Source organism: Castor canadensis, chromosome 3 (assembly GCF_047511655.1).
Source record: "Castor canadensis chromosome 3, mCasCan1.hap1v2, whole genome shotgun sequence".
NCBI classification, from domain to species: Eukaryota; Metazoa; Chordata; class Mammalia; order Rodentia; family Castoridae; genus Castor; species Castor canadensis.
In genome coordinates, this window is record NC_133388.1 from 148,610,150 (window position 1) to 148,829,164 (window position 219,015).

The 219,015-nt window shown below is 36.6% G+C and overlaps 3 protein-coding genes across 11 annotated transcripts; 2 read left to right on the forward strand and 1 right to left on the reverse strand.

The window, feature by feature from the left end:
- Nucleotides 1-13,683: 13,683 nt before the first annotated feature.
- On the forward strand, nucleotides 13,684-111,503 carry Wwp1 (WW domain containing E3 ubiquitin protein ligase 1). 6 transcript variants are annotated; one of them, XM_020179173.2, is made up of 26 exons: nucleotides 14,122-14,321; nucleotides 34,460-34,555; nucleotides 39,270-39,465; nucleotides 43,671-43,764; nucleotides 49,346-49,484; nucleotides 49,937-50,061; nucleotides 54,784-54,921; nucleotides 55,009-55,075; nucleotides 58,619-58,803; nucleotides 74,137-74,458; nucleotides 79,446-79,541; nucleotides 81,177-81,351; nucleotides 83,181-83,235; nucleotides 83,320-83,404; nucleotides 83,498-83,626; nucleotides 85,674-85,749; nucleotides 85,855-85,926; nucleotides 87,832-87,920; nucleotides 91,312-91,471; nucleotides 94,312-94,445; nucleotides 94,562-94,702; nucleotides 97,225-97,345; nucleotides 100,216-100,320; nucleotides 102,779-102,875; nucleotides 103,332-103,404; nucleotides 108,816-111,503. In XM_020179173.2, the coding sequence occupies exons 4-26, from the start codon at nucleotides 43,692-43,694 to the stop codon at nucleotides 108,913-108,915; spliced, it is 2,757 nt and encodes a 918-aa protein (XP_020034762.1). In that variant the 5' UTR covers nucleotides 14,122-14,321; nucleotides 34,460-34,555; nucleotides 39,270-39,465; nucleotides 43,671-43,691; the 3' UTR covers nucleotides 108,916-111,503. The 6 variants fall into 6 exon arrangements, with proteins under 6 accessions (XP_073924897.1, XP_020034762.1, XP_020034761.1 ...); XM_074068797.1 differs by lacking the exon at nucleotides 14,122-14,321 and adding an exon at nucleotides 14,437-14,764; XM_074068796.1 differs by lacking the exons at nucleotides 14,122-14,321; nucleotides 39,270-39,465 and adding an exon at nucleotides 13,684-13,873.
- A 3,587-nt stretch (nucleotides 111,504-115,090) lies between these two features.
- Rmdn1 (regulator of microtubule dynamics 1) lies at nucleotides 115,091-140,797 on the reverse strand. Of its 2 annotated transcripts, XM_020179177.2 has the most exons (10): nucleotides 140,534-140,797; nucleotides 134,841-134,958; nucleotides 131,406-131,496; nucleotides 129,619-129,778; nucleotides 126,267-126,356; nucleotides 122,474-122,529; nucleotides 120,413-120,500; nucleotides 118,863-118,893; nucleotides 115,778-115,911; nucleotides 115,091-115,264 (listed from the first exon to the last, which is right to left on the reverse strand). In XM_020179177.2, exons 1-10 carry the CDS (start codon nucleotides 140,660-140,662, stop codon nucleotides 115,226-115,228), a joined length of 936 nt encoding a protein of 311 aa, XP_020034766.1. In that variant the 5' UTR covers nucleotides 140,663-140,797; the 3' UTR covers nucleotides 115,091-115,225. The 2 variants fall into 2 exon arrangements, with proteins under 2 accessions (XP_020034766.1, XP_073924900.1); XM_074068799.1 differs by lacking the exons at nucleotides 115,091-115,264; nucleotides 115,778-115,911 and adding an exon at nucleotides 117,455-117,474.
- Nucleotides 140,798-146,641: 5,844 nt separating this feature from the next.
- Cpne3 (copine 3) lies at nucleotides 146,642-192,896 on the forward strand. Of its 3 annotated transcripts, XM_074068798.1 has the most exons (18): nucleotides 146,715-146,784; nucleotides 154,241-154,310; nucleotides 159,447-159,522; nucleotides 160,994-161,133; nucleotides 161,418-161,597; nucleotides 163,011-163,085; nucleotides 164,418-164,489; nucleotides 168,319-168,402; nucleotides 170,591-170,680; nucleotides 174,521-174,619; nucleotides 178,096-178,182; nucleotides 179,100-179,159; nucleotides 179,737-179,870; nucleotides 184,094-184,148; nucleotides 184,229-184,280; nucleotides 187,179-187,312; nucleotides 188,391-188,627; nucleotides 190,507-192,896. In XM_074068798.1, exons 4-18 carry the CDS (start codon nucleotides 161,002-161,004, stop codon nucleotides 190,615-190,617), a joined length of 1,602 nt encoding a protein of 533 aa, XP_073924899.1. In that variant the 5' UTR covers nucleotides 146,715-146,784; nucleotides 154,241-154,310; nucleotides 159,447-159,522; nucleotides 160,994-161,001; the 3' UTR covers nucleotides 190,618-192,896. The 3 variants fall into 3 exon arrangements, with proteins under 3 accessions (XP_020034757.1, XP_020034756.1, XP_073924899.1); XM_020179168.2 differs by lacking the exon at nucleotides 159,447-159,522 and having other exon boundaries at nucleotides 146,642-146,784; XM_020179167.2 differs by lacking the exons at nucleotides 154,241-154,310; nucleotides 159,447-159,522 and having other exon boundaries at nucleotides 146,642-146,784.
- The last annotated feature ends 26,119 nt before the right edge of the window (nucleotides 192,897-219,015 follow it).

Genomic DNA, 219,015 nt, shown 5'->3' on the forward strand with positions numbered 1-219,015 from the left:
GCCTATTCCTGTCCAGGACCTAACCCTATCTAATTATTATGACTTGGATGGAACATGCCCCACAGTGATGACATCCTGGCAGGACTTGGTTGTGTCTTCGCTATGTCAGCACCATGGGTTTTTTTGCCAGCATTCTTATCCTTACAAATACTCCAGCAATACCTTCCTTTCCGCACCCCCTCTTCCAGTGCTGAGGTTCAAACCCAGGACTTCACACATGCTAGAAAAGCTCTTCCACTGAGCTACACCCCAGCCCTACAATTCCTTAAATGTATACTACCTAGAAAATTGTGCTAACTGAAGTTTACAGGTTATGCTTTGAACACTAAGTTGTACAGGGATTCACTGATTAGGTCAGGGCCCTCATATTGCAATCACCTCTCAATGATCAGATCCAAGCCTTCAACACATGAACATTTTGGGAGGACATTTCATATGGAAACTATAACAGATACCCTGACATAGCTATGCAGCTAAATCATTTGCCTAAGGATCTGAGAAAGATGTTGCAATCACCCAGGTGAAAAGAGAATTTATTTGAAGGATAAATGGGAATCTCACATAATTCACCTGCAAATAATACCATAAGGCCTCATAAATGTTAAAAGATCTTCAAGCAAGCTACTATATTTCTCTCCCTCTCATTCTTTTTTCCTTTTGGACCACACCTTTCCCCTTATTTGCATCTCTCTATACATCAACTCCTTTATGTAGTCAAGAACTTTCACCAGGTTTCATTTCTGTTCCTGGTTAACTTCGACTTAACATATGGCTCTGCCCTGCTATGGAGACTTTTGACTCCAACTTAACCAGATGGTACAATTCCAGCACTTACAACTTCTTACTAAGTCAAACTTCATACATCTTAGATCAAATTCTTGTGAAAGAGAATCTGGTTGGTCCAACTAGACTTTGAGTTGTTTCCCCCTGGGTTTTATTTTCTATGACAAGCTCTTGGATCTGGAGAGCTTATGAACCTGTGCTATAAACATGGCAGCCATAGGTGCGATCAGAGGAAAGATTTTCTTAGATGAAAGGAAGGCACTGATCAATGTACCATGAAGCTATGAAGGTTCAGTGAAGCTATAAAGTTTAGCTACTGCTTGATAGGTGGTTGGCTAAAGGATCTTGTTTCTCTGATGAGGATAAATGTTTAAATTGCATATTGCTGAAGCAATGTCATTCTAAATATTTCCATTTTCTAAAGAGATATCAGACTGTAGACATGCTAAAGATAGATATTTTGTGAATCTTAATCCAAACTCCAAAAGAGTTCACCAAGGAAAGCAGGAACTTGTAAAGCAATAGTGAACAAGGATGTCAATAAAGAATCGGTTGCAAGGGGCTAGAAAAGGGTGGCAGCCTTCCTTGCATGTATACCCACTGTTCCATCTTCCCAGCATGCCTTTTCCTTCACCCTCTTCTTAACAATCTAGGTCTTCAAGACCTGGATTAACCATCACTTCTACCTTTTCTGACAGAGTCTATTTTCTTTTTTCTAGGTACTGAGAACTGAACCAAGGGCCTCGGGCTTGCTCTACCACTTTAGCTATTCTCCTAGCTCAAACTCTCAATCCTCCTGCCTCAGCCTCTTGTAGCTGTGATTATAAGTATGCACCACTACACTTTGCTTGATAGGTTCTATTTTCAAAGGCAAAGATGATCACTCTTTTCTTTGGTCACAGACAATTTAAATAGAATTTTTATAAGGGCACAAACTTTGTTTTATTTTACTTTGAACTCTTCCCAACATGTACAACACTGACCTGGATTTTAAATGGATATCTATTGATTAAAACCAAATAACCAGCCCAGGTACAATGGCTCATGCCTGTAATCTCAGCTGTTTGGAAAGCATAGGTTGGAAGAACTATAGTTTGAGGCACCTTGGGCAAAAAATTAGCAGGACCCCATTTCAACCAACAAACTGAGATGTAGTGGTATATACCTATAGTCCCAGCTAGGTGAGGATGTATATAGGAGGATGAAGGTTTGAGGCCAGCTCTGGGTAAAAACACTATACCTTATCTGAAAAATGACTACAACTACAAAGGGCTGGTGGTGTGACTCAAGTAGTAGATCAGCTGCCCAGCAAAGTCAAGACCCTGATTTCAAATCCCAGTATTGCCAAAAGCAAATAACCAAAAAGATTTGGCTAATAAGCTCACTTTACACAGGAACTAAAGCAACAGTCTATGGGTCAGGGTGCTACTGGAATGTTGAACAGTTAATTTTAGACATCATGAATCAGCCACACTATCACCACAATTATTTCACCCAGTGAGCAGATGTATCACTAAGAGAAGAATCCTTATAACCATCTTAGCCAATTTTTATGCAACAGCATCAAAATAATAAAATATAAAAGGCAAATTTTGTGAAGAAATCTTCACTTCTTATTTCATTCATTTAATCCAGTAATATTGATAGTGTATTTATTAATGTGTGCTACACATTAACTATATACAGTATAATAAAGCAGATAACCTAGAAAACAAAATGTGCTATACTTGCAACATAATCACTATATAGTGATCCATGTTGAAGAGGAGATACAAGGAGTTGCTGCAGATGCCCATGGAACTATTTGTATTATGTTTTATAACATTTGTGTGCTTACAAATTATTTGTTTAGTATCTGTCTGCTTTCCTTGCTGAGATACCAGCTCCTTTGGATCCAGATACATCTAATTTGCTACTCTAAACCCCTCTTGTGTAGCGCAATGCTGGCACAGCACGTAAGCAAGTCTTTAAGCATTTGCTGAATGAATTGTGGCTACGTGGATGTATTTTGGATTTTTTTTTAATCCAAAATTAGAGAGAATCATAAGACAAAATATCAAACTACCCTTTACTGAAAACAATTTGAGAAAGATACATGATTGAAGAGAATAGCTTCAAAACAGCTGTGGGCTCAGGACAAAACTCAAGTGGTAGAGAACTTTCTTCACATTCACAAAGCTCTGGGTTCAATTCCTAGTACCTTAAATAAATAAATAAATAAATAAAAACTATTTATGAGTTAGCTAGGAGGTGAGAGAACTCTGCAATGAATAAAACATTAAAGAAAGAAATTCAAGAAGACACTAGAAAAATGGAAATTTCCCATGTGTGTAGATTACTAGACTACTGTGAAAATGGTTATATGGCCAAACACAATCTACAGATTCAATGCAATCCCCATCAAAATCCCAATGTAATCCTACACAGAAATAGAAAAATCAATCCTACAATTCATATGGAAGCACAAAAAACCCCAAATAGCCAAGACAATCCGGAGCAAAAAGAGTAGTTCTGGAGGTGTCACAATGCTGGACTTCACACTATACTACAGAACCATCGTAACAAATGTAGCATGGTACTGGATGAAGAAAATGAGGTAGATTTCCATACAAGAATGAATACAAAGTATTTATACTGATTGAAATCACCATAAGAAGAGGGCTAAGGTAGAAAGGAGAAAAATGGATGGGATGAAACAATTTGGGCTATAATACATACATACTTGGAAATGTCATAATGAAACTCCCCATACAGCTATTTTAAATAAGCAAAAATGTCTTTTTTCAAAAATGAAGAACAGAAAGGAAAAATAGGCCCTTTCTGGGGATTGGTACCAGTGGGAGGGAGGAGGACATAAAGAAAGGATGAAGGAGGGCAAATATGGTAGAAATATTAGGTATTTGTGTATGAAAATGGAACAATGAGACTTGTTGAATCAAAGTTCAAGACCAAACCAAGAAAAGAGTTTTAATGAGATCTCCTCAACAAATAAACCAGGTATGGTGGTACATACTTATGGTCTTAGCTATAAGGGAGGCTGTAGGTAAGAGGATCACTATCTGACACTGGCCCCAAGGAAAAATGTGACATCCTATTCAAAAAATAACTAAAGCAAATAAGGGCTGGAATACTGCTCAGGAATAGAGAGTCTGCCCATGAAGAGTGAGTCCCAGAATCACATGCACACAGAAGAAAAAAAGCAAATGGAACCCAGCAATATATACAAAAGATCTCTCTCTCCCTCCCACTCTCTAATGCAGCATGACTAAATGTGGTTTATCCCAAGAATATAAGGTTAGTTTGACTTTTAAAATCAATCAATTCAATTATCATACCAAAAATCTAAAAATAAAACACACATAAGATCATCTCATTAGGTGCCTCCCCTTTTTCAAGTATTAACAAAATTTAATATTCAGTCATGATTTTTTAAAGGCATTCACGGGAAGTAGAGTGATAAGACAGGTGACTATGATCAAAGTATGATATGCATTTTATGAAAATGTCACAATGAAACCCATTATTTTGTACAATTAATACAAGCTAATAAAAATAAAAAGGTATAAATGAAAACCATACAGGTAACATCATATTTAATAGTAGAATGATGAATACTTTCCCTAAAAGTCAATAATAAGGTAAAGATACCCTTTCTCATCACTTCTGTTCAGCATTGTATTAAATATTCTAGTCAGTACAATAGGGCAAGGAAATAAAAGCAAACAGACTGGAAAGAAAAAATTAGACTCTATTTTCAGAAATATGATTGTTAGCATGTCAACATCAGAGAAATATGAACATTACTAGAACTAGTATGTTCATTATCAAGATCCCAGTGTACAAGGCCAATATTAAAAAGTCAATTGCATAACTTCCTAACTAGAACTCAAATGGCTCAGCAACTAAGAGACATTGACAAATGGGACTACATGAAACTAAAAAACTTCTGCACAATGAAGGAAATGGTCAACAGATTGAAAAGGCAGCCCACACAATGGGAGAAAAATCTTTACCAGTTATACATTCGACAGGGATTAATAACCAGAGTATACAAGGAGCTCAAAATCTAAAGTCCCAAAACAATCAATGACCCAGTGAAGAAATGGGCAAATGAACTGAACAGAGCTTTTTCAAAGGAAAAAGTCCAAATCGCTAAAAACACACGAAGAAATGCTCAATATCCCTGGTCATTAAAGAAATGCAAATCAAAATCATGTTAACATTCTACCTCACTCCTATTAGAATGGCTACCGTCAAGAACACAAACAGTAACAAATGTTGGTGAGGATGCAAGGAAAAGGAACCCTCATACACTGTTGGTGAGAATGTAACTTAGTACAACTGCTGTGGAAAACAGTATGGAGGCTACTCAAAAAACTAAAACTAGAACTGCCATATGATCCAGCAGTTCCACTTCTAGGTATATACCTGAAGGAAGGTAAGTCAGGATACAATAGAGACACTCGAACACAGATGTTTATTGCAGCACTGTTCACAATAGCCAAGCTATGGAAACAACCCAGATGCCCTACAACTGATGAATGGATTAAGAAAATGTTTTATATATATATATATACATACATATATATATGTATATATATATGTAATGGAGTTTTATTCAACCACAAGGAAGAATGAAACCATGTGGTTTGAAGGTAAGTGAATGCAATTAGAGGGCATCATGTCAAGTGAAGTAAGCCAGGTCAGAAAGAGATAGGCGCTGTGTTTTCTCTCATATGTGGGAGACAAACACAATACAAATACAAGCAATATTATGAAAAACAGGTCACTCTAAGAGGAGGTCAGTAATGGAAGATGGAAGGTAAAAGAAGGAAGTGAAGAAGGTTAATATGGTTGAGGCATTTTCTACTCAAGAGAGAATACAGAATTTTTAAAACTGCTGAAATCACCATAAGAAGGAAGCTAAGGTAGAAAGGAGAAAAATAGAGGGGACAAATAAATTCAGGTTATAATACATATATACATGGAAATGTCATATAAAACTCCCTGTACAGATATCTTAAGCAAACAAAAATGCCTTTTTTCAAAAACTGAGAATAGGAAAGTAAAACAGGTCCTGTCTAGGGGTTGGTACCAGTGGGAGCAAGGAAGATATAAGGAAAGGGTGTAGGAGGGTGAATGTAGTGGAAATATTATGTACTCATGTATGAAAATGGAAAAATGAGAATGTTGAAACTATTCCAGGAATGGGGGAAGATGGGGATAAAGAAGAATGATGGAGGGGGTGAATTCAACTATGGTAGATTATAAGAACTTTTGTAAATGTCACAATGTACCTCCAGTACAAAATAATATGGTAATAAGAAAATGAAAAAAATCATTTGCATTTAAGTACACTAGTAGTGAACCATTAAAAATAAAACTAAGCATGTCATTTATAATAACATCAATCATAACATAGCTAAGGATAAATATATGTAATATCAATATTATAAGAAAAATATAGCTTGGTATGTGGACACACCTGTAATCCTAGCACTTAGGGGTCATGGCAGAAGAATTGTGAGTTCAAAGCCAGTCTGAGCTACATAGTTTGACATCCTGTCTCAGAAAACCAAGTACTGGAAATGCAGCTCAGAGGTAGAGCACTTGTGTCGCATGTGCAAGGCCCTGAGTTCAAGCCCCAAAACCACAAAACAAAAACTGAGTATTACTGAAAGTACCAAGGTCTAATAGGTAAACTGAGGCCTACACTATATGCACAGATTGAAAGACTAAATATCGTTCGGATGTCAATTCCTCCTAAATTAACCTACATAGTCACAATCCCAATCTAACCCCAGAAGATATGTTTTACAAAAAATTAAAACATTTACTAGCATATTCTAAAACTCACATAAAAATGCAAAGGATCTGAAAGAGTCAAAATCATTTTGAAAAAGAAGAAATTTGGAAGTTTAAACTTTCTGATTTCAGGAACTTTTAATATTATAACAAAGACATGGTGATATTTGTATTTCTTAGTCTGTTTTCTGCTGCTATTACAGTACAACAGACTGAACAGTTTGTAATGAGCCAAAGTTTGTTTGGCTCATGGTTGTAGAGCCTGGGAATTTTAAGGGTATGGTGCCAGAACTTGGCAAGGATCTGCTTTGTCACCCCACAGTGGAAGAATAAGAGAAGAGGAGAGCAAGAAGTGGATAAACTCACCTTCCTTAAAACCCACTCTCATGATCACAACCCCCCTCGTGCAATAATAACATTGAATACACTTAAGGGGTTGGAGCCTTCATGAAATAAGTCACTCTTACTAAACTCCACAGCTCAGCACTGTTGCATTGGGGATCATGTTTCCAACACAACGAACTTTGGAGAATGGATTCAAACCATAGCATTGTATGAGAATAGATAAGGAGTTTAACAGAAGGAATGGAGTCTTGAAATAGCATGAATTTTTAACCAAAGTTTCAAAGTAATTCAATTGGGAAAGTATTTTCTTTTCAACAAATGGTGGTAAAACAACTGCAAACCCATTTATTTATTTTTTTGTTTGTTTGAGACAGGATGTCATTGTGTAGATCAGGCTGACAGCTGCCCTCAAATTTACATTTCTCTTGGGTTTTCCTTGTGTGTGCTAGGATTATAGGCATGTACCAACATGCTTGGTTCTGTATATCCATTTAGAATTAAAATGAACATTAACTTTTTCTTTCCACTGTATGTAAAAATTGATTTGAAATGGATTATAGACTTGAATGTAAAAGATAGACTATGAACTTTAAGAAGAAAACATCTAGGCACTGCCTCAACCTTCCTAGTAGTTGGGACTAAAGGCAGGAGGATCCCTTAAGCCCAGGAGTTCCAAGACCAGCCTGGGCAACACAGTGACACAAGAAGAAGGAGAAGGAGGAGAAGCCATAAAAAGTCTGTGCTGAGTTAGAGTAGGTAAAATTTCCTAGATATGTCACAAAAAAGCATAAGCTAAAAACAAATAACTGATAATTTGAACATCATCAAAATTAAAATGTCTACTCTTCAAGACACATTTTTAAGAAAATGCAAATGTATTGTTATTAAGTAAAAACTTTCTCTAAAACCTAGTAGCTAAAAACAATAATAATATTTATTTTTGCTTATAGTTTCATAGGTCAGGAATATGAGAATTACTTGGCTAGGCAGTTCTAGCACAGAGTGTCTCCTGAAGGCTTGACAGGGGCTGGAGGATCAGTTCCAAGGTGCACATGAAGCTGGCAGATTACTCCTGGCTGTATTTAAATAGGCCTCAGTTCCTCTCTACATGGGCTTTGCAAAGGAACTTGTTTTCTGTAAAGTAAGCAACACTCTAGATGGCAAAATAGTAACTGCAATATCTTTTATGGTTTATCCTTAGGAGCCACATCCTATCACTTCTATAATTTCCTCTTGGTCACAAAGGTCAGCTCCATACAGGAAGGGACTGTACTACACGCAGGAGGCTAAGATTAATGGGGTCCATCTTGGAAGTTGATTGCCAGAAGAGATATCTGGGAAAAAGCACTCAACATAAGTATCTGACACATAATAGGTATAAAAGACAGCATACATTCAGAATATGCACATCTCAGTAATTAGAAAACAAAAACAATTAGAAATGCACAAAATATTTGAACAGACACTTCATTAAAGATAATATGCAAATGGCCCATAAGCACAGGTCAGATATATTTAGCACTATTAGTCATGAGAGAAATGCAAATTAAAGTACCACTTACCCACCAGAAGGGCTAAAATTAGAAATTATTGACATTACCAAGTGTTGGAGAGGAAATGGAACAACCAGAGCTCTCATATCATACATTGTATGGGAATGTAAATGGTATAAACACTTGGAAAACAGTTTGGCAAGTTCTTATAAAGTTAAGTATATTATTATATGACCCAGCAATTTCACTTCTAGGTATTTGTTTTAGCCAAACTTTCATCACAGTGAGAAAATACTTGAGCAAAATATGTGTATGTATGTGTGTGTGTATATATATACAGAGAGAGAGAGAGAGAGAGAGAGAGAGATCAGGGAGGGATCATTTATTTTGGTTCGTGGTTTTCAGAGGTTTTAGTCCATCATGGCAGGGAGAGTATGGTAGAGCAGAGCAGCCTACATCATAGCCAAGAAGCAGAAATTTCCCCTTTTATTCCATTTAGGCACCAGCCTACTATAGATGATGCTAACTACAGTTTGAAACACCCCCCCTTATTAATCCACTCTGGAAATGTCCTCAGATGCATCCAGAGGTGCACCTTACTAATCTCCTAGGTGCTTTTCTATCCAATCAAGTTTACAATCAAGATTAACCATTACAAGTTCACTCCTTATAAACTTGACACCCAAACACATCTCCTTAAGCCATAACATTTCATTCCTGGCCCCCAAAAGACTTATGTCTATCTCATAATGACAAAAGCATTCAGTCCGTCTCCCAGAGTGTTAACAGCATTGTTCTTCCAAAGTCCAAGTTCAAAGTCTCCTCTTAGACTCAAAGCAATGTGATAGTGCTGCTCACTTTCAGGGTGGAGCTTCCTCCTGAAATAATCTTCTCTGAAAATGCAGTCAGATACACCCAGAGATGTGCTTTACTAATCTCCTAAGCACTTCTCAATCCAATTGAGTTGACAATCAAGTTTAAGTATCACCACATCATTTTCAGCTTTCAAGAAAAATGAAAATGTATATCCACACAAGGACTTTTAACCAAACAGTCATAGAATTTTTAGTCATAAAGAGCTCCGCATGTCCGTAGATAGGACAAAAAAAAATTGTAGCAAATTCAGACCATGGAATAGGACTGCAATAAAAATGAAATGACTGCTGTAGACAATATATGAATATGCATGTGAATATGAATATGAATGAACTTCTAAAATATGCTGAACTAAACCAGATTAAAAAAGAGTGCATATTGGGTGATTTCATTTATATCAAATTCTCAAAAAACTAGAATTATTCTACAGTGACATAAAGTAGATTGGTGGTAGCCCAGGACCAGCGGAAGCTTGGAGAGGTAGGGCTTGAGGGTACTTTAAACAGTGTTAGAAGTGCTCTACATCATGATGATTGTGTATTAATAATACTGGTATATTAATTTGTCAAAATTCATTGAAATGTACCAATTAAAACAGATTCACTTTCATATATGTAAATAGTATTTCAATTATCAATTAACAAAGAGTTTCATTGTGATAAGATTGGATGTCACCTTGACTGGATAGAGGGTTATCTGAAGAAGTGGGAAATATGAGTGTTTGTGAGGTGCTTCCAGAGAAGACTGGCCTGGAGGTCAGTGAACTCAGTGGGGGAATAACCATCTTGAAGGTGGGAGAGCACCAACCATCCAAGTGGGGTTAGTAGAAAGAAAAGCCCAACAAGTGGGAATCTTTCTCTCTAAGCAGGTGTGCTTTCTCTTGCTGCTGCCCTTGAGCATCGGAACTTCAGGTTCTTTGGCCTTGTATCAGCAGTCTTCTGGAGACTCTTGGGCCTTTGACCTTCTACTACAAGCTGTCCATTGGCCTCCTGGTTCTGACAATTTGGGCTTCTTGGACTGAGTCATTACTACCAGCTTCTCTGGCTTTCTAGCTTGCAGACTGTCAACATGCAACTTTTCAACCTCTGTGATTGTGTCACAGTGACAAATACCATCTGAGCCAATTTTCTAATAAATTCATATATATGTAGGGATATGTTCTATTGGTTCCGTTTCTCTGCAGAACATTGACTAATATGATCACCAAAAATAATTTAGTTCAAAAATATAATTGTTTTAAGTGTTTGCCAACCCTTAAGTTTAATATACTCAATAATTGTGTTGTCCTTGACAAAGATAAATAGGAGAGAGGCCATCAAGATAGACCTTGATGTTGGCCTCATAATAATTTCACTACCATCAGAAGAACCCCAAAGCAGCAGACTGTCTAGAGAGACACTTGACGTATGAATTTCAAGCTTTAACCATCAGGAGAGCATGGAAATACTAAGGAGGGTTGAGAAACGCAAAGGAACATCCAAGCGAGTAATAGATGAAGCACAAACCCCTCTTTTCACAAGCCCATGTAGAAGAAGAAACTTAAGCTGAAAGGGAAAGTAGACAGCTTGGTACAGCGCAATGCTGTTGGGACCTGGTAATTCTTCATTGCTTGAGTCAGGCAAGGAGGCTGTCTTGTTCACTGTATGATGTTTGACACCATCTCTGATCCACTAGATGCTAATGGAAACCTCTCCAACCTACCACCACGAAAAATGTCTCAAGACATTGTCAAATTACCCTAAGATGCAAAACTGTCCCAGGTTGAGAACCCCTTGAGTCGCATATTTCTCCATTTCTGGTTAGCAAATTATTCCCAAAATTTAGAGGCATAAGATAATATGTGTTTATTACTTCATAGTTTCTATGGGTCAGGAATGTGAGAATGAATTAGTTGGGTGATTCTGGTTCAAGGGCTCTGATGAAGTTGTGGTCACGGCGCAATCATCCTAAGGCCTGAAGGATCCACTTCTATGATGTGCCACTCACATGGTAACTGGCAGGAGGCCTCAGATCCTTGCTGATTGTTGGCAAGGTATCTCAGTGCCTTGCTATCTGCCATTTGATGTGACCTTGACCCTTGGCAGCTGCTAATGATCTGAGAGAGAGAGAAAGAAAGAGTGGAGAGGACCCATAATGCCTTTTCACAATTCAGTTTTTGAAGTGATGGCTCTGCCTTATGTATCTATTAGGACCAAGTCACTAACTATAGCCATACTTGAAAGAGAATTAGGCTCCGGATTGTAAAGGAAAGATTATCAACAAGTTTGTGCACATGTTTTAGAACCACTTCAGTTAGACAAAGATTCTTTAACAAATAGGCTGGGGAATATCATGAGCTACTTAGAGAAAATAAAAGTTAGATAATCACTCCAACACTAATTCTAAAAGATTGAATTATTTAATGAAAAAAATGAATAGTCAAGTAGTAAAAAAGGCAGATAATTATATGATCTTACAATGGGAAAGGGTATATGAGGTAAAAAAGAAAAAATAGAAAAGACCAATAGTTTTATCCGGAATCAACATTAATATTATATAAAGAGCCCTTTTGTGAATTATCCAGTAAAAAAATAGATAATAATGGAACAACAATAAGATACCATATCTAACTCATGTGAAAATATATCATGATCACTTGGACACAGTGAAGAAGGACATTTACCCACATATAGTGTCTTGGGAAAATGGATAATCTTTATAGCAACAATAATTTATTCATTATATGCCATGCTTATGTGTTAGGTAGCTACAAGTATTTTACTTGTAGGAAGTCATTTACTTTTTTACTACAATATCATGTGGTGTCACAATACCAATTTTCTAGCTGAGGTACAATTAGATTAAGCAAGTTGGCCAAATCTCATCGCTGTAGGTGGCAGCAGGGTTAAAAATCAAAGGGAAAAAAATTAAATGTTTAGGTAAAAGAAAGTACTCTAACGTATAATGTCAATTCGTTTGTCACTATACTAATCTGATCAGAAAATAAAATTTGCAATATTGTTTTATGAAGGAAGAGGTCTACAAAGGTAAAAGTGCCTAAGTTTATGAAAGTAGAATGTGACCTGCAGTGTCAGCTGTGTTTTGATCTAAAGCAATGTATCACATAAACCTATGCTCTTCCTGGAGGCAACTTGCCAGTTTGTTTCAAAACGGCTAAACTTGTTCATACCCTTTGATTACTTCTGAGGATTTAACCTAAGAAAACAAATAGGACACAGACAATGATTTATTGCTTTTTTTCCCTGATGCTGAGGATTGAACCTACCCAGAACCTTGTGTATGCTAGCCAAGTGCTCTACCACTGAGCTACATCTCAGCCCCTAGACAAAAATTTATGAAAATTTATATTTTTAATAGTGTCCATTTGAAACTGAAGAAATATCCAACAATAAAAATAAATATTCTTGCTGGGGGTGTAGCTCCATGACAGAGGACAAGTGCTCTATCATGGACTTGAGCAAGGACTTGAGCAAGGTTCTTAGGGGACTAGGAGAATACTAGGAGCTTCTGTACAGCATTGGGGGAAACGGAGCAAATGGGGGAGCTAAAAGTGAGACACAGAGAAGGTAGCAGAAGGAGGCCTTGCACAATTCTGGAGGAGTACAAACTGCTGCTGGACTATACATGGTATTTCTGAAGGGTGTTTGTAAGCAGCTGTTGCATTTACTTAAAGGGACCTGACAGCAAAATGTGAAAGAAAACTTAGAGCAAATGGTATGTTTAAGTACAGAGATGAATGAGCACATTCAAAAATCTCTGAAGATAGGTCTCTAACAGGATTGCCTAATAGAAGAGACAGAGCATGTGAGCAGGAAATCCTTGAATTTATCACCTTAATTTTTGTCATAAAAGCTCTGAAGAGCCAATGAACGATTTTAAGCAGTGAAGTGACATTCTCAGAATGATCTTTGTAGATCATGTGGATAGCACCTGATATAGGTGTGAAGTTAGAGATCAGGAACTAGTGGAAGGGAATGTGCATTTGTTCAGTCAAGTGATATTTACTGAATCCTACAAATATTCGTGGAGTGTCAGCGTTGTTCTTGGTGCATGATTCTTTCAAAAAGTTTATAGTTATGATGGAAGAAGAGAGACTGGTGTGTGAATTAATTGCGCTGACACATGTATTTTATGAAAAGTATTAGCTTTATTATTGGGCTGATGAGGTGGCAGGGGAGTGAAGAATTTGATTACTAATAAAAATAGACTACAGGTCTTTTGCTACACTCATCTGCTAAATGGAATGATTTACTTTTGCAATGGGTTCTAAGTTAAATACTAAGCTAGGTCAAGGAGTAGTCATTAACAGCCTACTTTTGCTGTAACGTGTTTGAGAAAAGAACGCCAGTGCCCCGAGGACCTCACTTGAGGTCATGCACAAGCTTTGGCCACCGACCGGAAAGTCAAGTCAGCAGTAAACACCCTGGGCAAGCTTAGAGAAGGCTCTTTCCAAATCTTTACGGCGGCCCCGCGTCTTCCACAGGTTCAGGCCACGCCCTCATCTCCTATTGGCTGGCCCTCCACCTCCTCTGGATCGTACGGAAGACCCGGAGAAGTGGATTTTTCCAAAGGTGGCCTCGGTGCCCCCTCTCTGCGCATGCTCATAGGAAGCCTGATTCCGGGTCCGGAGTTGGGAGGCTTGGGGTGGCCGCGGCACAGGGCGCGGTGCCGGGGCGGACGGGCGTGCGCGGGGAGGGGGGGGCGCGCGCGCGCGTGGTGCGCGGCGCCGGCGTCGCGGGCACGCGGCGCGCTCTGAGGAAGGGAGGCGTGGGGTCGGCTGGGGGTGGCGCGTGGCCGGGGTGGGGGTGGGGGGAGGGTCGGGTGCCCGCGAGCGCGGCGTGCGGGTTCCGAGTGGCTGCAGCCGGCCTCGGCTGCGGGGGCCGACGCCTGGGTGGCTGCGGCCGCTGCGCCTGCTGCGAGATGGCGATTTTGGGCGCGGAAGGGTGAGGGCGCCCGACGCAGGAGGTGGCGCCGCTGCGGTGGCCGCCCGGCCGCCGGGAGCCGACGGCTTCGCGCGGGGTAAGGACACCGGGGACCGGCGTCGCGGTACCGGGAGCCCCGCGCCCTCGCCCCCAGCGGGACCTGTGAGGGGCAGTCAGGGGACGGCCCGCCCCCGGGTCGCCTCCTGCAGCCGGGCCCAGAGTTTTTGGGGTGGGGTCACGGGTCCTGCCCCTAGTCGGCGCTGGCCCAGGCCTGTGCTGGGGATCCTGGAGCGCAGCGAAGTGTCTCGGTGACTCTGCAGCCCCGGTTCTCCAGCTTCTCCAGCCCCGTCTTCCTTTCCACCTTTCCTCCTTCCCTCACACCTCCCCAGAGCTGCCGGTACCCCGACTTTCACCCGGATCCCTCCATCCCCAGCCCTGGACGCCAGCTCTAGGGCGTCGTTTTCTGACGTGTTTTGAGGACCCCTGGCTCTTCACTGTCTCCGCAGCTCCCCCACCCCCCACTCCACCTTTCGTGACCTGGTAGGTTCCAGTGACCTTGCAAGATTTTACTAGTCCTTTCCTCATCTGGTGACTTAGGCTCTCTCCCTCAGTGTTCTTTCAAAATTTTAAATGTAGTTTGCCCATTGCTTTTATACCCTTTAAAAGGATCAGTTTTGTATGCACACGCACCATGCAGTCCTTTCTTTACTCCATCCATTTGGAGTTGAGTTTCCTTGACTCCTGTAAGGATAGGAAACCTTCCTTATCGAACAAGAGGAGTTATCTTTTGTATTTTTACTCTTCGAGGGTAAAATATTTTCCCAGGAGCTTGACTTGGTTTTCTCTTTCTGTTAAGTTTTTAATCTTTTTGTGTGGGCGAATGTGGCACGGGATTTGACTTTCTGCTTTAAAATGCTACTGGTAATAGTGTAGAAAAAGATAACGTCCACAGTTATCTTCCGCCCTCCTTCGGTGATTTTTTTTTTTTACCTGAAATACCTGGTTTATGGTTATCTGCAGGTTTCTACAAGAGTTGCTATGGGTAAATCCACTTCATCAGCCTCACCAAGTCTATTGTACAAACAAAATGCACCTTTAAAAAAAAAGAAAAGCATTCTTTTATTAACATGACTGGCTTTTAACCATAAAGTAGTGTATTAGCTGTGACTGAAAATTGTCAATTTTTCATAAAGAGTTAATCTTTTTAAAATTGAAAGTATAGTGATCCTGTGTTTAGAGCTACTGAAATTGAGACCTGTAAAGTATATGTTATAGTTCTTTGGGACATAGCTTATTAACGTTTTCAAGTAGTTCTTCCCATAAAATGCCGAACTGTTTGTAAGACCTAAGACACCATAGTTTTGAAAAGCAATAATTAAAAGGTCTTTTGGAAACCTGGCAGGATAGAAGATGTCATAGAAGATGTTGAAGATAGGTCTCTCTCTGAGCTCTTCAAAGAGGTAGTAATCTTTACTGCTTACCCTTAATGGCTGAAATTTCTTTTACTTCCTTGTACACTTATTAAGCATGTATTGCGTGGCTGTGTGAGATATTTGGGAGTATACAAAGATGAGGACAATTAGCAGTTCCTGCCTTCACAGCTTAGGAAAGTAGACTGGCCTCAAACTTGCTATCTTCCAGCCTCAGCCTGCTGCTGGGTGCTGGGATTACAAGGCGTGTACCACCACAATAAGTTTGTTTTTTAATTTATAGATGAGTTGTACAAGTAATACAAAAATGCTCTCAGAAGGGGTAAAACTCAGATCATTTGGCAAGGTAGAGTTAGAGGGATTAGTTTATAGAACTGGTTTTTGAGACCTTGGTTTGAAGGATGACTGATTTAGTAGGCAAGGAAAGGTGATAGATGCATAAGGAAGGAGCTAAGAGAGTTCACAGTGATACATTTGAGGAGAGGCAAGTAATTACGGTTGGGTGGAACACAGAGTATTTGTACTAGGACAGAGGGACTAGTTTATGGATTGTTAATACCAGGCTGATGACCTTGGATTTATTAGGCAGTAAGGGTTCCACTTCTGATTTTTGAGTTGGGAATGAAACAGTTTAAAAGTTTTGTCTTACAAGAATTATCTGGTAGCATCTTGTAGTGTGGATTGAGGTAGGGAAAGCCTGCAGGTACATAAACCTGATTGCTGTGGTCATAGTTAATGAGGGTCTAAGCTATGCCAGGTATAATGGTAGTGGAAAGGAGAAAGGAAGGGGAATAGAATTTAATGAGTGGGAAAATGAAGAAAGTAAAGACAAATTCTCATCCAGGTTGGTTGGGGAGACTAGTGCCAGATCCACAGAAGCACTTTTACCTCACTATATGTGTTAATCTACCACTTTTTGGGGAATACTAACCCTTAGTGAAACCAAAGAAATCTGCTGGCCTGGGAAATTTCCATAGCACCTATGCTTTGTGGATATAGTTTTTGGGGAGCCTATGGACCACTTGAAGCTTCTGCATGAAAACCATGGACCAGTCTGATAGCTGGTGGCAGCTATCAGAATTACTGGAAACTTTTAAAAGAAATAGAACCTTTAGATTCTTCCATTCACTGTTAAGAATTCGTATTGTAGAGACAAAGTGTGTATGTTCCCAGAATCACAATATTGCATTTGTGTGGTGATTTACAGTTTGCAGCTTAAATGATTTGCTTTTATTTAAGTTATATTATAGAACAAACCAGCCCAAGAGTTTTATTTAATTTGTCATAAGTTTAGTAAGTGGGTAAAGTAGAATCAGAAGTCCACTGACGTTGCTTTTCTTTCTTATATAAAGATTGAGTAAGTTAATGCCTTTTCCCGACCTCACCAGTAAAGATTACAAGATTCCAGGAGATTCCTTCTTTAACATTTTGGGGTTCTCAAATCCTAAATTTTTCATTGGAATTGTGTGCTGGTCTTGTTTTCTATATGCTTGAGAGCTGATGAGTCTGAGGGATGCTTTAGGTTGATGGAAAAGCAGATAGCAGTATCAGATCAGTCATTTTAATTATTATAGTCTTTGTATTTCACAATTTGGAAATGAGGGAAGGGAGAGTAGAGGTGATATAAGCAACATAAAAAAAACTTTAAGAAGACCTGATTTTTTTTCTCTATTTTTGTATGCTTTACTTAATACTTTTATTCATTCAGGGGTCTTTATCTTTTTTAAAAAAAATTAATGCATTAATCAGATGAGGGGATTTCATTGTGCTAATCAGCATGTTACCACTTGGTTTCTCCTCTAGCTCTAGAAACATTGATTTTGTAATTATTAGAAAGACTGGAATCTTTCTGCTCTTCATATGAAAATATAATGTAATTGGAAAACACAGTAAATCGTCCTTCATGAGTGGTATCCAAAGAACTAGTTTACTAATCAAAATGGAAGCAAAATGTTTGACAAAAGCACACATAAATTTTCCTCTTTGCTGGTGTTGAGTATCTTACAACATATTAATATGGCATTTTTCCTTCTTTTTATAATGATTGTCATTTAATTCTTAAGACAGTTGAGAATTAGGTGGGTCAAGAGGTGGGTCAATTAGGTGGGTCATTGTCTTTTAGATGAATACACTGAGGCTCAAAAGAAGTTAAAAAGTTAAATTTCCAAAGGGTATAGAGCTAGTTAGTGACCAAAATTAAAACTAAAATGGGAGCCCATATTTTTGTACTTAGTTCAGTGTTTTGTTTTTCCCATTAAACTTCTCATTTATTACTTGGAGCTTTAGTTGTAGACTATATGTGAAGAGTTTGGATTTACTTGTTTGGAATATGTATAACTTTTGTTCTGTATAGATTTGAACTGTGTTAATATGGTATTTGCAATGGTAAGTTATTTGCAGTGGCTGTTGATAGATAATTTTGAAATTTATAAGTATTTTACCACAGAATAGTTATCCTAAAGCAAAGGTTGATTTCTTGTCTGGAAAAAGACATTAATGAAATATAGGTATTAGTTTCCTTTTGAAAATTTGTTGATTTTAATTGTTTTTGAAGATGAAGTTTAATCTATTGCCATACTACCCTGAACGTGCCCAATCTCGTCTGAAGATGAAGTTTATCTTTTATAAAAGCCTAATCTTTGAAACCTTATATTTTTGAGGCCCGTGAATCATAATCTTATTTCCAAAGTATATATAATGATATGTCATGATTTTACCATTACATACCAAGCTTTCCAGTTATAAAAAGATATACCACTGTAAAAGGTATTAGTACACACTTCAAACAATTTTTAAATCTTTAAACAATTTTTTTGTTTCATGAGAGTTTCTAGGTTATAGTAAAGTCTAGCATTTGTTGATTTAGTCTTGACATTTCTTAAACTTGCAGTTTACTCACAACACCTACTGATGTACTGTATTCTAGATGTTGTGCCAGGTGCTGTTCTCTTAGAAGTTGGAGCTTAGTAAAGTCACTGACATCAAGAACAACATAGACCTTATCTTCTTTTGGGGAGTATAATTAATTATACTCTTCCTTTTCTCTGATATTTAAACAAATTATGCAGAAACATCAGGAACCAGGTAAGCATTGCTTCAGTTATCTATTGCTGTGGAACAAACGACCCTAAAACTAAGTGACTTAAAATAGCCTAGTCTCAGAGCCCTTTCCTTTGCAGCAGAGTTGCCTGGCCTATCCGGCTCACGAGAATGCATAAGCAGAAGCAAATAGACCTTAAGGGATAGGTCTGGGGTAGGCGCAGATAGTATCGCTTCTGCCTGATTCTGTTGTTTAAAACAAATCACAGGTTTAGCCCAGATTCAGGAGGAGGGACTACACAAATTTATGAATCACCATTGAAATGGATTATCATAAATCTTGTTTAAATACATCATCAGCTATGTTACACAAAACAAGTCTTCTGAAAAACTGTTCTGGAAGCTGAAGCTGCTTAGTGCTTTCCTCAATCTAAATTTTGAACCTGGCCTGCCAAAGCTGAGTCTAAAGTGGAAATAACAGCACATTTAGCTACTGCACAGATGGAAATAGCAGGGCCTATCCTTGGTTAGAAATCAAGCAGGGCTGGAATGTAGCTCAGCAATAGAGCACCACCTGCCTAGCGTGCCTGAGGCTTTGGGTTCTGTCTCCAGCACCACACACACACACACACACACACACACACACACACGCACGCACGCGCACAATGCCTCTACACTTTGACCAAACATACTACTGACATCGGGCAGGATTGACTTATTCTACTTGAAGGCTGTGGGGTCTAGGCAGAAGCCCATACCCTCATCCCTTGTGATTAAATGTGGGACGTAAGAGAGCAGAGCTGCATGGCAGTGCACTCTGGCACTAACCATCCTTGAGCAACTTGTACCTTACAGATTTTTTTTTTTTAATTGCAATGTCTTGAAAAAGGTTGAGATAAGCCATACTTCTTTGTAGAGATATTATTGTAGTGGAGAGAATACTCTTCTAGAATCTCTTATGGAAATCAAAGAACTACAATGATGCGCCTCCCTTCCTGAAACAGTAGATGAATTGATTGCTAGGTGGGTTTTTTCTCACTTTCTCATTAACTTGATTTTACTGTCACTTTGTCTTCGCTTTAGTAGTGTCTTTTTTTATTTTTTAGTTCAAGTTAGCTACTAAATAATGGCATGGATAATTGTGAAATAAGGGAAATAAATGTTTAGTTTTTATTACATTATAATTCTGAGTGAAGGGGTGAATTAATACATTTCACTGAAAGAATTGGACTAAAAAATAGGCCCCTGTAGCCTACTGCAAATCTCTTTTGTAAGTTTCTGAAAATAGCACATTGGCTGTGAGGAGGCACTGGTGACTGAATGTACTGAGAAACATGATTTTAGAACTAGAAAAGGCTAGGGCATAAGAGACAGGTAGAATTAACTTCAGGTATTTCTTGATTACACTTTTCTCTATCCTATGTTACTTGGGTAGTTAAAAGATGTTCTAGCAGTAACAGAAATGTAGCTATGGTATCTTTATTTGACTAAGGGAAACAAGTACTTTTGATAGCTGTTTAGTATACCCATAATTATGATTAAGTAGGACGGCTGGAAGCAAATTTTCAGCTCCTGACTTGAAGCAGGATACTATAGGTACGTGTTAGTCCAACTTGCCATGTGTTAAGTCAGGGTGGAAAGGGGAATTAGATACGTGAACCTGCTCCGTATAAAGTTTTCCTTACTAAGCCAGGTGTGGTGGTGCACACCTGTAATCCCAGCATTCAGAAATCTGAGGCAGGAGGATTGTAAGTTCAAGGCCAGCCTTGGCTACATAGAAAGACCCTGTCTGAAAAAACAAAACAACAAAAAAGTAGGCCCTTAAGGTTTTTAAGAATGCAGGCACTCTTGGCATATGGGTTAAAAGCCATAGTTTAAAGTCAGACAGATCTGGTTTCCGTCCATGCTGTGTGATAGCAATGTTGCCTCAGTTTCTTTTGCAAAATGTAGAGAATGTCTGCATTACTGCGTGTTTTTGTAAGTATTAATTGAAATAATCTGTGTAAGATGGACGCATGGTGGCTTCATCATGATAAGCCCTTAAATTATGTTTATTGATTCTTACTAAGCTGTAATCACTTCACAGGTGGGCCACTCATTTGCTAAGGATAGTTGTAGCTTAGTTTTAGTATGGGCAGAACTGCATATCACATCTCACATCTTTTTTTCTTTTTTCTTTTTGCAGTACTGGGAATTGAACCCAGGACTTCCTTAGGCAAGCACTCCACTATTTGAGGTGCCCCTTCCCCCTGCCCTTTTGTTTGTATTTTTGTTTTTGAGATAGGTGTCATTAACTTTGCCTGGCTGGCCTCAAACTTGCAGTCCTCCTAACTCCACATCCTGAGCAGCTCAAATCTCACCTCTTAATTAAAGAAATAAATTGCTAAAAAGTTAAGTATTAATTTGAGAAAGATTCTGACTCAGCATGCCTGGCAGTACACCAGTTGGTGATAGTTTGGCTGGGAAACCTGGGAACAAGAAATCATTGACATCTTTAGGTGAAATGTGGCAGAGCCCAGTTTGTCAACATGCAGTCCCCTGCTTCACAGTCATGGGGGCAAGGAGTGGAGACTGGTTAAACATGTAGGTTATGACGTCTCTCAAGGCCCATGGTGTGTGGTCCTTGAGAGGGGAGTTCAGGAGTCTTCATTTTTTAGAAAATATCTCAGATGATGTTGCACATATTAATGTGATAACTACTGATAGAAGCTGAATCTGTAATTTGGGGTCCTAGTGGGCTGTATCAGAGACCAGTTTTCTAGCTGCAATGTTTCTTAGTGTCCATTTGTAATGTAAATATAAAGAGAGCTTAACATGTGAACTTTCCAGATGTTTAAAAAGGCTTAAGATAATTTCAGGGACTTGATGCAGACAAACTATAGAAACCTGATCCTGGGTAATTACATGAGGAGCATGCAAGGAAATGACCCTGGTTTCTATGTTCAAAACTTTCTTCTTTTGAATGAAGACATTTACTTATTTATTTAAAAAAAGCTTACCTAAAAGAGTTAAGTTAGATATTATGGTGATTGGTTGATAGTCTGATTGCTTTTCACTTAGCTAAGGTAAGCCTTGCAAAAATAGAGATTTTGATTGAAGTATGTCAAATCTGGAATTTGGGCTTTTGGGTAGAAAGTAGGTTGGCTGTGGGTGTGACATGTCTTTTGGGAGAAGCCATTGCTTAGCATAAGGGCATTGCCTTGAAAAGAAAATCACTAGAGAAAGATTAAATTTAAGTCAATGAAAATGTGAATACTTTAAGCTAATCTCTAACTTTTGCTGGTGGCAGCCTGTGTCTGTACAACTTAAATTCTCCTTAGTTCTGTGACTAATTTGATATTATCTGTCATTGGACAGCAGGTAGTTAAATTGGGGGCAGTTCCTGAAAAAACTTAAAAGTATAGTTGAATAACCAGAGGTTATTGCCTACATTTTGTGGTAAAAATAACATACCAAGCCTATGATTCTTTGTGAATTTGAGTGGAAGGGATTAGTTGGCATTTCTGTTTAAGGAGCCTGTTGTTTTGTGCTTGTTTTCACTGTCTTTGTGGGTCCATTTGGGGGGCGGGGAGAACAATAGACCATTTCTTTTTGTCCCATGGCTTGTGTGTAATATAGTGTCATTGTTTATATGTTGAATACAGAATGGAGAGTATACATTAAAATTGGGAATATCATTTTCCTAGGTTAAAAGTTTTAGTAATTATAACTTGTTTTAAAATTTTCCATGTAATTTAATTTTCTTTCAGTTATTTTCTAATGAAAGCTTATGCCCTAAATGAAATTAAATCTAGACTTGAGTACTAGCACTTACTTACTAGCTGAGTAATACTGGTCAGGCTAATCTGACTCAAGCCTGAGTTTTATAATATGTATAGTGTATTTATGCAGTAAGAATGCTCCTTACTTTATAGATTTATGTGTGATTTAAACCTGGCACTTGGCATTCAGTATTCACTAGGATGGGCTTGTAATATTGTGTCATTCATTGATTTAGACCTGTTTTCCTTTAATTTTAGAAAGAATACACTCCGTATACTTTGTTATATAAAACCCAGTGATGTCTAGGGAAGTACCTAAACTTTGACAGATGTTTAAGAATAAGTAAGGACAATACATAGGCACTCATTAGGCCAGATTTTACTGCAAAATAAGTTCAGGCTGGTTTAAAATGTTTTTGCCAGCAAATGAGTAAGGAAGGAACTTTCATTTCTTACCGATGTGTTTTGAATTTGTGGATTAAGTAATGTTGTATTTTTCTATGAATTTTAAACCTGGTAAGGATTACATTATTAGGAAGAAAGTTTTAACTATTTAATTGATTATCTCATTTTGGAAAATTTCTGTATATTTTGGAGATGAAGTGTGCCGTCATAGTGGGCTAAAATTATATATTTGTAGCAAAGTGTGTGGCAGTGCCCTATTCCTCTCAGTTGTTCAGTTGTAATTTTGATCCAATCCTTACTGCAAGTGTGAGAGATTGCTATGTATCATCTTGCCTCACAGCTGTGTGACTAAAACTCCTTCCTTAATCTAGTGTTGTCTGTTACTGTTGTGGAAGTTTATGTGCTTCAGAATAATTAGAGTGTGGTTCTAGTGGTGGTGGTGACAGGAGGATGGGGCTAGGAAATCAACACTTTACTGGGCATTTGGTTTTAGAAAGAGTTCCAGTTTCCTAGGGCTTATGTTAATCGTTTTTTGCCCCTTACAAAACTACATTAGCTTGGTGCTGGTTTTCTCATTTTTCAGATAAGAAAACTGAGATTCACATTAAATATATACAAACAGTAGAACTGAAGTTTGAGTTTAGGACTGTCTAACTTAAAAACTGTTCTCTGTATTATCTTATTGCAACATGCTCTTCTGAAACTAGAAATTGTCACTTTGGAATTGAAGAGTAGGAAATCTTCACAGCTACTGAAGTGATGCTAAATTAGAATTAACATACTTAGAAACAATCAGGAAATGTTTTGGGGGGTGAATGTAACCTTGGGTCGTGATATCCTGGTGACCAGCGCAGTATGGAAGAGTACTGGCCGAGTCAGCAGGCCTAGATTTGGCCTGGCCTGAGACTGTGTCCCTGAGTCTTAATTGCCTCTCATGTTCTGCTTCAGCTCCAAGTGTTCATATGACTCTGTGCTTTTTGCTGCTTCCTAAAATGTAGCAAATATAATCAGCCTTCCATATTTGTGGGCTCCTCATTCATGGATTCCAACAACCATGGTTTGAAAATATTTGAGGAAAAAATTGCATGGGTACTGAACATGGACAGACTTTTTTTTCCCTTGTCATTATTCCCTGAGTGGTATAGTGTGACAACTATTTATATGCCATTTATATTATGTTGATTATTATAAGTAATATAGAGATTACCTGAAGTACATGAGAAGATGTGTGCAGGTCGCATGTAAATAAGATGTCATTTTATATAAGGGACATGACATCTGTGGGTTTAGGTATCCTTCATGGGTACCCAAGGATGGCTGTATTTAGACAATTCTTTGTTTATGTTAACTTGAGTCCATTCTGAAGTTTGAAGCTCAAGTTTTGATGTGCTTAGCGTTATTTAAGTAATATTTTCATAAGTGATATTGTCCAACACATGAGTGAGAAACTTATTTACAGATTTTCACTAAGGCAAGGGGAAAACATTACCAAATGTATAGGTTTATTTATTTATTCTAGAAGTTTTGGTGTTTTACTGTTAGAAGATTAATATTGCATGTTGTAGGAAATTGAGAAATAGCAGATTAAAAGGAAAAGAAACTGCCCCATTCTCGGCACTGATAACTGTTTAGGTGTAGTCCTTTGTTGATGTAACTGAAGTTTAGTATCAGTTCTTTTAAAATGGAAAATTGGGACCAGACCCTTAAATGAAGGAGTGATAGAGTTTGTCAATGCATAGTAAGTAAAAATGTCAGTTTTTTGTTAGGATGGAGAGGGATGTGAAGCAGGGAGAGAAGGAAATTCAGTGTGATAATAGACAATAATGCTGCCAAACTTGTGGTTTTGTTTTATTTATAAGAACCATCAGTCTATATAGGTTAAAAAGTGGAATGGTTATTGTTAAATTTCGTGAGTAATACTCCTTTCTTAATAATGTTTCCTAGTAAAGTATAGACAATATATCCTTTTTTTTTTTTTCTTTTTTCAAAAAAAGTTAAGCTAATGCATTTTGGGGAAATTGGTATGTATATACATGCATATATTTTAAAGGGTTCTTTTTATGGAGCAACATCACCATCTTGTGGCCTGCTAGAATATTGTTGTCAAAGTTACATTTTTACAAATAGGAGCCTAAATTAAATTGTTGTCTTGGTGTTAGCCAAGGAGTCCATCAAATTTGTAATTGGTAGTTTTTACTGCCAATAGAAAATAAAATAGTTTGTGTACTAGGATTGCAGCTTTCTAAAAAAAATGTGTATTTGAGGAAAATAATGGTAGAAAAATGAACACAATTGTGTTAATACAGTTATAGATGATTTGCTAATATTTCATGTTTTATGAAATGTGCAATATTTTTAGTGAAGTAGTAATTTCAAGTTAAAAAATTTCTATTTTTTGTGATCCATTTCTCATTTAATTAGAAAACTTAAGACCCAGAGAAATTTTGATTTCCTTTTTTACTCATTCATTTAATGGGACTGCTTTTTAATGTAAAATAGTGTTTTCTAAACTTACTTTTTAATGTAAAACAGTGACTCTTGGAGGGGTATTTTCTACATTAATTTTTACATTTTTTTTCCATTTTGATAATATTTCCCCCTTGATTTGGGGTCTCACTATGTTGCCCTGGTTGATCTTGAACTCAAGTTACTCTTCTGCCTCAATTGGGACTACAGTCATGGGACACTGCAGCTGACCATTTTCATGATAATTTTAAGGGAAGAGGGGAGTATGATGGTTCGGCTTCCGTGCTCTGCTACTCTTCTCTAGCTGCAGCCTTTCCTTTCTCTAATAAATCCTACTTTGTATACAAAAAAAAAAATTGAACTAGCGATGTAGCTTAGTGGTAGAGTGTTTGTCTAGCTTGCCACAAGGACCTGAAGTTGATCCTCCGTACTGCAACATAGATAGATAGATAGATAAGCAAGCACCTAAAATAAGGGCATTTTAGTATTAGTGGCTGTGTTTATTATTTTTGAGATTTGATTGACTGGAATGTGTATTAGATACCTTTTGTGTGCCAGGCTTTGAGGGGGGTAAAGATACAAGAGAGAGGATTTGTCATGGTACTCTTAGAATTTAGTTTAGTATTTGGTAAGAAGATTAAAGCTGTTTTGATGATATAAAAATTTGAAATCAGTGATTCTGGATAAAAATAACAGTAATTTATTGAGTATTCCCTTTGAATCACATACCATACAAGTGCACTAGGTACTATTTCTGTTCTCAGCAGTTTATTTTAGAATTTTGCCTTGATTTTATAGGCACAGTGCATATGAACACAAATAGATATTTGTGAAAGACCTGAAATATTTCTGAGAAACAGTAAGTTTACTTGTAAAAGTACAAGCAATTCAGCTTACTCAGGTCTGGTAGGTTTTACTGACTTGGTCTTTGTATCCTACCATTGTAACATTGTTTCTACAGGAAAATTTATACTTTGTTCTAAGTAACCATCTTTAATTTTTTTAGAGTCCAATTGAGGTACAATTTGGGATTAGCATAATCAAAAAGTGTTTTGAGTATTAGTTGGGGTTGAAGAGTATCTAAATGTAGTGAATTTTTATTTATATGTTTTTGCCCTGCTTGACTATTTAATAAGTTAAATAAGCATTTTAGGTCCTTTACTTTTGTATTGGACTTTTTTTTGTTGTTGAGTGTTTTGGGCTATAGAGATGAAATAACATTGGAAAGGCAGGCATGGACCTGGGGCTCAAAATTAGCAGGGTCATGATGGGAGAAGATATAGGTGGTTTTATAGTTCCACCTACGTAGGATTTTCTTTATTATATTTTAGTTGAAAGTTTTAGGTTTGTGCTATATGGATTTTTTTTAACTTAACCAGGCTTACCATTCTACATGGTTAATGTTTTATTAATAGTAAACTTTCATTTAAAGTACATTTACTGAGTATTTAATAAGGACCAGACATTGGGCTAGGGACTGGATTGCAATTAGTAGTAATAAAGGAATTTACAGTGTAATGGGGGAGATAAGAAATAAACATGGTTATAGTGCTGCAAAAACACATCTCAAAGTGGAAGAGATGACACCTGAGTTGAATCTTAGAGGTGGTTAGAAATTACAGAAATGAGAGGTGAGAATCACATGTAAGAAATCATTAGTACAAGAATCTGTGTGTGTCACCAAACTCCAACATAGTTCCCAGGTGATTCTGACATGTAACCAGGTTGGGGAAAACTAACAATGAATTAGAAATATTTGGGAATAGTGAGCTTTGAGTAAAGGACTTTTCTGGAGAATGTTTGTTTATTCTAGCTGACTTAATGAATGTAGGAGCGAGAGTATGTGTGTATAAATAATGCATTTGAGTAAGAAGCAGTTTGATCATGGCTGGAACCCTTTCTCTTCTGGGACCTATGTTCTGAACTAACAATGTTAGTGCTTGCTTCTAAACTTGAGCTATGAAAATGGGTTGGAAGAAAATTCACAAATCTGGGGATTGGTGTCATTACTCTACTGGGCCTGAGTTTCTCTGCTTTCTGCCTCAATTCCTTACCTTAGCCTCTTCCCTGGTAAAAATGGAATTTTGTCTCTTTTTTGTGTTTCTAATGCCTCAGTGTGCCTCCTGCTTCACTGAGTAATTGGAGGCATTAGGCAAAACCTAAAACTTCCTTTCCTGACATGTAGAGATGTCTACATTCACATTCCTTTTCTCTTTACTATCAGAGTAACAGCTCTTTCTGTTTATACCTGTGTTTAATCTTAAATAATCCTGCCGTCTGCCATCTCAGAGATCTTGCCTTAGTAGTCACCATGTCTTCTATGACTTCAGTTTTTTTTCTGCATGTAAGTTGTTCAAGTCTCTTCTATCTTCAGAAACACTTCTCTAAATACCTCCTTTTAAGCATGTACTTCTCTTTTCCTTTGCAGTTAAAATATCTGAAAAGATGTTTCTGGCTGTTTATTTAAGCCACTGGCTTCTGTCTTCCTATTCCATTAAAATTTTCTTTCTAAGGGCCAGTTAACTTCCATTAACTTCTGGTGAACAGTTTTCTTTCTTATTGCCTGCACAGCTTTTTTGCTCCTCTTCATGGTCTAACTTCTTTCTGCCTTAATGATTTCATCTCTTACCTTTTTTTCCCCAGACCTTCTCTGAGCAGAAGTACTTTTATGTTTGTGCTTGTATTGGTCACCTCATGCTGAGCACAGAATGTTATCACAGCATTTCTTTCTTTCATACTTCCCCACTACTCATATGAATTATAACCATTTCTCAGAATCTTGTCCTGACAACCCTTAACCTCTTACAGCAAATAATGAAGATACTTCTATAGTTACTCTCTTACACTTCTCCCTCACCTTAAAACTGTTTCTGCTGCTAAGTTATAAACTCACTGAGGATAAAGAGCATATCTTACGTTATTTTTGGATGAATAAATAATCCAATAATTTTTGGATTATTAAATTTGTTTATTCAACAAATAAACATTTATGGAACTTTTACTATGAGTATAGAAATGTGCAAGTTGCCTGAAATTTCAGATCTTCTTTGTTTAATTAAACTATCTATCCTGGATGATTAAATCTCTTCTCTCTTCTCCCTTCTTCCCCTTCCTTCCTCTTTATTTCCTTCCCCTTGACCATGGTATGAATTCTCTAGGTCTCTTTCATTGTGTGATTCTCTGATTCTACCCATCTTAATCACATCAAATTTACTCAATTCACTAATTTTTATATTCCCTCCTTTAAAATGTCTGTAATCTATCCTTTTCATTCCCGATTTCCAAGGTGAAGCACTCTTTAGCTTTCACGTGAAAAAGCTCAAGAGTCTTTTAGTAGGTTTTCCAGTCTCTCCTTTATTCCAATTCAGTTTCTTTTTTTTTTCCTAATGTTTAATACATGACCTGAAAAGAGACCCAGTATGTACGTTTTTACTGGCTTCCTTCAGAAAAGTCAGAAGAAAGCTAATATCGAGTGTGTTTGCTCATTGATTAGCTCTTTTTTTCCCTCCACATGGCAAATCAGTTCTCTTTTACTAGAAATTTTAAATTAGAGGCTAGGTCAGAATATTTTAGGAAGAGTATGGTGGCTCAGTTTGAGTGGTTGAATCATTGTCTGATATTCAGCTGTAGAGAGATTCAGGAGAAAATGAGGATGGCAGGCAATTTGAGTACAGCAATAAGGGCAGTAGCCACATTGCAAAGGTAGATGGGGTGGGTAGGAGGTGAGAAAGATGGTTGTCTATTTTTTTTAAGAAGCTAAAGAATTTTTTTCTCTCTTTGATTATTGTCATTCTCTCTCTCTCTCTCTCTCTCTCTCTCTCATAAACACGCACACACGTGACCCCAAGTTTGCGGACCAGAGAGAGGAGGGTATGAATAAGTGGGGAGGAGGAGGGAAAGGGAAATGTCCTAGGAGGTGAAGATGGTATAGGTACACAGCTTCAGAACGTAGAAGGGTATACTTAAATTTCAAAGAAGACTTAGTATTTAGAAAGTTGAAATCGTGACATGTATGGTGCATTTTGATGCAAGGATATTTTTTAGTTACATTACACATATTATAGGCAAATTTTGAGGTAACTCATTGTAAAGCATTGTAAAGTGTACTTGAAAAGTACACTTGAATGTAAACTCCTTGTATACAAGCCTTGTATGCACATATGAATAATAAAAGAAAAAAAAGATTTATTTATGACATAGTGATAGATAGACGATATGGCTAAAATAGTAACAGAAAAAAGATAGCTTCAGAAAATGAACCAGTATATGATGCAGCCACTATGAAAAAAAAAAGTTTCATATTTAAATGAGGCATAATATCTAATAACTTCAGATCACACCAAAATATGATTTTTAATTATTTGATCTTTTTTAAGACCATGTTCCTATTTGTAATAAAGAAAATTATAGTACCTAAAAAAAAAAAAAACAAAAAAAACAACTTGAGCCAGAAGCTGGTGGCTCACACCTGTAATCCTAGCTGCTCAGGAGACAAGATCAGGAAGATTGAGATTCGGGCAAATAGTTAAAAAAAAAAAAAAAAACCATCACAAGAAAAGGGCTGGTGGAGTGGCTCCAAGTGTAGGCCCTGAGTTCAAACCCCAATACCAGAAAAAAACAAAAACAAAAAACAACTTGAGTATAAAAATGAGAATGAATTTATGAAAGTAGTAAGATGAGATATACCTGAAAAAGAAGATCAGGAAAACTGATGCAGATTTATATTGTTGGAAAAGAAGAGGTAAAATTGGAGGATAAGTGAATAAGTAAAAGGGGGAAAAGTGAATAAATAAGAGAGGGAAAATGAATGTATTTACTTCCTCTAGTTGAAAAATCTAAAATTGGATGGAGGATGAATAAGAGGTATTAATACTGACTTAGGAAATTGGAACATTTAAAAAATTAATTTATTTTCCTTTAAAAATACTTCCTGTAATCCTTCTTTAATGTTGTGCACTAAAAGGGACTTTAAAATTGACTGAAAATACAGAAAGGTGGAGGAGGGAAAGATGGGGTTTTAGATCCTGTGATTAAACGCGCATTTTTAGGTTGGAAAAACATCCAAACTGTAGTCAGATTAAAAGGTACTCATGGGTCCATATCTTTATTTGTCCTTTCTCTGGTAGATATTGTGAGTACTTTGCAAGTCACTGGAATGACACAGTTTAGCAGTGTTGCTTTTTTTTCCCAGTTGCTTTTTTTCCCCGGTGTTTTGTGTTTAATCTGGTATTTAATAAAGAAAGCTTTACTTAACAAGTGCATTTTTATTTGTTCTTTATCTGGCAGATACCTAGATTACTCTTCAAGCCACTCCAAAGGTACAGAGAAGTGTTAGTCTTTTTCACCCAGTAGCACAACTTGTAAACTATCAGGGAGGTGACATTTTTGTGTTTTGGACTTAAGTGATATTTATATGGAGAGGTTAGTGTGAAAAAGAAAACTTTTCAAGAAATCAGCTAACTTCTATCCCAAATATTTAAAAGTGTACATTGAGAACTTAACACCAGGTTTATTTGGTGATATAAAGTCTCAGTGATTGAAGACAAATCCAAAGAAGAAAAGCCCTATGAAAGTGAGAATAGAAATGTAAAATAATGTTAATATTGCATTGGTGAGATTGGAGATAATTGTACTTGGTCTTTCCCTGATGTAATGTTTGTGAATGTTGGAAACTGTGGAAGTATAAAGGGGTGATAGTGTTACCCCTAGGAGGGCTGGAGGGACTGGCTCCCTGAGATAAGTAGATAGATTCTAGGGAAGAGTGTAGAGGTAGAGGTAACTATTGGGAAATTGAGGGAAGGATAGGGCCCATCACGTTCAGGATGAGGTCGTGTGTGCTGGTGAGTGGAATGGAGATCTGCAAGCTATAAGAATGGTGAATTGCTGGCAGAGATGCCAGGGTATGCAGTGATGATGGCACATGGGGTAAGGAGGAATAGTAGGGCTTAGTTCTAAGGAAGTTTATACAGGAATTTGGGAATCCCTTTGGTCTTTAGAGGCAATGTAATGATGATTTAGAGAGTTTCTTAAAAGTAAATTCTGGCCAGGCTCCAGTGGCTCACACCTGTAATCCTAGCTACTTAGGAGGCAGAGATCATGGGGATCGCAGTTCAAAGCCAGCCGAAGTCAAATAGTTCAGGATACCCTATCTCAAAAACACCAGTACAAAAGAGGGCTGGTGGAGTGGCTCAAGTGGTAGAGTGCCTGACTAGCAAGTGTGAAGCCCTGAGTTCAAACCCCAGTGCTGTCAAAAAAAAAAAGAAAGAAAGTAAACAATTCTAAGAACTAAGAAAGACATTAGGTATTATTCTTTCTTCTACCTGTCTCCTATTATGTAGTCCCAATGGTGTGACCTTGAGCCCTACTGGTGAGTAGTCCTATAAAATTGATTTTTTTCCTGAAATTTTAGGTCATAGAGAAATGAAAAATCTAACAGAATTATGCTTTATGGGAGGATCCCGCTAGGAAAATTTGAGATACATAAAAAGGCTGTCTACGCAGATAAGAGCCCTTGCATTCTTGACTAAGATTACCAAATATCCCAGTTTGCTAGACTGAGAATTTTCTAGAATGCAAGGCTTAAAACCTGGATGAGCCTGGACAAATGGATGAGTTGATCACCCTCTTGTTTACTGTTCCATTTACAAGTTTATAGAAATAACCAACAATAACCTTTTTTGTAAGTTATCTCTATATCAAAGTAATATTCCTATATTGCTTAAATCCCAAAAAAAGAGAAGGTGGGGGAGGGAGGTAGTATGTGATTGAAGTATGCATGTATGAAAAAGTTGTAATGAAACCCATTGCAACAATTTAAAAATTGCAGAAAAGACTTTAAAAAGAGGGGTGAGAGGAGAGGGGGATGTAATATGATCAAAGTATATTACATGCATGTATAGAACTGTCACAATGAAACCTCTCACCTTGTACAATAACATGAGCTAATAATAAAATTAAATCCCATATTCCATAGTTTACATTTTTTATAAAGCAGTTATTTTTTATTCTTTAGACTTGCTGAATCTGATATATTAGCAGGAGAGAGGCTGATTACTTCATCCACTTTTATCTTTGCTACTTTCATTGACTTTTAAATTTGTTCTACTGATACAACGGCTTTGCCTAGATTCAGGCTTTCTAACCTTTTAGGTTCCATAGTCATTGTACTAAATTATATCACTAATAGATACCATCCTGTCTTGTTACTGAAAGTATCTTTTTCTTCTACCATTTTTGTTTCCTTGCCATACCTACTTTACAGACCATGCAACCAATAAGTATGTTTATTAATTGATCTGGCAGATGGATTTGTGACAGTATTTTGCTGGCTTTTCAAAGCCTTTACATTATGCATGGTATGCAGAATTAATCTGGTCTATTCTAATCAGATGGCTTTTTAAAAAAGTAGTTTTTGACTTAAGAATATCATCGTAAAGTAAGTGGCCAATTAAGATACATCTTCTAGAGTCAGGCTGGCCAAGGTGGTGCATGCTTATAATCCCAGCACTCAGGAGATTGAAGTAGGAGGATCATGAGTTCAAGGCCAGCCTGGTATACACAGGAAGACCTTGCCTTAAAAAACAAACAAACAAACAAAAAACCATACAAAAAACCTTCTAAGTGAGGATTTAATAGATCTAGACCTTCAGAGTGCAGAAAAATATAGGTTATTATCTACATTAGGGACTATGGTGAATTTTTATACAACCTTGTGGTATTTTTAAAGGGTTGTAATAGACATAATCAGTTCAGTTATAACTGGCCATATCCTCTGAGCCTAGATTGTAACCTAAATTCATTTGGATGGATAACCAGTTTGCTGTAAAATTTGTTAAAATTCACACTTTGGTTTTTTTCTTTTGTCACACCCACTTTCTCAGTTTCTGAACCTGAATTGCTCCTACGTTTTTCTCTTTTCTCATAGCCCAGGTACCAAGGACAAATGGAAAATAGTCATATCATCATGTAGTTTCTTGTCCTGTAGGTTTGTGATGAACACGATATTGCTTAGTGGAGGTTGATCAGTACCTTTTCTCATTCCTTTTAGCATTTATTCCAAAGTATCTCTTCCATGATCAAACCTGCTCTCTGGTACCACTGTCATAAATTGTGACCACAGAATAATTCTTTTCCATAAACATTTTCCAAAAGCTAGCTGTTTCTGATACCTGGAGGTTAACACGTTTCCTTTGAGTTGCAAAGGAAGTGAAACTTCTGTTTCTAACCTCTTCCCACAATGCAGTAAGCCTTTACACAATAAAGTAAGCCTTTATTAAGTGATTATTTTGTGCCTTGTGATCAGAGTCTAAGTTTTACATGTTCTGTCTCATTTACTCCTCATTACAGCATGAGGTAAATGGCTTTGCTCTTCTTAGTCTACGATACAGAAAATGAACTATGGAAAAGATAACTTCATCATTTAGTTCTTAACCTGCAGAACTAGAAACGAAATCTAAGTAATCTGATTTCAGAGTTGGGTCTTGAAAACTTTGCCATATTGTCTCTCCAGTTTTGTTCCTCTTCTCCCTGTCCCAGTTATGGCACCATCATCTACCCAGATACTAAGATGGGAAATTTCAGTTTAGATTCCTTTTTTGGGGGGAGGCTGGGGTGAGAGTAACCCTCAGCTATGCCATAATCATCTAGTCAAAGACCTTATCCTAACGGTTTTCTTCATATTGCCAATACTCTTATTTGTATAGGCTCACTCTTGTATCTGACCTTGTAGCTGCCAAAGATATTTTTCCCAAGTGCAAGTTCTCATTATTGAAACACTTTAGTATGTGTCACTTACCTTGTGGATCAACTTTAAAGTCCTGTGTATGTATATTTAGGTACCATATGAATCTATAGGAGCCTGTATGGCTTAGACTGTCTCTGTTTACCTGTGAGCCTTATCACTTTATCCTTTTGTCCTAGCATTTGTCTGGGTGCTCTGGCACATTCTTTTTGTAATTCTGTCTTGGAAGAATTACACTTCAAGAGGTAGTTCGCTTTCGAGTTATTTTCTCTGAGAATCCTTTCCTAATCCCTGTAGATAGATTGGATTGACAACTTCTCTTGTGTGCCTCAAGTATACTTCTTTATATCTAGTTTACTAATTATCACACTGAAAGCTGTTTGTTTGTTTACAGGGTTGTCTCTTCACCAGACTATGAGCTCCTTGAAAGAAGGAATCGTGTCTTACTCATCTTTCTACCCCCAGTGTCTAGCACAGTTCCTGATACATAGTAAGTGATTAACATTTTTTAAACTAACACTATATTTATCAGTCAAACTCAGTACATGTTGATTGTTAACTATATCTATATAGAACCAGTAATACTTTGTTATAAAAATATGGCCAGGCACTGGTAGCTCATGCCTATAATCCTAACAATTTAAGAGGCTAAGAATGGGAGGATTGCAGTTCAAGGCCAGCCTGGGGAAAAAGTTAATGAGACCCTATGTCAGCCTATTGGCCATGGTGGTGTGCCCCTTTCATCCCAAGCTACACTGGAGGTTGAGATCAGGAGGATTGCAGTTGTAGGCCAGCGTGGATAAATAAGTTTGCAAGACCGCATCTCAATAGAAAAAAGCTGAGTCCATTATGGTGGTGTGCGCCTGTAATCCCAGCTATGGTGGGAAACATAAATAGGAGCTCACAGTACAGGTTGACCTGGGCAAAAAGTGAGTCCCTGTCTTCAAAACAATTAGAGCAAAAAGGCCTGGAAGCATGGCTCAAGTGTAGAGTGCCTCCCTAGCAATTGTGAAGCCCTGAGTTCAAACCCAAGTACGGCCAAAATAAATAAGTAAATTATTTATGTATATATACACAGCTGCAGACTTTTAACATGTCTGAGACTCAATTTCCTCATTTGTAAGCTAGACATAGTACTTCCCTACTTACAGTGTTACTGCAGTGCTCAGATTAAAGAATATGTATGTATGTATTTATACACACACACACACTTATATACATACATAGTGCATTCATACATATATATTACATTCTACTTTGTGTTATTAAATGAATTGTGGGACCAGGTATAAGGGTATATACCTGTAATCCCAGTACTTGGGAGGCAGAGGCAGGAGAATTTTAAGTTCAAAGCCAGCATGGGCTATATAGTAAGTTCTAGGCCAACCTGGACATAGTGAGACCTTGTCTCAAAAATCTCAAGTAAATAAATAAACAGTCTTCCCTTTTAGGACAAGATGGTATCATTTTTGAACCATTTCATCATGTTTTGTAGTTTAAGTTGTAGTTGCTGGTTGCCAGAGGCACGTGTTCTTGATTCTGAGAAATGTTTTCTATAGAAGGGTGTATATAGAACAAAGGGAGAAATAGATTGAGGCTCATCAGGATATAGAGAGAGTTTGAAATACTGGAGTGAACAGTTTTTTTTCCTGGATGTCATCAGCTTACAGTCTGTGTAGTGTTTTAAACTTGTAACATTCTTCTCAAAGAACTAATCTGATGCCTCCTTTATTCTTAGCAATATTTTTCTGATTCATTAATTTTTTTCATTAAAAAAAATCTTGACCCAGACAATGTATGCACATGTGAATAAATGAATAAAAAAAAAATCTACCTGCAAAAGAAATGAATGTCTTCACTTATTCTTAGGTCCCTCGCTTACTGCCCAGAAGAAGTGGTTTTTTTGGGAAGACTGATTAAATGCCATCATGGACTACAGAAATCACACTTAATGAATTTGTGATTTACATTTTACTGTATTTTCTTCCTTGCCTTCCACGTATTCCTTAAATTACTAAAATGTACAATTTGAACATGCCAGATTATATATAACATATGGAAATCAGTAATAAACACAGACATCTATGAGTCAACTATTTTAAACTAAAAACTAGGTCAGTACTAGCATGGTTACAGAGCTACCTGAGAATGCCTCCCTTATACATATTCCTGTCTTTTTTCCAACCCTAATGTAACTGCTATCCTGAATTTGTTTTTTTCCATTTCCTCCTTTTTTCAATACTACAATTATAATTATTTGTTTTGAGTTTCATAATAGATTAGCCTGTAGGCTTTTCAAAGCTTGCTCAAATAGTATTTTCTTACAGAAGAACATCTAATTTATAAATCCCTATATATCTCAAGGTAAACATTGAAACATAAAAGATTATATGGACAGAAACATCTCGATGTATAAATTCAAGTTTACAATCAGAAAATAGTTATGGAGACTTGAAACAGTGACAGCTTGTCCTTTGGTGGCCCTTCTGACGTTCAGCTCGAGTGTGCCATTGAATTGTGTTTGTGTACAAAGTTTTGAGACTCAGCATCCACGCCACCTCACATTCATGGATTTCTTTGTCACTCTTGGAATCATGGCATTTTCAGAGAAAATGCACACCAAAAGATGAGGTCACAGGAATCAGCAAAAGAAATCATTTCCTTCTCTGTCAGGGTTTGGAAGAATTTCTTGATGACTTCAGTACATATCGTATTAAATCTCAGAGGTAGGACTAAGTGTGATGAAGATGGTAATGCTCAGAAGGTCTGTTTATCTTTCTCTCCCCTACTTTTATGTTTCTAAGGTTCATTTATGTTGTTGCCTACAGAAATAGTTCATTCTCACTGCTCTATAGTGCTATACCATATGAAGTAACCTAATTTATTTAACCATTTTTCTATCAGTGGACATTTGAATAGTTTTCAGTTTTTTGTTATGAAGAATGTTTATACTTAAAACATAAGTACAAAAATATTTCTGTAAAATTTGGAATTGGTCATGAAGGGCATGCAGTGTCAACTTTATATGATAATGTCAAATTGTTTTCCAACAGGACTTTACCAATTTAAAACACCCACCTTTAGTGTACTGCATCTATCACCATTCCATATGTTTTGTTCTTATTTGGTACTATCAACATTCCTAGTAAAGTAGGTTTTGTGTTCTGAGGAGTTTAAAATGACAAGTCATGGTTTGAAGTTTTAGCTGTTAGATGTTTTCATGGATTTCTTGGCAAATAAAATCCTGGATGAGGGTTTGCTCGTTTGCTGACTGAATTGTCCTTATTATTTGTAGACTTTCTTACATAGTTTAAATGCTGTTCTTTAATTAGTATTGTATTGCAGATATCAGCTAGTTGCTAGATTGTCTTTTAGTTTTCTTTATTAAACAATTTTTTAATTAAGAAGGATTTATTTAGTTTTCTTTATGATGTTTTATGACAAACAGAAGTTCTCAGTTTGACTGTTGTCAGAATATTCACTTTTTCTTCTTGGTTAATAAGTTTTGTGTTTTGTTTAAGACACCTTTCTATTCTGGAAGAACATAAAACAATAGTTTACTGGTATGCTTTTTCTATTTACATTAGTAGTCCATCTTGAGTTGGGTTTGTATATGATGTGAGGGAGGGATTCAGTTTCATTTTTTTTCTGTATTGAAAACTTCAGGACCATTTAACTGTCTTTCCTTTCTCATGGCTTTGAGTTACTACTTTTGTTAACATGTGTAGGTTTTTTTTGGCTTCCTGAATCTTGCTAACCATTTATTATAGTGTTTTCTAAAAAGCAACTGCTGACTTTGTTGATTTCTCTGTCATCTTTTTCTGTCTTAGTATTTTTCTCCTCTTACCTTCTTTCTGTGCGTTTATTCTGTTACTTGCTTTCTAATTTACCACATTGGCCTATTAACTCATCAGTTTTCAACCTATATATTTGCTTCTAATTATAACTTTTTCAGTATTCCACTTTTTTTTTCTTTTTGGTTTCTTGAGAAAGGTTCTTACTATGTAGTTTAGGCTGTCCTCAAACTTGAAATGCTCCTTCCTCAGCCTTCCAAATGTTAGGATTACAGGTATGTGCTATCACTCCTGGGTCACAGATTTTTATATGTGGTATTTTTGTTGTCATTCAATTCTTTGTATGTTTTTAAATTTCCATAATGATTTTTTCTGACCCCTGAAATGTTTAGAAGTGTTTTTTAATTGTATTTGCATTTAAGATTTATCTTTTGTTACTGATTTTTATGATCAGAAAAATGGGAGACATCATTATTTTTATTTTTCATTTTTACCCAGTGTGTTGTCTTTTTGTACATCCTATGAGTCCTAAAGAACAATGTTTATTTTCTAATAATTGGGTCTGAGGTTCTGTTTATGTTCATTAAGTCCTGCTTATTCATATTTTTGTCCACTTGGCCTGTGATTAATTGGAATGTTTTGAAATTTCCAACAATAATCAGTTTGTCAGTTTTCTTAGTTCTTAGAGTCCTTTGACCGTTCCCCACTCCCAATAGATAGTTGGAGATTTGATTTGCTCTGAATGTCACAGAATATAGAGAGACTGGGAGAAAGCACAGGATGTAAATAAATGTCTATTTGATTAATCTCACCATCAACTGAGAGAGTAGCATATTTGTAGTACTGAACTTGAAGGCTGAGTTTTCTTTCTTTGATTTAGGTATAGATGTGATGTGTTGGTCTTTTTTGCCATCCTTCCTTTCAGCTCTTCAAATTGGCCTTTATTCCCTCTATGTCCTGAACCACACTGAATTTCTCACTTTTCCCTACCACATATATTTATTTTCATCTGTCTTGACTGATTCTTCTAAGTTGGTTGAGTTGGAACTACTTTTACCCACCACTTATAGGGCATAGCTATCCTGTGTCTGAACACTGAGATCTGGTAGAAGGATTAGGACTTTGCTTCACTGAAGCATTTTCTTCTAGTGGAGAAACCATTACTAGTTTTAGCAGCTGATGAGGTTTGGCAGGTTTAGAAGTTGGAGAGTTTCTTGCCTTATTCTTCCTGCATCCTGGTCTGACTTCTGGAAGGGACTGCAGTCCTTGGCTGAGATGACTCATTTCCTATCCTTAATCATTCTATTTCTGGGTTTCTTTGCTTTGTCAATTTGATTATCTCTCCTGAGGCCATCATTCAAGTTTTGGTTCACCTAGCTGATACTGCAATTTCTCCTGTTTCTTCCATAGATGCTCTTCTGCTTATTGTTCCACACCAAGATAGTTTTTGGACTGGACTGGGAGGTGCCAGCAGGAGTCATATTCCTTGGGAGTAATCTGAAGCTTCAGATTCAGTTTGGGTCTTTGGAAGGGACCTCTATTATCACACCTGTATCAGCCCAAGAGGACCAGTCTTTGGAGTTCCACAACTGATGTCCATTCTGTGGTATCCATTTTAGTGGTTTTTACTTCTTCTGTAGTCATTTTTCCTATAGCGGTACACCCTACCAAGTACTTTTCTTGGAGCCATAGCCTCTTTCATAGTCTTTACATCTCAGTCATCTTAACATTCTAAATATCTGTGGTCTCCATAAGGATCAAAGTTACAACATCACCTCTTCTAGCAGATGAGTAGTCATCAAAGGTATTTTGTGGGAGATGACCCTGGTTGATAACTGAATTCCCAAACAGCACAGTGGTCAGAATGCAGCAGTCAGGTGGAGGTGCCCTGTACATGTCATTATTAACTGTACAAGTGAAACATCTGCTTCTAGGCCATCTGTTCTATCACATCACTTGACTTGTTTGGGACATACATGCTTGTCCACCAGTGTTACCATACTCAGATAGGAGTCTGTTAGGGAGGTCATCTTCCCTTCTCATTATTTTTGTTGTTGTTGTTGAAACCACCATGGTAGGAGACAGAGTGAATGTGGTAAGGCTTTCTTTCTTTCTTTCTTTTGAGCTGCTGGGGATTGGCTTGCAGATGGATACTAGGCAAGTGTACCCCTGAGCTACACCCCAGCCCTGAGCATTTTTTTAAGCATGCAAGTTTAGTTTTATATCTACTTACTGAATTGAACCTTGTATCCTTTTCCTTATTTTCCTTAATAATATTTTATCTGCTACTATAACTAATCCCAGCCTTGTTTTTGTTTGGGTTTGTTTGATATGTGGTTTTGCTTATTTTTCCTTTCATTGTATCAATGTCTTTGTTTTTTAGATGTTTCTTTATTTTGTAGGCACTTACAATTATTTTTATTCTTATTTTGTGCTTTCTGATCATCTTGCTCCCTTCTAGCTTTTTTAGATTGATTGAATTGTTTTCTTATTCTTCTCCCTCCTCTATAGTTGGGAGGAGTAGTTGTTCTTTATTTCTATTCCTTTATGGTTAACTTGGAAAGACTATATAGTCTAAAGTTCAGCGAGATCATAATACCTCTATATTAACTGTTCTCTTTATCTCTGATCTGCCCTTCCATATCTAAGCACCACAATACGATGTTATTTTATTCATATATTGTTTTATTCATATTTACTTGTATGCTTTGGTTCTTCTTTCATCTTTCCCTTCTTGCATCTCAGATCATCCTTGTGTGATAATTTTCTGAAACAGATACTTTAGATTTCCTTGAAGTAATGGTCCACAGTTGATAAACCCTCTTTTGGTTTATCTAGCAATCTCTTAATGCCTTTCTTGTTCCCCAGAGAGCTTTAGTGGTTACATATAATCATCTCAGTCCTTTGTGGATATTTGTTCTACCTTCTGTGCTTTTTTGATGCTGTCCAGAATCCTTTTATTTTACTCCCTTCTTTTGTATGTAATCCCTTTTGTCTGTGCTTCTAATACAGAGAAACTGTGTTTTTGGAGATGAACAGTTTTACTGCTGTGTGTCCAAGTGTAAATTCCTTTATGTTTATCTCTCCTACTTTTTATTAAAATAAAATATTATTTCTTGTAATTGTGGATAAATGTCTTTCGTTAGTTTTGAAAATTAAGTCATTTTTTCTCCTAGAATTGAAACCAGAGTTTTTATGTTCCAGGTCCAATTCCTGAGATTCTTCATGTCAGATCTGGTGACATGCCCCTGTGTACCAAATAAAGAGACACAGTGAAGGGCAGAGAAGGAGGTTTATTATGTGTCCCGGGTATTCCACAGTTCATCTTCAGTCATCTTTGGGGTACAGGTTCAAACAGACAAAACACTGAGGACATATGGCTATCTTTATCTCAAACTAATAAAAACACCATTTTTCTTATTATCTTTTATGTTTTTTCTAGTCACTGGTATGTTCCAATGGATCTTTATCTCAGGCCTTGTTTTAGGAGGGGTTCCAGAGAAGTTGTTATGGAGAATCATTGCTGGTCAGGATAAACAAGTCCTTGTTGCTTAGTGGGTGGTCTGCCGTGTGGGTCTCTGCTGTTTCTTAGGGATAATTTTAGGTCATTGTCATAACCAGTCCTGTCCTTCCTGGAACCCAAGGTGATTGCAAAATGACTACAGAGAGAAGGGCTTAGAGCAAAGACAGATACAAAATGGAGGCAGGGATGCCAAGCTTTTCTCCTGCTTTTAATTAATTCATGGGACCAAGTAAGGAGTTACTGCTTTTCGGCAAAACAGTTTAATTGCCTCTTACAGAATGACTTGTCCTATCTTCATTTTCTGGGATTGTGAGTAGAGATATATATCAGGTCTCCTTTTTTTCTTTCATGTCTTTTGTCCTCTCTTTGGTATTTTCTTTCATTTTGTTTTGTTTTGTAACAGTGTATTGTTTTCTTATATCCCAGGGTAGCCTCTAACTCTAGATCCTGCTGTAATCCCCGTTACAGGCATGCCCCACCATACCCAGCTGTCTTTGACATTTTCCATCTATTTCAGTACTATTTCTAACATATATGTTTAACTTACATTCAAGTTTACTGATTCTTGAGTTCTGTATAATTTTATGTCTGTCAGCTGTCATACTTTTTTATTTAAAAAATTCTGTTGAAGTAATTTGTGTTGATACTCTGTCCTCAAGGAAGTGGAACATAAGTGCCCTTTCCTATCCCCTTACTTTTAGTGTAGGCTGCCTACAGTAATTTCCTACCAGAGTAAAGTGTGACAAAGGGGGAAAGAATTAACTTACACTATTGGAACCTGACAAACACTACCTCAGACAGATGACCAAGGTCACCATCAGTAGTCATAAATCATGTTTCTATGCATGTACCCTTGGTAATATATGAAAATAGTACTTTATATCTGTGGCCTTTGTCCTCAAAACCAGGAATGAGAAAAAGATCAGGCAGATCGCATCCCAGTTCAGGGACATTTTATAGGATATCCGAACAGCACTCCTCAAGGCCATAATAAACAGAGAAAATAGGAGCTAGGGATGTGGCTCAGTGGTAGAGCACTTGCCTAGCCTGGTGTTCAGTCCCCAGCATGACAAAGCAAAACGAAAAACAAGGCAAATGGACTGGGATGGATTGCTTACCTTGCATGTGTGAAACTATGTTGGATCCCCAGCACCTCAAAAATCAAATCAAAACAAAACAAAAGAAACCAAGGAAAGCCTTGAGAATTGCTTGAGCCAAGAGGAACCTAAGGAAATGTGACAATAAAGTGGTATTTTATTTTATTTGAGACACGGTTTGCTACATAGTGAATACTAAGTTTTAGTTAGGGAAAGTAAGTTCTGGTGTTTTGTTGAACAGTAGGGTGACTAAGTAGCCAGGATGTACTGTATACTTCAAAAAAGGTAGAAGAGAAAATTTTGAATGTTTTCATCACAAAGAAATGATAAATATTTGAGGAGATAGATACCTTTACCCTTATTGTTATAGTTTCTTCTTGCTTGGCTTTTTTTCATTTCATCTGTTATTGATAAAGCTAGTTTTTAAAAGTTTATATTTAATAATTGTAATTAAGTCCTTGGAAGTCAGCAACTATTATATTTGGTTTCTACTGACTCTTACTCATGGTGGCATGGTTGTTTGTTTGTTTTTTAAATTTTAGACTCAGATTAGGTAATCCCAGTGGCTTAATTTAGCTGCTTTCCCTGAAGTTGCTTCTGCCTTGTGTTGGGACAGGGAAATTGGAGCAGGACTTGGAAAAAAAAAAAAACAAGAAACATGCAAAATTTACTACAGACATAACTAATATAGTATGATAATCTAGACTAGACAAATTTAAAAATTTACATCAAGTACATTGTTGGGACAGTTAATGAAATGAGAATATGGACTATGTATTAGAGAATAGAAATGTGCTATTTAAATTCCTAAATTTGATCATTATACTGTGACTAAAAGAATATTTTTATTCTTACAAAATACACACTGAAGTATTAAAGGATAAAGGGACTACATACTCGGGTGGTTCAAATAATACATAAATATACTAATTTATTCATTTATTTTAGTTTTAAATTAACATGTTCCTGGATTCTTAATATTATCTTTTTTTTTTGCACAAATTGACTCAAATATGATCTTTTCTTCTATTATTTTTGTTTCTAATATTAAGTTTTTAAGTAGAGAACTGTGAACTTGTCAGCATGTGATGGGTTGAAAATAAGATTTTACTTGATTCAAATGAAAAGTTTTAATCATCTTGAAAATTGCAGTCTTTTGTTTAACACATTAATAAATTATCTTTTTTATAGACTTAAGCTGAATTTTGGGACATGGCCACTGCTTCACCAAGGTCTGATACTAGTAGTGATAACCACAGTGGAAGGTCACAGTTACGGATAACTGGTAAGTGATTTTCATAATTTAATATGGTGATTTTCTGAAACTTGTTTTTGAATACCTAATTCAACAGACTTATGCTATAATGGTCTTGAGAAATACTGGAGTTGGACCTCTGTAAAAAGGACCTCTAAGGTTTTTGGTGCCTTGCTTTTGTTTTCTATTCTTTTCTCCTTGCCTTTGCCTTTCTCATTTTGTTAATCTAATTTTCAAAATAAAAATAACCTTATAAAATCCAGAATTCTACTGATTTCACAGTATCTTTTATAATAAATATTACTATTCTACTCTTCACTATCAATCAGGAAATTGAGAATCAGAGGAATTAAGTACCTTCTATTAATCATGGAAAACCAACTGAGATCTCTTGGGATCCTAAGTTTTATTCCAAGTGGTACTCTTCCTTAAGCTAAATTATTTTTAAAAATCTTAATTTTTTTTTTGGAGACAACCTCGCTATGTAGGCCAGACTAGCCCCCAAGCTGTAACCCTTCTGCCTCAGCCTCCTAGGTCCTAGGGTTATTTGTGTGTTCCACCATGCCTCGCTTATGTTCTTTTTCTTATTTCTATTCTTAACCCTATCTGATTGGAAGCAACAGATGATAAGAACAGTAGGAGAGATTATAGCTCTGTGGTAGTTCACTGTCTTGATGTAACAGAGCCTTGGGTTTGATCCTTAGTATTGCAAAATAATAAATAAATAAGTAGATAGATAGATAAAAGAGTAAGAACAGTGATCATGGAAAGCAGGAAAACTGAGAGAAAAAAATTAAACAGAAAACTACCCACTACAATATGGTAATGTAATATAGTTTACCATATTCATAAGCATAATAGCATGCAGAATATATTTAATGTTTTAGATTTTAGGTTTTTAACAGGAAATAGTAGCATAAAGTTTGAAAGATGTACAAAAAGGAGTATACTGGAGTTTGAAAAACTAATAGGTCATTATATTCACATTTGTAATGTTCAACTGCTGTGCCTTTTAGTACCTTAATAATTTCACTTTTTAAAAAATTTAAGTTGCATCTTATTTGAGTGCTAGTGGTGTGAATTATAGACTATTCTTTTTGAGTGTTTCAACATTTGTAGAATAATCATATCTTCTTACTGATTTGAAATGTCACCATTATATACTAACATCTTACTTGTTCTCTTTACCTTTTTTACTTCACCGGCAGATTGCTTTATTTTCTTTTTATAGTGCCTAAAACAAATGTGGAGAAATCTGTCATTACTTTGCATTTGTGTGTGTCTTTATATCTTCACTATTCTCTAATTATTTGGCCTTTTACTTGAATTTGAGTCTGCTTCTCAGTTTCTCTTCCTCCAACAAAAGTACTCAAAACCAGGAAGTTGGGGTTTTCATTTTTAAAAATAATGTATTAAATTAGAGATAATTCAAATACTTCATATTTATAAATCCTAGAATATTCAAGTCATTCTTTTCATCTTTTATGTCCATCATTAATGTTTTATAGTTTTTTTTGTGTGGATACTATATTTTTAAGTTTAATACTAAGGTTTTTTTTAGGGAGGTTATTGTTAGTGAGAGTTAAAAATTAACCCTCTTCACTTTTTCAGATGGGAAGGTACCTATATCCTATATATTTCCAGTAATTGGAACTCCTATTTATAATAATAGGACTGACTTTGGCTATTTAAAATCACATTATAGTTATTTTAGGAACATTTTTTTGCCAACATATTTTAAATTCCTTATGAGCTAAAAATTATCTTTTAAAAAATCTCTCACCTTGCCAGCTTTTAGTATTATTGATCACTTTCCCAATTAAAGGCGGACAATAGATATGTTTTGAATGAGTCTGCCGTTTACTCAGAGGAGTTAGTATTTTACAGTTATTAACAATAAGAGTAAAAATCACCATGCTGGGTGCCAGGAATTTATTGGTTATGATAGTGCTTTGATTGGCATCATTCACCAATCTTTAGAATCAGGTATTGTTGTTCCTGTTTCTTATATGAAAACATGGGAGATTCAGAGAGGCTAATTGACCTTGTGGTCAGGACTCTAGTAATTGTAGAGTTAAAATATGAACCCAGGTGCATTGCACCTTGTGTTTTTGTTAGCCTATGTTGTCTTCTTTTTGCCTTCTTCTGGTGTATGAATAGATATGACCTGTGTATACTGAGGAAATGACACTTACTTGAAATGAAACTTTGGGCGATTTCTTGAGATAGCAAGTCTGGCCCTTTTACATTAGTCCAGTGGTGGTGAACTTAGAGCAACTTGGAATAGCAAAAGGTGGAAATGAGTTTTGCCAAGACACCTGAGACATAATATTGAACACTCTTTGCACTAGGTTGCTGGTACTTTAATGTAGTATTTGCTTTGAATCTCTCTTGTTACTCCTCAAATGTCAATAGCAGGACTATTGTATTTGAAACACTGTGCCTCTGCTGAAGCATTTATCACATTATATTTCACTGGTTTATTGTGTGACAATTCTCTCAAAATAGAACGGGAGCTTACAAAGCTTGTTTGTTTTCATATAGTTAACATCCCATGGAGGAGGCTTTCCCCTTTCTCTTCTCAGACCCAGGATGGTCATAAGTAATTGATTATAGACATGATACTGGTAAATTATTTCCACTGCTTGATAGTTAGTATTTTGCCTTAAAAACATATAGTTCCTTGTTTGGTTTTGTAGTTGTAAACATTAAAGGTACATGTTTAGCCTATATTAGTTCCCTCGTGACTTGGGCAGATTCAATTAATTTAAAATTAATTTTATATTAAAGGTTATGATTCTATAATGATAATTTTGATTTTAAAGTTTCTGTTTGAAAAAGCAGATACTTGTCATCAAAAACACCACCACCAACAAATGTTGGTGAGGATGTGGGGAAAAAGGAACCCTCATACACTGCTAGTGGGAATGCACGCTAATGCAACCACTTTGGAAAACAATATGGAGGCTTCTTAAAAAACTAAACATAGATCTGCTATATGATCCAGCAATCCCACTCCTAGGGATATACCCCAAGAAATGAGACTCAGGCTATTCCCAAGGCACCTGCACACCCATGTTTATTGCAGCACTATTCACAATAGCCAAGTTATAGAAACAACCAAGATGCCCCACTACCGACAAATGGATTAAGAAAATGTGGTATTTATATACAATGAAATTTTACTCAGCCACAAATTTTGTCATTCACAAGTAAATGGATGAAACTGGAGAACATCATCTTAAGCCAAATTAGCCAGGCTCAGAAGGCCAAAAATCATATTCTCCCTCATATGCTGACTTTAGACCTAAAACAAATGCAGACATGGGTCACATGCTAAGGGGAGAACGTGTACAGGAGGAGTAGGGAAAGGGAAGGAAACCTAAAACTTGAAAGTGCTTGATGTGCTCACTGTAAAGGAGGGAGTAAAGTAATCTTAAACTGACAGAGACCACTATGGGAAGGTGACTGGGAAATAGTGAAGAGATCTGGTAGAGATGAACCAATTCGGGTTGTAACACACATGTACATGGAAGCAATGCTAGGAATCTCTCTGTATAGCTATCTTTATCTCAAACTAGCAAAAATGCCATGTCTTTCTTATTATCTCTTATGTTTTCTCTTCAACAAAATTGGAGAAGAGGGCAGACCTGGAAGCAAGAGGGGTGGGGAGGAGAGGAAAGGGGCGGGAAGGGGGTGGGATGGGGCGGGGGGGGGGGAAGATGGCCCAAACAATGTATGCTTATATGAATAAATGAATAAAAAATAAAATAATTGCTAGTAAAAAAAAGAAAAAGCAGATACTTTTTTTTTTTTAAACTAATTTCTAGGTGAACTTTTTCTTTCTTTTTTTTTTTAACTACTGGGGTTTGAACTCAGGGCCTACACCTTGATCCACTCCACTAGCCCTTTTTTTGTGATGGGCTTTTTCTTGAGATAGAGTCTTGAGAACTATTTGCTTTCAACCACAACCCTCCTGATCTCTGCCTCCTGAATAGCTAGGATTACAGGCATGAGCCATTGGTTCCCAGTAAAGCATTTATGATAAAAATGACACAATTATGTAATGAATACCACCTGGTAGGGATGCTAATTGTCGTGTTGAATCTGAAGACACTTAATTTTCTTTTGACCCCTGTTGCAGTTTAGAATTAAGTTCAAATAGTGAGTTTTTTTTTTAAAATTTTTAGTTGTATGTGCATACAATGTTAGGGTCATTTCTTTCCCACCCCCTCCCTTACTCCCTGCCCCCTCCCTCTCCCCCTCACCCCCTCACTACCTGGCAGAGACTATTTTGCCCTTATCTCTAATTTTGTTGAAGAGAGAGTATAAGCAATAATAGGAAGGAACTAGTGTTTTTGCTGGTTGAGATAAGGATAGCTATACAGGGAGTTGACTTGCATTGATTACCTGTGCATGTGTGTTACCTTCTAGGTTAATTCTTCTTGATCTAACCTTTTCTCTAGTTCCTGGTCCCCTTTTCCTATTGGCCTCAGTTGCTTTAAAGTATCTGCTTTAGTTTCTCTGCATTGAGTGCAACAAATCTAGTTTTTTAGGTGTTTTACCTATCCTCATACCTCCCTTGTGTGTTCTTACTTTATCATGTGATCAAAGTCCAATCTCCTTGTTGTGTTTGCCCTTGATCTAATGTTCAGATAGTGAGTCTAGTATGTCCAAGGGAAATGAAAACACATATTTACAAAAAATGTTGTGTACAAATATTCATAGAACTATTAGGCACAACATAAAAAAGTGGGAGCAATTCAAATGCCTGTCACCTGATAAATAGGCAAACAAAATGTGGTATAGCATATAATGTAATATTATTTGACAAGAAAAGGACTGAAGTACTGATGCATGCTACAACACAAGTAAAACTGGAAAACTTTATGCTAAGTGAAAGAAGTCACAGCAGACCACATGTATGATTCCAGTTATGTAAAATGTCTAGCAGAAAAAGTCAATAGATTAGTGGTTGTCTGCGACTGACGGCAGGATTGGGGGAGGTTGGGAAGAAGTTGAAATTGAAGGGTTAGTGCTTAATAGCATGAGTTTCTTTGAGGGGGGGTAACAATTTTTTTTTTTTTTTGGTAGGTCTGGGGTTTGAACTCAGGGCTTCATTCTTGCAAAGCAGGTACTCCACCACTTAAGCCACTCCTCCAGTTCACAAAAGTTTTTTTCTGTTGTTGTTGTTTTTTAGCTTTGTTTTTTTGAGACTGGTCTGTTATGTAGCTCAGGCTGGCCTGGAACTCGAGATTCTCCTGTTTCAACTTTCCTAGCGCTGGAGTTACAGGTGTGCACCATCATTCCCTACCCAACAAAAATGTTTTAAAATAGATTGTGGTGATGTTTCATAAATCTGTGAATCTCTTAAAGCCAATGAATCTTACAGTTTACATGGATGAATTGTATGGTGTGTGAATGACATCTGAATGAAACTGTTAACAGAAAAATTCACAAGGCTTTCAGCATTATTAATAGCTTCTTGTTTTGGCAATGGAGAAGAGTTCTGGTTGCACACGAAAAATGCTTCCATTTTTATTGGTTTATTAGTAGGCAGTACTACTTTTTGGTCACATGTTCTCAGTTGTGATTATCATTTTTCTGTTAGTTTCTAGTGCCAAACTAAAAAGAAAAAAGAACTGGTTTGGAACGGCAATATATACAGAAATAACTGTAGATGGAGAAATTAAAAAAACAGCAAAATCCAATAGTTCTTCTAATCCAAAATGGGATGAACAGCTAATCGTGTAAGTACCTTCTAAAAAGGCTACGAAAGCTTCAAAATAGAGCATGCTTTTTAAGTTCTTTATTTTCTAAGACAACTTTAATTTTGGTGTTTCTGAAATAAAATGAAATAAATTTGTATATAGTAAAGGTATTCTAATTAATGCCACCAGTTTTCTTAAATCTTTAGAAATTTGTTCAAATTGAAATCATATTGTTGTGAATTCTTAGTAATACTCTTAGTATGTGCTGGAGTTTTGGTTTGCTAAATACAAAAGTGCTTATTTATTAAAATCCTAATGTATATGAAAGTAAACATTTTTATTCATAATTCAGATGGTTTACTATTTTGTAGACTATTAAAAAACTGAATTCTTGGTTTTAAAAAGGTTATTGAAATAAATCGCTTAAAACAATTACCACTTAGAGTGATGATATATGTTTCTGTACTTTTGTTAAAATTTTACCCTTGCAGTAATGTGACCCCACAGACTACATTGGAATTTCGAGTTTGGAGTCATCACACTTTAAAAGCAGATGCATTGTTAGGAAGAGCAATGGTAGATTTGAAGCAAGCTCTGTTGACGCACAATAGAAAATGTAAGTTGTTTTCTAACCTTAGTTTTTTATAAATTTATTTTTAACACTTTAACATATTCTGAAGTCCGAAAGCAAAATATAGTTTCACATTCAGAGAGGAAAACTTCATTTATAACCTGTGATTGCTTTTAAGTTTATGGCATCACATAAAATAGGTGACATATACTCTGACCTTTATCCATTGTGTAGATTTACAAAATGATCTCAGTTATCTACAAGTACTCTGTTATCAGTGATCCTCAGTCATCTCTTACATACTAATTACATATTTTCAAACTTCTTCTGGGTGCAGTGTTTGTCATTTATAATCCCAGCACTTAGGAAGCAGAGGAAGGAGAATTATGAGTTCCAGGCCATTCTAGGTTATATAGCAAGACTCTAAGCAACCGATCCTCATTCCCCTCCAAAAGAAACAAAACAACCCCCCCAAAAAAAAATCCTCAAGAGGAATGACCATTATCTGTGCCTACTCTGCTTTGTTTCTTGAATAATAAGTTATTGATGAAATAAATTTTGACTTTTTCTTTTTGAATTATGTAGCAATTCATTGTACAACATATAGAGAATATAGAAAACCACAGGGGAATATGCAAATTATCTTTAATTCTTCTATCCAAGGATAGTCACTCAGTAGTTTTGTCCCTGTCTTTTTCTTCTTCATAGACACATTTTTTTTTTTTTCTCCTTGCACCTGGTAGTTTGTCTTGTGCTTTAATTTTTTTTTTTTTAACAGTACACTGTAAGTATTGTGTTCTCATGATTTAAAATGTTTCTAGACTACGGAGATTGCAAGTACTTTCAAATGTAGTGGAGCCTATGTGTGGTAGTCTTGGTCACTTACTTTATTGATAAATAACTGCATCCAAGGAACTTACTAAAGAGTATACAAGTAATTGCATAGTTGTAAGTACAGCACGATTTTCTGATTCTTGTTGAATTTTGATTAGAAGTAGTATCAATGTATTCTGGTGTTAGGTAGCCTTGAAACAATTTTAAAATGCAACATGTGACAAAATTCTTGGTTGCCTTTGATTCAACCTTTTGATTTAGTACTTGGATTCTCAGTTTATAATTATCAGTTGAATGAGCTCTTATTAAACTTTGAGGGATCTGTTACTTCAAAAAGAGTAAACAGAGCAAAATAGGTAACCCCAGAAAAAAACATAACAGCCTCTAGTGATAAGTAAAGGTATTTGGTGTTACAAATGTTCTCTGCCCTTTTCCTTAAATCAGAATTTACTCACTGGTCTAGAGAAGAAAGATTCTTGATTTATTAAAAAAAAAAAAAGTGTATGCTTTTGAGATATGCTGTGTTTAGGAGATGTTTGATGACCAGCACCTTGAAGTAGCAGAACCTTGCAGAGAATGGATTTTTAAGGAATGAGGTGAGTGAGAGAACTCTGCTGAGAGGAAAGAATGCATGATCAGGTCTGTGATGGTGAAAGAAGAGCACAGTGACAGCTATTCTGGATGGAGTCCTTCAGGAGGGAGCCTGGCTCTAGCATGCCTGAAAACTTGCAGGATAGTTTCTGACAAGACATTTTTTGAAAAGTTTATGAATATGGAGAAGGTAACTGGAGCCAGAAGAAATCTTCATTGGGACCATGACATTCTAGGGTAATTTTAAAGTATAAAAGATAAGGCTTGTCTATAGTTGGAAAGTGAGAGGGCATTTATAAAAATTGTAAACTTTAAACGAAATAGAATTAATGAGCAGCATAAAAGTAGAGACTGTTATTTCAGTGCCTTCCACAGTTGACAGCAAAAGTTAAAAAAATTTTTTTTTGGCAGTACTGGGGTTTGAAATTAGGCACTCTTGCTTGCTCGGCAAGCACTCGACCACTCAACACTTAAATCACACCTCCCTTTTTACTTCAGTTATTTTTCCTTTAGGCTTTCCTGCTTTTTTGCCTGGGCTGGACTCAGACCACAATCCTACCTCTGCCTCCTGTGTAGCTGTGCTTACAGATGTGTACCATCACACCTGTCTTGTTCTTTGAATTTGGGTTTTTGCACAGACTGTCCTTGAACTATGATCCTTCTGTCCCTACCTCCCAAGCAGCTGAGATTACAGGCTTAAAAATACTTTTAACAGAGAAGCTTGCTTATTCAAATAGAATGTATGGAATTGTATTCTCAAGCATCACTGTATATAAGGCATACACTGTATATAACACAATAGGGTTGAATCACATGCATACACCCACATGCCCTTACTCTTACTACCCAATAACAGTTCCTGAATTAACTTCTGTGGAATGCTGCTCCCTACACCAGTCTGAAAATCATTGGTTAATGACCAAACTCAAGTCCTGCTTTCAGTGTGCCCCTTGCAGAGTTTTACTCTGGTTTGCCTGGTACTCTGACTACACTCCATCTCACAGGTCTTCTTGCTGTCTTCTGTGTACACATTACTAGTCCTCCTATACTGAAGGCCATCTTATCACTAATTACTTCCTTGGTATTTTCCATAATTATACATTTGTTTAGTATAATTTTAATTCCTTAACACACAGAATTACTACCAAGGAGTATAAAAATACATCTAAGTTAATTTTTTCTTACTGCTACTCAACTTTCTTAATGGTGTTCATTTTTATCACATGGAAGCATTTGGTCCACTAACAATTTATGTTCCCTTTACTGGTCCTTCTCTGTCTGTTCCCTTCCTTCCTCATCCCCTGTATCTGTTTTAACTAAAATTCTAAATTTAGAAATTTCTAAGTTTCTCCCCCATTATGATTCTCTTCTGTTTGTCCTTTGTGTTTCTTCTGGCATCCTTATGAACATGATATAGTATAATACATATGATATGATATAATATGATACTCTTTCCTAGGCTTATAACCTACATCATCTGTGTGCTTATCTTTGTTTTGGTGTTGATTTACATTATTTGTTAACTTCTTTGTTGCTTTCAATTTTTTTTTTTTTTTTTGAGGTGGAAGGTGTTGTCAGGCAGTACTCTGCCACTTGACCCACGCCCCCACCCCCCACTCTTTGCTGTAGTTATTTTAGTTATTTTTCACACTGGGTCTGATGCTTTTGCCCTGGCCAGCCTTGGGACATTATGTACCTTCCTACCTTTGCCTCCTTCACAGCTGGGGTCACAGGTGGGTACCACCATGCCTAGCTTGTTGGTTGAGATTGAGTCTCCTTAACTTTTCACCCAGGCTGGCCTTGAATTGTGATATTCCCATCTCTGCCTCCCAAGTAACTGGGGTTATATCTGTGAGCCGTCTTGCCTGGCTATATTGAGGTTTTTAAAAAGTTATTCTTTGGAAGTATATTCACACAACTAAATATTTTAAGAAAGAGAGCCATATCTCCAAATTTCAGATACTTTAAATGGAGAAAGGTGGCAAAATGAAATAGAATATTAGTTAATATAGTTTTTTCACATATAGATTATTAGGTACAGTTGAAAATCATACTTTCATAGGTTTGCTTTTTTATACTGTTTTAGTTCTAGTTTCTCTAATTTTTTTTGTTTGTTTTTGAATGTGGGGTTTATGGTGCTACAAATAGTTTGGGTATGTGTTCTATAACTTCTTTTTATATGATTCTTAATTTTTTTCCCAAATAATTCTTGCTCAGTGATTCATAGTTCCAGATTTTTATCTTGTCTTTTCTGTACTTAGATAATTAACATGTTTATTGCTCGGTATTTGATAAATGGGGAGGGGACAAATTTGTTAAAGATGTGAGATGTTCCAGATTTCAAAAGCTGTAAAAAGCTATTAAAGATGAAATTGAAGCAGTTGGCTCCATGTTGAATACTAGTTTTTATTTTTCTAAATTATAAATTGATAAACTAAAGTTGTATGTGTTTATGGGGGACAGAATGATGTTGCAGTTGTCAAAAAATGGAATTGTAAGTCAAGCTAATTAACATACCTGTCTTCAGATACTTACCACTTTTTGTGGTGAATGTTTGAAACTTATTCTCTTAGTAATTTTCAAATGTATAATACATTATTTTTTACTGTATTTACCATGCTGTGTTACATATTTCAGAGATAAAAACACTTCTGTGAAGTTGAGACTTTGTACCCCTTTGACTGTCATCTTCACATTCTTCCCACCTATCACTAATAACTTTTAATATATATTCTGTGGGATAGAAGTTGAATTGCAGTGAATTTGCATTTAAATAAGTAGACATCCCAATAATGGGGGGGAAGTATTTGGCTTTATATAAAAAAAGAAATGATAAGCTATTGCCATAGCACTTATTATTGATTGCGTACCCATGTTGTGTCACATGTGGTGCTAGAGCTTTCTGTGCAATTTTGTTTTAGGTCCTTATGACTGTCCCTTTAGATTGAAGTTCTTTTTTTTACAGTTCTGATTATCTCCATTTTGTCATGAGGAAATGGGGGAAACAGGCTTACAGAAGCTTGAATAAGTTAGAGTACAGCTAGTCAGTAGCAGAACTGGAATTAGTAACTTAGCTGTCTGACTCTGGGGTAGAAATTGTGGGACTTAGAAGCAACTGAAGATGATATTGACAGTGTGGGATGGTGAAAGAAGTTATTTAACTAGGTGTGAAAGGGAGTGACTCTGCTCTAGTATAGAAGGGTGCACAGATAAATATGAGAAGTCCTTCCATATATAGCTGTCACATACTGAGTCAGAGTAATTCTTAAAATGTAGTTTTGATTTCTGAAACATTTTTGTATGTGGCAAAAGATTTTAAATTAGGGTATTCTTTTTTTCTAGTGGAAAAAGTGAAAGAACAATTAAAACTTTCCTTGGAAAACAAGAATGGCATAGTCCAAACTGGTGAATTGACTGTTGTGCTTGATGGATGGGTGACTGAGCAAGAAAATCTAACAAATTGCAACTCATCTTCAGCCAGTAAGCTACCTTTGTGTATTTTTAAATTTAAATGACAAAAAGTCAGTAAGAAGTATATAAAAATCTAGTTTCTTTCCTCTATTTTAGTAGAAATTCAGCAAAATGGTGATGCCTTCCATGAAAACGGAGACCCTTCAGCGAGGACAGCCACCAGGTAGGATAATTTATTTTAGCACTCGTGGTAACATGATGCAATGTTACCCAAGTCTGAAATCTTTTTGCATTTATTCTTTTAACTTTTTTTATTGTTTGGATTTTTGAGACAGGCTGCTGTCAAACTTGAGATCCTCCTGTGTCAGCCTCTCAAGTTCTGGGGTTACAGGTGTGCCCCCACCACACCCAGCCCTTAGTGTGAAGTTTAAATTTTTAATCTTAGTTTAGAATTTGTCACAAAATTTAAAACCTTCCACATAAACATGTTATTTGTTAAATGCTTATGAAAGTAGCTTTTAAAATAATAACAATTTTATTGAGATTTGATATATACACCGTAAGTCATTCTTTTAAAGCATAAATTTCCTTGGATTGTGCATATTCATTGACTGTGTACCACAATCAATGTATCACTTCTATCACAATGTATTACTATCACAATGTATCCCTACTATCTGATTTCAGAACATTATCATTCCCATGCAAAAGAAACTATATCCATGAGCATTCTTTCTTCATCCCTCTCTCCTCAAATCTAGTAACCTACTTTCTGTCTATAGATTTGGCTGTTCTGACTATTTCATATACACAGATTCATACAACATATGACTTTTTTTGTGACTGGGTTCTTTTACTTAGCATAGTGTTTCAAGGTTCAGTTATCCGTGTTTCATTCTTTTTTTTTTTTATTGATAATGTCTTTTTAAAATCTGTATTTAGGCTTTATTGGTAAATAGTCAGATACTGTGGGGGAAAAAAATCTCATTGCTGTCTATATTGGTGTTCTCCTGTAGATGACAAGAAGATTAAATATTCTACGGGTTTTGGTCTTCTGCAAAAATCATCCTGCCTTTTTTTTTTTTTTGGGTGGTACTGGGACTTGAACTCAAGGCCTGCACCTTGAGCCATTCCACCACCCCTTTTTTTGTGATGGGTTTTTTTGAGATAGGATCTGAAGAACTATTTGCCCAGGCTGGCTTTGAACCGTGATCCTGCTGATTTCTGCCTCCTAAGTAGCTAGGATTACAGGCATGGGCAACCAGTGCATGGCTCATCCTACCATTTCAAAATTCCCTGGTATTCGTATTCCATGACAAGTAGTAGAGGCTGTTTGAAACATTAAAATAGTTCAAATATGGCAAAATTCAAACCTGAAAATAAAAAATATATATTGCTGTAAAATTTTCGTAGTACATTTGAAAAAACATGCTGTATAGGACAAAGTATGACCTTTATTACTTAAAAAGTTATTATTGGTATTACTCTTGAACAAGCCAGACCTACTGTTGCACTTCTGTAGGTCCAACTGCTCAGGAGGCTAAGGCAAGAGAATCCCAAGTTTGAGGCCAGCCTGGGCAACACAGTGAAAATTTAGTCTGAAATTTCTTTTAAAGGCCTGAGGCCCACCAAACACTGTTTGGAAAATAGGGAATCTAATAGAGGGGTGAATTTGTTCCAAGTACACTGAATACATCTATGGAATTATCACAGTGAAACTCCTTATACTACTAATGCTAATTAAAAATAAAATGAAATTTAAAAAATAAAAGTAAATAAATAAAGGTCTGAGGATATAATGGATATAATGCTGTGGTGGAGTACTTGCCTAGCTTGCATATAGCCATGGATTTGATTCTTAGTATTGCAAACCAAAACAAAAAACAACCTCTTGGTAAGTGCTTTAGAATGTGTACTTGTCTTTAAAAAATCTATTTAGTGTTCATATTATAATTTACATTGAGAAAAATTAATGAGTGGAAAGGGTACAACAGGTTGGTTAAAATTTATTAGAGGGTGCCATAAGTTGTCTTTTATGTTCTTTTAAAATATAATTTTAGATGGTTAAAGGAGCCCTAATTACTACCAGTGTAAAGCTTAATATTGTTTATTACATCGTAACACATCTTGACTTAAAGATTAGTCCTACAAGTACTAGGAGACTTTCAAATGAATTTCCTTATTTGGACTTCTGGGTCAGTGATTCTCTATGGGTGGCTGAGGAGTCACATACAAATCAGAATTATATGGGAAACATGTTCAGCTGTTACTTGTCCAAATTTCCTAAACACATCACATTACAAGGTTATAGGTAATAAGGAAAGGAGGATGTGCCTGTTCAGTGCCAGACCCTAGTCTAAGCACTAAAAATACCAACCCTGTTCTCATGAAATTTTATATTATAATGATGGGATAATTTCAGAAGAAATAAATAAGGTAATTGGACATGGTAATAAGAATTATAAAGTTGTGAAAAAGGACAAGGTAAATGGAATGGAGAGGAACTTGTTTTAAGTAGAGAGATTAGGGAATCATCTCTGATAAAGTACCATTCAAACTAAAATTAACAGGTCCAGAATGAGGGCTGGCAGAATGGCTAAAGTGGTGGAGCACCAGCCTTGCAAGCAGGCCCTGAGTTCAAACCCCCAGTACTGGGGCGGGGGAAACAACAACAAAAAAAAACCAAGAATGAGCCATACATGTAGAGTTTTGAGGGAAAAATATTCTAGGCAGAGAAATAGCAAGTTCAAAGGCCCTGAGTTTATTTACGATTAACTTTTGTTCCACAAATTGTCCTAACTTGAGTGTATAATATTTAACCCTTTCTGATAATCTTGCATTATCATTTTACTGCTTGGTATATAATAATTTGAAATAAACATTTGAAGACTTCATTATGGCTTTCATATTTATTAAAATTGTTTTAGTATGTCTGTTGCAAGTTGAGCAAGAAAGAGCTTGGAGAAAAATAGAGACATAATATGGGAAGAGGATGGGACTGATTTCTGAAAGCTTTGTGGACTGTGCTAAGAAATTTAGATTTTATTCCAATAGTAATGTTTTTAAGGCAACACTTAAGTTGCTCTGTGGATGTAGAGTGTCCTCTGTGTTTGAAAAAGCTCTCCTGATCACTTCCATGATACTGACAAACTCTTGATTCACCCTACTGCCAGTAGGACTTAAAATATTTGATTTTGTAGTCATACTTTGTATTTATTTGTTTATTTATACTTTATGTACTATAAATTCTTGTACTTCTGGGATATAATACCCTTTTCTGATCATCATGCACTCAAAATTTTAGTGTCTAATATATAATAATTTGTAATCAGTATTTGCAGACTTACTCAGCTTATTCTTCAGTCAAATTAGCAATTTGGACTTGAATTTTATATGTTTTATATAAATTTGTTAGCTTTTAGGTACTATCACAGCATTTAAAATAGGATAATATTCTTAGAATTAAATTAAAATGCACAATTTGAACATTATTTTGAGAGCCTGAATTTATTTGGACTCAGAAGATTTATTGGTGTATATATATATATATATATAATTTTTTTTTTGTCTGTCAATATGGATTAAATTCAGAACTGAAAAGTAGTTTAAGGAAAATTAGGCCATATCTTTGTTCTTTACTCTTTCTACATATCACTTTATTTGAATGTTATGGACTCTAGATTTTTCTTATGAGAATTCTGATGCAAAATTATTTGATTGTACTTAAATCATTGAAGTAAGACTTTTCTTTTTTTTTCTTTTTAAGGTTGGCTATTGAAGGTACAAATGGAATAGATAATCATGTGTCTACAAACACTGTCGTTCCAAACCCATGCTGTTTGTATGTAGTTAATGAAGACAACACACCTTCCTCCCCGTCTCAGGTTGCTGCCAGACCCAAAAATACACCAGCTCCAAAACCACTTACATCTGAGCCTATCAACGACACTGGTAACCTTGGTTGTTTGTAACACATTGCTTAAATGAAAACAAAATTAAGCTTATGTATCTTTGCCTATACTTCCTTTTTTGTGCAATCTTCTATTGTTTGATAGAAATTTTCTAAAAATATATTAGTTTAGAGATCACAACACATTTTACTAAACAAGTGTTTATATGATAGCTGCATTCTTAGGCTTTATGCCATAAAATCCTATTTAAATTTCTCCACAGTAAGAATTACTCCATTATAGAAGGAATGACTAAGGAAGATTTTTCTCTATAATGCCTTTTGGATCTATCTGAAATTATTTCATTTATGAACAATATAACATTCCATAATTCCAAGACAGCAAATATAGTGAGTTTCTTAGAGCTTTGTTGTATGCTAGCTGTACTTCATTGTAAGTGACATAATGTCATGGAACAAATAATTAAAATTCATTCTATAGATAATCAAAACAACATGTTATAAATACTCAGCTTCCTTATAGGTTAATCTAAAAATTAAAATTTGTGGTTTTAAAAATAAAGTCTGAGAAATAACTATGGAAAGACCAATAACTTATTTTTAAATGTTGGTAGAGTGGCTCAAGTGGTAGAGTGCCAGCCTAGAAAGCACAAGGCCCTAAGTTCAAACCCCAGTACCACCAAAATAACAACAACAAAAAAACACAAAAAAGATTTATCTGAGTTCCATAGTTCATCACAATAAGGCACAAATCCAGTGCCTAGAAGGCTGAGGTTCACAAATAGTTATCATACTAAAAAAAAATGGAAAAAAAACCCCTTCTTATCCACCCATTTAAAAATTTACATTTTAAATAATAGAACATCCTTATGAACTCTCAAAACAGGTTGTAAAAATAAAACAACAAAAAAAATCAAAGCTTGTTCACCCTCACATTATCAAACGAATGAGCTTATTTGTTAGATGGAATTATTGTTAGATTCAGAAAGAATTCCATTCTTTCTAGCAGTAATTAGATAGCAAGACCAATCATTAAGTACACTCTTGATTCACGAGACAAGTAAGATGAAAATGTTGAAGGCTCATTTTGGAAAGGCTTGTACCTCCTTACTGTTTTCTTCTTGTCCTTCTATTTAAAGTATATGGAATTTGAGGGGTTTGCTGTTATTCCTAAAGCAGTTACCTACTTGAGTAGAGTGGTCAGAGAATCTCTTTATACTTAGTTTATGTTTTTGTGTTTGGGCATATTCAGATAAGAGAGAAGGAATTTAATTAGGGCTCTTCTCATTGTAGAATCTCTTATTTATACCCTTATTTATAAAGTCTTTCCATTGAAAATAAATTCATCTCTCGTATTCATCTCATATATATCCTTGGCTAAGTTTTAAGGTGAAAATAAAACACCCCTATGTGGAACTAGAAATGAAAGTTCTATCATAAATAATTACTGTAGCATTTATAATTATAAGAAAACCTAGGGCAATCTGAATAATGCTAAGTTCTAAACAGTATATATCTACTAACCAATTTAACTCTCAGATTAGTCTTGGGATAAGTACTAGTATTTTACTTTTTTTCTTTGTGAGGTAACTGAAGCACAGAGGGGTCAGAGCTAGGAAATAGAAGAGCTATAATGACATTTAGCTCTGTGACTCTTAGCTTTGTACACTGTCTTCACTTTGATGTGTATAGTTCTTGTAGTGTTCCAAAGGTATTGTCTTCACCTCCTCTGGTTGTTGTTGGTGATGTCTTACAAAACAATCCAACTGTCATCCTTCCATTGACTGGTTTAGAAAGGCTTCCGGAACCTAGTCTGTTGGTAGCAACAACATAACAGATATGTCTTTTTATATGCTCCCTCATCCCTTATTAGGATGAATTCAGGTATCTTTTCAAAGAATGGGAAATCACTATTCCTTTAAGATGTCGATGAGAAGTGGTATTCCTTTTAAAAATTAAGAGCATTAAAATCAGTTTTTGTTGGAGTTGTGGTGGGGATGAGGGTGGAAGTGTGCATATTCTATGTCTCAGGTACTATGTCTTTAATTTCCTATCTTCTAAGGTGTAGATGTGGTTTGTCCCTCAAAGGTTCAAATGTTGTAAGCTTCATCTTTAGAGTGGTGAGGTGAGAGGCAGTAGGACCTTTAAGATGTGTGACTAGGTGGGAGGATTTTAGATCATTGGAGGCATCCCCTTGGAGAGGACTGACGTAGCTCTTGTGGGACCCTGAGTTAATTCTCATCAGAGTAAATTGTTTGTAAGTTTGAGCTTGACTCCTGAGTCCCTGTCTGGCTTTCTCTCTGGAAATGTGATCTTTTCTTTTCGTACATACTCTCCTATTCATCATGAAGTCTTCACCAGAGGTAGCTGATACTTCATGCTATGCTCTTATTTGAACCTCCTAAACTGTGAGGTAAATACACCTCTTTCTTTAAAAAGTTACCCAGCCCCATGCCTCTGCCTCATTCTTGTAGTGAAAAATGAACCAACATACCTGTAATTCCAAAGTTCTGAAATTACTAAATGTTGTTTATTTGTGGGGTTTTTTTTTTGGGGGGTGATAAACTCATTTGATGGTAAAATGATTAGAACTGATATCAGGCTATTTATAGTTTTTGTTTGTCATGCTCATTATTCCTGTTACTGCATTTTGGTACAGAAATATTAATATATTTAACCACAATGTGTGGCCCTTAGTTTACTCAGATATTAGTGTAAAATGTAATATACTTGCCATATTGCCCTTGAAAATTCTGACAAGTAAGGAACTTTGGAACACATGTGACCCTCAGATAAGGAGTTGGAGGATAGTACTAAAGAGTTTAGACAAATCATAACTTTCTAACAGAGATAGTATTATACAATGAAGATTTTTCTTCCCTTCCTATTCTTTTGAGTACTAATTAAGAGAATTCATTTGACAAGCTTAGTTACTTTGAATATTAGTAGTTATTTTTAGACTAAAATGTGATGATGTAGTAAAGAGTTGATTTTGGCTTCAGGCAAGACTCAGCTCAGCCACTTAATCTGTTAACTGCATTCTTGGACAAATTTAACATTGTCAAAATTAGCTCCTCCATGTATGAAAAGAGAATAAAACTACTTTTATAAGTCTGTTTTGAAAGTTAGATGAGGTAATAAATCAAAAATATCTACCATAGTTCTTAGGCAGTTATAGGTATGTTCTTTTTCACTTCATTCCCCTATCCCTAACTTCTGTGAAATGACTTTTCCTAATGTATAATCATTGTTTTATTAATAGAACAATCAGAGCTCAGTATTTATTAGGCAGAACTGATGTCAGAAGTTTATTATACCTTTTTCTTAGCTTTTTATACTAAAGAATAATAAATATACAGAGAATTGCAAGGAAGATCCCATGTATTACTTGGAACCTTAATACATTGTATAACTGTAGTAAATTATCAACATCAGGAAATTGGTATTGATACAAGCCAAAGAACTTGATCACACAATTCTACTTGCATTCTGTGTGTGTGGGTTTCAGTTCTGTTCAACTTTATGACAAATGTGCTTGATCTGCCAATGTAGTAAAAATACAGAACTGCTCACTATTACCACAGGCTTCCTCATGCTCTTTTACAGGCATACCCCACTCTGAAGTATGAATTTCCTTTTTGTTTTCTTGGTGAGAAAAGGTTTTTCTATGTAGCCCAGGCTATCCTCTTAACTAGTGGTCCTCTTGACTCAGCCTTCTGAGTGCTGGGATTACAGGCATGTGACACCATGACTGGCTGTGAATTTACTTTTAAGGAAACTTACTGTGTGTAGCAAACAGCTAGTTTTCATATCATAGTTTTAAAAACAGGTTGAAAATAGTATATTAGTTTATTTGTGCTCTAATATCAAAAATATCCGAGGCTGGGTAGCTAAAAGAGATTTATTTCTTTGGAAGCTGAAAGTCCAAGGTTATGTGATCCCATTTGTTTGGCCTTTGGTAAAGATTTCCTGGCTAATGGCATTGTCACTGGAACACATACAAAAGGAAGAGGTCACATGGTGAGATAGGAAACCAGAGAGAGATTGGAGTCAGGTTCACACTTTTATAACAACTCAGTCTCTTAGGAACTGACTGGGGGTCCTATGAGAGCTATCTCAGTCCATTATGAGGGCAGCACCCCCATGACCCAATTGTTTTCTATAGTAGTCTTCCATTTCTGGATGGGAGCATAGCCTAAGTAGTAGAGCATCTGCTTAGCAAGCTCAGGGCCCATGGTTCAAACCCAAGTACCTTAAATAAATAAATGCATATATACAGAATCACTTCTGAAAGGCTCCACTACCTCTCAGATAGCTATACTGAAGACCCAGCTTCCAATACATGAACCCTTGGGAGATACACTTAAACTGTATTCAGATCGTTGCAAATGGTATTGAAATTCTCTAGTATTTCTACCTTTTTTCTATTTCTATTTTATCTGAAAGAACTGCTAGAATGAGTATAGCTGCTTGGTGCTATGAAATGGATTAAAGTCTGTGGGAAACTTCTCAAAGATTAAACGTTAAATTAGGGAGATGTGCCTTGTAATCCAAAAGTCCTAATGCTGAAAGTGATGTGTGGGATATGCTCATTAAGAAACCAAGCCAAGTCAGGTGAAGCAGCACAATCTGTAAGTCCCAGCTACTTGCAGGAGGCTAATGTAGGAGGATTGGTTAAGCCCAGGAGTTCAGGGTCAGCCTGGGAAGTTTAGCAGGACTACATCTCTTTAAAAATAAAAACCAACCATGTCACTGGATGTGGGCTTATCTTGTGGATGAGGAGATGAGATGTTTTGCAAATGGTAGTAGTATCACATTATATTTTAACTGTTTTCTTACATATGATTCTCTGTATGTGTGAGAAGGGAGCCTATGATCCTGCTCTTTTTCCTTTCCATTCCCTTCCCTTTCTTTTTCCTTTTTTTGTAAGTTTGTCCAGCCATCCTTATTTCCATTTTTCAGCAGGCATTTGTTTTGCAAAAATATCACAGGCTGGGTCTGTGATACATCATACAATGGAATATTATTTAGCTATAAAAAGAAACATTGATTCAAAAGACCCAGAGGAACCCTAAATGTGCATTGCTAAGTGAAAGGAAATCAATCTGAACAGGCTACATAGTACATGATAGCAATTAGGTGATATTCTGGAAATGACAAAACTATGGAAACAGTAAAAACGTCAGTGGTTTCTAGGGGCTTGAGGAAAGAGATGAACAGATACAGCACAGGGAAATTTTAGAGTAGTGAAGCCATTCTGCATGATACTATAATGGTGTGTATATAATGCATTTCTGAAAGTGTACACAACCAGTAAAACACAGAAGTGAAAATGTAAACTATGGACTTTAGTTAGTAATAATAATTTATGAATAATGATTCATTAGTTGTAATAAATGCATACAGTAATGCAAAATGTTAACAGAGAAACTGACTGTAGAGGATGGGAATACGGGAACTCTATTTTCTATTTCTATTCTGAAAATCTAAAATACAGTGTCTATCAATTTTTAAAAGCTAGCTTTACAGACCGATTATTTCCATTCAAAAATTCAACATGTTTGTTATCCAGTGCTGCCAGGATTGTGTAAGGATGCCCCAATATTGTTTTTGGCTGAATGGATTATTGTTCATACAGATTGGTGTCAACTAGGAGAGACACCGGCCACCATGAGACATTTAATAATGCCTGGAGATGTGTTTATCATAACTAGGGGGAGGGGAAATGTTACTGCCACCCACTGATCAGAAATATTCCAGAATATCCTACAATGCACAGGATAGCCCCTCTCACAAATAATTAGGCCCCAAAATATCAATAGTGTTGAGGTTGAGAAATTGTGACATATGAACTCAGAATTTCACTTGATGAATTGTAGGATAAAGGTATGTTTAGTTTGATAAAGAAACTGCCAAACCCTCTTCTAAGGTAACTGTACTGTGCATTTCTACCAGCAAGGAAGAGAATGCATCCTTATCAGCATTTGCATTTTAAGGACAATTGATTATTATTTTTCTAACAATATTGACTTCTCATCCAGAGGTATTTTTTTATATTTCTCCAGTTTTATATACACATATATATCTATATCTATACACATATATATTCATATATATACCTTAGAAATTTTTTTTAGTTTTCTTCAGATCTTGAATGTAATCTTTTTAAGTAATGACAGCAATCTATTATGCACTTTATTTCTATACATCTTACTGTTCTTTAATATGTTTTTTCTATGTATAACTAATTTATTTTTCTTTTTTATTAGCATAAAGTAACTGTACAAAGGGATTTCATTGTGATATTTACATACATGCATATAATGTATTTTGGTACATTCACCCTTCTGTATTAATCTTTTTTTAACTCCTTTTTTGAACAGTTTTTAATGGGTTTCATTATGCTATTTTCATACATGTATATAATTTCCATTGATCATATACACATGCACCCCTATCACCCTCTCTTGAATATGATCTTGATGTTAAACTTATGTCTGGTCATTTTTTGCCAAAATGCTTTAGTTGCATTTAACTGGTTGGTTCTAATTTTCAGTTGATTTTCTTATGTGCTCTAAATAATCTCCTTTACCATTTAGTCTTTTTTCCTGATCTTAACAGAAGTTCTTCTAAAGGTATACCATCTATCTATCTATCTATCTATCTATCTATCTATCTATCTATCTATCTATCTATTATGGTGATTAATCTGGATTATTCATGAACTTTCCTTGATTCCTCTTACCAGGTTTTCATAAGTATTTATTGAATTATTTTTTATATCAAATAATCAATTGTTTTTATTTTTTTAATCTGTTACCATAATGGATTTCCTAACACAATTTCCTAGTATTGCCTTTGAATTTGTACATGTTAGTGTGTGGTCTTCTTGTAATGTTCTTGTTCAGCTTTGGCTTTAAAAGAATTTTGTTACCCTCACAAAGTAAGTTGGAAAACTCTGTTTTCTCTCCTAATGTAAAATCACACTTTGAAGAACAGAAACATCTATTCATTAAACATTTACAGACGTTTCTCAAAATCCTGTCTGAGTCTGGTGCCTTCAAAAGGAATGGTATTTTGTTATTTCATCACCTTTTTCCATTTCTATTCTGCTTGGTGTTTTAAATTTTTCTTTCTCTTCAGTTTAGATAATATATTTCAAATGCATTCCAATTCATAAAGTTGCATGTGATATTTCTGTTTCTATTCATATCATACATTATTTTTCTTTACAAAATTTGTATATTTCATGGTTGCTTCAACTTTCATGATTAAAATCATTTGGTGTGGAGATTTTTCTCTAAAATTCAGTAAGTTTAGGGTAGGAACTGAGATAAAGCTTTACAAAAAGATCTCAATTGATTCAAGTAGTTTAGAAGAATCTGATCTATTTTATTGGTCTTTATATTCTAGAGCCCCCTTCCTACTCTGCTCTGGAATTGAATTCTAAATTTATTACTGTTATTTTCTTATATCACTGGGTACTTTTTTAGCTGTGTCTAATAGCATTTGATTGTAAGTGTTTTCATTGTCATTAATTTCCCTGGTTCGTAATTTCCTTTTGAACTCAATAATTATTTTTTTGTTTTTTTATCCTCTAAGCAATTGATTGTGAGTTGGAGGAGAATTGAAATTTTAGCAAGGATTTATTTTGGTATAATGGGATAAAATAAAGAGAAATGGAAAAAGGGAGAGATATTTCCTGCTCCTCATGCAGGAAATGGGAATAAAGACTCAAAATGATAGTTCTTAGCTGTGTTTTCTCAGCTGAGGTAATACACATGGTCATGTAGTCTAGCAACCCCTAATCATTACAGACAGTGGTTCCATGTTGGCAAGAAGAGTGCTGTTGATTATAATGAAATCAGAAACGTGAAGCTGGGTGCCATGGCTCACGCCTATTGCAGTTTGAAGCCAGCCTGGGCATACAGTTCAGGAAAACCTATCTCAAAAAAACCATTCACAAAAAGTGGCTCAAGGTGTAGGCCCTGAGTTCAAGCTCCAGTACCAAACACGAACACACACACACACACACACACACACACACAAATATGGAGATGTGATCCTGACCTACCCAAAACATAAAGGCAATACAGGTGAGTTTCTCTACTCATTCAAGGAGTTCTCCAGTTTCTTAAAAATCTCAGAGAAGGCAAATATAGATAGGCCCTTTATCTCTCCCTATTCTTATAATGTAACATCAAAAGGAGTTGGTGGAAACTTGCTGCTGATTTTTCAGTTTACTTCTTCTTTCCCATTTCTTTTAATATATATATTTTTAATTTTTCTGTGGCCTTATATCTTGCCTCATTTACCCCTTAAATAACTCTTTAATCTTTTAAAAGGAGTTGCAAAGGGTAGATAGTCTTGTGGCTGCTTCTGAGTTGAAATTGGGTAGTGACATGGGAAATTGAACTTGCAGGAAATTTAGTTGATAGGTTGTCAAGTTGAGGACTAGAAGACATTACATTATTCTTCGACAAACAGAAGTCAAAGAGAAAATTAGTGAAAACCATCCTTCAAAAGTAAAAATAGTGGTTTCCTCTATATGAATAAAACTAATAGGATTCTTAAGAAGAATCATAAAAAACAATAAGATACTGTAAAGTCTATAGATTTAATGCACTGAAGACACCTGCAATCTAAAGAAACAGCACAGTAGACTGATAGCTACTCTGAAGATGGCAACTTATGGTAATGGTTGGATCACAGTTATCCTCCGTGAACAATGTGCTAGCTGAATACCAAGTGCCTCCTAGAGGAGGCAGTTGATTTTTAAATCCTTCATTGACTCACAGAAATAAAATACTTCAGTCTTTGATGAATCTAGCTGATTCTGCTTTTGCTGTGAGGACTTAAAAAAGCAGGTTTTATATTTGAAAGGTGAATCCAAGAACATGTCCTTGCATGTGACAGAATCTAGTAGTTTTGAAAAAGAAGCCACACAGCCAGAATTTTCCCCACCTTTGAATAAGAACTTTTAATGTCATATCTTACCTTTTAATTAAGTACAGAATGAAAGTTTATCCAGCTTTGGAATTTCTAGGGCTAGGGCAGATGCCAGTAGCCTTTAAGATTTGAGAGGTTTTTTTGTTTGTTTGTTTTCCAGATCATTCCAGTGTTTGCAGTCAGGTCTTGTATTGCCTCACAAAGGGACTTAGTTGTTTCCCCAAAGCAAGAGATCCAAATGCTATAGAACCCAGCCATTCATAGATAGGTTTTGTGCTGTTTCTTTGAAGTAGCCCTAGTTTTAAGAAAGCCTTTCTTTTGTCAGGGGAGAGAGTTAATTCCCTCACTTCTGGTAACATGTAAATCTATTAAGAGGAACATACAATTTTTATCTGTGATTCTGTTTATGTGCTGTATCATATTTATTGATCTGCATGTATTGAAATGTCCTTGCGTCCCTGGAATGAAACCATCTTCCATGAGCTTTTTGATGTGTTGAATTCAGTTTGCAATTCTGTACATCAAAGATACTAATGTATAGTTTTCTTTTTTTGTTGTGTTCTTACCTAGTTTTAATAGCAAGTTAATAGTGACTTCATAGAATAAATTTGGTAGTGGTCCTTCCTTTTTATTTTATGGAATAGTTTGTGGAACACTGGTGTTAGTTTTTCTTTAAAAGTCTGGAAAGTTCAGCAATGAATGAATCCATCTAGTTCTTGACTTTCGTTTGGAGACTTTTTATTACTGCTTCAATCTCATTGCTTGTTATTGTGGTATTTTTTTTTTTAGATCCCTTTGGTTCAATTTTGGAGGATCTTATGTGTCTAGAAATTTGGTCATTTCTTCTAGATTTTCTAATTAAAATAAGATTTTTTTCAAAATATTCCCTAAGGAACAGTGGTATCCCTTGCAATGGTACCCCTTTTTGTTTCTAATTTTATTTGGGTCCTCTCTTTCTTCTTGCTAATTTGGCTAAAGATTTGTCAGCTCTATCTTAAAAAAAAAACCAAAACTCTTTTTACATTGATCCTTTGTGTTTTTTTATTCTCTGTTTTATTTATTTCATGTCTAATCATTATTATTTTTCTCTTTTTTTCTAATTTAGAGTTAGATTTGTTCTCCCTGTCCTTCTCCCAAGACCTTGAGATGCACCATTAGGTTAGGTTATTAGGTTATTTATCTGAAATCACTCTTTTTTAATTAGATATTCAAGTTATAAACTTTCTTCTTAGTACTGCTTTATGGGATATACCCGAATCCCATAGATTCTGGTATGTTGTGTTTATATTTTCATTTGATTCTAGGACTGTTAATTTCTCCCCTGATTCTTTAGTGACCTCCTGTGTCCTTCACATTTCAATGTATTTGTGATATACCTATTTGGAAGAAGTTCTGTGATTGGATGAAGAGAATGTGTGTCGCAGCTATTGGATGGAGTATTTTATAGATGTCTGTTAAGTTCATTTGATCTGTAGTGCAATTTAGATGTTTCTTTGTTGATTTTTTTTTTTCCCCACTGCATGATGTATCTATTGGTGAGAGTGAGATAATGAAGTCTTCCACTATTATTGTACTGGGGTCTCTCTCTCTCCTTTTATGCCAAGTATTTGTTTTATGAAATTAGGTGTATCCATGTTTGGGGTATATAGATATATTTATAATTATTTTATCTTCTTGATGAATTATTTCCTTTACCAATATTTAGTGACTTTCTTTGTCTTTTCTCACTGGTTTTGGCTTGAGGTATGTTTTGTTGTATATAAATTCCTGCTTGCTTTTAGATGCCATTTGCTTGGAATATCATTTTCAAGCCTTTTGCACTCAGTCTGTGCATGTCTTTGCCAATGAGGTGAGTTTCTTGCAGGCAACAGATTGTTGGATCTTATTTTTTTAATCCATTCAGCTGGTCTGTGTCTTTTTAATTAGAAATTTAAGACCATTTACATTCAGAGTTATTAGTAAGAGATATGTGGTTGTTTCTGTCATTTTCTTGTTTTTCTTCTGGTTGTTTTAAAGAATCTTTTTTTCTTTCTCCTTTATTCATCTTAGAGACTTTATGGCATACTGAGTTAATAATGTTTGACTCTTTCTTAATTCTCACTTGCTTTTCTGTTCTTGTAGTGAGATTTATTTTTTCCCATATTGACATGATTGTGTTTATTTTGCTCCCCTTTCTGATTATAGGGTTCCGTTAAGTGTCTTCTGAGGTAACACACATGCACAGGAAATCAATGCGAGTCAACTCCCTGTATAGCTATCCTTATCTCAACTAGCAAAAACCCTTGGTCCTTCCTGTTACGGCTTATACTCCGTCTTCAACAAAATTAGAGATAAGGGCAAAATAGTTTATGCCAGGTAGCAAAGGGTAAGGAGGGGTAAGGGAGGGGGTGGGGGGGTAAGAGAGGAGGTGGGGGGAGGGGGGAGAAATGACCCAAACATTGTATGCACATATGAATAAAATAAAAATAATAATAAAGAAATGCAAGGGGCTCTCTAGAAGCTGGGAAAGGCAAAAAAAAAAGTGTCTTCTGTAATGTGGTTTAGTCATGAATTACTTTACTTCACACTTACCATTGAAGAAGGTATTTATTTCTCCTTCAATTTTGAAGGTTTACTTTGATAAATATAATAATCTAGGTTGACAATTATTTTTTTTCAAGACTTAAAATACATCTTTTTATGCCCTCCTAACTTGTAGAGTTTCTATTGAGATATTTGCTATTATTTTGATAGGTTTGCCTTCATGTGTGACTTAGTGCTTCTTCCTTGTAGCTTTCAATATTCTTTCTTTCTTTCATAGTTTTGGCAATTTGTAATAAGTCAAAATATGGTTCATTTCTGGTCATGTCTATTTAGGATTCTAAATGCATCCTATACCTGTATGTCCTATTGTTTTCCTATATTTGGGAAAATTTCTTCTGTTACTTCATCAAATAGGTTTTCTGTGTCTTTAGCATTTCCAAAATTTCAGTTTAGTTCTTTTTCAGAATCTCTATCTCTTTACTGAATTGCTCTTTCATTCCCTATATTTCTTAATTTGTTCAGCTATTTATTTGAATTCTCTTTGAATTCATTGACCTTTTTTAACATCATTCTTTGGAATATTTTTGTTGGACATTTTATCCACTAAATAGTCAGTTATTAGAATTAATAACTTTTAGAGGATTTTTATTGCCCTTTTTTTATATTTCTTATTTTTCTGTACTGAGATTTGTGTATCTGCTGGGATGGACATCTCTTCCACTTTTATGTTCCTAGGGAATGGTTTTCTCTTCATGATGTGTCCTGGGATATATCCATTTGTTGTGTAGTGTTGAGTTTAACTCCAGTTGTATATTTTCTCTGTTGCTTTTTTGGCTGTAATTAGTGGTGTTTTATGTAGCATGTAGTTTGTTGGTTCTTGAGAGTCACACTTTCTGTGTAGTTCTTACACATGGAGTAGTTTCTCCGGCATTTTGAGTATGTTGTAGACAGTGGAGTATATGGGGTATGCCCTCTGCAGTTACTCCCCCAATCTTGTCAGCACTGTGCAGCCAGACAGGGACATAGGAGTGCTCTGTGCTAAGGCCTCTTACAGTTGTCATGCCCACAGTCATAATGGTGTTTCTCTCTGTTGTTGCTGTGGGAGTGAATGTCCAGGAACATGTTTTCAGGTACCCTCTAGCAATGCCTCCTTGGGGCCAGGTCTTTGGTCATGGGCTTTGATCTCCACGATTTTTTTTCTTTGTTTCTTTTTTGGTGGAACTATGGCTTGAATTCAGGGCTTTGTGTTTGGCAAAGCGGTACTCTATTACTTGAGACACACCTTCAGCCCATTTTGCAGATGGAATCTTGCAAACTATTTGCCTGGGCTGGCCTTGAACCGTGATCCTCCAGATTTCAACCTCTCAAGTAGCTAGTATTACAAGCATGAACCACTGGCACCCAATATCTATTATTCTTTAAACTGAAGTATCTCCTGAAGTTTGAGCAGAGCTGGGTGTGGGTGGAGTAAGGTGTGATTTCTCTTAGCTGAGCTGGGAGTGTAGCTCTGCAGCATTCCCAGAAAAGAGAGAAACAAATATCAGTAGCCATAACAAAGGGAAGCAAGACACATACAGAAATAAAGTAACAACCATGTGAAAACTACAACAACCAGTACACTAACAGTGACAAATGCTGGAGGCAAAAATTATATAGAAGAAACTGACAAGTTAAAAAAATGATAAAAATAAAATTAAGAGAGAATGGAAAAGAAAAGTTAAAGACTAGACACTGGGTGCCAGTGGCTCATGTGCACAATCCTCGCTACTTAAGAGGCAGAGCTCAGGAGGATCACAGTTTGAGGCTAGTCTTACACAAAAAATTTGTAAGACCTCATCTCAACCAATAACTAGCACAATGGTTCACGCTTATTATCCCAACTACTGGAGGAAGTAAAAATAGGTTTGCGGTTCAAGCTAGCTCTGGCAAAAAAACCAAAACCCTATTTCAAAAATAGGAGCACAAAGGGCTGGAGGCATGAGTCAAGTGGTAGAGTGCCTACCTAGCAAGCACAGAGTCCTGAGTTCAAACCTCAGTACTGCAAAGAAAAAGAAGAAAGATTAGAAAATTCAAAACTGTATGAAAGAAAGCTGGAGAAAGGTAGAATGAAGTAAAAGCAAAAATTAAAAATGAAGGAAAGAAAATTAATATGGATTATTGAAAGGGGAAGGAGAGATAAAGAAGAAAAAAGTCTTAATAAAGAATGGGAGCCAGGAGCCATGACTCATGCCTGTAATCCCAGTTACTCTTGAGGCAGAGATTGAAAGAATTGCAGTTCAAGGTCAGCCTGGGCAAAACATTAGTGAGGCCCCATCTTAGCTAGTAAACTGGGCATGGTGGGGTGTATCTGTAATCCCAACTACTCAGGACATGTAAATAGGAGTATTGTGGTCTGAGACTGGATGGGCAAAAACAGACGACCCTATCCAAAAAAATAACTAAAAAGCAGAAAGAGCAGGGATAGAATGCCTGCCTAGCAAGAGAAGATCCCAATTGCAAACCCTGTAATGTGGGGAAAAAAAAAAGAATGTCTCCACTGATGTGGTCAATCGTGGATGCTAGGATGAATGTTGACTTCCTATGCCAAAAAACATATTTTCCTTGTCTTCTTAGTCTGTGAGTTCCTGTAGAAAGCAAAGGCTGGGTATTATTCACCCCTTCTTATGTTTGTGTTGCTCACTAGGTAACCAGCAGGTGTGCTGTGGGACTGAAAGCAGTTTGGAGTAGTGAAAGTTCCCCAGGCAGAAATTGTCTGGAGAGATTTGCACTATAGTGTATTTGGGTCTCTGGGGCCATTTGCGAATCCCTTTCAGAAGGTAGGGCAGTTATCTGCACTGGAAGGGGACCCTACACAATCTACTACCCATGCCTTTGATCGTGGGAAACCCAGCCCCCAAATTCTTGAGTCCGTAGTCCTGAGTACCTCCTTGAGAACCAAACTGGATCAAGGTAGATGCTCAGTGACATAGTGTAGCAGAGCTTGATGCAGGATCCTGGGAACAGGAAAATTCAGGGGTTGGAGCAGCAAGTACAGATGTGACCTGAAAATGGCTTTAGAGAACCCCAAGTATACAGTAGGAAGTGTGGAGAACTTCTCCAGCACCAGCATGCTGTGTTCAGACTGTGTTCCTGCACTGTGCTGATTTCTGTGCTGTTTGTGTTTACTGGGTCTCTCCCTCTCTACCTGCCCTGTGCTGTGTTGCCATACATTTGGTGCTGAGGCACTCTTTCTCATTCCCTGTCCTACATTCAAGAGTTTCTGAGTTTCTTCAAGGCTCTGTGTCCACAGTTGAACTTCAGTGTTTTCCCACCTTGATGAGAAGGTGCTCCCTAGTTTTGATTTCCCAACTGGCAGAGAAGCATGTGAATGCTGGTTGTTTCTAATCCACTATCTTGAATCCTTTTCTTTGCAGTTTTAATTTGACAAATAATGTGCATGGTAGTTGAAATGGATCAGTTCCACTTAAAATGACATTTAAGAAAAGTATGTCAATAGGACTCAGGACTGTGTCATTGTTTTAGAATCATGTATTTCCTACTAAACAAGACTATTTGGGAATTAGCTACCATTTGTACACAAGAAGGGAAGTTAAAAGAAATCATTTTAATATAGCCCATGCAGACTCTCTCAGAATTGATAATTTGGAGGAAGAATATTTGTCATCCTAATGTTGGCTTCTCTTTCATGAAATTGAGGTTATTAATGTGTATTCTTTCCGAGTTGTATCATTTGCATACTTTGAAATGTGAGCTATGAAAGATGTCGTGTCTGCTTGCTTTATGCTCATCATTCCCTGGTACATTGCTCATTCTAAATTACACTCTGAAGGAATAGAACTGATTAGGTACTTGGGTGCTTTCTCATCACTTCATAGATCCTCTCATTATTTTTCTCTTCTCAGTTAATGGAGAATCATCCTCATCTGCACTAACTAATAATGCTTGTGCCATGAATACTCCAGTACCATCTGAAGAAACCACTTTGTCTTCAAACTGCACTGTTGAAGATCCTCCTACTCAAGAGTTACTGGCTTCCTCAGAACACAATGAATGCTTTCTTTCTGCCAGTGCAGAATCGGGATCTGAAGCTCAAAGTCTAATGGACCCTGACTCTTCTAATTCTGGTAATAGTTCTGCTTTTGACAAACTAAGGCAGCCAGATGGGTGTGTGGAACCTCTTCGGCAGCAGTCTGGAAATGCAAACACAGAATCTTTACCATCAGGGTATGTTGAAAACAAAATTGGAACATTTAATTTCCATTTAAGTAGCAACTTTTTGATGTTATATGACTATTGAATGTATATATAAAATGGCTCTAAGTGTTCAAAAATTTGAAATCTAAGTTGGAATGATTCATATTATTTGTTTGCTCCAATGAAAGTATTTTTTGGAGCTGAGAACAAGTGCTCATCTAGTTGAAGTATTTGTAATATGAAAGGAAAAGAAAAACCTGATGTTAATTTACAAAACCCTCTCAATTTGATTTTTACTTTTTGGTAAGAGTGATGTTGGCACTCCATATAATAAGCCTAGTTCCTAGCCTTCTTGTGGGCTACTCTCCAGACCTCACACCGGAGAACAACTAACCATCCTTTTCCTCAGCTAGCATTGAGTGCTGGTGACAGCCACCCATCCTTGCCAATGGGCTCCATTATAAACTCAAGGTTTCCATTGCAGCCTAGTATTATTAATCTCCTTTAAGTTTGCACTATAATTAATCAGTTCCTCATGATTTTCTTTTTTTGCAGTACTGGGTCTTGAACTCAGGTCCTATACCTAGAGCCACTCCACCAGCCCTTTTTTTAATGGGTTTTTTTGAGATAGGGTCTCGTGGAATTATTTGCCTGGTCTGGCTTCAAACCATGATACTCCTGATCTCTGTTTCCTAAGTAGCTAGGATTACAGGCATGAGCCACTGTCACCTGCCCTATGATTTTCTTTAAAGAGTATTCATCTTTATTCTAAATTTAGTCATTTGCTCCTTGTTTACTTAGTTGTTTTGACCTTGGCACCAGTGATGCTAATTAATATTAATTATCACTCATTGTCTCTACCTTTAAGAAACTTATTTATAGGCTCAGACTTGAAACCATACACATATAATATAGTTTGAAAGTGTTGTAATAAAAGTGCTGTCAACACAGCTTCCAGAAGTTAGAATGTTGACTTGTAGGTGTTGAAACTCTGCTTCTGCAGGTCTTTAATTACTTTATTGTCTTCATTTTCTAATCACAGTATCTATGTTCACATTCCTTTCCTGTTTTTACAACTGTTTTTTCCTCACTGTGCTTTGCTGGCTCATTTGGTTTTACCTACGGCTTAATTGTAGTTTCAGCGTTTGGTCTTCTCCTGGATGTGCTTCTCTTCATAGATCTTATATTCTTATGTTACTTTAACTATTAAATCCTGTTTGTGTAGGGTAGGCCTTTCCCAGAGCTTATTTTTAGCTGCTTTCTGGACAATTCCCTCATCTCATTCTTGGAGACATTTCAGACCTGTGTTATGTTCTACTTCTCCTTCACAAATCTCTTGTCCTGTGTCTCCTGTCTTTGTTAATTTAGTCATTTATCCCGGTCACTCATGTGCCATTCACTGCGATGCAGTATGTAAGAAGTTGTTCTTGCTCTCAAAAACCTCCTGGTATTATGAGAGGTAAAGACAAGTAAACAGTTGGTGACCATTCAGAACAGTGAAAGCTCTTCTTATCAGAGGGTACATTTAGCATGCTATGAGAAAGGAACATGTTGGAGGGGGCAAGGAGAGTATCCTATGCTGAGAGCTAAAAGAATACTTTCTGGAACAGATTGAAGAGATGAGCTAAGTCATGAAAGAATACTTTCTGAAAGAATAGTAGGAGTTAGCCAGGCAAGTCCTGCAGGCCCTAGAGGTGAAACGTCTCATTCTCTGAATAGTTGACTGCATAGTCATATCTCTAACGTCCATGAAGATGAGTCTCATGAACTCAGGAGTTAGTTTGTTGTTAAGCATTTGAGGAAGCAAGGAATATAATGCTGAAGAATAAGCAGTCTTACAGAGAATTTTGTATGTTTGTTAAGGGTTGGAGAGTTTTTCCTGAAAACCATGAAAAGCATTAAACAGTTTTAATCAGGGGAATGGCATAATCATTATTTTATTTTATTAAGATGTTTCAGTGATTGTGGACATATTATAAGTTAAGGAGGAAAGCATTACCGTTCAAACTAGTATATACATAAACTCAATTCTGTGGAGCCAATGACTGCTTCAGCAGGCCTGTTACCACCATTTGTGATCTCTGTATTAGGAGAATTTGCAGTAATTTAGATAAGTGTTTTTTAAATTGTGGGTTGTGACCAGCGTTTGAGCATATAATGAAGTAAATCAGTGTAGGCTAGAATAAGAATATTGGATTGTGTTACATGTAATAAGAGTAAGCAACTAGGACATGACTCAAGTGGTAGAGCACTTGCTTAGCAAGCATGAGGCCCTACATTCAAACCCCTGTAAACTGCTTCCCCCAAAAGGAGAGTCAGCATTGTTTCCCAAAAGTTTTTTTTCCTGATGTGTATATGTATATGAAATCTATAGATAAATAGCAGCCTAATACACAGAAGCTGCTATTAAACAGTATTTCTAAATATGTAATTTATGGTCAGAAAACTTTAAAAGCCATTAATCCAGGGGAGAGAGATCAAGAGAACCTGAAGTGAGGTAGATGCTAGTTCTTCTAGGGTGGTGTTAAGATGGGTCCTGGTAGTAAGTCCTGAGGAAGTTGGAATGAAACCAGGTATATTCTTCTGGCATAGGCAATACCTGGCTGTGTAACTTTCTGAGATAGCAGTTTTCAACCCCACATCATCTTCCCTCTTTACTTAAAAATCTTAGCTCCTATTCCTTTCTTTGGTGATTTACCAGGTTATTTAGCTAAGGATGCCATAGAATCCCAGGCACTTAAATCTTTGTAATGCTAATATACAGCCAGGTTGAGAACCCCTGCTTTTAATTGCTTTCCTTAAATAATTCTCCCTACAGCCTCAGTTTTGGTTCCCTTTATGTAGAGATATGTAGGTGAAATGAAAAATTCTGTTTATCAAAATCTAATTTAAAGTAAAGGTCTAGAAAATTGGGCAATTATATTGTATTAGGTTGCTTCTTCAGAGAGATTAAAAATAGCTTTTGGGTCTTTCCTTGCCCTCAAATATTTAGGCAACTAGTTGGTATGTATATATGACTGAAATAATGTTTACAGAATATCAAACTTGGAGTAGGAGAGGAAAGAGGTGGTGTTATATACTTACAGGGCTTTCAGTTGCTATATGTCACCATATGGCATACTCTGGGATGGAATGCTGAAAAGTATCCTAGCCCAGCTATGACATCTGGGTATTTTGCCACTCATGACTTTGCCTAAGGACCCCTGCTCTAATTTTTGTTTTTCTTCACATATTAGCATGATTCATACTCAGGTTGCTGCTAAAATGTTACCTCATTTCTGTGGCTCTTCTTGACTCCTGTCTAAATCAAGCCCTTCTTCCTCTTATCTCCCTTAAATTTTTCCTCAGCATTTTCTGATGGAAAACTACACAGTTGCAGAAAAATTTAGAGTCTTAACAGTGAAAACCCGTGTATATTAAGCTTCCTTTAATTATGCATCTATTACATCTAGTTTTGATCAAGTATGGTCAATAAATAAATAACAAAAGAAATTTCAAAAACAAAAATTTAAATTTCTCCTGCAAACATTACACAACTCAGTTAATGCAGAGAAGCTCTCAGTCAGTCATACATTATCATCAGTTGTGTTTAAATCATTGTTTGATCTGCTGAGTGTTACCTTGCCTATAATTTTGTGAAAGACTGCCTCCCCAAACCAAATGATGCCCCAAAGCAAGGTAAAAGTGCTTATTTTAAGTGATAAAGTGAAAATTTTAGATTTGTTGAAAGGTGGTATGTCTTTAGCAGAAGTTAGATGAGAATACTCAAGCATCTGCAGTTCAGGGCTGAACGCTGTGAATCCTGAACATTAGCGGTCTTCTTGAAATCTTACATCTCAGGTACTGGGGGTCCTACTGCATTTACGACCACATTCTATAACTGGCATGTTGCTGCTTGCTTTATCTCATATCTCATCATCTCTCTATTCATTTAGTTCTTCAGTGCATTTCAGTAGTTTGCAGACATTAATAGATTCTACTCAGTAGTACTTCAGTGTGCATCTCATTAACTAGAATTCAGTATTTGCTGAAACTTTTTAGGTAAAGTTTATATGGAAGGAAAAGCTCAAGTCAAGTGTATAATTTTGATGAGTTTTGATAAATGCAAACTGTGTAACTGAAACCCTTATCAAGAAGACTGCTGGAATGGCTCAAGTGATAGGCAACCCACTTAGCAAGCTTGAGGCCCTGAGTTCAAACCCCAGTACCACCCCAAAAAATAACTAACATTGAAAAAAAAAAACTTATGAAGATATAAAACATTTCCATTGCCTCAGAAAGTTGTCTCAAAAGGCAAATATTACTGTGGGTTTTTTTTTTTTTTTCTAACAGTGCATCAGTTTTCCCTGTTGTAGAACTTATAAATGGAGTCAGAAGGAATTCTTTGAGTATGGTTCTTTTAATCAGTGTGATGTCAACTAGTATTATTTTCCTTTATAACACTTAAGATTGCCACATATACCATATCTGCATGAGTTATTATGTATATCTCCACTAGATTGAAAAGGGATTTTATTTTGCCTGTTTTTGTTTCCCTCATGCTCAAAACTTTGCCTGCCATATTAGTAATTACTCAATGAGTTAGTGCTTCATTAAATGATTTTGAATGTATAATTGGGCAAAATCCCTGGCTCTCTGGAGGAAATGATTAACAAGGTCAAACGCTAGGTTACCTGGGCTATATAAATCCTGTGGCAAACATAAACAAACAAAAACCAAAAAAGTTACTGAGGAGCTGGGAGTGTAATTCAGAATTGACTATATTTTTTTAATAACTTGGAATTTTGTAAATTACTGAAACTTTTTAAATTTTAGGTATTCCTTCCTCTGTTTGTTAACAATTATTGTTTGAGTTTGCAATACTGTTTTGAAGAGGGAATAATTAAGAGGTTAAAAAAGTACTAATACTGCTGTAATTTTCAAATTTGTAAAATAAAGCTTATTTGTACTTTTTCTGATTGTAAGGAATTGTTCAGATTGTCCCAATCTGTTATTTATTTTTGTATTTTTATTAAAGGTGGGAACAGAGAAAAGATCCTCATGGTAGAACCTATTACGTGGATCATAATACTAGAACTACCACATGGGAGAGACCACAACCTTTACCTCCGGGGTAAGGTAGCATCTTTTGTATGTTCAGTTTTATTTTATCACACACATGATTTTTAAATATGTTTGATACAGCATAAAGAGCATTCTAGAGTCTTTAAGATAGTTCCTGCCAAATTTTTAGGCAGTAGGTTTAGTAAAATAAACTCCATATTATGGCTCTCAATGAATGAGTAAAATGAATGATTGTAACATGGCGATCGTGTCATAGTTAAATTGAACCTTACAGTCTGCTATATTGAAATATCAGGTCTGTGTTTTCAAAGATAGGCCTCATTTCCTACCATGGGACCAAGACCTGGGTACTTTCTTCCCCAAATAAAAAATATGTCACAAAAATCCAGAAGGACAGACATCCTGAATGGCAAAGATAATAAATGTATTTCAGGTATAGGGATAATTTGGGGGGAATGCAAATAGTATAATTCATCTAGCTACCAGTGCATTATGTTTGATGAGTTATGAAGGAATACAAAGATGTCAGAAGATCGGTTTGTGAATGACCTTGAAACATGTTCTAATAGCATAAAGCTTTATTTAGCATGTAATAAAAATGTTTTATTAATTTAAAACTTACTATTTCAGACATAACATAATACAAGGTTACTTGTAATCATCTTTGTAGTCTTTGATTTTGGACCAGTCTAATATCTATTATGACATTAAATTTTATTAAGTAACATATAGGTTGTTGTTTATACAGAACCATATGTATAAATTGTTTGACCCCATAGTATTTTTAAATAATAAGTTTACAGAAAGAATTTTGAATAGGTTGCTGAAAGGATTCTGAGATAGTTGAAATATAAATTAATGATAAAAATTGGTTTAATAGATTCCAGATGTTTTGAAAAGGTCAGAGCTGAATTGAACCCTGGAGCCTGAGTAGAATTCTGGTTGGTAGAGAAATAAGGAAAGGCATTCTGTTCTGATGGACTATTAAAGAAAGGGCATGACAGAATAAAACACATGGCACATGTGGCACCAGCAGTAGTTGGTTTGATTCTCAGGGAGATGAGGCTGAGAAGGTAGATAGGTTTGTTCTTACACCATTGCAAAGAATGGTGGTAGAGGAGGGTAACTGGCAGCAGTACGACAGCAGGTAGATGGGCTTAAAAACAGAGGAAAAAGTTTGGTTAATATTCTGAACATAGGCAGTCAAAGGGCAGATTGCTTGATATACTGTAAGTATTGTTAGTAAATTCGTATCAGATAAAGAGAAAAAGGGTAGTTGGATTGAAACTGAAACTGTTTAATCAGTGGCCTCTTTTTAGGCATGTTAGTAACAAAATGGTAAAGTAATTTAGCTAAAGCAAATATTTCATGCTTTCACAGATTTTTTGAGAATAAAAGTATATTTTAAAAATTATTATGTCCTTAAGGGCAAAATAGTTTCTGCTGGGTATTGAGGGGGTGGGGGGGGAGAGGGAGGGGGCGGAGTGGGTGGTAAGGGAGGGGGTGGGGCAGGGGGGAGAAATGAACCAAGCCTTGTATGCACATATGAATAATAAAAGGAAAAAAAAATTATTATGTCTTAAACTTGATTTTTAAATTGAGTGAAGAATTAACTATTCATTTCCTTATATTATGAGATTATTTTTTACTTTGTTTTTATTGTTGTTTTCTTTATTCATAATAGTTGGGAAAGAAGAGTTGATGATCGTGGAAGAGTTTATTATGTGGATCATAACACCAGAACAACGACATGGCAGCGGCCTACCATGGAATCTGTTCGAAATTTTGAACAGTGGCAATCTCAGCGGAACCAATTGCAGGGAGCTATGCAACAGTTTAACCAACGATACCTCTATTCGGTAATTATTAAATCATAAAATGTTAATACAACCATTTCCCTTAGGCATTTGCTTTTGTCTACTTTAGAGACTTTCCAAAATGTTACAGGCTGCATTTCAAGATATTTTTAAAGTTAATCTTTAATAAGTTGCATTGTTTCTGATATATATATATATATATATATATAGAGAGAGAGAGAGAGAGAGAGAGAGAGAGAGAGAGAGTAAGCATTCAAAAAATTTTAGACTTTGGAACATTTCAGATTAGGGATGCTCAACCTACATATAATAACCAAAAAATTATGTACTGAGAAGGGCTTGTTTTATTTCTCAATGGAACTTACCTGTGTATGTGAAAAGCCTTGGGGAAACAGGACAGAATTAGGCAGTAGATGTGTTCAGAAGTATTATCTACTGAAAAATAACAGAATCTCCTTAAATAGATTGAAGTTTGGTTCTCAATAGAACACCAAATCTAGGGTAATAGTTTAAGGGAAATACTGCATTAGCTCAGTAGTGCCATCAAGTGGTCAAGTTCTTCCTGTTAGCTTGCCCATCCTTAGCATGCAACATGCCTGTTACATAGAGTATAGGATGCTGCTGTCTTCTGGTTCTCACTTCCAGAGTCTAAGCAAGAAGAAAGGGAAAAGGGAATTAAAAGGGGAGAGAGCTAAAACAGCTATGTTCTGGGAAGCTTATTTGCTATTAAACCTTTTGCCTATTTGCTTAGCAAAGGATACCTTCCCTCAGCAAAGGATACCCTCCCTCACCATAGCCTATTGCCTCTACCTCATTGGTCAGAATTGGTCATTCTACCAATCAAGCTACTAGGGAGACAGGGAATGGACTATTCCTTATGTAGACATTGTTGACTTAATCAAAAAAGTGGTTTGATTATCAAGAAACAGGAGGTCGAAACAGATATGAGTGCAGTTAGCAATATCTGTGACAATATTATAAAGCATTCATTAAAATATGTGTACTTTATCATTAAGAAATTATTTTTAAAGAAGAAAAATGACACAAATTTAAGACAAAGAACTGTTCGGGATGGAAACCACCAGGAAAGGAAAGGGTAAAAGGAAATGGTGAAGGGGATGTGAATATGATTGAAGTTCTTTATAGGCATGTATGAAATTAGAATAAAGAAACTCATTCAAAATTGTTTTAAAAAGGGGGAGGTGATATAGTGGGGGTGAATTTGATCAAAGTACATTATATACATGTATGAAAATATCACAATGAAATCCCTTTGTGCAATTAATATATACTAATAAAAATTTTCAGGTAATAATCTTTTATATTTATTGCTCTTTTAGAACTCATGATAGAATGTTTATGGTTTCCTCAGAATATAGTTCCAGGTTGTATTAATATGTAAGCATGCATAAACATGTGTTTCATATAAACACACAAAGAAATACTAAGTTAAAGATAAAAGTTTATTTCTATAAAGATGATTCTAGAGCTTACAGTTGGCTTTATTAATGGACATTTGTTTTAAAGAGCCCTGTGTTTTTTAAAACAAATAATATTACTTCATTTTAATACCATAATATTCTTTGTGCTCTTTGTCCATTTCTTCTTGTCTATATAGATTATTATGGAAGATTAAAATATTAATATCAAGATACTTCTAAATCATTTTAGAAAAAACTAATCAGTTATTTGGCTGCTCTTACAATATGTCATTTTTAGAACTTTGTATCTTGAAATTACTGCATTCATATCACTTTATCATATTTTTAAAAAATTATAAGATGTGACTCTTCCAGGTTGGTTAGTATATTTCTGCATTTATATTAAAATATTGCTGTTTTATTTCTGCCCCCAAACCCTTCTCCAATAAGGCTTCAATGTTAGCTGCAGAAAATGACCCATATGGACCTTTACCACCAGGCTGGGGTAAGCTGATATGGTGCTGGTAAAATTACCTGTAAGGTGTATGTATCAAGTGTTATTAAATGTTGAGCTCACTTTGTTTTTTAGAAAAAAGAGTGGATTCAACAGACAGGGTTTACTTTGTGAATCATAACACAAAAACAACCCAATGGGAAGATCCAAGAACTCAAGGGTATGTAATACTACAGCCTTTCTTAAGAGATACCATCGATGAACCTTGGGTACCCATAAAATATTCACTGTGATTATAAATTTTATCTTTTAGCTTACAGAATGAAGAACCTCTACCAGAAGGCTGGGAAATTAGGTATACTCGGGAAGGTGTTAGATATTTTGTTGATCATAATACAAGAACAACAACATTCAAAGATCCTCGTAATGGGAAGTCATCTGTGTAAGTGAAAGATTAAAGTTAATAAAGGCTGTTTAATGAAGATGTGAGGTTTAGTCTGCAATGTAGCCTCAAGTTTAGCAGCAAATTCTAATTTTTTTGGTTCAAGAAAACGTGCGCAACTAAAATCCTGATGTCCCTGTCTTTACTATCTTATTCCAGAATGGATTTGTAGCATGTATTTTCTAAATTACATATATATTAAACATATAATAATGGCAAATATATACACAGTAATTATTATGTACCAAGGATTATTCTAAGCACTTTAAATGTATTAACACATTTTTATTTTCCAGTAAATCCTTGAGGTAGATGTTCTCCTCTTTACTAAGGCAGGTAATGGAGCTGGTTTCAGACCAAGACAGTCCATTTCAGGAGTTTATGCTCTTAGCTGCCATATGATACTGCATCAGCACATCTGGGGATAAGATGTTGAACAAAATGGAATTTTCCAGATAGATTCCTTAACTAAGTGTCAGTTGACAGATCTCTCCTTCATCCTTACTCAGGTGTGATCTCTTTGTGTCACTAAGAAGATAGAAGCAAGTCATAAAAAGTCTTCTGCAAATTCCCACCATCACAAGTACCCACCTGTCAGTTTTTACACTCTGTCATTGTTCCTTGTTCTCACACTCAAAACAGATCTGCCTCTATCTTACCACTTTTGCTATCACTAATTTGGTCCAGGCTTCCAATTTCTCTTACCTGGAATGATTCTAGAGTCCTTTGTCTCTCTGCTTTCTATTCATATTTTACATAATGTTTTATTATTCTCTACAGAACAGAGGGGTTGAATTTTTAAATCTAAATATAAAGTCATTCCTTAGTACAAAAGTGGTTTCCATCTCAATCAGTATAAAAAGCAGAGCCTTTACAATGACCTATAAGGCTTTATGGAATCTGACCCCTAATGTCTCTTCAGCTTTATCTTCTCATTCACTCTACATCAGCTTCATTGGCCACCTACCAGAATCTCAAACTCCATAGGCTTCCATCTCTGCATAGTCCTTACTCATTCTGCTTTGGTATGTTCTTTCTCTAAATAGCTATGTGGATTATACTGTCTCTTTCATGTTTTGGCTCAAAGATCACTTGTCTTTCAGTCCTACTCTATTCACCCTTTTCAGATTTACAGAGTTCTCCCCATACCACTTTTTATTCTTTTAATAAGAATTCCCCCCACCCTTTGAAAATGGTAAACCATTTATCCCCTTGCAACACACATAGTGTATAGTTTACTTATTCATTGTGTTTATCATCTTCTTCATTAGTACTTACTTACTAGTTCCAGAAAATGCCTCTTCCATGAAACAGGAATTTTTATCTATTTTATTAACAAAGTAATGCTCTCATTGTCTAGAAGAGTGCCAAGTTCATGCTTGGCATTTTGTAAATTTTTGTTAGATGAATGAATGTATTCGAATCTGAAAACATAAGAAAACCTTTCCATCCATTATGAATGTTCCCTAATACTGTGAAAGTTCTTTGTGTCCATTTGTCAGGTTCTCACTCAATAGGTAAGAGATTCAGGCTCTCTCCTGTGAGTTAAACCATATGATAAAACCTACATTTCCTAGATGCAGTCTCTTCTCTCACTGACCAACTGAGACATATGATCCGCATGTGACTTTTCCTAGGAATTTGATCTTGCTTAGCGTATAATCTCCAGCAAATATTTACTTTGCTCAGCTTAGATTTAAAATGTGCTGCAGTTTTCTCTTATATCTCTTTTCTCTGGAATCTCTGTCCTTCAATTTAACATCAGAGGCTTTCTATGATAAAGTCTTTAGTAGATTTTAATATTTCAGTTAACTAACTACTTAACAAAACACTCATCCCTTGCACAGTCTCCCTGTGTGTATGTGTTCTGCTGTGGTAGCTCTCGTGGCTCAAGGCTCTATTGTCCTACCATACATAGATTCATTTCTCTCCCACCAAATAGCTCTTTTGAGTTATGTGTAGGACTTTGGATATACTCTGACTTCATTTTGAATATTTAACATTCAAAATTTATTGTGAACTAATACATAGTTTTTTTTTCCTTTAGAACTAAAGGTGGTCCACAAATTGCTTATGAACGCAGCTTTAGGTGGAAACTTGCTCACTTCCGTTATTTGTGCCAGGTACTACAGTGGTAAATAAATCTTCTCTTTGTAATCATTTAGTCTAATCCCTAGTATCTGTATACTATGACTTACATGGTATTGTGCTGTTACTTTTGTTTTTAGTCTAATGCACTACCCAGTCATGTAAAGATCAATGTGTCCCGGCAGACATTATTTGAAGATTCCTTCCAACAGGTAAGGAAGATTTTATCTAAGTGAAATAGTACTACTTGTCTTCTTTTATTCTATACATCTAAAGAGAGTTAAGGTTTTAGAGATTTTAAACCATAATAATGTCAACCACTTCCTGAGTGGACACTTTAATAATAGTTACATTAAACCTCACTGTGTACTGATTATCATTTACTTTTGGCATTGGCATTTGTCATTTCATTCATCCTCACAGCATCCTGGTGAGATAGCCCCTATCGTTATCTCCATTTTATAAGTAAAGGTGACAGTTATCAAAGACAATCATCTAAATTCTATTATGAATTTGGATATTCATGTACTAAAGTAAAACTTAAACAGCCTTTGGAATAAGTTGATCTGTTTTGATACATACTTGGATAAGAATTTATTACCTCAAACAAAAAAAGTTTTGATAATGCTAACAAAATTAAATTGGTAGGTACTGTATTTCCATTAATATTCCATAAATAACTCTAGTATTCATTCTCACCCATAGGTTTCTTTTTAAATGTCATGATCTCAGAGTGACCTTGTCTGGGCATGCTGTTTAAGATGACAATCCCTGCTCACCTCATTCACAGTCATGCTGTAGTCATTTATCATACTTTATTCTTTTTCATAACAATGCTACCTCACATTATATTTTCTTTGTTTTCCTTAGTGGAATAAGAGCATGGGCTATTTCATTTATGTTCATTTGCCCAGTACCTAGAATAGTGTGTTGTACCATAGCAAGTATTCAATAAATATTTGATGAAGGAGTAAATAAATCACCTGCAGAATATTTAAAAATTAGAAATCTGGCTAATGTGAATTCTTTTTTTTATTATGAAGTAGAGAATTTTTCATGAGACCTCTCACTCCCTACTAAAGCATTACAATGATGAACCAAACTTCCCTTGTGTACACAGGTTCTTAAGGACTTTTATTTATTGTTTGTGTAGGCCAAAATGTATTAATATCACTGTAAAGTCCTATAGACATTGAAATCCTAGCTTAATTTTACTATTTGTTGAACATTAGACAAGATAGTTAATGTGGGTGCTATCAAAAAAAATTTCGTTTGGATGAGAGTTAAATTCTTGCCAAAGCAAGTATTTCAAACTTCCAAGTATCTCTTTCCAAGCTCTACTTGATTTGATTAAGTGTACATGTAAAATCATGGTAGACTATATATTTTTTTTTTTTACTGTATTGGGGAGAATCATGGTCTGTTGCATATGTAGTTTAGATGCATGACTGTCCCAAAGGAGGCCTACTGGTAAGTTGTACTCTGACCCAGACCTGCTATTCTTGGTTGTGGTTCTGACATATGTGGTAGAAGTAATTCATTTTTACCCAGAGGTAAAGCCTACTAACTCTTAATACTGATGGATGCTATTATGGATTATGAAAATTTGTTTAGGTATTAAGATATACAATACTGTGTGCAAATGCATCATAATATAAATAAGGATTTTAGGTGAATTTCTTTCCTATTAAGAAATGGAGTGTGTGGTATAAGCAGGATACAGAGCATTTTCTTTTGCCTCTTAACTGTTGGCAAGTTAAGTCATTTTAACTTGCCAAATTTTGGTACAATTTTGAAGAGTGAGGGAGAAGAGAATATTGTCTAGCTACTTAAAAGCTTTCTTGTCAGACTCTTTTCTCTTATTGCTAACCCAAAGTAGAACTACCATTTAATACTAGAAGAGAGGAAAGTGTATAAGAAAGTGAGTCCAAGAAAATTTAATAGCTATGTCTATCTAGTTTGTGGAACAAACCAGTTGAAAGCTAGAATTAAATAATTAGTTAAATATGAGATAAGGCAATGTGTAATTTCGAAAATACTGATTAAATTTGAATTGTTTGGAAGTAACTTGTGCTGTGTATGAGGGTTTAAATATTCATGTTTTTGCTTTTAATTAGATTATGGCATTAAAACCATATGACTTGAGGAGGCGATTATATGTAATATTCAGAGGAGAAGAAGGACTTGATTATGGTGGCTTGGCAAGGTAAAATTAAACATGCATCTGCTTTGAAATAAACATATCTCATTATATGTAGTAGATGTGTTTTAAAAAAGATACACGAATACACTGAATTATCTTTTTCAGTAGCAATCCACAATTATTTTTAAAAACAAAAAATAAAATAGTCACACAATTTTCAAAGTAACTATTATTATTACTTTTCTCGGTTATCCTTGTATACCTTTCTATGTATGGAAATTTGGAGATATACACATGTGTATACCTACATATGTGAAGATACACACACACATGCACACATATATGAAATGATACACATTTGCTGTTTTTTGAAACAATTATACAATTTTAAAATATAAGAATTTGATTTGATTTGGGTACTGGTCTTAGAGCCCTTGCCTAGGATGCATGAGGCTTTGGATTTGATCCCAAGCCCTGCAAAAACAAGTAAGAATTTAATTTTTGTTATTTTACATATTATGGAAGATTCATCTGTGTGTGTGTGTGTTATAAAGAGCTAATACTGTCCTTTTTTATCAAATGGCTATACAATATTCCACATAGGGAGATTTCATAACTAATGGATTGGCAGAAGGTTCTGTCTTAATTTTATTATTATAGCACTGTATGTTGTTCTTATGCTTGTGCTTTTAATTTAATCTGAGTCTTTCCTTTGAAAATGATGTTTTCCTCAAGATATTGCAAACAATAGACACTTGAAGTGATAAATGGAAAATCTTTTCCCTTAATTGCTTCACACAAATCTAAATTGCAACAATTTTTTAGTAAAACATTTTTGTTAAGTCTTTCTTAAGAATTTATCTTATTTTTCATAGAAACAACTTTTTAAATTGTATTTCATCGGTCTATAGAATTTCAAACTACAATTTTAATATAAGTCATAGAATAAAAAGTAGGGCTAGGCTGTAAATGTTGGGAGCATATGCATGATAATATGTGTGGTATTATCAGAGTTTTATTTATGTTAGCATGTTTCTTCATCCAAAACATTACCAAGTTTTTTCGGTAAATACTACTTATCACAACAAACATTCACATTATGCCTCTTGTGACTTTTTTCTCAGTTTCAGAAGTGTTTAAGCATTAAAAAAAGAAAGGTACATCTTAGAAATGAGAAATATGGCATTGTTTTTCCATTGTCTGACTTTTTAATACTCACATTCTTGTCTGAACCCTTATTTGCCTCAGATGTTTGGGTGTAGTTTAATATTTTACAGTCATGTTACTAAATCCTTTATTTGATGCATGTGCTGGTAGACTAGACTGATCATCAAATGGTTTCTTCAAGGGTTCATGGCATGATATATTGCTATAGCCTTTGTACATTAGAAAAAATGTTTTCTGTTGCTTTTATATAAAAACAGTCACCTCAGTAGATACAAATTTCTTGCACAACACTTGCTCCTCCAGTACTCTCTAGACACTGGTTTACTATGTTCTAGCATCAGATGTCAGTATTGTATAGTAAGAGGCTCGCCCCTTGTAGGAAACTTTTCTCTGGGTGCTCACACAATCCTTTACCTTGAAGTTGATTGTTTTATATCTTTTTAAAAAACATATTAAGATCTTCTTAATTTCAGGGAAGTATTCTTCTATTATATCTTTGAATATTTTTTCTGTTCCATTTGTTCCATTTTTCTTCAGGAACATCAATCATGGGTATGTGGAATCTCCTTTGTCAGTTTTACATGTCCTGTCACCTTTTTTTCTAACCATTTCTATCTTTGCACTTTTCTGTTTTGTTTTGATTTTTCTCAAGCTTATCCTCATGTCACTGTTTGCAGTACTGCCCTACGTTTTGCTGCTTCTAATGTGATTTTTCTTCATTAGTGGTTTTACTGTTTTCTTCATTTTCTTCTCTAGGCTCTGCTAGCTCATCTGTTGTGTCATGATTTTTCAGCCTCTTGTGTCTCTCCAGTTAATTTGAGAGTGTAGAGAAGAATATGTTGAAAGTTAATTCTTTGCCTCTTGCTAGTTAGGAATTTTTCTCTTTTGTATTAGAATTAGGATAAATGTTAGTTGCTATACAACTAATATAGATACAACTAATATATTCTTTGGTGTGGATTCAGATTTCTCTGGGTTGCTGATGACTAAAAGTTGCTGAAGCAACTGGAAATTTTATTCCTAGCTTGTGTATATATCTAAACACATTCTTACTAGACCTGTTCAGTCCTTTTCCCCCGGGGCATGTCTTACTTCAGCCTCATTACAGAGGGAAGTCACTTGGTTTAAAGACCCTAAACCCATGTTCCCACCTTTACTAGCGTCAGTTGGCTGGGCCCGAGTAGCTGTTTTCCCTTTATGGTAGCATACACTGAATTTCACTATAGTACTCACCACTGACCAACCATCTGAGGACTAAGATAATGTGCCTAGAAATTCTCCTTCCTTAAACCCAGTAATACTATCAGGGCTACAATGAGGCCTGGGGGTTTATAACTAAGCAGAGAATGTAAGCCCCATGTACTCACTGATCACTGTAAGCATTTGAGTTTGGAATTCTGCTTTAGAAGAAATTGGTGTTGAAAAATCTTTTGTAAATTGAGTTTATTTCATGATATGAGTTATTAAAGTAAGGCAAAATCGGTAGTAAAAAGTTAGAGATTGCATATAACATTTAAGGATTTCACTTTTTAAATTTTGTTTCCATTTTTAATACATTGACAATAAAATTTAAAATTTCCATAGCAGTGCTATGTATTTCAGTATCACAAGAAAATGCTTTCCTGTTGTAGGGGCTAGAAGTATCTATAGTTGGGATAGCCTTTGCCTAGCATGCTTGAAGCCATGAGTTTCATCCCCACCCCCACCAAAACCAGAAACCAAATCCAAAAAAAAAACCCTGTTGTTAAATACCTACAATGCCTATACGAGTTAAGAATATAAGAAATACATAAAGATAGCTTTTGCTTTTGAGGCACTTACAGTTTGATGGAAGGGAAAAGTCATAAAAAAATAATATGTACATAAAAAAATAATATTTTGATGTCACTCTTATACAAAGTATCCAGTGACTGATACAGATAATCTGAAATTGCTTAAAAAATTATTGAAGTTAGGTTTCACTTGGATTGAGAAAAAGTGGAATCTACATAGATTGAATTGAAGTTGAGGAGGCACACCCAAACAATAGTGTGGTATAGAAATAAGCCTGTTACCTTGAGAAACAGTGAATTTGTAGTTTTACAGTGCAGGAACTAGTAGGTAACTTTGAATGGAAAATCAGATCATAGAAGAATTTAAATGGAGGAGGGCTGAGGATGGGCAGTGGAACTATTAAAGGCTTTCGAGCACAGGTATAATGTATATACGTATGAGTATATTTAAGACTTCTTTTTAAATTCACATATATCTGAATGCTAAAAAATAATCTTGACTTATTTTCTTGTAGAGAATGGTTTTTCTTGCTTTCACACGAAGTTTTGAATCCAATGTATTGCTTATTTGAGTATGCGGGCAAGAACAACTATTGTCTACAGATCAATCCAGCATCAACCATAAATCCAGACCATCTGTCATACTTCTGTTTCATTGGTCGCTTTATTGCGATGGTGAGTTTCCAGCTTTCATTTATTTTATTTAAATTTTGCTTATTTTGAAGGTATTTTATGAGGACTTTTTAAAAAGTTAATCATTATATTTGTTACTCACTTTTTTTAAAAGACTATCTCACCATGTAGCCGAAGTTAGCCCTGCTCCCCTAGTGCTGGAATTACAAGCATGCAGCTACACTCTGCTGTTATTCACACATTTTGTTACCAAGAAAGTTTGCCTAGGAAGAGAGTATCAAAATTCAGGTTTATGAAATCAAGATTATGAGGACTATTTATATGCCACTTAAAGTAAGGTCTAATTACTTTTTTATAAAAGGAAGGAAAAATCTGAATTATCTCAGAAGTCACATGGTTGGCATTTTTGGAATTTTCAGAGATTTGCAGAGCCCTTGTGGAATTACTGTCTTTTGAGAAGTGTTTTGATTATCTGTTGATTCGTTTAACAAATACTTATTGTGACCCTGCTATAATGCCACAGCCTGTTTTTGGCACTGCAGTTGAAAAAAAGACATAGTTCCTACTCTTAGGGAACTACATATGTTAAGTGGGAGAAAGTAATACATATGTGATGAGGGAAAGGATGTGTTGCTTTTTTATGTAGAGTGGGGTTAAAGGAAGCCTCTGAGGGTTAACATGTGAACAGAAATGTGAAGAAGGCAAGTGACTGAATCATGAAGATACCTTGGGTAAGAACATTTTAGGCATAAGGAACAGCAAGGCAAAGACTCCAAGGTAGAAGTGATTCTTGGTTGAGAAAGAGAACAACATGGCTGGAGCAGAATATTTGGGGAAGAATGTGGTAGGAAATGAGACGGATAGATACCATGTGGGATTTACCTAAGGGTTTTGAGTAGGACAATGAGTGACATGAACTAAGTAAGACAATCTGACTTAAATTTGACTAAATTTGCTTCATTTCTGTGTAGAAGAAAGACCTAAATGGGGAAGAGGAAAGCAAGGGTAGAAGCAGGACGACCATCTTTAGTAATCTAGGTAAAAGATGATAGTGGTTTGGATCTTGGCAGTGAAAGGCCGTGTTTTGGATTCCAAATATATTCCAGAAGGAAGCTATACTCACTACTATACCACCAATGCTGGATTCTGGATATACTCTGAAGTTAGAACTAAAAGGATTTTCTGATAGATCATCTGCAAGGTGAAAGGGTCAAATGTGGCACCAAAATTTATGGCCTATGCATCTGGTTGCATTTGTAAGGGCAAATATTGGGGGTGGGGGAAATCAAGAGTATAGATTTGGCTTGCTAAGTGTAGGATACCTGTAGACATCTCTGTGGATATGTAGAATGGGTCATTACATATTTAAGGCTGGCAATGAGTGGATATCTAGGTTAGAGATGGGGTTCTGGGCAAATAAGGAATATTAAAAGCCTGTGTGTCTGTTTCAAGAAGTAAATGTGGGTAGAGAAGCTCAGCGACATTCATAAGCTGAGGAGGTAAGAAGGAGCCTGCAAAAGAACTGATACAGGAAGATGAAATGAGAGTAGTTTTAGAAGGAAAGGGAAGAAGAAAGTGTATCTGAAATGGAACACATTATTCCTATCATGGTACTGATAGGCTGAGCAAAATGTGGTTTGGAAATTGTCTGTTTGGTTTGTCAAGGTGAAAGTGATTCATGAGTGGTGGGTTGGAAAGATTGATGAGAGGGAAATCAAGAAAAAATGGAGAAGCAAATATAAAAAAAAAGGAGAAAATATAAACAAATCTTTTAAGGATGCTTTCTATAAAGATCATAGAGAATTGAGCAGTAACTAGAAATGGATATGGAGGCAAGAACTGGAGAAGGATAAAACATTTATATTGCTGATAGTGATGATCAAGTAAGAGGGTAAAGAATTTGATGAGTCAGTAATAGATGGAATATGGGAGTGGTGACCTGTATAAAAGGGAGAGGAAAAGAGTTATTTACTGCACATAGAAGTAATATAAAGCTCATTTATAAGAAGAGTATATGGATTCAGGTTTTAATAGTAAGCAGATTTAGTGGAACATAAAAAAGTTCTCTTCTGACTATTATTTCCTCTGTGAAATAGGAAGTAATATCATCAGCTCAAGGGTGAGGACTTGGGAGGAGGAAAGAGGAATAGGAATGAAGAGTGGGAAGGGAATACAGTAGAGAAATATTACCAGGCAACACTAAGTTTCCACTTTTAGGTTGTTGATCACGAAGCGGGTAGCTTGGTGTAAACATTGCTAGTATGTTCTACTGCCTAGGTATACACATTGAATAAAATGAAAGTTGAATTTGGCTAGGCTGGGGATTTTGCTGGAAATATAGTGGGGGGAGGGTTTGATAATGGAGTCTAAATTAAGAGGAGAATAATTTCATGGAGGAGGCTGAGAAATAGTAATAAGGTAGTAAGTTCAGTGGACTTTTTAGATCTCCATGGGATCAAACTTGTAGGAAGCCTTGGGAGGCCTCATGTGTTGGCAGTTGTGATAGGAGTGGGGGCAAAGTGGCCCTGAAAATAGGAAGGAGGAAGGATCTTTCCAGGTGTACAGGGACCTTCTTCATTTCTACATCTAATTAGGTTAATTTTTAAAACACTCTAGAAAGAGTAAGGAGAGTTGGTAATAAAGTCTTTTGCCAACTTATTTATAGTTTTATATTATATAGTAAGTGTTTGACCTCTGTGAAATGGATTTTGTTTTAACCTTAATTTGTTTTTTAAATTTAGCATTTTATATTTTTTCATGATTTATGCTATTCACTTACTAAATTTTTGTCTGTAAAACTTCATAATTTGTATGTTATCATTGTGTTCTAAATAACATTATTTTTAAAAATTTTAAATAACATTTTTTGTTTTTCTCGGCAGGCACTATTTCATGGAAAGTTTATTGATACTGGTTTCTCTTTACCATTCTACAAGCGTATGCTAAGTAAAAAACTTACAATTAAGGATTTGGAATCTATTGATACTGAATTTTATAACTCCCTTATCTGGATAAGGTTTGAAGATATATTTTTTCAATAAGGCATATTCTTGAAATCCATTTAAATATTTTGTTAATTAGTATGTATGTGTATATATGTGTACATATATGTATGTTATTTATTTCTCCCAGAGACAACAACATTGAAGAATGTGGTTTAGAAATGTACTTTTCTGTTGACATGGAGATTTTGGGGAAAGTTACTTCACATGACCTGAAGTTGGGAGGTTCCAACATCCTGGTGACTGAGGAGAACAAAGATGAATATATTGGGTAAGATTATATATCTGATTGAGCTCAATTTCTAGAATTTAGAGAACACATTAAAACTAAATCCTGTATCTTACCCTTAATTTTATCCTTTTCTCACTCCTTTGGGATGTTTTTCCTCAATAGTACCAACATTCTTGAAGTAAGAGAGTTATATGACAACCTTCACTTTCCCATTGGAATTTGCTGTAAGCATTCTGCCTTTGACCAGATCAAAAATTATAGAACATTGATGCTGAAAAGTGCTTGACAAAGACTGTGAAGCCCCTTCTTTTTAGATAAAGGGAGACTAAGGCTCTGTTAAGTTAGGAACAAAACCAAGTTTGGAACCCCAGGTTTCACTGTCATTCTATTCCATGTCACTTTTCCATTTTTAATACCAACGTTTCTCTTGAATTCCATAATCCCATACCATCCCAATTTTCTTTCCTTTCTCTTGTTGGTTGTTTTCTAAACTTCCATTTTCTAAATGTGGTTGTTTTTCTAAGGCTTTGCTTCAGCCCATTGCTCTCAGTACTCACTACCATAGCTTCAGTTTTCAATTTAAAGAAAAAACTGAACTTTAGAACAATGTTCATTTGCCAGTCAGATAAATACAAACTGTAAGGAAAGAACCAGGCTGTAAATATTTTAGGCTGTAGACCACATAAGAGTCTTACTACAACTACTCAGCCTGCCGAGTAAATATCATGGGCACTGAAATTTTATTTCATATACGGATAATATGGATGGTGAGAAATAGTACCTAGATGGGAGCCTAGAATTGTAGCCAAATTGCACCTTAATTTAGGAAAACTGTCTCAGTCTAAGAGATCTGAATTTTAGTCTAAGAGATGTAAATTAGAAATAGTTATCATAAACTAAGATGGTATGATCAGAATTATCTTTGGAAAGAAATTCTGGTACTTATGTTCAGGATAAATTGGGAGTAAGTTAGCAAAGGGAATGATTGGAGACCAACCTAGTTAAGAGGTTGTTTTAGTAACTTAGTGAGATATTATAGGTTTGAAAGGGGGGAAGTGCAGTAGAAATGATAATGACAGAATGGATTTTGGAGGCTATCACAGGACTAGAGTATTACAGATTAATAGTGGTTGAGTATATATGTGAAGGAAAGAAAAGTAAATGAAATAACTTGGTGATTAAGGTTTATGGGTTAGTAGACAGGTATATTGTGTTGGCAGGATGTCCAAGGACAAATGACTGTTTGTAAACATTTTACTCTTAGAAGGAAAGCAGAATTTGAGGATTTAAGGATTACTGGCTTTTCTGTGATAGCTAAAACTGAGAGTTGAAAATGTCATTTTTAGAGAGTGAATAGCTAAAAGAACAGAAAGCAGAGATCTGAGCAACACCAACATTTATGGACTGATGAACTAATGAGATATGAAGGAGTCATCAAAGCCCTATCAGAAATGACATTAATGGGCTCTAGAGGAACTGTGTGAGATTGGAAATGCTAATGTCTAGTGTTATTGGGTGTTCATGTAACATACTCAGAAGATATCTTGTTTGGCAGTGAGTTCCTTGGTGACATTTCCTGAAGAAATTGTTTTGGTTCTTGGGAAAAAGATGTTGGAAGCCAAACTACCATGGTTTAAAGTTAGGAAAGTGAAGACAGTGAGTCTGCTTTACTCTTATTAGTGTGGTGGTAAAGAGGGGGACAAAGAGTTGTTTTTAAAAAGAGTCACTGGGTTGAAGGAACACCTTTGTGGACAAATGAAAACAGTACTGGGCAAAAAGGGGTTAGTAACTGATGGAAACCAACTTCTACTAGGACACAGAAAGAGCAGTTCAAATGGGAAAAGCATGGACAAATTGTTTTCTGCTCATATCCACTGCTTCTCCTTATCAGGCAGTGTCTGCTGTTTCTCCAGAAGATCTTGCCAGACCTCTCTTCTTTTGGAAAGTTCTCATATAGATTGTGTCACTGACAGGTTTTCATCCTTATTTCTTTTTTATCCTATTTCTGTAATTTATAGCTACTTTAAAAATCTCTTCAGAATATTCCATTTCCATCTTAATTGATAATTTCTATTTTGGTTAGGAAATCTGTTCTCTATGTAAAGAACCTGTTCTCTGGCTTTAAACCTTCTCAGACCATAAGCCTATACAAACACACAGCCCATGGGCAGATTATTCTTGTGTGTCACTCAAGCCCCCCCTTGGCAAATGGATGGTGGAAGAGCCTGTTAAATGATTAGCATTCCCTTCCTGTGCCAGCACACAATATTTGGAGTTACTTGTCTACACATACCATTAATTAATGCTAGAACGATAGAGAACTATTTATTTGAAAGAAACCAATTTATTTAATAGCTTCTGGTGTCCTAGAACTGATTTCTTCATGGAAAATCATACTATTTACATACGTACATACACACATTGACATATATGTGTGTGTGTTGTATATGTATATGTAGTATATTTAGGAAAAGAGAAGGAATCTAAGAAGTTCTTGGTGCTTTTCATCCTTTAACTTTACATACAAATAACCTATTTTCAAATACCATCTTTATTTTCAGTTTAATGACAGAATGGCGTTTTTCTCGAGGAGTACAAGAACAGACCAAAGCTTTCCTTGATGGTTTTAATGAAGTTGTTCCCCTTCAGTGGCTACAATACTTTGACGAAAAAGAATTGGAGGTTAGGCTCTTTTATTTTGCTATATGGGAGAAGTGGCTGTTTTTGTGCTTATTTTTTGAGACAGAGTCTCTCTGTAGAACTTAAACTGGCCTCTAACTCATAATCCTCCTGTCTCTGCTGCCTGAGTACTGGGATTACAGGCATGGGTCACTATGCCTGACTTGTCTTTTGGACATTTTAAAAACGTAGCACAATCTTTGAATATACTCATTCGTCCAAATCTTTAGGTGGCATTAATCCTAGCATTGGGTAAGAGTTTTAATTACGTTCTCTTAAGCCATGTTGATGTCACATGCACAAAATCATCATTGTCACCTGTTAGGGGACATAAATAGCAATTTGAATATTATTAATAATTGGGGAAATTTCTGAAATCTCAGTTCATTAGTGTTGATTTTCCAAGATTAGATTTTTAGTCACGAGTTCTTACTGGTCTTAACTGTAGATTTGTTAGGAGTGTATCAGAAATTTTTTTTGTTGTATATGTGTGATAAAATACATATAAAATTTACCATCATAACCATTTTTAAGTGTGCAGTTTCCTAATACAAAATATAGTTACATGTTATGCATCCAATCTCCAGAACTTCTTCATCTTGTGAAACTAGAATTCTATACCCATTAAGCAACAACTTGTCATATTCCCCAGACACTGTCAACCACTATTTTATGAATATGACTGTACTTTTACTCTCTGTAAGTAAAATCATGCAGTATTTCTTTTTTTGTCTGCTTATTTCACTTAGTATAGTGTCCTCAAAGTTTGTTCATGTTGTACCTACCGTGTGTCAGAATTTCCCTTTTAAGACTGAATAATATTCATATGAATATATGTGTGTATATATATAAAATGAAAAATTTTAACCACATACCCATATGACCTCTATACTAAAAACCCAAAACAGTGCTCAGTAAAATTTAAGAAGACCTAATAAATGGAGAGATACATGTTATGTATTGGAAGATTCAATATTATTTAAATGTCAGTTCTCTTCTGTGGATTTAATACAATCCCAATCTACATTCTAACAGAATATTTTTGTAGAAAATGATAGCTGATTCTAAAATTGTGAGGCAGTCTAGAGGCTCTAGAATAGCCAAAACAATTTTTCGACAAGGATGTACTTGGAGGATTTACACAACTGATTTCAGGACTTATCTGTGAAGCCAGAGTAATTAAGGTAGTGTGGCATATGTGGAAGGACAGATCAGTGGCACACCAGAGTCCAGAAATAGATCCACACATACTTTGTTAAGTGACTTCCAACAAAATGCAGACATCTCAATGATGTTGGATCAACTGGATATTCATATGGAAGATTAACTTTGACCTTTACCTTGGCCCATAAACAAAGATTCATTTTAAATGGATCATTAAGTATAAATGTGAAAGCTAAAAAGAAAGCATAAATCTTGGTGTAGGGAAATGTTTCTTAGGGAGAACAAAAAGAATCAGTAATTGTAAAAGAAAAATACAGGTAGATTTGACTTCATCAAAACTAAAAACTTGTGTATAAGATTATCATTAAAATGAAAAAGCAACCTATACACTAGGAGAAACTACTGAAACAAAGGTGTTATATATAGAGTATATTTTGAAAAACTCTTATAACTCCATAAATGGCAAAAACATTTTAAAATGGACAGAGATTCATCTCAAAAAAGAAGATATATAAGCTGGGCATAGTGACGGTGCCCTAAGTCCTAACTTTGGGAGACTGAGACAGGGAAATCACTTGAGCCTAAGAATTCAAGTTGGCCTGAGCAACATTGGAAGACCCCATCTCAAAAACAAAAGAAGATGTACAGATGGCAAGTGAACACGCAGGTGCTCAGTAGTTACTTGGGAAATATAATTAAAACCAACTGAAATACCACCTTTGGGTATTGTCGATAGTTTCTTATAATGCTAAATGTGTATCTACTTTAATGCTCTAGCACATCATGAGGTGTTTACCCAAGTGAAATGAAATACATATTCTAACATTATTCATCAAACCCCAAAATTAAGAGCAACCTGAGTGTCCATCAAAAGTGAGTGAATAAACAAATTGTTACATGCTTATAATGGAATACTACTCAGTGGTATGAAAGAATGAACTATTGGTATCCACCATAACATGGGTGAACCCCAAATACTATGTGAGTGGTAGTAGAGGGGGCAGAAAAGTGTATGTGTATGAAATACATGACAGAATTTGTATATATGCGTATGACATTCTCAAAAAAGCCATATTAATGGTGAAATCCTTGATTACCTAAAGCCATTGATGGTTTGCCTACAAAAAGGGGCATAATGGAAATATTCTTGAAATTACTGCTCAAAGTTTATTTACAAAATAATTAATATGCCTAAAATAGTTTTTATTCCATACATAATAAATTAGGGGAGGCTTGAAAATTCTATGTGTACGTATTTTATTCCCAAATAGGCTGGATAAATGAATAACAGGAGGTTAGTATATTTTTTATTTTTTAAATATATAAGATAACATAGATTTGAAAGAAATAGAAAGTTATATTTGAAATTAATGAACAATTTAGAAACCCAGTTTGGGATATGGTTATAGAATAAAGTAGCTGTTTCTCTACTGAAACAGCTTTTCAGTAGAGATGCTTTGGAGAATAGTTACTCTAAATATTTTCAGTTTGAGTTCAGTAAACATAGGCAAAGTAAAATACCCAAGGAATCTTTTATGCTTTGGTGCCACAAATTTTGTTGGGCTTGCTCATTGTGATCTTTATTTGCCATGCATGTAGCACTTCACATAATTATGCTTTCTTTATTACTGTGCATCAGAAGAATTCCAGTCCTAATATTTCTCCTCACTAAGTCTTTGTTGTTACCTGCTACTGTGCTCATTTTCCAGGTTATGTTGTGTGGCATGCAGGAGGTCGACTTGGCAGACTGGCAGAGAAATACAGTTTATCGACATTATACAAGAAATAGCAAGCAAATTATTTGGTTTTGGCAGGTATTCCTTTATCTTTTTGAAACAGACTTCAAAGAAAATATTCTCTAGTGAAATTTAGTTTAAAAAAATGAATAGAATAAACATTCGTTAAAAGTATTTTCTATTTGCTTTTTTTTTTTTTGCTGTCTTTCTGAATGAAAGAATAAATAACAGTCCTTTTTAAGTTAAAATTTAAGAGTAATAGTTGTAGGCACAGCATTTTTTTCTAGTGGTATCAAAGATTTTCAGTGAATTCCACTTAATTCTAGAAGTAAATGAAGGAGTGTAGGTTTTTGTTGTTGTTTTGGTTTGGGGTGGGAGACAGGTTTTAGACATGGTCTTATTGTATAGTCCAGGCTGACCTGACTTTGCCTTCCTCCTTCCTAAGCTTCCTGAGTGCTGGGATAACAGGCATGCTCTGCCATTGCAGGAGTGTGTTTTTAATGAGAAAGTCAACACAGATAATTTACTTCCTTTAAAGGTGATAATATGCTAAGGAATTAATAATCCAGTGGAAAATGTCCAAGAATGCTTTCATTTATTTTTATTGTTTGTATTTTGGCTTAAACTGTAATAGAATAAGTTTCTGGCTATCCAGGTGTACCACATTATTCTTGAAGCACATTTTATTTGTTTTGTGTGTTTGAGAATTTAAAATTTCTAGTCCTGGAATGTTCTTCATATAATTATTCTACTAATTGAAATTCATTTGAGCAACTGATGATCAAACTTCAGGTTTACTTCTGCTTAACTGTTTAACACTTTCAGGCAAAAAGCTAGGATTTTATGTAACTAAATAAAGATTTTCCAAAAGCTGCATCTTTTCATAAGAAAAAGTATCATGAGTTTATTGCTTAATATTTTAAAGAAGCATAGACACTTCTAGAAATGTATCTTAAAATATACTTCAACATGTGCAGAATGAGATATACCAAAGTATTTACTGCAACCTTGCCAGTATACTAGCCAGATTTAAACAACCTAACATCAGGAGAATACTGAATAAATAAACTAACATTTTATTTTCTATGTAATATTCTAGTATATGAATATACCATTTCAGAAAAGGCAGAAAAATACCTAGCAGAAGGTAGAAGGAAGAGAGCTTAGCAGTTAGAAACCAAGCTGAGAAAGGTGCTTTTCACTCTATGTGTAACCTTTGAATTCTGTTACCTGAGATAGTAGGTAGGTAGATAGGTAGGTAGGTAGGTAGACAGATAGAGATGATAGATGATAGATAGGAATAATAGATAGACAGGAGTAAGTTGATTTTTAAGTCTAAAATACTTCAATTGCATTATATGCAGTATGTGCAGAGGTATTTGGAATCTTCCTTTTTAAGGTTCTTTACTAGCTTCATTGTACCTAATATTCCCTCTCGCTGGACATTTGTATTTACATAGCTAAGGATTAAGTTTAGGATCATATAAATCCAAGTGATTTAAAATAAACTGAATTGGGTTTATTTTAGGGAAAATGGTGAGGCTTACGATAGGCCTGATAAATAAGCCCTGTTTCTCATATCTTAATAGGATATACGCCTCAGCACAATTTTGTGAAACATTTTTGGTTAGGACTAGCATAGCATTTTGTCTTATATTTAGCTAAAGTGTACTTCATTTTAAAGACATATTTATACTCTCAAAATGCTCCCCAAGTTCTTTGCTTTGATTTACTGGAAATAGTCAAATCAGTATTTCACTATATTTCCCACTTACAGTCCTCTTTCAGAAAGCAGTTAGTCAGTGAGCCAGATAATTTTAGAGGAATTGTTACGTTGGTTTTTCCTGTGTTGGTGAGGATGAACACAGAATGTTCAGAAGATATTTATTAGGAGAAAATACCACAAACTATTGAGCATGGCAACAGGAAAGTGTTCATTTGTCTTGTGTAGCTTAAAAGAGTTAGGTGCTCAAGTAACAGACGTTTAGAGCTAACTCAGACTGCAAATGTTAGTTATGCCACTTATTAGCAATTTGAAAAGGGCAAATTAAACTCTGTAAGCCTTCGTTTTCTTACACGTGCAGTGGGGATGCTAATGATCATTCCTACCTCATAGAATTGTTGGGAGGTCTAAATGAATGGAAAGCATATGGCATAGTGGTTGGCAGAAGCCTTCAGTAGGGGATAGTTGTTACATTATAACCGAGCAACATCTACCCTAGTTATACCTTTTAGTGATGACCTTAGATAAGTGACTTAACCTTTCTTATCATTCCCTTACCTGTCTCATTTATTTCCTGTCTGTAAGATGGATGTAACAACCACAGTGGACAACCTATGGAGTTATTATGAGAGTTAAATAACCTTCATGGAGTACTTAGCGTACTGCCTAACCTGAATAAACGATAAATGCTACAATGACTTTGTCATATCTTTTGAACCAATTTAAGTGTTAAATATTATTTAATTTCTTCAACTGTATTTTCATTATTAAGAAGAGTTTATCATTTATATTAAATTTAATTTTGTTACACAGTTTGTGAAAGAGACAGACAATGAAGTAAGAATGCGACTATTGCAGTTTGTCACTGGAACCTGCCGCTTACCTCTAGGAGGATTTGCTGAGCTCATGGGTAAATGCAGTGTCCCTGCAGTTTTTCTATAGATAATTTTGTGATTATAATGGCTTTATGCATCTGGTAGACTTAAACCTATGGATTTTTATTCTAGGCTGTATGTCAGACTCTTAACAAAAAAGAAATATGAATGGTTAATATCAAAGGAAGATGTAAGAAAAAAATGAGCCTCTTTAGATAGCCTAGATGGCCATTGCTCTTCTCTCTAGGGTGATTGTGAAGGAAGCATGATTCTGAAAAAATAGTTATCTATCCAAGGTTGTACTTTTTATTGCTGGATCTCTGCAGCACTAAGAAACTTCTTCATGCAGAAGCAAGCTACACTGTGAATTTCTTCTTTAGTTTATTCTGTATCATCCATATGACTCTGTGGCATAGTCTGTTATTAAACTAGTTGGCAAAACCAAAAAGTTTAAAGAACCAAATAAATATTATTTTATTTTCCTGGTTTAGGAAGTAATGGGCCTCAAAAGTTTTGTATTGAAAAAGTTGGCAAAGACACCTGGTTACCAAGAAGTCATACATGGTAAGTTCAAGACTCCTAAATAGGAACGTGAAAGACCAGAGAATTTTGTTTTTTAAAAATCTTGTAAGATCCAGTGTAACTGCTTATTCATGAGTCAGAATTTTAATTTTGAGAATGATCAGTTAATACAGCATCCTATAACTTAACACTTTAGAATGAGTTCTTTTTAGTTAATAGAAATATTTGAGAAATGTGTACCACTGATTCAGCAAACACTTAGAGTACCCTGCTATATAAAGTAAGGTTGAATTGTTCCCTCCCTTTGAACTTTTTGCACTCCATGGTAGGCTGTAAAGACAAACAGGTGAACAAAGAAGTAACTGGAAATAAAGGGAGTGCTGTAATAAGGGACGACTGGAGGGCACCTACACTGGATTGGAGATTTCTTGGAAGGGGTAATGTTTGATTTAATACATAGTATGCTATGGGAAGAAATAGAGGAAGAGTACTCTTTGAACAGAAATGTTGAAGTAAGCAAAAATCCTGAAGGTAAGGAATAATTTTTCCAGGAAATGAAAGACAATTGATGTGATTGGAAGTTGGTAAATGAGAGGACATAAAAAGAATTTGGAAATGTAGGTAGGGACAAGAATGGTAGCTCCTTGTTGCCTATTGTAAAGAATTGGGATTTCATTCTAAGAAAAATTAGAAGCTTTTGGAGAGTTTTCAGTAACAAGTAATAGCATCCAAGAAGAGTCATCTGGCAACAGTGTAGAAAAGGAATTAGATATAAAAGTGAATGCAGCTGAGCACCGGTGGCTAATGCCTGTAATCCTAGCTACTCAGGAGGCAGAGATCAGGAGGATCACTGTTGGAAGCCAACCCAGGCAAATAGTTCACAAGACTCTATCTTGAAAAAACCCGTCACAAAAAAGGGCTGGTGGAGTGGCTCCCAGTGAAGACCCTGACTTCAAGCCCCTGTGCCGCAAAAAAAAAAAAAAAAAAAAAAAAGTGAATTGCAGAATTGCAGGGAAACTAGTTACAAAAGTATTATATTACCTTAGGCTAAAGATAATAGCTTAGAATTATGTGGTTCTCTTGGGAAGTCAAAACTATTTCCATCCTAAGCCATTATATTTGTTATCTCTTATTTTGATATTTATACTCAGGGTGCTAAAACAAAACAGACCTTGGCAGAAATCAAGGCTACGGCACCCAATTGTTGTGGATAGTGTTTAACACAAACATGCAGGAAAAAAAAACCAGATTTGTTGAAGATTGTCCTTTATGAAACACTACAAAAAATCATGAAGTTAATTAGATTTCAGTGCTTGAGAATGGTCTTAACATTCTGTGTGACAAAATATGAAGTTTGCCTAAGGCACTCATATACACCAGAGAATAGTGATTTTCCTGAAGGAAAGTTCTTGGGCAATTAAAGTTAAAAGGTGAATTGACTTGCTTTTTTTGAAACACTGTTTTTACTTGGAAGAATGACAAACCCTGTTTATTCTCGTGAGTATTTTGTATTTGGGGGTGGAGGAGTAATGAAACAAGCCTTTCACTTCAAGGAAAACAGTTGACATTTGTTGGTGGTGATAAAAGTTGAAGTTTCCATTTTTTTTTTTTTTTTTTTGAGACAGTGTCTCACTAGGTAGTCTGAGTAACTCATGATCCTTTTGCCACAGCCTCCTGAGTGCTAGGATTATAGGTTCCATGCCCAACTAAAAGTCAAAGTTTAAAGCAAAAATTAGAATTTTGGAAAACTTGTATGTGCCACCATAAGCTTAACTACTTCCCAAGACACTACTGATAAGATTCGTGGTGTTATTAACAAATATAATGCTTTCTACTATATAATTAAATGTATCAAAATTTAGAAATACAACTTGGTGAACCAACATTTTCAGTGGCCAGTGCATAATTTTACAAAATCATGAGTGGGAAAAAGGTCCATTCAAAGTGCAAAAGCAATGAATTTACAACAGTACAAAATGTTCTTTGATATGACTTTAGAACCCATATTTTACATAACCTTGACAAATTTAATATAGTATCAAAGAATAATATCCACAATTATCTGAAAAGATGATTAGAGTAATCTCCATTTTGTAACTATCTGAGATGTTTTTTATATGCTTAATGTAAATTTTCATACACTTATCTAAAACAACATAGTGCAACATATTAAATGCACAAGATATCTTCTATTAAGCTGGATATTTCAAACAAAACTATAAAACAATGTCACTAGTATTTTTTGGAAATAGCCATATTTTCATGGTATATTTATCAAAACAAGTATTTTTTAAATTTTTGTTTTAATTCTAATATGGACAATTATTTCAAGAGAAATAATTGACACAAACAAGAAGTTCTTTAGAGTTGTCAGTATTTTTAAGGGTGAAAAGGGTTCTTGTGACCAAAAAATTCAAGAGCCTCTATCTAGACTAAGGTGGCAGACCCAGTAAAGTAAAAAGAGATTGTTGAGGCTGGGTGAAAAGATTTTAGATTTTGTGAAGGGAAAAATAGTTATCAACTATTGGTTACTTTATTCTCAAAGTATAAGGTCAGGTCGTTGGCTTAGTATGAAGAAAGGAAAAACTTTTAAAGAAAAAGAACTGGGAGCTTGATAAGATAATAGGTAAGTATTTATTAAGGAAATAGAACTAAATGCTAGCTAACAGTGAATTGCTCACTTGGATTTGCTGTTTCACTTAAAATGACAACAATCTACCTGAATGTATGACTTTGTCCCAAAAATTTTCAGCTGTTACATTGCAAAGCACAAGGTTGAATTCATTTAGAATTGAATTTTGTTTAGTTTCAGAAGAGATATTTGATTTAAAACTATTTGCAAAAGTATTATAATGAACTATGATCTCAAAAATAATTATAATCTGTGTATAAAGAAAGTAAGGATAAGGTAGTAAAAGAGTAATAGGTTAATAATAGGCTCACATTTTCATTGAAGTAAAGCTGTAAAGACAGATATTCAGAGAGCAAAAAATTTTAATTAGGAATTTCCTTTACTGGTTATGATAGGCTCAAGATAAAATCCTGTAGCCTATAACTGATGAAAGTAAAGGAGCCGACTGGTAAAGACGAGAAGGGGAAGGAATTGGGTGGCATGGCGCTGTGTGTCAACCACATGAATGAGAACTATGAACCAGGTGCCAATGTTCTCAGATGATGAAGCATGGCTAAGAGGTCAACAGATGATAGCAAATAATTGGCAGTGTGTGCCTCAGAAAAGCAAAGTTAGACTGATTAGCTGCAGAAGAAATGGCATGTTTTCAGCTAATTGGGTTTCAGTTACGGCAAGAGAAGAGTTGTTCAGACTACAGGAAACTGCAGACTGTGAGACAGAAGTTCAGGAAAATAGATAATGGAGAATGTCTGAGATGGAGCACAGAGGTTGGGATTTAATTCAGACTAGAAGAAATACAGGTCTTGGGATAAGCATTTGAATGATAATAGATGATCCAGAAATTTGAAAGCATTTGAATGATAATAGATGATCCAGAAAGACTTGGATTTTTAAAAGTGATTAAGGAAGACAGTAATCTAATCTGCTATGAAATTAGCCTTGATCTTCAGAGGAACCACCAGTGTCCTGCTGTCATCTCCAGTGCTCTACTTAGCAAGGCAGTAGCTTTAAAGCTTTTCATAATCTATGTACAGTTTGTAAGCCAATAGCATACTGTTTCCTCACACTATCTAGAAAATATATTGGCCAGTCTCTTCCCTTTTTATAGACAAGAGAGTAGAAGTAGCAGATTTGATCTTGTGTATTTTAAACATAAATCAGATGCAAAGCTGTTCACATAGTAAGTACTCAAGAAACGATGAGTGGGTTTAAGTAGGTCTCTGTCCTTTTACAGAATAGCATAAAACGTAACAGTTAGTAGTCTTAAAATAGAGACCTGTTCATAATACACTTATGTTCTTCACCTCAACACTAAATATCTACGATATGCAAGAAAGATTAGTGTTAACCAGAGTACAGAGATGATTCTGCCCTTGTGAATTTGAGTCTAATGGGAGAAACCAGTCATAATATAAAGTAGAAATAAAGAGCTTGTGGATAAGAGAATTATTAAGTGTATGTAAGATGCTCAAGGTGAACTTCTTGGAGGAAATTGTAGCATTTGCAGTGATAAGTAAGGTTTTCATACGCAGAAAAGGATATTCCAAACCAGAGAGTCATGAGAGTATGGTCACAGAATTATGTCTCATGCTAGGACAACATTGGTTGATGGAGGCAATACTAAAGAGCATAAGTTTCCTTCTACCCTCTGCATTAATAGCAGTTTGAATCAGTGAAGGCTTTTGAAGAGTGGCATAATCCAGTATTTTTTTAAAGCAAGGTTCTGTGACTATTTGTTTTAGTATAATACTGTATTGAAAATGGAGTTTTTCCTAACCTTGAACACTATCAGACTCTTCCTTGAAAAACTGTTTAAAATTAAAGTGGAAGGTAATATAGGTCTGCTTAATTGCTACCATTATAATAGTTAACTTCTTTTAAAATAAAGGAGAGTGGTATGGTTTGAGCATAGAGGTTTTAATGGGGGCTGCCTGTTTCTAAAGATTCTTAAAAATTCTCAGCTTTCCTGACTATACATGGGAGGGGGCAAAGGCAGATGGAAGTTCCCATGAGGAAATGAAAACACAGAAAAGGTGACTTGCTCAGTTTATTCATGAAGTCACAAATTAAAGTGGGCACCAAACCTTGGAATTGAGTCCTAGTACAGATAGTATAGTATTTTAGAAAATTTTACAGAATTAAATGTTATTTTTCTATTGTAAATTGAGTAGAACATTGTTGCTTTTGCATTTTCAGTATTTTTCTGTTACCATTTAGTCCCAGAAAAGAATTGATCCTCAAATTACTGAAAAACTGTCAGTTTACAAAAGGTTATAACCTCATGTGGTGAGGAGACTATTTAAGGCGCCAAAGAAAAGAATATATTTCTCATTGACTGCACTCCAGAACATAAGTTTTGTGAGGAAAGAGACTTTGGTTTTTTGTCACTTTATCACCAGCTATAGAAGGCATATCTTGTATATAAGATTCTCAGTAATTCATCCTAATGAATGAATGAAATGGACTCTTAGGAGAATTAGGGGGACTTGTGACACAAGCATAGTAAAAGAAAATGTTTTTCTTTATTCCTGTCTTTATCCATTATGTCTCTGGCAAACATTCATATGTTTTCATGAATTCCTACATTTGAATAGGTTCCTCTAAGAAATTTGGATATGATAATATACTAATTAAAATTATGATAAATTGTTATAGTATAAACTAGTTTGGCAAAACTTTTTACATGCATAGAGTACTTCTATCCATTCAGCTTCTCAGTATGCTTGAAAGAATACTGTATTAGAAAAAAAAACCTATTGGAAATCTCTTTAGCTTGTTTTATTGAAAACATCTGTGATTTTTTGTTTTTGTTTTTGTTCAGTTTTAATCGCTTGGATCTACCACCATATAAGAGTTATGAACAACTAAAGGAAAAACTACTTTTTGCAATAGAAGAGACAGAGGGATTTGGACAAGAATGAATGTGGCTTCTTGTGTTGGAGGAGCTCTTGCATTTAAATACCCCAGCCAAGAAAAATTGCACAGATAGTGTACATAAACCGTTCATTCTGTACAGTGAATTTTCTGAACCTCTCAAAGTATAAATGTTTTCCGTTCTTCCACAGAAATATGCAAAAACAGTTCATCATTTTCTACTTTATTTATTGTTCCCTTAAAATGACTGACCAGTTAAATTTTGAAGCAAGCAAAAGACTTTATTAAAAATAAGTATATATCTATATAAGCATATATGATAATGGCTCTAGTTTTATAGAGCTCCAAGTGTATTAAACATGACAGCCATTCATTCATATAGATCTGACCTTGCTTTACCTTGTTTCTGTTATTCAGGGGAAAAGTACAAATTGCTTCATGTTCTTCTCCCTTAAGTAACATCTCTTGAGGGTGTTTAGTTGCATGGCTGTTCAGGAAGGTATTAAGGGCTTAGGCCAAATCTTAGAGTATGTTAAAAACAAAAAATGCTGCTGGCTTTTCTAAAGACAGGTGCTTGAACCTGTCAGTGTGTTTTAAATGAACATAATAGTTGAAAACTTTTCCCTCTTTGCTACATTATTAATATAGTAAAAGTAATGAATGAAACCATAACTTACATGGAAGTCATGTACTAGATCCAGTAACATTACTTTGTTAGATATTGGAAAGAATTAATTGAACAGTATAGAGATCTGTTTACATGTTACTTTGGGATGCTAGGTATTTGTGAAATTAAAAAGAATCAGGCACTCTGTACTTCTGTTTTTTAAATGTGATGTTCTTCAGATATAATTAATAAATTGATGAAGGTTGATATTTAGGAACATACAAAAGGTATTGTGAACTTTGCCACTTTGGTTTGTGTTCAGAGTTTTGCTTTTGTAAATCAGATAGACTGAATAAAACCAGATGGGTTGAAAAGAGTTACATAAACATTTAAACAAATGATACTAATGACTTTCTATTAGTGTTTAGATATCCCTATTCCTCTCAGATTCATGAAAATTCTGTTTCTGAATTAAATAAGCATATAAATAACCTTTTGCCACCATACCTAGTTTTTCATAGATCAAGTTAATTTGTTCCAGGTAACATTTTTTTTCATTATAAGGGCATTTGCTGAACTACAAAGATGTATATAACAAAATCAGATGTGAATGATAATGCTGCTTTTAGCAAAATGGGCTTTCTAATTTCTGAAAAATTTTAATTTCCATTTGTATCATGCTTTCAATATGCACTGTAAATTTCATTAACTTAAAATTTTTTCTAACTCTGGAACTGACTTCTTAGAATGTTACCTGTAAATATTCCACTAAGTGCATATGGAAAATACTAGTATACAATTTAACTTCTAAACAATAGTTTTTGTTTTGCCAAAGTTTTATTTTTCTACATATTTAGATTGTGTTCTGCATTTTTATTCAAAATTCATAGTAAAGATGAAGTAAGGGCAGTGATCCACTTAGAAGAGTCGTCTCCTTTCCCAGACTCTTATTTACTTTCTAGTAATCTTCAAACTTAAAAGAATTTTTAAAAGTTTTTTGCTAATGTGTACAACAGGTTATGTGATGGAAGGTGACCAGTCTTCAAAAGGACTGCTTAAATTATGCCATAAGACACAAAGATGGTATCCACTGCTGTCTGAATTTTGCTTTGACAGAAGTTATTGAGTGTCAGGCAGTGGAGATGTGTGAGATCATTTTGCAGATATGGTTGAAGAAGGTAGCTTTCAGGTCAAGTTCAGGGTGCCAGTTCCTTTAGTAAGAAGTTAGAATGCATCAGGTATAAGGCCACACACAGTCCACAGAGACCAAACCAGCTTTCTGGGGAAGACTAGTTTACAGACTTCATCAGGCCTTTCCACCTTCCACATCCGGTTATAGACACCACACCTATAGATAATACTGTCTGTCTATCTACTCACTAGCAGTCAGACAAATCAGAGAAATGTCTGCCTTTCCCCTTGTTCTCCTTTGAATCCTTCCTCAAAGAAATTAGTACAAGGCTCACTGTGCTTGGAAACAATTCATGAGGAAATAGATGACACACTCAGACAAGTTCGTATTGTTACTTCATTTTGGTGACGCCACCAATAAACATCTCAGCGAATGGGTCACAGACTTACATAATTTCATCAGTCAGGTCAGTTGTCTGCCTTTCAGGGAAAGAAGCTATCAGTGTTTTTGTTTTTGTTTTTCTGTACTTTTGTTAACATTTTCCTCTGACCACTTAGCTCTCAATCTGAAAAGCAGGTAAGATGGTACATTGCCAGGCAACTTTGCTTCTGCTTAGGGTTAAATGACCCTAAATAAGTTGCTTGTTGACTGGGAAAATGCCAGATATGTAATGGGAAGCTGTAATTTGGGCTTCCCTGAGTGTGAAAACTAAGGGGTAGCCTTTTGAGGATCCTGAGCTGTCATTTGGGGAGATGATGGTTCTTAGAGAACTGTAGACACCTTGCTAGAATGATTGCTGTTACAAGGTCATCTTCTGAAAGGAGGACCACTATTACCTTCCTCCATCTGTGGTTCCTGCCATGCCATTTTCTGAGTAAACTGATGTCAAATGTAAACCTATTGAGTCTCACTGTTTAATTAAACACAAGAAGATCTAGTGGACATTGCAGAGGTAAAACAAACTGTGTTGAAACATGTTAATGAAAAAAATAAAAGTTCTCCTGTAGCACTCCCTACTTTTCTTAATCTGTTGAACTTAAAAGTCAAGCTTAAAGTCAATTGGAGATTTGATCCATGTCCAAAAGTGTATCTTGTAAATTGCAAAATTTCTCTTCCCAAATTCAGCCAAGGAGAATGAACTCAGATGTTACCAATATTTTTTAACGTGCATACCAGTGCTCATTTTAAATCTTTTACATAAAGTATTCTCTTAATCACATGAGATTGGTGGTTTTTGTTTTATCATGCTTATTTTTTTAAATGAGTAAAGTGAGTCCGAGAAGTTATGTTTACAGCATCCATAGCTAGTCCACCATAGTCTCGTTCTAAAAACTCAGTTGGGAAAATTTTGCCATTAAGTGAGAACAAGCCAGGCATCAGTGGCTCACACCTGTAATCCTAGCAACTCAGGAGGCAGAGATCAGGAGGATCGTGGTTCAAAGCCAGCCTGAGCAAATAGTTCCGTGAGACCCTATCATGAAAAAACCCTTTACAAAAAATGTGCTAGTGGAGTGGCTCAAGCTGAGTCCCTGAGTTCAAGCCCCAGTACTGAAGGAAAAAAAAAAAAAAAAAAAAGCAAGTTTCAAAACCACCACCATCCAGCTTTTGAAAGCCTAGTATATGCAAGGTCCTGGGGTTGACCCCTAGCACTACAATCAGTCAACCAATCAATAAATAGGAGAGAGAGAAAAGAAAGAAGAATCCAAACTCGGATTCTTATATTCTCAAAAGGAAGAACTCAGGTGTGGTAGTGCCATAACTAATCCAGCACAAGGGAGGATGAGGCAGGATTGAGAATTAAAGGCCAGCCTGGCCTACATAGTGAGACCCTGTCTCAAAGGGAAAGTATACATGAGAAGAGGTAAACACACTGCCTCTGTCTATAGGGTTTAGAAGACAGAATACTACAAATTGTGTATACAAGAATGTGGGCGAATTAAGCCTCACAAACCCGAACAGTCAGTTCTGGAATGCATACACAAGAATAGTCAGATAGGATTACATAAGGAGAAGTAATGGAGTCAAAGAGTTCCTTCTCAAGAGGGGTTCTCACTCTCATTGGGGCAACACCAAATCTGATACCTGGTGAATCGGGCCTCTGGGAAGAACCAAGAGACCTAGAAAGTGCACAGAATCACAATCTTAGGAGGACACATCTTGGAGAAGGAAGTGATTCCTCAGAGTAAAGAGAACAAAGATAAAAGCTCCATAAAAGATCCAGCAACCATACTCCTAGGCATTTATCCCAAAGATAAAAACATAATATTCACAGCTTTATGGGAGAAAAATTTGAATGCCCTTCAATGGATGGTAAACTGGTATATCCACATAATGGAATACTGGTCAGCATTTTAAAAGAAGTTGGTGGAACTCAGAAGGATTTCAAGAACATTTTCCTGAATGACAATCTCAAGATCATATTATGATTCCATTTTCATAGCTTTGTGTGTTGTTACTGGGGTTTGAACTCAGGACCTCACGCTTGTCTGGTAGGCACCTCCAGTGCTTATATAATATTCTTGAAATGGCAAAACTATAAAGAATAGGTTTGTAGTTACTAGTCAGGGATGGGGGAGGTGGACGCACGTGACTAAAAAGGGTCATTAGCATTAGGTATCTTTGTGGTGATGGCAATACAAAAGTTGATGTGATAAAACTGTAAAACTAAACACACGAGAGCATTGAAAGTTTTAAAGGGCTGGAGGCATGGCTCAATTGGGAGAGCACCTGCCTAGCAAGTGCAAAGCAATGAAATCAAACCTCAGTACCTCCAGTAAGGACTGGAGGGGACAAACTGGAAGGCTACACAGGACTACTTGTTACTGGTTTTTGAAATTTCTTCATGAATCTATAATTATTTCAAATATTTAAAAAAAAAAAAAAAACGGTTCTTCAGTTTCAGAATACAGATCTTCATAAAAGGCAACTCATTTCACAAAAACTTACACAAATTATTGTGTGCACACTGGAAATGGACCCCACACCCTTGTGCTAGATAAGTATATGCTGTACCACTGAAATGTACCCACAGCCCCTGAGATTATTCTTAAACTAACCCAAGACTCTGACCTCCATTTGGTTGCCTGGTATTGCTGGTAACAAAAATTTTCTATTTCTAGAATAGTATATTTTAAAGAGCTGAAAATAAAAAAGCATCTGGGGTATATATCTGGTATTGTGCTTACTTAGCAAGTGCAACATCCTGGGTCTGATCCCTGGTATTGGAGGTGGTATGAATTAAATAAATTGCAGATATCAAAAAATTCAAATTAGTAATTCAAAAACTCAGAACTGAACAAACATGAAAATGTGAAATGGCTGCTGACTGAAATCAGGGAAAAAAATTGAAAAGATAAAAGTAGAAGTGATGACAATTATAAAATAAGGACGCATACACTAAAAGGGGTTATAGAACACAAATGAAGAATTAAAAAAATGAAACAAAAAGTTATAAATCTGAAAGTGATGAATACAAAAAGGCAAAGAATATCTAATATACATAGAATTAATTGGAGTTCCTGAGAACAGCACAGAACAGTGGCCGTCAATGTGTAATCCCTTAGGCCAGTCTGGAATGAGACAAGTGATAAGACAAGTGGACAGGTCTTTGAAAAGTTAATTGTGTAAGAAAAAGATGATGGGAGAACTGTTCAAGATTAAAGTCAACTAAACTGCAAATTAAATGCAATGTATGATCTTTGATTCTAGTTTTAAAAACTTTATGGTGTTTTGGACATTTCAGGAATAGTTAAACTATTGACTTTGTATTAGATGATGGTGGAGAAATGTATTTATATTAGATGATGAATGGGATATATATTTGTTTTGGAAGATGTCCTTATTCTGAAGAGCTTAAATATTTCAGGATGAAACTGCAGAGGTTTAGAAATTATATATGAATACATACATACTTTTAAATAAAATATAGCAATTGTTGAGTATCTGAGATGGGTATATAGAATTCACTACTTTGTTTGAAAATTCACATGTTAAAACAGCACATATCTACACCACTGACTATAATACACTCTAGCAATTCTCAAATTCTATGGGAAAAATATACCTATACATAGCCTCAGATTTATCTGATTCGAGAATCTCCTTTTTTTACCAAACTTGATTTTCCAGGGGTAGCACACCAGACTAAAGTAAGCAGTATTGTCCTGCCTTCTTAAAGTATCCTAATTTCCATTCCACTCTTAAATTCTGTGTTCCTTCCATCCTGTAAGGGTACACAGTTTGGGCTTTCTCTTAACAAAAAAAATTCAATCCTTGTTAAGACTATATGCCACATTTCAATATGGAAACCACTCTGTTTTTAGTCCTCTCCTCACCTGAGTTCTTTCCTTATACCTGCTTGGCCCCAAGGTACATCACACAATACCAAGAACCCCTACAATTCTGTATACTTAATCTGTTAAATCACCCCACATTAAAAGAACTGAGCTGTAAAATATCTTTATAATCCAATGAAAAGACGAGGTTTATTAGGTATTTTGTTTATTTATTTTAATAGTATTGGGACTTGAACTCAGGGCCTCGCACTTGCTAGGCAGGTTCTCTACCACTTGAGCCATGACCCAACAATCCTCTTCACATGTTTTCTTCTCTGGGAAGTTCACAAACCTGTGAGCAACTGAGCAGCTTCTGTCTGTATCTAAAATGGGAGAACACATGTTAAAGAGTACAGCTTAGAGATTAACTTGTGAAATTTGTAAAGTAGGCTGGTTTCTAAGAGCTTCCAAAAAAAGCAAGATAGGACATTGTAAGAATAAAATTTGTTGACAGTGATGACCAAATTTGACTCTCAAGAGTATCTCCCTTTAACACATTCTTTGACCTTTTTTGTTGGTGGTGGTGGTTTTTTGTAGTGCTAGGGATCCTACCCAGGACCTTGTGGCATGCTAGGCAAGTGCTCAACCACTGAGCTACGTCCCAGCATGTCTCTTGATTTTGCTATGTATGTCAAATAATTATGTACTGGAGCAAGTAACTCATAACATTTATTTGCTGATAGTAAATCAACATTTCCTATAGAAAAACGTAAGTGTCATACACAACAAGTGTTGTGTTTCCAGCACTATTATGCATTTAGACAATTATGCTTTTAAAGAAGTTTTTGGTTCACCTTTATCGAATAGATGCCTTACTTTTACTAGAGATGCTTTACCTGTTTATCTTCCTCTGTGTGTGCTGGATAGTCCTTGGCTTTCATCAGCCACAGAGTAGCAAGCTTTTTATTGTTTAGTTTTAAGTATGTCTTCCCTAAAAGGAGCAAGTTTTTGCTGTAGAAGTTTGGATCCACTGTACATAAGAAGGAAAAACAAATATAGGTCAAGAGAAATAGTGTTGCTTTTACTTTTTTGGGGGGGAAGGGTGTAAATTTTTGTAATAAAGTGATTAGACTATAATTTTCTTTTGTTCAACTATTCTTATCTCAAACTAGTATCTTTCTGGTTGTGATAATGGATTTGCATTTATTTTGGAAGACGTCCTTATTCTGAAAAGAAGTTCAAATACTTCATGTTGTAATAATTTGTTCAACTGTTCTTGTTTCAAACAAGTATCTGTAAAATAATTATCATTAACAGTGTCTATATGCGAAGCACTATATACATTTCTCATTTTAACAATTATGTAAGTTAGATAACTCCATATTACAGAGGAACTGAGGCTCCTGACAGAATGTAAGCCACATATGACCAATTTTTTTACACTTCTTTTTCTTACTGTATTCCAAGTGCCTAGAACAATGCCTGGGACATAACAAATACTCAGTGCATTTGCTGATTGAATAAGTGAATGATATGATGGTATGTAAATTTGGTCAACATATGCAAAGAGAAAGAATGAAGCAAAGTCTCTGTTACGTAATTTATAATGAAAAGGCGAGAAAAATGAACAAAACTAAAGGTATTGTATGAATGAAGAAATGCTTTACCAAATGTACAAACTTCTGAGTGCTGCAAGAAGCCAAAGCAAAACTGAGTGACTACACCTGTGCTGCACTGAAGGCTGAATAGAACTTTTACAGAAAAAATGGAAAACATTCTTGGTTGAAGGAAAAAAGAATGAACAAAAAGCCTATGAATGTGTGAGTACTTAAAACAGTGGTCACCAGAAGGGGAAAGGTAGAGGGATGGAGGGATGATGGATGAGGGGATTCAAAAATACAGTTAGGAGGAATAAGATTTACAGCACAGTAGAATATATACTTTATATCAATGTACTGTATATTTTATAAAGAACTAGAAGAGCATTCAAAGCTTTTCAACACAAATGATAAATGCTTAATTAAGGAGATGCTAATTATGATTTGTAATGGTATCACATTCTCCATAAATGCATGTAATTATGTGTTAGTTAAAAATAGTTTTTAAAAAGCTTATGAATGGAGGCTTGGCATAATGACACACTCTTGGGAGGAGGAGGCAGGAGGATCTTGAGTTGCAGGCCAGCCTGGCATACACATGGAGATCGTGGCTCAAGCCCCCCCCACCCCGAATAAAAATTAAAAAAAAAAAAGAAAAGAAAAGATCTTCTCACTAACTTAATTTTTTTTCCTCCTTAACTTTATTAATTCATGACACAGTTTCCTACTAGCAATTTAGGACTCTCTATATTCAAAGCTTACCTTCTGCGGCTGTGGATAGTTTGGTGGGAGTACACATGCTCAGCATGCACTTTAATCTCCATCATCAAAAAGAATATAAGGCATACTTTTTCTTGGATACAATTTAGGATTAACTTAATTTGCTTACAATTCAAAATTGTTTTAACTTCTTTAAACATCTGTGTGATGACATGTTGGTACACTTAAGAGTTCCTTAGGGTTAAGTACGTCAGTTCATTCTTCATCTGTTTACTCTGTCATTCAGCATATTTGCCATACATGATATGTTAAGCAGTGGAGATGCAAATGTGAGCCAGAAAGACAAAATTCCCAAGCTTCCTGTACTTACAGCCTTATACATAGAAGCAAATATTCACAGTATGAAGCAAGAAGGGTCATGATGGGATATGTAAAAGACATTAAGAACAAAGGTGGTGCGTCTGAACCAGATTTGGGCAACATTTTGCCTAGACAAAGTGACCTCTCAGATAAAACGTGAAGGATGACTGTGGAGTTACCAAGGATTATTTTAACTCCATGAGGGCACAGCCATGTTTTTCTCAGAACCTCCAACCCATAAGTCTCTTAAGGACTGAGTTTTACTTCAAAATTACAGTTTTAAGTCCCTTTGAGAAAATTTCATTCCTGTGTTCTTTCATGACATATAAGACAGGATAATCAGGAGACGATATCAATAAAAGGCAATAACAGAACAAACCAGAATTTATAAATTAGTTATGTAATAATGAAACATAATTCTTCAGAAAACATGTTTTTAAAACCCAAATTGTTATCAGAAAAGCATTTGAGCAAATCACTTGTGTAAGAACTCAAATTTAATAAACAGTATGTCTTAATTCTTACTAAATTTTATAAAAATATGATTGCAGTGGTTTTTATGGTGTATTTGGTAACATATATTTCTTTCCTGCTTAAGTGTTTTTAGTATTTTTGTTTTCTGGTGCTAGGAAACATACCCAGGACCTCATGCATGCTAGAGGCAAGCTCTGTAACACTGAGATACATCCCCATCTCCAGTGTAATTATTTTTTTTTTGGCAGTACTAGAGTTTGAACTCAGGACCTCATACTTGCTAGGCAGGCACTCTACCCTTTGAGCCACTCTGCCAGCCCAAATTCCACCCCCAGTATTTTTTAAGAGGATAAATTTGCAGTATGCAATGGTGACAGTTTTATATAATAATTTTACAAGAAAAACATGAAACTCTCTCACAAAAGAATACAGTATTATCCAACACACCATAAACCACCCTGATGTAAAGTTGCCATTTTAGGTGCTTCTAACTATGTAACCTCAAACAAGATAGTCAGCTTGTTCAAGCCTCCTCTCAAGGGGAAAGCTGAGGGCTGGGGACATGGCTCTAGTGTTATACTGACAGAGCTGCCCGAATTCAAACACAATATCGCCACAAAAAAATAAGACTGAATCACATTAAATGAAGGGACCATTCTACAACTGTAGCTCTAAATTAAGCAATGGGATCTTTATAAAATAAAAGTCATTAAATTTTACTCTACAGTATCTAGTGCAAAAAGTCCAACAATAGGTAACTTTTAAAAATTCCTATTATACAGCATTCACACAATCTCAACTATATCAAGATGTGAAATGAAAGTGTTACCTTGTTCTGCCCTGTGAAAGTAGCCCACGGCCTGTTAAAAACAACAAAGAACCCAAACAAAATGAAAAGGATTAGATGCAGTACTTTTAAAAAAGCACATTCTCAAAAGATCTATTCCTATATTAAATATAAATAAATCATCTTAAAATAATGATCAATTCTTCAACAATGACAGTAACATAGCCAAATTAAATACAATACTACTAAATCATAAAAGAATAGTATTATAATATGTGGACCATTTCTGATAATTTAGTTGTCATTTAGAATTCATGCCAAACTACCATGTACAAAACAAACATTATTGTATATAACTCAGCTTTTTTTACCTTTCTCTTAAACCATTACAGTAATTCCTACCAAAAATTACATATCATCAAAAGCTGAATTTACTCAGTGATACATGGATTATAGTTTGTCTTTTTTGAGGGGAGGAAGAGGCTTGCTTGGAATGGAACCCAGGACCTTGCACATGCTAAACAGGTACTCTACCACTGAGCTAGGTCCCTAGAAACCGTACCAGTAGTTTTTCTTTTTTTGGCCATACTGGCGTTTGAACTCAAGGGCTTGTACCTGCCATCCAGTTGCTCTACCACTTGAATCACATACCCAGCCCTTTTTACTTCGAAATCTCTCACTTATGCCCAGGGAAGCCTGAACTGGATCCTCCTATTCACCCATAGTTGGCTGAGATGTGGTCTTTTGCCCTGGGCTGGCCTTGAACCTAAACCTCCCAAACTCCACCTCCTAAGCAGGTAGGATTCACAGGTGTAAGCCAATGTACCACGCTCCATACCAGTGATTTTTAAAAGTCCATTACTTTTGAAAGGCCTACCTACAATGTTATTGTGAATCTGAAATTCTCTGCTAACTTTTGTACTTCTAAAAACTTTCTACAAATTTTTAGACCAAATTCTTTATTATATTATAGCTTCCCTGGAGGAAAGAAGAAAGCAAGTAAAGTCCTTTTTCTGAAAGAAGTATTGGGAGAATTTTTCAGTTGCCTATTTCCTTATACCTTGGAAATTTTGTACACGCAAAAGGCCGGGTTTGATTCCTAACACCAAAAAGAAAAGGAAAAAAAAAAATCTTAGGTAGAAGTCCCTTTCAAATTTTGTTTTTAACAGGAAAAGCAAAAGAATGTAAGTCTCATACTAATTTGTATAGAAAGTTATACTTGATGTTCTTATCAATTCAAACATGTTCTTCATTTACCTAAATGACTGTTATTGTGTAGAATACCTAAAACATGCTGGGTAACTGTTGCTATATTTCTTGGTCTACTTTATGACTTTTATATAATGAAGGTAGGTTGTAGACATAAGCTACAGTATACCAGAATTATCAGCCACTCATCTAAAGGGGATAAAAAAAAGCACTCACCAGTCCTGGATAGTGAGTATTAAGTCTTTGTGATATGATAGTTGAATTGGATCATTAGACACTTGCTCAAGTCCCTCACTGAAACCGAGCTCCAATATGTGTGGACACTGAAGAATGGCGCTGTAGTTATGAAATCAGTACTAATTTAACAAAGGACATCAAACTACCTCCTCATAGGTGGAACTAGGAGGAGTTGCAAACAGCATTTTAGCAATTCTTCTTTGATACCAAGGCATTTCAGCAAATGTATAGCACCTATAGGGAAATAAAACATTATACATTCAGAGTGTACTTTTTTTCACTTAAAAGAAGATATTATAAAAGGAATCTTCTGTTGTTTGTTTAAACAATTTGTACTTTACATGATATCTAGTTTGCTAATATTCATACTGAATTCTCTAGAGACTGACTTGATCCAGTAGTTGGGGTATATTTTGTTTTTAAAGTAAACACTAAGCAATAGTACATGTGATGATAATACAAAGGGTCATCCACTGGAGTACTCACTTTGCCAGGTTTTGGGCTAGGTGACTACTATTTTCCCTTATCTAGGCCTCAAAACAACTAGGTGAAACAGGATCATTACTATGTTTGGTTTTGGGTTTTTTTGTTTTGTTTTGTTTTTTGGTGCTACTGAGATTTGAATGCATGGCCTCACACTAGCTGGGCAGGAGCTCTACCACTTGAGCCATACCCCAGGCACTTCTCCCTTTAGATTTTTTGTTGGATAAGGTCTCGTGTTTTTGCCTGGGCCAGGCTCAGCCTGCAATCCTCCTACCTATGGCCCTCCAAGTAGCTGAGAATACAGATAGGTATCACCATGCTCTTTTTATTTTTTTTTGAGACACGTTTTTACTGTGTAGTACATGCTGGACTTGACCTGCCCCACCCAGCCTCCCAAATGCTGGCATTATAGGCATATACCACCAATCCTGGTTCATTATGCCTATTTTTTACATAAGAAACACTCAAAAGTTAAAAAACCTTACCCAAGAAAAATGAAAAAACTAAACATGGTAAGTCCATTTTTAAAGGAGTGAAGCAAATATGACTAATACTGCAAAATCTAGACAACTTTCTGAAACAAGTAGGAAAAAAAATTTGGGATCTTTGGGGTGTGAACTGTCTCAAGACAGAAGCTATATCTCATATTTGCTTATGAAGTGGTTGTCCCTCAATTAGTATTAATCCTCAGTAATTTAATATGTTCATTAGCCTGAGAAAGATGTACTCTTTTAACAGACTGATACAGGACTGTTTACACTGTTACCCCTTTTAGATAACAATAAGTATTTAGTTCTGGTAGGTCACAGTGGCTTATACCTATAATCCTAGTTGTTCGGGAGGCAAAAATCAGGAGGATCACAGTTTGAGGTCGGCCTGGGCAAAAAGTTTGAGACCCCAATTCAATCAATTAAAAAAAAAAGCTGGGCAAGTGGTATGCATCTGTCATCCTAGTTACACAGGAGGCATAAGTAGGATTGCAGTCTAGTCCAGCCCAGGCATAAATGTGAGACCCTATCCAAAAAATACCTAAAGTAATAAGGGATGGGCTGTGGGCATGGCTCAAGTCGTAGAGCACCTGCCTGGCAAATGCAAGGCCTTGAGTTCAAAATCCAACACCACACCAAAAAAAAAAAAAAAAGTTGTCTCTGAAGACTTTACCCCAAGGAAATGGTGGTCAACCTGTCATCACAAAACACTCTTAAACCAGCAAATATTTGTATGTAACACATTCATATATCCTCATATCAGCATAATAATGATCCATATTGGACAGAGGATTATAATGAAAATGGAAAGGAAGATTATATTCCTCAGAGTAATCAAGTCCATATCTGACATACCGTAAAGCTGCAAAGAACCTCTTGAGACATCCTACTACATCATGTAGTTAGATTAATTCAATTTGACTCAGCATGGTGAATAAAAATAATCTTTCCAAAGAAAAGGAATTGAAAGATCCACAAAAAAAGGTTTTAGGACTTTTTAGTTTAGGTGTATATTTCTCAATGACCCATATAACAATGTTTAATTATCACAAACGAATTTAGTATGTTATAACAATATACACAAACGTGATACTTAATGGATTTAACACTGACTCCTGCTGAATAATATTTTTAAATGTTACATTTTGATTTTGTATCTACTATAAAATCCATTATTTATACATACTATGAAATAAGATACTAAATAGCACTGAAATATTAAAGAAATTTTCTTACCAAACACCCATAAGGTGAATTGAGGTCGCATCTTTAGGGTTCAGTTCAATTGCTTTCTATTGAGAAATAAGAAAATTAGTCATATTTGTTTTCTAAACAACAATAAGTGCTTAACTATGATAGCTGAAAAGGCTATAACTAAAAAAAATTGCAACCCTATACTTTAATCAACACCAATTTTCTATTTGTTTCAATATACTATACCTATACAATGATACTATAAGGTTCAGAAACTAATGTAGAATCTACTACAATGAGTAAAATCACAAAATATACAAATTAATTTTGCAGTTTAATAACCTACAGCGCTCAATGTTTCTTTCAAAAACCAAATGAATACTGAAAAAAAAACATTCTTTCCTAAAAAATAAAACAAGAAGTACATAATTTTGGAGAGTCTCATCCCACATGCAGATTTTGTTCACTTTCCCCATCTGTACTGAAAAGAAAAATAAATAGTATTCATGGAATATATTAATAGAATAATGACAATAATAGCAAGAAGTTGATAAATCACCCTAATTTTCTATTTACTATGTCACTTAAGTATAAAGCACGAACTACAGAATAAGTTTTTTTTTTTTAATTGTCCTTCTGGTTACTATTTTGGTAAAGACCACCAAGGAAATCTCCCAGAACAATATTTATCCAAATAAAAATAATACTCTTTTAAAGAAAATTAATTAAGACTTCCTAATTTATTCTTTGCTATAAGGCCACATTTTCACTTTCAGTTTGGTAATGGGTGACAATCCAATTTCAAATATTTATAATTATTAAAAGCATGAGCTCTGCCGCCATTCCAATCACAGTTCAATGACCTCTAACTTGTTGATTTTAGCAAGTTTGATAGTTTTACTGTGGCTGAGTTTTCTCTTTTATAAAAAATAAACAGGGCTAGAGGTGTGGCTCAAGCAGTAGAGCACCTGCCTAGCAAGAACAGGAGAGTTCAAACCCTAGTACTGCAAAAATAAATAAACAGATAAAACAAATAGAGTCAGAAGTGGTGGTACAGGGCTGTAAGCCTAGCACTTAGGACGCTATGGCAGGAGTATGCCAAGTTGAGGTCAGCCTACATGGCAAGAGCCTGCCTCACAATAAGTAAGTAAATACATACATACATACATACATACATAACTTGGGGGGTATAAGCTATTTACCTAGCATGTGTGAGGCTCTGGGTTTCATCCCCAGCACCACAGAAAAAAACAAAACTACGCCTCCTAACGGGTTATGGTGAAAATAAATGAAAGGTGTGAAAAATAGGAGGTACTTAGTACAGTGGTATCTTCGACCACCACCATAATTATTTTCACTTTTGATAATACAGTTATCAGTTGCTAAAATCTAGTTGATGTTAGTAGTAGCAGAGATAATAACTCGAATAAACAGAAATCTTGCAATAATGTAAGTAAGCCAGCACTTGGGAGGCAAAGGTAAGAGAATGAGTTTGAGGCCAGCCTAGGCTATGCAGCAAGTTTTAAGACCAGTTTGAGCTACATAGTGAGATCCTGTCTCAAAAAAAAAAACAAAAAACAAAATAGGATGAGCATGGTAGCTCCCTAACTATGTGAAAGAACAGGCTGGAGGATCATAATCCTCTTCTAGTCAAAAATTAAAAGTCCTATCCAAAAAATAACTAAAGCAAAAAAGACTGGGGCATGGCACAAGTGGTAGAGGACCTGCCTAGGAAGTGTCAGGCCCTGAGTTCAAACCCAAGTACTATGAAAATAGTAACAATAATGTAAGAACCAACAGACCTTTTACTTCTCCTTGAATACAATAGTATCATTAATAGGAAAATGTATTTTATTTATTTTTTTGAGATAGTATCTCACTATGTTATTCAGGCTAGCCTCAAACTCACTATGCAGCCCAGTCTGGCCTCAAAACTGAATCCTTCGGCCACAGTCTCCTGAATACTAAGATTTCACCTGTGTAACCATCCTGCCTGTCATGGATTTAATTTTCTTATGGGAGGGCTTAAGAGGGGCTATTTTCAAGCAAATTCCTTTACAATCCTGCCATTAGTTTGTCTTCAGAAAACAATCCAAAGATAAGAATTCTTTGTTACTTTAGATGTAATAATATAATCCAAAATAGTAGTACAAATAATTTTAGTATTAACTACTATCACTTTTAATATATTTACAACATATATATTTGAAAGCTTACACAAAAGCTTATTATAGTAATTTTTTTATAATCTATTGCCTTGTCTATTTTCTCCCCCTTTGGCAGTGCTAGGGATTAAACCAAGGGCCTTGTACGCACTAGGCAAATGCTCTATCACTGAGCTACCACCCCCCACCCCTTTGTTGTTTTTTTAAAAATGAAAAATATATGCTAAAATATTCAGTGTATTTTTTCATTATTCACATTGAATGTTGTGCCATGTAGTTCTGTGTCCTGAGGCACAGAGCAATTAGGTCATTTATCTAATGCCACAGATGTAATTCTGTATTTTACTGAATCCGAGATACCAAAAATGGTATGTCACACCATTATTCTATGTACTCCTAAAAGGAAAAAAATACGATTGCCAATTATGTAATCTGAATCTATAGATCTTAAATTATGAAACATGCAAATGACTAAATTGTAAAATACTCCTGTATTTTAGAGGTATTTAGAGGTATGGCTCAAGTGATAAAACACTTGCCTAACAAGCACAAGGCCATGAGTTCAAATCCCACTATTGCAAAAAACAAAAACAGCAAAACTTGTAAAATACATATTATTAGCTACATATATACTGAGTAAGAAGCTGGGTATCCTGATTCCCACTCCACTGTTATGTTCACTAGTAGCTTTATAAAGTAGGAACTGAGTCATAATCATAAAACTTTATGATACCATATCCAACATTATCCCTATGTATGTTTCCATTGTTGCTCTTCCTTTTTTTAAGATGATCTACAATAACGAGAAAAAACATGCTGAAATTTTTGTGACAGTTTTTTTCTGTGTACGAGAATGATCAAATAGTGTGCATGTATATTATGAAATATACAGATTCCTAATAGAATCTTTACTATCAAAAATGCTTACGATTACTATAAATAAGTATATTAACATAAGGGGAAATGTTAAAATACAAATACTACATGCACAGCATAATCTGAAGTAGAACTATTCCTATTGAGAGTGGTATGCTAATTGTTAGACTGTCACATAATCGGGTCCTTGTATGACAGTTTCCCTTCATAAAAAACTGGGCTCAGCCATGTGAACTGTTTAGTTAACAGAATTTACCAAGTGTGATGTAAAAATAGTTATGTGATAAAAGTTTGCACACTAAGTTTTCCCTTGGAATACACTACTGAAAGTCAGCTACCATGCTGCAAAGAAGCTTGGGTTACACCACTAAGTGATAAAAGGACAAGCGGGGAGGATCTTGTAGAGGAGAGGCCATCTTGAACATTTCAGACCCAACAGCTGAGTGCCCAAGTGAATGAAGCTGTCTAATAAAGCAAGGCAGGAGGACCCCTGTACTTGGCTAACCCAGAAAACTTTAAAAAAAAAACCTTACAAACTGCCATCGCTTTAGGTCAGTAAGGCTTGTTTAAAGAGAGAGGGTCCCCACTATTTTTCCCAGGCCGGTCCTGAATCCTAAACTCAAGCAATCCTCCTGTCTCACCTTTCCCAAGTAGACTGGAATACTGGTGCACATCCCCAGCTCTAGGCCACTGAGTTTTAGGTGGTTTGCTACACAGTAATTTATAACTGAAACAAATCTATTCAGGAAAACACGAGCTTTTTCAATTCATGAACTGCAATAATTTATCAGTACCTCAAAATGCTCCTTGATAATGTAGGCATTTGCAATTTTAACCTTGATGCCTTCATAATCTCCAACATCACTAATGCAGATCGCATACCACTAAAATAGGGAAAAAAAGTGAGAGAATAATGCTCTTACTATTCCATTCAGTACAAAGAAAAATTATGCAATTACTTATTCCTCAATTGTCATTGTCATTTAGCAAAAGCTTACTGAGCATAAAACTGTATTAAATGCAGTAGAAGATACAAAGTGGACATGGCTCTCTGGAAACTCAGGGACAGAAAACTAATACAAGGTAAAAAGTGATGAATTAATGAAAAAATGCCAATATAATGAGAAGATAATGGATGCTTATGGTCTGAGTATAAATTTTTAAAACTTTGTAACTGAGTGACTATATTTTATCTTCCCATCATCTTTTTCTGGAATCTGCCTCTACTCTGACACCTACATTGCTATAGCAAGAAAAAAGCAACAATTATTAATTGTAACATTAGCCATACTTGCACAGAACACCCAAACTAAGACAAATCTGAATTTCTTCCCCAAGAAAGGTCCAAGCTTTTTAAACTCAGATGCTGTGGAAAGTGACAGACTTAGGAGACGGTAAGGGAGAGCGAGGGAATCAGTGAAAAAGATTTGCAGTTAACAGCATAAAGGAGGGACAATTTATGAAGCCTCAGAGCAATCAAACTATTCTTTTTCTGAGGCTCCAAAGGACCCTGCCTTTGGGTTCAGTGAAATACAAAAGTTTCTTGTAATAAATGCCTGTACCCCTTTTTTTGCTTATCTTCTATAGGATTCTAAAAATATAATTTAAAAAGATCTAAATGCAACTTGTTTAAATCCAGTCTGCAATGAAATTTTTTGTATCCTGATGTTTTTGTGGTTCTTGTTGTTTACATTTTCTGGCAGTACTGGGGTTTGAACTCAGAGCTTCCAGCTTGCTAGACAGGCACTCTACCACTTGAGCCATGCCTCCAGCCTTTCTGATGTTTTTTGAAAATAAAAAAATATACATTGAAATACACATACACACTCCTCTGCAGACTATGCTCATTTAGTCTCCCTTTTGACAGTCATCCAGTCGCACAAATCCAGTTGACAAGAAGGGTCACACAGGGATTTAGACCTGGTACTCTGACATTTTCCCACATATTAGGGCTCTGGGTAAAATCATCTTCTCTCTCATCAGGGGCTGTGAGTGCAGCTTAGTGGAAGAGTGCTTACTAACATGCATGATTCTCCAGCACCATATGCAGAAAAATCTCTTACTCATTTAACTATCACCTAGATTCAAACTTATAAATGATTCCTAAACATTTTCTCCTTGATTAGATTGCCATTTACTTTATATGACTTTTCATTAATACTCATACTAGCAAGAGCTGATAACAGGAGGTGTTACCATGGACAAGTATAGCTGTAAGGTGGAATCTTTGAAGAACAAAAGGAATTAGAGGAAAGAACTAAAACACTACTTATGTGAAGCAAAGCAAGACAGTATGGGAGTAAGACCTTCCAGAGATCCTCTCCTCAAAGGAATTTAATTTGAACAGCTAATGACCCATAAAACTACCTTCACAAGAGTGACAGAAACCAAGTGAGAGTTTATAACACCTGGTTTTAGCATCCTAATGAGAAAAGGTGCATGCAAGAAGGCAGGAAGAAGAGATTTACATGTGTCACCACTATTCCTCAGATCCCTCCAATTATAAGCAACACAGTATGGATAAAGATACCTCCTGGAATGAAATGGTGATGATGGTGGTACAATATAGTGAACATACTAAAAACAGTGAATGGTTCACTTATAAATGGTAAATTTTCTGGAATAAGCAATATATCTTATTAAAAATTTTTATAAAAATATGAAAATAAAAAATGAAAAACTTATCACCTACTTACAAGCGGAACACATTAAGTACATATATGCAAAGACTCAAAGACTCTGTAGTCCTAACTACTTGGGAAACTGAGGCAGGATTCTTTGAGCCCAAGAGTTCAAGGCAGCCTGGTAAACAGGAAGATCTTATCACCAAAAACAAAAATCAGGCCGGTTGTGGTGGTACAGACAGTAATCCTGGCTACTCAATTGTGGAAACGGTAATAGTTTAAAGCCAGCTGGTACAAAAGTTAGTGAGACTCTATCTCAAAAACATGGTAAGTACATGCCTATGGTCCCAGCTACTAAGGAGGAGACAGGAGGAACTCAGTCCAAGGCCAGCCCAGGGAAAGTTAGTGGGAGACCCTATCTGAAAAACAAACTAAAAGCAAAAGGGCTGAGTGCATGGGGCAAGCTCAAAGCCCTGAGTTCAATTCCTAGAGCCACAAAAAATACAGCAATTCCTAAATGTTTATATACCTAACAACAGCACTTTAAAAGACATGCTGTAAAAACTAATAAAATTGCAAAGGGAAATAAATAAACCTACAATTGCACTTGAAGACTTCAATACCCCTTCTCAATAATTTACAGAAAATGAGTAAGGACTCAGACAACACTATCAGCCAACTTTACCTAAATGACATTGTGAAGATACTCGTAACAAGAGCTGAGTACATACTTTTTCCAACTAAATACAAATTATTTTCAAGTGCACAAAGAACATTTATAAAGGTGGACCATATTCTGAACTTTAAGACAAGTCTCAATAAATTTAGAAGAATTTATATCAGCTTTATCTTTTACATAAACCAGTAGTTCTTAGGTGCGGAATGAGAGGGTACTAAATTCCTAAAGGGAGACTTGGAACTATCTGGGAATTTGGTTATCACAATGAATGGCGGGCTCTCCTGGGGTCAGTCCAATATAGTAAGATGTCCTAATTCAAAATGCCAGTAACTGCCCCAGTCTCTCCACACTGTCTGTTAAAAAACCTTGTCCTAAACCAATTACAAATCCAGAAATTAGCTGAGTTACACGTGAAAAATCATTCTAGGTTGCAGTTGTCCAACTGCTATATTCCTACCTCCACATAAAACAGAAACATAATGTCAGAAAAAATTGAAAAGAAAATTTTTGACATGGGGTCTCAGTATGCAACCCAGGCCGCCCTTGAACTCAGTCCTCCTGCCTCTGCCTTCTGGATGCTGGGATTACGGCAATGTACTGCCATGCTCAGCTTGAAAAATATCTGTCAACTGCTTCTACTACTAGGAATAAAAATATGAGTAATTCATTAAACTATCATTTTTGTTTAAAAATAGGCATTCATAAAAGTAATCTATCAAACATACCAAGGAAGTTAGACTAAATGTCTAAGGAGTCAAAACTACCTTTTCATAAGATACTGTAAAAATAAATCTCTTCCCTACTTTAATATAGAGCACAGCTTAGTTGCTTTAACCAACTCACCTTATGAGCAGCAAAACTTGATTCATTTTTCTCCAGTGCTCTTTTTGCATATTCCAGGGCTTCATAAACCAAAAGCCTTTTCTCCTCTTCTGAAGTCCTATTAAGCTGAGCCACATCACGTGATGCCCGTGCCAGACGCCACAGTAACTCTGCATCTTCACTAATTTGAAATAAAACACAATAACCATTGTAGTTCAATATTTAAAAATCATTAAAAGTCATATCACTAATGAATGGTTTTACAGCTTGGTTAGGATACAATAATACGATATCAAAAGCCACGCTAAGTCTATTATTTTCTTTCATAAAAACCTTTGTGAACTAAATTTTCCTATTACAATATTCCATATTATTCATAAATATTACCTTACCTATATTTAAAATACTGCCTTCCTTAGAAGATATCCTTGTTATTTGACTAAACACTTGCCTTACAAAACTAAACACATAACATGACTTCTCTAATACTGTGCTTCACACAACTCACTAACTGGGTCAGACAGTATTATAAAACAGAATTTTATGAACAGAGTCATGCTCTAAAAAGACAAAACTACCAAAGCCTCAGCACCAAATACAACACTTGGCACATAACAAGTAAATAACAGGTATTTATTAATGAATGAATGATTAAAAAATGTAATATGAAGAGCTGGTGGAGTGGCTCAAGTGGTAGGGCACCTGCCTTAGCAAGTTCAAGGCCTTGAGTTCAAACCCCAGTACCACAAAAAATGAAAAATAAAAAGGTAATCTCAAAATAAATCCTATGTTTGAATGTCATAATGCATGCTTATTTCAAATAAGGTCACTGAACTCCTTAAAGAACTGCCATTTAAATATAATTACACAAAAACCAATAAATGGTAAATATCTTTAAAAATCAATCTTGAATTGGTAGGTCTTTAAGCCTACTTTTTGTATTTCTTTTTTTCCAAACAAAAAATGGCAATCACATAAAATTTTGAAACTAAAGGTAGCAATGGTATTATTATTCAGTGAATATGGAGGAAGTAACAACCTTACGTTACTTTCCAAGTTACCACTAAAATGTTTACAAAATGCACAAACAGCCACCTCAACTTACTGAGGAAGGAATGAAGAAGGAAAGGTTGATTCTATAGATACCTATGAAATAAATGAGGATTTTTAGGGAGAAAACTGGCTCTTGAAATCTAACAAAGATAGTTGAAAAATGACTTGCTACTCCTACATTAGGAGCCCAGGAGTTATCTGGAACTGCCATTTAGCTTTATTTGACTTATTTATGGGGCTGAGTCTTCCTTTACCTCTGAACTCCAAAAGTGAGTACACACAGACATCCTAAACTAAATATGTAGTCTAGTACTAAAAAAAACAGAAACAAAGATATTTTTGGTTTCTCTGAAAAAAAACTATTTCTAAACCTACTTGTCATACAATGGTGTCATACAATCATCGCAAACCCCTGTGAATTCATTTAAATCTTGTATCAATAATGAATTACTTTCAAAAAGGAGTAAGAAATAATATATGTAGATAGGTGAGATAAGTATGTACTTACTGATACCTTGTATAGGCCAAAGCAAAATGAAAAAAATATTTCAACATTCCAATAGAATAAACAGACCTACCCGTTTGAAATCAATGAGATTTATGCAGCACTTTTGATTTGTTTAATGTAAGGAACAGTATATTATAAATAAAATTCCAAGTAATGTTATAATGAAGAAAAACTTCAATAATTACAAATTTTTTAAGCACAAAAATTTGAGGAAGCCTCAAACCCAGGCCTATCATACATTGCCTACCTTTCCTTGTATTGAGCTAGCAACTGATAAAGTTTTTCTGTTTCTCCACTTTCATAAAGGTAGTCTGCTTGTTCAAGGATTTCTCCAACTTCTAAGATTAAAAAAGAAAAAGAAAGACATAACAAAGTAGGTCTCCACAAGTAGATGCAATCAGTCTAAAAAATACATACTTTTACATAGAAGTTAAAGAAATCATATACAGAAACTACCTGTGAGGAAAGATCAGAAATTCTGACCAATCTAGATGAAGTATAATAGAAGCAAGTATGAAGCTATTAGAATGACTAACTGAAGGCTGGGAGCATGGCTCAAGTGGTAGAGAACTTGCCTACCATGCATGAGGCACTGGCTTTACTATCCATTACCTCAAAAAGAAAAAAAAAAAATGAAATGACTTACTGAAACCATGGAAATACAACTTCAAGAACTTTTGCTACTGACTAAATTTGATACATTTTGAAAAGTGAAAAAAGCAAATTTCCTGTGAGGAATTAATGGTACACACACCTCCATACAGTATTTTTGCTTACACTGCTAAGTACTACCCATTGTAGAAAAGGAAGATATAATGCATACACTTGCAACACTGACTTACTAATTTTCATAAGCTGAACCACACTATTTAGTTTACTATATTCTTTTATGACCTAATTTATAGACAATGTTATGGAAAAAAGTCCAAATCTGTCACAGAGAATCTGATACTTACTTCATTGGTATTGTGTTTAACCAACTTTTACAACTACTTTATACATAACTACAAAATATATAAACCTATTGACAGTATTATACCCTAAAAAACTAACTACTTACTTTCTAAGTCCACTTATTACTAAGGAACATACACATTTAATTTTGTCTTCTATAATTTGTCTTTGTATATTTGGCCCTACTAATAAGCTAAACATTTCAATGTGTTAAGTTTTATACTTTAACTTACCACAAGATTTTCCAAAAAATTAAAATCTAGATCAGCAAAAAGAAAAAACTGTGAGGCTTTTTGTTGTTGTTGTACCAGGGCTTGAACTCGGGCCTACACCTTGAGCCACTTCACCAGCCCTTTTTGTATTTAGGTATTTTTGAGATAAGAGTCTTGCAAACTACTTGCCTGGGCAGGTTTCAGACAGAGATCCTCCTGATCTCTGCCTCCTGAGTAGCCAGGATTACAAGCATGAGCCACCGGCGCCTGGCTTGAAGTTCTTTTTACACAACTATGTAAGTGGAAGTGTATTTAAAGTTAACATCATTGTGACAATACCATAGAAGCCCTAAAATTAAATATTTTCTTCAATAGTTCTACTTCAATCTGATCAGGTATAATTTAATATAAATATTCATATGGCTGGTTAATTTCTGAAGTATGCTTCCATTCTGTTCCTTTTTTTTTTAAATCTGATAACTGGCTGATTCTCAAAGATTCTTGGAATAAGTTGCAATCTCAGTTTCCCCACTTGATATTTGTGCTGGACAGAATGACCCCCAAAGATACCCAATCTTAATCCCTGGAATTTATGAATATGTCTGGTTATATAGCAATGGGGAACTGCAGTGGAATTAAGGTTGCTAATCAACTAATGTTAAACTAGGAAATTATTCTGGATTATCTGCGTTGGCCCAATAAAAGGGTACTTAAAAGGAGAAGAGGGATAAAAAGGATCTGAGGAGATAAAATAATACAAACAAAGTCAAAAGAGATTATTGGCTCTGAAGAAAGGAGGCCTCCAGCCAAGGAATGTACAAAGCTTCTAGGAGCTGAAAAAATTAAGGAAGAAGCTTCTCCCTTTGGTCCTCTGGAAAGGAACACATGGCCCTTCCCACATTTTGATTTAGCCTACTGAGCACTGTTCTGGACTTCTCATGTACAGACTGTACGATAATAAACTTGTCTTGTTTTAAGCCACTAAGTCTCACACAAAAACCTCTAACACAATACTAGATGAAATATATCAACCTGGCATATTTGAATGTGTACATGCATGTATAAGTAGCAAAGTTAATTTCATCCATTTATTATTTCTCCCTGAAGATTGATTACTGTACTTAAAAGGAATTCCACATTTCATCATCCACGTAATTAAAAAATAAAGAAATTCAGTGAATAATCTAACTCTTTTTATCTGTACCCTACTATAACATCTCAAATCACTTCTTTATCATACAGTACAGTACGATGAATTATCGTATTCAGGCTTAAAAACATATTTAAGTTTTTCTTGATTCCAAAAAGGAATTTCTAAAACCATACAATATACAATTTATAAGAAAAAAATATTTTTATAGCAGTACAGGCTCATATATAGGCACACAGGTGGAAGCATGTATAGCACTTCACATACATATCTGCAAATCAGTTATTTTCTTATTTAATGTTCTATAATTTCCTGAAAATATTTAAAAATAAGCTATGTTACTGTCACAGAGACCATATTCTATAAAATGATATACTTTTTTATCTTCTTTTTTTGTGGGGTCAGTACGGGGGTTTGAACTTGGGACCTCATACTTGCTAGGCAGGTCCCCTACCCCTTGAGACACACTACCAGCTAAAATAATACACTTTTAAAGTAAATTACTTTCACATTAATAAGCATATAAATAGCCTAAGATGAATTCAAATTAATTCACTTACAATTGTACAGTGAAATCTTAAGTTTAGCCTACACTGAATTATGTATAAGATCATAACAGTTCTGAAGAGTTTTTCCAAAAAAAGCTATGCCAATGGTGGACACTCTGCAGATATGTTAGTACACTTTGGTGTTCCAGGATTTCTTGTTAACTGTACTATAATGATATCAGTGTCTGGACCATAATGAAATACTCTTTAAGTACTTACTCTAGCAAGCAAAACTACCCTATTTCTGAGGTTTCTCTATATAAGGCTTCAAATGTAGAAAATCTGAGGATCTAGATTTAAGGACCTAAATAACAATAACATCATTCAAATTAAAGGGAAATTACACAAAATACTGTGTGTCTCAGCAATACTGGAAACAATGACACCAAAAATGCTCTGAAATACTACAAATGAATACATAAGCACTGCTAACAGTTCTGTATGTCAAGAGGAATTTTTTATGAAAACCAAACAGGATTAGTCCATACAAAAATGCTAATAAGCTATGGTATGCCACTGGTGGTAGCCCTGAAGGCACTGCTTCTGACCCAAGTCCTAAATATATACACAGACCGGGAAGTACACGAGAAAACGACGTGGGCTATAATAATGTTAGTTTCATTACATATATTCAAAAATAAATTAGTGGGCTGGTGGAATGGCTCAAGCAGTAAGTGCGCCTGCCTAGCAAGTGTGAGGCACTGAGTTCAAATCCTGGTACTGCAAAAGAATAAAAACAAGTATAAAAAAATTAGTAACAAAATATAAAAAAACAAAATAAAAACAGTAAGTCTTCTAGAAGTTTAGTTTAAGCTTACCTTTGGCTGCAGCATGAACCACAGCAGCCTGAGAAATGACTTGGTATGTTTCAAAACCCAAGTACGACAAGGCTGAGAATAAAAGGCCTCTTTCGAATGTTCTTGGCTTTCCTATCACCTACGGAAAACAGTATGATCAAAGTTACCAAGCTTAGAAAATTTAAAGAAACTGCTATCCTAAGCAAAGCATCAATTTTCTGCCACCCCAAATCAAGTAATAATAAAATACTGGAAGCTCAAAATTTACTTTGCTAAATTCTTCAGGAAAACTATTTCTTCCATCCAAGTACTAACCAGCCCCGACCCTGCTTAGCTTCCGAGATCAGACAAGATCTGGCATGTTCAGGGTGGTATGGCCATAGACAGGGAAAAGTATTTGTGACCTTCCTGGAGAGTACACTTGTTAAGAAAAGGACAGCACCTGGAAATGGCAGTACATCTGAAAGTCAGTCATGAGTTGTAGATGTAGCTCAGTGATGGAGCAGAGTGGTAAGCACTTACCACAAGGTGAGAAGCCAGAGGTTTGATCCCAGAACCACATAAATAAATAGCAATGCTAGTAAGTGCTGGACTAAAAGATCTACAGTTTATTTGGGGGAACGTGAACGTTGCAAATTGTATGATATAAAACATGAGTGACATAGCAAATACCCATCTCAGTAGTAGACAAGATGACAAATATCAAATATAGGAATTGTTGAACATAAAAATTGTACATGGATTCAAATAAAGGTATCTTCAAAAGCCACCAAAAAAACCCACAGTTTTTAAATAAATGATGAATAAAGTAAAGATTATATTCAAGCAGATCTGGAAATTAATTTTTGTAATTATGACTGGATCCTTGAGACCAATGGCAAAAAAAAGGAATATATGAATATCACTCCAACAGTTCTTCTTTTTTTACAATCTTTCTCCTTAACACAGTATCATTTTTCCTTTCTATCAATTCATTTCCATCAGCATATGAACAAATCATGCCATCTTTTCTGAAAAACACGATGGAATTTCTTTCTTTTTAAAAAACCTTGCCCTTGACTTCATATCTCCCTTCAGTCTCATTTCCCAACTCTTATTTTCAGCAAAACTCTTTTAAAAAGCTTACTGTACTCTATTTCTCTTCCCATTCTTTCTTAAACCCACACAAACCACACTTTCATCCCATCTGCACTGATGGCAATATTATACAGTATTTTTAGTGTGCCTTTGTTTTGACTGTGACTTGTTACATAAGAGGTGTGAAATTTTCCATTTATGGCACTCCAAAAGTTTTGGATTTTGAAGCATTTTTAATTTCAGTTTTCAGAATTAGAATGCGTAGTGGTGTATGCCTACAACCCCACCTACATAGGATGGGCTGATAGGAGGATTGCAGTCCAAAGTGTGAGACCTCCCTGAAAAATGAACTAAAGCAAAAAGGCTTGGGGTCGTGGCTCAAGAGGTAGAGCACTTGCCTAGCAAGCACAAGGCCCTGAGTTCAAACCTCAGTGCTGGGAAAAAAAATTAAGTAAGTTCACATTCACCCTGTATTTCCTGTGGCCAATTCTGAATTGTCAACTTACTTGACCTATTTGATAGCTGATCATTTCTTTTTACTAAAAGGAAAAAATGAATGAATGTTTAATTTTTAAGGCAGCTTTATTAAAATATAGTTTACATACTCCATAATTAGAGTGTACAATTTAAATATTTGTGTATCAATCAGGAAAACCATTATCATTACCACAATCAAGATAATAAACATCCATCAACCTGGAAGTTCTCCTCTTTGTAATGCTCTTTCCCCAACCACTTACTGTGCTGTGTTACTCTTGAAGCAGTCCACTTTGCTTTTGAAATACTGCTTTCTTGGATTTTGTCCTGTCTTTGAATGCTCCTTCTCTTTTGCAGTTCCAATGCCAATATGTGGGCCAGATCTCTTCTTTTCTCTATTTGTGATCTCATTTTATCTCATGGTTTCAAATACCATAAACCTTCCCAAAACATTTTTTGGCCTGATGTCTCCTCTACACTTCAGAATCATGTACTTCCTACTCAAATTTTGTCTCTATGTAAGAATCCATTAGGTATCTCAAAAACAGCTACTCTTTCCACCCAACCCACTCTCATGGTTTTCCCTATAATGGTAAATGAATGGCAGTCCAATTCTACCTGCTCAGTTTAAAAAACAAACAAAAACCTTTGGAGCCATTCTCAACTCTCTTACACCTACATCTAATCCACATTTGAACTTCTGATAAGTTTCTGGAGTAAGAAAGGGGACTCTAACACATTCCATTCTGCTGAATGCTTTCTTGAGCATGAATATTCAAGGTATTGCACTCAAATGTATTAAAAACAAATCAACAGCAAAGTTGTAAAACTAAATGTCATACATTTCTAGCATTAAATTTCCTAAGTTTATTTTTAATTACCAAGAAGATCAGCTAGAATAGGGGCAAAAGGTATAAATAGATATACAAATGTATGGTGGTGTTGTATAGAAAGAAGAAGAGAAAAAGACTCAAGATTTTATCAGTAAGTCTTTTAGTGTCCTATTGCTCTGGCGGAAATATCACACAGTAGAAAGGTTGTACATACCACCATCGTTTGAGAAAACATGTTTAGAGTAATCAATTGTCTGTGCTGAAATGATGCACAACAAATATTCTGGCTTTCTTAAATGGGAGAAAAGGTACTACCCTTGAGTAGCTATTTATAATTCTTATTATAAATTCATGAACTTATTATAAATTCATGAACTGAGAGTTAACTAGTTTGCTCGTCTCTGAAAAAGCAGATAAAAACCATTTTCCTGGATTTCTTTTTAAAAAATCAGGCCGGGTGCCAGTGCTCATACCTGTAATCCCAGCTACGTGAGAAGCTGACAATGGAAGCATTACAGTTCGAGGCCAGTCTGGCAAATAGTTCATGAGACCCCCATCTCCAAAATACCCAGATCAAAATGGACTGGATATGTGGCTCAAGCAGTAGAGCACCTGCTTTACAAACATAAAGCCCTGAATTCAAAACCCAGTCCCACCAGAAAAAAAAAAAAATCAAAGAAAGACCTAGGATTCAGTAAATCCTCCAAGATGGTGGTAAATTCTGAGAACATCTTACAGTGGGCCAATTGCCTTGGTACCTCCAAGCCCAGCTCGATCAATGAGTGTCATATAGAGTTCTCAGCTCTCTTTTGTCTTTTTTTCTTTTTTGGTGCTGGCGTTTGAACTCAGGGCCTATACCTTGAACCATTCCACCAGCCCTTTTTTTTGTAAAGGGTTTTTTTCAAGATAGGGTCTTACAAACTATTTGCCTGGGCTGGCTTTGAACCACGATTCTCCTGACCCATGATTCTCCTGAGTAGCTAGGATTATAGGAGCAAGCCCCTGGTGTCTGGCTTAGATGCATCTTTTCTTCAATATTAATTGCACCAACTTTGGTGCCAGAAGGAATTCAAAAACACAAACTCATCACTAGATGTAAAGAAATATGTCACCACTCTCCTGCTTTTCCTCCCAAATTCTTACCAGTGTCTCCTCCCCTTGCATTTTAGAATTCCTCTTTAATAGGTATTAAGCCTTCTTCCCATCTTACTAATTAAAACTTGCAATCTCTACCATGGCGTAATTTACAATTATATTCTAAAAGGTACTGAATGGGGGGAGAGAGGGTGAAGGAGGAGGCAGGGGGGAGAAAATTAATAAATAAATAAAAAGTACTGAATCTATGTCTCTAGGCCACATATCAGAAGGTAAATTGCTAGACCTATCAAACTACTGCCTACCAATGTCAACTTGGCTCTCTGATCACTCACCTTAATTAGCCACAAAGAACTCACAACTTCTTTACCTCTCAAGTTTCTTTTCTGTAGTCCTACCCTGGTAAGTAGCACTTTAACCATTCTGCTCTCTATCCCGAAACCTAAGAATCTTCCTTGACGCTTTCCTTTTAACCTCCACTGAAGCTATCATTTAGATCCAATAATTATGCATCCTTCATATTCTTTGAATGTATTCACTTATCTCCATTTCTACAGAAGTTCAAACCTCATTTCTCACCTATTCTACAACAACGATCTCTTATCTTGTCTCTGGCATTCACTCTAGCCTTAGACAATTAGTTTTTAATGGAAATCTGATAAAAATTACTTCTCTGTTAAAAATGCTTTAATAACCTTTGGACTAAAATGAGAAGTACTAAACATGACTTTCAAGGCTTTTAGAATGTGTTAAAATAGGCAGGCCGTTATGATCCTGCCTTCTAATATTCACATCCTCATGTAACACAATCCCTCAAATACTTGGTGGATTTACTGACTCCTAAGAAATCAAACACAACCAAGATGTATATCATTTGCATTATTAGATTATAAAAGACTCCGGTGTTCTTTTGGAGCACTTGCCTGCCTTGAGGGAAGTCAGCTGCTGTGTCTTGTTGGCAGCAGCAGTCTAGTGGAGAAAAGATCTCCTGACAGCATGTGAGCGAGCTTGGAAGCAGAGCTTCCCCTCTTCTCTCAAAAGCTGAGCCTTCCAAAAAAATAAATAAATAATAAAGTTGAGCCTTAAAGCCCAGAATAGTGGTACATGCCTATAATTCCAGCACTTAGGAGACTGTGGCAGCAGAATTGAGAATTGAAGGCCAGCCTGGACTACACAGCAAATTCAAGGCCAGCCTGGGCCATATGGTGAGACCCCATCACCCCCCCCAAAAAAATTGAAGTCCAGCATAGTGTCTCAGGACTGTAACTATGCTATACAGGAGGCAGAGATTGGGAGTACTGACATTTAAGGCCAGCCTAGGTTAAAAAAAAAAAATTAGCGAGACCCCTATCTCAACAAACAAGCCAGGCATGATGGGCACACCTGTAATCTCAACTAGACAGAAAGCACTGGTAGCAGAATCGCTATCCTAAAATTCTCTGGACAAAAAAACTTGAGACTCTATAAGGAAAATAGCTAAAGCAAAAAGGGCTGGGGCATGGCTAAAGTGGTAGAGCGCATGCCCAACAAGGGCAAGGCCCTGAGTTCAAACTCCAGTACTAGCAGAAAAAAACAAACTAAAAAACTAGAAAAAGAGTTTAGCCTTCAAATGAGACCTCAGCAGTTGACAGCTCGTAAGAAACTTTCACCTAGAGGCACCCAGCTAACCAGCACCTGAATTCCTGACCAAGAGAACCAACGCGATAGTAAATACTTGCTGTTTGAAGCACCCAGTTAAAAGTACATTTTAAAGTTTCAACTAATGACACACATAGTTCACAAATTTACCAATGCCATCCCTACTCCCCTCTCAAGAACAGAGAGGGAAATGCCAGAACTGAGACTTCAACCCAACATCTCGGCATCCTTTCTTAACATTACGCACACAAAGCAAGCAATTCAGAAACAATGACTTTAGCACACACCCAAACAGTACAAAACCTGCGTCTCCTACTCGTGGGAATGTTCATTTAACGGTTGTTAGACTAAGCCTGAGGTCCGGGAACCAAATCTGGCATTGCTCCAGGGACAATGACCGCAGGGCGGTCAAAGTTCGTGCCCCTTGCGAAGTCCGTGTTTTCACTGAGAAGGGTGGGCAGGAGACAGCTTCCCGGGGAGTTGTCCCCAGTGTTCACAGAGGCTTGCCAATGGGACAGGACAGTCTGATCCTGAACTCCTTCCCTGGTCCGCAATGCGACAGGTGGGGAACGGGCGCTAGCGAGCACGGGTTACCTCGGAGCCACGAAATGGCAGTGGGCCGCACCGCACACAGCTTCCAGTCGACCTTGTCGGGAACCGAAGGCCCTGGGTGACTCCATGTCTCCACGGGAGAAAGCGCCACAGTCGCGGGGCCAACGCCATGACCTACAAACTCCAGACCTGACCCTTCACTGAGGGCACGACGGAACCCGGACGGACGAAAAGCATCTGGGTCTTTCACAGGAGAAATGCATCCACCCACTTCCGGGCCGAGGCTTCCCACTCCCGTCAGTTTCCGGTCCTCCAGGTCTGGGGACCGGAAATACCCTGATGGGGTGGGACTGCTTGAAGATATCGCGCATGCGCACGGCAGCTGAGGAGATACTTGGGATTTGCTCTGGCCGCTATGCTATTTCTGCCTCGGGAGTCTTGGTTCCTTCACGTATTTGGCAAAAGGACAGCTCTGAAGTAGACCCAGGAATATACGAATGGAAGAAAAAGATGATTTGTTATCCATAGTTCTCTGCTAACTTAAACTAGGGTGAATCTTGGCACTAAGGAGTCCTTTTTGGAAATGAATAGCAGAATTAAATTGCCCCACATCACGAAAGGAAAGAAAGAGATTGAAAGCCTGGATTCAAGAGGGGGGAAAAGAGAAACAAAGAAGACAAAGTGCAAACTGGGCTTTAGTAAGAAAGACCAGGGAAAGGAGGGCTCTTCAAAAGAGGTTGATGCCAGGTTGAGGTCATGGTCTGTCTCGCGTGCGTTGCCTTGGGTTGCATTGTCCGCACTGCCGGACAAAAGTGAACTGCCACTGTACTATGTTGCAGGGTGAATAATTTAAAATCTATGGTTTCCCCTCAAAAACATCTCTCATCATAGTGGAATTCTTTTGAAGGGAAGGAAGAGATTTTGAGCCCTACCTTAAGGATGAAGTAGATGAAAACATGGACTGCAAATAGAATGCCTACTATATGGACTACATGAAAAAAAAAAAAAGGGCTATAAAGGGAAGCAGTCATGGTTTAAAACAAAGTTAGGTTGTATTTATATGGTACCTTTAACACAGTGAGATAACAAATTTACTTCATTTGATTTTTCCAACTACTATGTGAAGTGACTGGTATCCCAGGTTTATACATGAGAGGCCTGTAGTCAAAAAAATTATTAACAAAATCATAATTTATCAGCTATACAGAGTTGTAGATTTTTTAGAAGACTGAATTCCATATCTTATGGAAAAGAATGTAGTTCTCTTTCTATTGAATGCTGTTTCCACCACTTCAGCCATACTTTTTTAGGATTACATTAGTGATATTCCTATTTGTGGCTGTTGATGACCATGCTGTTTTCTTTTTTGTTTTGTATTTTTTTGTTGGCTTTGAGGGGGAATGGTCTTGATTTTTTTGATGAGTCTCCTTATGTGGCCTAGGCTGGCCTCAACTTTTGATCCTTCTACCTCCATCTCCCAAGTACTGGGATTATATGCATGAACCATGTCCAACCTCCTATTTGCTTTCTTTCTGAAATATATTGTTTTAAAAAATATGTAGATCTCCTTCCTAACTTCTTTTGAACCCAAAAAAGACCACTTTCATCTTATTTTACATATTTCTGCTAGTGGATACTCCATTAATGCTAAATAGTATGTTTACTAACCACTGGATGCTGTGAAAATCCTGCAATCCCATTTCTTATATTTTAGCTAGAGTGAATTTTTTGTGTGTATGGTGGTACTGACCTTAAACCCAGTACCTTGCACTGCCACTGAGCTAAATCCAAAGCCCCCACAAATAATTTGTGGTATAGCACATTTCATGATACATACTTATACTAAAAAAATTATTTGTTGTTTATCTGAAATTCAGATTTAGCTGGACATTCTGTATTTGTCTGGCAAACTTACTTGGTTCACCATACTTGAGAGTCACTGTTTACAATGTCCTTCATCTTGGGTGTTTTGGTTATTTCCTTATGCTTCAACTCAGATCATGCATTCTTGGCAGGACATTATGTGACATATCCTTTCATGGCTTCACATAATAAGGCTTCTGATGTAATTTTGCTTCGTGATTGGAAAAATGAGATTTAAAAAAAAGTTTTTTGCTTGTGATTGGACCCAGGGCCTTGTGCATGCTAAGAAGGTGCTTTACTACTTGATCCATCAACCCCAACCTGAAATGGGATCTGTTTAAATGGGAGATTAAAAGAGTTGGTGGTATTGCTCAATGATAGAGTTTCTACCTAGCATATTTTAGGCCCTGGGCTTGATCCCCAGAACCGAATGAAAAAGAAGTAGATTACAGACAGCCCTTTGTTCCCCTCCTTTAAATCCATTCCTGCTATGTTATTGTAGCTTTCAAAGTCTGTACCATGTGCTGTCTTGCCCCTGTCTCATTAACCTCATGTTCTCTCTTTCTCCCCTTTTCTCTCCCACTCTCTCTGCCCTTCTCCCTCCCTCTCTCTCTGCCCTTCTCCCTCCTTCTCTCTCCCACTCTCTCCTCTCTCTGTGGGTTTCAGCCACACTATTTTATCTTTCCTCCCATGATCCTCATGTCTCGCTACATGGTATTGTCTATATCGGGAAACCTTCCCATTCCAAAGCCTGAAAACTTCTTCCTCCCCCTACCTGACTCAACTATTCCTTACTAACTAATTTCTATTTTTGTTTTAACTTTCAGCTTAAATGTCACTTTCTCAGAGAAATTTCTCTTGATTCCTCCTAATATACTTTCATTTCCTTTATGAGAGTAAGCATATTTTATAACTTCATTTTTACTTTTGTAATTACTTATTATGCTGGTATAACTTTGAAGGCATGGTTAATAAGGATTGGTAAGATTTGCCTTCATTATTCTGTATCTCAATGACTATGTCTGACTTTGTGCTTATAATAGGGCCTAACACAGTTTCTCCATTCATTCAACAATTATTTATTATGTATCTGTAATATGCCTGTTATTCTTCTAGATTTAGTGAACAGGACAATTCTTAGTGGAATGTATATTCTAGTTGGGGAAAGATAGTCAGCAAACAAGATAAATAACAAAGATGTAATATGTTAAGTGATGATAAATGCTAACAATGAAGATAAAGTAAGAAAGGATATAAAGTATATTTCTGTGTAGGCATTGCAATTTTATTTTACTTTTTTCTTTTTTGCAGTGGTGGAGATTGATCCTAGGGAATTATGCATGCTACGGAAGTGTTCTACCATTGAGTGACACCTCCAGCCAAGGTCAGAGAGGAGAACTTTTGAATAAAGATCCCAAGATGTTAGCCATGAGGCTATTGAGAGGCAGAGTATTTCATGTTGAGGAAGAGGAAAGTTTGAAGGTCTGTTCTGGAAAGGCCAAGGACATTTTCCATGAACAGTAAGTGTACTATAGATGGATGAGTGAGCAAACAGGAGATAGTAAATAAGATCAAAGATGAGATGGGCAAGAAGTAGTGCAGGACAGTATTTTCATTGTGTGATTATAGACATGATCTAATTTACATTTTGATTGGATTCTTCTGACTGTTTTGAGAGTAGACTAAAGGGGAGCAAGTAGTAGACCAGATGGAGATGGGCTGCTACAGTAGAGTCAAAGATGACTTGAGAATACAGATGAAGGGCTGGTGGAGTGACTCTAGTAGTGGAGCTTGTGCCTAGCAAGCATAAGGCCCTGAGTTCAAACCCTAGTACTGCGGCCCCCCCCGCTCCCCGGAAAAAGAATATAAATGAAATTCAGCTGGGCGCTGGTGGCTCACACCTGTAACCCTAGCTACTTGGGAGGCTGAGGTCAGATCAGGAGGATCGTGATTCAAGGCCAGCCTCGGCAAATAATTTGCAAGACCCCCATCTCTAAAATAACCAGAGCAAAATGGATTGGAGGTTTGGCTCAAGAGGTAGAGTGCCTGCTTTGAAAGCTCAAGGTCCTGAGTTCAAGCCCCAACCTACCCAAAAGAAAAGAAAAAGTGCATAGATGAAATTCAAAGCTATGAGACTTAATTAGGTAACTAAATATGGAAGTAAAGATAGAAAAAATAAATGGTCTAAAAAAAGCCCTTTACATTTCTGTATTTAAAAACTTGGCAATTGAGCTTGGTTGTATACACCTGTAATCCTAACACTTGGGAGGTGAAGGCAGGAGGACCATGAGTTTGGGGTCAGCATAGGCTACATAGTCAGACACAAACAAACACACAAACCTGAGAACATAGGATCTAAAAGCAAAGGAGATAAGAGGAACAGCCCATGAGGTAGAACATCTAGGCAACTATTTTGTAAGTACTCATTCATTTGAACCTGCATTCAATTCTCCACCAGATATTAAGTCTAGACCCCAATATGCCTGGTATATAACATGCATTATGCCTGGTATATAACATGCATTATGCCTGGTATATAACATGCATTCAACACTTGTTGAATTATTAGGTGAATGAATAAAAACAAAAGTAAAATGGAGTTTAGACTCTGAGGAGAACGAGTAAGTTCATTGAATAGCTATAGCATTATGTGTTCAAAGACATAATGCCAAAGATAAATTGCCTTTTTGGCTAAATGCATAAACCATCCCCTTGTGTGTACTTTCTCCCTACAAAAATTGAAGGTTAAGTATGGATACTATGTTTTCTAGAAATTTTGGAACTTTACAATCAAATTATATTTAAATGAATAACTATAGTTTCATTTAAATATAAAACAATAAAAATAAAAGCAACAATCTTTGGTATAAATAAATAAATAAATATAGGTCTCCTCTCACATCTTCCCTCTAGCCACAAAGGCATTTTCTCTGCTTGCAATTTGTTGACTTTGTTCCTGCCTTTGTCCCCTCTATCATTCCTGTGCCCCCAGATCTTTGCATGACTGGTTTCTTATTTTTTAAGTCTCAAGTCAAGTAACACGACCTCAAAGAGGCTTTCCTGGTCCCCAGTCTAAGTAAGTTCCCATTATTTTTCTCAGATCCCACTGTATCATAGCACCTTGCAATCCTTTTCTTGTGACACTTTTTGCTGCTTGAGATCTCTTTTATTTTTAATAATTTACTTATTACTTGTTCCTCTTCTAGGATAGAAGCTCCTATTGCTTGCTCACTGATTTAATGTAATTCTCAAATAATGCTAGGCACACAGTTGGAGTTAGGTAGGTTTGTGGTAATAAATGAGTGAATCATAACTTGCACTGAGGATTTTTAAAATGTTTAGATGGTACTTTTTGGATCAATAGTAAAGTTTTTACTCAGGAATATCTACATTTCTTCACTTGTTTCATTTTCCATTTCTTATATAGTTTTTGCCTATTTCTATTGGATGTTTTTTTTTCTCTTTCCTCAATTTAAACAAACTATTTGTCGGGTTTTGTGACAAGTAGTTTCTAATGTGTCTGCTTATTGATTTTGCTCCTGTTTCTTGGTCAGAAATTCTAAATTTTCAAGCAACCATTTGCTTAGTTGAGTAACAGCACTAAGTAGCAGTCAATCCTTTTCTTCCTTTCTTTCTCAAGGGATGCATTTTGAGGTTAGTTTACTTAGTAGGATTTGTGACTTAGGCAAACAGTCCAACTACTTAGCTACTAAATCTTCTGTTACTGAATCATAGCTTTCTCATTTATGAAAAGGTATAATGGCACTAAATATGACACAAAGTTGTTGCAAAGATTCAATGAAAATTAAGGATGTAAAATGATCCTGCAAGTGCACACATTGAAATCTTTCTAAAAGAGTATGGTTAAGAGCAGGTATTTCACTATTTTCATGTTGAGTTTTTCTCCATTCAGATATATAAATGTTCTCAAATATTTTAATTTTTTTTCTTCAGGAATTTATTTGGTGAAGCAAGCAATTTATTTTCATGCCTTAAAGACTACAGTAGTCTTAAAATGTCAGCCTGTACTGGAGGTGAGTCTCAATCGGTAGAGCGCCTGCTTTGCAAGCGCAACGCCCTGAATTCAATCCCCAGATCCACTAAAAAAAAAAGTAAGGTTCATTAAAACGTCGTTAAGTACGGAGGATGAAGAGCTGTGCGGGCTGCGAATGGGTAGAGCGCTCCTTAGCCTTGCCCCAGAGCCCCGGCCCCGCCCCCGCCCGGGCCCCGCCCCCGCTCGGGCCCCGCCCCTAGAGCTCCATGCCCCAGGCCACGCCTCCGCCTCAGGGCCCCGCCTCCAGAGGGCCCCGCCCCCGCCGTGCTGCCGGTCCAGCCCCAGGTTCCTGCAAACTCCCGGAGGCCCAGGCAACCTTGCGGACGCTATCTGCCTGGTCCTTATCCTCGCGGACTTCCAGTCACAAGACCCGCACGTGAGTATGGCCCTCTCCCTGCTTTGGGTACCGTGTGGCAGGGCCCTCGCACCCCACCAGCTTCGCGGGGGAGGAGGACAGTCCTGTTGGGGAGAATCCGGGCCCGCAGGCTCCGCGGCTGTGGACCCGTCTGTCCCGGAGTGAAAGTGCACCCTGGGCTTCGTGGGACCAGGGATGGGCCGGGTGCTCTGGGGACGATGTCGGCGGCCTATCAGGCCGGGGTCGGCTAGCGTCTATAGGAGGATCCGGGCTCGGGGCGAAGCCCTGGGCCGCGAGCGCGTCCTGGGCCTGGAGCTAGAGTACCTGGACCTCGGTACCCAGAATCCCCCTAAAAAAGGGAGGGTGCATCCTGTGACTCAAAGGAGGGTGACATGCCCCGAAATCCCCGTGCCACCTAGGAGGGGGGAGAGGGATGGGGTCACTGCACCACGCTCCTGGAGAACCAGATGAACCGGGCGTGCTTCAGAGCAGCAGAGGAAAGCCTGCCAGGTGAGATGGGAAAAGGTTGACTACTGATTTCGGATAAAGCAAGGACTTTGTGAGAAGGAGTATGCGAGCAGCCCCTGTATCTGTTCCAGCTTCCAAAGCCTGTCGAGTGATTTGGACTCACTACAAATGGGGCGTGGAGGAAGTACCGTTATATTTATTTATTTGAGTGAGCAAAGTGGCCATTAGCATTGCGCCTGATGCACTTGATAATCATCTATACTTTTGCTTCTCTTGACTATTTTCGTGGCTGCCTCTATAATGGATGATCAAATAGAGGAAAATGTGGGGTTAAATAAACCAATTACTGATTACAGTGTCCCAGAGCTACTGTGCTAGTCAGGTTTTTTTTTTTTTTTTTTTTTTTTGGGTGGGACTCAAGGTTTCACACTTGGAAAGCAGGCGCTCTGTTGCTTGAGCCACACCTCCAGTCCTTTTTGCTCCATATTTTTTTTTTTTTTTTTTTTTGGCACTGTGGCTTTAACTCAGGGCCTACACCTTCAGCCACTCAACCAGCTCTTTTTTGTGATGGGTTTTTTTGTTGTTTGTGTTTGTTTTTTCAAAATAGGGTCTCACGACAGGAACTATTTGTCTGGACTGGCTCTGAACCATAATCCTCCTGATCTTTGTCTCCTGAGTAGCTAGAATCACAGGCATGTGCTTGGCCTTTTTTTTTTTTTTTTTGCAGCACTGGGGATTGAACTCAGAGCCTCAGTCTTACTAGGAAGGTGCTATATGTATGTACGTATGTATGTATACACACACACACACACACACACACACATTTGCATTCATCCTGCTGTTGTCATTAATTGGGGTCAGCAAACTACAGCTCCAAGTGCTGCTAGCAACACCCAAACCAAATGTGTACAGGCCCTAGAACATAGAAGGAAACAGCAAAGGGTAGGAAAGAAGGGAATTGAGAACAGATGGCATATGTGATGGCAATTTCTATGGTACTCAGGGCATTTTTTTGCCTTTGTGAAAAATTTTAAAAAGACAGTTCCTTTTGACTGGTGAATTGAAAAATGCATCCCACTCTGGACTGAAAAATTTCAGAGTCCAGTCTCCAGGGACTGGACCAGTCTGAGGCTCTCTGGATGTGAGGTGGAATTGAATGTCTGGTCCTTACAGATTGAAAGATCCCTGGCACAAATCCCACAATTCTCTTTCAGAATTTCTTCTCTCTGGTCTAACCCTAGAAGAAAAGGAGGTTCCAGGATAGGAGAAACAAAAGGATTCTCTGCTTCTTCGTGTATCTTAATGATACCTCTCCTACTTTTACCTGTAACTGTAAATATTTTATAAACAATAGTCTTCTTTCCACAAAAACTTAAGACAATCTAACAATTACATATTTTATTAGGCTCGATGCAGCTTAGTGTCAAAGTGCTTGCATAGCATGTAGGAGGCCCCAGGTTTGTTCTGCTAAACAAACATAAATAAAATATCTTATCAATACTGTTTTCAATGCTATCTTTACTGCCCTGAATACTTATTTCCTTATAGCACCCAGTTCATACTATATAGACTATTCATACTATTAATTCTTGGTGTAGGTTTTCAGTTCAGCTTTTGTTTGTTTGTTTGGAGTAGGATTTTGCTGTCTATCCAGGCCAACCTTGAACTTGTGATCTTACTGTCTCTACCTCCCAAATGCTGGCATTACAGGTGGACACCACTAAAGACCAGCAATAATTTTTTTGTTTTTGAGAGGGTTGCTGAGGATTGAACTCATGCACACTAGGCAAATGCTCTGCCACTGAGTTACATCCCCAACCCTTGGTATAGTTTTATATGTAGTTTTATGGCTATTTTTCTTTTTTGTTGCTCTCACTAGGCTTTTTTCTACAGTCATCAAGAGTTTTCTTTTTTTCTTTTCAAAACTTTCTTTCGTTGATGATTTATTATGCTAGAAAGTATGCCTGTCAGCAAAACTAAGAAAGATAATGTTGGATGAGAAAAATGATTTTGAGACATTTTGACCTTTAAATATTTATAATGAGCCACCACTACTGCTCATCAGAGCATATCTGAGGTGGATCTTTAGGAAGAATCAATGCCATGTCCATTGATGGTACTCAGCAGGTTTGAGGAGTCCAGAATGGGCATTCCTATCACATACCCTGCATTACCTTCACCTTACTTACAGTCTAGCTCCTTTCCCACCACTGTTTTTCCTTCATGTTCTTATTGATCTTGTAAGGATTGCTGGCTAGCTTTAAATCCAAATAAATTAGGCTATTTAATGGAAGATTTGATAAAAGGTTGGGCAGGAAGGTTAAATTTCCATCTACGTAGAATTTTTTTAAAAATATTATTCAGGTTTCTAATGGTGATAATCAAAAGCAGTTATTAGGTGTTCATTTTTATAAGATTCTGATAACTATATTTAAGCAAATTATTCTTGTTTAAATGTATTTGAAAGCTGTTGGGAGTGGGCTTGTATGGATTCATTTGGAGAGGCTGTTTTTTCTTTTTATATGTAATAGCTTACCAAAAAATACAGTAGTAAGTTTTAAAAGACATGAAAAATCAGTGTAAATGGCCACATTTACCAATATGTACTGGGTGGATAATATATTAGTACAATTTCTTCATGAAAAATAAAGGAAATGTTAACACAGTCATTTTAGTAAATCATTTTGAAATGTCCTCTTACCAAATAGATAGATTGCATCTAGTTCTGCTGCTTACCAAACCAGTAGAGGTGTGGTTGTAATACACAGTGCCATCAGGCTTCTTCTGTATTTTGAAGCTTTTAGTTTACTATAGTTCTAGACGTTAAGGTGATAATCAGTGCATGTTAATGTCCATCTACAAACAGAGAGAGGAACTTGTCTTTGCAAGGGATCAGAAATTCTTAAAAAGAAGTGGAAAGGAAAACAAATGTTTCCTGATGGTTGTGGCAAAAGAAGTTTATAAAGTATCTAAAGTTGTACCCCACCTTCAATACTTCTTGCTCCCCTTTCCTGCTTTATTTGTCTCCTTAGCCCTTCCCACCACTTAGCATTCTATGCTTTACTTATTTACCTCCACTGTTATCTGTTTCCCTATAGTGTAACCTCATGAGGGCAGGGATGTTTATCTGATTTGTTCATTGTTGATTCCCCAGTGTCTTAGACTAGTGCCCCCAGCCCATAGGAGGTGACCATAAATATTGGTTGAATGAATTGATTTAGTGCTATTAAACTACTCATGATTGGGAATCAAAGGAATTTGCCAGAAAGTTGAAAACAGCTGAAATGTATATGTTCAGCAAACATGAAATCAGAAAATTTCTAAATATCTCGAGTCTTTAGTCAATATACAAAGTATAATTTGTTGTTATTTTATTACTTATTTATTTATTAGTGCTGAGCACTAATAACTACTGAACTATACTGTCAACCTGACAAACTTTTAAACTTTGAGAATGAAACTAGTTGTTGCAGCTTTAAACCAAAGAAATTTTTATATCATTTTTTACCATGAATTAGAGAGGAGCAGATTATGACAGAATGTGAACAGCCTGTCTTATTATACATGTTCAGCTAAAAAGAGAAGAAAGGAATCCAAGTTTTAGAAAGCATACTGGAGAACATCATCTTAAGTGAAGTTAGTCAGCTCAGAAGGCCAAAAATCGTATGTTCTCCCTCATATGCAGACTTTAGACCTAAAACAAATGCAGTAATATTATTAGACATGGATCACAGGCTAAGGGGAGAGCATATACATGAGGTAATAGGGAAAGGTAGGAAACCCAGCACTTGAAAGTGTTTTTGTCCACTGTAGAGGAGTTAATATAGTACCTTAAAATGACAGAGGTCACTATGGGAAGGTGACCAGGAAGTAGTGAAGAGGTCTGGTAGAGATGAATTAATTCAGGTTGTAATACACTTGTGCATGGAAGCAATGCTAGGAATCTCTCTGTATAACTATCCTTATGTCAAACTAGCAAAAACACTGTCTTTCTTATTATTGCTTATGTCTTCTCTTCAACAAAATTGGAGAAGAGGTTAGAACAGGTTCTGTCTGGAAAAGAGGGGGATGGGGGGGAGAGGGAAGGGGTGGGGCTTGGAGGGTGGGGAGAAATGTCCCAAACAATGTATGTACATAGGAATGAATAAAAAAAAAAAAGCACGCTTTCAGCGTCAGTGCATACTAGAATTGGGGGCAGATGAGAAGTTCTGAAGTCTGGTTAAACATCTTGGAGATTTTAGTTCTTAAAGTGTTTTTAAGCAGTATGAGAACCCCAAAGGATGTCAGCCTCAGCAAATAGATGTGCCAGGTAGCAGCTTCCAACTGAGCACCCTAGGGTTTTCAGCTATGGGATGCAATTCTGATTGTTATTGAGGATAAAAGATGATTCACTTTGTAAGTATGTATTTTATAGCCAAATTTGTCAAGCTGCTTATTTCATAAGGTGAGACTGTACTGAGGGGTTGTCATTGCTTAACTTTTAACACCGCACTAAGTGATCCTATGAAGAACTATTCCTTTGATAGGCTTGAAAATATAATCAGTGACATTTCTAACATGTATATACAGTAGCCAAGGAATTACAAAAGTAGTATAATCTAAAAATCATATTAAGTAAACTTTACTATGAATCATGGAGTAGAATAACACATCTTCAGGATTCTCTGGAGAAATTAAGGAAGGAGCCTTGATTTGTTGCTCACTTTGTAACAATAATGACAAGGTAAAACTGTACATACCTTTTGCTTTTAAAGTAAGAATGATCCAGTGTCAATGCTTTTGTATTAACCCTTTTTTCCCCAGTTGTATATATCTAAGTATCAGCAGTATTATCACTATTTAGATTTTACTCATGATAGTTCAAAGATCTAGAGACTTTTTTTTGTTGGGAGGGCGTGGAGGGAGGCGCAAAGGGTTGAACCCAGGACCTTGTGCATGCTAAGCACATTTTCTGTTAGTAAGCTTTATCTCTAGCCCTTGAAAATACTTTATTTTAAATGAAGTCCAAAATCTGATTCTTTTTACTGTTATGATATGTGTTGAGAAGTTAATAATGTGAGATTCCTTGGATAATAGTAAAACTCACTTCCTCATTGTGCTGCATCTACTTCATAGATTGGGCCCTGTCTTTTGTTTGTTGAAGTATTTTTTTCACCTTCTCTGAGAACTTAATCACAGTTTCAAGCAAAGTTACCTAAGTAGTGGAAAGTATCTAGATACATATTTTTTCCTATAGAGCTTTTTTAGTAGTGGGAGATAGAGGATGAGTTTGGAAAACTTCATCTTTCTCCTTTCATTTCCAAATTGTATATTACCACTTCCTAAACAAGCTCCATATTCACTGTAATTAAATTAGAGTAGTAGAATATTAACTGGAAGAGACTTTAGGAGTTACCTAAAGGGATTGACTCAACTCTTAGATTTAATAGTTAGAAAAACAAACAAGTCCTAGAGAAGTTACAGTGCTTGCCCAATGCCCACCATCACCATATGTCTGACACAGCATCCAGCATCCATTGATTCTTCATGTTTGTCTCTTTTTCGTATTAAATAAACATGTCATTTTTTTTCTGTTTCATGTGCTTTTATGACTCACCTAATTCTCCATACTCATTTCTAGTGTCTTATGGCTAGGATTAAAAACAACAGGAAACAAACAAACAAAAACTCTAAGCATCAGGTTTTTCTTACTAAACACAAGTTCAGTTTAAATTCATTTAATGTAAGACTTTTATTCTCAAAGTCTGGGTATTTATTTATTTATTCTGATGCTGGGATTAAATCCAGGACCTGAAGCATGCACTCTACCACTGAGCTACAAATCCAGCCAAACTCTGGTTACTAGTGCAGTATATATTCCTGTTATGGTTTGGATCGTCAGTGTCCCCCAGGGGTGTGTTGAAGGCCTGGTCCCAAATGCAGCATTGTTCAGAGGGCCTTTGGAGGGAATTAGATCATGAGGGCCCCACATCATAATGGATTCATCCATTTTTTGGATTCATTACTTAATGGGGCTTTGTTATAAAAGCAAACTCTGTCTTTGCTGCCTGGCCACCATGAGGTGTGCACCTTTTTTCCTCTATGTGTTTCCACCATGATGGACTAACTTATCATACATAAGAAAGCTACTAGGCCAATGCACCGAAACCTCTGAAACCATAAGCTAAAATACACCTTTCCTCTTTTAAGATGACTTTCTCAAATATTTGTTACAGTGATGGAAAGCTGACTAACAGTTTCTGAGAATAAATTTTGCTGCTATAAGATGGTCTAGCTGTACAGGCATGGTAGATCTGTAAGTGTGGAGACATCTAGCAAGAAAGTGTTTCTTTAGCCTTGAAAACCTACGGGCTAATTGGCTGTCTTGAAGAGGAACTGCTCTTATATAAATATATACCATTCCAGTTCTTCCATGCCTTTGGAAAACTACTATTATTCTGATTACATTTATTTAAGAAAGATATTAATAATTATAGCTTAAATATTAACATTTATGTCTGTTACATTTGATAGACTATTAAACAATAAGGGAATCAATTAAATAATGTTGCTGTTGTAATAAGTAAACATTAATTAGAGGCTTTAATGCCCTGAAAACATTTTGGCATTAATGGGGAAAAAAAATCTGGGTTCTAGCTTTGGTGCTACATCTTATTTATTTATTTATATTTATTTTTGGTAGGACTGGGGCTTGGACTAATAAAGCAGGTGCTCTACTGTTTGACCCTGCCTTCCAGTCCATTTTGCTCTGGTTATTTTGGAGATAGGGTCTCAGAAACTGTTTGCCTAGGCTGGCCTCAAACCATGATCTTCCTGATCTCAGTCTCCTAGGTAGCTAGGATTATAGGCATGAGCCACTGTTGCCCAGCAGGTGCAGTGTTTAAACTTGGCCTATCCTTGAGCCACTTCGCCAGCCCTTTTTCGTGATGGGTTTTTTCAAGATAGGGTCATGTGAACTGTTTGCCCAGGCTGGTTTTGAACCATGATCCTCTTGATCTCATTCTTCTAGGTAACTAGGATTACAGGTGTGAGCCACTGTTGCCCAGCAGTGCTGCCTTTTATTAGCTTGCTGACCTTAGGTAAGTAATTTAACCTTTTTGAAGAAACTTGTTTTTTTCCCTAAAAGACACTATGTGTTGTTTTGAAATTTAACAATGTGCTGAAAATTAGCATATTCTAGGGTAACCAGTTCAGATGTTTGAATGTTTAAAACATTATTCTCGTAACAATGACCTAAGAGGAATACTCATTCTGCCCAATTTACAAGATTTTCATAAGGGTCAGAGAAAATACATTATTTAAAAGCACTTTGAGAATTGTAGAAAATAACTATCCAGATGAATGAAATTACTCACTCTCTTTCCTTTCCCCCTTTCACTGCTCACCCCCCCAGTCTTAAGTTTAAGGGTTAAAAAAATCCAAAGGTCAGTTACAACATAAAATAAATTCTTTCATAAGTAGAAGGTAGTGGAGGGCACTTTGATTGCTTTCTGTCTGTACCACCCAGTTTTAATTTAGCATTTACATAGATAGCTAGGCATTTGTTTTGCTTTGTGGATGATCCTCCTATTCTGAGACTATTCCAAAATTTTGTACACTTCTCCTTGCATATCTATTGCCAGTGTAGGTTCGGTGTAAGCAATTCATTCTTCCCCCCTGACCCCCACATTTAGAACAATTAGAAGTTGTTCAGTAAATAATTGTTGAATCAGTGGATCTCCCCAACAAGATTACAGTGAGCTGCAAGGTCTTCCATTGCTTTATCTTCTCACCACTTCCATTAGCATAATAATGAGCACTCAATAACCTCTTATACTGGGACCTAACACTTTTATACTGGGACCTCCAAATAGTGTAGTAGCTCTTGGATTTATGACCATACCACCCTTCCTCCACTTTTTTGGAGGGGATACATTCTACTGTTTTGAGCAATACCATTTAAGAAACACTGTGTAGGATGTTTACTGCTGCTGATGTTGCTGGACCTCTTTCCAGCTGCCTCAGGGTAACCCTTGCTTGCTTTCGGCAGTCTTCATGCAGGGTGCACCGTGAAATAATAGTGAATCATGATATTGGAACTGGAACAAACCTCTGGAGTTATTTTAGGCTAGTGTTGAATCAAAATACTTAAAAAAAAAAAACCAGTATCTTGTTATGTATATCAGCCTGCCTCAAACTCAGGATCCTTCTGGTTCAGCCTTCTGAATGTTGGCATTGCAGGTGTGTACTGTTAGGAAAAACACCACTCACAAAGAAAGCTCATGAGAAAATTTCATGTCCAACAGCAAAATTTAATGGCAGGCTTGAACCGCCAGACTGGCCGGTGAAAGATGGCGCAGCACAGACTCTGGGCCAGGTGTGGCTTTTATAGAAGGGGGAGGTTAAGGAAGTTAGCACATGTGCGGTAGTCTCTGGTAGGGATGGGGTGTCTTAGAGCACGGGAATTTCTTTTAAGGGTTGGGGCTGCCATTTTTGGCTGATTCACAAAATGGAGACATTATTACTCTATCATTCACCCCATTTTTTCTTTAATAATGATGGAGGTAGCAGCTGAGGATTGGGAATTGGGGCGAAGCGTCGGTCTCTTAGCTTTAGCTTCTTCCTGCTGGCAGGGGATGCTGTATGGGGCAAGATCTTCAGACTCCTGCGTCCTGGTGGGGGCCCTCATAGCAGTCAAACAGTTTTGGAGAGGTTGATATCCCTGGAGGTACAACTGGTTTAACTTTTGATTAGCAATAGCAGACATGCAATCTAAAAGAAATCTTTGTACTGTTTTTATGATATAAGGGAGGAAGCTTAAGAATATGAGAGCAAGAAATATAGGCATTAGGATGGGCATTAACCAGGAGAACCAGTGTGAAATGTTATTCCCTAGAGGATTCCAAGAGTCTTCCAATCTCCATTTTTTTAACTGTTCCTTGAGAGGTGCTGCCACTGGGGGATCCCATTGAGCTTGACAGCAGTGGGTATCATGAGAATGACCAGATGAGGGCTGGTCCACCAAAGTCCCAATGGAGAAGGTAGAAGATCCTTTAGTAGAACAAGATCCCCGGCTTAACAGAAATTGTTATAGGGTGGGGCAGGATCTGATCTGCATGTTAACCTGAGAAGGTTAACATAAGGTCGATAGTCAGCCAGAGGAGCAGGGTCTGTTGGAGGCAAGTTTATTAGAAGGAGCATAAAAGGTGTCTGCTAAAGGACTGTATATCTGGGGATACAGATTCTGCAAAATCCTGTAACTCCCAAGAAAGCTCTAAACTGCTTTATGGTATGGGGGAGAGGGAAACGGAAGATTAGGTTGATGCCGTCATGACTCAAGGAGTGAGTCTGTCTCTTTAAGGCCACACCTAGGTAGGTGACCTGTGGGAGGCAGGGGCTGACAGGATTTAAATGTAACACTCTTAGATAAAAGAGAGCTCTATATAACTTTGTAAATGTTTGTACCATATTTTGATAAAGTATAGACACAACACTGTTACAAGGTGGTCATTTAAGACACATAAGCAAATATGTAAATGAACTCTGATTTAGTAGTACTTAAAGCTTGACAAGATCAGCAGAAAACACATGTACTTTAAATCTCACATATCAGCCTCTACTTCAAATATTAAGTCTTACTTTTATTTTATTTTTACCTTCTCCATTCCCTTCCTCTTCTCTTTTTCTCTTTCTCCTTCTCCTTTTGAGATAGGGTCTCACTATGTAACCTAGACTACCCTCAAATTCATGATCCTTGTCTCAGCCTCCCAAGTGCAAGAATTACAGGTGGGTACCACCCCTCCTGTTTAGATCTTAATTTTCAATTGCTTTGAATGGTCTGTGTTACAGTGTTGATTCAGGCAGGTGGAGTAACTGGGAGAATGGTTGATATTTAGTATTTCTAAGGGTTATTTGCATTTCCAAAGAATTGTTGGAAGTAAGCCATTTTCCAGATTCTGTAGTATGGCATGGTAATTGTTGACTAGCACTCTACCATTTGACCCATGCCTCCAGCATGCCTTAGTTTTTCAGATAGGATGTTGCATTTTTTTTCCTGGGACTATAATCCTACCTATGCCTCCCATGTGGTTTGGATTAGAGACATATACCACTACACCTACCTTGTTTCTCGAGATGGTATCTCTCTAACTTTTTGCCTGGAATGGCCCAGATCTCAATCCTCCAGACTTCTGCCTCTTGAGTAGCTGATTACAGGCTTGAGCTACCATGTTATCATCCTGTTCTTTAGGGAATAAAATTCATAGAACCATTCTTTAATTGTTCATACATTATTCTGGCAGGTCACTAATCTCGGCTAAATTACCTGTTTTCTGAACTCAAAGGGTATAAAAATTTATTTTATTTTCTTCCATTATACTTTGTGGATGAGATACCCTATTGCTCTGTTAAAATTGGATATTTTGTATTGGATAAAATTGTTAGAAAGAAAATTAAAATTATTAGAAAGAAAATGAATGCTGCTATTAAAGAGGCTCCATACTTGAGTGCTTGTGTGATTTCTTCCATTTGCTAAGCCACAATGTATTTCTAAATAAAAAGGGAAGCACAGTCATAGTCCTGCAGGGATGGAAGAGGAGAGGGATGTGTTCTGTTAATAGAAGAAATTAGCATCCCGGCCACAGAGCAGTAATGTAACCATCAGCAATTTGCTAAGTAGTCTGTTTTGCGTGGTGTGCTGTTTTTGTAGCTTTTGTATGAACATTTTTAGGAGGAAAAGCACTGTTCTACTGCTATGGTGTCTCTTTGTTGTGAGCTTAAGACTTTTCTGGTTGCTGGTAGAGATTCTCTACCTGGTGTTCTTTATTTGTGTATATATTATGTTTGAATGTATTATGTGTATGTGTTTGTGTGTGAATCTGTGTGTGTGACTGGGGTTTGAACTCAGGGCTTCACTCTTGCAAAGCAGGAATTTACTGCTTGAACCAAACCTCCAATATTAAGAGTTTTAGTGATCTTTGTTCACTTGGTGTTTGTTCACAGGATATTGCTGACATGCAGCCTACCAGACTCTAAATGACCTTCTGCAAAATTAAAAAAAAAATCCAGCTCATGTTTATTCCACAGATTCTGTGTTAAAAATGAACACAATATGCCTGCTGTATGTATGGTGGTTTTAGTTTACTTGAAGAATCTCCCTTTTTATTGATGAGCAAATTTAGACTCAGGAAGTTGAAGTCACTTATATGTGATTACACAGCTAGTACCCAAGGCAAGATTCAGCTCATGAATACATTACTCCGTTTTTGGTCTTTTTGAGACAGGGTCTCATTGTGTATCTCAGGCTGGTTTTGAACTTATGATCCTCTTGCTTCAGCCTCCCAAGTGTTAGGATTACAGGCATATGCCACCATGTCTGTCAACATTTAAAAATAAGCTATTTTGTTCTGTTATCTTTAGTTTGCAAACTTGCAGGAGCTAGCACCTTGTTACCCTCCCACCTTGCTCTGCAGTCTGGCTCTCAGAATATTCTAAACTTGCCCCCTGTATCTGTCCAGCTTTGCCTTCCTTCACATAGCTCACTTTTGTGAGCTGTCCTCACTGTGCCGCCTCCTCCTCCTCCTTTTTCTTCCTCCTTTTTCCTAATCTGTGCTATCTCCCATTTCACCACTTCAAATTTTCAAGCCCAGGCAGGTAAGTCTCACCTATACCATAAATTCTCCTCTAACTGCTTCATTGCTTTCTCTTTGTTCTTTTACACATATTCTCATTACTATGTATTATAGCTCTTAACCATTTTAATGTGTATTAGAATGGAGGAAAACAAAATAAAACAAAGCAAAATTTGAGTTTGTAAAGGACATACTTCCCCAGTATTCCTGGGGAAGGGATTTAGGAAGCAAATTGGGAAATTTGGTATAATTTTGTCATTTATTAAGGAACAGTTCTCAGGTGAACGTATACATATATAGCATTGTTTTTAAAAGGAATTTTCAGCTGCTATGAAGGATAACCTTAGCTCAGTCTTTATTAATTTAGTAATTTTAAGTGCTAGTATTGATTTTTTTGTATACATTGAGGGTTAGTACTGTTTTGGAGCATCTAAAAACATCCAAGGAATTTTCATAAGATATGAGTTGTTTTCTGACGTTGTCAAGGACTTTTGTGGTAGTAAGTCTTATTTTTTTGTACTTGGTTAGGTATTTTATACAGTACAGAAACATCACTGCTATGTTTAAATATAACAGGATGATGAGTGATTTGTTCCTTTTTCCTAGAATTTCAGCTAAATGTAGAAGTGGAGGGCAAAGGACATCGAATACTCGTCCACATTCCAAGGATGCTTGGGAGGAGGTATCTTTACCTCTAGAACCTCTCTACCACCATGAACCCCCACTTTACTCTAGAAGGCTGGCTCAGTGGTCATCCAGCTGATGCAGTGCCTGGTTCCTTTTCTTGGTGACATCTGTGGTCCCTTTCAGAATCCTGCAAGCTCAGGGGAGGAAATAGCTCACCCTCAATATTCCATGCCCTCTTAAGGCCAGCCCTCCTCCAATGCTCTATCTCAAATCTTTTTTCATATGTTGGTTGATTGGAGGTTGGTAAGGAGGGATCTGTGAAATGAGATAAGTCTGGTGTTTCTTAGCAAGTCATGAGAGGAGGTTGGCCACACCAATTTGTTGGATGCTCACTGTAAAACAGTAGGCTTGCCATCCTCATCTACTGATTACAATTGTCTAAGGAGCTGATGCTCAAGTTGTACTCTATACCAGTTAAATGAAATGCCTTTGTATGGACCTCTGACATCAGCAGCTCCCAAAACTGCTGTTGATTCCTATAAGAGCCAAGATTGAGAACCAGAATCTGCAGAATATGTGGATCTTAGGGTGGAGTGGAGGCAAGGGGGTGCTTGGGTCTTACATTTATTTATTTATTTTTGGTGGTGCCGAGGTTTGAACTTAGGGCTTCACTCTTGCTAGGCAGATGGGCTACCACTTGAGCCACTCTGCCATCCCTTTTTTTGTGTTGGGTATTTTTGAAATAGTGTCTTGCTTTTTTTTTTTAGCCCAGGCTGAACTCAAACCTCACTCCTTCTAATCTCTGGCTCCCAAGTAGGTAGGATTACAGGTGTGAGACACCAGCACCCAGTGGTATTTAGGTCATTTATTTCTCAGGTTTGGGTCTCAACCAAAATTTTTTTAAAACAGAAAATATCCTATCCAGTACCTTTTTTTTTTTTTTTTTTTTTTTTGCAGTACTGGGGTTTGAACTCAGGGCCCACACCTTGAGCCACTCCACTAGCCTCCTCCTTTCCCCTTTTTGGTGATAAGTTTTTTGACATAGGGTTTCAAACTGTTTGCCCAGGCTGGCTTCAATCTGCGATCCTCCTGAGTAGCTAGGATTCCAGGTGTGAGTCACAGGCACCTGGCCTCCAGTATCTTGTGAAATAATAAAAAGTAAAGCTCAGGTTGTAGTTTAATATGTTTTACTTTGTGCCCTGCTTAGCTTTAAGGGAAAAGTCAAGATTGTGCTTGAATTTTTTCTCAAGAGCAAAGTATATAGCAACGTGAAAAGATTAGTATATATTAATTGCCCTAACAGGTACATTTTATTGTCACTTAGTAAATGAGTTTTATCTCAGCAGGAGAATAAAGCAACATCACCCAAGTTCCCAGGAGGTTTATAAACAATCTCCTTGTGTACATTCACTCTCTGAGCTTCTTTTGACACTTGTCATATGAATTCAGCTATTTCCAGTAGGAAAGAGTGTGTTTCTAAAAAGCACCATTTCACTTGCCTTCTCCTCTCATTGGCTTTCTCACAGCTCAAGAGATGGCTGCCCAGTGTGTCACAAAGGTGGAGCTAAATGTTTCCTGTGACAATCTTTTGGATAGCGATGTAACATCGAAGTCGGACCCTTTATGTGTGCTATTTCTGAACACAAGCGGTCAGCAGTGGTATGAGGTAAGATGAAGTACTTTCTGTGAAAAGCCATTTGAGTTGCTCTTTTGACAATGTGAAGGGTTTATTTAAAAATGCTAAAAATAATAATATCATCTCATTGGTTAGTGCAGGGTTTTTTTTGACAAGTGTATCCTCAATTGTGGAATCTTCATATACATATAGAAACTGCCTTTAGTTTTCATGCTTACATATAATTATGTTTAGTACATAAAGATTGTAAAATCCAAGTGCTCCTTTGTTCTGAAGAAACATTTTTGGTTTGCTTTTGTTTGTGGTGGGTATAGGTTGAACGTACAGAAAGAATTAAGAATTGCCTGAATCCCAAATTTTCCAAGACGTTTATTATTGATTACTACTTTGAAGTGGTTCAGAAATTGAAATTTGGGATTTATGACATTGACAACAAAACTGTTGAGCTGAGCGACGATGACTTCTTAGGAGAATGTGAATGCACCCTTGGACAAGTGAGTATAAATAGCTGTTAGATTCTATTTTGTCTGAATTTTTAACCAAAGAATTGGGTGTTTTGGTAAATGTTTATTACTTTAGTTTTTATAATTGAAAAGCATGTAATCACTTTAAAGACTGAATTCATAAATTAGTATGGTTGACTTGAACATATAGAATTTATCTATATGTAAGAGCATATTTTGTAAGAGCAGGGACCATGTACTTCTGGCAAAACCTGTTCATTCTTTTTAGTTAGGGGTACTTCATGGGGCATTTAAATAAATAATACCACTGCCCTGGCTGCTGCAGAGTTCTATATAATTTTATTCTTATGTTCAAGTCACAAATTCTGTTGAAGTATCATTAACTTCTCTGATGTTCTAACTAGCCTAACTGGTACTTCTTGGCCCCCAATGTCCCAACACCACCATTATCTGGCTTGTTCTTCCTGCACCTTAGGTGTGTCACTTTAAGACTCACTTCCCCCATAAACCATCTCTGAACTCCTAAACTAGTTTAGAGCCCTTCCCTGAGCTCACTTTGGTACTTTCTATTGCTTCTCACCATATTTTATTACAATTACCTTAGTCTGTCTTCCCAGTGTAGGATGAGCTTGGTCAGGGCTACGGGTGTGTCTGGTGGCTCACCAGTTTACTTCTAACTCAGTCTGACTTATAAGGAAATGTCATGACCATTTGTATAAATTGAGGAAATATCAGGAGGAAGGAATTTCTTTTCATTCAAATTTTTCTTTTATGAGTTTATTTTTCAGGGTTGAATTGTTTGGAGATTATGATGTTTCCTTTGGCTCAAGGGCAATATGGAACTTACCAGTTTTGTAAAACTTTCCTAAATGGTATTAAAGAGAATATTAAGTATTTGTTTTTTGGAAAAAAAAAATCACAATGTAGCCAAAATTCTGATAAATTTGAGAGATATAGCAATTTGAAAGTACCTAGATATACCATATTATTTTGGCAAAATGATATTTTTTGGCAGTTAAATATCAAAGTTATGTGTCAGTTGAAAAATTGATTCCCATTTATGGTATGTCCTGAGGCTCACCTTTTTCCTAGAAGGGTTTCAGTTCAGTGATTTCTGTAGTAAATGAAAATCTGGCCCTCTTTTCCCATTATAAGGAAGAAATTAAACTTTGAAACAATTAGTAAGGAAAGTAGTGGGTGGGGGAGATTGTATCTGCCTGGGTAGGCTTCTTGGAAATCTTTTCCAGTAAGTTTAAAATGCAGAAATAAATAGATTTTAGATGTCTAGGACCTCTAAATCTCTAAGGAATGGGCTTTAATGTTTCCATTTCTAATGATGTTAAGTGAATTTTATACTCAACCTTGTTTTCTGGAAACTATTCAGTTTCAAAGTTCACATGTTGAAGTGAAATAGCTCTTTGTGTTACTTTTTGCTTTTAACAGATTGTTTCCAGTAAGAAGCTAACTCGACCACTGGTACTTAAAAATGGCAGACCTGCTGGAAAAGGGAGCATTACGGTAACAATAGATAGTTGCCTTTTGTCTCAGAAGATTTAGCATAATAAGACATGTTGAAACCGTACAAATGAAACATATATTCTCTAGCCACGCTTTATCATTTGATCTCGAACCTTGCCTTATAGTAATCACAAGTTTTCAATAATGTGATAGGCCCAAAAGAGAAAATGCAGTGTGGAAATACCTTCTGTCAGTTTGTAAGTTGTCCTAAAAGGTCAGATGGATCTTGGTAATGCTTGTCTCTCTTCTATCAAAGTGTTAATTCCCAAGTTAGAGAAAAACTGCTTAATAATCTCAGTGGATCAGTTTGGCTCTCTACAAAGGAAGCATAACAGAAACTTTCCATAATGGATTTTATTCCAGATGGATATTATGACATGGCCATTGAACCTATAAACTCTTTACCATCACTTTTTATTCTTGCATTCTGCTACACATTGGCCCACCCATATTTTCCATTGTTGATTACAGTCTTGAGTAAATGAATATATACTTTATCATATTTTAGATTTCCAGTTATATGATGACAAACTTTTTTTAAGGGTTATTGAAATTATAAAATACATTTTTTTCTGAGCAACTGTTTGTCTGTGGGTTAGATTTCCAAACGTATAAGAATATTCGTCTACTGGGCTAAGCACTGGTGGCTCACACCTATAATTCGAGTTACAGGAGTCAGAGGTCAAGAGGGTCGAGATTCAAAGCCAGTCTAGGCAAACAGTTCGCAAGACTCTATCTTGAAAATACCCAACACAAAACAGGGCTGGCAGAGTGGCTCAAGTGGCAGAGTGCCTGCCTGGCAAGCAAGAAATCCTGAGTTCAAACCCTAGTACTGCAAAAACAAAACAAAAAAGAATATTCAGTCTGTCGGGAGTGTTGACTTTCATGGGACAGAGAACATTATTAGTAATTAGCTCTATTGCTCTTGGAACATGATAGCTTGGGATTTATTTTTTAAAAAGAATAATTCTTTCAGTTACATTGGATGAAACACAATGACCTGACATTTCAGTTTATGGAGTTCTTTAGTTAGTTTTGTACAAGGATATCCTTCAGTCCTCCAGAATTTTGATGTTTCTGTGGAATAGGAAATAAGCAGTTTGGGCAACCACATTTAAAAAGAAAATTACATAATGTAGATTTGGCATACTTGGGGAAAATATTTATTTCACACACATAAACGAAATAAGGGTAAGTCCTTCTTAATGGTATCATTTTCTTATTAAACATTTTAGAAGTCTTTTATAGTATACTATTAGATTAAAAAAGCACTTAGTTCAAGAGCATATCAGAGTCCCTAAAACAAATTTTCTTTCACTTGTGTACTTACAGGTTTCAGCAGAAGAAATAAAAGATAATAGAGTGGTCTTGTTGGAAATGGAAGCCAGAAAACTGGATAATAAGGTTGGTAGTATGCAGATTTCAACAAGGGTGTCAAGTTTTATCTCATAGTGATTCATTTTTGAGAAAATAATAATGCATTTAACATGATCTGCACTATCTGAGCGTCACATAGGGTTTTAGTTACTTCCAACCTTCTCTGTGTGTGTGTGTGTTTAAGCAGAGCCTGTTCCCTTCACCACTTTCATGTAGATGTAATCAAAGCATTTATCTAGATTAAAAGATGAGATGGACTGGGGTGTGCTCAAGTGCCTGAGCAATCACAAGGTCCTGAAAAGCAAAAAGTCCATGGTTGATTAATTTTAAGTCATTTGTTCTCTGTATATTCAAAGTTCAATTTTTTTGATGAAGGTTTAGTACCATTTTAGTATATAACATGAATTGTAATAATTCATTGAGTGACTTTTATACTTAATTCTGTAACCTAGTAAATATTTCATCATTTGCCTTTACCTTATAATTTAGTTTGAAAACATCTTAGTCTAGTTTCCAGGGACTTTTAAAAAAAAATTTACACATTTTATAAAAGAAAAGTATTTTAAAAGTTCCATGTTCCTATCACCCATCTTCAACAATTATAACTCATGGATAATTTTGTTTAATGTCCATCCCTAATTACTTTCTTTCTTCCCAGACACCATATCATTCACACAATATTTTAGTGTGTCTCTAAAGACACTTTTAAATAATGTAATTTCTTAACATGCCTCTGAAGTCGTTTTTTAAATCTATAAATTCTTCCTTTTTACTTCTTTCCATCCTCCATCCGTCCACCCACCCAAGGAATTTATTCAGTGAAGAAAATGATCCATAGCTGGGCACTGGCAGCTTATGCCTATAACTCTATTTTGGGGGGCTGAGATCAGGAGGATCAGACTCCCTCTCCAAATAACTAGAGCAAAATGAACTGGAGGTGTGGCTCCAGTGGTAGAGCACTTTCTTTGCAAGCATGAGCCCTGAGTTCAAACCCCAGTCAATAAACAAAAAAAAAGAAAAAAAGAAACTGATTCCTTTGTCTTAAAGTTTCCATAGTTTGTATATGGGTAAATAAATCCCCTGTGGTGTCATTTAGCATGTTTTCTATCTTTAGTTTTATTTGTTGACTTCTGTAGGTAAATCTAGAGCTTTGATCTGGTTATACTTTCAATTGTTGGCAAGACAGTTTCTTCAGTGGTGGTGGGTTATTCCACACTGAGTTGTGTGTTTTGGGATGTTAATGATCCTTGATGGTAATTGCCTGGATATGTTATTTTATTGAGGGTCTATAAAATAGTAGTATTCTCACTGTCATTGTTTCATCATTTCTTAGCAATAATACTTGTATGGAGGAAAATTTTCCCACATTTATTCATTTTGGGGGACAGTCTATACAGGAAGGCAATTAAAGCATTTAATTCTCACTCTTACCATTTTCAGAGTAAGTTAGTTTGCTGGCATCCTGTAAATGTTACCATGATGCTTTTGTTTGTTTGTTTTATCTTTTTTAGAATTGCTATAAACTGATGAATTTTAACATTAATAACTGCAATGGGTCAATTCTTACTGATGCTAAAATTATTACAGCCTTGGGCTCAGGGTACCTTTTTCTTTAAGTTTGTTTCTGAGACCATTGGGCATGATCTGAAGAATGTTTAGATAGTGTCCTTGTTCTGTGGCATGACAAGATGTCCCAGGTTCATTTTATCGAATTTTTGCCTTGTCTTAGTGGAGTTGGTTGGGGCTACAGTCAAGGTGGGGTGCTCATCATTTTTTTAGTTACTGTTTCTCATAGTTTCTAGAGCTTTTCAGAAGGAAGATGCAAGAAAGATTCGATTTGTTTTAAGTTAATTTTTTTTTGAGACAGGGTCTTGCTATGTAGCTAGCCTGGGCTGACCCTGAACTCACTATCCTCTTGCTTGAACCTTCTAAGGGCTGGGATTGTACAGCATGTGCTACCCTGCCCGACGAAAAGACTGTTTTAAAAAGAATAGCTAAATGGCTTGGCATGATGGTACATGCCCGTAATCCCAGCACTCTAGTGGCCAAGACAGAAGGGTCACCAGTTTGAGGCCAGCCTGGGCTATATAGCGAGACCCCCCCCATCTCAAGAAAAAAGAACTAAATAAAAAATTGTACAAATATTTCCAAATCAAATAAAAAACTATGGAAATTGACTTGCTACAGAGTCAGCTTATCAAGACCTTATCTCAAAAATAATAATAAAATAAAATAATATAAAAGAAAAGATTTAAATGTTTTCAAAGCCAAATCAACAAAACAAGGTATATCTAAGAGATTTAACTTTTTTTTGGTGGTGGTACTGTGGTTTGAACTAAGGCTTTGCACTTATTATTCAGGTCCAGAAATTTAACTTTTCCTTCTGTCTGCTTTGCCATGTTTACTTTTTCCTCCTGGTGGGTAATAAAACAACTTAATGAACTTTTAAATGAGGGCTGTTTTCCAACCTTCAAAATGTTAATAAGGATATTCTACCTTTCCCATGGGATTTTTTAAAGATAAGTCACAGAGCATGTTAATGTGGTTCTGAAAAGTCAACTTATGTTAACTATGTAGAATTCTGTTATTAGTTTTAGAAAATGAAGGGCATAGTGATGCTGATTTCATTTACTTAAGATTCTTCTTAGAGATAAGGTTAAAGTTCTACATAATCTTTGTTTACAGTTTTCACTGCATCAAATATGTTATTTGCAGCCAGGCACCAGTGGCTCATGCTTATAATCCTAGCTACTCAGGGGACAGAGATCAGGAGGATCATGGTTTGAAGCCAGCCCTCTCAAATAGTGTGCAAGACCCTATCTTGAAAAATCCCATCACAAAAATAGGGTTGGTGGAGTGGCTCAAGGTGAAGTCCCTGAGTTCAAATCCCAGTATCACAAAAAAAAATGTTATTTGCTTGACATTAAATTTTGTGCTCAGGGAGGAAATAATATTATCTTGATTTTTAAATGCTGAGGTTAGTTTAAGACTAAAAACATCTTTAAAGACACATCTGCATGTGTTACTAAGAGATTAACAAGTGTTCTTTCATCTAAAAAAATAAGTAATATATACTTAGGAAGATAATGAAAACAAAATCATCCATAATTCTCACTTCATAACCTGTGTGGGACTTGTACATCATTCCAGAATTTTATGTGTGTGTGTGTGCACACATGCGTGCCCACCCATGCGGGTTGAGAGGGAATAAGAATACTTTTGACCACTCACTGTACTTGAGCATTATACAGGAATACTGGGATGAATTACAGAGAAAAAAGCAGATGTCTTTTGTGCGTTTGACATATTTCTATTATGCATGCTGTATATAAACCTCTGCTCCCTTGTATGTGTGGTAACAAGGTGTTTGATGTAGAAGGGTAGGATATGATGTCAAGGCCCAGTTAATTAGATATGTGATCTTGGAAAAGTTGTTTAACTCCTCTGAATTCATCTTCTCAGTAATAACTGCTTTGTTCCATCGAGTTAATGTGGCTAATGTTTGGGATATCATTTATATGAAAGTACGTAGTACTACGTAAACGAAAACTGTTAATGCTGAAAAGAAGCCAAAACATTTTATTATCCATTTGATCAGTATGTTTTTAAACTGTTGTGTTTTTAAGTAGTAAAGGTGTGGTACACAGGATTACAAAGTTATTACAAATGGCTTCATAGTGTTCCCTAATAAACTTCGCAAGTATCTAAGTTAGTAAGAAAGTTGATGGGATTCTCCTTTACAACCCATATCCATACTATGGAGTAGGACTCAGATGATTGCTAGCATGTATAACATGTGGTCACACATGGTTTCAGAGGAGAATAAATGCTGTTTGTTTGTTTGTTTTAAATGTAGGATCTGTTTGGAAAGTCAGACCCATACCTGGAGTTTCACAAGCAGACATCGGATGGAAACTGGCTAATGGTTCATCGAACAGAGGTAAATATCTGATCTGAAAAGTGAAGTAGAAGTTTGCTTTGGAATTATTGTAACCTGAGTTTTTTTAAATCAAACATTTATAAAAATATTAATGTGTGTTCACAAGAATTCAGTCAGAGATACAAGGTCAGTATACTTTTTTTCTTTTAATGGTGAGGAGCTATTATGCCTAATTATTTTTTTTTTTGAAAAAGCTTAAACACTATAAAGAACACTAAATATGTCCCTGTGTATCCTTCACCTACATTCAGCAGTTGGTTATAGCTGTACATACTTGTCTTTTTTCTCCCTGAGTCTAGTGCTCTCTCTCTCTCTCTCTCTCTCTCTCTCTTGCACACACACACACACACACACACACACACACACACTTATGCACACATATGTAGGCTACAGACATTAAAACTCTTCTTTAAATACTACAGCAGGCATGTCTAAAGAATAGGGCATTCTACACTACCACACCTGAAATATTAGCACTGGCTTAGTGTCATTGTTTAGTATACCATTCATGCTTAGATTTCCTTAGTGTCCCACACATGTTTTATGTACATTTCCTTCCTTCCTTCCTTCCTACTGGGGTTTGAACTCAGGGCTTCACACTTGCAAAGCGGGGGCTTTACTGCTTGAACCACACCTTAATCCTATGTTTTGTACATAGTTTGATTGGTTTGTTTTGTCCAGGATCCATTGAAGGTATCCATTTTGCATTTTACTCCTATGTTTCCAATATATGGTTCTTTTGTTTATTTCCCTATACCTTCATGTCGTTGAATCTCTTTAATAAAAAAGACCAGAATATCCAACATACTGGATTCTTCTCTTTTCTCCAACTAGATTCATAGCAAACATTTCTGTTAAGAACACTGTATGTGTACCTTCCTTTGCATCATCAGGGTGCTTATGGTACATACTGCCCAATATTGATAATGCCAGGCTAGGCTACTTGGTTAAATTGGTGACCATGAGCTCTTGCCATGATAAAGTCCCATTTTTTTTTTCTTTTTGTCCTTAGTAAGTTCCATATGTTGCAAGACTTTGATACTATACACTCTAGCTTTTAACCAGTAGTTCTAACATCCATTGATGATCCTTGCCTTAATCAGTTTATCAGGGGCTATAGAGAGTTTTTTTTTCAGTATCCTTGTAAATTCATGGATTGTTATAATTCATTAATATCATTATTTTTGCTGCTGAAATTAATACAGATTTGACTAGGGAAAGCGCCTTCAAATGGCTCCTGGGTTCTTTTAACATGATCCCATTAGTCTTAGTCTCTTTTTCTCTCTCTCTCTCTCTTTTTTTTTTTTTCATTTTATGGTAGAGTATGTTCTTAGTTTATTCTGACCCAGACTTGGAATGAACCATTTCTCAGAAGGCACTCTCTGTAAAAGGTAGTAGTATTTAGACACCAAGATTTGAGTGCCAGATGTGCTAATTGATACAAGGATATCATTGCTTTTTAGGGCTTTCAAATTATGAATTTAGACTTAGTTCTCCAATTTAAATCCAGCACAGTATGGTTCTTTTTTTTTTTCATATAAGATGATCCTGTTTATTACAAATAAAATTTAAAAACCATATATTTTTATATTTGCTCATATGTACATAGCAAAGATCTAGGAGGCGATTCGCTGAATTGCTAGTTATGGTTATTCACAGTTCATTCTTACCATGCTTGTGCCTGCAGTGAAACTTCTGGTTTCCAACAATGTCAATAGTTTGCAGCTTGTTTTTCTTTTACTTTTCGTTTCTCCTCTACTTTCCTCACTCCTCCCTCTCTCTCTTTTTCATCTTCCTCCTGCTCCTCCTACTCTTTCTCCTTCTCTTGCTCTTCTTTTTTTTGAGATAGTTTGAGGCTGGCCTCAAATTTACTGTTCTGCCTCAGACTCCATGGGCACATACCACCATGCCCAGCCAACTGCAGTTTCTAAATATATCTTGTATTAGAGGGACATGTTTACCAGGTAGCTTTCTTTTTTCCTCAGAATGTAGCAAATTGGACAATTTATTATCTTTTAAATGTGACATGTATAATATTGTTCTAGCTAGTTTTTCACTGAAATAATTGAGTGGATGAGGAGTTGAGAGATGAAGGATGAGAATGTAGTAAGAACCTAGAAAAGATAAGAACAAAATGTTAATGAACTGAGTATTGTTCTTATATATCCTTGAATCTTCACCTTTATAGGTTATTAAAAACAACCTGAATCCTGTTTGGAAGCCTTTTAAAATCTCCCTTAACTCCTTATGCTACGGAGATATGGACAAAACCATTAAGGTAAATTGAAATTTATGCAAATGAGTTATGACTTTCAGTGGGGTTACATCTTGATAAATCCATCATATGTTAGGCTAGGGATGCAGCTTAGTGATAGAGCATGCTGTTAGTATGAATGAGGCCTTGGATTCAATCCTGGCACCAAAAGAATAAAAGAAAGTAAATATCATGCTAAAGATGCATTTAATGTACTCAACTTACCAAACATCATAGCTTAGCAACACAGCACACAATAAAGTATCAGTCACAGTCACCTTAGTGATTGTGACTGACTGGAACTTCAGCTTGCTGTTGCTGCCCAGCATTGCAAAAGAGAATCTTATCACCTGTTGCTAGCCTGGGAAAAGATCAAAATTCAAAGCTTAAAGTAGTACACTTTTGTACCACTGTAAAGTTGAAAGATCTTAAGTTGAATCATCATGTTAGGACCGGGATTTACATATGAAAGTAAGACAGATGTATGAAATACATACACAAATACACGTATGTTCACCTATTTTATAAAATTAATGTATAAGGTAGCATTTTTAAAAAGTAAATGATATAACAGATACCTATAGGAGTGAGTTTTATGTTTACACAATAATACTAAAATAAAAATGTATTACAGTTAATAAAATAGTTCATTTAAAGAAGTAGGCATGTTTAACTAAGATGTTGATCTAATGTTTAATCTAGCCATATAATTTCTATCTTAGTTTGTATATACATGCATATAAGTGTATATATATATATATATATATATACTCCTGTGGTATTCTTTGGTTTTGTTTTTCTTTTTGTAATTGATATAATGAAAGTAGGAAAAGTAATGTGAGGCATATAAGATTTGGAATCAAATCACAGTTCAAATTTGACTTAGCTTTTTAACCAGATAAGGGATGTTGGAAAGGTCATATAACTTTTTTACTTATGTGATAGAGAAAATAATTTCTATCATATAAGAAGGGAAAGGTAATATAACAAAAGTGAAAATTTTATAATCTGTTAGACACAGTAGAGATGGTATTACTATTGAAAACCACTTACTTTCTAAGCTACATAAGAAATTTTTCCCAGTTTATAGAGAACTTTAAAAATCAATCTCAAATATGATTTGTATGATATGTTAAAATAGCAATGAAAATCTAGGTACACTATAATTGTAAGAAAAAAAAAGTAACTCTAATAATTAGTTTTCATTCTTGGACCAAATCCAGAACTTTTGCTTTTCACATTAAAAATAATAAGTATCATTAAATCTGAGAAGGTAGGAAAGTCTAAGCCATAACTATTTGTTTATAATGGTATGCTAACAACAAAACAATGTTTCTAAAACTTTTTTGCTCACAGTGGCTTGCTTACAGGGATAATTTATTATAGTAAGTAAACTGATTTTTTGAGTTTTGTCTGATGAATGTCTTCCATTCTTAATAGTTTCTCAGTTTTTTGTTTTAATTGTACCCGACTTGGTTTGCCACATCATCACTGACTTTATTTCTCTAGTTCGGTATTTCTTTGTAAAATCAGATATTCATACATCTGTAATTTATTTAATGTTTAGAAATTACTTAGAGGCATAGTAAAAAACTACAGAGCAGAGAATAAAGTCAGAATCTTCAGTAGTTTCTTTGCTACAATGTGTCATCACTCCAGCTTCTATTGTTTCTATAAGATTAAATGACTAAGAGAAATAGCTGTGCATGCTGCCACCTTGCCTAAGATGGGAATGCCTTAGTGAATGTATCATTGTGGGGGTGTGCATTATTTTATATATATACATATGCACATATGTATATATTTAAATTTCACTCCTTCTGATAGCTGTGCTTATATAGCCAATAGTACTGGTCTTTGCATTTTTGAGAAGAAATTAAATGACATAAATCATCCTACTTTATCATAAATCATCAAACTTTATCTGAACATACACCAGCATTAAGAAATGTTATACCTGCTCTCAAAAGTTACAAGTAGCTTTCTCCTTTTAGTTATTGTAGTGAGTAATCAGAACTTTTAGTTTTAAAATGTTTTATATTTCTTAAAGATTCAGTCAGTCTAAACATATTTATAGTTTTAGTCCCTAATGAGGTTTCTTTAAATAAAACTTTGGCCTTATTAAAGCTTAAGCTTGCTTAGAGATAGTTTAATGTTCCCTGAATGAAATCTAAAATGTAAAGTTCTTGTGCATATTTGAAAAATGTCTGCTATAAAGTGTCTTATTAAAACATTAAAATAGTTTGCATTGTACATTATTGAAATTTTACTTCCTCTAAAAGTCTTTAATGGTATTAATTTTCTTTTCCCTTGACATATTAAAGAGTCAGGTTAAGGGGGTTGATTTTAAAATTAGATATTGAATATGTAGGGCAAGAGTCAGGCTGTCAGATTTGGTCAGTGACCAAAGTGCCTGCAAAGCATTTCTTTAAACAACCAAAATTCCTTTCCATTACTCACAATTACAATTCTAGAACTTGCCTGGTTGTATTCACTGATTGGCTTTTAGTGTTCCCAAAGAATAATGAAAATAAAATAAGGAACAAAAGACTTTCAGTTATGATACACACTAAGTGTACAGAACTGAGAAGAAAAACAATCACTCTACAAAGTGAACATGTAAAGTTCCTGAGCATTTCAGCTTGTTGGTTAATATAACTTTGTGAAGGACATCAGCAAGATGGAGCTCTCTATTGGCTGAGAGCAAATGCAAATTGCTACCCAGTCACAAGCATTTATTATGAAGTATAGTATCCTTATGTATGAAGTATTATTACCACAGCCTTGCTACACTGGTGGTGGTTGCCACACAAGTCATACTATCTTCTAGGACTTTTTATTTAATCTCTCTGAATTTCAGTTCTGCACAGTGGGAATAATAGTAACAGGGTTCCCACTCTGTCCCCTCACAAGGCTATTAGAGAATGTGGATGGTGCACATAGTAAATGTTCACAAAAATGGAGTAGTCTTTTGAAATTATGAAGTACTATATAAACATTGCTATTGAATATTCATAATCATTATGGGTAGTTTTCAACTTCCCTTGAACCCCTCAGATTGCTAATAACAGCCTTTTCTTCCCATTGGAAAAAATGTTTTAGTATTCTGGTATATAAAATTTTTAGCTGTATCTGTCAACCTGACAAAACAACATGCAAATAAGATAGTCTTTTCTCTCTGGCTTCAGAGAAAGTGAATAATTACAAGAGCCAGACCTGAGCCAAGAACTCACCTTGTCTTACCTGGGAATAGAGTAAATATGACTCAATACAAATACTTTAGTAGGCAGCTAAGTATTCTTGCCCTGGAATTTTCCTTTTTTTATAAGAGCTGTGATCCTCAGAATGATGCAGATCTGATGCTTAATACAAGCCAGTCTTAATGGCTTGCAATTAATGAGATACATTTCCCATAATTCTAAATTATCTAGGACTTAATTGTATAACTTTTAGCTGCATAGGATTTGCCTTCCTTTCTTTCTCTAGGATATGGCCTCTAGCCATCACATTGTGACAGTCAGGTAAAGGAGCAGATGAGAAAGCAGGTGCAATCCTTTTTGCGTTTTACTAGCATTTATCGAGGGCATGAAAGAGAAACTGGAAACTGCTTAATGTGTAATTTAAGCAGTATTTGGGTTTTTTCATCTGCCTGGGATCTATCTCTCTTAGAGTCCATTTTAAAAGTATTTCAATATTGCTTCTTTAGGAAGTCAGTTTTACTTGTCCTGATAAGGATTGCATATTAGACATATTCATCTATTTTAATTAAAAAGCACTTCCTGATAGGCCACATTTATTATAGCCAACACTTCTTAATAAAATATATTGATTTTTATTTTATACTTTTATTACATTTAATTCCAGGTAGAGTGTTATGATTATGACAATGATGGATCACATGATCTTATTGGAACATTTCAAACCACCATGACAAAACTGAAAGAAGCTGCCAGAAACTCACCTGTAAGTTACATCTTTGCATTTGTATATGCCATATATTTCAGCTGTGTTTATTTTGTTTTTTCCCTTTGGCATATACCATGCTTTTGCTCTATATTGCATAATTCCCTTAAAAAAATCTATAGATTTTATTTGTGTAGTATCAGATAATCCAAAATTCATACTTATGGTATGCATTTTGTTGCATAGAACACCAGTGCCAGGTGAGGACTCCAACTACATGGAGAAAAGTAAAGTTCATGACAACAACAGTCAGTAGGGATGGAAGTGACTTTTGCCCCTTGCATCTTAAAAGGAAAAACATAACACAGTCAAGCACTGCATAGAATAAAATTTCACTCACACAGAGAAGATAGAGATGACCAGCCTCTGTAGCAGGCATCAGTCCTCCCTGGCAATCCCCTTTGGCAGCCTAATCAGGGCAGATTATCCTGTGTACTCCCCGTCTTGTGCTTCAGTAGAAGGACCTTGCTCCTTGCCTGGGAGACTGAAATGTTGAAAGCTGGCCATGGGCCTCGGGTCCATTGACATAAGGGCTTAAGCAGAATATATACTTATTGAGTCTGAAACTAGAAAGCTATTTCTGCACAGATAGTAAGCTTAGCACAGGCTGTGTGGACTGTCATCTCTTGATAAGGAAGTGTTTCAGACCTAAGACCCATCCTGTGTGGCTAAGTAGGTATCAAAAACTACGCACGTGAGACTTTCTCACCAAGTTTATACTTGTATTAGAGGTTTGACTTCCTTTGGCTTAAGACAGCAAAAGATACGGTTTGATTGAAAATCAAAGGCTTTGGGCATTGCATTTGGTTAATATCTACAACACCAAATACCAGGACTTGAATTATGTATACCTATGCTACTCTTGCATAGGTTTTTACAGTCTGCTCTCTGACTTTTCTGACTTTTCCTTAACCACAGGAAGAATAGAAACTTAGTTCATAGTACTTAAAATTTATATAATATTAAGCTACTATCTAAAGGCATGAATTTCGTTGAGATGCTTTGGCTGCTTTTACTGCATTCAATTTATCATTTACCACCCCAACTTATTTATAAGAATACTTATGAAACTTTTCTGTCTCACTGTGTAGCTCAGGCTGGCCTCAAAGTTGCAATCCTCCTGTTGCCGCCTAGCTACATTTATCATAGATGTGTGCCACCTTGCCCAGCAGAGTGAAGCTTATAATTACTGCCATAACAGTACTCTTCTAGGGGCAGGGCCTGGTCTTATCTTTGTGTTCTCAATTTCTACTTAGCACAGTGCCTGTCCCTTAGAGATACCTACAAAAGACTGAATGAAGGAGATGAAGTATTCTAGTTATTTTTTAATGAAAACTCTGTTTAAGGCATTTCTGCTATTCTAATACATCATTCACTCTGCCCCTCCCACTAGTATCCCCACACTCACACTGTACTTATTTTACAGTTCTGTCTTTGGTTAGTAATATTTAAGTTGAAGTTCATAGCTAGCATTTGTTGCCCTTAACGCAGAGAAACTAAAGCAGATACCTTAAAGCAACTGAGGCCAATAGGAAAAGGGGACCAGGAACTAGAGAAAAGGTTAGATTAAAAAGAATTAACCTAGAAGGTAACACCCACGCACAGGAAATCAATGTGAGTCAATGCCCTGTATAGCTATCCTTATCTCAACCAGCAAAACCCCTTGTTCCTTCCTATTATTGCTTATACTCTCTCTACAACAAAATTAGAGATAAGGGCAAAATAGTTTCTGCTGGGTATTGAGGGGGGAAGCGGGAGGGGGTGGAGTGGGTGGTAAGGGAGGGGGTGGGGGCAGGGGGGAGAAATAAACCAAGCCTTGTATGCACATATGAATAATAAAAGAAAAAAAAAAAAGTTGAAGTTCAAAGGGGTTTCTCAATGTATCCTACCGTGTGTGTACTTTACTTTGGCCCATTCAACCCCTTCCATTACTCTCCCTTAGCCCTTTACCTCCCATCCCTTATTTTTCAACAGTTTTCAATACACATTCTTATATCCTCTACCTTTATAGAACTTAAGGTTTACGATATTAAATCTCTATCATTCTCTTTTCTTTTCCCTCTTTCCTCTAGTTCCATAGAACAGTTCCACTATTACAAACATGTTCTACATCTGAGTTTATATTTGATCATGTTTGTTTTGTGTATATGTTTGTCTTTGGGATTTATCTTCCACATGTGAGAGAAAACATGTGGTCTTTATCTTTCTGAGCCTGGCTTACTTCACTTAATATGATGTCCTCCGATCGCATCCATTTACCTTCAAACCATATGTCATTATTCCTTAAGGCTGAGTAGAACTCTGCTGTGTATATGTAGTACATTTTCTTGATTCATTCATTAGTTTTAGAGCATCTGGGTTGTTCCCAAAGCTTGGCTATTGTGAATAGTGTTGCAAAGAACATCAGCATACAGGTGTCTCTATTGTGTACTTATGTTCCTTTGGGGAAAATGTTGATTGTTAGAAAATTAATAATGGCTGTTTGTTGTACATAAGAGGCTTCATATTAACTAGAGGTTACTTAATCAAGTATTCATTAAGTGTATCTTACGTTCTTACTATTAGGCAGTTGAGTGAGAATTCATCTTTTTTTTTTCTTTTTCTTCTTTTTTGCAACACTGGGGTTTGAACTCAGGGCCTCAGGGCCAGTATTTTGCAATACTGGGGTTTGCCAATCAGGCACTTTTACCACTTGAGCCATTCCACCAGCAAGTTAGTGAGAATTCAAAGGTATAACTCAGATTATACCTTTGATTATACACTAGCTGCGAAGAAAAAAATACTGCAGTAAAACAATTGAGAATAATATAGAGTCTGTAGCTAAACTTTAATGGTTGTAGATGGGTGGCAGTCAGAGAAGATTAGAACAGTAGCGGAAGTTATAGTAGGAGGATGACTTGAGCCAAGTCCTAAAGAAGGGTGGATAAATAGGAGATGAGGGAAGAGCATTCTTTTTGGGGGAAGGAAATTCAAGGGAGAAGGATTATACCATCTTTAAATTAGATTTATTCTTAACACATATTCTCACTAGAAAGAGATGTTGGCTGCATAATTTATTTCAGGGCTGGGCTTCATATATTTCTGTTTTATGAGGTTAGGATTTTTTTTTTCTTTTTCTAAGCAACATATTTTTGTTCTTTGTGTTACTAGCAGCTAAGAGTAACATTTTACTTTTGTATTATAAAGAAGAAAATTTATTACTTAGAGTATTTGCAAGGAAAGTACCTATAGAGGCAAAGGTTATACTTAGAAACTATTTTAAGTTTTTCAATTTTTGGAATACCTTATTTGTTGGAAATTTGACCAATAAATATTTCACATACTTAATGCATTATGTAATTGTATCAGAGTTATATTTTGCAGCAGACCTATACCAGTAAGTGGTTTGATTCCAAGGAGAAAAGTTTCATTTAAATTCATTTTGGCATTTTGAATATTGCTAGAAAAGATTAACATTTTGTTTTCTCTTCCTACAGGTTGAGTATGAATGCATAAATGAAAAAAAGAGGCAGAAGAAAAAAAGCTATAAAAATTCAGGTGTTATCAGTGTGAAACACTGTGAGGTCAGCTGGCTTTGTTCACTTGTAATGGGTCACATTTCGAGTTCTCTGATCAGTATGGTTCATATCAAACAACTACTTTTGGCAGCTGAAAATCACATGAACATTTAGGGACAAGAAGAGTGCAAATAGTACAGAAGTATTTCATGAAACTATGCTTTTTTAGCAAATGACAAGCAACATCAAAGTTTTCCATTGTCTTAGGAAATGTAAGATCCATGGTATTTTTCCAGCCTGTTAATGGAACTAGCATGACCTAGTGCTCTATCTTGGTTATAATTTTAAGGTGAGATGTTATAAATGAAGGGGGAGAGCCGAAATTTCTTATGGTGAAAAAGTATACTTTTTATTATTGTTATTATTTTTAAAATCTTGACAACTATGCTTGTTAAAACTATCATGTTAGCCAGGCACTGGTGGCTCCTGCCTGTAATCCTGGCTTCTAAGGAGGCGGAGATCAGGAGAATCACAATTCGAAGCCAGCCTGGGCAAGTAGTTCAAGAGACCCTATCTGGAAAATACCCAATATTTTTTTGTATTTTGGGCTGGTGGAGTGGCTCAAGTGGTAGAGCGCCTGCCTAGCAAGCATGAGGCCCTGAGTTAAAACCCCAATACTACCATCCCCCCAAAAAAACTATGTTAGAATCATGCTAGTCCCTTAAAACTTAAATGAATATGTTTCATCTTTTCCAGTTAATATTCTAATCTTAACATTGCTGTAATTATCTGAAGTAAAATCTTACATGTTTGTGACATTTAGGGATAGGAGTTCCTTATACTCAAATGCAGGGGTAATTTACACATGTTTATATCATATGCTGTTCAGTTTGCAAACTCTTAAAAGCATATGTCAAGTAGCATTTTGTTTCTCTTCTGTAGTGGGAGAGCTTCAATTTTAACAGCTTGCTGTTTGTTTTTAGATTACAGTAGAATGCACATTCCTTGACTACATCATGGGAGGATGCCAGCTGAGTTTTACTGTAAGTATTACCCTGAATTTTCCAATATAGGCTATAAAATACTGCTTTTTCCTCCCTTTTGCAGTATTCTTTTACTACCAAAGTGTTTCATAATTTACACACTCTGTTTAGTATGCTGTCCCCAGAGACCTCAGACAGGTTGTCTAGATTCATCATGGACATTTTGAGTTTTTTGATGAAATATCTCTTTCTCCTGAGAGAAAGCATATATGCAGAAACCAGTGCTTTTATTTTATAATAATTAAAGGAATAGGAAGCATTAATCAAAAAAACTTTTAGTCTGCATTGGTATAGTGGTAAACATAGCTGCCTTCCAAAAAAACTTATAAAAAACAACCCCTAAGTCTGAGTCATGGATATAATGATTCAAGATAGCTAGAAACATAAGAGCAGCAGCTAGTTTCATGTTGAGGCTTTAATGGTTCAATTGTCTCTGGAAATACTGGTTGGTATTTGCTAGGAAATGGCAGGACCAGTCTCTGGGATCAATGTATCCCATCTCCTGGAGTTTTCTTCAGTCTCAAAGACAGGTGTCTATGCCTTCTCCTTAGTAAGGGCTGCCATTGTTATTTGGCAGGTGGGAGTGGACTTCACTGGCTCCAATGGTGACCCAAGGTCTCCGGACTCCCTTCATTACATGAGTCCTAATGGTGTTAATGAGTATTTGACTGCCATCTGGTCTGTGGGATTGGTCATTCAAGATTATGATACGTGAGTATGACTTTGAAAACACTAAAACTAGTGTTCGGATATAGGTGGTAGGATGAAGGTGCTAGGGGAGTAGCTTGTTTTTTTCTGTTCTCTTTGTGACAATCGTTGAGGTATAGTCATGAGGGATAAGTTCTTTGTGTGTATATGTGATTGAAGTCCAGATGAAACCTTTTATTAAATAGTAGTAAAAATCTTTTTCTTAACATATTTATTTCCTTGGCAGTCATCAAATTACGCCCCCCCCTTTTTTTTTGTAAAAGTGATGGTAAAGTTTATAAGGAAAGGAATACATTTTCAAGAGACTGAAAGTGGTTCATCTCTAGAGAAAGACCAAGAATGATCCAAATTATTTTTTAAAAAGTGATTTGCAACAAGGCTAAACGGTCAGTTAATTTAATCGCTGCAAAATATTCTGAATGAATTTACAACCATTGCATTTTGAATAGATTTGGAGACTGAGCATGTAACTAGCTCAGTGGTAGAGCATGTGTTTAGCATGCTTGAGACCTGATCTCAATCCCTAGCACCACAAAAAGAAAAACAAAAGAAGTAAAAAGATTAGAGTTTGAATAGATTTGAATAGGTGCTCTTGAAGGTTTAGTAAACAATAGAAGAAAATCAGTTTTAGTTTTTATTTTTATCTGAATCTGGTACAGCACAGGATAAATTTTCATTTGTTTTTGCCTATTGTTATCTTATGATAAAATTTCTTACACATTGATGGGACTTTTCATTAATCTGTCATGGCAAAATTTAGAAGCAGATTTTTCAGGTAAATACAAACAAATCTAAAGGAAAGGTAGCAGTTCCAATATATCTGTTAAAATTTAAGGCAATAATCATTAAATATAATAAAAAGTTACTTTATAGAATACTTTGTTTTCTAATCCCAAGTTAAAATATAACCATGGGCATATTGAATAACAGTATTAAAACATTTCAAGTTAAAATAGCTAGAAATATAATAAAAATTTAAAGGTATCACAATTATATTGGGATTCTTATACAAAAAGAAAATTTTCAGGTTTACTTTCTCAGTGTGCTACTTGGAAATTGATAACAAAAGGATAACTAAAGTAATTTTACCACACAGAAATGAGAAAACCCACTTAAGTAACTCTTAGATCAAAGAGCAAATCAGTGTGTAATAACAGACAATCTACAAGCAAAGGACAATGAGAAGACTATACCTGGTCCTCTCTCTAGTAAGGAAAGTTCTGGCTTTACATGCCTTTATTTTTAAATAAGGAAAATTGAGTGTAAATGAACTAGCTTTTGACAAAATAAAAGAATAAGAAGAAAATGTGGTTAATAATAGTAGATTCCTTATAACTATTAGCTATTGTGTGCCAGTGACCATTTAAAGTACTTCCTGTTTAATGTTCATCTGATTCGTATATTTTGCTGTGAGACGGGTACTAGTGTACAGGTGAGAAAACTGAGGCATGGGGATTTAGTTCACTTTTTAAGGATCACTTGGCTAGTAACTGGTGGAGACAGAATGGAGCCTGGGCCATTGGACTTCAGAGACACACTGTCACAGTTACGATTTTAAGAGATGATTCTTTGCAAGTTCAGCATACTTATGCAAACCTTTGGCAACACTGACTCCCAAGAAAGAGAGAAACATACGTAGAATATTATTAATGAGGCAAAGATTATAAGCATAAATTCAGAGAAAAACCAAAAAATAATAGTAATACTTAGTAAAATTTTATGCCATTATATTTGAAAATCCAGATTAAAGGATTTTTTCACTTTTTATTAGTGTGTATATTAATTGCACAAAATGACAGGTTTTATTATGATATTTCCATACATGCATGTAGCATACTTTGATCATATTCATCCGTCTCCCCATTAAAGAATAATTTTTTAGGAAGCTTTCAGAGATAGAAAACCTGAATAGACCAGGAACTATGGAAGGAGTGGGACAGGCGGTTAGCATCTCTTCTCACAAGGGCACTGGGCCAGAACAAGTTCATACAAATCTATAAGGAACGAATTCAAACCTAAAAAGAATAAACTGAAAAAATACTAGAAAGCAGCAAGAGTTTGGAAAACATAAGATAAACAATCTTTCTCACCAGGCATGATGGTACAGGCCTCTAGTCCCAGCCCTCCAGAGACTGAGGCAAGATCATTTGTGAGTTCGAAACCAGCCTGGGTTACATAGCAAGACCTGGTATCACTGTCCCACACCCGCCAAAAAAAAAAAAAAATCACTTTCTCATTAGCTAACAATAGCAGATTAAAAAATTATAATAAGTCAGAATTTAAAATGCAATAAAAGTAAATAGTCTAATAAAAATTGAAAATGAATTTAATAAAACATCTGTGATCTTTAATAAGGAAGACAATAAAATTGTACTGAAGAACAAAGAAGGAAACTTTTTAAATGAAAAGGTATATCACAATTTCTAGATAGGCAGAAATCTTATTAATAATGATATAATAACTATAATATAATATGATATGTGAAATTTCTTTCTGAATTAATCAATTTTAACAAAAAAAATGAAGTGAAACCTTGATAAAATTATTCTTAAAATTCTCTACAAAAAGAATGAATCAGAATAGCCAAGTAATTTTTTAAGAAAAGGAGAAATAGATGAAGGGGAATTTGCTCTAACCATTGTTTGTATAACCATGGACATATTTAATAATCATATAAAAACATTATTTTTTATTTCTTTTATTCATATGTGCATACAATGTTTGGGTCATTTCTCCCTCTTCCTCCTGCCCCTTCCCTTTGCCCCTGCCCCTTCCCTCTCCCCCCAACCCCCTCGCTACCAGGCAGAAACTATTTTGCCCTTATCTCTAATTTTGTTGATGAGAGAGTATAAGCAATAATAGGAAGGAACAAGGGTAAAAACATTATTTTAGAGCTAGAGGATGGAACTAGTCCATGACAGTGGACCAAACAAGTAGGCCAGAAATAGACTCATATGTACTCATATGTGAATTTAGCATACAGTCACCTGACCCCACCCAGCCCATCGAAGCTAGGAGGTTTAGTCGCCTATAACCTTCTGTTATTAAAGACGGAGGGAACAATATGGTCGGGGAGCAGCAGTTTGTGCTTCATATGCTACTCCAAACACTTTCCAGATGAATGAGAAATTTAATATCAAAAGCAAACATTGAAAGTTCTCAGAGAAAATATAATATGAATTGGTTATAAACTTGCAGCGTAGGGAAGGTCTTTAAGCAGTATAGCAAAGGAAGAAATCACGAAGGAATTTCTATGTATTCACATTCATTAATATTAAAAACCATGATGGGAAAGATATTCTAACCAATGTTAAAGACAGACTACAAGCTAGGAAAAATATTTCTGACATGATGTAAACTCTGTCTTTAATGTAAAAGGATCATTAAGAATTAATACATAGCTGAGCATGGTGGTGAATGCCTGTAATCCCTTGGAAGGCTGAGGCAAGAGGATTTCAAATTCAAGGCCAACCATTAGCCTGGGCTATGTAGGCAGCATAGTGAAACCCTGCCTCTGCCTCAAAAAACAAAACAAAAAATGGAACGACTACACAAAGGACATCTCCAGTAGAAAAGTTAGTAAGTTCATTTTGACATTTTATAATAGCGGACTGTATCAGTGTGGACATGGAGACTGTCTTTTAGTGGAACACTCAGCAGCCATTCACATGATGGTACATATTCAGATCGACAATCTCTACCATTCCTACCTGTTTAGTCCAGATAGCCAAACATTTTTCTGCGGAAACCTGAGGGTCTTATGATGTTAGGCATTTGTACAGTGTTTCTGTGGACAGATGTATGACTAATCATATTTTAAATGGTTTTATTGCAAAATGAGTTTGCCATAAACTAATGGAAAAACTTGTGTTTTTTAGAGCTTTTTTTGGGTTTGTTTATGCATTTATTCAGTGAAATGATGTACAACATTTAAAGAAAAAAGAGAAGCTTGTAAAACAAATATAAATTCCATTTTTATAAAATACATAGAGGTACATTTTTTTCTCTCTTATTGTACAGAAAAATGTTTAAAATGAAAATTGTCAAGTGTTAGCATTGGTTCTCTGTGGGAGTTATGGATAACCTTTGTTTTATCTTTATACTTTTTTGAGATGTTGAATTTTTTTTAAAATAAGCTCATATTGATTTTATTGTAATTAAAGATAAAAATTCTTTCTTTTGAAGAAAAAGCAGTATTTTACTTTTTTTTCCAATTCTCTTTTTAGTGATAAGATGTTTCCAGCTTTTGGATTTGGAGCTCAGATACCTCCTCAGTGGCAGGTGAGAGGACAACTCGTTGAAGCTTTGCCTCCTAGAAAAGCAAAACAGGCCTCATCAGTCCTTGTTCTGTCTTTTGACAGGTATCGCATGAGTTTCCAATGAACTTTAATCCATCCAATCCCTACTGCAATGGTAAGTTAAAAATAGACACGAAGACATTAAACTGAAACCCTCACTTGTTTCTTGTTTTTCCTTGTGATTTAAAACTGCTTAAATTTCACCCCTAGGTTTCATTTTGTGACACATTTAACTCTGTTCGATAAGGTAGAAGAGTTGTACCAGGTTGGTGTTTAGGGTGATAATGATAATTATGAGGCAAGTCAGTATTGTAATGATGAAGGTTCACCTTAAAGAGGCTTAACAGAACAAGAAAACTCACAATCTCAGGAGAAGATCAATAAGAATCACTATATATTAAAAGTGATTTTACAGATAAAGTGATTGTGCAATTCAGTATTTTAGACCTGTGGGACCCTTTTTCAGAGTAGTAGTCATTTTCTACAAAGTGTCCAGCTTCTAATTTCTTGCTGCTAACATAATATTCTGTAAGTAGGTAGGGCAAGTTAAACGAACAAAGAATTGAACTCTTGTAGCAGGTTTCTCTGTGTGAAGAACAGGAGGCAGTTATTGATCTTACATTTCACTTTTTTCTTTGTACCTCAATATCCACATGCTTTCTCCTTTTTTCCGCATTGAACAATCAACCTAAAATGCCAAGTTTCCCATTAAATTATATAAGACCAAACAAACTGGAGAAGGAAAGGTAGATGTAGGGTTAGAGGCATTATTTTAAATTCTAGACAGTAGGCTAATTTTCTGTAAAGGATCCTTTCAACAACTACAAAATATATAGCTTGCTAGTAGAATGTATTCTTTCTTTCTATTCCTGAACAATAAGGGAGAAAAGCATGGGGCCATTGGTTGGGGCAGTTTGCATGGAGATTTTTCCTTTGATGAAGGATACTTTAACACACTGATTCACTGTTCCTTTGAGGGACTTTCAGTGCTAGGTATAACCTCTTTTATCCGTAGTTATTTTAAACTGGGGATATTATTCTTTTTTAAGAACTATGCTTTATTCTTATGGTGAAACTGGAATCATTTTTTGAATATGGATGACTTGCATCATGTGACAACTCATTTTAGGAGTTCATTTACTCTGTAAGTAGTATGAGCTCATCTTTGGGCTGATCACCAAGCACGGCTTTTGCCATTTTGGTTTATAGGTTGGAAAAAGAATCAGTTCAATTTTAGATGAGAGAAATTCTGTATGGAAATAAAACACAGCCTTAGTTTAAAGCAAGGAATTTAAATTCCCTTTCTTAAATTAATCATTGAACTTAATTGTCTAGAAATAACCATACACTTGTTTCTTTAATGCAAAGAAAGGATTTTGGCATAATTCAGTTTTAAAAGTTAAGGAATTGAAAGGTGTGAAGAAATTAGATGTTTATACCTTCAGGTTGAAAAGCAAGCTGAGAAGATAGAAATGAAAGAAAATGTTGTTGTTATTGGCTCAATTTTTCTAAAGTGTATTTCCTTGCAGTGTGAGATCTTGCCGCTAACCAATGTTAAGGTTATTATTTTTATTGCTACTGGACTAATAGTTACAGCATCAATTTTTGTATGTAAAGTCACCTCTGTATGTAGATTAGGGATGTTCTTAAAGGTTGTTCATAAGACTGTTTGTTTCTACTTTAAAAGAGAAGTTTACTGGAACTCTTAAATTTTAAGAGGAGAGAGTTGGTCTTGTGAAGCTTTTAAACTGGTTATTGGTCCTTATTGATGTGTGTGTTCTGTTGGATATTTTAAAAATAAGAGATCTGACTTGGTTTACATTATAAGTTTTTTTGTGTGGCAGATTTCTGTGATGGTCTCAGAAAATATTGTAAGGAATTCTTTGAGATTTCTTATATTCTGCCTGCATCGTAAATTCTGTTAGTGAAGGCAGATTCAACAAACAGGTGCTCATATAGGATACAGGTTTCATCTGCAGTGTTTTTTACCCAGGAATGGTAGTCTACTTTCACTAGGTCAAGCTTTTTGTAATAAAGAAAAAGTCTCTTACAATGAATGACAGTAGTTTATTTCTTGCACACTTGTGGTTAGATTGCAGCTCTGCTCCATGTTTCTGTTCTGTTTTGTTGAGGCAGGGTCTTGTTTTTTGTTTTTTTTTTTTTAATTTATTTTTTCTTTTATTCATATGTGCATACAATGTTTGGGTCATTTCTCCCTCCTTCCCCCCTCCCCGCCCCCTCCCTTACCTACCCTGAGGCAGGGTCTTGTCATGCAGTCCCAGGCTGGTCTTGAATTCTTGATCCTCCTGCCTTAGCTTCCTGATTGCAGGGAGTACAGGTCTACACCTCTATGCCTGGCTCCCCATGTTTCTTATTCTGGAACTCAGGCTGAAGGAGCAGGTGCTTCTCTGGGATGCACTGTTGCCATGGCAGAGAGAAAGCAACAGAGCAGAGCAAACAGGTAGTAGTTCTTAAGACATCTACTTAGACACGGATGTCACATCCATTCACATGCATTGATCATAGCTAGTCAAATGTGCCCCTGGTAGGCCCAGGGGTAGTACCTCATAAACAAACTCATTAGCATTTCTACAGCAAAATGCAGTATAACTATATAGTATTTTTATAGGAACTGTGACCAACTATGTAAATGATTTTTCAGCTTATCAGTAATTTTTTCATACTCCTTTTCATCAGCCATATGATAGAGCACCTTTTTCATGGTTCTCTTTCCATCAGTCGTATCAAAATTATGCACAAATGTTAAAAAACTGTAGACTAATGAATAATTTGACTGAGATAACAATGCATGCCTCCTACTAGGGAAGGGCAGAGTTGTAGGTTTTTGTAGTAGAGCATAGCTATGGAGTTTTATAACAAAGTTCAGAAGAATTTCTAAATATAGAACTTTTAGCTACTTAAAGCACTATAAGTTGATAGATAATTGATTAGCCAGTACTGTGAATTATCACATTGTAGTGGGGATTTTTAATACTGCTTTTTTTTGGTCTAGGAATTCAAGGCATTATAGAGGCTTATCGGGCCTGTCTTCCTCAGATAAAACTCTATGGACCAACTAATTTTTCTCCAATCATAAATCATGTGGCCAGGTTTGCAGCTGTGGCCACACAACAGCAGACAGCTTCTGTAAGTGCTCTGTGATTAGGATGGGAAGAATGTGGATTGGTAGTTCCTCCTGGTGCCATATTTCTATTTATTTGGTTTGTTGCAATACAGACTCAAGAGCAAGAAGTAATGATGTAGTCATCATTGCTTTGGGAGTATAACTGTCATGGTTAAAATAATGATCATTAAAAATAAGACAACAGCAAAACAATGTTTACATTCGTGAATCTTTTCTGTCTTTTGAATAAATAAAGGCTGGAAGTCATCTACCTTTTTGAAGTAGATGTCACAAATGAAGGCTCAGGGAGGCTTGTATCCATTACTAGTATAAGATTAATTACTGTATTAAGGAGGTATGACTTGTCTATCCATTTCCAGTTGGACTTTGGGTGCCAAATCTTTCCTAGCGTCAATATACTTAGATGTAAGAGTAGGTGGGGAAGCAACCTCATGCAACTGTTGAAAGGGTTAAATAAGATAATTCATATAAAGTACATAGTGCCTGTGTCAGAGGAAACACTCAGTGCACACATTAACTGCTATTATAAATCTTATTCCCTGTCTCGATTTAGATGAACTCACTTGAAGTAATGTTTTTTTGTAACATTTCTTATCAGAGATGACAAAATGTGAGAAAAAGATTTGCTACTTTAAACCATGTCAACTTTTTAAAAAGTATAGTTTAGTTGGTGGACAGTTCTACTGCTTCCATATTTATTTGATCTTTTGAGAATGGAGTTGCCACTTGTTCCTTTGATCCATACTTTGACATATTTAATGTTTTAATTTAATAAAGATGTTTATTCCTATGCTTACTAAAAGGTTAATCTTTGACATTTAGATGCCTTGCTTCTGTGTATTTTGCCAGTCTTATTTTGTGGTATGCTGCACTTTTAATGTACCTGTAGTTTTTGTAAGAGCCAATTTCCTTGTTGTCAGAGAATTGTAGAATATTTTATGCAGATGGTGTCCTAGACAGAAACTTGCAAGGCGAATGAGAAAGAGACAGAATGATTCATCAGCTAGAGATGTCATTAGTCACTCTTTTCATTGTTTGTGAGCTTGATCTGCTCAGTGGTCATACTCTCTTTTTTGGCAGCAATATTTTGTGCTCTTGATCATTACTGATGGTGTGATCACTGACCTTGATGAAACCAGGCGAGCTATAGTTCATGCTGCCAAGCTGCCTATGTCCATCATCATCGTTGGAGTTGGAGGAGCTGACTTCAGTGCCATGGAGTTTCTAGATGGTGATGGGGGAAGTCTCCGCTCCCCAGAAGGCGAGATGGCCATCAGGGATATTGTCCAGTTTGTGCCTTTCAGACAGTTCCAGAATGTGAGTACTGTATCACCCTATTCGAACGCCTTAGTATTTGAACACAGTCCTTTGCTAGTCCACAACCAAGCAGTTGAGTAAGCGTGCAGAGTCAGGGGCCATGTGAGCGCTGTTGCTTTTTCATAAAGGAGCTCTGACTGGATTTGGCACTGTAATAATGTCTTACGTGCCTCTTGACGTCTGTGCAATATATTATTAAAATGGTACTGTTGTCAATGTCTTAAAATATATTTTACCTTCACCTTTGTAAAACAGGAAAAAGGAAAACCTTTTTATAGGCATATAGTGAATTTATCAATCTGGAAGTCAGTCTGATAAAAACCTTAGAAGACTGTTGGGTCTAACTTACTCCAGTGGTAACCTCCTTAGAACTATTGTGCAAAACCAGGATCTTTACAGTAACGTAATCAAGATGCATTGCACAAGGGTCCTTCATGGCCCTTTTGTGGCACAGCCCCTTCCCTTCTACATCTGTCCCCTCCTTAACCCATGGAAATCACTAATCTGTTCTCCATTTCTATAATTTTATCATATCCAAAATTTATATGAATGAAGTCATACAGTATGTGAACTTTGGGTATTGACTTTTTTACTTAGAATGATTCTTCTGAGAGTCACCCCAGTGTTGCATATGTTTCTGTTTTTTGTTTTGTTTTTATGATGATTCTGTATCATTTAGTCTTTCTAAAAGTCAGTGTTTTAAAGGATCTGTTCTACCTGTGCTGAAGTACTTTCCATTTTTTCCACACTGTATCAATTGGAGGAAAGCCTTATTAGTTGCTCTCATAACAAATAAATATGTAATGCCAGTTTCATAAATGCCCTATAATATTATAAAGTAATTTTTAAAAGCTAGTTCTGGGTTTTAGTTGTCATTTTAAAAGGAGCATGTAGAAATCTCACTTATAATGCTGTGTGAAATTTAATCTGATATGTGAAATTATAGAAACCACATAAAGTCTAAACACAAAGAGTCTAAATATTACTATTACCCAGGCTATCAGCCCCGTAATCAGCTAACAGCTATTCTAAAAGTCTGTATACATGTATCCCTTTTTATTGCTGAATAGTATTCCTTGGTGTGGATATACTTCAGTTTGCTTAATCATTCTCCCATTAAAAGACATCCAGGTTGTTTCTAGCTTTTGCTATTTTATGTGAAACCCATTGATGTATGGAGTGTAATGCTAGGGCCTATGGTAATTACAGCATTTTGCACTCCCACTAGCAGCAGCAGGGGAAATAGGGTGTGTGTGATTATAAAATGGTAATGTTAGGGATTTTGTGGTAATATGAACTGTTGTGTGTCTCGATTGTCATGGTAGTTACAAAAAGCTGCCCAGATGACAGAATTGCACAGAGCAATGGCACACACACAGGGGTGCATGTAAAATCAGTGAACTCTGAATAAGGTTGGTACCAATGTCAGTTTCCTGGTTTTGATATTACACTGTAGCTATGTAAGCTATTACCTTTAGAGAATGCTGGGTGAGAGGTACATAGTACCTCTATTATCTTTGCAACTTCCTATGAACCTGTAATTATTTCAGAATAGAGGTAAAAAAATAATTAATGCTAAGTAAGTAAAGACTCACATTTCAAAATTAAAGAACAACAAAAATTCACTAAATGTTAAAAGACTGGTGCCAAAGACAGAACTAGACCATATTAGTACAGGTGATAATAGCGGTCATAAGTAATATTGGTTACTCAGCTTATTCTATATTTTGTGGACTGATCCTAAGAAAGGATACAAGCCTAGGATTTGGGAATTACTGCTTTTTTTTTTTTTAATGGCTGGTGAGGTATCCATAGCCTTTTATCAAAAAGCCAGTAAATCTTTGGTGGTTAATAGTGACTTGGGTTTTGTTTTTTGAAGGCCCCTAAAGAAGCACTTGCACAGTGTGTCTTGGCGGAAATTCCCCAGCAGGTGGTGGGTTACTTCAACACGTACAAACTCCTTCCTCCCAAGAACCCTGCTACGAAGTAAAAGGAGCTGTGACCACTTCAAAGAACTTCTTATGCTGTGAGAAGCAGTGCCATCTCTTACACAAAATCATGTGTCTACATTCTATGTACTTTTTACCGCCAGCATGTATAATGGCAACCTAGCTTTTCATTTATTATATCTGTTTAAAGCATAGTTTTTATACTTTTGAGGGGGACAGTGCCTAGTCCATCTTTGCTCAATCAACTCACAATTGCTAGTGATTTACAATAATTGCAGTGAAGCTGTTTGAATTAGAACTTAGTGTGGGGAAAGATGATTTTTGTGGTTTTGTTGTTTACTTTCTTTGGATGAAAATGCCATTTTTATATGTTGCTGGTAGAAGGAATGGAAAATTGTTAGGGCGATGGGATTTGCAAATTGCTGTACTTTGTACTTTGTTCATAGTAAATGTTTTGCAAGCCATGGCCCATGTTATTGATTGAGAGAGCTTCTTAAATTAGGTAATACTGAATTTATTGTTATAACTATATTCAGTCCTTTTCCATGGGGAAAACTTCTTTTACTTGGCACCTATTTTTGCTGCAGTTTAGATACTGCGTGGCTTACAAAACAGCATGTATTCACATGGGACTTCATGAAAAGAAAAGGCACATACTCAATTCTTTAAATGTATTGTAAGTAAAAAGATCTTCGTGTGAGTAAATCATTTTTAATTTGTCTTTCTAGATCTTTTATTTTCATTGTGGAATGCTGTAAACATGGGCACATTTTGCCTGTTCTTTCATTGACTGAATGTGACACTAAGGATTCTGTAGATGCACAAATGATAAGTTGTCCCAGATTTAACATTATTAGATTATTTTAATTGGGGTTTTCTAAAGTGGTGAGGATTGCTTTGTTCAGGAAAGCTATGAGGACCAAACATACAAGGTAAAAACTCAGAATTCCATTTTCCTCTAACTGAAGACTTATTTTTTTTAAAGTAGTTTTTATACCTTCCTTGCTAAGATCCCATACATTGATTTGTACAGATTTACTTAGACATTTGCTCCTTTTCATAAAAATAGCATTTTTGTTTGCGTTTTAAGCTCATTATACTCATTATGTATTAATTAAAAATCACATTATGTATTTTAACAATATGCAATTTCATAAGTACAGAATGTATTCTACTAAGCATAAAACAAGCTATAACTTAAAAAAAAAAATTAAACCAAAAAACCCTTTTCTAACTGCTGCATTTGGATAGAGTAGACTTAATATATTTTTTTAAAGTAAATCTATTTTCCTATTATTTCCCTTCAAAAATATTACTTTATGAATATTAAATTTTCAGAATAGATTCAGTAGCATTTGATTGAGTACTTGTGTGACAGTCAATATATTGGCCAATTATTGTTAACAATTTAAGGCTGTGTGCTTATTGCCTATCCTTTAGTGGATGTACAGAGTACCAGGTAAGCTACCCTCTCAGTGTTACTGAAAACCTGCAGCATAGCCCATTCCTCTTGTTCTCTGAAGTGTGTGAAAGAAGTAAGCTGTCAGCCATGAACAGCTTTGGGTTCTCAGAGACAGCTCATTGCCAGGTCTGGCTCAGAAGGGACCTACTTGTTGTCATGGTTGCCTAGCCCAGGTGAGCCATTACCACCTTCCCATTTAGCTAGCTGGCCTCTGGGTATGTGCTGTTAACCCTATGGGACCCACCTAAAATAGGCTGCTAGTCTACAGTATGGCTCATTAGTCAGCAAGTCATTTCAACATACTCAATAAAGGGAAAGAAACCTGATCATTTTCTCTTTTTTTTGGAGCCTTCATTGTTTCAGATGTCCTAATTTCAGTACTCTTTGTGTGCTTGGAAACAGCTTAGACGTGTTGCTGAGGTTTTCAGAATTTTCTTTTTTAAACATTGGAATCCTTTTAAGAAATGACTTACACATATTCTCAATGAGTGGTAAAGGAGGTAGAAGTGGAACTTCTCTGTATGCTGCTGAGTCTCAGTGGGCCTGCTCCTCACCCTTCCTCAGTAATACCTGAGCCACCTACCTGTACAGGCCACCTGGGAACCACTGGTCACGAGCATTCATTGTTTTCATTGGATGAATAGCAGTCACCACTGTCTTTTTTGATTTGGTCTTCTTAATTTCATATTCTGGTTTTACCAGAATTGTTTCCTTTAAAAAATCTTTTTGTTTAAATTATTTACTCTTGATCATGTTCATCAGTAGATGTGTTATTCATAAAAACTATGATTCTAGCAAATTAAGGTAATTGGTACCTTTCTGCAGTTTGAAATAAAAGCATTTATAATTTCTAAATTATTTTTAAAGTTCTTATAGTTTTAACATTCAGTTTCACTACATGCTGTTTTAATATTGTTTTACATGAAATAATCCCTTTCCTATTGTGCTACCATTTGTTCAAGTGCCATTCATTCTTAAAAAGAAAAAAAAATCCAAATTGAGTTTCAGGCCTCATGTAGTCAGTTGTATTACAAATGTGCATTAAGTGACAGTGCCCATTTCTCACATAGACATGTACTGAGAAAATAATATAAGCATTGGCCTAGTCATACCATCTTGTGGTTAAGACCAGTTGTAAGACTATCAAACAATTTAAAATCTGATCAGGGATTTACAGCTGCTTACTTGGGGTGTGCCTTAGGTAGCCTTTCCAAAGTGAATTCAGGGGCTCCTTGCTATATATGCTATATTATAGCACACTTTGCATTTTGTAAACTTACAGGAGAGCCATCTTTACTAAGTCTTTCCTACTCTCTATTTCTTTATGAAAGTGGCATATAAAGTTTGGTGGAAATTCTAAGAGATTATTTTGTATTTTTAGTATGTGTCTAATTTACTAATATATGAATTCCTGTTAACTACATCTTCCATGTGAATTCCTTTTGGATAAAGTTACTTTTTGTTGTGACACAGTAATATTTTTGTTTTTATTCTTTCTCTGCATCTTATCAAGTTAGAAATAAAGTATCCTTTTTTTTTTTTGCAGCACTGGGTTTTGGGCTTCATGCTTGCACTCTTACTGTTTGAGGCACTCCACCAGCTCAAGTATCTTAATCCATCTTCTGCTGCTATAACAGTCTGTTCCACAGACTGAGTCATTTGTAAGGAATGCAAACTGGGAAGTTCAAGAGCACAGCACAGCATCTGAAAAGGGCCTTATATTCTTTGACCTGTAGGAAGGTGAAAGTGAGCACATGTGAGATGTGAAGAAGAAACTGGGCCACTTCCACAAAACTGACCCACTCCTGTGATAGTGACATTAATGCATTCATTAGGGTGGAACAGTGCTAATCACCTCTAAAAGGTCCCCCCTGTTAATAGTTTTACAATGGCAATTAAATGTCAACAGTTTTGGAGGAACATTCAAACCATAGTATAAAGTGAATATAGAGTTTTAGGTAACCTGTACGCCACATTTTACTAAGTTAAATATTTGGGGGGGGGTGTTGTTAGGGAATTTTTTTGTTTAAAAGATAGGAAATGGAGGGGAAAGAAGAGTAATAGAGGGGAATGAACTTCATTAAAGCATGTTATATGAATGAATAGACATATCACAATGAAACCCCTCTGTTGATTAATATGCAGTAATTAAAAACATTAAAAATGCAGGGAAATGGATGGAACTGGAGAACATCATCTTAAGTGAAGTTAGCCAGGTTCAGAAAACCAAAGCATATTTCTCTCATGTGGAATATAGGCCCAATATAAATATAAGCAATATTATGCATGCATGCAGAACATGTATCCAAAAGTGAGACAGGTGAAGGAGACCAAGAGAGGAGGAAAAGAAGGAAAGAAAGATAGTGAATAATTGTGGGGAGCAGATTATGAGAGGCCTGTGAGAACTTGACATAAGCACAGGTGTGCCCAACTGAGCTGTGGCCCCAGCCACAGAAGACTGCAAAATGCAGCACAGCTGCTTTTCCTAAGCTGTTTAAGTTCAGAGAAGTAGGAATGCAGGTTTCTCTTGTTACAGTGTCACACCCCTTCTTGAGAACTGTTGCTCCACCTTGTTTTGTTTACCACTGGATAAAAAAGACTCACTGAAGAGGAGTGGGTTTTTTGATGGAGGTTTTTTTAATGGGGGATTTTGATTGGCTGCCACTGCCGCTGCTGCTGGCTGTGGGTCTCCACCAGAGTAGCTTTCTGCACTGAGAACTTTATACATAGGCTTTAGAAAAGCTAAGTTAAAGAAAAGCTAAAGAGAACATGGGACAGTGCAAGTCCAAGGACTGAACTTTAAGAGTTATGCTGTTGCAGTTTTTAGATGTGGCTGCTCTTGTCTGCAAGTCTGAGCACAGAGACTTTAAAGGGAACATGGGACAGTGCAAGTCTGAGGGCAAAGACTTTAAGAGAGGTTATGCTAAAGAAAAGCTAAGAGAAAACATGGGACAGAGCAAGTTTAAGGAAAGAAACTTTAAAGAATAGAAAAGAAGACTTTAGAAGCAAGGTTTTAAAGAATAGTAAAGAAGCAAGGCCTTGAAGAATAAGAGAAAAGAAGCAAAGTGAAAGAAGAGAATAATAGACTAAAAAAGTAATGAGGTTGTCGTGCGTATCCATCTGAGTGCCCAACACACCCAACCCCAGCTTTACGCATGTCTGTCTGTCTATCCTTTGTCCTTTCTGCAGCTCCAGTCATCCCCAGTTAGTCCAGTTAGATTCAGTAGTACAGGAGCGTGAAAAAGCTTGCTCCAAATAATAATGAAGTACATCACATCTGTGTAGGAACAAGACACAAGGAATCACTCTGAAAAATCATTAAACAACACAGGATAAGGGGAAAAGGGTGAGAGTGCAGTGGAGGGGGTTACATTGACTTAAGCACAATGCATGTATAGATATAATACCTAGGCAAAAGTCCCAGTGAACAATGAACAGACATCCAAAAAATGAAGAAAGGATCATACCAAAGGGAGGGCACTAATAGGAGAGGGAGAGTAAAAGAAGAAAGTAAAGAAGGTAAATATGGTTTGATGTACTTTCTACAACAAAATACATCATCAGAGAATGGATATAGAATATTTGAACCTGTCGAAATCACCATATGAAGGGGACAAAGGTAGTAAGGAAAAAGTTGGAGGGAATGAACCAATTCAGGATATAATACATATATCCTTGGAAATGTCAATGAAACTCTGTATAGATATTTTAAACAAACAAAAATGTCTCTTTCAAAAATGAAGGACAGAAAGGTAAAAGGGATCCTGTCTGGGGTTTGGTACCAATGGGAGGAAGGAGAATATAAGTAAATAGTGTAGGAGGGTGAAAATACTACGTACTTATGTATGAAAATGGAAAAATGAGACTTTTGAAACTATTCTAAGAATGGGAGGAGGGGATAAAGGAGAGTGATAGAGGGGGTGAATTTAACTAAGATATATTGCAAGCACTTTTGTAAATGTCACAATGTACCCCGGTACAACAATAATATAATAAAAATTTTTTAAAAATTAAAAAAAGATATCAAATGGATCCCCTGATACTTTTTTTGGAACAGTAAAAGAAGAAAGTTTCTCAGCCGATAGCTAGCATGGCATGAGCTATATGGCACTTACATTTTATCAGTTATATTAACTAGGATGTTATAGCCACCTAACTTATTTTAATTGTTTCTCTTATATTCCAGGTACTGGGCAGGACTTTAGTAAAATGATATTACAAAAAAGCAGTCACAATTGCTGTATTCACAGGAATAATGGTCTAATAGGGGAGGGAAAACATTAAGGAAATAATTATAGAAACATGAGGTCATTGTGTGAGATAACATACAGTAGGGAGAAACCTGAGGAAGTGCCATGAAAGCTAAGACTAAAGGGTGTCTGTTGAAGAAGGCTAAAAGCACTTATGAAGGTGTCGAGTCAACAGCAAGGATAGAGTTGAATGTTTTAGGAATGGTAGGAAGCTTGAGTCTGCTGGAATGATAGGTGTGAAGGAGTGATGAAAGAATAGAGAGAAGATGTGGAGTGGTTGGTGGGATTTACATTCTGGGAGGTCCATGGAACCCTGTTGCCAAACTTGAGTCTGGCCAAGAGCTTTGCCTTGGTGAAGTCTAGGGATTGGCAATGGTTACCTTCTGGTGCAGATTAAGTTGCTTAGTCACATACTTGCCAAGTATCTGATCCTTGGTCTTTTTTCAAGTTCTTTGCTTTTCTTGCCACAATTTTGCCTCTATATTAAATCATCTATTAGGCCCACAGCTCATCAGTTAGTTCAGAGGCTGACTTATACTCAGTGATAACACAGATCTCTAGGATTGCCAAGACTTTGCTTATGGCAAGACCATCAACCTTGTCACTTGTCACTAATCATCTCCACATTTGGCCAAATTTCCTGTAAAACTCACAGGAGGTTGCAGCGCTCTTGAAGTATCACACTTTATTTGGCTGTTGATTCTTTCCTTACATGAAGGAAATGATCATTCAAGCAAAGTTTTTACTTCTGTTTTGATGGTACTGGAATTTGAACTCAGGCGCTTGAATCTGCTAGGAAGGCTCTCTAGCACTTGAGCCACACCCCCAGTCCTTTTTGAGTTAGCCATTTTTGTTTTTTCATTTTTCTTTTATTATTCATATGTGCATACAAGGCTTGGGTCATTTCTCCCCCCTGCCCCCACCCCCTCCCTTACCACCCACTCCGCCCCCTCCCTCTCCCCCCCCTCAATACCCAGCAGAAACTATTTTGCCCTTATTTCTAATTTTGTTGTAGAGAGAGTATAAGCAATAATAGGAAGGAACAAGGGTTTTTGCTGGTTGAGATAAGGATAGCTATACAGGGCATTGACTCACATTGATTTCCTGTGCGTGGGTGTTACCTTCTAGGTTAATTCTTTTTGATCTAACCTTTTCTCTAGTACCTGTTCCCCTTTTCCTATTGGCCTCAGTTGCTTTAAGGTATCTGCTTTAGTTTCTCTGCGTTAAGGGCAACAAATGCTAGCTAGTTTTTTAGGTGTCTTACCTATCCTCACCCCTCCCTTGTGTGCTCTCACTTTTATCATGTGCTCATAGTCCAATCCCCTTGTTGTGTTTGCCCTTGATCTAATGTCCACATATGAGGGAGAACATACGATTTTTGGTTTTTTGAGCCAGGCTAACCTCACTCAGAATGATGTTCTCCAATTCCATCCATTTACCAGCAAATGATAACATTTCGTTCTTCTTCATGGAGTTAGCCATTTTTTTGAGCAGGGTCTCACTTTTATACCCTGGCTGGCATGGACTATAACTTGCCTATTTATGCTTCCTGTGTAGCTGGTGTGACAGGTATATGTCACCACACCCAGCTTTTATCAATTGAGATGGGTTCTTGCACACATTTTTTGCCCAGGCTGGCTGTAACCATGATCCTCCTGACCTCTGCCTCCTGTGTAATAAGTATTACAGAAGTGAGTCACTGCACCCAGCCTAGAATTTTGACTTCTTACAGCTTGGGAAATGAGAGCTCTATTTTTGAGTTTATTCATCAGCAGCCTTACAAAGCACTAAGTTTTGTAGCTGCATATGGTCTTCCAGTACTGGACTCAGAAGAATTTCAGGAGTTGTGAAACTCTAGGGAGTTCTAGAGAAGACTGAATAGGAAAAAAATTCGTTTTTATTTTTCCACTGCTTTCTACCCTGTAAGAAGTATTCACTTTTTCCTTGCACAAATACTTATTGAGTAGTTTACTCTGACAATCAACAGGAGAATTCAGAAACAGTAATAAATTCCAATTAACTTCAAAACTTTTGATGAAATATGGAAACAGAGACAGTATTTGATGCTAAACCAAAATAGGAGTCAGCAACTGAGGAAGCTCGTTGTGGCTGGAGTAAGACCATCTCTTCTCATTTCTTCAGGTGTCTGTGGGGCCCCACATGCTGTTTCTGGATGAACATTCCACACCCCTCCCACCAGCATTTGTTGCTTTCCCTGCTGTCCCATGACCACCAAGACTGTTCACTCCAGTCCTCATGGGAAGCCAGACCATTACCTTCCTCACTCCAACCCTTGTATGGCCCCTTTGTATGACCTACTCAACATCCCTCCTCTCTCTAATACCCTAACCCTTGTGTTCTGCCCTCAGGTACTGGGTCATTCACTAGTAAAATCCCTTATGTTAATGTTTTTGTGAACATTCCCTTTACCTTTTAATTGTAAATAAAAATCTGGCTCTCTTGAACATTACTTCCTCTGCAGCCCTATCTAGTAGAGTTTATTTCTGGTTCCTGATTTTCTGTCACTGAGCTTGTTTCCTTCCTTGGGCCTTCTATAATATAGAGAAAGCAAAGGTGGTTTTCAGAAAGAAATGGGCATTGTCAATGGCAATGAAGTAGACAAGTAGAGTGGAAAAGTGAACATTGTTAGGACAATGAGAAGAATGTGTGTAACAACTTTTGTTTCATAATAATCTATTCACCTTTACAAACATAATTAAAATTGTATTACACTTTCACATTGTTCTATTTTAGTGAGATCTGTGGTTAGTCTATTTCTGAAGGACAAGCTAAATCTGAATCTTACCTCTCAGATTCACAATATAAATATGGTCCTAATACAGCAGACTTCATTATTTGTCCCCATAAAATCTTGAGAAATGTATTTGTTTACTTGACAAAGTCCTTCTTTCAGAAGATGTTACTTTTATCAAGTAAGTCCATGATCTTCACTTTTGAAAAGCACCGTGGCATCTTTAGACTTTGGACTCTATCATACTCTAGTCTAACCCTGGAAAAAGGATCTTGTTTTGCGTTCTATAAAGTGAGATCTTGGAATAGGAATCTCTAAATTCCCTCTCAAGTCTTCGATTTTGGTGCAGGCAACACAGTTTGAGTTAAAGCTGGATGCAAGAAGCTGTATCATGAGCCTGGTTAATAAGCCTTAACATGTACCATGTGCTGAATTCTGCATTACTTAGGATTCCCAACAGAGAGAGAGCTCTCATAAATTTGTATCAGAATCATTCTATGCAGTGGCCAGCCATGACTGGAAGTGTAAAGGGACCGTAAGTGGGGCTGTGACCTTTTGGATATCTCTCCCTTTCCTCAGCCAAGGGAGTTATTGCCTAGAAATGTCAGGTTGTATTGCTTAATCATGCACATTTATTTGACCTTTGCACCAGCAGTTCTAGTTACAAAAGTTATACTTGGAAAAATACAGCCAGTCATAAAAACTCATAGAGGAAAACATCAAATTTTACTACAGTGTTATGGGTAAGGTACTTAAAAACATGAATTTCAAGTATCTTTGTTCTGATTAGATATAATAAATTCCAGAATGGCATAGTGATTAATATCTTCTAAAGATTTAAACAATTCCTCACAGGAAAGTGAAAGATTCATTGCAAATACAGAACAGATCAAAAAGAAAGCATAGACTTTTCTCTTACTGATGTCTGTATAGCCACTTTTCATCTAACACATAACTGAAGTTAAATAATCTGTTATATGTTATCTTAGAGTCATTTAATATTAGTATGAAGCCAGCAATGGCCTCTAGACTATAGAGAGAGGACCAAGTCATTCCTTTTGGGGAGTATACTTAGAGCTTTTGTCCCATTTGAATATAATATTTGGTGAAGTTATACACTGTAAAAGTAATTTCTAGTAAAAAGTAATTTCTGTAAAAGTTCTCTCTCTTTTAGTTAAAGAAAGGTCTTGTATATTTTTGATAGGGTCTGTGTGTATGATTGCCAAACATATCAAGCAAACATATAAGACATCAAATTAAATTGGAGTTTCAGATAAACAAAGAGTATTTTTTAATATAGGTATATCACAGACATGGCACAGGCCATGTCTGTACCCCAAATTGTTCATTAACTGGAGATCCTATATTTTACCTTACAATCTGTCTGGGTGATGCATTGCAAAAATGGCCACAATCCTTCCACTTTCTCTGCGTTCATGCTTTTCGCAACGTGACTTTGTAGTCCTCCCATAAAAAAGTGGATTTTACTTCTCTGCCCTTTGAATCCTAACTGGTCTTGGGGCTTACTTTGGTCTTACAATAGAATGTAATGTGAATAATGATGTACTCATTCTGAGCTGAGGCCTCTAGAGCCTTGCTTACTTGTGCATTCTTTGTTTCTTGGAGCCCTGTGCAGCCTCCAAGCCCAAACGCAGCTTTTAGAGAATGAATGAGAGACTACATGAATTACAGGCAAGCTATCTCATCTGAGACTGTGCTAGTCCAGCCAACTTCAGTCAATCCAGCTACTGACTAAAGAGTTTAAATTAGCCCAGATTGAAGAACTGGCACTGACTTTAGCCCAAACTGGCAACGTTGAGAATCACAAGTTAATAATTGATTGCTATTTTAAGTTACTAAATTTAAGTTGACAAAAGCAAGTTGATAAAACCTAACAGCATAAAGCAGCACTAGACTGTGTTTTTTTTGTTTGTTTTTTTTTTTCCTCTTTTAGGGAGGAGTAGGGGCTCTGGGGATTAGAACCCAGGGCCTTACTCATGCTAGGGAAGCACTCTGCCACTGAAGTACACCCCCAAATCCTGAGCTGGGCATTTTAAAAAATAGTTTTATGGGCTGGCAAAATGGCTTAAGCAGTAAGAGCACCTGCCTAGCAAGAGTGAGTCCCTGAGTTCAAACCCCAGTGCTGCCAAAACAACAAAAAATAGTTTTTATTACATTTTGAGCTAGTATACATTAATAATATGAGGGGGTTTCTATGTGGTAGTTCCATACTTGTGTACAGTCTACTTTGAATGAGTTCAACCTCAATCATATTCCCTTTCTCCCTCCCCTCCCCACCTTTTTATACAGTATTTACTGGGTTTCATTGCAGTGTTTGAACATACGCATGTAGTGAATTTCGTTCCTCTCCCCCTGTCAGTTTCCTTTCCCACTTCCTTCTCCCATTGATTCCCTCCTCAGACTGTCTCCCTTTCATGTTTTTGTCCCATCATCATGATCATCATTTTAGGTCTAGGTTCCACAAATGAATGAAAACAAGTGACATTTGGCTTTTTGAGCTTGTCTTCTCTCCCTCAACATGGCGATCTCCAGTTCCATCCATTTTCCAACAAGTGATGTAATTCCATTTTTCTTTATGGCTGAGTAATTCCGTGGGAGATATAAATTATATAATGTATAAATATATTACATTATGTAGCTATTATGTATGTATGTTGGGTACTTCAACTGATTCCACAGTTTAGCTTTTATGAGCAGAGCTGCCATAAACATGGGTATACAGGTATTTCTCTTATATATTAATTTACACTGTCAAATATGCCCAAGAGTGACATGGAGGGTCATAAGATAGGTCTATTTTTAGTTTTTGAGGAACCACACTGATTTCCATAGTGATTGTACCAGTTTACATTCCAGTAATAGTGTATGAGGGTTCCTCTTGCAGGCATCCTCACCTGAGCCAGGCATTTTTAAAGACTAGAGAACAGCTTTAGGTTGTGCTGTGTGTTGAGGTCCACAGATGAAAATGATAATGTTATGGGACTCTCAAACTGAGATGCGGACACTGAGGCCAATTCAGCAGGAAGCAATGCTTTACTGTGGTGGCACAGACTCAGCGGACTTGAGTCCAAAGGCCTGAGCCCTGAGAACAAAGGGGTCTCACCTTATATATCCTTGCAAGCTGGTTACAGAAGCAACAAGCAAAGCTTAACCAATACATGTTTGCATGCAACTTTATTGGCTATTTCACCCCCCGCCCCCAGAGCTATGTGACCTTCTTCACTTTTCAATTCTTTAACTTTTCTCTCTCTGCTATGCCATGCTTTCCCCCTGCTACATTATCAGAACACAGACTTGTCTGTTTCTTTTCTAGTTCTTTTCCCTGCTACATTATTCCCCGCTTTGATGGTCTGATCCACCTAGGGTCAAAGAGCATCATCTTAATCTAAGGTTTTGTATTTCCATAGCATCATTACTTGTGGAGCTGTTTTCCTTTCTATAGTGACCTCCATAATGATCCTGATAGACTACAGTGCCAGGGGAACCAGGGAGGGTAATATTAAGCATGCTGGTAGGACAAGGCCCATCATCCCTATCAGGGTTTTGAATTCGCCCAAGGCAGAGAGCCATTCTCTAAACAGGTCATTGGGGTTCCATCCTCTCCAAATCTGGATGGGGACATGGGCAAGCTTCCTCATTCTGTCTTTGATTTCTTTTTTTTTTTCCTTTTTCTTTTATTATTCATATGTGCATACAAGGCTTGGTTCATTTCTCCCCCCTGCCCCCGCCCCCTCCCTTACCACCCACCTGTCTTTGATTTCTTCTATTACTTTCCCTTCACCATCAATCTGTAAACAGCAGTTGCTCAGGTTAAATTTTCCATAAACTCCTCCCTCAGAAGCCAGCAAATTGTCTAAGGTCAAGCAGTTCTGATAGATGGCATTGTGCTTTGTTTTGCCAGCAAATTGAGGGCTCTTGCAGTTTCATTAGTTACAACCTCAGCAACAGCCTGCAGCCTGATGATGTGGTTGAGCATATATATTGGGGTGTAATAACCCCAGGACCCATCTTCACACAAGTGACAGGACCATAGTACTAGATGATTTGCTCAGGAGGCCATTTGTTATCTTTCCAATTGCCAATTTGTAAGGCACCCCATTTTTGTCTACTTAATTTTTCTTCATATATGGGAGATGCTTAGTTTTTTACCTTGCCTAAGGGGAAGCAAGAAGAAGGATGGCCTAATCAAGCCCAGTACACAAGACCCAAACCAGTTGCTAGGTAGCTCTGTGTAAGCTTGCTTCCCACAGATCCAATATAACCCCCTGGGTGCCCACCAATCATGTCTGCAGTAAGATTTCCCCAGGCTTTCCTGAGATTAGAGAAGCTAGCTAGTGGGTGGGGATGGGGGTTCTGTGTAGTTGGGAGCTCCCCACCATCGGGTCTTTTGGACAGTGTTGTTATAAAATCTTTATCCTAGGCAAGTTAAATCTCCGGGGTAGAGAACTGGCCTTTTGAGAGGGAGATACAGTAATTTCTGATGATGGAAGTTTTTAGGAGCCAGATGCCTTTCCTGTGTTTTGGGAAAGCAGTTTCATTAAAAGGCTCCTATGGGTCCAGCTCTCTTGCTTCCAAGGCCAATGGTCTCCCATGTTGGTCCCTACACAACATAGCACGAGGTGACATTCAGTGTCTGGAATGAGACAATGAGAGGAATACTCACAAGTTTTTGGCCTTGGTAGAGATAGAAAAGTCACTTTTCATTTCCTCATAAAAGGAGTGAATAGCTTGGTATGAGGAACTCTCATGGGTATCAGTTACTAACTGAGGTGCATCAGAGTCCCAGGATCAAGACCCTTTCCATCTATACTTATACTAATTATGTGTCCCTGTTTCCAATCTGATGGATTAAATACAGTGAAATTTACAGGGTTATAGGTGCCTGGAATGCAGTTAGGGGCAGGTTCACAAGAGTGTGAAGGAGGGGCCACTTGTTTTGCCCTTTGCCATGTAGCCCATAAAACCCAAATCCAGTAAGGACAATAATAAGAGCCCACATCATCACATGGCCAAGAGTTGTCTCCTGGCACATATACTTATCATCTGATGTATAGGCTCTCTCCCAAGTTAGGCCCCAGCCTCGGCTTATACCTCCACATCCACCTTGGTCTATGGCCACACATGCATCAAAGAGCATTGACACTGGTGTATCAAGGTTAAACACCTGGATACTACTGATGGTCCCAGGGTTGTGGACACTCCAGATCTCTAACCATTGCTCCCAAGGGCAGCAGGTGCTGATTACCATGGGAACACACTAAATAGGTGGTATGGTTGTGAGTTTATGACCTGATTATGGTGCCTGCACAGGAATAGTAAGTTCCTGGAAAGGCAAAGTTCTAGTGACAGTACTTCCTGCCTGAGTAGTATGCACACATAGGTCACAGGATGAGGGCTCTGGGACAAAGAGGGAAACCAGATCAGTAAAAATAAACAGTAGCTATGCATCCTGCCCAAAAGGGGTAGGAGAGAACTAATAAAAACTTTTTGCCATGGGTCCAGTGAGCCGGGGTGGTTTCTGCCAAACCTATGGCAAAGATTAGGGCGAGAACTTACAGCAATGGATACAGACAAAGGGTGACAATGCATTACAGTAAAATAACTGACATAGAAAACAGTTCATTTATCCCATTGGATAGTTGACTCCTCAAGGTTCTGCAGTGCATAGATTAGTCAGCTTCCAAGTGACTAGAGCAGGACTGTCATCCCATCATTTGTGGTCCCCTGGTGTCTCCCAGGAAGTGGAGTCCTTCCAAGGAAGGGTGCTGACATTCTGGAGGATGACCTTACATGGTAAAGCAGGATCAGGGATGCACTCCCACTTGAGAGAAGCTGGCTTGACTCAGCTGTGGTGGATCCAAGGAGCAATCTCTGCTACTTTAATTGCAGTAGGGATAGACAAAATATCAACAAAAGGGCCTCTCCAATGAGGCTTCAACATTCCTTTCCTTCACCCAGACAGAATCCCCTGGCATATAAGGGTGTGTGGGAGTTGTCAGGCTGACAGGAAGTCTTTCCCGGACCAGTCATTGATCTTTGAGAGAGTCAACCTGAGGGCTTGCATCTGTTGCTTCAAACTGAGGTCACCTATTTCCTTAAGGTCCCCCCATATGCCCTTGAATAAGGGGGATGGGCATCCATAAAGGGTGAGAGCCCTGTCTGCTTAATGGGACTAGACCTAATCCTTAGTAATGCTATGGGTAGTAATTGATCCCACTGCAGATAGGTCTCCTGACACAGTTTTCCCAACTATAATTTTAAAGTTCTATTCATGTGTTCCCCTTTTCCTGAATTCTGGGGGTGGTAGGCCATATGCAACTTCCAGGTGACCCCTTAGCCATCAACTGTACCACATTGACCACAAAGGCTGGCCCATTATCTGACCCGATTAGACACAGGTATTCCAAACCAAGGGATGATTTCCTTTAGCAGACATCTGGCCAGTTCCCAGGCCTTTTTCAGTCGTGTGGGGAAGTTTTCCACCCATCTTGAGAAAGTATAGATATACACCAACAGATATTTGCATCCTTGAGCTCATGGCATTTCAGTGAAGTCCACCATCAAGTTTTCTAGAGGAGTTCCACCAACCAACGCTCTGCACCTGGGGAGGTGACTTTGGCCCTTGTCTGGGGTTATTTTTGGCATATAGGCTACATCTTTCACATACTGCCTTACTTATGTTGGAGAGCTTGGGGGCATAAAAATGCTAAGCCAGTGTGATCTCAAGGACTGTTTGTCCTGAATGAGTTCCTTCATGGAACTGCTTGACAAACTGCTTGACAAATATAGGGACCAGCTACTCAGGTATGGCAATATAGTCATCAGCAAACTTCACCATCTGTCCCATAGAAAATTTCCCTCCTCAGTCTTAAATCAAGCCTGTTCTTGTAGTGTGTACCATGGGTCCCATTAAGCTAAGGTGCATGGGAACAAGGCAGCCATCAGGACAGTTGGGGCTGGTCCCCTCATGAGGACTGCTTCTCTGGTCTCCTTGTCAGCTTCCCAGTTTCCCCGAGCAAATGTTGCATCTCCCTTTTGGTGCCCTTGGCAGTGTATAACTGCCACCCATTTAGGAGCATATACAGCATCTAGCAGTTTGAGGATTTCCTACCCATACTTGATACTTTTTCCTCCCAAGTTAATGAGTCCCCTCTTATTATTAGACCCCATGGACATGAATGGTTGTAAAGGCATATTTAGAGTTAGTGTAGATGTTTACTTATATTCCTGCAGGGAGCTGGAGTGCCCATGTAAGGGCAATAAGTTCAGTCTTTTGTGCAGAAGTCCCAACTGGCAGTGGACAGGCCTCAATGATGGAGTCTAGATTCACCACACATACCCAGCAAAGTGTGTGCTGTAACGGACAGAGCTGCTGCCATCTGTGAAATATTCAATATCCGGATTGCTAATATGTTGATTGGTTAGATCTGGCTGCTTGAGAAAACCTCATCCATAACCTTGAAGGAGTCATGCTCTGGGAGGCCCAAATCAACTGGCAATAGAGTAGCTGGGTTTAGAGTCTTAACAGCTCCCAGCAGGATGCATGGGTTTTCACATAGCATACTCTGGTATTTGACCATTCAAGAGTTAATCAGCCAATAATTTCCCTTATACTCCATGAGAGTCAGAAAAGAGTTCAGAACTCTGACAGTGAGTTCTTGTCCTAGGGTAAGTTTGTCTGCTTCTGTCACCAGGGCAGTGGTGGCTGCTAGGTCATGCAGGCAAGGCAGCCAGCCTTGGGAAATGGCATCAAGTTGTTTTGACAAGTAAGCCACTGGATGGTGCCAAGAGCCTACTATCTGAGTCAGGACCCCAACAGCTGTTCCCTTTTGCTCATGGACATCCAGGAAAAAGGGCTTCATTACATCTGGCAGGCCTAGAGCAGGAGCATTTGTGAGTGCTTTCTTGATTTCTTTAAAGGCTTTCTCTTGTTCTCTTCCCCTGCTAAAGGTTCCAATTCTCCCTGCTTTGTGACTTCATAGAGGGGTTTGGCCAAGAAGGAGTAGTTAGAGATCCAGATTTGGCAGAAACCTGCAGCTCCCCAAAACTCTCTAATTTACCAGAGGGTGTTAGGGACTGGGATGGAACAGACAGCCTGTTTCTTATTAGGGCTGAGCCTGCATTTCCCCTGGGACAGGTGAAAGCTGAGCTATTTTATAGTCTTTTGGCAATTTTGGGCCTTTTTCCTAGAGACTTTGTATCCTGCCTCCCATAAAAGAGAAAGGAGGAGGTGGGTTCTTCCCAAGTTGGTCCAGCCAGTGGGAGGTCATCTACATACCAGAGGGGTGTGCAGCCATGCTGGTCGGTTGAGAAGGCTTTGAAGCTGGATGCCAAGGCAGTTCCAAAAATAGTGGGCAAAGTTTTGAAGCCTTGTGGCAGTCGAGTCCAGGTCAGTTGCCCCTTTTCTCCATTATTGGATTTTCCCACTAGAAGGCAAAAATAGGCTGACTCTGTGGGGCCAGGCAGATGCAGAAAAATGCATCCTTAAGATCTAGGCATGTAAAAAATTTTGCCTCAGCTGGGACAGGTCCTAAAAACGTGTATGGATTTGGGACTATGGAGTGCAAAGTGACAGTTGCTGAATTTACTGCCTGGAGGTCCTGAACTGGCCTGAAATCCTTGGTCCCTTGTTTCTGGACTGGTAGTAAGGGAGTGTTCCAGGATGACTGACAGGTTTGAGGATCCCATATTTTAGGATTCTGTCAAGGTGGTTTTGAATTCTGACCTGGGCCTTGTGGGGAATGAAGTACTGTTTTCGGATGACAGGGGTGGCTCCTGGCTTTAGTTCCACCACTATTGGGAATACATTTTAGGCCAGACCTGGGGATTATCTTCAGCCCATACATGTGGAATCTTGAGGGAAGCTCAGGAATCTCAAAAGGCCTCCCTTCAGTGGCATAGAACTGTCATTACTCTTCTTGTACAACCATGAGGATTAGAGTCTTTGCATCAGGTCCTCTCAACTTTAAGGCTTCTGTGCCATCCAAAAAGTTATCTGTGCCCTCAGTTTGTATAATAAGTTCCTACCCATCAGGCCCACAAGGCAATTGGAAATAAAGGAATTCATGCCTTACTTCATGACTCCCAAGATTGCATCATCTGGACACTAAGAAGGGTCAGTGGGCCCTGTCCCCTATAGCCCCAATAACAGTTGTGTGCCTTTTGGAAAGAGGGCCCACTAGTTGGGTCACAACTGAATGTTCTGTGTGTGTCCACTATGAGATCAACAGGGTGGCCCCCTATTTTCATTTGGACCATAGGTTCCTGGGGATCCAGTAGAATGGAGCCCAGTCTGTCCTAGTCTTCCTTATAGACTTCCAGGCCTGCAGACTGACAATGTTTACCTCTCAGAGGCTGACTCCCCTGTGGGTGGGCTGATATTTTCCTTTGTCAACCTGGCCTCTGCTGCTGGTCTGGGGGCCTTTTGGGAGTCCTTAGCCCATTGGAGACATTCATTCTTCCAGTTCCCTTTCTGACAACAGTAGGCACATTGATTTTACCCTAGTTCCTTCCTAGGGCGGAGTGTCCTTGGGGCATTTGTTGCTGTTCTTAGGGATTGCCTCTGCCTCTGCCTGGATTGGCTCTCTGGGGCCCACCTGACTGCTCCACAAAGGCTGCTGCAAGGAGGTCCACTTTTGTTTTCATCCTCCTGTCAGCCTCCTGTCTAGCCTCCTGATCTCAATTGACAAAAACCTTTGTGGCCACCTCCAGAAGCTGGTTAGTATTCATTCCAGTGAATTCCCTCCAGTTTCTGCACCTTATGTCCCCCTGGGCCTGGCCAACAAAAGCGGTGTTAATCATCCACTGGTTTTCAGTGGCTTCCGGGTCAAAGGGGATGTACAAATGAAAGGCCTCACACAAACTCATAAAACTGGCTGAGACGCTCATCTGGCCCTTGGAGGACTTCTGGTGTTTTGCTCATGTTCATGGCCTTTCTCTCCTTCCGTCATGCCTCCAATAATGCCTCCTGATATCATCCAAGTTGCTGGTAATCTCGGCCATTATTGGGGTCCAATGGGGGTCTTCCTTGGGGAAATGAGCTCGAGCATAGGCTTGGGCATTCAGAGTGCACTCAGGGACATAATCTTCTAACCACTTTAGAGCTGCCAGCATTATACAGCATTGCTCTTTAGTATTAAATAGAGTCCAGAAGAAGCTGTCGACAGTCTGTCCAGGTGGGTTTATGAGTGTGGATGACAGACTGCATCAAATCAATCAAAGCCTGAGGCTTTTTCCTGAAGGAGGGGGTACGATGTTTCCAGTTGAGGAGGTCCGTGGTAGTAAAGGGCTGGTACACAAATACCATCCTCCTCCTTGTATTATAACATCTGGGTCATAAGACATTGGGCCCTGAGCCTCCCTTGGGGGCATCTTTAGGGTAGCAGGAGACTGAAGAGAGGAGGGGTCCTCATGGGAGATGTGGAGTGAGAACTGGTGGACTTGTATTGGCCATGGGATCCATAGGACCTGGGAAAGTCAAGGGACTTTAAGTCCCAAGGGCTTCTGGGTCAGATTTTACAGGCGTGACTGTCCCTTGAGCTTCCCCATCTAATGTCAGAGGCAGGGGTGTAGAATGGGTGTTGGTGGCAGAGGTGGATGAAGTGGCAAATAGGGCTGTGGTACTTCCTCAGGTTCCCCAGCTGGTATAGGCTCCTTTGTTTTCTCTCTACACTTGGAAGTTGTGGCCACCTTAGCTACTATAATTCTACAGGCCTCTTCAGACAGGGCCTTAGCCCTGTAGGCCAGCTGAAGACAGCATCCTGCCAGCAGTCAATATAAGAAAATTGATTTGGGTACCCAGGCCTTCCTATAATTACCATATAGACTTCATTAACCACAGTTTTATCCAGTGACCCTTCTGGGGGCCAATCTACTTCCCAAAGGGCCTGAGCTTATTAGGAGTTAACTTACTCCATTAAATCCTTTCATAAAGTTCTTAACCATACACTCCAAAGGAGTGTTTTCACTCTGATTTCTACCCATCTCCTCCTGTTACCAGACAGCAAGACAGACACAGAGGGGTAGGGGTTTTGGAGGAGAGGTAAAGGGGGCCCTCTTCTCTGACACACAAGGGAGAAGAGCACATGCCCCTTATCGGTGACCTGGATGCGGTTGCCTGGCCAGGAGCTGCACCTACACAGGGTCCACACTTGGTTCATCCATCTCCGGCTGCTCCCCTCACAGGGATTTAGGTGTCTCTTAGCTGTAGAGAGTCCATATAAACCCTGGACCAGAGGCCCTGTTAGGGCTCACCCCAGACCCCTTGAGTTCACCACGGACCTGTGGACTGGGACTCATCACTCACTTTGTAGCTGGGCTATGTCTCATTCACACACAGGCATCCAATGTTTCCACCTCACATCCAGCACCTAGGAGTCACAGTTTTGCTTTCACTCAAAGTTACTTGACCACCCCTGGAGGTGTACAAGCTCCCCTTCTGCCACTTAGGAGCAGGCGTAATATTCAAAACTGGGTTCTTACTAGTCTGATGGGTGGTCCTCCCCTCCCTGGTTCCTGTGCCTCACTGGATTCTGTTGTGTATCTGAGGCCCTCCTCCAGATCAAAGTGTCTGTTGGCACTTGGTGGGATCACTTCTCTTGGCAGAATGGGGGATGCACCCCAGTGACAATGGAGGTAAAAAATCACCATCTTCACAATCCTGGATGAAACTCCAGAAATGAGACGGGAATCTCTAACTGAGATATGGGACACTGAGGCAATTCAGCAGGAAGCAACACTTTATTGTGCTAGCACAGACTCAGTGTACTCAAGTTCAAAGGCTGAGAACGAAGGGGGATTACCTTATATACCCTTGCAAGCAGGACACAGAAGCAAAAAACAAAGCTTAACCCACATAATGCTTGCATGCAACTTTATTGGCTATTTCACCCCTCCCAGTGCTATGTGACCTTCACGTTTCTATTCTTTAAGTTTTATCTCTCTGCTATGCCATCCTGTCCCCCTGCTACATTATCATTGTCTATTTCTTTTCTGGTTCTCCTCCCTGCTACAACGTGAGATGTAATTTTTGTCACCAATTTTGAGCAAGTAACAGTGAATTAGAAGAAATTGCTTGTTGAAACAAAGATTTGTGCCCCCAGTAAGAAAACTTACTTCAATAAAGACACATTGTTTTGCTTCAGTAACTACTTAATGTTTAAAGTGTAAATCCCCTCTGCTAGCTGGCTTTTTCTTTTTCCTCTGCAGATCTTATTAGGATACATCTGTTTTAACTAGCCCATCCTGCACTGTATTTTAGATGTGGATGGGGGTGGGGAAGAACTTTCTTATCTATGTATCATCAAGTAGTCAGCTAGTCAAGAGTACTTCTTGGTTACTCAAGTCTAGTCAGAGACTAGAAGGGATCCAGGAAATAGAGATGTGTGAGTTTGTAGTGGTAGAGGAAGAAAGAAACGGTAGTAGGGAAAGGCTCAAACTTTTGACACTGGAGACCTGTGGCTGTCTGAATTTTGTCTTTTGGCCAAGATAAGGATAGTGGGATTTATGCTGTCCTGAAGTACTAAACTCTTGGACTGTTTCTGTACTGAAGTTTTGTAGTGATTCATTAGATAAAGGGATATAACACACACACACACACACACACACACACACACACACACACACACACACACACACACACCACGCACACCCTGCCCCAAATGGGGACTTGAAGTCCAAATTCCTTGCATAGATTTTGGTGGTGAGAGTGGCTAGATCCTTGTGTGAGTTACAACTTTGGGGAGCTGGCTCACAGGATATCCAGTGGATCCCAATGCTCACTTGCCTGGGCTCTTTTTTTCTCTCGCCACATTGTTTTCATAGCCTTTAAATAAAGCCCCTGTGGAGTGTGGAGCCCTTTCAAATAGCCTCACTTGGAAATCTTTATACTCACAGTGACCTGAGACATGGTAATGATTACTCTAGACTATTTTCCTGATCCGGAAAATAGTGAAGAGGATGATTTAAAAAGAACCAAAAAACCTCTTCATGGGACTACTGTGAAGATTAAATGAGTACATGGAATTATATCACTTAGAACAATATTGGCACACATGCTTGTATCAGCTTCCGATCACTATAACACACACCTGAGATAATCTACTTGTTTAGAGAAAAGGATTACTCTAGCTCACAGTTTGGATGTTTCAATCTGTGATCAGTTGACTGTTGCTTTTGGGGCTGTAGCAAGGTAGCACATCGTGGCAAGAGTGCATGGCAGGGCAGAACTGCTCACTTCACAGCCAGGAAGAGTAAGAGAACAAAGAGTGGTCCCAGGTCCCATAATTGCCTCTGAGAGCATGCCCACAGTGACCTAAAGACCTTCTTCTAGGCTTCAGTTCTTTAAGGCTCCACTACCTCCCAGGAGACCAGTTTGGAGAAAAATCGTTTAACACATGGGTCTTTGGAGGACCCTTAAGATCCAAACAATACCAATACTATATAAGTGCTAACTGTTATTAATTTGATCCTATCTAAAACCTTAGCATGGGGGATTTTTATTACTTCAACTTTTTAAATGTATTTGTGTAATAATAATAATAATGTGTGGGACCTTACACTTATTAAGAAAAACATCTTGTTTTAAAATACTTGGTTCTTAACTATTCATATTAATGGGTCATCCTATGATGGAGGCATCTATAATTGAAAAGCGATTTGTTTGTCTGCAGTTTGGTATTTGAACTTTTAATGGGCCAACCCAAATGCTTAGCATGTGTTCAGAGATTATTAGCTAATAGGCAAGTAGTAGGGTAACTGATTTGTCTTCTTAAAGATGTTTGGCTTAAGATAATGCTAAGTTCAGTTTGTATTTCTGAAGCGCATACTGTTGAGGCAAGGAAATGGGTGGAAGGAAGTGGTCCTTTATGGAAGGATATCAGGTCTAACCCATATCTTGCTTGGAAATAGACTTAATCATGAATTTAGGTGTCTGGCAGTAGAAAGGTTGGGAATAAGTTTGGTTGGCTGTTTTGCACCAAAAGCATTTGGAAAACTTCATCAATAGTCCTGAGACTTGGACTTGAGTATGGAATATTGGAAGATAAAGAAACCCTGCCATTTTATGGGGATGTGGGTGAGAACTCCCTGAGATTTCATAAATCCTCAGTTGAGGAGAGTGGACAGGGAAGAGGAATAGATCTGGAAGTCTCTATGCTTTATAAAACCAGATTATTTCACCAAAATTCTCAGCCATAATGAAAGCTGGTGAAATGATAAAGGTAGACTCAGGAACCCTGGGGCACTGGACAGAGGAATCTATATTTAATTTGAAGATCCCATTTACTTAGCTACTTTTTATTGAGCATGCACAGTTTTTTTATCCTAGAAAAACAAAACAGATCAAAGATCTGCTGGGATTTGCCTTTAATTTTAATCATTGAAGTTTTTAAAAAAACTTTTTTAGTTGACATAATTGTACAAATTGATGGGGTAGAGTGTGATAACCATACATAGATCCCAAGTGTAGTGATAAAAGTGATTGGCATTATCTCCTTAAATAGTCATCATTTCTTTGTGCTGAGAAGCTTTGAACCCCTTTCTTTTAGTTCTTTATTTGATATATAATAATTTTTTGTGAACTATACTTGCTTTACTGAGCTAGAATTTATTCCTCTTAAGCAATATATTTTGGTGGTACCCACTTTCCAACCTCCCTTTTTCATCCCTCCCCTACCCCTGATATCTGCTAGTGACCACCATTTCACTCTGTATTTATATAAAACCAATTTAAATCTTTTGAATCCCCAAATGCTTTTGAAACTCATAGGGAAAATATCTCCCCAGGCATGTTTTTCCATATTATACTTCCATCTCTCAAATATTTTACATCTTCAAACATTTTATGGAATTAATACAATCAACAGTAAGTTATGGGTTTGAGGTTAGTTGAGAATCAGGAGACAATAATATTCTGGAGTTTTATGTAAAAATAATGATTTTGTTAAGATTTGTTCAAAAGAAGTATGATTAACATCTATGGGAGGTAGAGTCTCAATAAACAAATTTTACAATGGCAAAAATCAGTCCATAACACTAAGTATTCTCTGTAGCCTACAATGGTCATGTAAACACTAGTTCATTTGCATAAGGGACAATTTCATTGACAGGTCAGGCCCCAGTTAGCAGATGGAGTAGTGCTATTATCTGCAGGGGCTGCTATTGTGGCTGAGGGATAATTGAGGCTAAAGAAAGATCTTGGTCTGGATGGATTCTCACTTCTCTACTTATTATTAGACACAGTACCTAAAACTTAAGTGCCCAGAAATGAGTTAATCATACCTCTCAGTTTTCTTGGTGTATTTTAATTTTTTGCTCAGGCCATCTATTTCTAGTATAACTTCCATTTCCCTCTCTCTACATAGGTCTCTATCTCTCCTTAATTTACTATCTCTTTTTAATTTACAATGATGCAGAAGTTAAACATCAATAGAATTCTGTACTATGTGGTATTTTCTAAAAGTGCAATGCATGTAACATAGTTCTGTAGACATCTATATACTTGTTTTATTCTTTTATTCACATGTGCATACATTGTTTGGGTCATTATATACTTTTTATTTATACACTTTTTTTGTTGCTGGGAATTGAACCTAAGGCATGCTAGGTAAATGTTTTACCACTGCCTGACATGTATATTTTTAAAAAACATACAGTGTTTTTGTGTATGCTTTAAATAGAACCTGTGAAAACTGCTTTTGTTAATAAACAAAAGAAAGTAGTTCTGAGAAACTTTGTTTCCTAGAATCATAGATGTCAGAAACTTTGCTATTTGAAATCTTATCAGCAAGACTGAAACATTCCACATTTGCCTGGAGGGTCTGAGTCATTTTGACATATCAAAGCAGCCAAGTGCACAACTTCAGATACAGGGTTTTGGATACAACATTCTGTTCATTTTAATGTAGTAGTTTCCAAGGAAACAGGCCCCTGAACCTGCTTCTTATCCAGGCCTGTTATTAACCCCTGTACATTGTCTTGCTTTAATTTTAGCCTGTCAAAACTTCACTCCATTTAAACTCTACGTCACCTCTACCCTTCCTCAATATTCCCTAGGAAGCTTGTCCTTCCTGTGTTTGGTGGGACACCCATGTTTATCCGGTGAATGTTTCCCCTTGTTGCAACAAGTTAATAAACTTGACTATTATTAGACTACAGTTTTGTTCCTGATGGTCTTTTTCACATGGGCTTTATAAAAATACATATTCATGATATTATGGAAGATCTTGTTCTTTTATTTTCTTACTTTTTAGACATCCACACCAACATTTGAAAGAGATATATATCCATGTCGCTGTATGTAAATCTAATTCATTACTTTCAACTTCTGAGTAGAACTCAGTCTTCACTCCCACACACCATCTCATTTTATCCATCCTGCTAGAGGTAGGTAACCCGACTTGCTTCCAACTTATTTGCACTACAAACAAGACTCTCTGTATGTATGCATTTCCTCTTGTAGATCTGCTGGAGAATTTTCTGGGATACATACTCTGAAGTGGTCCTGTTGCATTCTAAGGTGTGCTGCCAGAATAGTAGCTTCCATACGCATCTTTGCCAGAACTTGGTATTACTTACTGCTTTCCCATTTTCCCCAATTACATGGGCATAATGTGGTATTCTATTTTTTGCTCTGGTTTGCATTTCTTTGAGCACAAGTAAAGTCAAACATCCTTTCTGTGAGAATCATGCTCACCTGTACAAACTCAAAGAATGGACTCAAAGATACTTGAAGTACAGCACAAGCGAGACTTTAATGCAGTCTTGAAAGATCAGGTGTCTAGTTGGCAGGCACACCCCAGAGTAGTTGCAATAGGCATTTTATCCCTAGTGTGCAGGTCCCTCCCCTGGTTTCTCACTGGCTGACTACTATAGAATCTTCCCAGAAGTTGTCTCTTTGTGACAGAAAGGTCTCCCTGGTGATACATGCTTTCTGGCATGTACCTAGTTTTTACCCATTTCCTCATTTCATCATAGTGTGCCCCTCTCAGTTTAAGTTCCCTTGTCAGTTGGTTGATCCCACCCTGATATCCTGTTTATGACTTCCCAGGTGTATGAGCTTTGTCATGTTCACAAGCAGCCACAGAAGCAGGTTATCAGTAATTTTCCATTGAGGGTTAACTGTTTTACCTTGAGAATGGACCACCACTGACTTTATCCCCAACATTTTCTATATCAATTACCTGTTTGCTTTGCTTCCATGAATTGCTTATTTATATGATTTCTCCCTTTAAAAAGAAAAGAAACCTGAGCTTTCTCTCTTCATATAAATGAAGCATAGGAGTAAGTCTTTACCCTGTTATACTTAAGCAGAAGTATTTTACAATTAACAGCACTTAGACAATAGAATGCTGTACCGTGTGGTTTTTCTGAACACACCAAAGATAATCTCTTGAAATTGTACCATCATAGATTATTTTTGGAGGCAGTGGGGAGAGAAAAAAATGTGGCCAGATTCAGAAGCATAGAAAAGAGGTAAGTGATACCACCATCCAGACTATGGCAGGCAGCCTGGACAAAGAAAAGCCAGAGGAAGAAAGGTAGGTGGTAGTTCCAGAAAAGGCAAGGAGACCAGCTTGAGTAGAAGTATGGACGGGGTTAATTAAATTTGCAAAATAAGATTTAATTGGTAGGAGAACTAGTAGGTCCCTATGGTGGTTAATTTCAGGTGTAGAGTGGATAGGTCCACAGGGTGCCTTGATTGGAGGTAAGACATTATTTCTGGGAATCTCTATGTGGGTGTTTCTGGATGAAATTAGCATTCGAACTGTTAGATTGAATGAAGGAGATTGCCCTCAGGAGTGTAAGTGATCATCATCTAATCTGTTGAGAGCCTGGATAGAACAGAAAGGTGGAAGAAGGGAGAATTCCCCTCTCTCTGTCTGCCTGCTTGAGCTGGTTCAATAGTCTTCTCCTGGCTTCTACTGGAATTTACACCACTTGCCTTCCTGTCCTCAGGCCTTTGGAACCAGACAGAAACTAACCACCAGGTCTCTGGGTCTCTGTCTTGCAAAGTGAAGATCATGAGACTTTTTAGCCTTGATAATTATGTAAACCAATTCCCAAAATTAAAACCCTTTTAATTTATATAGCATTATACTATATGCCATATATAATATATAAATATCACTATGTAACAAAATAAATAATAAGTCTTTGTTGTACATATCTGGAAGTATTTACTATAAGAAATTTGTTCATACAGTTATGAAAGATGAGAAGTCCCACAATCTTCTATCTATAGGGTGGCAACCCATGAAAGCCAATTGTGTAGTTCCAGTCTGAGTCCAAGGTCTTTTGGTTCTGTTTCTCTAAAGAGCTCCAACTAACACAGTTCCTGAATGGGGAGGTAACAGTGGTGTTTTAGAAAGTTCAGATTTTCCTATGTTGAAAGACTAAGAAACTAGATCAGTGCTTAGAACAGAGGGTAGGTGGGAGTGAATCTTTATTTGAATTGAGCAGAAAAAATGCTGGATTAATAAAAAAATAATTTGATTAAAAAAGAAAGAGCTATTGCTTATTCTTAGACTTTTGTGTGGTGTTGGACTGGAAATAAGATGATGTCTGAAACGAGCTGCTTTGGGAGGACAAATCAGCCACAGAAGAAGAACATAAGCTGTAATGGTGTTATATTTCAATTTTAATTTGAAAAAGATATGTAGTGTAAGGTGTTCACAACTTCATGATTTTTTCCCCTTTGTTTTCCTGTTACCAGACTCTTCTTTCTGGGCTTTCTAATCACTCTATGTACAAACTCCCATTTGTTAAATAAGGGTTATTTAAAAATTTGTCCATATTCTCTTAAATTCTGAAAAACACCAATTAACCTTTTTATAAAACTTTTCATATTTTTGTGAAACTCAAATGCTATATTTAAAAATGGCAACTCTACCAAACGATACATTTTGTTATAATGATTGATTCATTATAACATTCAGCATCTAGGTGGTAGGTTTTTCGCTAATATAATTGTTAAATTCTCTCAGCAAAGGGCTGACCATCTTCTGGGATTTGGAAATGGCCTCATTATACAGAGCTTGATGTTATACAGTAATGGCATTTATTAGAATGGAATTGTATATGTATTACTACTTCTGACAAGAGCTGGGCTTTTTTAGCATTCTCACAGCATGCAGATTTGGTAATTATGCTAATGTTAGCTGATTCATGAGGACAACTTCCTAAAGTGCACTTAATTAACTTGGAGATTCTGTAAACAGCTGTACATGTAGGTTCCGCAAATTGTGGGGATATGTCAATCTGACGTGTAGAGTCTGCCTTCCTAACCTCATCACTTTTTTTTTTTTTTAACTAAAGTTTGAAACAATGAGAGGCTCCAATCTGGTACCTTCTGAATGAAACAAGTGCTAAAGGAAGATTCTAGGATGTGTCACTTTGTTTTATTATTATTATTGTTATTAGCAGTACTGAGGTTTTGAACTCAGAACCTCATACTTACTGGGCAGGCTCTCTCCACTTGAGCCATGCCCTCAGACTTTTTTGATTTAGTTATATGTTTTTGCTGCTGGCCTTAGGTGGTGACCTTTCTACCTCTACCTTCCATGTAGCTGTGAATACAGGTATATGCCACCATGACTTGTTCTTTAAAAGAAGGTCTTGGTAACTTTTTGCCTGGACCTGCCTTGAACCATGGTCCTCCTCCTATCGTTGCCTCCTGCGTAGCTGTGATTGCATGCCTGGCCCTGAAAGGGCACTTTAGCCAATATGAAGACAGAGGCAGTCTGATTTCTCTAGCCTGAGTCTGTTGGGTAAGAGGAGTTAAGTAGATTGCTATCTTTTAAGTTAGTAAAAGGGAAAATATTAAAGCTTGTTTCTTTGGAAAAGGGTACAATTTTCTCAACATGTCATTGCAATGTGATTTTGACAACTTGTTAGTCTTGCTTACCAGTACTCACCTCAGCAAAAATCAGATTTCTCATTCAGAAGGCCTCATAAT

Coding starts and splice junctions, on each gene's coding strand:
- Wwp1 (XM_074068796.1), top strand. CDS start 43,692: ATGGCCACTGCTTCACCAAGGTCTGATACTAGTAGTGATAACCACAGT. Junction 50,062..54,783: donor GTTGACGCACAATAGAAAAT/GTAAGTTGTTTT, acceptor CTTTTTTTCTAG/TGGAAAAAGTGAAAGAACAA. Junction 85,750..85,854: donor ACTTCCGTTATTTGTGCCAG/GTACTACAGTGG, acceptor TTTTGTTTTTAG/TCTAATGCACTACCCAGTCA.
- Cpne3 (XM_020179168.2), top strand. CDS start 161,002: ATGGCTGCCCAGTGTGTCACAAAGGTGGAGCTAAATGTTTCCTGTGAC. Junction 161,134..161,417: donor GCGGTCAGCAGTGGTATGAG/GTAAGATGAAGT, acceptor TGGTGGGTATAG/GTTGAACGTACAGAAAGAAT. Junction 184,149..184,228: donor AGATACCTCCTCAGTGGCAG/GTGAGAGGACAA, acceptor GTCTTTTGACAG/GTATCGCATGAGTTTCCAAT.
- Rmdn1 (XM_020179177.2), bottom strand. CDS start 140,662: ATGGCGTTGGCCCCGCGACTGTGGCGCTTTCTCCCGTGGAGACATGGA. Junction 120,501..122,473: donor ATTCACCTTATGGGTGTTTG/GTAAGAAAATTT, acceptor ATTTCCCTATAG/GTGCTATACATTTGCTGAAA. Junction 118,894..120,412: donor CTAGTTCCACCTATGAGGAG/GTAGTTTGATGT, acceptor TGTTTTTAACAG/GCCGTGGGCTACTTTCACAG.